General features: G+C 43.5%; 3 protein-coding genes across 8 annotated transcripts; 1 reads left to right on the top strand and 2 right to left on the bottom strand.

The window, feature by feature from the left end:
- The first annotated feature begins 47411 nt into the window (after nt 1-47411).
- LOC311132260 (uncharacterized protein) lies at nt 47412-95497 on the top strand. Its single transcript, XM_084165493.1, has 9 exons — nt 47412-48170; nt 57340-57393; nt 58178-59980; nt 69717-69924; nt 78646-78784; nt 80333-80402; nt 84722-84768; nt 84936-84994; nt 94524-95497. The coding sequence occupies exons 1-9, from the start codon at nt 47666-47668 to the stop codon at nt 94567-94569; spliced, it is 2931 nt and encodes a 976-aa protein (XP_084021619.1). The 5' UTR covers nt 47412-47665; the 3' UTR covers nt 94570-95497.
- A 4733-nt stretch (nt 95498-100230) lies between these two features.
- Nucleotides 100231-194021, bottom strand: LOC311132200 (echinoderm microtubule-associated protein-like 6; the record flags this gene model as incomplete). 5 transcript variants are annotated; one of them, XM_084165423.1, is made up of 42 exons in its annotated part: nt 100231-100255; nt 100411-100511; nt 103809-103962; nt 104772-104875; nt 106836-106998; nt 107660-107832; nt 108061-108249; nt 108942-109056; nt 109402-109559; nt 109734-109942; nt 110119-110292; nt 110575-110595; nt 110950-111048; nt 111165-111294; nt 111460-111540; nt 117030-117178; nt 117391-117595; nt 117744-117920; nt 118085-118173; nt 118279-118410; nt 118978-119130; nt 119296-119437; nt 124203-124330; nt 124681-124792; nt 131053-131255; nt 132037-132137; nt 134119-134212; nt 134359-134464; nt 134617-134803; nt 136077-136195; nt 137488-137594; nt 137856-138026; nt 138205-138417; nt 139947-140203; nt 142642-142779; nt 146306-146507; nt 150762-150897; nt 151204-151389; nt 153996-154064; nt 154230-154328; nt 156276-156435; nt 193825-194021. In XM_084165423.1, the coding sequence occupies 42 exons, from the start codon at nt 194019-194021 to the stop codon at nt 100231-100233; spliced, it is 5928 nt and encodes a 1975-aa protein (XP_084021549.1). The 5 variants fall into 5 exon arrangements, with proteins under 5 accessions (XP_084021549.1, XP_084021551.1, XP_084021550.1 ...); XM_084165425.1 differs by having other exon boundaries at nt 111460-111538; nt 117052-117178; XM_084165424.1 differs by lacking the exon at nt 110575-110595.
- Nucleotides 194022-200838: 6817 nt separating this feature from the next.
- Nucleotides 200839-282842, bottom strand: LOC311132174 (spectrin beta chain, non-erythrocytic 1-like). 2 transcript variants are annotated; one of them, XM_084165393.1, is made up of 34 exons: nt 282274-282842; nt 261610-261761; nt 251475-251648; nt 240748-240839; nt 233022-233218; nt 232130-232242; nt 231753-231940; nt 230955-231072; nt 230404-230562; nt 229770-230072; nt 229399-229552; nt 228263-229133; nt 227241-227378; nt 226371-227127; nt 221174-221376; nt 220698-220788; nt 220274-220420; nt 219480-219743; nt 217657-217881; nt 216848-216937; nt 216388-216672; nt 215312-215442; nt 214480-214684; nt 214011-214385; nt 212038-212282; nt 210720-210858; nt 210447-210531; nt 210086-210282; nt 209339-209439; nt 209037-209095; nt 203880-204120; nt 202598-202771; nt 202435-202477; nt 200839-202249 (listed from the first exon to the last, which is right to left on the bottom strand). In XM_084165393.1, the coding sequence occupies exons 1-34, from the start codon at nt 282476-282478 to the stop codon at nt 202046-202048; spliced, it is 7125 nt and encodes a 2374-aa protein (XP_084021519.1). In that variant the 5' UTR covers nt 282479-282842; the 3' UTR covers nt 200839-202045. The 2 variants fall into 2 exon arrangements, with proteins under 2 accessions (XP_084021519.1, XP_084021518.1); XM_084165392.1 differs by having other exon boundaries at nt 203880-204082; nt 209041-209095.
- Nucleotides 282843-283632: the final 790 nt, after the last annotated feature.

Genomic DNA, 283632 nt, shown 5'->3' with positions numbered 1-283632 from the left:
GCAGTTTAGCCCCCACAATATGTGCTGTTAGGTCTTTGAACATCAATACTTGTAGTGTTAGCACAATGACGCTAGCACACTGTGTTGTCAGACTGCAGATTGTGGGGGCAGCTGGTATCCAAGGGAGGCATTTTGCAGCGGAGATGGAGAGAGGAGAAAAGAGTGGGTTGACAATATGTGAGGCAAAGATGGAGAGAGAGTAAGATCGACATGCTGATATAGCATTTCTATTACAGAGAGTAAGGACCAAAGAGACAGTGTGCTATGAAAAAGAGGAACAAAGAGAGCGAGGGAGACTGTGAAAGGCAGAAATGTTAGCGGGGGAGTGAGAGATGATGCTGAATCAGCGCAGCATGGCTCCACCCCTGCTGCGGTTATTGATCTCCTGCAGTAAGAGGAGCTGGAGCTGGCCTGCTGATGGCCCCAACGCAGCTCCCCAGAGACTCTACCTCCCTGCCCTCTTACTCCACAGCTCAGAGCAGCCCCAGTGCCCTGCCTTGAGGCCTACCTCAGCCCTGGGTATCTGTGTCAAAGGGTGCTGTATAACCTCATGTCTTTGTGTTAATAAAGGGTAAAGGGTGAAAAGGGTGTTGAGTTCTGCCTTCTCTCACATCTTTTGTTTCCTATGCTAAAACTATTATCAACAAGAAAAAGCATTGCAATCCATCTTCCCAAAGCGATGCAATCAAGAGTTGTGTTTTGCAAACTGCCTATTAGTCAGGATCCAGTTTATAACAGGATGCATGTAGTGTCCTTGGATAGCACTTTTGGAAGATGTTAAAATATTGATGGTAGTATTTACTAGTACAGAAAAAAACACAAGTGTAGTATCATACTGTCTTGAATGGCCCTTTAAAGAGGAGGTATTTCCCTGCGCCAGCATGCCTGTCAGAACCTGTTTAACAGCTCAGGGTTTTCCCTCTGTATTCCAGCTCCAGCGGGTTTCTCGTCTCCCAGAGTGTGGCACAGATATCGGCCCTCTCCTCAGTCCGGCAGCGTTATGTGAACTGACAGCCGTGTCTAGCACACACAGCCTCTGGTCTAGATAGAGCTCAGTGCAGCAGACCAGCAGAGAAAGAGAGCGAGGGGGGCGTTGGCCCTGACGTCTCACATGCTTTTGTCCAGACAATGTCCACAGAGGTTTGACTTACTTCCAGGCTTTTCTTTGATAGAGCGTTTGATCCTGCTTTAATGCTATCACTTGTGGGATGTGGCTACAGTTTTGGAAGGAACATGGTCCAGAATAAATAGCTTTGTCAAGCCTTCTATTTCTGAGCTGTGAAGCAGATTTATGCACATTTGTACTGGGGTGGGAAGGAGAATCTCTGGATTACACAGCGCCTCTCTCGCACTTTGTATTGATGTCTCCTGGTTTGACTGTATATTTAGTCACTGTGGTTGTATCCTGTCCATTTTGTTGAGATTTCCATGGATTAAAGCAGTGCCACATTAGGTTTGCAATGGGAATGGAAAATAGTTCATTGATTTCCAGCATGGCAGATGGACAGATGGGCAGAGGGAGTGCTTTGTTGTGCAGCTGTCATTATTATATTGGCAGCAAATATCTCCTCTCCAGGGTTAGCTTATGTGACACACTAAGTAAACAGACTGGGGTCGGAGAGGGGACATTCACATAAAAGAAAAACACTGTTTGGCACAGGATCAGGAGGGAATATCTAATTTTGCCGTATCACTGGTGACTCTCTTGGATTGTTAAAAACTGTTGCTAAACCTGATAAACAAACTTTTGTCCGCTGCCAGCTCTGGAACTTTGTGTTCTTTGATCTTCCTCTTAACATCATCTCCTTCTCCCAGTCTGTTTAACAGCTTAAACAATATGGGGGATTTATTATTCTCCTAATTGATGGGATGACTAACTTAGAAAGAATTCATTCTTGACTGGGCTAATGTAGGTTGTGTCACCTGGCAAGCTGTGATTGATGTGAAGAGCTGTTTTAGGGGGTAAAATGAGATAAGGATTTGTGTCTCCAAATGCTAGACTATACTGGTTCTTTGTGATCTGTGAACCATCCCTGGACGTAGGAATGGTGTCTAGGGGAGCTGGCTCTTCTCACTATGACAGGTTGTTATAATAAACGTATGCCTGGTAACAGAAGAGGCGGGGAACAGCAGGTGCGCCAACGGATAGGCTGAGTAAGTCTAAACCACGCTCAAGTCTCTACTCTGATTGGCCAGCAGAGAGGTGGGAAACTCTCTCTGTAAGAGTATTTGAAGAACAATCTGAAACAATGGATTTAGTTCTCTGAAGTGCCCTGCAAGGTATTTCAAAGAGCCCGTATATACGAAACATCATATTTACCATTGAAGGTTTTATATTAATTAAAATACTAGTATATCTTAGAAGTCGTGTTGACCTCTTTTGTTCCTAATGCCAGATTTGAATTGACGCAACTTTGACAATTGGTGACTTCCGACGTGATCTGGTAGAAGGGACTTTGCTGGGTATTGTCCGGCCCATTTGGTCACCTCTTTCATTGGACTGTGTGTTTCACAAAAAGTCCGGACTACTTAAAGAAGGTAAGCAGATACCTATTGTTAAATAACTAAAGATCTGCACATTGGCTTTATTCAAATTAATTTTGTGAAACAACTGGTTGATGTAAGTGAACTAAATGATGAAACTATTATGAGTAGATAAGCACAATATTGTGACAAATAAACCTTTGGTAAATGTGATGTTAAACCATGGTACCAGAGAGTATTGGTTCTACCGGCAAGGTCCGTAACTGGGATACGGCTAGGTTCAGGAGACAATACTGACATCTACCGGCAAGGTCCGTAATTGCGACAATACGGCTAAGGTTCGGAGATATAGGGAATAATTGATTTAAGTAATTGCTATCGGCAAGGTTCGTAACTACGACAGTACGACTAGGTTCGAAGAATTACACCGGCAAGGTCCATAACTTTAAGGATATGGCTGGGTTCTGTAAATTTTAGATAATACTGGTGACTGGCAAGGTCCGTAACTAAGGGTTGCGGCTAGGTTCATCAGAGTATTTTGAATAAAATAGACGAGGCTGTGTGCCCAAATAGATTGTGTGTGGAATATAAGTGTGTCATTTATGACTGTGTGACATATTTGACTGTGTGATAGGATTATGACTGTGTATTGTGAGTGAGTGCGATAACTGTGTACTATTTTTGCTGTGTGATAACTGTATACTACGTTTAACTGTGTACCATTTTTGGCTGTGAATACAAAGAATATTTTAAAACAGTAAATAATGAGAATTACAATTAGGAAATAAGGTTTAAATTGTGCAAACGTTAACAAAAGACACCCATAGGAGGTACTATAAAAAGTTAGACAGTGCGAGTGTTGTCGTGTGCATGAGAGTGTGAATGATAAACCTGTATACCTTGATAGAAAACAAATTGGGAATCAAAAGACGTCTGTGGCTGTCCAAACGGTATAATTTGGGAATAAATGTTGGATTTGTGGTTACTCAAACCATATAACCCGTCAGTGACAATCGAAAACATGAAATGAAAAGTGATGAATGAGTGTGACTGAACTAAAACGTTTGAACTGATATATTTGAAATATAACATTTGATGTTTGACATAGCATAATACTGGTTTTAAATATGTAAATTGAAGTGATATGGTGTGGCGCTTGATTTGATATAACAACCATTGGTTAAATAATTGAAACACTTGGGTTTATTCGTTTGATTTACCATTTGATGTGTAGCGCTTGATTTGAGATAACAACCATTGGTTAAATAATTGAAACACTTGGGTTTATTCGTTTGATTTATCATTTGATGTGTGGCGCTTGATTTGACATAACAACCATTGGTTAAATAATTGAAACACTTTGGTTTATTTGTTTTGATTTACCATTTGATGTGTGGCACTGTAAGAATACTGCTTTCAAACAATTAGACTGAAATAATTTGGTTTATGGTTGAGATATAGATATGCACCGACTTTGACTAATTAGGTGGGAATAATTTGATTTGGATGAATGGACTGGAGTACTTTGAATAACGGCAGAATATTGGAAATGCGCTAAAACGAGAAACAGCTCCTCACAGCTCCTCACAAAGCCTGTTCCCCCTGGACAAGAAAGAGGTAGAGTTGCGAGGGGAGGGGCTGGAGAGAGCGAAAGTGTGGCTTTTGGAGCCAGGAAAGACTGGGAGTTGTCTGGGAACGCCACACGGGGTGATTATTTGAGAGGTGCATGTGGGTTTCTGACGAGAGATGTTCTAAACTTGCTCACCCGAACGTAGACGTACGTCATGGGTGAGAAAGTAGAGAACATTTACATTTGCATTTTTGGTAATTTGGCGGACGCTCTTGTCCAGAGCGATTTATGGGAGCAATTGGGGTTGAGTGCCTTGCTCGAGGGCACATCGGCAGATTTTTCGCCTGGTCGGCTCGGGGATTGGAACCGGCGACCTCTCGGTTGTTGGAGCGGCGCTATTGGTCACTAAGCTGCCTGCCGCCCCATATGAGTTTAAGGTTGTGGCGTTGTTGGATCATGTGATGGTGGAATACACTGACCATAACTAATGTTGTTTTAGACGTAATGTATAATATAGTACAAAGCAAATAGAGGGTTCAATTGAACTAATTATCATGGTAGAGCTAACGTAGTACAGTGAGGGAACTTCATTTTGTGTCAGAGGGTAAGATGAGAAATCATTAATGGTGCTATTGGTGGAAATCTATTTATCATTTCAAGGCATGGAGTAACAATCTGCATTTATGAGTGTTCCACTGCTGATGTGTTGATTGAATGGGTACGATGGAGTAAACGGTTGGTTAATGCTAAATGCACTATTTGTAGCGTGTTTTGGGGTTAAATAGAAAGACTCACTTATTCAATAGGGAATGGGTAGAGGGAGAGAGAGTTTTTACGTGTATTAAAAGTTGCATAAGATAGCTTTAGTAGTATTCTAGATAGGTCTATGAAAATATGTTATAAGTACGAATGACATTATTTCCTAAGAAGGAAGATTGTAGGGACATTTCCCGCGCCTCCCCCATAATGTAGGAAGGAGCAGGAGAGGGGGAGGAGAGGTAAGAGACAGTACATAGTTCAAATGATAGGAACATCATTAAATGTATGCTTATCAACGATAGCAAGTATTTGTTTTATTAATTAGGGCCTAATCAGAGAGAACGGTTAAAGAAATTGAATAGCGAACTGAAATGGGTTAGCGGGAAAATACAAAATTGTTGGTACATTCTAGAACGATAATTTATTTTGGTTACGGGGATGCAAGTATGCATTGGCTGTTGTGCTGGGGGAATAGCGCCAGCCTGTAGTGGGTTATGGATTGGTGAAATTGGGGGGACAGGAACAATAGAAGGGGAGACAGATTTTCCTAGGGGGTTGAACAAATAATTGATAATGGATCATTTGAGATGAGATCACATGTAGCAGAGATAGGGTAATCAATTAAATAATCATTGTATACTCGAGGAATTTTGAGTGGTTTAATGGATTAGTTATGAGGAATTAGATTGATACAAACAATTATTGATGGGTTAAGACTGGGGATATCTGTATCATGTTTTGTGTATCCTACCATCTTTAGATTATAACCAGGAGAAAGAGATTAGCTCATCTCAGTTAGGCAGTATTTAGGTCATAAAAGTGAGCTACCAAATTAAGTGAGGCCTGGCTATTTGTGGTTGTTGTTTTTCAAATTGGGTTAAAATGGGTTCACAGAGCCAGAGGCTGTACAGAGAAAGGTGGAGCCCCCATGTTGCCCTAGTGAAAGAACATTCAGAGGAATGGTTATCACTAGGTAAATGGATAAAACAGGGGAAAAACATTACTGACTGGCAGAATACACCAAATGGGGATCAGTATGGCCACTCCACTGGGAGATATAGAAGAAAGTTAAATTGGAGAGCAAAAACCCTGCCCGGGGTCCACTTGGAGACAAGTTTTAACGGATGACAGGAAGAGATTTTCTTAACTCAGGAACAGGAGGCTGAGTTAGCAGCAATTCCGTTCAAATTATGGTCACAAGGACCAGTCGATGTAGGACTAATTAAGGGGGTAGCTCCAGTACAAGTGATTCCTCGATCCGATAATAGACCATACCAAAAGCAATACCCTATGAAACCAGAAGCAATAAAAGGGATAACACCTACATTTCAGCATTTACTTAAGGGAGGGGTGATAATTCCTGGAGATGAGGCACAATGCAACTCTCCAGTATTTCCTGTTAAAAAGGCGGCACATAGCGCCGACTGGAGGATGGTCATGGACTTGCAGGGGGTTAATAGAAATATAATTCCCAGAGCTCCATGTGTACCAGATCCACATACATTGCTGAACCAATTGAAACCAGAGAACTCCTATTTTACAGTGATAGATTTAGCTAATGCTTTCTTTAGTATCCCAGTTCATCCGGATAGTCAGGGGTGGTTTGGCTTTACTTTTCAGGGAAGGAAATGGACTTACGCTAGGATGCCTCAAGGCTACTCGGAAAGTCTTACAATCTTTGCCCAGGCTATAACTAGGAATTTGGGAAAGTTTGAACCTAGGGAAGGAAGCCAAATGTTAGTTTATGTAGATGATATTATATTGGCTAATCCCACTCAGGAGGGATGTAAGAGAGATACAATCCAATTGTTAACCTTCCTGGCAGAACAGTGACACAAAGTGAGCAAAAAGAAACTTCAACTTTGGCAGAGCGAGGTCATTTACCTAGGACACACTATAACTCAGGAGGGGCGAATGTTAAACTCATCCAGGAAAACTGCTATACATGAAGCGCCAAAACCGTTAAACAAAAAACAAATGATGAGCTTTTTGGTAATGATAAACTGCTGTAAAGCTTGGGTACTCCATTATGTACTGCATACGGGTAAATTAAGTGATCTTAACTATGGGAAGGCAATGGCAGCCCATGGTAAAATAATTTGGAACTCTAAGGAGGCATACATACATCAGGGATGTTATCCAAATGGTAGAGAGTAAAGAGGGATATGACATTGGTCGTGATTTAAAGATGATGAGGTTTTTTGGTGGGCTATTAGATATAACTGGGTTAATCATGAACATAGAGGTTTTTATTCTTTGTTGCTAGGCAGAAGACTTAGGTGACCTAAATATGGACTTGTCATGTCCAACAATCAGTCTTCAGGTCAAGCCCGGGAGAGCCTGGGTAGAACAGAGTTTGAACTAAACATGAGTGTTTTTACAAGATAAGAGATTGATGATTGGATTACTAATTGATTCTGAACTGGATGAAAGTCGAATTTAGCTGCCATAAAAGACAAAGGAAGTGGGAGGAGCAATAAACAAGCAAAAGACAATCTCAAAAATGAAAGGCATGGCAATTGGATGATAAATTACCTAAGGGATGGTTTAGGAAGGTGGTAATATTGACACATGGGTAAATCATGTGTCAAAAAGTGGGAGTGATAGGATTAAATAATAAATATATACGAAGGAGAGGACAAAATACTAAAAAAAAAAAAAAAAAAAAAAAATAGAAATTGAGAGCTCAACATGTATGTGTGAAGATAGTTTATTAACCACACCCGTATGTCAGAGGTTTTGTGCCCCACAGGTGAACTAAAGGAGAAGGTGACCCACTCTATCTCACCAGGAGACTGGGTGTGGATCCAGTCCCTAAAAGAAGAAAAACTGGAAGCAGGCCTGTTGGGAAGGGCCCTACCAAGTCCTATTAGATCCACCTGGGTGCATGTCACACACTGCAAAAAGGTAAACCCAGTTACACCTGATGAACAAACACAGAGTTAGGAGAAAGAACCGATCACCACTAGGGCTCGGGGGTTGGCTCCTTAACGAAGATTCCCTTACCCTGTCTGATCATCCCTGTGTGAGTTCGGTAGAAGGTGAAGCAATGGGTTGGAGTCTGACATGTTCTCAGGGCGAGGGTGTGGATTCACAGGTCTCCCGATGGTAGGTAGCTGTCTGATTGTGGGGGCCATATTCCTAACACACTCAAACCCTCCTGATCAGCCAGAAGTAGTAGTTAACCTAACACAAGTTGATAAAATAATACCTGAGCACAGTCTACGAAGGCATAGGAGACAGCTAGACGTAGGGAAAGGGGAAGTACTAGGGACTTTAGGGAAGGACATCACCATATGAATGTCACCATGTACATCCTGGGACTATGTAGTTGCTCATACCGAGCGGGGGGATATGTAAATCTCCATACACAGTTTAGGGACAGGTGTAGTATTGTGAAAGTAGGGAATTACCAGAAATGGCAGTGCGACCCATAGAAGGGTAGGTACTGTCTGAAAGTCTGAAGTACGTAAAAACAGGTTTATCCTCCATGCAAGCCACCTGGGAATGTGGTGAAAGAGTCTTGTAGTAACTTGAACTATCTGTATCCCCCGATAACAAAGTCATTCCGACCTAGGTTGCCTACGTTTGAAGTCTCAGGGGATTCTAATGGTTTTTCTAGGACTAGTAAGATAGGATACAGAGTAGGGCATCTTAGCTCCTGCTCCTACACAGAGAATATCACAACTAAAAGAGACCATGACTAATCTCTCCTCTTTGTTGCAGCCAGAGGATTTTAGGAACCAAAACCAGGCCCATGCTGACATCTGATGGTTGTGTGGTGATAACTGATTGTGAATTCACCTACATATGTAAACAATCAAACGTGTCAGAGACTGGTGAGTTGTCACGTAGAAAGTAGGACCTCCTCCCGGGATCCTTTGATGAAAGGATATATATATTGATGGGATAGGAGTACCTCGAAGGGGTTCCAGAACAATTCAAAGCTAGGAATCAGATCGCAGCTGAGTTTGAATCAAGTCTTTTTTGGTGGTCAACAATTAATAAAAACGTAGATTGGATGAATTATATTTACTATAACCAGCAAAGATTTATAAACCACACTCGTGATGTAATAAAGGGATTAGCTGAACAGTCAGCGGCAACTAGCTCAATGACATGGCAGAATAGAATAGCTTTAGATATGCTTTTGGCTGAGCGGGGCGGAGTTTGTGTTCTGTTTGGATATATGTGCTGTATTTTCATCCTCAAACAACATAGCACCGGACGGGTCCGTGACAAAAGAGCTTCAGGGGAGTAACTACGCTGACGAACGAACTGGCTGAGAACTCTGGTATTGATAGCTCCATAAACGGTTGGTTTGATAATATATTTGATAAATGGAAAACTATTGTTGTAACTATTCTGGGTGAAGTTATAGCTTCTATGGGTATACTTGTTCTTTGTGGATGTTGTCTTATTTCCTGTGTCTGAGGTTTGGTGAGAAAGGAGATGGGGAAGGTGGTTTCCCAACAGATGGTGAGATACGGCCCAATCCTGGACTCCGACCTAAGGAATTGAGGATATGACCTACCAGGCTTGGTGGAGTGACACTAGAGGGTGTCTAAAGGGGGCCAAAATTTACTTCTCTGTTTGTGTTTTATGTTTTAATAATCTTATGTTTTGTGTTCTATTAATCCTGTGTTTTATGCTTTATTAATCAAGTTAACCATGTGAATGTTTGTCTTTCCTTATGTGATGGTTTGAAGTTCTTTGATGACTGGTAACAATTTGCAAGTTGGGTGTAGATGGACTGAGGGTTTTTATTTTTTAATATCATTAGGGACTATTAATAAAAGTGTGATTCTTTTTGTTTGTATTGTATTTTAATGAATGACACCCTGTGTTTTCTTATTTTGAATCACACCCTAGTGGGTGTGAAAAGGGGGATTATGGGGGATTTATTATTCTCCTAATTGATGGGATGACTAACTTAGAAAGAATGCATTCTTGACTGGGCTAATGTAGGTTGTGTCACCTGGCAAGCTGTGATTGATGTGAAGAGCTGTTTTAGGGGGTAAAATGAGATAAGGATTTGTGTCTCCAAATGCTAGACTATACTGGTTCTTTGTGATCTGTGAACCATCCTTGGACGTAGGAATGGTGTCTAGGGGAGCTGGCTCTTCTCACTATGACAGGTTGTTATGATAAACGTATGCCTGGTAACAGAAGAGGCGGGGAACAGCAGGTGCGCCAACGGATAGGCTGAGTAAGTCTAAACCACGCTCAAGTCTCTACTCTGATTGACCAGCAGAGAGGTGGGAAACTCTCTCTGTAAGAGTATTTGAAGAACAATCTGAAACAATGGATTTAGTTCTCTGAAGTGCCCTGCGAGGTATTTCAAAGAGCCCGTATATACGAAACATCATATTTACCATTGAAGGTTTTATATTAATTAAAATACTAGTATATCTTAGAAGTCGTGTTGACCTCTTTTGTTCCTAATGCCAGATTTGAATTGACGCAACTTTGACAACAACTATTTTCTCCATCATCAGAGTGAAGCTGTGTTTCTGTGTTTAGAGAGAACAGAGAGCTATCTGACTTGTAATTACATTATGGGTTTAATCTCAGGGGAATGACAGCCAACCATTCTGTGCTACATAATTAAAATGGCCCCAAGGCTTCAAAGACAATTTTCAATTAATCATCACTTTTTGTGTGGAGAGGGCTTTGTCAGGTTGTCACGCCCTGACTCAGGGGACTCGTATATGTTGAGTCAGGGTGTGTATGTTCTATGTTGTGTATTTCTATGTTGGTTTTCTAGTATGTGTATTTCTATGTTGGTCGGTGTGGTTCCCAATCAGAGGCAGCTGTCGCTCGTTGTCTCTGATTGGGGACCATACTTAGGCAGCCTATGGGCACTATTGAGTTGTGGGATCTTGTTCCGTGTGAGGTATGTTGTTTGTGTACCTTGGACTTCACGTGTCGTTAGTTCATTGTTTTTGTCGTTGTTTATTCGGTGCAAATAAACATGTATGCATATCACGCTGCGCCTTGGTCTGACCCGTTCATCAACGAACATGACAGAAGATCCCACCAAACGAGGACCAAGCAGCGTGCCCAGGAAGAGCGAATAGCCATGTCACAGGTGGGCAAATGGTGGTCATGGGAGGAGATATTTGCGGGGAAAGGGCCATGGGCGAAGGTAGATGCCCAGGCAGGAGAGGTGAAACGGCGCCAACCGTGCCGACGACGGAGACCCGAGAGGCAACCCCAAGAAAATGTTTGGGGGGGGGGGGCACACGGGGTGGATGACGAGGCTACAGGAGGCTAAAAGGGAGAAGGAAAGTGTAGAGGCACGGCGAGAGGAGCTGGTTAGGCAGCAGAAGGAGCGGGGGTTAATAAAGGAACCCAGTCCCGCTCCTCGCACCAAGAAAGTGGTGCGTGTCGCCAGTCCGGTCCGGCCCGTTCCTGCTCCCCGCACTAAGCCAGTGGTGCGCGTCGCCAGCCCGGTCCGGCCTGTTCCTGTCCCTCGCACCAAGCCAGTGGTGCGCGTCGCCAGTCCGGCCCGGCCTGTTCCTGCTCCTCGCACCAAGACAGTGGTGCACGTCGCCAGCCCGGCCCGTTCCTGCTCCTCGCATCAAGCCAGTGGTGCGTGTTCCTAGTCTGGTCCGGCCCGTGCCTGCTCCTCGCACCAGACCAGTGGTGCGTGTGTCCGGCACGGCCCGTGCCTGTTCCACCGGTGCCTGATCCGGCACCGGTCAGCTGCTCCACTCCGGAGCCAGAGCAGTCCGCTCCACCGGTGCCTGATCCAGCTCCGGTTAGCTGCTCCACTCCGGAGCCAGAGCAATCCGCTCCACCGGGGTCCAGTCCAGCTCCGGTCAGTGGCTCCACTCCGGAGCCAGAGCAGTTCGCTCCACCGTCGTCGGGTCCAGCTCCAGTCAGCGGTTCCAGTCCAGACCCAGACGTCAGCCCCTCTCCAGGTTCGGGGTCTCCCACACCAGGGTCCAGACAGGGCTTGGTACTTTGTGGGAGGAAGGAGAGGGGAAGCAGCGCGCCGAGGTCCAGACCAGACCAGGGGCGCAACAGGGACGCGGAGAGTAAGAGGTCGTCACGCCCGGAGCCGGATCCGCCTCCGAGGTGGAATGCCCACCCGGCCCCTACTCTGTTATGTTTATGTTGCGCAGTCGGAGTCCGCACCTTTGGGGGGGGGGTGGTGCTGTCACGCCCTGACTCAGGGGACTCGTATATGTTGAGTCAGGGTGTGTATGTTCTATGTTGTGTATTTCTATGTTGGTTTTCTAGTATGTGTATTTCTATGTTGGCCGGTGTGGTTCCCAATCAGAGGCAGCTGTCGCTCGTTGTCTCTGATTGGGGACCATACTATGGGCACTATTGAGTTGTGGGATCTTGTTCCATGTGAGGTATGTTGTTTGTGTACCTTGGACTTCACGTGTCGTTAGTTTATTGTTTTTGTCGTTGTTTATTCGGTGCAAATAAACATGTATGCATATCACGCTGCGCCTTGGTCTGACCCGTTCATCAACGAACGTGACACAGGTATAGCACACCAACAACGTTTTATAATAAAGATGTGGGGAATTGGCATATATGAGTCATAACAATCTCCAATTAAGGGGGGGACTCCCAAATAAACACATAGAAGCCTTTGTTTTATGTCCCAGAAGAGGCGGTTGTTTTTTTTCGGGAACATATTACATAAGTGTTTCCTCTTTTAATTAATGTTGCTGGGAGGTCCAGTGGTCTGCTCCAGTCAAAACAAGAACAGGATGCTTTTAGGACAGCATATCGATGCACATAAATAAATAAAAAATAAAAATCCTCCTGTATAATGAATAAACATATTTAGGGTGTTGTATGTGAGTTCCGTTTGGCAGAATAGGTGTTGCTCACCCACTATGCCTTGGTCGGTCAGTATAATGACACTCATCAACACAATCTTTAGGTTTTTAAGAATGTATTCCCCAGCAAGCACATATGGTTCCTTGGAAGTTGTGGGAAAGTATGTTTTTGGTTTCACATTGGTTGTAGAAATGAAGCTTTCTGACAGGTAAAACGTTTACTGTTTTGAGAACAGAAGCTAACATTTTTCCTGTTCTGGGAACGTTTCTTTTTTAGGTTGCAGGGAGCTTCTGAGAACGTTTTACTCTGGTTCATTGATAGTTTTCCTGGGAGGTTTTATTAAAGTTCTGAGAATGGAAATTATAGGTTATTGGGAGGTTTTGAATAACTTCCTTAAAACTTTAACTGAATGTTTCAATAAGACACTGCTAGCTTATTTTGGGCTAACTTTCTTGAACTCCAAGCACAGATAGGACACATGGAAATTAATTTCCTTAGCAATTAATCATGCAAACAAATTTATTTTTTATTGTGACACGGCATCAGTGAGATTCAAACCCTTAATCTTCTGTTCTCTATCCATGGAATAAGTCCACTGCGCCACCAGATTGGAGCTAGCATACAAAGCTGTTCATTTTAGTCTATTCACACAGACCCCATTTCAAAGGAAACAAGCACTCATTAAGATCAGGTGTGGTCCAGGTAGAAGATAGAGGATAGAGATAATTTTGTTGAGGCTGAGAACGGAATGTGCAGTGCATTCGGAAAGTATTCAGACCCCTTTACTTTTTCCACATTTGTTAGATTACAGCCTTATTCTAAAATTGATTACATTGTTTTTTTCCCCTCGTCAATCTACACACAATACCCCATAATGACAAGACGTCTTTGTCGTTCTAAGGACACCGAAACCGTGCACGGGCGGATGATAGCATCCGTGAAGAATAGTCCTGGCCTTCAACGTTAAGGTTATAAACAGGCCGGTGATGAATCTTATGAACGATAAAGACGTTAACGAGATTGAAAAAGTATTTAATCCCGACTGCAAGGAGGAGGTCAGTAATTTTTATTCATGGATTTTGGTGAAATTATTTGAACTTGTATGAGAATAATAATTATTGTGAAGGGCAGAGAATAGTTACCAAAATCTCATAAGAGAATTATAAAGGAAGGAAGGGGGGTCCGGAATTGACCCTAGGTGAATAGCTATTACCAAAATAAACTAGTTAATATTGAGATTGTACGAGATACAGTCTTTACAATATAAACAGGAAGGGGGATAATTATTGTCGTGTGAGATAGATACATTAAACAAGTCGAAAGTCAGAAGCAGCTGGGGATTTGCTCTAACTCTGTCTATTTCATAAAACTGGAGCAGTTACGACCTCTAGGTTACGGATAGTGTTAGCAAAAAATCGTATAAGGTTGTATATGTGAGACCTAATGATCCATCGAAATAAGTGATAATTGTTTCAAGGGAGTGACTAAAATAAGTCGCGTGAGAAAAAATGGTTGTCCCATCCGTTTAAAACTGGGGTCTTAAAAAACTCTGGGTTACGAGTTGAATAATTTAAATGGTTGATTACAAAAGCAGATCATACAATTTTTCAAAAGTCGCACTATTAATAAGTCCCAAAGGAAATAATTATTGATTGAATTATTACTAAAGGGGGGGATTTCTTATTTTGCTACCATGGGGAATAAATATTCTAAAGAGGTCCGAGAATTAACGGGGGATGAAAGATATATGTTAGGGAGGGATCGAAGAAATATGTTTTATGGATCCATTTGGGAGAAGAGGTATGGATTTATTGGGCATCTCGATGTGGAGAAATTAGAGGCTAAACTGTGGAACGGATTTGAAGAATAGGGGAGGAGATAAGAGGAAGTGCTTTAACTGTAACAAAGAGGGACATTTTGCCAGGGAGTGTAAGGCCCCGTGTAAATACTGTAACAAAACAGGTCATAACCATCGCGACTGCAGAGCTAAGCGAAAGGGCAATGTCCGGGAAATGACAGTCTATTTTTTGGTTCCACGGGTAAAATGTTTGAAGAAGTAATTTGTGTCGATTAAGAATTGGCTAGAAACACCACAAAGCGATTATTTGAGAGGTACCTATACATTTCTAATGATATATACGTATGAACTTTCTCACCCAAACGTAGACGTACGTCATGGGTGAGAAAGTAGAGAATATTTACATTTGCATTTTTGGTCATTTAGCTGACGCTCTTGTCCGGAGCGACTTGCAGGAGCAATTGGGGTTGGGTGCCTTGTTCGGGGGCACATCGGCAGATTTTTCGCCTGGTCGGCTCGGGGATTAAAACCGTTGACCTCTCGGTTGCTGACACGGTGCTCTTGGTTACTGGGCTACCAGCCGGCCGATATGAGTTTAAGGTTGTGCCGTTGTTTGATTATGTATTAAGGTTATGTGATAAGGTTTAATGGGTAATCGGACCATAACTAATGTGGTTATAGAAGTAATGTATAAATAGTAGAGAGCCAATAGAGGGTTCCATTGAACTATTATGTTTTGTTGGGCATTTGAATGGCATAAGGTGAAATCCGTGTGTATGAGGGAATTCAACGGCTGGTATGAATGGTAACTGGATACTACTTAGTATTGGGTTTGTTGATGTTGAATGGAAGATTTGAAGCGTAGTTGGGGGTTAAATAGAAAGACTCACTTATTCAATAGGGAATGGGTGTAGGGAGAGAGAGTTTTTACATGTATTAAAAGTTGCATTAGATAGCTTTAGAAGTATTCTAGATAGGTCTATGAAAATATGTTACAAGTACGAATGACATTATTTCCTAAGAAGGAAGATTATTAGGGAAGGTCCCCGAGCCTCCACCGTTATGTAGGAAGGAGCAGGGGGGTGGGGGGGAGGGGTGAGAGACAGTACATAGTTCAGATGATAGGAATATCATTAAATGTATGCTTATCAACGATATCAAGTATTTGTTTTATTAATTAGGGCCGAATCAGAGAGAACAGTTAAAGAAATTGAATAGCGAACTGGAATGGCAATAGAGCTGTGAAAATTATTTAAGTTGAGGACAAAGGAAAATCATTTATGATTCTAGTTCCCGGGTAAAAGGGTTGTACTTGCTTGACTAGATCAAGCAGAAGTTTTAATAGTTGAATGAAAAGCATTTCTTTGACGAAGTCTAATGGTTATTACTTTATTGTATAGGTTGGGTAACACCAGTGGTGTATGAAAATAATTGGTCAATTCTAAAACGATAATTTGGTTTCGTTACGTGAACAATGGGATATCGTTTTTGCTATTAGGATGATGGATTGAATAAACATTGGTTATAAGTATGAAGTTATTAAACAATAGGTTTATATTTTTAAAACATCAATGCAACAGGTTGCAATGATTAAAGTAATAGTACATTGGGAATATACAGTAATAATAATAATATGCCATTTAGCAGACAGGCCATGAACACAGAGGACGTGGCCAGAGCGGTAGAAGGAATGACCCACCCCAAAACAGGAATAGTAAGATTTGGGCTGCCGTTAGAGGGCAATGGGTTTCAGGGGATGCCCAGAGGACACTTTTGCCATGGGCCGATCACGGAGAGTATGTTGGGAAAATAACTGAATAGCCTCAGAGAGACATGCAATCCATCATGAGCAGAATAACAGACAGGACAGAGCCAGGAAAGAAAGAAAAGAGAGAGAAGCCTAACAGACGTCTATTTCCCAGCTTTGAGCGTGAGGAAGATAAGGCGTGACTAGTCCTTGAGGGAGAAAGAGTAGAACCCTTTGATCCAAATTGTGAGGTGTTTGAATTGGCTACTATTGACTTAGCACTTCAACAGGAACAATAGAAGGGGAGACAGATTTTCCTAGGGGGTTGATCAAATAATTGATAATGGATCATTTGAGATGAGATCACATGTAGCAGATTTAGGGTAATCAATTAAATAATCATTGTATACTCTAGGAATGTTGAGTGGTTTTATGGATTAGTTATGAGGAATTAGATTGATACAAACAATTATTGATGTGTTAGGACTGGGGATATCTGTATCATGTTTTGTGTGTACTACCATCTTTAGATTACTGATGGTAATTGAAGGTTAACAAAATGTATAACCAGGAGAAAGAGATTAGCTTATCTCATTGGAATGTTGCCCAGGGCGAGGGGGAGCAGTAGTGAAGTTAGGCAGTATTTAGGTTATAAAAGTGAGCTACCAAATTAAGTTGAGCCTGGCTATCTTTGATTGTTGTTTTTCAATTGGGTTTTTCAAATAAAAAACAACACACCCAGTATGATGTTTATAAAGGGTTGCTATGTTGAATTTAGGGATTTTTCAACAGTTCATTGGTGGGGTTTACTATGCTGTGGGATGGAACGGTTTGTTGGGTGATATTTGAAATATTAAAATAACAGAAGAGGGAGAGAGCTTTCCCTGAATGAAAGATACCTGTTGCTAGTCAATTGTACTAATCTTGGATTACTTTTACGGGATAGAAGTAAGTTGAGATATTATCAAATGTTGTCATTTACATTTAATTTTTATTAGGCTTTAATAAACAACAAGTTGGTATTTGAAACTAAATTAATGCAACGAGCTGCAGTAATCAGAGGAAGGCACAATCTAATGCGAAACAGCTATTGCCTAGATCATTGATTTAGTAATAAGATCAGGAAGATAGTAGTAATAGGAAGCTGGATAGGATAATTTTAGAATAGGGACTAGCTGTCCAGAAATAGATGAAGAATGATGAACTTTTTGGGAATGATAGACTGCTGTAAAGCTTGGGTGATCTTATCTATGGGAAGGCAATGGCAGCCCATGGTAAAATCATTTGGAACTCTGAGGAGGAAGAACAATTTATGTTGTTGCGCACTTCCCAAACAGTCTTAGCTTTTCCTACATATATCAGGGATTTTACCCAAATGGTAGAGAGTAAAGAGGGATATGACATTGGTCGTGATTTAAAGATGGTGATGTTTTTTTTTTGGTGGGCTATTAGATATAACTGGGTTAATCACGAACATAGAGTTTTTTATTCTTTGTTGCTAGGCAGAAGACTTAGGTGACCTAGGGTCGAAGTGCTTGCTCTTACTTCAATCCATGGCTGTCTTTTGTCTCTCTTCAAACATTGTGAAGGGAGCGGCACCAGGGTTAAGCAGAGTTCAGGCTAAAACCTGTCTCTCCTTTGCTATCTTCTTGATTGATTACAGCATGAAGGGGGGGGGGGGGTTTGTGTTAGGTTTGAAGGATTTAAATATGGACCTGTCATGTCCAACCATCAGTCTTCAGGTCAAGCCCGGGAGAGCCGGGGTAGAACAGAGTTTGAACTAAACATAAGTGTTTTTACAAGATTGATTGATTGGATTACTAATTGATTCTGAACTGAATGAAAGTCGAATTTGGCCGCCATAAAAGACAAAGGAAGTGGGAGGAGCAATAAAGAAGCAAGGGACAGTCTCAAAAATAAATAAGGGATGGCAATTGGATGATAAATTACCTAAGTGATTGTTTAGGTAGGTGGTAGGATTGACACATGAGCAGAACTATGTGTCAAGAGGGGGAAAGAGGCTAATGGTAGGATTAAATAATATACGAAGGAGAGGACGAAATACTTTTAAAAAACAACAACATTTTTTTAGATACAGGGCTGGACGTCCAGATGGAGGATAAGAAGGTATAACGACATCCACACAGAGATGGTAGTAACAATAGTAAAGGTCACTAAAGAGGCCAATTGAACAGGGATTGGGCTAGCAAAGTTGACTTACTCGGCCAACCCACCTAGGTTCACTTTAACTCCTGGTGAATACCAGTGTTACAGACATAGAAATGGCACCCGTAACTTGGGTAATTTTATAAGGAGATAATTGACCTTACCATCCCTCTGACTGATGTGTGGTGGGCATATACTAACAAAGGGAGCATTCGACAGACATTACCAGAAGGATGGGTGGGTACTTGTGCCCCAGTATTGTTGGTCCAAACCATTAAGAATTAGTCATCAAAGACCCGTGACAGGAAGAATAATCAGGAGGAGAAGAAATATAGGTCAGGAAGGAAATAGCCCAATTTGGATAGATGGTATAGGCATCCCCAGGGGTGTTCCAGACGAATACAAAGCTATGAATCAAATATGGGAGGGTTTTACCACAACATTTTTCTGGTGGGTGACAATAAACAAAATTGTGAATTGGATTAATGATATCGATTACGACCAACAACGATTTATTGGCTGGACTAGGGATGCAACAGAAGGGATCTTTTGAACAATTATCCGCCATCTCACTCTTATGACTTAGTAAGAGGTTGGCTCTAGATCAGGCAGAAAGGGCCGGTGTCTATAGAATGATAAGCCATTGTTGCACATTTATCCCTAACAACACCACACTGGGTGGGACAGTCACCAGAGCTCTTGCAGAATTAACTGCACTAAGTGAAGAATGAACTGAGAACTCAGAAGTTAGTACATCGTGGATAGGGTGGTTTGATGAAATGTTTGGTAAATGGAAAACCATAGCAGCCACCATCTTAAAGGGCGGTCAGTATTTGTATGGGTATTCTTGTATTATGTGGTTGTTGTCCTGTTCCCTGTGTCCGAGGATTGGTGAGTCAGGCGTTGGTGAAATGCAGTATCTCAACAATGATGAGAGATGGACCGACTCCGGACTCTGACCAGGGGAATGTGAAAAACGATTCTCCAGGCTTGGTGGATGACGAGGATTTTGACTCTGAAAGACCGCCATTGAATGAAATGTTTATTAGCTCTGACGTAATCTCTGAGATTAATCATGCTTGTAAAATACATTTATCCTGAATGTGAAAACGTTTAGTCAAAGGGGTGGATTGATAGATTAATTTGTATTTTAAGAATAATGACTAAAGGATTTCACCCCAAATACAGTATAAATGTGTGAACGGTGTTAGAGTTATAATGTAGTGGCAACCCACTAACAGAGGGGGGCGGGACTAAACATTCCAGGGTGAAGGGGACTGAGAAAACTGGTTAAAAAAAGCCTCCTAAAGGTGGGCGGAGCAAAGTGCCTTTGTGTGTCAAGGGGTATAAAGCTGTATGTATGTTTTTTGGCGCCAGAGCTCTCCATGATTAAAAATACAGATCATTCTTGCTGGTTGTGGACCTTGAATCATTTATGATTATAACCAGAGCCTTACAACCCCTGGTAATGATTCAAGCTTAGGTTGAATTAGAGATAGAAATTCTCATGACATGTTTTAAGAAGGACTTTAAATCGAACCATGAGGAAACCTGTAGGAAACGTTATGCTGAAGTACTGAAATTCCCAAAGAAGAACATTGTTTCTTAACATTCTCTGAACTATATGAGAACATTCCCAATGTCAAACCAGTTGGAGAACGTTCCTAGAACACTTTTAGGAAACGTTCTGTTAAAGTAATGAAATACCAAGAAGATTGTGTTTTTGTTTAGTTCCTTAAATATTCTGAGAATGTTCCAAAGCCAAGCCACTATCCTGCACCATTCCCAGAAAGTTGTGGCAAGGTTATATGCAAAATAACCATAGGACAACCACACTCTCACTAAGCTCTAAGAAACATATGATTCTCAGAAAGTTTGCTAGCTGGGTATTCTCTATAGGGATTTAAGATAATCAATGAATAATGTAGAAAGTAGGTTGAGATAACCTTTTCAAAACAAGCAAAAAAATTGTCGCAAACCGTTACCCCTACAGCCTTCACTTTCCACTAGCATCAAATATAGTTTATTTTCTTATTCAGTGATAGGGTTGCAAAATTCCAGTAACTTTCCCAAAATTCCCAGGTTTTCCAGAAATCCTGGATTTTTGCAACCCTATCCAGTGATGATAGTCTTTACAGGCCTTATCACTTTCTCACTTTCCTTCCAGATAAATGAAATAAGGAAGCATGTGATCCGTTTGCTACATTATATCCTCCCATTGCCAACTACACTGCTCAAAAAAATAAAGGGAACACTAAAATAACACATCCTAGATCTGAATGAATGAAATAATCTTATTAAATACTTTTTTCCTTACATAGTTGAATGTGCTGACAACAAAATTACACAAAAATTATCAATGGAAATCAAATGTATCAACCCATGGAGGTCTGGATTTGGAGTCACCATCAAAATTAAAGTGGAAAACCACACTACAGGCTGATCCAACTTTGATGTAATGTCCTTAAAACAAGTCAAAATGAGGCTCAGTAGTGTGTGTGGCCTCCACGTGCCTGTATGACCTCCCTACAACGCCTGGGCATGCTCCTGATGAGGTGGCGGATGGTCTCCTGAGGGATCTCCTCCCAGACCTGGACTAAAGCATCCGCCAACTCCTGGACAGTCTGTGGTGCAACATGGCGTTGGTGGATGGAGCGAGACATGATGTCCCAGATGTGCTCAATTGGATTCAGGTCTGGGGAACGGGCGGGCCAGTCCATAGCATCAATGCCTTCCTCTTGCAGGAACTGCTGACACACTCCAGCCACATGAGGTCTAGCATTGTCTTGCATTAGGAGGAACCCAGGGCCAACCGCACCAGCATATGGTCTCACAAGGGGTCTGAGGATCTCATCTCGGTACCTAATGGCAGTCAGGCTACCTCTGGCGAGCACAAGGAGGGCTGTGCGGCCCCCCAAAGAAATGCCACCCCACACCATGACTGACCCACCGCCAAACCGGTCATGCTGGAGGATGTTGCAGGCAGCAGAACGTTCTCCACGGCGTCTCCAGACTCTGTCACGTCTGTCACATGTGCTCAGTGTGAACCTGCTTTCATCTGTGAAGAGCACAGGGCGCCAGTGGCGAATTTGCCAATCTTGGTGTTCTCTGGCAAATGCCAAACGTCCTGCACGGTGTTGGGCTGTAAGCACAACCCCCACCTGTGGACGTTGGGCCCTCATACCACCCTCATGGAGTCTGTTTCTGACCGTTTGAGCAGACACATGCACATTTGTGGCCTGCTGGAGGTCATTTTGCAGGGCTCTGGTAGTGCTCCTCCTGCTCCTCCTTGCACAAAGGCGGAGGTAGAAGTCCTGCTGCTGGGTTGTTGCCCTCCTACGGCCTCCTCCACGTCTCCTGATGTACTGGCCTGTCTCCTGGTAGTGCTTCCATGCTCTGGACACTACGCTGACAGACACAGCAAACCTTCTTGCCACAGCTTGCATTGATGTGCCATCCTGGATGAGCTGCACTACCTGAGCCACTTGTGTGGGTTGTAGACTCCGTCTCATGCTACCACTAGAGTGAAAGCACCGCCAGCATTCAAAAGTGACCAAAACATCAGCCAGGAAGCATAGGAACTGAGAAGTGGTCTGTGGTCACCACCTGCAAAACCAGTCCTTTATTGGGGGTGTCTTGCTTATTGCCTATAATTTCCACCTGTTGTCTATTCCATTTGCACAACAGCATGTGAAATTTATTGTCAATCAGTGTTGCTTCCGAAGTGGACAGTTTGATTTCACAGAAGTGTGATTGACTTGGAGTTACATTGTGTTGTTTAAGCGTTCCCTTTATTTTTTTGAGCAGTGTATTTTTAAAGCTGAATGTGCATGTGTATCAATTACTATGGCTGACATCATACTTGTAACTATACTATAGATGACATTGTCAATGGTTTTGTGTAATGATTAAAGGTTCATGAAAAGTGCTGGTCACTGGTGCTCATACAGGTTGTTATACTGGTAATGTTACTGATGTATAATCACTGGTCTGTGCGGGGTCTGCCCGGTGGTGCCTCAGGTAGTTGGAAGACTATTTATTGCATCCTATCGCAGGTTTCACTTGGCCAGTAGCCTGCTCAATGCAGCAGCCAGAGTTCATGGAATTATGGGTATTCCGCATTTTGCTTGGAGAGACACAAAGTGTAGGCCAAGAAACATCAGAATTATTGATGAGGCAATTCAAGGCATTCACCACTGACCTTCAGTCCCTTGTTCACACACACACACACACACGCACACAATAGTCAGTCACTTCCTCTGTTATGAACATAGCATTCTGTCATATTTGCTGTCTCATGGGCTCAGCCTTTATTTCACACTTCTAGAAGGACTAATACCACTGCCCCTCTTCTTTGTCTTTCTCTCACTCGCTATCACAAACCTACAGGATGAGGCTGTAGAGTCTCAGTCTCATTGCTGAGAACAGAAATGGAAAACTGTCTAACATGAACTGCAACAGAAAACGGGGTCAAATTCTTGAGTGAAACATTATTCAAGCAAAGCTCTCCTCTTATTGTGTTTGCTTTAAATCATATAATCATACCACATATTGACAAACGCAAAATAAAATCCCTTTGAAATTTCAAAAAGACAACTAACTAACAGATTATTCGAAATGATCAGATGCCATTGAAGCAGCTATAATAGGAGAACATTCCTGGCATTTCTGACGCAGTACCAGTGTACTGTAACTGTGTCTTCAGAGTTATTGTGAGAGTAGAACAGTTGGAGTTATTCCTGGTTCTGAACCAAGGAGCCTTACAATGGGGCGATTCCTGTTCTCCCTCCTGTAGCAAAGCCATGTGATAAGAAATTGAGCTATTCTAATCAGGCCTCTTATGTGAGCCACTTCAGCCGACTCATCAATAAAAAAAACATGGTGGTGTTACTATACCGCGCCAGCTGGAGCAGAGACAGACATTAACACCCTCTGTGCCATGATCCTGTACCAGACCAAAACAACAGTGAAAGTGCTGCACAGTGCCCTTCATTAATCTACTCAAACACTAGTGTCATGAGTATACATTATGTATTATATTGAGCTGGTGTCTAATCCCTTACAAAAAAACATTGCAGTTTTGAAACTGCAATAAAAGCGCAATAACTGCAGTCAACTGTGTTATTTTGGATGCAGTAATTGCAGAATAACTGCAGTGTACTGCTGTTGAACTGCAGTTACACTGCAAAAGTACTACAGTAAAAAAATAAAAATGATATTTTGGACACAGTATTTGTAGCGTACTGCAGTTAAACTGCACTCTAACTGCAGTTATACTGCACTCTGACTAGGGCTGTAGCGGTGACCATATTACTGCCACATCGGCAGTCACGAGTCATGAAGGCAGTCAAATTCCACATGACCGTTTAGTCATGTTAATTAGACTTCTCCAAGCTCTGATGCTGCTGCTGGTCATTAGTAGCCTACCAAACTTGCTAACTGCCTGGTACTCAGCACTCTATTGTCCCTCTAATAACTCTGACATCAATGCAAATGTGTTCGAAAATCAAATCAAACACTTCATGAGAGCCCATGAGCACGTGTGGTAACATTTCTATGCAATTGCGTGAAAAAATGGAGTGATGGCAGCTAATAAAAAGACGAGGATCCCATCAGCTTTCTATAGGCTAGGCCTACTACATTTATTTGTCTACTTTCCTAATATTAAGCACATTGCTTATATTTACAACAGGAGTATAGCCTACCTGGCTGGCATGAAAATAAACCACGGGGAAAAGCGTCCTCCATTCGCTATTTAAGTGCATGGATGTATTTTATTCCCCGCTGCCCCTGTTTCGATACAGGTGCATGATAATTGTCCATTCTAAATCAAAACAAATGTCACATATATTATTTAGTATATGTAAAGATAAGATTAAATCAAGAATAGTCTGATGGGTGACAATATTAGCCTATCACTTGTGGGCTCCCGAGTGGCGCAGTGGTCTAAGGCACTGCAGCTCAGTGCTTGAGGCGTCACTACAGACTCCCTGGTTCGTTTCCAGGCTGTATCACAACCGGTCGTGATTGGGAGTCCCATAGGGCAGCGCACAATTGGCCCAGCGTCGTCTGGGTTTGGCCGGTGTAGGCCGTCATTGTAAATAAGAAATAGTTCTTAATTGACTTGCCTAGTAAAATATTTATTTTATATATATTATCACTTTTTTTGTAACTTTTTCGAATCATAGTATCACAACAAAAGTGGCCAAGGTATTAACAAGGTCAAGGTTCACTTAAACAATGACAAAGAGTAATAACAAAGAGAGTACATGACACGAAGCTAAACAATCACACACAACATCATAAGGAACAGTCCAGGGCTAAATAGGGGTGGTGATGAGATGATGAGGTGCAGGTGCGCTGGAGGTGATTAGGGTGCGTTGGGTTTCCATTCCGGTGTTGCCGAGGTGGTGTGTTCAGACCGGTGGCTCAGTAGACCGCCGAATCAGAGCGCCGGAGGGGAGCAACGGGAGGAGACGTGACAGTAACCCCCCCCACCCCCCGGACGCGCGGCTCCAGCCGCTGGATGTCGCCGGCCAGGAGGACGACCCCGAGGACGAGGAGCGGGCCGGTCAGGGCGGCGACAGTGGAAGTCCCGAATTAGGTTGGGGTCCAGAACGTCCCCAGCCGGAACCCAGCTCCTCTCCTCAGGACCATACCCCTCCCAGTCCACCAGGTAATGGAGCCGTCCCCCACGGAACCTGGAGTCCAGCAGGTCCCTCACCGCATACGCTGGACTCCCATCAATGTCCAGGGGCGGAGGAGGCGTTCCCCGTGGGACGGCATCTGCCAGAGGACCAGGAACCACCGGTCTGAGGAGAGACACATGAAAAGTGGGTGAGACACTGTAGTGAGGGGGAAGGAGCAGCCGGTATGATACCTCATTTAGCCGCCGGAGGACCTTAAACGGCCCCACAAACCGGGGGCTCAGTTTCTTGCAGGGCAGGTGGAGAGGAAGGTTTTTTGTGGACAGCCAGACACGATCCCCAGGCTGGAATACAGGGGCCTCACTGCGGTGGCGGTCGGCTTGGTCCTTCTGCCAACGAATGGCCCTCTGGAGATGGACATGGGCGGCGTCCCAGACCTGTCTGGCCCTGTGGAACCACTCTTCGACAGCGGGCGCATCGGTCAAGCTGGGTGTCCAAGGGGCCAGGGCCGGCTGGTACCCCAGGACGCTCTGGAAGGGAGTGAGCCCAGTGGAGGAATGAACGAGGGAGTTCTGGGCATATTTTGCCCAGGGAAGAAACTTTGCCCACTCACCCTGCCGGTCCTGACAGTGGCAACGAAGAAACCTTCCCAGCTCCTGGTTCATGCGCCCCACCTGCCCATTCGACTGAGGCCTATACCCAGAAGGGAGGCTGGCCGTGGCCCCTATCTTCTCCAGGAAAGCCTTCCACACTCGGGAGGTGAATTGGGGGCCACAGTCCGAGACGATGTCCTCCGGAAGTCCATAATGCCGGAAGACCTGTTGGAGCAGGACCTCAGCGACCTGGAGAACAGAAGGAAGACCAGTTAGTGGAAAAAAACTGCATGATTTGGAGAACCGATCTACGACCACCATGACTGTGGTGAAGCCATCAGAACGTGGAAGGTTGGTGACAAAGTCTATGGACAGGTGTGACCAAGGTCACTAGAAGACTAGTTTGCCTGCCGGGGCGTTCCGAGGTGTCTTTGTTTGGGCACATATGGAACAGGAGTTGACGTAGCGGGAGACATCAGAAGCCAAGGTGGGCCACCAGTATTTTGGGGTTAGAGAATGCAGGGTGCGCGTAATACCAGAGTGACCTGCCATAAGGGTAGTGTGTGCCCAGATCAGTAGGCGGTCACGGACACTGGTGGGTACATACACGTGCCCCGGAGGGGCGTTGGCAGGTGCTGGGTCCTCCTGAGCCGGCAGGCGGTTGTCTTCGTCCACATCCCAAACGACAGGTGCAACGATGAGAGACGAGGTCAGGATAGGACCCCCCAGATCCTTCCTTTCTCCAGTATGGTGCATCCTGGAGAGTGCGTCGGCCTTTACATTCTGGAATCCTGGTCGGTAAGACAGAATGAATTGGAAGTGAGTGAGAAATTGGGCCCACCTGGCTTGACAAGAGTTAATCCGTTTCGCTGCCCGTATGTGCTCCAAATTCTGGTGGTCAGTAAGAAGCCGGAATGGATGGACTGCGCCCTCCAGCCAGTGTTTCCATTCCTCCAGAGTGAGGATCACTGCCAACAGCTCCCTGTCTCCAACTCCATAGTTCCTCTCTGTGGGGTTAAGCTTTTTAGAGAAAAAGGCACAGGGATACATTTTATCTGGCTTACCGTGCCGCTGGGAGAGGACCGCACCCACACCCTCCTCCGATGCGTCCACCTCCAGGATGAAAGGACGAGATGGATCTGGGTGTTTTAGGATGGGCGCTGTGGTGAACCTCTCCTTCATCCTCTTGAAGGCAGCATCAGCCTCAGGGTTCCAGGCCAGCTTCTGAGGCCCACCCTTAAGGAGAGAGGTGAGCGGGGCGGCTATGGAGCTGAAGGACCTGATGAAACGCCGATAGAAATTAGCGAAGCTCAGGAAGCTCTGTAGGTCCTTGATGGTGGTGGGAACTGGCCATGACCTGATGGCGTCCGTCTTCACTCCTTCCATGAACAGATGGCCTGTTGGTGGAATTCGCATTTCTCCCCCTTCACCAACAGGCTGTGTTCCCGGAGGCGGAGTAGGACAGCTCGGACGTCCCTGACGTGCTCCTCAAACGTAGCCGAGTAGATCAGGATATCGTCGATGTACACCACCACCTGTCTACTCAGCATGTCCCGGAACACGTCATTGATGAAGGACTGGAACACAGAAGGTGCGTTGGCGAGGCCGTAGGGCAAGACGCAGGATTCATAGTGGCCTGAGGTAGTGCTGAATACCGTCTTCCACTCGTCTCCTTCCCGGATTCGGATCAGGTTGTAGGCACTCCTCAGGTCCAACTTGGTAAAGTACCGGGCCCCTCATAGCTGCTCGATGGCCAACGGATCCAGAGGGAGGGGGTACCGGTACTTGGTGGTGACTGAGTTCAGCCCCCTGTAGTCAATGCATGGTCTCAGTCCTCCATCCTTTTTGGCCACGAAGAAGAAGCTGGCGGAGGCAGGAGAGGTAGAGCGTCTGATGAACCCCTGTTTCAGGGTCTCCGCCACATACTTCTCCATGGCCTCAGTCTCCGCCATGGAAAGGGGGTAAATGCGACTCGTCGGGGGGTGTTGTCCCTCCAGCAGGTCAATGGCGCAGTCCCAGGGCCTGTGAGGAGGGAGACACGTAGCCTTTACTGAAGAGAAGACATCGGAGAGATCTGCGTACTCACGTGGAATGTTGGGCTGGAGGGCGGACTCCGGACTCTCCACTGACATGGAACAACAAACCACCGGCAGGCAGGTCTTCCGGCATGAGGTAGACCAGACTGTGATACTGGGGTTGTGTAGTCTGAGCCAGGGCAATCCCAAGACGATCCGGTGAAGGGGTGACGTGACGATGTGGAATGACAGCTCCTCGTGGTGCTCCGGTAGTGTGGGAATGGTGATAGTGATGGGGAGAGTGACGTGCGTAATGGTGCCTGATCCAAGGGGTTTATTGTCCAGTGAGGTGACGTGTAGCGGAGATGGCAGTGGCACGGTGGGCAACCCCCATTCAGAGACCAGCTCCCTATCTATAAGGTTCCCCGCTGTTCCGGAATCTATCATAGCAGTAGAAATGGAAGAGAAGGAATAACCAGACACCGTTATGGGAACTAAAAACAATGGTTTTGTGATAGGAGCTGACGTAACACTCACGGAGCGGTGACGGGAGTCATACCGCCTAGATAGGGAGCCGCCAGGAGATCTGTGGTCCGTGGTGGTGTAGGGGGTGCTGCCCACCTCCATGGGTGAGGACTCGGAAGCAGGGCGGCCCTGAACCGAGCGAGGAAGGTGGGGTAGGGTAGTGCCACTGCCTCCTCTCCTTCCCAGACTGCCGTGGCCAATCCAGCCCCTTCCCTTTAAGTTGCGAAATCACCAGCGCTATCCTGGCTTGGTCAGATGGATATGCCCCAGGCTGACGCGCCAGATACAATTAAACCTGTAGCAGGAAGCCGCTACATTTAGTAGTTTTACCGTCAAAGCGCTCCGGTTGGGCGAGGGTTCCCGCAGAAGTGGGTGATAGCCTGGGAACAGGTGGATTGGGGGCACTCGCCGCTCCCTGAGGTGGAACCGGAGCGCTGGGCAGATGATGCAGAGTTTGGAGCACTTCCTGCATGGCGGCGTTCAACTGGGCAAGCTGCTGCAGGTGCTGGTCGAGGCACTGGGATACTCCTGTTGCATCCATTTTCATTTGGTGTGTGATTCTGTGACGAGTACTGAGTACACGAAGAGGCAGGACGCAGACACAAGAATTAACAAGGTCAAGGTTTACTTAAACAATGACAAAGAGTAATAACAAAGATAAGAGTACACGAAGCTAAACAATCACACACAACATAATAAGGAACAGTCCATGGCTAAATAGGGGTGGTGATGAGATGATGAGATGCAGGTGCGTTGGATTTCCATTCCGAGGTGGTGCGCTCAGACCGGTGGCTCAGTAGACCGGCGAATCAGAGCGCAGGAGGGGAGCAACGGGAGGAGATGTGACACACATCAGGACCTAACATAAGGACAACGCAGAGTATGCTATTATTTTCTTCTGAAATATACATTTTCTTCATATCATGCTTCTTTAGACCTGTCTAAAATAAATAATGGATTTATTGTGAAGGTGTAGGCTATATTACATGGATTTATTAGACTTTTTAAAATGGCTTGTAGGCTATGTGTGGATGCCAGGAGATGCTACAAGTGTTTATGTTAATTAAAGGTCAATTACCGTGAGACCAACAGTTATTTGCTTGACAATCACCGGCTGATTAAATTTCATGACCGCCACAGCCCTAACTCTGACTGCAATCTTTTTTCGTAAGGGATATTCTCTTATATCCGATTGTGTTACTAATATACTTATTTATTCACCTTGAGCTGTTTAAATGCCATATTATTTCCTCTTTCTGTGTTTCATTTCTGTAATCTTCATGGTCAAGCTTCAAGATGGCTATCTCTATATATCAGGGAGGTATGACTAAGCTGTCTGTGAGTCTGCTGATGACTTCACCTCTAAAGCCGCTTCAGGCCATAGTTTATAACAATGAGGTAAAATACTGTAACAAAGACATTCACAAGAGATGGAGTCCCACCAGATAAAGGTATTTTGCAACCACAATACACATGTCCAACAAGTTAAGTGGTTACCAGGCAACACAACTAAGCAGAGCAACTGCCATCACCCCTGGCGAGTCCAATGAGAATAACAACCGACCTTTCAGTGCCAGGCACTAACAACAACTGTGACACTGTGTTACCTTTTCTATTTACATTACTTGAATACAACTATGGATTAAACAAACCTTTTAGTTGTAAATTCTCTCTCATTTTGAATGAAAGTTTGCCACCTTAGTCCTGCATATCCCAGAGTTTGTTGGATGGAATGAGGTGCCACATGCCTGTCCCATTTAATACCAAGACTCAAATCTAGCCATGCCAATGGTGCTGGCACCCTTCTCTTGCACACCTGTTCTATTGAGGATTCATCCTCATGCTGCTATACCAGGTCAATGCCCCTCTTCAGCCTCCATGCTTGCCCTGCCATGACTATACACATTACTAGTTTGGCAAATGGCCATATCACAGGGCAGGGTCATATTCAAGACCCACATGAGTAAATTATTTATGTTTGCCCTGTCTTGAGGTATAATTACATATTCCACATACAGTGCCTTCAGAAAGTATTCACACCCCTTGACTGTTTCCACATTTTGTTTTTACAGCCTGAATTTAAAATGGATTAAATTGAGATGTGTCACTGGCCTACACACAATACCCCATAATGTCAAAGTGGAATTATGTTTTTAGATTTTTTTTCACAAATTAATAAAAATGAAAATCTGAAATGTCTTCAGTCAATGTTCAACCCCTTCGTTATGGCAAGTTCAGGAGTAAAAATGTGCTTAACAAGTCACATAATAAGTTGCATGGACTCATTCTGTGTGCAATAATAATGTTTAACACATTTCAAACACAGATTCAACCACAAAGACCAGGGAGTTTTTCCAATGCCTCGCAAAGAAGGGCACCTATTTAAATCAAATACATTTTATTTGTCACACGCACTGAATACAACAGGTGAAATGCTCACCTACAAGCCCTTAACCAACAATGCAGTTTTAAGAAAAATAAGTGTTAAGTAAAAAGAAATAGATTAGTAACAAATAATTAAAGAGCAACAGTACAATAACAGCAGCGAGGCTATATACAGGGGGTACTGGTACAGAGTCAATGTGTGGGGGCACAGGTTAGTCGAGGTAATTGAGGTAATATGTACATGTAGGTAGAGTTAATGTGACTATGCATAGATAGTAGTCTATGCACAGAGTAGCAGCAGTGTAAAAGAGGGGGGGGGGACAATGCAAATAGTCCGGGTAGCCATTTGATTAGCTGTTCAGGAGTCTTATGGCTTGGGGGTAGAAGCTGTTAAGAAGCCTTTTGGACCTAGACTTGGCGCTCCGGTACCGCTTTCCGTGCGGTAGCAGAGTGAACAGTCTATGACAAGGGTGGCTGGAGTCTTTGACAATTTTTAGGGCCTTCCTCTAACACCGCCTGGTATAGAGGTCCTGGATAGAGGTGTCTTACAGTCGGAGGCCGAGCAGTTGCCATACCAGGCAGTGATGCAACCGGTCAGGATGCTCTCGATGGTGCAGCTGTATAACTTTTTGAGGAGGAATAGGCTTTGTCAAGCCCTCTTCACGACTGTCTTGGTGTGTTTGGACCATGATAGTTTGTTGGTGATGTGGACACCAAGGAACTTGAAGCTTGAAGTATACTCTGTAGTGTGTCCGTATAAATAGCCTGTTTGTGTCTTTTTCGTCTATATTTCCCTATCACACTTTTCATCCTTCTACTTTCCTGCAACCCGCCTCACTCAATGTGGAATGGATTCTATTATTTACTTACCTTTTATCTAGAATCTCCAGTTGAAACTAGCTAGCCAGCTAACTAGCTACTTGCTATTAGCCACCGTTAGCGGTTTTTCACCATTGTCCGTGGCCTGCACTACCTACCAGCCAGCTCTAGCCTGGACTATTATCGGCCAGTCTGCACTGTCTGCACAGCGCGTTATCAACCCAGAACATATCGGATTTTCTGCCGGAATCACTGAATCACTGGACCTTTAACACCGGATCATCGCAACTAGCTAGCTGCAACCAAATGGATGTTGTTGTTGGCTAATCAGCCTTGAGCTAGCCTCGAGTCAGGCCTATCTCCCAGCTATCTACCTCTCTGTCAACCGGACGGGACCTCCTAGTGTCGACACGGAGCCCCGCCGATCCATCACGACTGGTATGCCGACGTAATCGTCTGTGGTTTCAACAGGCTTCCCGTTGCGACGACCACGAAGATCCATCTGCTAGCCCCGGCCCGCTAGCACACGCAATTCAACAGCCGTGCTTCCTGCTCGCCTGTGCTGTAGCACCAATTCGAACTGCTCTCGGACTCACATATTGCTGTTCACTGGACCTTATGATCACTCAGCTGCACAGCTGATGCCTGCTGGACTGTTCCTTTACACGGTACCCTGTCCTGTTTATATGCTTAACACCCCGACCATCCTACAATCCAAACTAGATGCCCTCAATCTCACACAAATTATCAAGGAACCTACCAAGTACAACCCTAAATCCGTAAACATGGGCACCCTCATAGATATCATCCTTACCATCCTTATCATCCTTACCCTCTAAATACACCTCCGCTGTCTTCAACCAGGATCTCAGCGATCACTGCCTTATTGCCTGCATCCGTAAAGGGTCCGCGGTCAAACGACCACCCCTCATCACTGTCAAACGCTCCCTAAAACACTTTAGCGAGCAGGCCTTCCTAATTGACCTGGCCCAGGTATCCTGGATGAATATCAATCTCATTCCGTCAGTAGAGGATGCCTGGTTGTTCTTTAAAAGTGCTTTCCTCTCAATCTTAAATAAGCATGCCCCATTCAAAAAATGCAGAACTAAGAACAGATATAGCCCCTGGTTCTCCTCAGACTTGACTGCCCTTGACCAGCACAAAAACATCCTGTGGTGTACTGCATTAGCATCGAATAGCCCCCGCGATATGCAACTTTTCAGGGAAGTTAGGAACCAATATACACAAGCAGTTAGGAAAGCAAAGGCTAGCTTTTTCAAACAGAAATTTGCATCCTGTAGCACTAACTCCAAAAAGTTTTGGGACACTGTAAAGTCCATGGAGAATAAGAGCACCTCCTCCCAGCTGCCCACTGCACTGAGGCTAGGAAACACTATCACCACCGATAAATCTACAATAATCGAGAATTTCAACAAGCATTTTGCTACGGCTGGCCATGCTTTCCACCTGGCTACCACTACCCCGGCCACCAGCTCTGCACCCTCCGCTGCAACTTGCCCATGCCTCCCCCGCTTCTCCTTCACACAAATTCCGACAGCTGATGTTCTGAAAGAGCTGCAAAATCTGGACCCCTACAAATCATCTGGGCTAGACAATCTGGACCCTTTCTTTCTAAAATTAGCCGCCGAAATTGTCGCAACCCCTATTACTAGCCTGTTCAACCTCTCTTTCGTAACGTCTGAGATCCCCAGAGATTGGAAAGCTGCCTCGGTCATCCCCCTCTTCAAAGGGGGTGACACTCTAGATCCAAATTGTTACAGACCTATACCCATCCTGCTCTGCCTTTCGAAAGTTTTTGAAAGCTAAGTTAACAAACAGATCACCGACCATTTCCAATCCCACTGTACCTTTTCCGCTATGCAATCTGGTTTCCGAGCTGGTCATGGGTGCACCTCAGCCACGCTCAAGGTCCTAAACGATATTATAACCGCGATCGATAATAGACAGTACTGTGCAGCCGTCTTCATCGACCTGGCCAAGGCTTTCGACTCTGTCAACCACCGCATTCTTATTGGCAGACTAAATAGCCTTGGTTTCTCAAATGACTGCCTCGCCTGGTTCACCAACTACTTCTCAGATAGAGTTCAATGTGTCAAATCGGAGGGCCTGTTGTCTGGACCTATGGCAGTCTCTATGGGGGTGCCACATGATTCAATTCTCGGGCCGACTCTTTTCTCTGTGTATATCAATGATGTCGCTCTTGCTGCTAGTGACTCTCAGATCCACCTCTACGCAGACGACACCATTTTGTATACATCTGGCCCTTCATTGGACACTGTGTTAACAAATCTCCAAATGAGCTTCAATGCCATACAACACTCCTTCCGTAGCCACCAACTGCTCTTAAACACTAGTAAAACTAAATGCATGCTCTTCAATCGAACGCTGCTGGCACCCGCCCACCCGACTAGAATCACTACTCTCGGCGGGTCTGACCTAGAGTATGTGGACTACAAATACCTAGGTGTCTGGTTAGACTGTAAACTCTCCTTCCAGACTCACATTAAGCATCTCCAATCCAAAGTTAAATCTAGAATCGGCTTCCTATTTCGCAACAAAGCCTCCTTCACTCATGCTGCCAAACATGCCCTCGTAAAACTGAACATCCTACCGATCCTTGACTTCGGCGATGTCATTTACAAAATAGCCTCCAACACTCTACTCAGCAAATTGGATGTAGTCTATCACAGTGCCATCTGTTTTGTCACCAAAGCCCCATATACTACCCACCACTGTGACCTGTACGCTCTTGTTGGCTGGTCCTCACTACATATTAGTCGCCAAACCCACTGGCTCCAGGTCATCTATAAATCACTGCTAGGCAAATCCCCGCCTTATCTTAGCTCATTGGTCACCATAGCAACACCCACCCGTAGTATGCGCTCCAGCAGGTATATCTCACTGGTCATCCCCAAAGCCAACACCTCCTTTGGCCGCCATTCCTTCCAGTTCTCTGCTGCCAATGACTGGAACGAACTGCAAAAATCTCTGAAGCTGGAGACTCTTAATCTACCTCACTAACTTTAAGCATCAGTTGTCAGAGCACCTTACCGATCACTGCACCTGTACACAGCCCATCTGAAATTAGCCCACCCAACTACCTCATCCCCATATTGTTATTTATTTTGCTAATTTGCACCCCAGTATCTCTATTTGCACATCATCTCTTGCACATCTATCATTCCAGTGTTAATACTAAATTCTAATTATTTTGCACTATGGCCTATTTATTGCCTTACCTCCATAACTTGCTACATTTGCACACACTGTATATATATTTTCTGTTGTATTTTTGACTTTATGTTTTGTTTACCCCATATATAACTCTGTGTTGTTGTTTTTATCGCATTGCTTTGCTTTATCTTGGCCAGGTCGCAGTTGTAAATGAGAACTTGTTCTCAACTGGCTTACCTGGTTAAATAAAGGTTAAATAAATACATTTTAAAAAAGCTCTCAACCTGCTCCACTACAGCCCCGTCAATGAGAATGGGGGCGTGCTCGGTCCTCTTCTTTTTCCTGTAGTCCACAATCATCTCCTTTGTCTTGATCATGTTGAGGGAGAGGTTGTTATCCTGGCACCACGCGGCCAGGTCTCTGACCTCCTCCCTATAGGCTGTCTTATCGTTGTCGGTGATCAGGTCTACCACTGTTGTGTCGTCGGCAAACTTAATGATGGTTTTGGAGTTGTGCCTGGCCATTCAGTCATGGGTGAACAGGGAGTACAGGAGGGAACTGAGCACGCACCCCTGAGGGGCCCCCGTGTTGAGGATCAGCGTGTCAGATGTGTTGTTACCTACCCTTACCACCTGGGGGCGTCCCGTCAGGAAGTCCAGGGTCCAGTTGCAGAGGGAGGTGTTTAGTCCCAGGGTCCTTAGCTTAGTGATGAGCTTTGAGGGCACTATGGTGTTGAATGCTGAGCTGTAGTCAATGAATAGCATTCTCACGTATGTGTTCCTCTTGTCCAGGTGGGAAAGGGCAGTGTGGAGTGCAATAGAGATTGCATCATCTGTGGATCTGTTGGGGCGGTATGCAAATTGAGTGGGTCTAGGGTTTCTGGGATAATGGTGTTGATGTGAGCCATGACCAGCCTTTCAAAGCACTTCATGGCTACAGATGTCAGCGCTAAGGGTCGGTAGTCATTTAGGCAGGTTATCTTAGTGTCCTTGGGCACGGGGACTATGGTGGTCTGCTTGAAACATGTTGGTATTACAGACTCAGTCAGGGACATGTTGAAAATGTCAGTGAAGACACTTGCCAGTTGGTCAGCGCTTGCTCGGAGTACACGTCCTGGTAATCTGTCTGACTTTTGACCTGTTTAAAAGGTCTTACTCATATCGGCTACAGAGAGCGTGATCACACAGTCGTCCGGAACAGCTGATGCTCTCATGCATGCTTCAGTGTTGCTTGCCTCGAAGCGACCATATAAGTAATTTAGCTAATCTGGTCACTGTGGGGACGACGTCATTGATGCACTTATTGATGAAGCCAGTGACTGATGTGGTGTACTCCTCAATGCCATCGTAAGAATCCCGGAACATATTCCAGTCTGTGCTAGCAAAACAGTCCTGTAGCTTAGCATCTCCGTCATCTGACTACTTTATTGACCGAGTCACTGGTGCTTCCTGCTTTAGTTTTTGCTTGTAATTGGGAATCAGGAGGATAGAGTTATGGTCAGATTTGCCAAATGGAGGGCGAGGGAGAGCTTTGTACGCGTCTCAGTGTGTGGAGTAGTTTTTTTCCCTCTGTTTGCACATTTAACATGCTGGTAGAAATTAGGTAAAACAGATTTAAGTTTCCCTGCATTAAAGTCCCCGGCCACTAGGAGCGCTGCCTCTGGATGAGCGTTTTCCTGTTCACTTATGGTCTTATACAGCTCATTCAGTGCAATCTTAATGCCAGCATTGGTTTGTGGTGGTAAATAGACAGCTATGAAAAATATAGATGAAAACTCTCTTGGTAAATAATGTGGTCTACAGTTTATCATAAAATACTCTACCTCAGGCGAGCAAAACCTTAAGACTTCCTTAGTATTTGATTTTGTGCACAAGCTGTTGTTTACAAATATACACAGACCGCCACCCCTTGTCTTACCGGAGTCAGCCGTTCTATCCTGCCGATGTAGCGTATAGCCCGCTAGCTGTATGTTGTCCATGTCGTCGTTCAGCCATGACTCTGTGAAACATAAGATATTACAGTTTTTAATGTTCTGTTGGTAGGATAACCGTAATCTTAGGTCATCTAATTTATTCTCAAATGATTTAACATAGGCTAATAGGATTGATGGAAGAGGCAGTTTACTCGCTCGCAGTCGGATCCTTACAAGGCACATCACTGAGTGCCACTCTTCAGATTTTCAAGCATGATGGTGGCTGCATCATGTTCTGGGTGTGCTTGTCATGGGCAAGGACTAGGGAGTTTTTTAGGATAAAAATAAACGGAATAGAGCTAAGCACAGGCAAAGTCCTAGAGGAAAACCTGGTTCAGTCTGTTTTTCAACGACACTGGTAGACAAATTCAACATTAACCTAAAATACAAGGCCAAATATATACTGGACTTGCTTACCAAGAGGACATTGAATGTTCCTGAGTGGCCTAATTACAGTTCTGACTTAAATCAGCGACGGCTTGAAAATCTATGGCAAGACTTGATTATGGCTGTCTAGCAACGATCAACAACCAACTTGACAGAGCTTGAAGAATTGTAAAAAGAATAATGTGCAAATATTGTACAATCCACGTGTGCAAAGCTCTTTGAGACTTACCCAGAAAGACTCACAGCTGTCATCACTGCCAAAGGGGATTCTAACGTGTATTGACTCAGGGGTGTGAATTAGATATTTCTGTATTTAATTTTCAAAACATTTGCATAAATGTCTAAAAACATGTTTTCACTTTGTCATTATGGGGTATTGTGTGTAGATTGATGAGCAAAAACATTAATCCATTTTAGAATAAGGCTGTAACATAACAAAATGTGGAAAAAGGGAAGAGGTCTGAATAGTATCCGAATGCACTGTATTTAATCCATTTTGAATTCAGGCTGTAACAGAACAAAAATATGGAATACGTTGAAGGGTATGAATACTTTCTGAAGGCATTGTACATGCCTGAGCCCTGGCATGGACAGCCACCTATTCACTCTCACCGCCAGACTGGAAAGAGAGGGGATTTATTCTGCCATTGGGGGATTTATTCAGCCATTGTGTGCCAAATTACCCATATGACAGGCTATTACTACATTATTATTGCAGTTTGCTTCACAAGATCGTAGTTTATGTCTGTATTTTAGCACCTCTTGTTGTTTGATGGATTGTCTAACGAAGAAGCTACTTCATCACACTCTATGACTGTGCACAATCTTGCTGGGAAAGTTTTGTCGTTTTTGGGATCTGTCACACAATTAAAGAGATGTCAGAACCTTTTTGAAGCCCAGGACTGTTGTAAATTAATAGGAAGTAGTGGGCAGGGTGGTTTAAAATATTGTAGCATGGGCTATGTTACATGGAAGTTTAATTTTTTTTACAAGTGGGAGTCCCTAGCAACGGTCATTGAAACTGTTAAAAGGTTTTAAAAACAATTTTAATAAATGAAAGTTGGACAATGGATGAAGACACTCCAAACTTTTAGAATTGTTATAATCCATCAGAAGTTGACTGAATTATAGCATATAAAACATTTTACTGGCACAGTTCAGGGGTTCTGGTGGGAATTCAGGTATTACATTTGTCAAATTTCACTATTTTTTCTTAGAATGCACACATATATACAGTTTCTTATTGTATCAGCGATTTGTTTATATTTTGTGTTAAAATAAAGACAATATACATATGGTGTATTTATGCAAATTAGGCACATATAATTGTGTATTTGCATATATGACTAAATTAACATAAAGGGTTGGGACAGGGCTGCAAGTAGGGATAGGCGATATGGCCCAAATATCATATCAAGGTATAAATTTAAAAAATGGCGGTATGACGGTATTTTATGTTTTTGAATAATAAAAGTTAAAAATGTGCTTAATGAGTAGTGTGTGACCCTAGGGTGGCAACACATACATTAAGTTATTTCAATGGGTCTTTCTCCATTCTGATTGTTTAAAAAAAAACATTTGAGTTCATTAACACACTGCCACATATGGCTGCACATAGGCTAACAATCTAGGCCTTATTTTTTACCAAATGTTGCAATTGCGATTTGACTTGCAATTTAGAGCAAAACACTTGGGTAAACTGTTGGAATCATGGAAATAGAATGATTATTCAAATTCTATAGTTAGAATATAATAGTGGGCACTCTGAATACAGTGTTGTTAGACATGACAACTAATGAAAATGCCAGGGAGGAGTTAGTGTGTTTCCTGGGGGACCCTATAATCTTTGGCTACATTGAATGTTTCTCTTAGCTACTTCATGTAGCTAACATTCTTGCTTCGAGTATTCCTCTTTGATTTAGAAAATACAGTTGCACAAACAACATGCTGTTTTAGGTCCACACCATCACTGGTATTATCAGGCTGTATAGTGAATTACGTTTGCTCTGACTCAGTACATTTATTAGCTAGCTAGCGATTAGCATTAGCGGCTAACAAGATTCAAACCCAAGTTGCTAAGGAAAGACAAACTATGGAGGACTAAAAGTGCCACAATTAAATAAATAAATACACCATTAAATAATTACTTAAATGTGTCATTAATTAATTCAAATTAGAATTAAATACATAAATGTGTAATTAAATGTGTCATTAATTAATTCAAATACCGATTCATTTTATGTAAAATACATATATAATAATTTCACTATTTACATTTACATTTCATGATCCTGCATTGCAGTGATTCATGAATTACTTAAAACTGTCAAACTGACCCATCAAAGTCAGTGGGCGGGGCTAACGCGAATCTAGTCTGATCCATTGCTTTGGTCTGAAGTAGAGTAGGCCAACCTGGATAGAGACAATGGAGGATCTCCGTGAACTTTCCAGGGAGTTGGTTAGAGACATTTTAAACTTAGCAGAGGATGTAGAAGCAGGACCTGCTGACATTATCCGGAATTGATTTGTCTTGGCTTGATGCAGAGGGTAACCAATCAGGCGTTAGGTTCCGCCTACCAACTTTTGATGGGTCAGTTTGACAGTTTTAAGTAATTCAGGAAGCACTCCAACGCAGGACCATGAAATGTAAATGTAAATAGTGAAATTATTATATATGTATTTTACATAAAATGAATCGGTATTTGAATTAATTAATGACACATTTAATAACACATTTATGTATTTAATTCTAATTTGAATTAATTAATGACACATTTAAGTAATTATTTAATGGTGTATTTATTTATTTAATTGTGGCACTTTTAGTCCTCCATAGAAAACAGCATCCTTGTCAACAACATTATTGCATGTTCTGCATTGACCATGCAGACTGAACGCAAGTGTCTTGTGGTCAACTTGAGTGACAGGGGCTAGGTCTATGTGGAAAGCGGCATGGAGAGAGAGAGCGGATAGAGATGACTCAAGTAGAAAAGTAAACAATAAAAATGGACGTTACACACGGCGTTTCACGTTTAACAAACCAAACATTCAAATACCGTTATAGAAGGTAAAGTAAAAAAAAAAAAAAACGGTCCATGCATCAATACCGGTATATTGTCAAATACGGTACACCGCCCAGCCCTAGCTGCAACCACCAAAAACGTAGCCTGGGCGCGTTTGCGAGGTAAGCCGAAAGTAGCCAACTGTAGATGGCAGCAGTGTTGCCAACTCCTCAGTAAGGAAAGGTTCTATTGGCTGTCCTAAAAGTCGCTGAATGACGTCATCACATAATTTGCATAATTGGCCATGCGCATATAATTGTGATGGATGCTGTAGGAGAGAGGAATAACGTTGTGGGAGAGACAAAAAGTGAGTAAAAAACACCCTACATTTACATCCCGCCCTGAATGAGGGGTGAACCTCCGCCTCCTGCTCTGACTGCAGTTGGGAGGGACTGCTGCACGAGGACTGGACCACCTGTGAGTGCTTTGGGACGGGGGTAACAAAGCACCCGCTGCTCGTTGAGAAGAGTAAGAATGATACGTGCTTTCACGTCAGAGTCTCCAAAAGTCTCCAATAACACTAGAAAAAGTCGCTAGATTTGTCGCTAGTCGCTTTTTTGACAATGTGTCGCTAGACGGGTCTGAAAACTCGCTAAATATAGCGATAAAGTCGCTAAGTTGGCAACACTGGATGGCAGTTGAGGAGTAAAGTCGGGGGAGGTACATACAGTACCTTCAGAAAGTATTCATACCCCTTTACTTATTCCACATTTTGTTGTGTAACAGCCTGAACTCAAAATATATTAAATATATTTAGCTCACCCATCTACACAATAACCCACAATGACAAAGTGAAAACATGTTTTTAGAAATGTTTGCAAATTTATTGAAAATGAACTACAGACATTAACATAAGTATTCACACCCCTGAAGCACCGTTGGCAGTGATTACAGCTGTGAGGCTTTCTGGGTAAGTCTCTAAGAGCTTTCCACACCTGGATTGTGCAACATTTGCCCATTATTATTTTCAAAATTCATAAAGATCTGTCAAATTGGATGTTGATCATTGCTAGACAACAATTTTCTGGTCTTGCCATAGTTTAAGTAGATTTACAGTGCATTCAGAAAGTTCAGACCCCTTGACTTTTTCCACCTTCTGTTACGTTACAGCCTTATTCTAAAATTGATTAAATTGTTTTTTTCCCCCATCCTCAATCTACACACAATACCCCATAATGACAAAGCGAAAACAGGTTTTTAGAATTGTTAGCAAATTTATAAAAAATAAAAATAAAAAAATACCTTATTTACATAAGTATTCAGACCCTTTGCTATGAGACTCGAAATTGAGCTCAGGTGCATCTTGTTTCCAGTGATCATCCTTGAGATGTTTCTACAACTTGGTTGGAGTCCACCTGTGGTAAATTCAATTGATTGGACATGATTTAGTATGAAAATGTATGCACTTACTAACTTTAAGTCGCTCTGGATAAGAGCGTCTGCTAAAATGACTAAAATTTAAAAATGTAAATGATTTGGAAAGGCACACACCTGTCTATATAAGGTCCCACAGTTGACAGTCCATGTCAGAGCAAAAACCAAGCCATGAGGTCGAAGGAATTGTCCGTAGAGCTCCGAGACAAGATTGTGTCAAGGCACAGATCTGGGGAAGGGTACCAAAACATTTCTGCAGCATTGAAGGTCCCCAAGAACACAGTGGCCTCCATCATTTTTAAATAGAAGAATTTTGGAACTCTTCCTAGAGCTGGCCGCCCGGCCAAACTGAGCAATCGGGGGAGAAGGGCCTTGGTCAGGGAGGTGACCATGAACCCGATGGTCACTCTGACAGAGCTCCAGAGTTCCTCTGTGGAGATGGGAGAACCTTCCAGAAGGACAACCATCTCTGCATCACTCCACCAATCAGGCCTCTATGGTGTAGTGGCCAGACGGAAGCCACTCCTCAGTAAAAGGCACATGACAGCACTCTTGGAGTTTCCCAAGCAGATTATCTGGTCTGATGAAACCAAGATTGAACTCTTTGGCCTGAATGCCAAGCGCCACGTCTGGAGGAAACCTGGCACCATCCCTATGGTGAAACATGGTGGTGGCAGCATCATGCTGTGGGGATGTTTGTCAGCGGCAGGGACTGGGAGACTAGTCAGGATCGAGGGAAAGATGAACGGAGCAAAGTACAGAGAGATCCTTGATGAAAACCTGCTCCAGAGTGCTCAGGACCTCAGACTGGGGCGAAGGTTCACCTTCCAACAGGACAACGACCCTAAACACACAGCCAAGACAACGCAGGAGTGGCTTCGGGACAAGTCTCTGAATGTCCTTGAGTTGCCCAGCCAGATCCCGGACTTGAACCCGATAGAACATCTCTGTAGAGACCTGAAAATAGCTGTGCAGTGATGCTCCCCATCCAACGTGACAGAGCTTGAGAGGATCTGAAGAGAAGAATGGGAGAAACTCCCCAAATACAGGTGTGCCAAGCTTGTAGCGTCATACCCAAGAAGACTCAAGGCTGTAATTGCTGCCAAAGGTGCTTCAACAAAGTACTGAGTAAAGGGTCTGAATACTTATGTAAATGTATAATTTTAATACATTTGCAAAATGTATGAAAACCAGTTTTTGTTTTGTCATTATGGGGTGTTGTGTGTAGATTGATGAGGGAAAAAACAATTTAATAAATTTTAGAATAAGGCTGTAACGTAACATAATGTGGAAAAAGTCAAGGGGTCTGAAAACTTTCAGAATGCACTGTAGGTCAAAACTGTAAATCGGCCACTCAAGAACATTCACGGCCTTCTTGTTAAGCAACTCCAGTGTCCCGTGTAGCTCAGTTGATAGAGCATGGCGTTTGCAACGCCATAGTTGTGGGTTTGTTTCCCACGGGGGACCAGTATGAAAAAAAAAAAAATGTATGCACTCACTGTAAGTTGCTCTGGATAAGAGCGTCTGCTAAATGACTAAAATGTCAAATGTAAATTTGGCCTTGTGTTTTAGGTTATTGTCTAGCTGAAAGGTGAATTCATCTCCCAGTGTCTGGTGGAAAGCTGACTGAACCAGGTTTTCCTCTAGGATTTTTTCCTTTTTCTTTTTACCAATTTTACCAATAGGTGCCCTTCTTTGCGAGGCATTGGAAAACCTCCCTGGTCTTTGAGGTTGAATCTGTGTTTGAAATTCACTGCTCGACTGAGGGATCTTACAGATAATTGTATGTATGGGGTACAGAGATGAGGTAGTCATTCAAAAATCATGTTAAACACTATTATTGCAGACAGTGAGGCCATACAACTTATTGTGAAGGCACTGTAAAGCCGGGTGTACACTACACGACTTTCAAAATCCTAACATCGCTGAACCTCACATTAAAAGTCTGTCTTTCCTGTCGTTTTTTTTTGTCTTGTGGTGAATTATTATTAATGAACTGTAGAGTTTAATGGACTATGAGGTAGAACTGGGTTAATCAAGAGCATAAAGTTAGAATTCTTTGTTACTGGGCCAGGAATTGTATTGGGTCATTTAATTTCACTGTGTGGGTGAGTAGAGAGGGAATCTGCCCTAGGGTCAGATTGCTTGCTCTTACTTAGATCCATGGTTGTCTTATCATATCAAAGACTGAAACTGGCTTGGGCCGTTTGTTTTTGTCTTCAAACACAGTGAAAGAGCCAGGGTTGAACAGAGTTTATAATAAACATGAGTGTTTTTGCAAGATAAGGCTTGATTAATTGTAGTACTCTGAACTTAATGAAAGTTGAGTTTAGCCACTCTCAGAGACAAAGGAAGTGGGCGGAGCAATAAAAGAGCGGGAAAACTTAAGAGGACTATATAAGATGGAGGGAGACCGTAAGGGGGTGTGCCACTCTGCAGACTGGTATCGGCTTTGTTGAAAACTTTAATAAAGTCATTTCTTGATGCAACAAAAACTCTGTAAGACCTCATTTGTAATAAAGTATAGTGGTTATTTTCCACAACAGTCTTGGCAACGTAGTGGTGCACACACTAAATGGGGGGTCACACACTACAAGATTCTTCACTTGGTCTTGAGGATTCTCGATACCACGTTGTCTCGCGAAAACAATGATGTGAATAGAGGAGGTCAAAGACCTGGCCGTGTGGTGCCAGGATAACAACCTCTACCTCAATGTGATCAAGACAAAGGAGACGATTGTGGACTACAGGGAAAAAAGAGGACTGAGCATGCCCCCATTCTCATCGACGGGGCTGTAGTGTATCAGGTTCAGAGCTTCAAGTTCCTTGGTGTCCACATCACCAACAAACTCTAAGGCCTGAGAGGGTGGTACGGCTTGTGACAATACTCCATCCAACTCCTCTGCTGAGAAGTCTTTCAGTCCCAGGAACCGCTCCAACGCATCCATAATGATATTTATTTTCCTGGACTTCCTCTCCACCTTGGCAGTGCCATTAATCACTATAGCTATAAAGGCCACAAAGTCCACATCTGATTGCGTCTCTGAACTGCTCACATTAAGCGATCGTCAGGTGATGGCCGGGCGCCCCGAGTAGGCAAGGACATGGGGATTTTGTCTCCGATCTCATATAAAACAACCCAGAACTTTTCCATACACACAAAAAGCTTATTTCTCTAAAATGTTGTGCATACATTTGTTTTTAATTCCCTGTTAGTGAGCATTTCTCCTTTGACAAGATAATCCATCCACCTGACAGGTGTGGTATATCAAGAAGCTGATTAAACAGCATGATCATTACACAGGTGCACCTTGTGCTGGGGACAATAAAAGGCCACTCTAAAATGTGCAGTTTTGTCACACAACACAATACCACAGATGTCTCAAGTTTTGAGGGAGTGTGCAATTAGCATTCTGACTACAGGAATGTCCACCAGAGCTGTTGCTAGATAATTAAATCCTAGTTTCGATACCATAACGTCGTTTTAGAGAATTTGTCAGTATGTCCAACTGGCCTCACAACCGCAGACCACAGACCACACAATAACCACGTTTCCATCCAGTCATACCTTATTTTAAAAAATCTCGACAGCTATGATGGAAACAGGAAGTTTTGGTACAATTTTATAAATGCTGACAGATAATTTGTTCGTTCGACATGGTGGGATCTTTTTTGTGTCTGTAAAATTATTTATGCGATAAATGGCGGTGGAAATGCCTTTATGTGCAAATATTGATATAATAACCATAATATCAAATTAAACTTGGAGTCAGGCGATGATATGGTGTGTCCTCCTCCCACTACATTTGAGGAAACCATGCAGTTTATTAGGCTACAGATTAAATAATTTATGATGAACTTCACAGGGTGGTGAAAGTGCAAGGTGATGAGCTTGATGCTACTTTCTAATAAATATTGAGCGTCTTATTCGGGTGACATAATAATCGATGCTTAACTACTGTTTGACAAGTAAAAATATTATCGCTCTTATCCATAATAATCTCATGTAGACTATCTGTTGTTGGCTAGAGCGCATGTGCCAAGACCAGAGTAGGCACATTTTCTATTTAACGCAACAGTTTTTGTGACAAAACTATCGATAGAGTGGAAAATGTGATGGAAACATATTGATCTTTAGATTTTTATTCGGTACATAAAAAACGTACGCGAAAAATTACTTTTTGTCATCACACACTGATTTTTATCAGCACCAACTCCATTTGGTGGAAACAACTACCAACAACAACCACTGGTGGGAAAATGCCCATTTTCTTTATGTGGATTTTAGAATATTTGCATGAAAATCTGTCGCCAATTGGATGGAAACCTAGCTATTGAGGGCACATTTTCAGTCAATGCTGTAAGCAGGATAAGATGCTGAATTATGTTAAAGCTGCAACATGTACATTTTTGGCCGACCAGACCATATTAACATAGACATAACATAACATTCTATGTGCCTATTTCTATGCATCCCGTTCTTAAGTTTCGTTTTTGTGTCTTTTACTTTGGGTTTTCTGCTTCAAACAGCAGAAAATAGAATATTTGTGGTTATGTAAAATATATTTCACATCGGTTTAGATTATACAATGATTCTCTGCACTATTCTTGCTTATTTTGTCACATAAACTCGGTTTCCATCCAATTTTCCACAGATTTTCATGCGAATATTTTGAAATTTGCATAAAACAATATGTGCATTTTCCCACCAGAGATGTTTGCATCAAACTGACTTTTTGTGGATATAAAACTGTGCGCGATGACATTGTGCACGTAAAAATAACTTGTACTGATAAATTCCCATGTACCTAATGAAAAATACAAGTTAAATGGGTTTCCATCGCATTTTCAACTTTACTGATGGTTTTGTCACAAAAGCTGTTGGGGTATATAGAAAATGTGCCGTCTTGTCTTGGCACATATGTTCTAGCCAAGCCAACAGCTCGCAGATACAGTGCTGGTAGGCTACCTACATGATGAGATTATTATGGATAAGAGCGATTTATTTGTATTTGTCAAACGGCAGCCAAGCATCGAGCATCATGTCACCAGAATAAGACCCTCGATATTTATTGGAAAGGAGCATCAAAGTCATCATCACCTTGCACATTCACCACCATGTCAAGTGCATAACTTATTTCATCTGTAGCCTAACAAACTGCATCCTTTCCCGAGTCCTAGTGGTAGGACCACACAACATATCATCGCGTGACTCCAAGTTTACTTCGATATGATGGTTATTATATCAATATTTGAACATAAAGGTGTTTCCACTGCCATTTTTCGCATTATTAATTTTACCAACACAAAAAGATCCCACCATGTCAAACTAACAAATTGTCTGTTGGCATTTATAAAATTGTACAGGCATTCCATGTTTCCATCAGCCCGGTCGTGACTTTTTTTCATGCGTCAGGTAATTCAACCGCTAGAAATGATTGGATGGAAACATGGTAAGTACCTGAAATTAAGCGAACTATTAGAATTTTTGCAACCAGGAAATGGCGGACCGATTTCTGCATAGTGCATCTTAAAACCACCATCTAAACCATGGCTTAAAGATGCACAATGCACGCACAGCAAGTATGTTATAGTCCCTTATTCTGTTTTTATACAGCTTCCCATGCTTCATCACACCATAGCCTGCGGGAAGAAGGGGTGCTGAGGGTGCTGCAGCGCCCCCTGAAAAATCAGACAATATATATATATTAATTTAAAAAATTAAAACTTTCTCACAGAAGTAGTGCACTGGCATTTACTAGTCCTGTATTAACGGACCAATACAGTTTTCATTGGGAAGGCAGATAAAGCGTTTTTTTAATATATTTTTTTAACCAATCTCTTTTGCATGTGAAACCCCAACATTGTACTCATTACTCCACGTGCTTCACGTCACTTTTGTTTTCGCTGTGGGCTTTAAATGGGGCAAAACGAATGCGATCACTTTGCACCCGGTATAAACTCCTCACACACATAACCCGGTCCAGATAATCGAATCCCTTCACTGTGCCAGGTTTGAGAAAGGGGTGTTAACAAATGCAGCGATTCCCCAACACCTTATTGGTCACATGTGGCATCGCTCAGGGGGTATTCGGTAGTTATTGGTCACTCAACTCTTGCTTCTCTATTTCAACATTTTGGTGAAGGGGCTAGGCGTAGTAAGCGACGCACGCGAGCTATTTGGTTGTTCGGTGGCAGTGGTCGAGTCGCACTTTTCTAAGGGTAGTTTATTCGGACCCAAACAAAGCCTGAGGGGATTTAGTTTGTTGGAGTTTTTGTGTGTGGATTTTTTGAGTGTTGGGAGTTATTTTGTTAACTTGCTCCCAAGGACTAACTTTATCCGCAGACAACCGGCAGTTAGATGGAAGACTGTGAGCAAGTCGTATCATCCACAACCGAAGACGAAATGAGTAGATACAGTCAATACGGGAATCATTATGACAACGAGGCCACAGCTACATTTGACGACGATGATATTGTAGACTTAGTTGGCGGAGCACATGATGCTATTGAGAGGCACAAGGCTTCGTACCCTGAGGATATAATCGAATTTACGAAGGACGAGGAAGCGCCACGGACCACTATAGATGATGCCACGACACAACTGACACACGAGGTGATTCCAGATTCAACTCTATCAGAGGAAGCGGTGGCTGAAATAATTCCAGCACCAGTGATTCTGAATTGTTTGGATGCAGACTCTTTGCCAGAACTCATCAGACCATATCCCCCGGCAAAAACAGCTCCAGAAGAAGCAGGTCCAGTACTAGTAGAAGCGGCCCCAGTATTGGAAGCAGCTCCATTGGAAGTGCTCCCGGAAGAGGCTCCAGAGAAAGAAGCGATTGCGGCTCCTCCAGCACCATTCCGTGAGTAGTCAATAATTTAGGTATTTTAAAGATCATCATCTGGTTTTAAAATCTGTCTCTTGGTAAAGCATTATTAAAATAGATGTTTCAGTGTTTGCTTGCTAACTTCATCGCCGTTGACTGGCTAGCCAGCGAACTAATGTGTGGTAACGTTAGTTAGCGTATGTGGGATTGATGCGGCAACCTTCATGAACCATTTTAGGAAAACATGACATTGTTGCGCACGGCTCGGCACTGCATTGGTAGCTAGATTTAACCAGATACTCCACACAGGCAGGTAGAGGTGGCAGGCTAGCTAACCTTTCTGAAGCGCCCCCCCCCCCCTAATTAAAAAAATGTATGGATAACTAGATAGCTGGCTTTGTAAAGATGATGCAGCCCACCAGTTTTGACACAAGTCATCAGCAGGAAGCTAGCTAACGTTAGTTAGCTGATACAATGAACTGGCAGAATTGCACCACCTATTTCAACGACTCCATTTAAAAGGATACATCAGTGCTGTTTGAATACATAACATGCAATGGTTAATCATACTAGATTAATTCTGACTGTCATGCTCCGACCTGGTTTGTGGTTGCGCAAACCAAGCTAGCACGCTCTGTTCTGACTCAGTCAAAATGGCTTGGATTAGTCACAACAAAGGAATCTAATCTAAAATCGTCCACTTCCCTGTTTTAGTTGTTTATCCCAAAATAACTTAGTTATTTCCATGAACGGTAACGTTAGCTACCTAATGGAAGCAAACTATTTTTATGATAGCTAACATTTTTTATCCCACGAGGAATTGGTTTCTCACCCCTCAAATCTCCCGTTCTGTCAACCATTCACCTTTTTGGATAATGACGTGTTTTTATTATCTCAATTTCGGGTGAAGTCAGACATTATTTGGGAGCAATGTTATTTTTTAACTTGGTTAACGCACGCGAATTTAATCTCAAATGTTATTTTCTGTTAGAATAGCTAAGCGCTTTCCCAGACATGCGAGGCCAGATGGGCAGGGCGGGGTTGGGAGACTATTACAAAGACCTGGTTGAGTGACATTACATTTAATCTCTTTAGGACCGACTATTGCCTTCGGACTAATATAGACATGCTTCTCATTTTGGAAGGGCAGACATGCTTTATATTCTACTTCGGTTTCCTGCAATAATTTGGGTTACCACCTTACTGCAGGAGAGATGCTAAAAACGTCCAGGAAATGGGCGTACTAGCTCTGACGGGCCTTGTGGGTTTGCTCCCTCTGTATTTGCTGTGATGTGTATTTTCGCTATCCTAGGAAGGGCTAGATGAGCATGCTTAAGTGTGTATCAATACCATCACAGCTGGATTTAGCTGCTACTAGGGCACTGAATCACTTCTGATTTTGTAGTGGTCTACTTTTTAAATTGGAACACTAACACGCAGTGCTGTAGTTGGCTGCTATGGTGTCCGGTTAACTAGACCTCAGTTTCTCAATCATGTGCCACACTGACTATCATTAATGTTAGGCCTACAATACTGTACCCCACTAGTTAATAACTGCACAACTATAATGTCCTATAATGCCCCCTTCTCATGTCTCATATTGACTTGTGACTAGAGTTAACATGGCTTCCTTGCAGTCTGTGTCCGCCATTAGCTTTCTTTGCCTCCTCTCAGACATATGACATTTAATGTGGCAGCTCTTTCATGGTCAGAGTGGAGCAGGTGTTGGCCTACATTTTTAGGTTCCACAAAACAACAGTATTCAAGTCATTGACTATTAGCCTATGCAGAACAGGTGGATAGAAAATTCAAGCAACTTGGATTTCATTATAGCTAATAATGTTAAATATCTATTGGTTCAATTTTAGATGTACTTCAACGCTGGAACCTAGTTTAGAGGTAACCGGTCTTAAACTGGTCTAATCTGAATAATCATTAGATTGGAGTAATCAATGCAAAACAAATTTAATTTTGTAATGTGATATTTCTGGCTTTTGGTGAATGGATGCGTGATCTCTTTTTTTAATTTTTATGATTGGACAATTGGTATTCAGAGCCATTGTAAATTGATGGCAACTTGTGATTTTCAATTGTTGCATTCATAATAATTGAAAACACATGTTTTGCTTCTGTCCTATTGAAAAATTCCAAGACATCTTAATCTACAGGTTATTGAGAAAATTGTAACATTTTGGTGATTTGGCTAAAATGGAGCTCATAGCATTCAAATTACAAAAATATTTTTGCTATTAAACATTTCACATTTTGATTAAATGGTCTTCATTTGAATTTGTGCTCTTGCTGTGATTTCGACAACCCTCTCCTAATGCTCTGCTTAGGTGTGTCTGTCAAGGATGTTAGGCATATGTCTCAACCAGTTAGGCCCAAAAGATGGACTCAAGGATTGATAGGGGGAAATACTGTTTTCAAATACAGTGGGGAGAACAAGTATTTGATACACTGCCGATTTTGCAGGTTTTCCTACTTACAAAGCATGTAGAGGTCTGTAATTTTTATCATAGGTACACTTCAACTGTGAGAGACTGAATCTAAAACAAAAATCCAGAAAATCACATTGTATGATTTTTAAGTAGTTCATTTGCATTTTATTGCATGACATAAGTATTTGATCACCTACCAACCAGTAAGAATTCCGGCTCTCACAGACCTGTTAGTTTTTCTTTAAGAAGCCCTCCTGTTCTCCACTCATTACCTGTATTAACTGCACCTGTTTGAACTCGTTACCTGTATAAAAGACACCTGTCCACACACTCAATCAAACAGACTCCAACCTCTCTACAATGGCCAAGACCAGAGAGCTGTGTAAGGACATCAGGGATAAAATTGTAGACCTGCACAAGGCTGGGATGGGCTACAGGACAATAGGCAAGCAGCTTGGTGAGAAGGCAACAACTGTTGGCGCAATTATTAGAAAATGGAAGAAGTTCAAGATGACGGTCAATCACCCTCGGTCTGGGGCTCCATGCAAGATCTCACCTCGTGGGGCATCAATGATCATGAGGAAGGTGAGGGATCAGCCCAGAACTACATGGCAGGACCTGGTCAATGACCTGAAGAGAGCTGGGACCACAGTCTCAAAGAAAAGCATTAGTAACACACTACGCCGTCATGGATTAAAATCCTGCAGTGCACGCAAGGTCCCCCTGCTCAAGCCAGCGCATGTCCAGGCCCGTCTGAAGTTTGCCAATGACCATCTGGAAGATCCAGAGGAGGAATGGGAGAAGGTCATGTGGTCTGATGAGACAAAAATAGAGCTTTTTGGTCTAAACTCCACTCGCCATGTTTGGAGGAAGAAGAAGGATGAGTACAACCCCAAGAACACCATCCCAACCGTGAAGCATGGAGGTGGAAACATCAATTCTTTGGGGATGCTTTTCTGCAAAGGGGACAGGACGACTGCACCGTATTGAGGGGAGGATGGATGGGGCCATGTATCGTGAGATCTTGGCCAACAACCTCCTTCCCTCAGTAAGAGCATTGAAGATGGGTCGTGGCTGGGTCTTCCAGCATGACAACGACCCGAAACACACAGCCAGGGCAACTAAGGCTCTAATCAGTCCCTACACCCAAACGAGGGCATTGCGTTCATCCCCCTCTGGCCTGCTGGCTCCCCTTCCTCTGCGGAAGCATAGTTCCCGCTCAGCCCAGTCAAAACTGTTCGCTGCTCTGGCACCCCAATGGTGGAACAAGCTCCCTCACGACGCCAGGACAGCGGAGTCACTCACCACCTTCCGGAGACATTTGAAACCCCACCTCTTTAAGGAATACCTGGGATAGGATGAAGTAATCCTTCTACCCCCCCCGCCCCCCCAAAAAATAATAAAAAAAATATCTATATATTTTTTTATTGTAAAGTGGTTAACCCACTGGCTATAGGGTGAATGCACCAATTTGTAAGTCGCTCTGGATAAGAGCGTCTGCTAAATGACTTAAATGTAAATGTAAAAACTAAGGAGTGGCTCCGTAAGAAGCATCTCAAGGTCCTGGAGTGGCCTAGCCAGTCTCCAGACCTGAACCCAATAGAAAATCTTTGGAGGGAGCTGAAAGTCCGTATTGCCCAGCGACAGCCCAGAAACCTGCAGGATCTGGAGAAGGTCTGTATGGAGGAGTGGGCCAAAATCCCTGCTGCAGTGTGTGCAAACCTGGTCAAGACCTACAGGAAACGTATGATCTCTGTAATTGCAAACAAAAGTTTCTGTACCAAATATTAAGTTCTGCTTTTCTGATGTATCAAATACTTATGTCATGCAATAAAATGCACATTAATTACTTTTAAAATCATACAATGTGATTTTCTGGATTTTTGTTTTAGATTCCGTCTCTCACAGTTGAAGTGTACCTATGATAAAAATTACAGACCTCTACATGCTTTGTAAGTAGGAAAACCTGCAAAATCGGCAGTGTATCAAATACTTGTTCTCCCCACTGTATGTTGTCTAAGATATAATAGCCTAGACAAAAGCCTGAACCAAATTTTTGCTGCTTAATTTAGAAATGCAATAAGATTACTAACCACGTTTTTATGTGAGTAAAGTCATATCGTATAAAAGAAAAAAGATCACGGCAGTTGTGATGGAAACAGGAAGTTTGCGTAATAAAAAAAATGGGCACAGATCATTTGTTCGTTAGACAATTTTCAATTATGTGGGAAATGGCGGTGGAAACTAATAATATTGGTTATTAAATATTGATTTAAAAACCATCATAGCGGAATTACATTTGGAGTGATGTGATAGTGTGTGTGTGTGGTCCTCCCACTACGACTCGGGAAACCACGCAGCTTATTAGGCTACAGATGAAATAAGTTATAATGAACTTCACAGGGTGGCGAAAATGCACAGTGGTGCGCTTGATGCTGGTTTCCAATAAATAACAAGGGTCTTAATCTGGTGACGTGCTTGAATGCAGTTTGAAAAAAAATCAAAATAGCCAACCTGCACAGCCTACCCGCACTGTATCTGCAAGCTGTTGGCTAAAGCGCAGGTGCCAAGACCACAGTAGGCACATTTTCTATTTAACACAAGTGTTGTTGTTTTTTGACAAGACTATCGGTAGAGTTGAAAATGCGATGGAAACATATTGAACTTTAGATTTTTATTGGGTACATGAACACTGAAGCAAAAATTTTTATTTTGTGTGCACTACGTCTTCACACACTGATTTTTATCTGCAACAATAATTTTGGTGGGAAAATTCTGATATTTATTTTTAACGATTCTAGAATATTTGCATGAGAACCCGTCGCCAATCGGAATTATGAGTTTATTTTGGGGGTTTTGTAAAAAAAAAAAATTGTACTTGGATCAGGAAATGACTGCTAGGTCTAATTTGTATCTGTTATTTTGCCTAGTTCCTTTTTTAAGGCTGATCTTCATGCTGCTACATTAAAAAGGAAATTCTTCATTCTGACACTAATGACCTTCTTCCCTGAGTTCTTTGTTGCATGCCTGAAAGTTATTCCCATCTTGAATGCTCTAAGCTGTCAGTCTTTACAGAGGGTGTCCGCAATGTGGCACACTGGGTCGATTTACTTTAGTAGAATATGTCTAGTGAGATCAATCTCTCTTCAATATCAGATTTGCAACTTCAGTTTACACTAGCCTTGGATATGGGTGCAGCTATTAGCATACCATAGTATAATGGTCACCAACCTTTTCAGAGTCAAGATCACTTTTGCAGTCAAAAACAAGCAGAGATCTACCGCTCAATTTTGTTGTTGTTGAAACTTGACTTCAATGAAAATTATCATCAATAAAAACAGTTCTGTAGGAATAAGGTTTGTGCAGTAGGCCTAATACATTATCACAGAGTATTGGCAATATGCCTGGTCTGCCAATATTGTTATTCTCAGACCGTATTATATTTAAAGTCATGATGTCAGTGATCTTCAGGTCAGAAAATCTGAGCTCGAGTTCCTTGAAGTCAGAAGTTGAAGATTTCAGAGTTCCCAGTTGTTTTGAACACTGCGTTAGTCTCAGCCGAGGGAGAGCGCAGCAGACGGTTCAGTCTCTCACGGACCCTGCTCTCCTTCCATTCCTCTGGTGAGACTGACCAGAGTGAGGCGACGGTCTTCCACCTGATGGCGAAAAACTCGAGTCGCACCGAACCTGCCTCATGCACAAATTCATGTTGTTCCTTTGACCAGAGAAGGTGAAATATTATTTGATATTAAAATAGACACGACTAGGCGCTAATAATAAAAACTCAGGGCTATTGATACACTTGGCTACTCATTAATTGCAGCATGAGTGGAAGTAGGGAGATGCGCTTTTGTAATAGTGTTGAATAAAAACAGACATGAACTCACTCATAAAAACAGCATCTCTTTGCTGTATTCTTTGAGTCTCACTCTGGTCAAGGTTTTAAAAGTGATGAAATCTCAGGTAGGCTGGTATCGAACTTGCTGTGGCCGGTGTAGTGGAAGCTGTAGGCACAATTTTGAGCTATCCGATTGGCCAGCGCAGTAGGCACACATTATTTGGCCCCAGATCTCCCAGTCCGAAGAGTAGGCGTAGTTTGTCTAGATGTAAAGGTGAGCAAAAATGACTAAAATAAATAATTCAAATAGAGCTATGTTGTATGCTGAAATATTTTTGAAATTACTCTATACAATTGCTCAGAGAACGGGATTTTGTTAAACAAGTCATTTTTTGCTTCTCAAAGATTGGCCTAAAAATTTACACCCCTGTTTTCAATACCTCACCTTGTGAGGATAACGGCACTGAGGCTTTTTCTAAAACGTTTTATGGAGTTGGAGAACACATTGGAAGGGATCTTAGACCATTCCTCCATAAAGAATCCTTTCAGATCCTTGATATCCCTGGTCTACGCTTATGGACTGCCCTCTTAAATTCTACTAAGCTAACATATGGAATTGTTTTAAGATGGTCATACCAAGGATCATTTAGCTATTAGAATTTTAGGACCCCTTTTTAGGTATCAAATACATTATTGAATAAAATATTCATTTTGGCCTTTACTACTGAAGCCCATAGAAACGGATTGAATAATGCATTCATAAATGGCAAAGGAGAGTCAAACATAAATCATAAGAAACAAGGTTTTGAACTGGCCTAAATCTAGGAGATATAAAAAAACGCAGGGGGGAAAAAATTTATATATTTATTTTTACACATTTAACCACTTTTTTTTTTTTTGGGGGGGGGGGGGTAAGCACAAAACTACCTACATACATCCATTTGTTTTTTTTTGTACCGTTACCTTCAGACGAGTCCCGTGACAGTTGTGGGGGTCGTAGAGCAAATCCTCTTTCTACAGTGGGGTCCCATTAGTTTATAGCCCAAACGGTTAGGACACTACCAAACAGAAGTTGGCACATTGACAGTACCGATTTTAGCCGAGTCTCCTGACACTTGTGGGGGTCATAGAGCAAAACGGAGAACACATCATGTTCATGAGTCTCCCCTTTCCATATAGTTTATCGGTCAAACCGTTCGGAAGCTACAGACGTTTACGCGAGAAGACCAATTTTTTTTTTTTTTCGGGATGTCTCATGAGCTGACAAACACCGCTATAGCTCTTTCACCGGAGATGCGGAAGTGCGACACTGGTGGATGTGGTGGCTTGAGATGTAGCCCATGCAACAAAATAACATGTCTAGTTTAAATTGACCGTTTTTAAAAATGTATTTAGATTAAAGCAACGGTGCATCAATCGACTCTAGGGGGTTAACCCACATCCGGCAGTGTCGTACTTCCGCATCTGTGGTGAAAGGTGGCAGAGCTAGAGCAGTGTTTGTCAGACCGTGAGACATCCTGAAAATCGGTCTTCTCATGAAACGGAAATGTCTGTAGCGTCCGAACGGTTTGGCCTACAAACTATTATGACCCCTCTATGGAAAGAACTCTCACGAACACTATGGTGTTCTCTGTTTTGCTCGTCTGAAGTCGGTACAGCCGATCTGCAAACTTCTGTCTAGCGTCCGAAAAGTTTGGGCTACACACTAATTATGACCCCTGTATGGAAAGCTGAGTCTCTCACGAACACGTACATGTCGGTTGTTTTGCTCTAGGACGCCCACAGGTCTAGTCTGAAGGTAGCTGGGTACCCATTTTAAAAAACGAACGTTTGGACGTATCTCATTCCAGGGTTTTTCTTTATTTGTACTATTTTCTACATTGTAGAATAATAGTGAAGACATGAGGTGACTACCTCATGAAGCTGGTTGAGAGCATGCCAAGAGTGCGCAAAGCTGTTATCAAGGCAAAGGGTGGCTGATTTTGAAAAATATATTTTGATTTGTTTAACACTGTTGGTTACTACATATTCCATTTGTGTTATTTCATAGTTTTGATGTCTTCACTATTATTATGTAGAAAACAGTAAAAATAAAGAAACCCTTGAATGAGTAGCTGTGTCAAACTTTTGACTGGTACTGTATATAAGCAGAAAATAACCCCATACCTACTGTCAAATATGGTGGTGGATCTTTCATGATATGGGTCTATTTTGCTTCCACTGGTCCTGGGGCATCCAGGTCCTGGGGCATCCAGGTCAACGGCATCATAAACTTCAAATCCCCAAAAAATTGTCACATGCTTCGTAAACGGGTGTTGGCTAACAACGAAATGCTTACGGGCCCTTCCCAACAATGCAGAGAGACAATAGAAAAGTAAAACACTGAAGACGGCAGTCTAAGCGTAGTCTAAGGATCTCGAAGGGTTCTGTATGGAGGAATGGTCTAAGATCCTTCCCAATGTGTTATCCAACTCCATAAAACATTTTAGAAAGGCTCAGTGCCGTTATCCTCGACTGGGAGGTATTTAAAACAAAACCTCTTTCTCTGTATTAGTATACAAATATAATTTCCCCTTTTTTAGCATACAATATAGCTCAGTATTTGAATTATTTATTTTATAGTCATATTTGTTTAGCTTTATCAAAGGTGTCAATTTCGGACCCCACTGTATGTGGTGTAGATGTCCCCCACACTATCTCCGGAGGTCGTGTGACAGAGCTCTTAAAGAGATTTGAATCTAGATCCATCTCTTACACTACAAGTATCTCTCCTGGACCTAGTTTGTTGTCAAAGTAGTGTAAAGAGGCCCAATGTTAGGGTCTGTTTCACACCATTGTAGTGTTTCTTGTTTTCTACCCTGGTGTTTTCTGTCCTCTCAGCCACTGGCATTGTCCATTTCACCCTGTGCTACTGTCTCTTTTTCAGATGACAATTTTCTTCCTCCTGCTCCGCTTCAACCTCTGATGCAATTCCCAAAAGGCAAGTTATTTTTCCTGGCTGTCTTTGTCCTCCTGCATCTTCTCTTTTCAGTTCATGCCTTTACACCTTAATTACATTTTGACTGTCTGATATGCATGCCAAGTTTGTTAAAGGTCCGAATGCAGCTGTTTTTATAGTAATGTCAATTTCTTGGTAGCAATTATGTACCTCACTGTAATAGTTTTCAATTAAAATGGTAAAAAATAAACAAATTGCTTTTTAGCAACATTTACCTAATTTACTGCATGGGGACGTCACCAGGCAAGCCGACACTCATCCCATGATTAGAAGGTCCTGTGTAAATTGTATTTTCAACCAGCAACTAACAGAAAATAACACTGATCAAATTTGTTCACACTTTTAGTGTTTTATCAACTATTGTACAATATGGTATAAAACGCAGGAAAACTGCATTTTGAGTGCACTGGGCCTTTAAGAATATTTTACATAGTATTTGCATTTAAGTAACTAACAAATAAATATAGGCTCTAACATTGTTTGTATGATCCTGTAATGTGAATCCCTGTGACCAAAGTCCACTTACAGTAGATAAGACAGAAGACACTAACTTTATAGTTAAAAGTTTGTGATGATTCCCCTCATTGATTGCTCCCATGTAAAAAAAAAAAAAAAAAAGAGACTATTTCGGTATACCTCTGAGATCACTGATGGGAAACACCACCTCACCTCTGCAGACTGCTGGCAGGGCATGCCAGGCATGGCTTGCTAGCGCTGAAGGAATGGCGTGTGTCTTGATGTATTGCATTTTCCCTCTTTACTCAAGAACTTGGGCAGAAGGGTGAGTCCCCTGCTTCCATCTCCCCTCTCTCTCGTCTTCACTCTCCTGACTCTCTGGAAGACCTCTCTTTGTCAGAGAGTCCAAATCCAACATCTGCTCCATTGGGCTTCTCCTCCTGGCCTTCTACTGAGACCCCCAAAATACTGACCAAGGATATGACTTGGGATGAAGAGGGTAACACCAGATTAGGTTTTTGTAAGAGTGATGAGGCTATTGTGAAAGGGTTAGAAACTGCTACCTACACTGAAAGTAAACATGATACAAAAAAATGCCCCGCGAGCGATGTAGGGTCCAAGTCTCTGTGTGGAGACAGTGGTGTGGTCTCTCCTGAAGAGCAGCTTTGTAGCTCAGTCAGGTCTACTACTCCTTCCCAGTCCCCTAATAATCCCCTGATGACCCCTGAATCTGACATTGCACCTGCCTCCTCTAACCCAACAGAGCACTGGGATTCTCCATTCTTAGCTTCTCAAGACCCCAGGGCCTCCATGGATACGTTCTCCAAGGACTCAGCCTCCAGAGGCTCCTCTGGGTATGAGCCAGATATGCTTGGCCAATCAGATGATGGTGACTTACTGTTTGAGGTGAAGAAGAATCCATTCCAGGGCTTTTCCCCTGTAGCAGATGCTGGGTTCTCCCATTATGGGGATATCACCTCTGACAGCCAGGCAACTAAAATGTCTGAGAGTCCCACCCCAGACCTGGTCCAGTATGGCCAGGCTGGAGACCCACAAGATGGCAGCCCACCATCCTATTATGATGAAACAAAAATGTATGAGTCTGTCAAGATGGCTGCGGAATCGCTCATGGAGCCATTCAATCAGTTCTCAACCACCCCTAAAGAGAGCGAGGACTCGGCACTTCCACCATCTCTTCCAGATATCTTAAAGCCCTTCCCTTTGAACCCTGACAAAGTGGACTCTGGCTCTTCTGAAGGAAGCACTGAGCCGAGCCCTGCTCCTATCCGGAAGATGGTTGAGTCACCCACTGTCCCCGTCACTCTGTCAGCAACAAATCCCTTTGCTTTCGATTCCAAAGCTTTACTGCTGAAGGAGCTGACTGAGGAGACCGAAGCAAGATTAGCTGTGAAGGTGAAGACTGAAGATAAAGGCTTTAGTGCCTTTGACCTTGTAAAGGAGGCAGAGACTACACCCCAGAGCAAACCACCTGTCCAGATAGAACAAAAAGATTGGATGTTTTCCAGTCAAGATTCACCCAAAATGGTGAACAAATTAGAGCCTCTTAATTTCCAGACTAGAAAGACCCCTGAAGATTCTGATTCTGAGAGTCCTTCAGCAGACTCTCTGTCCCCTGTTCTGGAGGCAATGGCCAAGAATCCAGCAAGTTTCCAGGTGGAGTCTGAGAAGAATGACATGAAAGTGGAAGAGCCAGAGGGAGCAGAGGAGATCTCTGAGCCGGAAGTCTCCTCTGAAGAGTTTGAGTTCATCGAGAGGCCCCCCAGGGGTGTGATCGATGAGTTTCTAGAAGCATTAGATAGCTCCAAGTTTGCTAAGGCAACAGCGCTTAGTATGGATGAAGATGACATGAGCTTTGGGCTGAAGGATGTGGCGTCTGCAAATATAGCCCCAGAAGTTAAAGAAGAATCTCCTAGTCAGAGCTCTTACCTCCTACTCACCCAGAAGGGTAAGGCAGACCTAGAGAAGGCTGATATCAAAGGTCCCGCCTCAAAGGCCCCTCTCATCCACTCACCTGTTCGCAAACCGGAGATGCTCGCCAAGGACACAGAGGGCCCCAAAATGGCTCCGATGCCCAACCTGCGCACCGAAGCAGGTAATTTCCACATGGAAGTTCACCACCAGTTTTTTTTTTTTTTTTTATTTATTGGTGCATCATTTTACTCTCCTTGGTTGTCATTTCCCTCCATCACTTTTTTTTCTCCCATAACAGTTTCTCCTCTGCATCATCCCTTTTTTAAAATTAACCATTACAATTGGGTGCGTGTGTTGGCATGATGTTGGTTTCATGATCTTGGTTTTCATATTCAGTCGTTCATCTGCCCCCCCATTTAGATTAGTATATTGTCAGTCTCATAATTGTTGTATTTTGCAATCCATTCTCTTGATGTAGTAAGTACTGAAGGAATTTATCATGACTTCTCTGTGCAGAAACTGAATAAAAATGTGCGGGGGGGGGTTGTTATGTTCCAAAGAGATTGTTAAAATGACATTGACACAACACAATCCATTTTATATGAAGATATACAGTGCCTTCAAAGTATTCACACCCCTTGACTTTCTCCACATTTTGTTACAGCCTGCATTTAAAATTGATTAAATTGAGATTTTCTTTTGTCACTGACCTACACACACAATAACCCAGAATGTCAAAGTGGAATTATGCTTTTTGAAATTTGTACATATTAATACAAAATTAGGCTGAAATGTCGTGAGTCAGTAAGTATTCAACCCCTTTATGGCAAGCCTAAAATAAGTTCAGGAGTACTATTTTGCTTAAGTTGCATGTTTAACATGATTTTTGAATGACTACCTTCTCTCTTTACCCCATACATACAATTATCTGTAAGGTCCCTCTGTTGAGCAGTGAATGTCATCACACAGATTCAACCATAAAGACCAGGGAGGTTTTCCAATGCCTCGCAAAGAAGGGTACCTATTGGTAGATGGGTTAAAAAAAAAGCAGACATTGAATATCCCCTGGAGCATGGTGAAGTTATTAATTACACTTTGGATGGAGTATCAATACACCGTCACTACAAAAATACAGGCGTCCTTCCTAACTGTTGTCGGAGAGGAAGGAAACCACTCAGGGATTTCCCCATCAGGCCAATGGTGACTTTAACAGTTTTAATGGATATGATAAGATGGAACTGAGGATGGATCAACAACATTGTAGTTACTCCACAATACTAACCTAATTGAAAGAGTGAGAAGAAGGAAGCCTGTACAGAATAAAAATATTCAAAAACATGCATCCTGTTTGCAACAAGGCACTAAAGTAATACTGCAAAAAATGTGGCACAGCAATTAACTTTTTGTTGTGAATACAGTGTGTTATTTAGGGCAATTACTATGCATTACATTTACATTTTACATTTTAGTCATTTAGCAGACGCTCTTATCCAGAGCGACTTACAGGAGCAATTAGGGTTAAGTGCCTTGCTCAAGGGCACATCGACAGATTTTTCACCTAGTTGGCTCGGGGATTAGAACCAGCGACCTTTCGGTTACTGGCACAATGCTCTTAACCACTAAGCTACCTGCCGCCCATTACTGAGTACCACTACATATTTTCAAGCATAGTGGTGGCTGCATCATGTTATGGGTATGCTTGTAATTTAAGGACTAGAGTTCTTTTCAGGATAAAAAAAAAACTATGGAGTTAAGCACAGGCAAAATCCTAGCGGTAAACCTAGTTCAGTCTGCTTTCCAGCAGACACTTTCAGCAGGACAATAACCTAAAACACAAAGACAAATCTACTTTTGAGTTGCTTACCAAGAAAACAGTGAATGTTCCTGAGTGGCCAAGTTAGTTTTGACTTAAATCTACTTGAAATCTATGGCAAGACCTGAAAATTGTTCTCGTAATGAACAAGAACCAATTTGACAGAGCTTGAAGAATTTTGAAAAGCATAATGGGCAAATGTTGCACAATACAGGTGTGGAAAGGTCTTAGACTTAGACTGCCAAAGGTGCTTCTACAAAGTATTGACTCTGGGTGTGAATACGTACACTACCGGTCAAAGGTTTTAGAACACCTACTCATTCAAGGGTTTTTATTTTATTTTTTACTATTTTCTACATTGTAGAATAATAGTGAAGACATCAAAACTATGAAATAACACATATGGAATCATGTAGTAACCAAAAAAAATTAAAAGTGTTAAACAAATCAAAATATATTTTAGATTTTTCAAAATAGCCACCCTTTGCCTTTGTGCAAAGCTGTCATCCTCTTGGCATTCTCTCAACCAGCTTCATGAGGTAGTCACCTGGAATGCATTTCAATTAACAGGTGCCTTCTTAAAAGTTCATTTGTGGAATTTCTTTCCTCCTTAATGCGTTTGAGCCAATCAGTTGTGTTGTGACAAGGTGGGGGGGGGGGTGGTAATACAGAAGATGACCCTATTTGGTAAAAGACCAAGTCCGTATGGCAAGAACAGCTCAAATAAGCAGAGAAACGACAGTCCATCATTACTTTAAGACATGAAGGTCAGTCAATACATACAATGTCAAGAACTTTGACGTTTCTTCAGGTGCAGTTGAAAAAACCATAAAGCGCTATGATGAAACTGGCTCTCATGACCACCACAGGAAGGGAAGACCCAGAGTTATCTCTGCTGCAGAGGATAAGTTCATTAGTTACTAGCCTCAGAAATTGCAGCCCAAATAAATGCTTCAGAGTTCAAGTAACAGACACATCTCAACATCAACTGTTCAGAGGAGACTGTGAATCAGGCCTTCATGGTCAAATTGCTGCAAAGAAGCCACTACTAAAGGACACCAATAAGAAGAGACTTGCTTGGGCCAAGAAACACAAGCAATGGACATTAGACCGGTGGAAATTTGTCCTTTGGTCTGCAGTCCAAATTTGAGATTTTTGGTTCCAACCGCCGTGTCTTTGTGAGATGCGGTGTGGGTGAACGGATGATCTCTGCATGTGTATTTCCCACTGTAAAGCATGGAGGTGGCGTTATGGTGTGGAGGTGCTTTGCTGGTGACACTGTCTGTGATTTATTTAGAATTCAAGGCACACTTAACCAGCATGGCTACCACAGCATTCTGCAGCGATACGCCATCCCATCTGGTTTGGACTTAGTCCCACTATCATTTGTTTTTCAACAGGACAATGACCCAACACACCACCTGGCTGTGTAAGGGCTATTATACCAAGAAAGCGAGTGATTGAGTGCTGCATCAGATGACCTGGCCTCCCCCGACCACAACCAAATTTACATTTTAGTAATTTAGCAGACGCTCTTATCCAGAGCGACTTACAGTTAGTGAGTGCATACATTTTCATACTGGCCCCCCGTGGGAATCGAACCCACAACCCTGGCGTCGCAAACACCATGCTCTACCAACTGAGCTACATGGGACTAATTGAGATGGTTTGGGATGAGTTGGACCGCAGAGTAAAGGAAAAGCAGCCAACAAGTGCTCCACAGATGTGGGAACTCCTTCAAGACTGTTGGAAAAGCATTCCAGGTGCAGCTGGTTGAGAGAATGCCAAGAGTGTGCAAAGGGTGGCTATTTTGAAAAATGTAAAATATATTTTGATTTGTTTAACACTACTTTTTTTTGGTTACTACATGATTCCATATGTGTTATTTCATAGTTTTTATGTCTTCACTATTATTCTACAATGTAGAAAATAGTAAAAATAAAGAAAAACCCTTGAATGAGTAGGTGTTCTAAAACATTTGACCGGTAGTGTATGTAAATGAGATTATTTTCAATACATTTGCTAAAATGTCTAAACATGTTTTCATTATGGGGTATTGTGTGTAGATAGGTGAGAGAATCTATTCAATCAATTTTGAATTCTGGCTGTAACAACTAAATGTGGAGTAAGTCAATGGGTTCTAAAGGCACTGTAGCTTACATTTCAGCCATCTAGTAATATTTGAATGCCTGTCATTACATTCATAGACATGCAGTATCTCTTGTGAACACCCATTTTTCATAATACACCTGGTTAGAAAATGAGCTGATCTACAATTACATTTTTGCTTCTTGCCAAGTGGTTTGAATGGTACTACATGGGGCCTGGTAAGAACTGCCTCCCATGGGAACAGGTTGTGGCAGTTAGCGGTCCTGACTGTCTTGCCCCCACAGTGGTTTTAGTTTGCCCAGAGCGTTTTTCTCTGTGGAATTAGATTAACTCTGTAAACCGTGGATTGCTGTGTATTGGCCAATGAGAGGCTTTGAAGCCACCGGTTGGCCATATTGGCACTCCCCAGAAGAAACAGTCCTCCATAGGAATGAATGGAATTCTAGTGTTTCAAGGACAAAATTACATGTATTTAAGTGGGGGCAGTAACATTAGAACGTTAAAAAAATTATACTTTAAGGAAAATGTTTAAGTATATTTTTTATGTTTAGTTCACATACTATAATTTACAAGTATGCATTAATGTATCTGTAATGGAGTAAATGTGGCAAGAACAAGTGTGTGTATACATTTTCTATAGCTTCCCCTCACCGGGTGCACATTTTTTCTCCTAGCACTACACAGCTGATTGAATTAATCAGCTCATCAAGCTTTTGATTATTTGAATCAGCTGTGTAGCGCTAGGGCAAATAACAAAACGTGCACCCAGGGAGGGCCCCAGGACAAAGTTAGGGAAATCCTGATTGTGTGTGTCATTGATATCACCCAGCTCTACTCTGTCTGGTTTTAGCCCTTGCTGAAAATAACCAGAGATATGAAACTGTACACCACCTTGTAGGCCCCATGGCCTTTGAGCCCACATGTCCTAATAAACCCTACCCAGCTTAGCAAAAAATGTCCATATGTTTAGGAAGGCTTACTGCACTGGGACAGTGGCCTTCTGATTTTAGTACTTTTTTTTTTTTTAATTCTTTTTTTTTTTTTTTTTTTTGCATGATTGCCGTTAGGCTAAAGACTTTACATATGAATGGCTCAGTCGTACCTTGCTGGTTATTCACCCTGTGATTCACACCGATATCAGTAGAGTGCAGATATTTTATTTATTTGATTGGAACATTGCTCTGAGCAAGGCTGGCGGACCCCCAGACAATGTGTGAGGAATCGGCCCGTAAAAAAGGCCCTGCCTGCATTGCGACACCAGCCGATGAAGAATAGAGCTTGTCAGCAAGTGTTCCCTTATTTGTTCGACTGGAAATGCAATACCATCTGAAACATCACCCCTGCCCTCTCATTCGCAAAACCCCCTTAGTGAGATTGCGGGTTGTTTGAATCCACAGAACTGTAGTAAACGACCACACTATAATTAATGAATTAATCAGTCACCCATAGTCTATCTTCAGTATGACTACACCCTTATGCTAGAAAAAGTTACCTCCCATTTATCTAAGTGACTCCTGCTGTAGTGCTGAGTGTGAATATACTTGGAGCTGACCCATTTTGTCAACTCTCTAAGAGACTTGCTGAAAACACAACGTGATTTATAAATTATTTGAAACAAAGATTAGTAAACCTAGGCAGACTTAAGTGAAATGAGTGAGGTGCCCTCTAGTGGACTAATACAACAATCACCATTTTCTTATGTGATTTAAGACTGACTACTGATGAGGGTTGATTTGGTGATGACCAAATCATTGTTTGGCTGATTTGATATGGTACACAGTTTTTAAGATGGACTTTGACTCTGATCAACATAATTGAGTAATATTACATTAATTTAAGTGCAGTAATGGTCTGATTGGATGTCCGATGCTTTCTAGAGCATGAGGTTAGATTTTGGAGTATTTTAATTGTTTAATGTAACTTTCAAACTTTTGGAGGCAATTCAGAGGGCATTAAAAATGAACAGTCACAGTACACGCTGTAGTGTAGTTTAAAGGTAGTGGGATAGTCTATCTAATCTATGCACTTGTAGTCCCTACAGAGACCGTTGGGTGGAGTCACCTACTCACTGCTTTGTCATCCATGTGGTGATGAGAGGGAGGGAAAAGCACATGTACATTTGCGCAAGGGGAGGGAGAGTATCTGACTGGGAGATAAGGGGGAGTGAGTTAGATGGGGAGTTTATAGTCGCTGCGTCAGTGCGTTAGACGTGCCAGCAGACAGTCAGCTGACCTCAGTCCTACAGCCTGAGAGGAAGAGAAAAGGGGGGAGGGAGAGCGCAGTAGTACTGCAGTCATCTCACAGGAGGAAGGTTTGGTTGTCCCTCATCTTCCACCTCGGTCCCCGCACCCCACCCGCCTCCAGCCCAACACACCACATGCTGTCTGGAATGCCCTGCTGATACCTACACAGCGGCTCTATCATGGAAAACGGAAAAACTGAAAACGGAGACACCCAGCCTCCGCCACAGTGGAAAGATAAGGGTATCCCTCTTACTTATTTTACTGTTGCGGTAACCTTTTCTGAATTTTTTTAGTAGTGATGGCAAATATGTTTTTAATTTGTGAAATTAAAAGTAGTCCATTTGTTTTTAAAGGGTGGTTATTAAACAATGCACAGGTATTGTTGACATTCGTAGTATGTTACTGGTAATGACTTTGGTAGTTTTGAGTGGGTTGCTTGTCCCATCCAGCCATGCATTCCATTTTCTCTATGAATGTAGCCCCGTGTAGCTCAGTTGGTAGAGCATGGCGCTTGCAACGCCAGGGTTTTGGGTTTGATTCCCACGGGGGGCCAGTTTGAAAAAAAAAAAAAATATGTATGCACTCACTAACTGTAAGTCGCTCTGGATAAGAGCGTCTGCTAAATGACTAAAATGTAAAATGAATGTGTAGCCATCCGTAAATAAATAACAGATTGTTGGTAACCAGTGGGACTGTTAAAGCCACACACAAAAATCTACAATTTTCTCTGGTTTTCTAATGTGTAATACACTATCCTGGCAGATACCCGTCAGCGTTACTCTGACCAAAGGTTGAAAGTCTTTCCAAAGGTGCATGGTGGGAGGAGGGGTGTTGAGCAAAAGCGACAAGTGTAATAGTTGTTTAATGATTCCTGGAGGTGACTCACCACTGCCTGGTCCGGTGCTCCCAGTGCACCAGGGGTGTCTAACCCCTCTGACAAGTGCTGCTGAGTTCAGGACCAGCCTTCAGCCTTAGTCTTCTGACTAGGATTTATGAAGGTGTATTAGTAAATTGTTCAGCATGTGCAACAACAATAAAAAAGTCTGTGTGCCTAGTGGTTAAGAGTGTTGGGCAAGTAACCGAAAGGTCGCTGGGTCGTATCCCAAAGCAGACTAGGTGAAAAATCGTAACCCTAATTGCTCCTGTAAGTCGCTCTGGATATGAGCGTCTGCTAAATGACTAAAATGTATGTATGGATTCACACTTAGCCTATATGGCAAGCACCAGAGGAGCCATGTGGCTTATGGCAGAAAAGGTCTTCTGGTGTTTTCCAGGCCCAGTTGTAGCCATCCTTTAGCTCAGACGGGGACATTGGTTGCCTGAGCCTCACACTGGTGCTGTGGCTGTGCTCACGTCTGCTGATTTGTCATGTGTGCTACTGCCATTGCATCATTCTGGGATGCAGCATGGCAATTCACACATTGCAACAGAAAGGGCATTGTGCTCAAAGGGCCTCTTTCAACTATTTGACTAAATGGTATGTCATCCATTCTACCATCTGGCTGCGCACCATCAGTTGAGCATGAAAGAGGCACTTGGATAGGGTATGAGTGTAGTAGGCTACTACCAGCCTGAGTCACTCAGTGACTAAGCAGTATTGGGCTGAGATAATTAGTTTTAGTGGGTAAGCATATTGTTTGTTTCTTTGAACTGGGCATGATAGGGTGCATGGATTTCCATTGGACATGTGCTCTGATGTAGGAGTTTGAATAGGACTGTTTCTGGCTAGGGCATTATGGCTATGAACTCACTGCCAGACCATTGTAGTGGTTAAATATTGACCCACTGCTGCAAATGGGCTGTATGCAAGATTTTCAATACATTGCAAATTGCCTGTGGTGGGCAGTTTCTACTTTTGTTGGAATTGGTATTTTATTAAAACATGGCTTTGTAATAAACTTCTGATTTTAGATTTGACCAGTTGTCGGTCACAACTATGCACTGTTGCGTTATCTTGATAAAGCTGGTCAACATTTGCAGTTATGATTTATGTAACATTTTCCACACCACCTACTCCCCCTTTTCCAATATTTTCATTCCGTTTCGAAACCAAATGACTATTCATACAAAGCTCTACCACTCTTCCCTAGAATAAAGCTCATTCACATATTTGCATTGGGCACGTATTGAAACTTCAACATAATTAGAAAGGGCTGAGGCGCTGCAGAGCTGCGCATAATGATCGGACCTCACATCGCTAGCTGAACTAGTTAGGTGCTGAATGCTAGGAGGCTCAAAATGGATGCCGAACGGGGTAAGCGCTGTCATTCTCTTGTGTACGATGCTGCCGTTTCATATCACATTTATATTCGATTGTATCGCCATTTGAATTAACCACTTTGCTTGACCAACGCTAGGCGGGAGGCGGATGGGTAGGAATTGAGCTGTGCATGGCATATGCAGAGGCCCAGCTAGGTCAAACTGGACATTTTATCGTGATGGGGCTACGCTGAGATGACACATGGCGTCATGTACGATTCATAGCCATTTCCCTGTTTATCCATCTCCCCCCGTGGAGATGTATACGGAAGGACTTGATTAAAACATGGCGTGTTTATTCGCTATATATATGATGAGATCAGCGCGGTTAATATGCCTGGGCTATTTTAGGTTCCCCCACAGATGCTAGTTCATGCTTACCATATGTACGGTAGACACGCGTTCGGACTGAAATAACCGCTTCACGGTTGCACATGAGCTATTATTGCTAGCAACATTCTAGACAAAGGGTCCTGGTGACGTAAATGTTGGCGCTAGTTACTAGTAACTGGCTAATAGGCTAGCTAGCTATATATTAAACGAGATGTAGCCGAGCTATCTAGCTAAGTTAGCAGCTAACATTGGCGTTTGGGAGAAATTAAAAGCTTAGCGTTACTGCCTAAAAAACGACACCCCACGCGTGGTCCATAAAGGGTCTGACTTGCACCTCTGATTTTGATTCCTCTCGAGAAGCATTCTTGTGATTTTGACAGTGAAGTGTGTCCCTAGGCTGGCTAAAACTGCTGATGCTGCTTATGATTCTGCTCCTGCAGTGCATTTAGGCATTTTACTTGTCTATAATTGTCAGCTATATGATCATCAATTCAATCACATTGATGCATCAGACTTAGCTTTGGTATGAATTACATGATATGATTATCTATTTGACAAACTTGTCAAATGTGATTTGGGTTTTCCACTATAAGCTCATTCATTGCTTGTTAAGCCATTTGAAATCTGGTAGCCTGCCAAGTCATTGCACATTGAAGACTCAAGCAATGTCTGAAATGCGTCTGCAATTAGGAAATCGATGTAAAAGAGACGTCTAATATTGTATACTGACCTGCTAGGAATTCCTGGTGAAACACAAGCATGGGTCTGTCCTGCCCCCAGCTGTCTGTTAGCCACCCCACCCCACCACCACCCCCTGGTCACTCAATCTTAAAAAAGAAACAGGTCTTAGGTCTATACCATGGCTATGAATGGACCTGGACTAGCTGCATTACCTGCAGTGGAATACTGGTATTCCAACAGTAAACTAAACATGTCAGCTGCAAGGAACACCAGGGATTCCCTTTTAGTGCAGTGAAGTAGTGTGGCTAGTAGCTAATTATCTGCAGACAAATAATTAAGACGCAAATTCAATCGGGTGTTTAATTTTTCATAGAATTCCCCCTTTTCATTCCACCTCCACATCACCACCATGATCTAGCTTATCTGAATTGTTTTTTTGTGTCCTGCAGCTTTCTGACCCTGTTCCTTCTCTCCTGCAGTGGTAGAGCTCCTGTACTGGCGCGATGTCAAGACCTCTGCCGTGGTGTTTGGCGCTGGCCTCTCCCTGCTGCTCTCCCTGACACTTTGCAGCATCGTCAGCGTCTCATCCTACATCGGTCTGGCGCTCCTCTCCGTCACCATCTGCTTCAGGATATACAAGGGGATCCTGCAGGCCATCCAGAAGTCTGATGAAGGGCACCCATTCAAGTGAGTAACCCACTTCTCAATATTAGTGGTTGAAAAACTACCCAATTGTCACACTAATAGAAAATGACTTAAGTGAAAGTCACCCAGTAAAATACTACTTGAGTAAAAGTATTTGGTTTTAAATATACTTAAGTATTAAATGTAATTGCAAAAATATACTTAAGTATCAAAAGTAAAAGTGTAAATCATTTCAAATTACTTCTATTAGGCAATCCAAACGGCACAATTTTATTTTTATTTCTTATTGACGGCTAGTCAAGGTCACACCAACACTCAGACAGCATTTACAAATGAAGCATTTGTTTTTTGAGTCTGCCAGATCAGAGGCAGTAGGGATGACCAGGGATGTTCTCTTGATAAGTGTGTGAATTTGACCATTTTCCTGTCCTGTTAAGCATTCAAAATGTAACAAGTACTTTTGGGTGTCAGGGAAAATTATTTTCTTTAGGAATGTAGTAAAGTAAAAGTTCTCAAAAATAAAAATGGTAAAGTACAGATACCCCCAAAAACTACTTAAGTAATACTTTAAAGTATTTTTACTTAAGGACTTTACACCACTGCTCAACATACACCATGATGTATTGCAGAAAACATCTATTACATACATCATGCATGCATTTGCCTCCTCACCTGCTCTCTGGAGTATCTTGGCATCTCACATTTCCAATACCCCAGCCATGTGGACCAGTAGAATAATGTAAGATCATGGACCAGTGATCATTATACCAAGGCAGTATTCCTGAAGAGTATCCATTTAGTCAATTCAGGAATTGAATTGCAGCTAATTGACTGAATTGAAACACCACATCTGTTTTAGGAATCAGGCAATTTGAACATGAATCCAGCTACTGGTTAATTGATAAAGTTGGAGTACAATTTTGTCCTGATTTAGATGATTGGGTTACAGAAGTAGATGTATTCCCAGCCAAGGAGCGACATGGCTCTTATTTGAGTAAACATTGTGACTCTGTCACACAGAGAGCTTCTACTCTGGTTATCCCCGTTCCTGGCAGTGGCTCAAAGCCTTCTTATGAGTTCTCACCAACCACTCGTTAACATTGAATTATCTTGGTTTAAGATTACAGGGAAAGTGACTAGTGCTCAGAAAAGCATAACTAAGCCGGTCAAGTGTGGTTCTTGGCTTTGCGTTCTTAGAAATCAATCTAACGTGCAAACAGAAGGCCAACCACTCTCCTCGACAACCTATGTGCTTAAGAGGTTATTGTAGACCCCTCACCCATGTTTTGTGTTGAGGTTGAAATCTAATTTTATTGGTCGCATACACATTTTGCAGATATTGCAGGTATAGCGAAACACTTATGTTCCTAGCTCTAACAGTGCAGTAATACCTAACAACACATGCAAATAAAAAAAGGAATTAAGAAAAATAGAAATATTAGAACGAGCAATGTCAGTCTGGAAAATATATATATATATATACAGTGGGGAGAACAAGTATTTGATACACTGCCGATTTTGCAGGTTTTCCTACTTACAAAGCATGTAGAGGTCTGTAATTTTTATCATAGGTACACCTCAACTGTGAGAGACGGAATCTAAAACAAAAATCCAGAAAATCACATGGTATGATTTTTAAGTAATTAATTTGCATTTTATTGAGTATTTGATCACCTACCAACCAGTAAGAATTCCGGCTCTCACAGACCTGTTAGTTTTTCTTTAAGAAGCCCTCCTGTTCTCCACTCATTACCTGTATTAACTGCACCTGTTTGAACTCGTTACCTGTATAAAAGACACCTGTCCACACACTCAATCAAACAGACTCCAACCTCTCCACAATGGCCAAGACCAGAGAGCTGTGTAAGGACATCAGGGATAAAATTGTAGACCTGCACAAGGCTGGGATGGGCTACAGGACAATAGGCAAGCAGCTTGGTGAGAAGCCAACAACTGTTGGCGCAATTATTAGAAAATGGAAGAAGTTCAAGATGACGGTCAATCACCCCTCGGTCTGGGGCTCCATGCAAGATCTCACCTCGTGGGGCATCAATGATCATGAGGAAGGTGAGGGATCAGCCCAGAACTACACGGCAGGACCTGGTCAATGACCTGAAGAGAGCTGGGACCACAGTCTCAAAGAAAACCATTAGTAACACACTACGCCGTCATGGATTAAAATCCTGCAGCGCACGCAAGGTCCCCCTGCTCAAGCCAGCGCATGTCCAGGCCCGTCTGAAGTTTGCCAATGACCATCTGGATGATCCAGAGGAGGAATGGGAGAAGGTCATGTGGTCTGATGAGACAAAAATAGAGCTTTTTGGTCTAAACTCCACTCGCCGTGTTTGGAGGAAGAAGAAGGATGAGTACAACCCCAAGAACACCATCCCAACCGTGAAGCATGGAGGTGGAAACATCATTCTTTGGGGATGCTTTTCTGCAAAGGGGACAGGACGACTGCACCGTATTGAGGGGAGGATGGATGGGGCCATGTATCACGAGATCTTGGCCAACAACCTCCTTCCCTCAATAAGAGCATTGAAGATGGGTCGTGGCTGGGTCTTCCAGCATGACAACGACCCGAAAACACACAGCCAGGGCAACTAAGGAGTGGCTCCGTAAGAAGCATCTCAAGGTCCTTGAGTGGCCTAGCCAGTCTCCAGACCTGAACCCAATAGAAAATCTTTGGAGGGAGCTGAAAGTCCGTATTGCCCAGCGACAGCCCTGAAACCTGAAGGATCTGGAGAAGGTCTGTGTGGAGGAGTGGGCCAAAATCCCTGCTGCAGTGTGTGCAAACCTGGTCAAGACCTACAGGAAACGTATGATCTCTGTAATTGCAAACAAAGGTTTCTGTACCAAATATTAAGTTCTGCTTTTCTGATGTATCAAATACTTATGTCATGCAATAAAATGCAAATTAATTACTTAAAAATCATACAATGTGATTTTCTGGATTTTTGTTTTAGATTCCGTCTCTCACAGTTGAAGTGTACCTATGATAAAAATGACAGACCTCTATATGCTTTGTAAGTAGGAAAACCTGCAAAATCGGCAGTGTATCAAATACTTGTTCTCCCCACTGTATGTGTATGTATATATATTTATTTATTTATATTACCAGTCAAACGTTTGGAAACCTACTAATTTCAAGTTTTTTTTTATTTTTACTCTTTTTTTACATTGTAGAATAATGGTGAGGACATCAACTATGAAATAACACACATGGAATCCTGTAGTAACCAAAAAAGTGTTAAACAAAGGCAAATATATTTTATATTTGAGATTCTTCAAATAGCCACCATTTGCCTTGATGACAGCTTTGCACACTCTTGGCGTTCTCTCAATCAGCTGCACCTGGAATGCTTTTCCAACAGTCTTGAAGGAGGTCCTACATATGCTGAGCATTTGTTGGCTTCTTTTCCTTCACTCTGCCGTCCGACTCATCCCAAACAGTCTCAATTGGGTTGAGGTCGGGGGATTGTGGAGGCCAGTTCATATGATGCAGCACTCATCACTCTCCTTTTTAAAATAGCCCTTACACAGCCTGGAGGTGTGTTGGGTCATTGTCCTGTTGAAAAACAAATGATAGTCCCACTAAGCCCAAACCAAATGGGATGGCGTATCGCTGCAGAATGCTGTGGTAGCCATGCTGGTTAAGTGTGCCTTGAATTCTAAATACATTTACATTTACGTCATTTAGCAGACGCTCTTATCCAGAGCGACTTACAAATTGGTGCATTCACCTTATAGCCAGTGGGATAACCACTTTACAATTTTTTTGGGGGGGGAGTGGTGTAAGGGGGGGTAGAAGGATTACTTTATCCTATCCCAGGTATTCCTTAAAGAGGTGGGGTTTCAAGTGTCTCCGGAAGGTGGTGAGTGACTCCGCTGTCCTGGCGTCGTGAGGGAGCTTGTTCCACCATTGGGGTGCCAGAGCAGCGAACAGTTTTGACTGGGCTGAGCGGGAACTGTGCTTCCGCAGAGGTAGGGGGGCCAGCAGGCCAGAGGTGGATGAACGCAATGCCCTCGTTTGGGTGTAGGGACTGATCAGAGCCTGAAGGTACGGAGGTGCCGTTCCCCTCACAGCTCCGTAGGCAAGCACCATGGTCTTGTAGCAGATGCGTGCTTCAACTGGAAGCCAGTGGAGTGTGCGGAGGAGCGGGGTGACGTGAGAGAACTTGGGAAGGTTGAACACCAGACGGGCTGCGCCATTCTGGATGAGATGTAGGGGTCTAATGGCACAGGCAGGGAGACCAGCCAACAGCGAGTTGCAGTAATCCAGACGGGAGATGACAAGTGCCTGGATTAGGACCTGTGCCGCTTCCTGTGTAAGGCAGGGTCGTACTCTCCGAATGTTGTAGAGCATGAACCTACAGGATCTGTGTCACCAGCAAAGCACCCCCATACCACCACCTCCTCCATGCTTTACAGTGGGAACTACACATGCAGAGATCATCCGTTCACCCACACTGCGTCACACAAAGACATGGCGGTTTAACCAAAAATCTCCAATTTGGACTCTAGACCAAAGGACACATTTCCACTGGTCTAATGTTCATTGCTCGTGTTTCTTGACCCAAGCAGGTCTTTTCTTCTTATTGGTGTCCTTTTGTAGTGGTTTCTTTGCAGCAATTCGACCATGAAGGCCTGATTCACGAAGTCTCCTCTGAACAGTTGATGTTGAGATGTCTGTTACTTGAACCCTAAAGCATTTATTTGGGCTGCAATTTCTGAGGCTGGTAACTCTAATGAACTTATCCTCTGCAGCAGAGGTAACTCTGGGTCTTCCATTCCTGTGGCGGTCCTCATGAGAGCCAGTTTCATCATAGCGCTTGATGGTTTTTGCATCTGCACTTGAAGAAACCTTCAAAGTTCTTAATTTTCCGTATTGACTGACCTTCATGTCTTAAAGCAATGATGGACTGTCGTTTCACTTTGCTTATTTGAGCTGTTCTTGCCATAATATGGACTTGGTCTTTTACCAAATAGGGCTGTCTTCTGTATACCAGCCCTACCTTGTCACAACACAACTGATTGGCTCAAACGCATTAATTTGTGGAATTTCTTTCCTTAACTTTTAACAAGGCACAACTATTAATTGAAATGCATTCCAGGTGAAGCTGGTTGAGAGAATGCCAAGAGTGTGCAAAGCTGTCATCAAGGCAAAGGGTGGCTATTTGAAGAATGTCAAATATAAAATATATTTTGATTTGGTATGTGTTATTTCATAGTTTTGATGTCTTCACTATTATTGTACAATGTAAAAAATTAATAAAAACCCTTGAATGAGTAGGTGTCCAAACTTTTGACTGTATCCATTGCAAATTTTTGTTAAATCTGCATCTCTACATGTATGACTTCCATTCCAGTGTCTGTTGAATTCCAACACAGGCACACCTCATTCTACTGAATTAGGTGATCACCTGAACCAAATCTTATTTAATGAGGAAAAGTATAAAAACCACTGCTGTGCTCATCACTATCCTCTTGCAATAGGACCAGCTGGATGGCAAAAACAGTGCTAATAGTACCTCAAAAGTAATATTAATCAAAAAAGAACTGTTGACCATGCCAAAAGAGTTGAAAAGGAAAGTTTTGAGTGAGGAAAAGAAGGGTTCAATTCTGGCTTTACTGGCAGAGGGATACAGGGAGCGTCAGGTTGCTTCCATCCTTGAAATGTCTATGACGGCGGTTCATAGCAAGTTCAAGCAGCAGACATTGGGGACAACAAAGCTACAGACCGGCAGAAAGCGAAAACGACTCTCTACTGACCAGGATGACCGCCAACTCATTCGAATGTCACTCAACAACCGTAGGATGACATCAAGTGACCTACAAAAAGAATGGCAAACGGCAGCTGGGGTGAAGTGCACGGCGAGGACGGTTCGAAACAGGCTCCTAGGGGCAGGGCTGAAGTCGTGCAAAGCTAGAAAAAAGCCCTTCATCAATGAGAAGCAAAGAAGAGCCAGGCTGAGGTTTGCAAAAGACCATAAGGATTGGACCGTAGAGGATTGGAGTAAGGTCATCTTCTCTGATGAGTCCAATTTTCAGCTTTGCCTAACACCTGGTCGTCTAATGGTTAGACAGAGACCTGGAGAGGCCTACAAGCCACAGTGTCTCGCACCCACTGTGAAATTTGGTAGAGGATCGGTGATGATCTGGGGGTGCTTCAGCAAGGCTGGAATCGGGCAGATTTGTCTTTGTGAAGGACGCATGAATCAAGCCATGTACAAGGTTGTCCTGGAAGAAAACTTGCTTCCTTTTGCTCTGACATTGTTCCCCAACTCTGAGGATTGGTTTTTCCAGCAGGACAATGTGCCATGCCACACAGCCAGGTCATTCAAGGTGTGGATGGAGGACCACCAGATCAAAACCCTGTCATGGCCAGCCCAATCTCCAGACCTGAACCCCATTGAAAACTTCTGGAATGTGATCAAGAGGAAGATGGATGGTCACAAGGCATCAAACAAAGCCGAGCTGCTTGAATTTTTGCGCCAGGAGTGGCATAAAGTCACCCAACATCAATGTGAAAGACTGGTGGAGAACATGCCAAGACGCATGAAAGCTGTGATTGAAAATCAGGGTTATTCCACCAAATATTGATTTCTGAACTGAAGTTAAAATATTAGTATTGTGGTGTTTAAAAATGAACATGCACTTATTTTCTTTGCATTATTCGAGGTCTGACAACACTGCATTTTTTTTGTTATTTTGACCAGTTGTCATTTTCTGCAAATAAATGCTCTAAATGACATTTTATTTGGGAGAAATGTTGTCAGTAGTTTATAGAATAAAACAAAAATGTTATTTTTACCCAAACACATACCTATAAATAGTAAAACCAGAGAAACTGATAATTTTGCAGTGGTCTCTGAATTTTTTTCAGAGATCTCTCTCTCTCTCTCTCTCTCTCTCTCTCTCTATATATATATATATATATATATATATATATACATACACACACACACAGAGGAGAACAAGTATTTGATACACTGTCGATTATGCAGGTTATCCTACTTACAAAGCATGTAGAGGTCTGTAATTTTTATCATAGGTACACTTCAACTGTGAGAGACGGAATCTAAAACAAAAATCCAGAAAATCACATTGTATGATTTTTAAGTAATTAATTTGCATTTTATTGCATGACATAAGTATTTGATACATCAGAAAAGCAGAACATAATATTTGGTACAGAAACCTTTGTTTGCAATTACAGAGATCATACGTTTCCTGTAGGTCTTGACCAGGTTTGCACACACTGCAGCAGGGATTTTGGCCCACTCCTTCATACAGACCTTCTCCAGATCCTTCAGGTTTCGGGGCTGTCGCTGGGCAATACGGACTTTCAGCTCCCTCCAAAGATTTTCTATTGGGTTCAGGTCTGGAGACTGGCTAGGCCACTCCAGGACCTTGAGACGCTTCTTACGGAGCCACTCCTTAGTTGCCCTGGCTGTGTGTTTCGGGTCGTTGTCATGCTGGAAGACCCAGCCACGACCCATCTTCAATGCTCTTACTGAGGGAAGGAGGTTGTTGGCCAAGATCTCGCGATACATGGCCCCATCCATCCTCCCCTCAATACGGTGCAGTCGTCCTGTCCCCTTTGCAGAAAAGCATCCCCAAAGAATTGATGTTTCCACCTCCATGCTTCACGGTTGGGATGGTGTTCTTGGGGTTGTACTCATCCTTCTTCCTCCAAACACGGCGAGTGGAGTTTAGACCAAAAACCTCTATTTTTGTCTCATCAGACCACATGACCTTCTCCCATTCCTCCTCTGGATCATCCAGATGGTCATTGGCAAACTTCAGACGGGCCTGGACATGCGCTGGCTTGAGCAGGGGGACCTTGCGTGCGCTGCAGGATTTTAATCCATGACGGCATAGTGTGTTACTAATGGTTTTCTTTGAGACTGTGGTCACAGCTCTCTTCAGGTCATTGACCAGGTCCTGCTGTGTAGTTCTGGGCTGATCCCTCACCTTCCTCATGATCATTGATGCCCCACGAGGTGAGCTCTTGCATGGAGCCCCAGACCGAGGGTGATTGACCGTCATCTTGAACTTCTTCCATTTTCTAATAATTGCGCCAACAGTTGTTGCCTTCTCACCAAGCTGCTTGCCTATTGTCCTGTAGCCCATCCCAGCCTTGTGCATGTCTACAATTTTATCCCTGATATCCTTACACAGCTCTCTGGTCTTGGCCATTGTAGAGAGGTTGGAGTCTGTTTGATTGTGTGGACAGGTGTCTTTTATACAGGTAATGAGTTCAAACAGGTGCAGTTAATACAGGTAATGAGTGGAGAACAGGAGGGCTTCTTAAAGAAAAACTAACAGGTCTGTGAGAGCCGGAATTCTTACTGGTTGGTAGGTGATCAAATACTTATGTCATGCAATAAAATGCTAATTAATTACTTAAAAATCATACAATGTGATTTTCTGGATTTTTGTTTTTGATTCCGTCTCTCACAGTTGAAGTGTACCTATGATAAAAATTACAGACCTCTACATGCTTTGTAAGTAGGAAAACCTGCAAAATCGGCAGTGTATCAAATACTTGTTCTCCCCACTGTATATATATATGAATGATTATGTGTGGACGCTGAATAGAAAAGGTGTGTACAGCAGTAGTTTAGGATGAGCCTTGACTAGATTACAGTATACATATGAAGTGTGTAAACTCATTGAATGTAAAGACGCCATGTTTACATTCAGGATTTGTCTTGCAATATACGTAGGCCCAGCTCATGTTTTGTTGTGGTGTTGCAGGCTGTACCTGGATCAAGATGTGGGTCTGTCAGAGGAAACTGTCCATAAGTACAGCGACTGCGCTCTGGCACGGTTCAACACTACAGTCATAGAGCTGCGTCGCCTCTTCCTAGTTGAAGACCTGGTGGATTCCCTCAAGGTAAGAATGCAAATGCAACTGAATATTTAAGCATGTAGGCCAGCCTCCTGCATGGAAATATGGTGATTGCTACATATTTTGGTATTAATTTTATTTTTTCTGGTTGCTATTACTTAGTCAAAGGGGAATTTGATTGTTAACCTTATGGGAATGTTCATGTTCAACCCCCTAATAGCTACTGAAAACATTTTGCCCTTAAATCTATGGTTGCGTTCACATGTAAAATGAGTGAGTTTGAGCTTTTCCTTTCATTTTGTCCATGTACAGTCAGGCAGAAGTAGGTGACCCTCAGTGTCTTAAGGGGGAAACAGCCTTGTAGAGAAGAGCAGCTGTTGAGAGCTATGAGGTTTCTACATGTCTGTCAACACCTTCCAGTTCAACCCTTGCCCTGTCCACTGCTAAGGCCACTCCAGACCCCTCCTCCCAGCATGCTATGGCTCCTCTCTCTCCCCTCCCTCTGTGGGTGGGGGTAGCTATGGTTCTAGCCCGGCCTCTTTGTTAGAGGGTACAGTAAATTAGACCTCTGTCCATTCAAGAGCCATCAGCTACATTGATTTAGGATTCTTAAGGTTCATCAAGAGTGTCATCTATTTAGTCTGTACCCTGTGGGCAGATTGAAAGTGTGACCTGGTGAACTTCTGCCAAATGTTGTAAATAAACCAAATCCCTTTGGCTACACCACGGCCTTATTTATACATTTGGGACAAGGCTATAAATGCTTGTTGATATTTTGATTCCAGGTCAGATTCTCAGTTTACTAGTTGATCATTTTAAGTGTGTCTGTCCACCTTGAATATCACCGTATAAGGATGCATGTGATCTTGGATTACAACTGCGGAGTGCCTAACATGTAAACATACCTAAGCTCCGTAGGAATGAATATGCAACATTTTGAGTGAATTTGTCATATAATGGCTTTGCTAATCAATATATGGAAAGATGGCCTCTTCATGGTTGCACCTCCGTCACTCGTTCGCGTTGTTGCCATTGTTATCAACGTTCTACAGATGCCACAGCATATTGATGTCTGACGGATGGTTAATGCCTGTTTCGTCAAATCTACGCTATTGGCCTGTAAATACAATGACATTGTTGAAGTAGACTAATAATTTGTAGAAGACGACATCATGATGGCAAAGTTAAGTTTACGTTAGAGATGGCAATGTTGCCATGAGCTAGCAAAGTTTGTCAGAAATGGCTAGCAATGCTAACGTTAGCTAGCTAAAATGTCAGTGCTCTCCCCTCAATCTTAGCTAGCTAAAGTTAAACTGCATCTAAAGTCAATCTGGAGACATCACAATGATTACAAAAGCTTGTCCTACTAATTATTTGCCTCATTTTGAAATGTCATTGTATTTCCAAGCCACAGTAATGCACTTAAGATAATCTTCATTAGCACCAATTGAGACTTTATTGAGTAGAATGGTCAGCTGGTAATCTGTCTTAAAACGAACGTTCAAACAATATTGTGACGAAACATGCAACCAATGAATAGGCCTAGTGTTTTGAACACACTGAAATAAAACCTGTCATTCTTCTCCCATCCAGTTTGCTGTGTTGATGTGGATTCTCACCTATGTTGGTGCCTTGTTCAACGGACTCACACTCCTTATTCTAGGTAGGATACTTTTTTAAAGTTGATCATTGGAAACTTATGCATAAAGGCTTTTTGTGACATTGCTTTGTTACTATGGTGCCTAGTCAGCATAGGGAAGCAGCATCTTGTGATTATCTCTGTAATACTATCAGGAACAGCCCTAAGCTGGCTTTATTTCAGGATACCGTGTGAGAGTCTGAGAGCATTTGAGCGGTTGGAAATCCCGCTCATCGCTCATGGAGCGGTGCTTGCGCACCACTCCGGAGCTCCATGTCCTTACCAACCGCTCCACTAAAAACCTTTCTGAGCTCACAGGGGAAAAAAACTGCTGTTCCAAATTCGCTCCATTCATTAAAATCACAATTTAACCAACACTCATCTATTTTTGTGACTACCTGAACCTACCATTTGGTTTTGAAGTATTGAAACCAAACTATAAGTATTTGAATAAACATGAGAAGGTAAACATTCAAATAGGCTACATGTCATATTAAACATCATATGAAAACTCTAAATAGGTCAGGAGCCAGACAGGGAGCCTAAGAAGGAATGAAAATGATTTATTTAGGTTATTATTTTAAGGCTTAAGCCTACAAAGAAGTACATTGTGAAACATTTGCGAGTGCTACACATTTTCATTGTATTAAATAATTATAGTCAATAAATTGCGCATATAGGCTGTGATTTACTTAAAATTAAATACAAATTAAACGAAAAATGACTTGGTGCCTTTTGAATTAGTTTTTAGGAACACAGGTTTAGCCAGTCTGTGGCTTCAGGCTCATTCGATGGTGCCTGGAGAGCAGACCAGCAGTGGAGAATATCCTCTCCACACTTGCAGAGCCATGGGGATGCTAAACACCCTTTTGGCCACTCTTGCCTGGCTGGGCAGAGATGTTTTTATACATACATACATACATACATACATACATACATACATACATACCACCAGTCAACAGTTAAGAACACCTACTCATTCAAGGGTGTTTCTTTTCTTTTTTACTATTTTCTACATTGTAGAATAATAGTGAAGACATCAAAACTATGAAATAACACACATGGAATCATGTAGTAACCGAAAAAAGTGTTAAACAAATCAAAATATATTTTATATTTGAGATTCTTCAAATAGCCACCCTTTGCCTTGATGACAGTTTTGCACACTCTTGGCATTATGTCAACCAGCTTCACCTGGAATGCTTTTCCAACAGTCTTGAAGGAGTTCCCACATGCTGAGCACTTGTTGGCTGCTTTTCCTTTACTCTGTGGTCCGACTCATCACAAACCATCTCAATAGGGTTGAGGTTGGGGGATTGTGGAGGCCAGGTCATCTGATGCAGCACTCCACCACTCTCCTTCTTGGTCAAATGACCCAACACACCTCCACGCTGTGTAAGGGCTATTGCCCTTTTGAAAAACAAATTATAGTCCCACTAAGCCCAAACCAGATGGGATGGTGTGTCAATGCAGAATGCTGTGGTAGCCATGCTGGTTAAGTGTGCCTTGAATTCTAAATAAATCAATCCCAGAACAACAGCAAAGGGCCTTGTGAAGATGCTGGAGGAAACAGGTACAAAAGTATCTATCTATATCCACAGTAAAACGAGTCCTATATCGACATAACCTGAAAGGCGGCTCAGCAAGGAAGAAGCCACTGCTCCAAAACCGCCATAAAAAAGCCAGACTACGGTTTGCAACTGCACATGGGGACAAAGATCGTACTTTTTGGAGAAATGTCCTCTGGTCTGAAGAAACACAAATATAATGACCATCGTTATGTTTGGAGGAAAAAGGGGGTTACTTGCAAGCCGAAGAACACCATCCCAACCGTGAAGCACAGGGGTGGCAGCATCATGCTGTGGGGGTGCTTTGCTGCAGGAGGGAATGGTGCACTTTACAAAATAGATGGCATCATGAGGAAGGAAAATTATGTGGATATATTGATGCAACATTTCAAGACATCAGTCAGGAAGTTAAAGCTTGGTCGCAAATGGGTCTTCCAAATGGACAATGGACCCCAAGCATACTTCCAAAGTTGTGGCAAAATGGTTTAAGGACATCAAGGTCAAGGTATTGGAGTTGCCATTACAAAGCCCTGACCTCAATCCTATAGAAAATTTGTGAGCAGGACTGAAAAAGCGTGTGCGAGCAAGGAGGCCTACAAACCTGACTCAGTTACACCAGCTCTGTCAGGAGGAATGGGCCAAAATTCACCCAACTTATTGTGGAAAGCTTGTGGAAGGCTACCCGAAATGTTTGACCCAAGTTAAACAATTTAAAGGCAATGCTACTAAATACTAATTGCGTGTATGTAAACTTCTGACCCACTGGGAATGTGATGAAAGAAATAAAAGCTGAAATAAATCACTCTACTATTATTCTGACATTTCACATTCTTAAAATAAAGTGGTGATCCCAACTGACCTAAGACTGGGAATATTTACTAGGATTAAATGTCAGTAATTGTGAAACTGATTTTAAATGTATTTGGGTAAGGTGTATGTAAACTTCCGACTTCAACTGTGTGTGTTTTTAAATAGGTAGGCCTAAAGGTTATTAGGCAAAATAACCCAATCAAAACGGAATGCTCCTTGAATGTGGGAATATGGCAGGCCTATTGGGCCAAAATAATAGAACACAAATGAACAAAACGTTTTTTAAGAGATCTGATTTTTTATTTTTATAAATGCTTCATTGACAGTTATCTACCCACCTCTTTTTCCTTTCTTTTAGCATGTGCACATAGTGCCTTCGGAAAGTATTCAGACCCCTTGACTGTTTCCACATTTTGTTACGTTACTGCCTTATTCTCAAATGGATGAAAAAAGAAATAAAAAAATCCTGAGCAATCTACACACAATACCTGATAATGACATTGAAAACAGGTTTCTATAGATTTTTGTAAATCTATTACACATTTTTTAAAAACTCAATTGTAACCGATGGTCACTCTGGAGCTCCAGAGTTCCTCTGTGGAGATGGGAGAACCTACCAGAAGGATAACGATCTCTGCAGTACTCCAATCAAGCCTTTTATGGTAGAGTGGCCAGACGGAAGCCACTCCTCAGTAAAAGGCACATGACAGCCCGCTTGCTGTTTGCCAAAAGGCACCTAAAGACTGTCAGACCATGAGAAACAAGATTCTCTGGTTTGATGAAACCAAGATTGAACTCTTTGGCCTGAATGCCAAGCTTCACTTCTAGAGGAAACCTGGCACCATCCCTACGGTGAAGCATGGTGGTGGTGGCAGCATCATGCTGTGGGGCAGGGACTGGGAGACTAGTCAGGATCAAGGGAAAGATTAACGGAGCAAAGTACAGAGAGATCCTTGATGAAAACCTGCTCCAGAGCGCTCAGGACCTCAGACTGGGGTTAAGGTTCACCTTCCAACAGGACAACGACCCTAAGCTCACAGCCAAGACAACGCAGGAGTGGCTTCGGGACAAGTCTCTGAATGTCCTTGAGTGGCCCAGCCAGAGCCTGGACTTGAACCCGATCTAACATCTCTGGAGAGACCTGAAAATAGTTGTGCAGCAACGCTCCCCATCCAACCTGACAGAGCTTGAGATGATCTGCAGAGAAGAATGGGAGAAACTCCCCAAATACAGGTGTGCCAAGCTTTTAGCGTCATACCCAAGAAGACTTGAGGCTGTAATTGTAAAGGGTCTGAATACTTATGTAAATGTTATTTCTTTTATTTTTAATAAATTAGCAAACGTTTCTAAAGTCATGTTTTTGCTTCGTCATTATGGGGTATTGTGTGTAGATTGATGGGGGAAAAAACAATTTTATCAATTTTATTATAAGGCTGTAATCTAACAAAGTGGAAGAAGTCAAGGGGTCTGAATACTTTCCTAAGGCACTGTAGTAAGTGTACAATAATGCTTTCGGGATACGTGTCTTTTCAGATTCCACAATGATTCTTTAGGTGTTGACACTAAATCACTGCACTCCCTCTCTTGCTCTTGGTCCTCATCTTTTGTAAGTCACCTTGATTTAGCACCCATGTGTTTTATCAGGTTATGTTTATGAAAATATTTTGCGAACATGACAATAGCAAAAGCAAGGGGCTACAGCAGCACACAAGTAGACTACAAATGCATGCTGGGCATGCCCTGACCTTATAAAGTGAGCACTACTGGAGTGAAATTGGAGCGGGCGAGAAGGCCGACGCTCCAGCCTTTGGGAATCTCGCTCCATGCTCCAGTCAAATCGGGCACACTCCAGCGCCGCTCTGCTCACATACTTTGGTCTGTATACGGACGTAGTGGCTGACTGACAGAGGTGTCAATCTGAAACCTATTATTAAAGTCTGACACCCTCCCCCTCTCTCTCTCCAGGTCTGGTTGGAATGTTCAGCTTCCCCATCATCTATGAGAAGTACCAGGTATGAGCTGTTATTTGCTGATAAATGTATGAAAATATGTTGATCTGACGAAGGTATCATAGAATATTCACACCTCTACTGAAATCATGATCAGTTGACTTCAAAGCCAAGTGTGAGTTTTAATATTGTGCCTAAGTGTTTCACTAGAATGATTTTGTGTATTTTAGGTACAGATTGATCATTATGTGGGGATGGCCAACAAGCAGGTCAAAGACATTATTGCAACGTAAGTAAATACTGGTTGACAACATTTAAATATCTTGGCAGTGTCGTAATGAGAAGATAAAATGTCTTCCAAGTATAGGAAGTAGGTATCCAAAAAACGTTCTTTCAACAACCAGGTATTTGTGTTTATTATGGATCCCCATTCATTCCTGCGAAGGCAGCAGCTACTCTTCCTGGGGTCCAGCAAAAGTAAGGCAGTTATACATTTAAAAAACATTACAATAAATTCATACAGATTTCACAACATATTAAGTGTGTTTCCTCAGGCCTCTAATACCACATATCTATAACACAATCCATGTGTACGTGTGTGTATAGTGCATATGTTATCGTGTGTTTGTCGAGTCCCAAAAAGGTGTTTGAAAAGTAAGTAAATTGTGGTGGATGAAATTGAAATATCTTGGCGTTGATGTAATGAGCGAAATATGCATCTTCCAAATATTGAAAGTATGTATGGAAGAAGAATGTGACTAGACATTTTGCCTTTTTATATTAAAAGCACACATGACCAAAAGTATGTGGACACCTGCTTGTGGAACATCTCATTCCAAAATCATGGGCATTGATATGGAGTTGGTCCCCCCGTTGCTACTATAACAGCCTCCACTCTTCTGGGAAGGCTTTCCACTAGATGTTGCAACATTGCTGCGGGGACTTGATTCCATTCAGCCACAAGCATTAGTGAGTTCGGGCACTGATGTTGGACGATTAGGCCTGGCTCGCAGTCAGCGTTTCAATTCATCCCAAAGGTGTTTGATGGGGTTGAGGTCAGGGCTCTGTGCAGGCCAGTCATGTTCTTCTGCACTGATCTTGACAAACCATTTCTGTATGGACCTTGCGTTGTGCACGGGGCCATTGTCATGCTGAAACAGGAAAGGGCCTTCCTCAAACTGTTGACAAAGTTGGAAGCACAGAATCATCTAGAATGTCATTGTATGCTGTAACGTTAAGATTTCCCTTCACTGGAAGTAAGGGGCCTAGACTGAACCATGAAAAACAGCCCCAGACCATTATTCCTCCACCAAACTTTACAGTTGGCACTATGCATTTGGGCAGGTAGCGTTCTGGCATCCGCCAAACCCAGATTTGTCTGTCGGACTGCCAGATAGTGAAGAGTGATTCATCACTCCAAAGAACCCGTTTCCACTTGTCCAATGGCAGCGAGCTTTACACCACTCCAGCCGACGCTTGGCATTTCACATGGTGATCTTAGGCTTGTGTGCTGCTGCTTGGCCATCGAAACCCATTTCATGAAGCTCCCTACGAACAGTTATTGTGCTAACATTGCTTCCAGAGGCGGTTTGGAACTTGGTAGTGAGTGTTTCAACTGAGGACAGACGATTTTTACGCACTTCAGCACTTGGCGGTCCCGTTCTGTAAATTTATGAATTTGCTTTGAATAGTTCATGACCCTAGGGTATCAAATCAAATTTTATTGGTCACATGCGCTGAATACAACAGGTGCAGACATTGCAGTGAAATGCTTACTTACAGCCCTTAACCAACAGTGCATTTATTTTAAACAAAAAAAGTAAGAATAAACAACAACAAAAAAAGTGTTGAGAAAAAAAGAGCAGAAGTAAAATAAAGTGACAGTAGGGAGGCTATATATACAGTAAAATAAAGTGACAGTAGGGAGGCTATAGTGATTTCAATGGTCTTCCTCCATTCTGATTGTTTTATACTGTTCAATTAAACTCCCCCCCGCAGCTTTATTTAAAAAAAAAAGAATTTAGATCAAAACACTTGGGTGAAGTGTTGGAATCACGATATCAGAATTTACTTCGATACTGATACCAGGTTTAGAGTCACTGTACTCGATACCAAAACAAGACCACTGCAAAAAAAGGTGTATTAGCCAAATCACAGAAGGGCACTTGATCCATACAGGTCTTTTAAAGTTCAATATGATTACATTTTGACGTTTTTGATTTTAATGTATGCATTAATGAATCCATTATACAATCATACAATCAATTTGACTTGTAAAAAACAATCTATATAACAATGATAATTTATTTGAATGGTAAATCTCTATTGATAAACTGGGTAAATCAATGTAGCCTAGGCCTATTCACAATACAGATGAATGTATATTCAATAGGAGGGTGTGCATGCATTGAGTTATTGAGCTTGACTGATTTCATGGGGCTACAGATAAAAAAAAATTCCGTTCCATTTGGAACTTTTATTATACTCATCAACATTTGCGTAGAACATCATTAGTCTTTTATAAAAGTATATGTTGTCTCTTTAAGACCAATGACATCATTTACACACACCGCTCGAAGAAATATCTTGACTATTAGAGATGTGAGGCGGGGTAGACTAAGTGAATTAGTTTTTGGTGACGATCTGCTTTGAAATCGGCAATATGTTGCGTTATGATTTGCATATGATCACAAACAAGGTACTACCGGTATCTTCTTGCATTGTAAAGTGTTCTAACCTGTAATGGACATTATTTTGCGAATAGTAATTTTAAGTTTCAAAATTTCTAAATGCCGTGTTTCATTATTCAAGTGTGTTAACTTCTGTGCAGCATGAGTGGTGTTGCAGCCCAGACTCCTAGTGAGTGCAGTGGTTTGTCAGGACAGGCTAGAGCTAGCAATGAGTAAGTGGAGCAGGCACAGAGAAAGTTTGGGTTATGGCTAGAAGGGACCCAGCTTGTTTAAGAATATACTTTTCATAGCAGGTTTAGGAGAAATTACGCAGCAGGTTGGGAGAATAAACGTGGCAGGTTGGGATAGTAAAGGTTAGCTAAAATGCAAAAATCTACTTTTGATGGAAATTTGACAAGCTGGATGGGCATGGTGTGCTTGCTCTTAGTAAGGGGACATCGGCTGCGCTGATAGACTTGATCCTTTCTCAATCAGTAGACTACCTAAGACACATTTGACAGAAGTACTGAAAGTAACCTTCTAGTACTGAACCACTTTGTTCTAGAATCTAAAAAGTACTCAAGTTTCGGTATACCGTGCAACACTTCTTTGAATAGTGTTTGACAGGACAACGAATTAAAAAGCCAGGGAGAAGTTATTGTGACAGGGTAGGAACCAAAGTGTTGGTCAGTGTTTCCTAGGGGGCCCTAATCTTCAAATTACATTTTATTTGTCACATACACGTGTTTAGCAGATGTTATTGCCGGTGTAGCGAAATGCTTGTGCTTCTCCGACAGTGCAGTGTAATATCTAACAAGTAATATCTAACAATTTCTCAACATACCCAATACACACAAATCTAAGTAAGGAATGGAATTAAGAATACATATATGGACGAGCAATGACAGAGCGGCATGGACTAAGATACAGTATATACATATGAGATGAGTAATGCAAGATATGTAAACATTATTAAAGTGACTAGTGTTCAATTTCTTAAAGTGGCCAGTGATTTTCAATAGGCAGCAGCAGTCTCTAATGTGCTAGTGATGGCTATTTAACAGTCTGATGGCCTTGAGATAGAAGCTGTTTTTCATTCTCTCGGTCCCAGCTTTGATGCACCTGTACTGACCTCGCCTTCTGGATGATGGCAGGGTGAACAGGCAGTGGCTCGGGTGGTTGATGTCCTTGATGATCTTTTTGGGCTTCCTGTGACATCGAGTGCTGTAGGTGTCCTGGAGGGCGGGTAGTTTGCCCCCGGTAATGTGTTCGGCTGACCGCACCGCCCTCTGTACAGCCCTGCTGTTGCGGGCAGTGCCGTTGCCGTACCAGGCGGTGATACAGCCCGACAGGATGCTCTCAATTGTGCATCTGTAAAAGTTTTAGGTGCCAAGTCAAATTTCTTCAGCCTCCTGAGATTGAAGAGGCTCTGTTCTTCACCACTGTCTGTGTGGGTGGACCATTTCAGTTTCTCAGTGATGTGTACGCCAAGGAACTTCAAGCTTTCCACCGTCTCCACTGCGGTCCCGTCGATGTGGATGGGGGGTGCACCCTCTGCTGTTTCCTGAAGTCCACAATCATCTACTTTTTGTTGACGTTGAGTGAGGTTATTTTCCTGGCACCACACTCCCAGAGCCCTCACCACCTCCCTGTAGGCTGTCTCGTCATTGTTGGTAATTAAGCCTACTACTGTTGTGTCGTCTGGAAACTTGATGATTGAGTTGGAGGCGTGCTTGGCCACGCAGTCATGGGTGAACAGGGAGTACAGGAGGGGGCTGAGCACGCACCCTTGAGGGGCCCCAGTGTTGAGGATCAGCAAAATTGAGATGTTGTTTCCTACCTTCACCACCTGGGGGCGGCCTGTCAGGAAGTACAGGACCAGTTGCACAGGGCGGGTTCAGACACGGGGCCTCAAGCTTAATGATGAGCTTGGAGGGTACTATGGTGTTGAATGCTGAGCTATAGTCAATGAACAGCATTCTTACATAGGTATTCCTCTTGTCCAGATGGGATAGGGCAGTGTGATGGCGATTGCATCTATTGGGGCGGTAAGCAAATTGTAGTGGGTCTAGGGTGACCGGTAAGGTAGAGGCGATATGATCCTTGACTAGTCTCTCAAAGCACTTCATGATGACAGAGGTGAGTGCTATGGGGCGATAGTCATTTAGTTCAGTTACCTTTGCTTTCTTGGGTACAGGAACAATAGTGGCCAACTTGAAGCATGTGGGGACAGCAGACTGGGATAGGGAGTGATTTAATATGTCCGTAAACACCAGCCAGCTGGTCTGCGCATGCTCTGAAGACGCGGCTAGGGATGCTTAAATGTCTTACTCACGTCGGTGGCACTGTGTTATCCTCAAAGCGGGTGAAGGTGTTTAGCTTGTCTGGAAGCAAGACGTCGGCGACGTGGCTGGTTTTCCTTTTGTAGTCGTCGTTTGTCTGTAGACCCTGCCACAAAGGTCTCCTGTCTGAGCAGTTTAATTGCGACTTTCTCTATACTGACGTTTTGCCTGTTTTAATTGCCTTGCGGAGTGCGTAGCTACACTGTTTGTATTCTGCCATATTCCCAGTCACCTTGCCATGGTTAAATGCGGTGGTTCGCGCTTTCAGTTTTGCGCGTATGCTGCCATCTATCCACGGTTTCTGGTTAGGGTGGGTTTTAATAGTCACAGTGAGCACAACATTTCCTATACACTTCCTGATAAACTCAGTCACAGTTTCAGTGTATTTGTCCAAATTTATTTTCGCAAGCTACCCTGAACATATCCCAGTCCGCGTGATCAAAACAATCTTGAAGCATGGATTCCGATTGGTCAGACCAGCATTGGATTGTCCTTAGCACGGGTACTTCCTGTTTGAGTTTCTGCCTATAGGAAGGGAGGAGCAAATTGGAGTCGTGGTCAGATTTGCTGAATGTAGGGCGGGGGAGGGCCTTATAACCATCCCGGAAGTTCGAATAGCAATTGTCAAGAATTTTAGCAGCCCATGTACAACAGTCCATATGTTGATAGAACTTCGGCAGCCTAGTCCTCAAATTTGCTTTGTTAAAAATCCCCGGCTTTCCAGTTTGCATAAAGTCCAGTGAAGTTCTTTGAGGGCCGTCGTGGTATCAGCTTGATGGGGGATATACACGGCCGTGACTATAACCAAATAAAATTATCTTGGGAGATAATACGGTCTGCATTTGATTGAGGTATTCTAGGTCGGGTGAGCAAAAGGTTTCTGTATGTTATCACAATCACACCATGAGTAGTTTATCATGAAACACACACCTCTGCCCTTCTGCTTCCCGGAGGGATATTTATTTCTGTCTGCGCGATGAACTGCGAACCCATCTGGCTGGACCGATTTCGACAGAATATCCCGAGAGAGCCATGTTAAATGTTTTCTCTTAGCTAATCCATGTAGCTCGCTAACATATTCATGCTTTGCCTAGTCGTCTTTGGAGATTTAGGCCTACACATTCACTGATATCAGGCTGTATTAGCTAGCTAAATTTGCTAACTACAAACTGCATCGTTGTAGTCAACATCTTGTTGCATGTGCTGCATTGATAAGGCAGGCTGAACGCCTCTAGTGGTCACGCAACAACTGCACTCCTTGAGTGTGATGGGTGCGCGGCTAGGTCTGTGTGGAAAGCGGCATGGAGAGGGGGAAGACTCAAGTCGCTAGAGCGCGATGGGACAAGGACATCCCGGCCGGCCAAACTCTCCCCTAACCTGGACGACGTTGGGCCAATTGTGCGCCGCCTCATGGTTCTCCCAGTCACGGCCGGCTGCGACACAGCCTGGGATCGAACCCGGGTCTGTAGTCACGCCTCAAGTCGCGCCGTTCATCTTTCCCTCGATTCTGACTAGTCTCCCAGTCCCTGCTGCTGAAAAAGAGCCACACAGCATGATGCTGCCAAAGTCATGCTTCAGCGTAGGGATGGTGCCAGGTTTCCTCCAGACGTGACGCTTGGTATTTAGGCCAAAGAGTTGAATTTTGGTTTCATCAGACCAGAGAATCTCATGGTCTGAGAGTCCTTTAGGTTCCTTTTGGCAGACTCTAAGCGGACTGTCATGTGCCTTTTACTGAGGATTGGCTTCCGTCTGGCCACTCTACCATAAAGGCTTGATTGGTGGAGTGCTGCAGGGATGGTTGTGCTTCTGGAAGGTTCTCACATCTCCGCAGAGCAGCTCTGGAGCTCTGTCAGAGTGACCATCGGGTTCTTGGTCACCTCCCTGACCAAGGCCCTTCCGCCGGGCGGCCAGCTCTAGGAAGAGTCTTGGTGGTTCCAAACTTCTTCAATTTAAGAATGATGGAGGCCGACGTGTTCTTGCCCCTTCAATGCTGCAGATGTTTTTTGGTAGTCTTCCCCAGATCTGTGCCTCGACACAATCCTGTCTTGGAGCTCTACGGACAATTCCTTTGACCTCATGGCTTGGTTTTGCTCTGACATGCACTGTCAACTGTGGGACCTTATATAGACAGGTGTGTGCCTTTCTAAATCATGTCCAATCAATTGAATGTACCACAGGTGGACTCCAAGTTGTAGAAACATCTCAAGGATGATCAATAGAAACAGGATGCACTTGAGCTAAATTTCAAGTCTCATGGCAAAGTCTGAATACTTATGTAAATAAGGTATTTGTTTTTTTAATGATACATTTGGAAAATTTCTAAACCTGTTTTCGCTTTGTCATTATGGGGTATTGTATGTAGATTGAGGAACAACATAAATGTAACAAAATGTGGAAAAGGGGAAGGTCTGAATACCGTCCAAATGCACTGTATAGCCGACTAATCCGACTTGATCGTTTGAAATCCTGTGGCAACAAAACAAGGAAATTATCTAATAGTTGGGAAAAAAGTGAATCTCTAATTTATGACAAATTAATGAAATCCCTCCATGTTATACCACTGATTTAAACATTTTATCCACATTTTTATGTTAATCTGACATATTGCATAATTTTACCATGAAAAGGTTCTGCAAGAATTCAATTGTATTATAGATATTTTACACAAATGAGACATGCGTACAGCAAGTATTCCACCTGACCGAAGTACTCTGAACAGTGTTTACGTGTTAATTATCTCCCCCTTGATTAGTTTATCACAAGGTATAACCCACCCCTTGTATTCAGAATGAATTTTCATTCAGAACCAGAATGTAATTACCTACATTTTAGTCATTTAGCAGATGCTCTTATCCAGAGCGACTTAGTTAGTGAGTGCATAAATTTTTTCATTCTGGTCCCCCGTGGGAAACGACCTACCTAAACACTTTATATACAGTGAGGGGAAAAAAAGTATTTGATCCCCTGCTTATTTTGTACGTTTGCCTACTGACAAAGAAATTATCAGTCTATAATTTTAATGGTAGGTTTATTTGAACAGTGAGAGACAGAATAACAACAATAAAATCCAGAAAAACGCATGTCAAAAATGTTATAAATTGATTAGCATTTTAATGAGGGAAATAAGTATTTGACCCCCATTCAATCAGAAAGATTTCTGGCTCCCAGGTGTCTTTTATACAGGTAACGAGCTGAGATTAGGAGCACACTCTTAAAGGGAGTGCTCCTATTCTCAGCTTGTTACCTGTATAAAAGACACCTGTCCACAGAAGCAATCAATCAATCCGATTCCAAACTCTCCACCATGACCAAGACCAAAGAGCACTCCAAGGATATCAGGGACAAGATTGTAGACCTACAAGGCTGGAATGGGCTACAAGACCATCGCCAAGCAGCTTGGTGAGAAGGTGACAACAGTTGGTGTGATTATTCGCAAATGGAAGAAACTCAAAATAACTGTCAATCTCCCTCGGCCTGGGGCTCCATGCAAGATCTCACCTCGTGGAGTTGCAATGATCATTCGAACGGTGAGGAATCAGCCCAGAACTACACGGGAGGATCTTGTCAATGATCTCAAGGCAGCTGGGACCATAGTCCCCAAGAAAACAATTGGTAGCACACTACGCCGTGAAGGACTGAAATCCTGCAGCGCCCGCAAGGTCCCCCTGCTCAAGAAAGCACATATACAGGCCCGTCTGAAGTTTGCCAATGAACATCTGAATGATTCAGAGGAGAACTGGGTGAAAGTGTTGTGGTCAGATGAGACCAAAATGGAGCTCTTTGGCATCAACTCAACTTGCCGTGTTTGGAGGAGGAGGAATGCTGCCTATGACCCCAAGAACACCATCCCCACCATCAAACATGGAGGTGGAAACATTATGCTTTGGGGGTGTTTTTCTGCTAAGGGGACAGGACAACTTCACCGTATCAAAGGGACGATGGACAGGGCCATGTACCATCAAATCTTGGATGAGAACCTCCTTCCCTCAGCCAGGGCATTGAAAATGGGTCATGGATGGGTATTCCAGCATGACAATGACCCAAAACACACGGCCAAGGCAACAAAGGAGTGGCTCAAGAAGAAGCACATTAAGGTCCTGGAGTGGCCTAGCCAGTCTCCAGACCTTAATCCCATAGAAAATATGTGGAGGGAGCTGAAGGTTTGAGTTGCCAAACGTCAGCCTCGAAACCTTAATGACTTGGAGAAGATCTGCAAAGAGGAGTGGGACAAAATCCCTCCTGAGATGTGTGCAAACCTGGTGGCCAACTACAAGAAACGTCTGACCTCTGTGATTGCCAACAAGGGTTTTGCCACCAAGTACTAAGTCATGTTTTGCAGAGGGGTCAAATACTTATTTCCCTCATTTAAAATGCAAATCAATTAATAACATTTTTGACATGTGTTTTTCTGGATTTTTTTGCTGTTATTTTGTCTCACTGTTCAAATAAACCTACCATTAAAATTATAGACTGATCATGTCTTTGTCAGTTGGCAAACCTACAAAATCAGCAGGGGATCAAATACTTTTTTCTCTCACTGTATGTATTTATGTACTGTTTGTAGTATCTTCTAGGAACATTTGGCTGGATTAGTATTTATGTAATTTTATTTATAGCTGTTGGTGGTGTGATTATCTGCAGTGCTGTCTACACAATTGACCCTTGTATGTTAAAGTAGGCCCTATGTTGAATTGATGTGTTTATACAAGGTCATTTTACTCAATGAGCGCTTTATTTTTTTATTTATATTATTTTGCTTCATATAAACATTGTTTGACTAATGCTCTGTGGCTCTTTCCACTTTCAGGGTCCAGGCCAAAGTCCCTGGACTGAAGCGTGTGAAGGCTGACTGAAGAAAGAAATGCCGGTCAGTCCCTGAAGTCCTTTGAGAGGGTGGGAGGCACTGGGCGGGGGTGTGTGTAAGGTGGTATGCATCACTGTTATTTTCACAATCTCTTCATTTCAGAATTCCTTGTGTTCCCTGAAAAACACCCTGGATTATCAGTATTCTATAGATTTATTTTCACCAGCTCAAGTATTTCCACCTTTTGATGAACTAATTTGACCGTACCATGCGATCTTGATTAAAATGCTAGTTTGTTTGAATATGTACAAAATAAAAACATTATTTTAATCTTGCACTTGGACATGACCAGTGATGGATTTTGAAAGGAAATTGTGCTCCATGGGCTGGTTCATTTGTTCTCTTTGACGCAGTGTTCAGACAATTGGAATTGCATCGTCTTTCTCGCTCTTTTTTATAAGGGGGAGACCTTTGTGGAAACCGGAGTACATGTCGTTTTTTGGTATGATTAAGTTAGTGGTGTTTGTGATTTTACTGTTTTATTGATCGACTGTGTAGTTTCACAAAGCATCTAGCTCTCCAGTGACTCTTGAGTGTGCTTGACACAACATGTCATTGTGCTTGACGATTGTCTCTAATGCCAGCAGGGCGCTACTCCATAGCACTTCTTGCTTCTGAGTATTTCTAGCTAGAAACATTTAGAACTTTAGAATGAGAACATTTAATGATCATTTCACCTCATGCAGCTGCCTAGTTAAACTCTAAACACGTTTACAAACATCAACTTAAGACGAAAAAAATGAAATGCTGTCTGTGGACCCAATATCTAAAGCTGCAAAATTATGTAACTTGGAAATTTCAAGCATTGTTTGTTACGCAAGTTATTGTGAATGTTACTTCATACAATTGTAATGAACTCTTCTGTTTGTGGAATGCATTGTGAAATATAAACAATTACAATAAAGCTTCTAGATGAATTACTGTATGTTTATTTCTCATTAGGCCAGATGGAGGGTTTAGAAAATTAATAAAGCATACACTTGCAAACTATAGCTCTGCCTAAAAACATCCCCTTGTTCCTCCTACCCAGGGCATGTTTTAAATGCCAGGAGATCACTCTTAACCTTTTTGTTAAATAGGAGTTCACTGTATACTCAATGCTGTTCCAAATAGCATTTAGGAATTTTAGTACGTTGTAAATACTTACAGTACCTGATGAAGTATAAGAATTCTGTCATTGTCTCAAATAACTATTAGTCTGAAATGAAGTTTTGTACATTTGAGAGATTTAGCAGACGCTCTTATTCAGTGACTTAGTCCATGCATTCATCTTAAGGTAAAAGCGTAAGCGAAATGACTGTTGGAAGTCTGAACCACTACAAAGTTCAGCTGTGGAGGGGAAGCTCAATATACCTTTTGAGTAATACCCACACCTTTTTAGTTTACCATTTGAGGTCCAATTATTAAACTTTCATTGTGGACAAATGACTACAATTTGGTATACATTTTCATTTAATCTTTCCATACACGTAACGTTTGTACATATACGTTGTCACACATTAATCACTTACAATAAATTGGTATAAAACAACCATGATTGTCATTCATACAATAATCTTGCCTCACTCCACAAAGATGTAATTTTGATTAAAAAATAAATTCATGCATTTGAGCATATTTTAATTTACAATATACCAATAATATGAAACAATATCTAGACAATCTCAGTCTTGTACAAAAATGAAATGAACAAAGACTTAACTGGGAACAGGAATCCATACTTCGTAAAGAATGCACATAGTAACAATATTGCTGCCACACTACTAGCTAAATGTTAGTGAGATTGACAGGCTAAAGACAGCAAGGCTAAGAGTTCAACAGCAGACGAACACAGAAGAATGGAAATATGACCAGGGCTTGAGTAAGACTGCATAGTCAGCTTTGGTGTGAGATCTCTCTCCTAGACTGTCTAATTTCACTTCACCTTAAAGCCACCCCTTGAAGTACACATGAAATCCCTTACTGGAAGCGAATCTTGATCAAACAAAACAGTATTGCTTCATCAGTCTATTAGATCTACAGTGAGGGGAAAAAAGTATTTGATCCCCTGCTGATTTTGTACGTTTGCCGACTGACAAAGAAATTATCAATCTATAATTTTAATGGTAGGTTTATTTGAACAGTGAGAGACAGAATAACAACAAAAAAATCCAGGAGAATGCATGTCAAAAATTTTATAAATTGATTTGCATTTTAATGAGGGAAATAAGTATTTGACCCCCTCTCAATCAGAAAGATTTCTGGCTCCCAGGTGTCTTTTATACAGGTTACGAGCTGAGATTAGGAGCACCCTCTTAAAGGGAGTGCTCCTAATCTCAGTTTGTTACCTGTATAAAAGACACCTGTCCACAGAAGCAAGCAATCAATCAATCAGATTCCAAACTCTCCACCATGGCCAAGAACAAAGAGCTCTCCAAGGATGTCAGGGACAAGATTGTAGACCTACACAAGGCTGGAATGGGCTGCAAGCAGCTTGGTGAGAAGGTGACAACAGTTGGTGCGATTATTCGCAAATGGAAGAAACCCAAAAAAATTTCAATCTCCCTCGGCCTGGGGCTCCATGCAAGATCTCACCTCGTGGAGTTGCAATGATCATGAGAACGGTGAGGAATCAGCCCAGAACTACACGGGAGGATCTTGTCAATGATCTCAAGGCAGCTGGGACCATGTCACCAAGAAAACAATTGGTAACACACTACGCCGTGAAGGACTGAAATCCTGCAGCGCCCGCAAGGTCCCCCTGCTCAAGAAAGCACATATACAGGCCCGTCTGAAGTTTGCCAATGAACATCTGAATGATTCAGAGGAGAACTGGGTAAAAGTGGTGTGGTCAGATGAGACCAAAATCGAGCTCTTTGGCATCAACTCGCCGTGTTTGGAGGAGGAGGAGGAATGCTGCCTATGACCCCAAGAACACCATCCCCACCGTCAAACATGGAGGTGGAAACATTATGCTTTGGGGGTGTTTTTCTGCTAAGGGGACAGGACAACTTCACCGCATCAAAGGGACGATGGACGGGGCCATGTACCGTCAAATCTTGGGTGAGAACCTCCTTCCCTCAGCCAGGGCATTGAAAATGGGTCGTGGATGGGTATTCCAGCATGACAATGACCCAAAACACACGGCCAAGGCAACAAAGGAGTGGCTCAAGAAGCAGAACATTAAGGTCCTGGAGAGGCCTAGCCAGTCTCCAGACCTTAATCCCATAGAAAATCTGTGGAGGGAGCTGAAGGTTCGAGTTGCCAAACGTCAGCCTCGAAACCTTAATGACTTGGAGAAGATCTGCAAAGAGGAGTGGGACAAAATCCCTCCTGAGATGTGTGCAAACCTGGTGGCCAACTACAAGAAACGTCTGACCTCTGATTGCCAACAAGGGTTTTGCCACCAAGTACTAAGTCATGTTTTGCTGAGGGGTCAAATACTTATTTCCCTCATTAAAATGCAAATCAATTTATAACATTTTTGTTGTTATTCTGTCTCTCACTGTTCAAATAAACCTACCATTAAAATTATAGACTGATCATGTCTTTGTCAGTGGGCAAATGTACAAAATCAGCAGGGGATCAAATACTTTTTTCCCTCACTGTATATGAACATATTATTTTCACTATGGTTACATAGAAGGATGTTTCACCAAGATATTCCACAAAATTTAAGTCATTAACATTTTGACACAATAATTTAAGAATTCTCACTATTTTTGTAATGTTCACAAGCTGAAAATTGATCGTCAGATCACTGAGTAACATTTAAATATTTTCATTAGAGCTATTAACTTACTATGTCATGTTACATCATGTCATCATACTTTGGATGTTTTATGCATTAACAAACAGCAGCAAAGCCATTCCCTTTTCTGCATATTGAATGAGTAAAACTTTACAATCTAATAGCACCAGACGTGTACAAAATTATTTCAACTGAAATTGCAAAAAAATATAAGACCAGTAGAAATATTCATAAAGGCACTTAAGTTTGATTATGTTCAACAATGGAAAAGGCTCTTTCAAATGAATTATGTGAAAACAAATTTTTCTGCTCTAAATTGGCTGGGGTTCAATCCTTGGAGCGCTGTCGACAATGCAACATTTAACACAGCCTACAATTTCAGCGCCCCGTGGAAATCTAATTAACATAAAATAATGTCCATAAAAATCTGTCTGTTTAAACTAGATGTGTTTTTGCCTTCGCTGCGTCTCAATCCACCGCATCCGCCGATATTGCCCTTCCGCATCGGCGGTGAAAGGTGGCAGAGCTAGAGCGGTGTTTGTCAGACCATGAGACATCCCGAAAATCTGTCTTCTCTCAAAACGAAAACGTCTGTAGCGTCCGAACGGTTTGGCATACAAACTATTATGATCACTCTATCGAAAGATGAGACTAACACGAACACAATGGTGTTCTCCGTTTTGCTATAGGATAACCTCTTCTGCCAACTTCTGTCTGTAGCGTCCGAACGGTTTGGGCTACACACTAATATGACCCCTCTGTGGAAAGCTGAGACTCTCACGATGGTATTCTCCGTTTTGCTTTAGGATGCTCACAAGACTCGTCTGAAGGACCCGGTACCAGTTTAAAAAGTGAATGGAAGTATATATGGAGATAGTTTAGTGCCTAAAATAAGGAGATAAATACATGTAAAAAATAATATTTCTTATATTGCTCAGATATAGCACAGACACCTCAAAACAAACTTCCTTTAGATTTTTTGGGGGACTATCTATTGTTCCATGTAGTGAATCTGTTATTCAATGCTTTTTCTATTGGCTAATAGCAGTAATGCCAAATTCATCAATGTGTTTCTATTGGCTAATAGCAGTAATGCCAAATTCAATGTTTCATCCAATCAGTTTTTTGATACCTTAAAATTCAATATCAAATAGCTAAATAATCCTTGGTATGACCATATTAAAACAATTCCATATGTTATCTTAGATAACCCCCCCCCCCCCCCGGCTTAGACAGGGCGTAGACTCTTGAGGGTTTTAAAGGTAATTTCAGATTGAGCTCTGACATCTGCAGCGGGAACATTGCCTTTACATTTTTTTACATTTTAGTCATTTAGCAGACTAATCCAGAGCGTCTTACAGTTAGTGAGTGCATACATATTTCATACTGGCCCCCCGTGGGAATCGAACCCACAACCCTGGCGTTACAAGCGCCAAGCTCTACCAACTGAGCTACAGGAGGCCTTTAAAAGCTGCATTGTCGACAATACGCAATCTTATCGAATCCCGGCCATTATCAATGGTTTAAATATAAATCAATAGCTGGCGTGCAACCTGTTCATGTGTCCTTCATTGAAAGTAGATGAGAATGTAAACACAAATGGTAATTTCTTGTTAGGCCAGAAAATCTACCATTTTCTAGTGGCAGAAAATCTGCTTCAAAGTGATTTCCTGTTAGAAAAGGAGCTACCTGCTCTGCCTTATGCTTAGACTTGAATTAATAGTACAGTGATCAGCGTATTGCACCCCATACTCCCCCACAGGTGGATGGGGAGACATAGTTGCAGCATGTCAGGCAAAAGGTTGACCGTAGCCAGACACTTGAGGCGTTGGGATCCTGGCTGCATTCTTGTCAGAATCCAAGACTTACTGTGTTAGGCTAAGGAGTCTGGATGCATGGTTGTGGAGAAAATACTCTGGTTTATAGGCATTTCCACACAAAGACACTGAAAAAGAGGAAGACAATACAGCAGTCAGTAAAACAGAAAATCAAAACTCTGAATCAGACCTGTTTGAAATCACTTTTTAATGCTTCTACTCATTGTAGAGTATCTATAACGTAATTAATGTGCTTAAGCCTTGTAACACAAGCTCTATATACCTGCAGTCATCTCCTCCAGTGCTGATCACATATTTATCATCATAGGAGAAGCGAATGTTGGTCACGTGTGCCGAGTGCCCAAAGTAACGCTTGTGTTTGGCCTGCAGAGGATCAAAATAAGTATTCAAAACATTTGGAGCAGCCACAGCCAACAATGTCTGTTCTATGGATTCAGTAACTACATAGAGTGGGGGAAAGAAGTATTTAGTCAGCCACCAATTGTGCAAGTTCTCCCACTTAAAAAGATGAGAGAGGCCTGTAATTTTCATCATAGGTACACGTCAACTATGACAGACAAATTGAGATTTTTTTTCTCCAGAAAATCACATTGTAGGATTTCTTATGAATGTATTTGCAAATTATGGTGGAAAATAAGTATTTGGTCACCTACAAACAAGCAAGATTTCTGGCTCTCACAGACCTGTAACTTCTTCTTTAAGAGGCTACCCTGTCCTCCACTCGTTACCTGTATTAATGGCACCTGTTTGAACTTGTTATCAGTATAAAAGACACCGGTCCACAACCTCAAACAGTCACACTCCAAACTCCACTATGGCCAAGACCAAAGAGCTGTCAAAGGACACCAGAAACAAAATTGTAGACCTGCACCAGGCTGGGAAGACTGAATCTGCAATAGGTAAGCAGATTGGTTTGAAGAAATCAACTGTGGGAGCAATTATTAGGAAATGGAAGACATACAAGACCACTGATAATCTCCCTCGATCTGGGGCTCCATGCAAGATCTCACCCCGTGGGGTCAAAATGATCACAAGAACGTTGAGCAAAAATCCCAGAACCACACGGGGGAACCTAGTGAATGACCTGCAGAGAGCTGGGACCAAAGTAACAAAGCCTACCATCAGTAACACACTACGCCGCCAGGGACTCAAATCCTGCAGTGCCAGACGTGTCCCCCTGCTTAAGCCAGTACATGTCCAGGCCCGTCTGAAGTTTGCTAGAGTGCATTTGGATGATCCAGAAGAGGATTGGGAGAATGTCATATGGTCAGATGAAACCAAAATATAACTTTTTGGTAAAAACTCAACTCGTCGTGTTTGGAGGACAAAGAATGGTGAGTTGCATCCAAAGAACACCATACCTACTGTGAAGCATGGGGGTGGAAACATCATGCTTTGGGGCTGTTTTTCTGCAAAGGGACCAGGACGAATGGGGCCATGTATCGTGAGATTTGAGTGAAAACCTCCTTCCATCAGCAAGGGCATTGAAGATGAAACGTGGCTGGGTCTTTCAGCATGACAATGATCCCAAACACACCGCCCGAGCAACAAAGAGTGGCTTCATAAGAAGCATTTCAAGGTCCTGGAGTGGCCTAGCCAGTCTCCAGATCTCAACCCCATAGAAAATCTTTGGAGGGAGTTGAAAGTCCGTGTTGCCCAGCGACAGCCCCAAAACATCACTGCTCTAGAGGAGATCTGCATGGAGGAATGGGCCAAAATACCAGCAACAGTGTGTGAAAACCTTGTGAAGACTTACAGAAAACCTTTGACCTGTGTCATTGCCAACAAAGGGTATATAACAAAGTATTGAGAAACTTTTGTTATTGACCAAATACTTATTTTCCACCATAATTTGCAAATAAATTCATTAGAAATCCTACAATGTGATTTTCTGGATTTTTTTTCTTCTCATTTTGTCTGTCATAGTTGACGTGTACCTATGATGAAAATTACAGGCCTCTCTCGTCTTTTTAAGTGGGAGAACTTGCACAATTGGTGGCTGACTAAATACTTTTTTTCCCCACTGTATCTTTAAAATACACTGCTCAAAAAAATTAAGGGAACACTTAAACAACACAATGTAACTCCAAGTCAATCACACTTCTGTGAAATCAAACTGTCCACTTAGGAAGCAACACTGATTGACAATAAATTTCACATGCTGTTGTGCAAATGGAATAGACAACAGGTGGAAATTATAGGCAATTAGCAAGACACCCCCAATAAAGGACTGGTTTTGCAGGTGGTGACCAAAGACCACTTCTCAGTTCCTATGCTTCCTGGCTGATGTTTTGGTCACTTTTGAATGCTGGCGGTGCTTTCAGTCTAGTGGTAGCATGAGACGGAGTCTACAACCCACACAAGTGGCTCAGGTAGTGCAGCTCATCCAGGATGGCACATCAATGCGAGCTGTGGCAAGAAGGTTTGCTGTGTCTGTCAGCGTAGTGTCCAGAGCATGGAGGCGCTACCAGGAGACAGGCCAGTACATCAGGAGACGTGGAGGAGGCCGTAGGAGGGCAACAACCCAGCAGCAGGACCGCTACCTCCGCCTTTGTGCAAGGAGGAGCAGGAGGAGCACTGCCAGAGCCCTGCAAAATGACCTCCAGCAGGCCACAAATGTGCATGTGTCTGCTCAAACGGTCAGAAACAGACTCCATGAGGGTGGTATGAGGGCCCGACGTCCACAGGTGGGGGTTGTGCTTACAGCCCAACACCGTGCAGGACGTTTGGCATTTGCCAGAGAACACCAAGATTGGCAAATTCGCCACTGGCGCCCTGTGCTCTTCACAGATGAAAGCAGGTTCACACTGAGCACGTGACAGACGTGACAGAGTCTGGAGACGCTGTGGAGAACGTTCTGCTGCCTGCAACATCCTCCAGCATGACCGGTTTGGCGGTGGGTCAGTCATGGTGTGGGGTGGCATTTCTTTGGGGGGGCCGCACAGCCCTCCATGTGCTCGCCAGAGGTAGCCTGACTGCCATTAGGTACCGAGATGAGATCCTCAGACCCCTTGTGAGACCATATGCTGATGCGGTTGGCCCTGGGTTCCTCCTAATGCAAGACAATGCTAGACCTCATGTGGCTGGAGTGTGTCAGAAGTTCCTGCAAGAGGAAGGCATTGATGCTATAGACTGGCCCGCCCGTTCCCCAGACCTGAATCCAATTGAGCACATCTGGGACATCATGTCTCGCTCCATCCACCAACGCCACGTTGCACCACAGACTGTCCAGGAGTTGGCGGATGCTTTAGTCCAGGTCTGGGAGGAGATCCCTCAGGAGACCATCCGCCACCTCATCAGGAGCATGCCCAGGCGTTGTAGGGAGGTCATACAGGCACGTGGAGGCCACACACACTACTGAGCCTCATTTTGACTTGTTTTAAGGACATTACATCAAAGTTGGATCAGCCTGTAGTGTGGTTTTCCACTTTAATTTTGAGGGTGACTCCAAATCCAGACCTCCATGGGTTGATACATTTGATTTCCATTGATACTTTTTGTGTGATTTTGTTGTCAGCACATTCAACTATGTAAAGAAAAAAGTATTTAATAAGATTATTTCATTCATTCAGATCTAGGATGTGTTATTTTAGTGTTCCCTTAATTTTTTTGAGCAGTGTATATCACAGTGATATTGTTGAGAGGAAGTGAAGCACTCACAAATTTCTCAGTGCAGGGGAAGTCAAAGAGCTTGACCAGCCCAAAGTCGTCCCCGGTGACCACATTGAGTCCGGCGTGGGAGACACAGGCACAGTTGACGTCAGCCTTATCAGCATTCCGTGGCCAGATACCCAGCACCTCATCTCCCAGGATACTGAGTAGAAATGAGGGAGTGGAGCAAAGGTTAGGATAATTTCCATAAAATGTTAGAATTACGTAGCATGTTAGGTGAATTGGGTTAAGTTTAGAATAAGGGTTAGGGGAAGGGTTAGCTAAAATGCTACAGTTGTCCCCGACGCGACTCGAACGCATAACCTTTGGATTGCTAGACGGTCACGGATTACTCCCACCCATCCTCTCTGACCAACCTCCCTACTTTTGTTTCTGTCTAAAGTAACTAACCCATTAGTAGATATTATACGTCTTGGAAGTGCTCAGAAATAAGTATGTTTCGTATGGCTCTGAGTCCAGGCTGCCTAATAAGTATGCTACTGCCTATATGCAGAATCTGTGTTTTTAACCCATTAACCTTGGGAAGACTGATGTTAGAGGGAGTTTGGGGTCTATTCATGAGAAGTGGACAGTGACAGCTGTGCTGCAGGAAGTATTGATTGACCTCTATTATTCCATTGATCAATAACAGACACCCAAACACAACTACAAAACAACATGTCTGGGTATGCCCACTAAACATCTGTACACAAACGTGCCAAGATGGCTTCAACTAGCCTAAAGCTCAAACAAATTGAACCAGCAATGTATTTGTATTGCTTTGGCTTGCATTGCCATTTTGCAATGTCCTTACCAGAGTGAGCTGTTATGTGTAGCTCCCGTTGTTGACGCAATATCTCAATAGTGTTACCGTGCAGTGCTTGCATTCTTTACTAAATATTGATCTCAGTTTTGATTTTAGAGAGAATGTGGGTTTGATTGAATTCCAGTGACTACAACTAATCATTCTACCTGGTCCAGGTGGCCCAGGTGATCCTGTCAATCACAGTCTGTTCTGTCACAATTTTCCCAGAAGGCATCTCATGCACCTGGCGCTTATAGTTTCCTGAGGACACCTGTAGACACACAGCCAGTGACACGTCAGAACACACAGTCATGCGTATGCACACAACCTCTATCAGAGGTCATCATATTATAACTGTCTAAAATCCATCAGTCATCTATCTACCAGCACTGTCTGCACAGCTCAGTCTGCACAGCTAGGAATGAAAAAAATGAAATGACAATTTTCCATATACAAATTTGTTCAAGACATAGAAGCCTCATTACTATTTCATGCTTTAGATCAACCAAAACATGGATTTAGGCTGTGATTCAATCAGACGTGGTTTGTCGACAATGCGGCTTTTAAAGGCAAATTACGATTGAGCCGATATATGCAGGGTTTACTGTGAATAAAATCGTTCAGGGACACTGCCACATTGTCGAAAACCAATCAAATCGTAATGAGCTTAGTCCATTATATAACTTCAAATGCACTGGAAGGACCTTGGCCAACTATACTGGTCCCTCCCCTTCTGTGTCCTCCCTCTGTCCCTTCAAGCCACAGACACATTTGTAATTGTACGCTGAGGTCAGGTTAAATTTAGAAGGCCAAGTCACCATCTTACCCTGTTTCTGACCATGTGCCAGTCACATCAACATTTCTGAAAAGGTGCAAGGGTCTCCATAACAGCAAGGAATGGGTCTGAGTCTATAGAAATACCTCAGATAGGGTTACTTTGTAGCATACTGAAGCCTGTGAGGTTACTCTAGAGCAGCTCCAGACTACTGTTAGAGGTGCTACTCACAGGTTTTTGTCTTTAAAAAAAAAAATGTCCATAATATATCTGCTGCTAATAGTTGAATGATAGTGTTTCACAGTATTACTTACTCGCCAGTGTTGTGATTGGCTGTGATATTCGCACATTGATTTATCCCGCCGGAGCGGCATCTAGTGTTAAAGTGGGAAAGCGATTCTGACTTTGTGGCTGTGTTATCTAGTGGAAATAGCTCTTGTCAATTCCTGGTTGCTAAAATTCTACACTGTTCGCTCAATTTCAGTTTGTATGAGAAAACAAGCACTGAATAGTTTAGGGAATCATCGTACAATCTAAATCGCTGTGAAATATATTTTCAATAACAAAAAATATCGTTTTTACAGCTATTAGAAGCTGGTGAACCAAAACAAAAGTTATTTCCGGTTTTGGTCCACCAGCCTCAAACAGCCGTTTTGGTCCATCAGCTTCAAACAGCTGTAAAAACGATATTCTGTTATTAAAAATATATTTCACAGCGATTTAGATGGTACAATGATTCCCTACACTATTCATGTGAGAAAACAGTAGAATTTTTGCAACCAGGAAATGAGCGATTTCATTAGATAACAAAGCCACAAAGTCAGAACAGCTTTCCGTTTGACAACAGATGCTGCTCTGGCAGGAGAAGTCAATAGGTGAATATCACAGCCAATCTCAACACTAGCGGGTAAGTAATACTGTGAAAACACTATCATTCCACTATTTGCGGCAGATATATAATGGATATTTTCAAAAATTACAATCTAAAAATTCTAAAGAATCCTATGTGTAGCACCTTTAACTAGAAGGGGACTTGGCTATAAATGATTATGACCTTCCTGCCATACATGTGTGTGTCTAAATATAGGTTTTTACACTCTCAGCATGCTTTGAAATGGATATATGCGTGTCCATCATGGTGAGAACGCACTGTGCAACATGATCAAATGGTTAAGAGTGCTGTATTAAAAACACAAGCACAGATCTACAATAGGGTTGTAGATTTAGCTCAATTGGTGCCCAAAAAGGTTTCCACAATAATCTAATAAAATATTGTTGTTTTTTACCATTCAAACATAATGACCTTGACAGCAAAATAACATTTACCTCATTCCACTATCTATTTTGTGTGGTTTTAGGAAATATGTAGTGTTTATCGTTTATTTAACAACAACAGCTCTAGAATGAATTCTCATATTCAGCCTGTTTTTAAACCATCACGGTCAGTGTGGCATACCTCAATGAACATGCTGTCTGCAGAGAAGTCCATCTGGATAACAAAGCTGGAGATGTCCTTACAGTAGCCCACACGGTTGAGCGAGGGGCCCAAGGTAAGGTCGTACAGGTCAACCGTACTCTCCACTGAGCCCACTGCCAGGAGGTGTTTGTCTGGACTGAACCTGAGAGGGTCACACAATAGACATAATATATATATATATATGACATTGGACCACACAGACATCCTCAGAGTTCAAAGGTCACTGAACCAATGTAATTTCAAATGAGTTTACTTCCCCTTTTTAGTGAAATCAGAGTTTGAAACATCCCTTTCATTTTGCTTAGTTTTTTTCTTGGTTGTAACCAAGGGTTAAATTGGGAATTCGGGGGGGGGGGGGGGGGGGTCATATTTGGGTTGAGCCAGGGTTAAACATAAGGCTATGGTTCGAGTTATGCCAAGATTAAGTTTAGGGTTATGCCAAATCAGGGTTGTGGCTGATGCTAGGGTTAAGGTTGAACTGGGATGTGGACATGAAGATAGGGTTAATTAATGTTGTGGTTGAGGTTAGGGTTAAGCGTGGTCAGGGTTGTGGTTGAGGCTAGGTTTGAACATGGATGTGGACATTAAGCTAGGGTTAGGATGGAAATAGGATGTCGACATGAAACTAGGGTTAGGGTTACAGTAGGTTTGCCGTTGAGGGTTAGGGTTGAACCGGGATGTGGACATGAAGCTAGGGTTAGGTATCTGGTTGAGGGTTAGGGTTGAGCCAGGAAATAGACATGAGTCAAGGCAAAGTGCAAGAGCCTAGCTCCAGGTAGCTCCTATGTCTCCTCAGTTCTTGCCTGATGTCCTGTATGGCAGCACTGCGGTCTCGTTTCTTGCCCCACATCTTTAGTGAGTTGGTGAGGAGGATGATGAACTCCCCATTCTTCATGCCCACAGACACCATCTCCCCATCAGGACTGTAGCTGGCACACTTGGCTGGGTGGCCCAGGCTCACTTTGTTCAGCAGTTTCTATCAGGGAAACAGACAGCAGGGTTGTAGACAACAAAACATGAGACATAGGATGGTATGTGGCCATTCAAAGGCTAACTAAATACAGGTGCAAAGGAAACCAAGAACACAAATAAACTGTAATTTGAGATTCAAAAAAGTTGTTTCTGCAATAAATGATGAAAGACATTCAATGTAAATGCAAATGCAACTTCACTCAGCAGACCATAGTATTTCTCTGTGCTGTACCTTGTCGGCCAGGTCCCATATGCGGATGGTTCCGTCGTCGCTGGCAGAGATGAACAGGTCTTTAGAGGGGTGGGTGGCCAGGCCCCAGATCTCGCCCTGCATGTGACCGTTGATCAGGATGTTGGACGCAGCGTTCTTCTCCCCCACCTCAATGATTTCACCATCCTTTGTGCCTACCAATATCTTACCCTGGTAGACAGGCACACAAGAAGGTTACTGTTTTTGACCAAAACCCTAGTTGAAGCTAAAGACGTAAAATAAGAGCTATGAACTTAAAAACTTCACGTGAAAGACTGGTTCAAACAACATGTCACATCTCCCATACTACTACTGTAAAGGTGGCTAAAGCTGCTGGGTAGGCTATGAGCTACTGAAGGTTGCTACACTATGGGAAGAATGCCAACAAATCCATTTCCAAACAAATGACTCAGCTATCTATTTTGGATTGAAAAGTGATTTTATTCGCTGCATCATTACCTTCTCTGACCTTGAATATCCCAACTCTGTAACAAAATGTATGTTCTGTTGCAGTGCAGTGAAAATAAACAAGGAGCAAGAGTGTATGAAAGAGCACCAAATAGATTGTGCAGTTATAAAGGCCAAAAAATTCTGACACAAAACCAAGTGTAATCTAATGTCTAATCATCAGTCTATCCAATGAGAAGATATGTGTAGCTGCAGCAGAGAAGGTACCTAAAATGGTTTATATGATATGAAATGAAAATACAATAAAATTCTGTTTTTAAAAATAATATAGTTAGCTACTGTACAGTATATTTATTAAGGGAACTTCCAGGGAGTTATTTTCAGGTTTAAGATTAGCTGTAGGCTTGCTTATAGTCTTCTCCCACTGGGGTGTGTGCTGGCTATGCTGAACTCACCTTGCCTCGACAGACAGATCTCACACACTCAACGGTCTGTCCCGTCTCTAGCTGGAACGCTCGGCAACGTTTCATCTCCTGGTCCCATAGTTTCACTGCACCGCCCTCCTTTGTACTGTACACACACGTACACGTACACACACACACAGTCTTGTTTTACTAACCTTGTGGGGACACACAATTGATTCCCATTCAATCCCTAAACCTTAAACTGGGTCTGTGCCCCACCTTGGCCACCCCATTCAAAATGTTCTGGACACGCCACTGAATGTATCATCATCATCATCATGGACACAAGAGGATATAGAGTGTTAGCCAGTGGAATTCCAGATGTGATTTTGGGGCTATTGTGTGTTGTTATTTTGGTTTGATAACGAATGGTGTTAGTCTCAGGGAGATGAGTGCTATAAGAGGATCATTGAGTGGATCATCAGTGGTCGTGCAGCAGTGCGCTACTCACGGCCTTTCCTTGCCCCCTGTGACGATGAGGCCGTCTCTCAGTGTGGTGTACATAGTGAACACTGGCCCGGTGTGGGCTTTAGCCACGACACGAAGCAGGAAGTGATCTCTCCACACGTACACATCCCCGTTTATGGCACCTGTGAATGTTAGGTTATTCTGGAGGAAGAGAAACCACACAGGTCAGGATCACGAAACTTAAAATCTACTTTTTAATTGACCTCAAATGAATCACAGAAAACATGGTTGATTACATTAGCCAATTAGTCTAGGGTAAATCCAATCCATTAGGGTAGATGAAAGAGTTTAGTCAAAAATTCTGTCAATACTCACAGCACCGAAGGCCACAGACAGCATGGTCTGCATCCTGCCGTCCTCCACTGAGCCCACCACTCCCTTCTTATACATGAGAGAGCCTCCAGCCAGCATCCAGAACTTGATGTGTTTGATCCCAACAGACACAAACTGAGAGTCAGAGTCTGGCCGGAACTCCACTACGAAGATCCTGTCTGGATGGCCTCCTTTACTGGTCACTTTAGCACCTGGACAGGGGAACACACACACAAGCACAATTCTAAGACCTGCTATTTACAGTTACTGAGTGATATCTAACAACATTGTTATGATTAGCTATCACACAAATGCACTTATTACGGACCAATCTAACCTGTAGCCTACCACCATCTCAGTGTATATTACCAGGGTCAGAATGTCTCACCTTCCTGCCAGCGCCACACAGTGATGGTGTGTTCAGGCTCCACCCCCACAGAGAGCAGCAGCTTGCCTGTGGCGCTGAAGTTGACGTAGCCAACCCCCTTAGTGTGAGAGCAGCGCAGGATGGACAGTGTCTGTTTACTCATGGCGTCCCACACGTGGATGGATGGGGTGGTGCCTGCAGTACAGAGAAAAACATCATACTCTGATCAAGTATACAGGGATACAGCATGGAGCAATAAAGGGCAAATAATTGGCTGTAGTAGATAGAATGTCTCGGCAGAGTATAGGTTGAATCAATATGGAACAATACAGAGGGATAATTACTGGACAAGCTAAGGATAGAAAACACAGGACAGGCCACTGGGAAAACTGCAGGAGAACAGCAAGAAGAGGGTAAACCTATAGGGTAAAACTGTAGAACACATCAGTACAAGGGGCAATCTGGAAGGCGTTTTACCTGGTAGGTCTGTCACTTCACCTGTGGTGTGTGAGCGATGGGAAATGAGGCAGCAAAATAACAAATGAAATCTAAAGTGAGTGCCTTTTCAGATGCTGCTGAGGACATTATGATATAAAGCACCAATACAACTAATTCTAGCACCAATCAAAATGAAAATGTGGCAATGCAGACTGAACCGGTCACCAAAAATGGCCCAGAAAAATGCAAAGATGATAAAGCATTCAATATCTAGCCCTTTGTCTCATATGCACACACTCAGCCCATGCACGAATGCTATGAATAAGTACATACAAGTACATGCAAAATACATATAAACACAATCACAATCACAATAAAATTAAACACGTTCATTCACTGCAGTAAAGTACATACCAATCTGTCCTGTAGCGATTACATTTTTGTATTTTGGATGTTGATTGACGGTCAAACAGAGAATGTCATCTGTATGTTCCAAGTAGAAACTCTGAGTCCCTGAGGAGAAATAGCATTAAACACAGAGTTAATCTTATCATGTACATTCCTATATATCACAAGCCCTGAAGTTAATGTTGAGTATGGTATCCAAAAGTGTGAACATGTAGCTGTACCGGTGGTAAGGCTGTGCACCATGGCCGTGGCTGCTGTGTGGAAGACAATGTCGGCGCCGTCGTTGAGGTAGTGAAGGTTGTTGCGACAATCAAAGCCCCTGAACCCAAACACGTGGTCCAGCACCAGGTCCTGAAAGTACACACATCACTGACCAATCACATCCCGCAGCGCACCAAACTGAACCAACACTGGTTCATAACAAACAGTGAAAATGTAACATGAACATGTAAAATAGGGTTGAGTATGACATCATCAGAGTTATTCAGTTGACTTTAACACCACTGTGAGACAAACCTCAACAAGCTTCTTCTTTTTGGTGATGTTGTTCTTCTGCAGCTTCTCTGGTTGGGGAGCAGCTCGGCTAACAGGAGGCCTGCAGAGAGTAAATAGGTACTACTGCCTCACACAGCTGATATATTGGACAGTTTAACACAGAACTTCAAAAAACCAAAGTCATGTTTTCTCAGAATAATTTAATTATAGGACACAGCAATGCCACATAAAGGGTAGATTAGGCCAAGTTATAAAGAGTCTGTCTAGTCTGACATGAGGTAGCTAGAAACAAAGAGAGGAAGAAATATAAAAGAGAGCGCGTGAGAAAGAATAGACCTATGGAGTAAACTGCAACTTGAGAAACAGCTGCAATCAGTCATATCACTCTGAATAGAAACATTGTCAAGCCTTTCTACAGTATATCATTGCTTGTTCATTCTCATAATAGGCCTTACTGTTTATAAATACACAAACATTCAGTGTGCCTTATGACACTGTACGTCTATAGATACTACACAATTCAGTGCTACATATAATGGAATAAATTGCATACATCAAATGAAATTGTCCCATTACATTTTCCACATTTATGAATTTTGGCCAGCCACTGCGCACACACACATACGATCAAGGTGACACATCACATTCACAACGTCAACAAGCGTCAACTTTCACATAAGGATTACACCAATAATGACACATTACACCAGTTGGCTGAGGTTACATTTAACATGTATGGCAATGAGCCACAGAATGAAATTCCACTCACTCAGTCTAGGAGCTCTACACTGCCGCCTGCAGCACATCTGCACATCTGCCTCTCAGTGAGGCTTTCCCTGTATTTACCTCTCTCGGTCTCCCCCCTCATCAAAATCTATCACTATAAAATTAAATAAAACTACTAAAAAGGTCCAATGCAGCCATTTCTATCTCAATATCAAATCATTTCTGGGTAACAATTAAGTACCTTACTGTGATTGTTTTCAATAAAATAATTATAAAAGAAACAAAAATCGCTTCTTAGCAAAGACCAATTTCTCAAGTAAGAATTTTGCTAGGACTGTCTGGGAGTGGTCTGAGCGGGGAGGGGAAAACTAGCTGTTACTGGCAGAGAGGTTTGGAACTCTTTCTTATTGGTCTATGAACTAATTTACCAACTGGTGATGTCACCTGGCAGGCCAAAACAACAGGCTAAAAATTCAGGCGGTCTATTCAAACAGCTCCTACACTAAAATGACTGCACTGGGCCTTTAAGGTGAGTGGAATTCCACTGGATGTGTTGTAAAATTAGATTTCCTAGATGGTGTTGGTTACCACAGTGATGTGGCCTTGCTTAGACCTGAGGTCCATGGTCACACTCAGGGTTTAACAGACTGATCTTGTTAAACATCTGACTTATATCAATACTATTGATAGCTGACACAAAAACACAGGGCCATTAGAGGAAGAATATAAGTTATTGCTCATAAACCTAGGCTGTCAAAGGTTCATGGAAATCTGTACATGCTCCCGTGCGCACACACACACAGACAGAGAGAGTCTACAAGTTAACAGAGAAACACATATTAAAGTAGACCTTGAGGTTAAAACCCCACAGGATATTGAACAGTGCAATGACGAAGCAGAAGGATTAGTTATACAGCACTACCACCATGTGCATTTATTTATTTATTAAGGATCCCCATTAGCTGCTGCCAAGAGGTATTGACATGTTTAAACCACCGAGCTGTCTGTTCAAATGACTAGCACACAGCTCAGACACCCATGCATACCCCACAAGACATGCCACCAGGGGTCTCGTCACGCAATTGCCTTGTATAACTACAACCGTGTCATACGGTTGCGCAAGACAAGGTTCCAGGTCACTGGTAAAGCACTATAGCCCAAAGGTGATAGCTGTGATCACATACATACATACGTAGTTTACACTCCTTACAGCTGACAGACACTACCGTTCTTCTCTGTTTGTCTGAACAGCACTTTATAAGCATTGTCTGGATGATCTTGCATGGCAGGGAGCTAATATTTCCATCATTTACTTTCTCCTGTTTCATTCTGCAATCAGACTCCCTCTTCCCCATATGTTTTAACAATATTGTTGGTGACGGTGTCTACGTGCTCTGAAATGAGTTCAATCAGCATATCAGAGTGTAGTGTTGCCACACAACACCACAGATTGAATATCTGTACAAGTGTAGTAACTAACTCCTGCGGACTGATAGCAACATTTTTCATGCTGAGGATTGTATGATCCTACAGTGACATGAACTGGGAGTCTGGGACGTTGTCTAAGTCCATGTCTCTGAACAGGAAAAAGCAGATGAAAAGATGATCCGCCCCCATGGATGGTGACAGGGTGTGAAACTCTGAAGTCTGGATGCAAAGATGCAGTTCTGATCAGATGGGAACGAGATGAGCCGACTGTCACCATGCAGGACAAACATACAGAACAACAGAGCATCACAGAGAAACAGAGACACACTTGGACCTGGAGCCACAGTGTACACACAGTGTGATAGACACAAGTAGCTCACTTTACCTGGATCCCCTTGAGAGCAGTGGACAGAACCAAGTGAGAGGTTTAGAGGACACAGGTCGGAGTCCGAGGGGACTCACTATACTACAGTATAGCTATAAGGCTCATGCAACAAGCAACCTGGAGAGCTATTAGCCCATCATTCCTGCCTGCTGCAAACCATGCTCTGACTGTTAGCATACTGTCAGCATGCCAGAAAGAGAGAGAGACTGCTCAGAGGAGAGGTGTGGAATGAGAGTGTCCCAGTCTAAAGAGCAATAAGGGGAGGGAGTCATACCCTGGGGTCCCTGTGCAAACTGTACAATAGAGCTCCTATGAGAGGGTGGGAGGAGGAGGGGCACAGGGAGAGAGAAATGTGTCAGTGCCTCTATCTCATCACCCAAGGGGTTATGGGAAAACAAGGTCCTGCGATGTCTGGGGCACCACAAGAGGGAGTGAGGAAAAGAGAGGGGGAGAGACAGAAACAGAAAGAAAGAAAGGTCTCCTCCAGCATCACTTGGTAGATCATTACTGTACTCTGAGTGCTCTCTGCACCCAAATAACAAAATACATTATTGTGATACAAATGACACAAAAATGAGAATCCGAAAATAAAATGTGTTACTCATGCAATTCCCATAACTTCATGTTGCTCAGAATTTGAGCAGTTTGAGCATGCTGAGTGATATTAAGACGCATAGGAAATGGGAGATTATGCCCATAGTCCAAATAAATAGATGACTAGAAAATACATTTTTCAGACCTGCCTCCTGTAGTACCATTATAGGACATAAATGAATAAATAAACACATTTGGATAAAATTATAGGTACGTAGGTTAAAAAGGAATAATAAACACAGATTTCTTCCCCCATTCTGTTGAAATCCCTGGATTAAAATAACAACACCATACTCTATTGAATATTAGATATTCTATCTTCTGCCCACTCTACTACTATCCTTGTCCTGCACATCTAAAGCCCTGTTTATAAACCTGCTTCTAACCTGCTTCCTTCGTCCTGCTCTTGTCTGATTGCAATCAGATCACAATGCGTCTTTTAATCGTCTACACCAGTCTAAAAATGTGGGCACAATCAGAATGTGGACAAGATCAGGACAAAGGACACTTGATAGCACCAGGTATAAACAGGGCTTAATGTATGGAAATGCCACCCACATCCACATCCCATAGCTAGCGCAGAATGTTTGCATTAGGTCATACTTACTTGACAATGCCCTGCCTCCAAAGGAATGCAAGTTAAAACACAATAGAGATATTAGGTGTTTCTGCAGACAGAAGTGGGCCCCAGAGTCATGGGGATCAGAGATGGTATGGTTGAGGGTACAAATCAGCATGGTACCATGGAGCTGACTAACCCCAGAGTATACAGTCTGTTACTACATTCATCAAGGACTAGGAGCGCAATACTGAACACTCAACTCTAATGGTGTAGCAACGATTGACCCTGTTAGCTATAATATCAGGGTTTGTAGTAACTGCATATCATTATATGCAGTCACTGTTTATTGGTGGCTATAGAGAGGATATCTAGCTACAGTACTGCTTAATGGGGTTAGTACTGTGCAAACATGCAAATTACTAAATGAGGTGGACACAAATTAAAATAATGATACAATTTAATTGTAAATCATGCAAAGTGTATACTGCATTGGATTTTTCACAACAATACTTCTACTTATTGTACATACCACACACACACACACAGTATATATACTCTACACAGTCTCAAAGCAACTGAGATCATACCAATGATACTGTATAAGTATACACCACATATCAGTTTCATAGCAACAGATATCGCACAGAAGCGCCAGAGAGCACACCTGCTATACATGCACATAACATTTTGCAATACTTAACAAGATTCCTCCACAAGCCACAAATACAAGCACATGCAATCTCATACTGTAACACCACATAGATTACTTCCCAAACACGTACATCCAACAATCCACAGATAGATGGACCACACATAAAACATGCACACAGCAAACAATATCAACGGGCTACACCCACAACCCAGGACAAACCATCGTATCATAGCAACAGAGCTGACTAATATAGAGAGAGTATTGGAGAAAGAGGACACACATACACTCATACAGTGCAGAAAGACATAACATGGAAATGGTGATAAAGATCTTTATATGAGCATAGAATAATGTCTCTTTTTGTAATGAATTTTTTGGGCAAGTAGTACAGCTAGGTAAAGAGTAGTCTATAATGTATATCAAATGATTAAATCAGGCCTCATACTCCATTTGAAATAGCCTAACATGAAAAAACACCCCAGCAGCCTTCCCTTACTCTGTAAATGTTGTCAGCTAAGCACTAAAAAGTCAACTCACTCTGTATCATAAAAAGCAAGACCAAACTCTATATCCATGTCAACCCTACAATGACCACCTATGAGGCTTTACAAAAGGATAAATACAGTAGATGTCAATTATCCTCAAACAACAGATGTGTATTGATAGGTAGGAGGTAACTAAAGATGTATCAAGTGACAAAAAAGACAGGTGCAGTTTCAGTTTCTGACACCAGAGGGCTCTATAAGCATTCCTTTAAGCAATAAGGCCCGAGGAGGTGTGGTATATGGCCAATATATACGACGCAACGCAGAGTGCCTGGACACAGCCCTTAGCTGTGGTATATTGACCATATACCATAAACCCCAGAGGTGCCTTATTGCTATTATAAACTGGTTACCAATGTAATTAGAGCAGTAAAAACACGTTTCATCATACCCATTGTATACGGTCTGATATACCACAGCTATCAGCCAATCAGCTTTCAGGGCTCGAACAACCCAGTTTATAATTAGAGATAATCATGGTGTTGGCTGCTGATGGCAGCCTGATTAGGATCAAGACGTTAATACAGTCTTTTGAGGCCTAACACAACAGATACAACTTGCCAGTTTTTTTTTAATTGCCACTGCTTCAGACTTTTTTAATTGTTTTAAATCTACACACTCAACACAACGGTCAGGAGCCAAGACACTCTCTAATGTTTAAGCTCTATCACTTTGAGTGACAACAACCAGTCCAAAAACAGAAGCTGGCATGGGTGTGTACCTTTCCTCTGCCGACACCTCCTTCAGTTGCTGGTGGGGTTTGATGCCACACATGTCCCGGATGCTGACAGCATAGATCTTAGTGGTGTAGTCAATGCTCTTCTCCCTCGCCACATCACTGTCATACCCTACAGACACGCCCACAGGAATAGACTCAGCCAATTAGAGCAGTTTGTGAAAAGTAGGATTTGATCAGGATAGCTTTGTATGTGTTTGTTGAGAATGTTGTATGAGAGTTCTGAGAGAAGATTGTGAGAGAATTGTAAGAATGTTTATAGAGTACTACTGTGTACTACTCTACTGTACTGTATGGATCAGTAGTCTAAAGGCTGGCCTTTACCTCCGTCCTCCTCGATGTCATCGTCTGACTCCTCGCTGTCCACAGGGTTCTCCCTGTGACCCTCTCCGGTTCTCTCCAGGGCCCAGATCATCAGTGCTGTGTCAGCTCCGCCGAGCGTCAGTAGCGTGGCATCATCTTGTCCCCATCGCACATTGGTTACATGGGCACTGTGACCCATGTACTTCTTGAAGCGGGCATACTGACCCTGAGGAGGGAGCAGACAGAGCCAAGGAAAAACCAAGAGACAACAGTCAACTTGAATCAACAACAGAGTCATGTACCAGCATTGGGGTCAATTCCATTTCTGTTCAAGAGAGTAAAATTGAACTGAACATCTAGTGCCTGTGTCTCACCCTGGCTGGATAGCTGAAGAGCTTGAGGAAGCCAAAGTCATCTCCGGTGGCGAGCAGCTTCTTGTCTTTGGTGAGCGAGGCGGCATTGACGTCTGTGATGTCACTGTGGGTGGGCCAGATCCCCTCACAGGTGGGACCCAGGACACACGTCCAGGTAGCCCACTCCATCTTCTCTATCTGACAGGCGGAAACATGAACACACACACACACACACACACACACACACACACACACACACAGTGTGTTAAACACTGCCTCATGCTTTATGGAGTGTCCATTTATATTTGATGGCTAGCTGAGAAATATTACAAGAAAATTGCAATCTCAGTTGGGTCTCTTACCTCAGAATTTCGTATGGTTTGTCTCTTCCCTCTTGGGGCTTCGAAGAATAATTGCTCTTTGTCACCTGAATTTACTTGCAGCAATTTACCTACAAAAAAAATATTTTCTCTCAACCAAAAGACAAAATAGAACTTGTATCTACAGACTACTAATGGGAATCCAGGCTCCGCTTCCAATTACACCATAAACTCACCACGAGAGTCCCAGTCTATATGAGTGATATAGCTGGAAGCTCCTTTGCAGATTCCCACCCTCTTGCTGGACAGCACATTGTAGATATCCACAAAGTTATCATGAGAGGCCACAGCGAGGTATTTACCAGCATCTGAGGAGGAAACCATAGAACCAATAATTAACACATTACATTTACATTTACATTTTAGTCATTTAGCAGACGCTCTTATCCAGAGCGACTTACAGTTAGTGAGTGCATACATTATAAATTGTGTTTTTGTTTGTTTTTATTGTTTTATTTTCATACTAGCCCCCCGTGGGAATCGAACCCACAACCCTGGCGTTGCAAACGCCATGCTCTACCAACTGAGCTACATCCCTGCCGGCCATTCCCTCCCCTACCCTGGACGACGCTGGGCCAATTGTGCGCCGCCCCATGGATCTCCCAGTCGCGGCCGGCTACGACAGAGCCTGGATTCGAACCAGGATCTCTAGTGGCACAGATAGCACTGCGATGCAGTGCCTTAGACCACCTCAGCCATGTGGTCGAAAATGCTATTCTGTGAAACCTCACTTCATTTATTAGGAAAAGTATAACTCAAATTAATCTTACTAATAAAATAACTATGCATATTAGAAGAGTTATGAAATACAAACAACAATGATTGGACATTTCAATGATAAGAGATCCAGTCAGTTGTCAAAGGTCAAAGGTTACCTTGTGAAAATCTGACGTCAGAGATGGACTCCTTCCTGTGATGGAAGGACACCAGGTCCTCCAGGGTGTCAGAGTTCACCACCAGGAAACTACCATCATTGAGGCCCACCGCTAAGGCTTTCCCATCAGGGGAGAAGGCACAGCATCTTCCACCTGATACACACACAACGCACACACACTTATACACTTCCAAAATGGAGATACAGACAGACTGACAGACACAGAAACAGAAGGTGACACTGGAGTGCCTTATGTTTGTTGATGATCGTGGGAGTTAATGACTCATTAGTTGATGAAGATAATAACATTCAGCAGTACCTTTTTTAAGTTTGCGAACGGCCACCATGCGGTGGTTGGTGGAGAGCTCCCATATCCGCAGGGTTTTGTCGTCACTCACTGTGGCACATATGGGGAGCAGGGGGTGAGCAGCAAGACCCCACACCTCGCCGTCCATGTGACCCTGTAACCATAGCAACAGACGGACACACAGCTGTCAGTCAATCACAGTTTATATGCCTTGACCTACACCTTATCCATTTTACACACCGGTCAGTCACAAAATCACTCGCCATTTTTCTCAGGACAATACATTGTGCTCATATTGACGTGGAGTTTGAGTGAGAGACAGTACTTTTGAGACAAAACAAAAGCCCAATCGATCGCATCTCAGATAGCTGCAGTCATTTTACCCAACAACACGTCCATACTGATCCTTCATAACCCATCCCTATCAGCTCTGTTCACCATGGCAACAGAGCACAGGTACCTGCCGCTAGGGAGTCTGGGAGGCTCTGACTCTGAGCTGTAAGGGTTGGGCCATAGGAGGGAACTACCACAGAGATACACTGACAGTCAGAAACACACATGCACGCAAGGAATCATTCACGCACACATCCACACACACACACACACACAACATCATACAAACTACTGTAACTGTCATCTACAATCCAGCACTACAGAGCAGGGATGTGAAGTTCGGCTCTTTTTACTGAATCAGATCTTTTCGACTCGTTCAGTCAAAATAACAAATATTTAGACTAATTTCATTCATTTGAGTCAGTAATGCCCAGAGCATGCAGGACCCCCTACCGGCGAACGATGAACTTAAAACTCAAAAGAGTCATGATTCTACAAGCTGTCATTTGTGACTGAGACTTGTAAAAGTGTGCTTTAAACAATATACATTTGTTGATTGCTAGGCATACAAATACGATTATTTCTTGATACATCTGAAACAAAGTCTAGATGTGGCCGCAACTGGACTAGATTGTGAACGAGATCTTGGCGGAATGCATTGCTTGACTGCCGTGAGGGTGATAAGCAGAATGTCGTTTGCGAACTGCAGCACCCAGGCAGCCCCCCAAATGATTTGTTATTGAGTTCGAGTTTGTTGAGCAGAGGCTGTGTGTATGTTTTGCATCTACAAAGCTGTGTCCATCATAACATTTAATAATCAATTGATTGCATTCATTATTGCACCATGTGATCAATTAACAGTTCTAAACTCTAAACTCTAAATGTATTTTTCTTCTCTACGCTGCCTGCAGACAGTTCAAATCAAATCAAATATTCTTTGTCACATGCTTCGTAAACAACAGGTGTAGACTAACAGAGAAATGCTTACTTACGGGCCCATCACAACAATGCAGAGAGAGAAAATAGAGAAAAAATAGAAAAGTAAAACACGTAATAATAAATACGCAATGAGTAATGATAACTTGGCTATATACACAGGATACCAGTACAGAGTTGATGTGCAGGGGTACGAGGTAATTGAGGTAGATATGTACATATAACTAGGAATAAAGTGACAGATAGTAAACAGTAGCAGCAGCGTATGTGATGAGTCAAAAAGGTTTGTGCAAAAAGTTAGTCAATGCAGATAGTCCAGTTAGTTATATGGTTAAGTATTTAACTAACTATTTAGCAGTCTTCTGGTTTGGGGGTAGAAGCTGTTCTGTATTTCTGTTGCTTCCAGACTTGGTGCATCGGTACCACTTGCTGTGCGGTAGCAGAGAGAACAGTCTGTGACTTTGATGGCTGGAGTCTTTTAGGGGCTTCCTCTGACACCGCCTGGTATAGAGGTCCTGGATGGCAGGGAGTTTGGCTCCAGTGATCTACTGGGCCGTACGCACTATCCTCTGTAGCGCCTTGTGGTTGGATCCCAAGCAGTTGCCATACCAAGCGGCGATGCAACCAGTCAAGATGCTCTCAATGGTGCAGCTGTATAACTTTTTGAGGATCTGAGGGCCCATGAGGCGTTGACGTGCCCTCTTCACAACTGTGTTGGTGTGTGTGGACCATGACAGGTCATAGTGATGTGGACACAGAAGAACTTGAAGTTCTCGACCCACTCCACTACAGCCCCGCGATGTGAATGGGGGCGTGCTCGGCCCTCTATTTCCTGTAGTCCACAATCAGCTCCTTTGTCTTTCTGACGTTGAGGGAGAGGTTGTTGTCCTGGCACCTCAATGCCAGGTCTCTGACCTCCTCCCTATAGGCTGTCTCATTGTCATCGGTGATCAGGCGTACCACCGTCATGTCGTCAGCAAACTTAAATGATGGTGTTGGAATTTTGCGTGGCCATGCAGTCATGGGTGAACAGGGAGTACAGGAGGGGACTAAGCACGCTCCCCTGAGGGGCCCCCGTGTTAAGGGTCAGCGTGGCGGATGTGTTGTTGCCTACCCTCACCAACTGGGGGCGGCCTGTCAGGAAGTCCAGGACCAAGTTGCAGAGGGAGGTGTTCAGTCCCAGGGTCCTTAGCTTAGTGATGAGCTTGGACGGCACTATGGTGTTGAACGCTGAACTGTTGTCAATGAACAACATTCTCACATAGGTGTTCCTCTTCTCCAGAATTGGAGTGGGTCCAGGGTGTCTGGGATGATGGTGTTGATGTGAGCTATGACCAGCCTTTCAAAGCATTTCATGGCTACAGATGTGAGTGCTACGGGGCGATAGTCATTTAGACCGGTTACCTTCTCGTTTTTGGGCACAGGGACTATGGTAGTCTGCTTGAAACATGTGGGTATTACAGACGGGGTCAGGGAGAGGTTGAAAATGTCAGTGAAGACACTTGCCAGCTGGTCAGTGCATGCATTGTGTATGTGTCCTGGTAATCCGTCTTGCCCTGCGGCCTTGTGAATGTTAACCTGTTTAAAGGTCTTACTCACATCGGCTACGGAGAGTGTGATCACACAGTCGTCCGGAACAGCTGGTTCTCTCATGCATGGTTCAGTGTTGCTTGCCTGAAAAGCGAGCATAGAAGGCATTTAGCTCGTCTGGTAGGCTTGTGTCACTTGGCAGCTCGCGGCTAGGTATCCCTTTGTAATCTGTGATAGTTTGCAAGCCCTGCCACATCCGACGAGCGTCAGAGCCGGTTTAGTAGGATTCGATCTTAGTCCTGTATTGACGCTTTGCCTGTTTGATGGCTCGTCGGAGGTCATAGCGGGATTTCTTATAAGCATCCAGATTAGTGTCCCGCTCCTTGAAAGTGGCAGCTCTAGCCTTTAGCTCAGTGCGGATGTTGCCTGTAATCCATGGCTTCTGGTTGGGATATGTACAGTACTTACAGTCACTGTGGGGCGACGTCTATGCACTTATTAATGAAGCCGGTGACTGATGTGGCATAGTCCTCAATGCCATTGGATGAACCCAGGAATATATTCCAGTCTGTGATAGCGAAACAGTCCTGTAGCTTAGTATCCGCTTCTTTGGACCACTTCTGTATTGAGTTCGTCACTGGTACTTTCCTGTTTGAGCTTGTAAGCAGAAATCAGGAGGATAGAGTTATGGTCAGATTTTCCAAATGGAGGGTGAAGGAGATCTTTGCATGCGTTTCACTTTCCCTGCATTAAAATCACCAGCCACTAAGAGTGCCGCCTCTGGATGAGCATCTTCTTGTTTGCTTATGGCCCTATACAGCTCGTTGAGTGCGGTCTTAGTGGCAGCATCAGTTTGCGGTGGTAAATAGACAGCTACGAAAAATATAGATGAAAACTATCTTGGTAAATAGTATAGTCTACAGCTTATCATGAGGTATTCTAACTCAGGCGAGCAGAACCTTGAGATGTCCTTAATATTATAGATTGTGCACCAGCTGTCGTTAACAGACTCCCCCCTCCCCCCCTAACCTTACCTGACGCTGCCATACAGTCTTGACGATGCATAGAAAAACCAGCTAGATGTATATTATCCATGTCCTTGTTCAGCCACGAAACATAGGATATTACATTTCTTCAGGTCCCGTTGATAGGATAGTCTTGAACGGAGCTCGTCCAGTTTATTCTCCAGTCGTTGTGCGTTCGCCAATAGAACGGAAGGTAGAGGCAGATTATTTATTCGCCTCTCTTACACCGTCTTTTCCTTTTCCGAGTCTCTGGGATTAGGGCCTGGTCCTGGTGAGCAGTATGTCCTGCGCCGCTGACTCGTTGAAGTAGAAATATAAATCAAAATCGAGGTTAGTGATCGCTGCTCTGATGTCCAGAAGCTCTATTCGTTCAGTCATAGGAAACAATAGCAGAAACATTATGCACAAAGAAAGTTAAGATCAGTGCAAAAAAACACATAAAATAGCAGGTCAGGAGCCAGTAAAACAGCAGCTATCCATTGCAGCCATTCTTTTGTTGTTGGTCGGAGCAGGTCTCCGGAGACGTTGAGCCAGAGGAACGCGTTTTAACCCTGCTGTAGAATTAATTGCGGCCAGCAGGTCAAACGAATGACTAAAATGAACGAGTAACTCCGAAAAAACGAATCATGACTCTCGAGTCAGTAAAATGAATGGTTCGCAAACTGCACATCACTAATACAGAGGCCATACACAAGCCTTGTGCACACAGGCGAGGAAAACCATGACAGGCTTGACAGTAATATAGAAGAAGGTATTGAGATAATAAGCTATGAACTATTCATCAACTGGGCTGGATAATCCAGAGGGAACACAGAGCTTTTCGGAGCCAGCCAAGCGGCAAACTGTTGAAGCCTGCCTCAGATATGCAAAGATTTATTTCCGACTGCAGTCCCTGAGTGGAGAATAGAGGAAGTAAGGAAGAAGCCAACAAATCCAGAAGCCTGAGTAGGTGGAGAACAGACAACACTTGAGGCTGTTTCACTGCAGGATGCTGCTGTAAAAATGTCTCCTCTAAACCAAACTGGGAAAACCAAGTAGAATTGGAAAAATACATGACCCTAGGTATTTCAGCTGTATGCACACACACACACACACCTGGACCAGCAAGGTCATGGGTCCACTCTTGTCGATTTCAAGTATTTCTCCGTTCTTGGTTCCCACCAGGATGTGTCCGTGTCCCAGAGTTATGGCACGAATGGAGGGGTTGTCCTCCAGGAGTAGCCCTGGGACACACACACAAATAGCACTGTAAAGACTTACTATAGCTGTAGCTGGGAAATCCTCCCAGATCGATAGCAGCAAATAGAAGTAATATCCTATCCATGCGAAATATAACTGCAATTCCACATGAGGCCAAGAGATGGCAACAGTGGTCACTGATGGTTACAGTATCTATTGAATATTTATGGTCAAATTTCAAACACATTATGCTTCCTGATACAAGTATGTGCTTTACATGGTCAGTGTGTGCCTTCAAGAGATAATTACAGCACTTCTCAGATAGTGTTTCTGTATCTGTCATAGACTTTAGTTGACTCTTTCAGTTACTGTAGGGCAGAGAGTGTTATCCTACCTTTAGATCCCGGGGAGAGGGCTGCTCTCTTGATGGCGTAGGTCTTTAGGCACCTCTCAAACATGTCGTCCCACAGCTCCACCACCCCGTCCTTCCCACCTGTCACAAAGCCCTGGAGGGAACAACAGCAGAGGGACGTCACCCAATGTACTCCAACTCTGACAACCACACTGAGGAACATTTTCAGTGATGAGGGCCAGATGACACAGGGGCTCTGACCTACACTAATCTTCTGCCTGACATCTTCTCAAGAGGTCTGTCTGAACTGCTGAAGTATGCTAGGGGGTCAGTTTGTCTTGAAACTAAGAATGTAGTGTTGGATGATGAAGTGCATGAGGAAAGTATGGATGGAGGGAAGACAAATGAAAAGTACTGTCTTTCACTGACATCTTTCACAACACACAGAAGCAGTTGGGAATTACAATTGCATTTCTATTAGCAGGCAGGGCCTGTCAAGGATTTGTAGCAGCAACAACAACAACAACACATCAGGAATTCAGCTGAGGTCTCCCCCAGGAATGCCCTCCCACATCCTCCTTAAGGCTACTTCTCTGATGAAAGGTTTCGGAACTCGTTTTTCAACCACTCCACAAATTTCTTTTTAACAAACTATAGTTTTGGCAAGTCGGTTAAAACATCTACTTTGTGCATGACACAAGTCATCTTTCCAACAATTGTTTACAGACAGATTATTTAACTTATAATTCACTGTATCACAATTCCAGTGGGTCAGAAGTTTACATACACTAAGTTGACTGTGCCTTTAAACAGCTTGGAAAATTCCAGAAAATGATGTCATGGCTTTAGAAGCTTCTGATAGGCTAATTGACATAATTTGAGTCAATTGGAGGTGTACCTGTGGATGTATTCCAAGGCCTACCTTCAAACTCAGTGCCTCTTTGCTTGACATCATGGGAAAATGAAAAGAAATCAGCCAAGACCTCAGAAAAATAATTGTAGACCTCCACAAGTCTGGTTCATCCTTGGGAGCAATTTCCAAACGCCTGAAGGTAACACGTTCATCTGTACAAACAATAGTACGCAAGTATAAACAGAAATAAATAAAAGCTGAACTAAATCATTCTCTCTACTATTATTCTGACATTTCACATTCTTAAAATAAAGTGGTGATCCTAACTGACCTAAGACTGGGAATTTTTACTAGGATTAAATGTCAGGAATTGTGAAAAACGGACTTTAAATGTATTTGGCTAAGGTGTATGTAAACCTCCGACTTCAACTGTATATGTAACATCTAATGAGAAGGCATCTCTACTTGAACAGATCTCCAACAGGGTGAACAAATAAATAGATCTAAAATGTACAAGAGGGAGAAAGCGCTATAAGACAATGTTTAATTGACAACACTAACATGCACTGATGGCCAGAGATGAGATTGGCTGTTTATATTGCGCCACTCTTCATTAGTAGCAGTAAATAGCGATATAATGATTTTCCACAGAACAGAAGTTCATGGGAGAAAATCCATTTACACTGAACAAAAATATAAACGCAAAATGCAACAATTTCAACGATTTTACTGAGTTACATCAGTTCATATAAGGAAATCAATCAATTGAAATAAATGCATTAGGCCCTAATCTATGGATTTCACATGACTGGGAATACAGATATGCATCTGTTGGTCACAGATACCTTTTTTTTTTTTTAAAGGTAGGGATGTGGATCAGAAAACTAGTCAGTATCTAGTATCTCATGCAGCGCGACACATCTCCTTCGCATTGATCAGGCTGTTGATTGTGGCCTGTGGAATGTTGTCCCACTCATCTTCAATGGCTGTGCGAAGTTGCTGAATATTGGCAGGAACTGGAACATGCTGTCGCACACATCGATCCAGAGCATCCCAAACATGCTCAGTGGGTGACATGTCTGGTGAGTATGCAGGCCATGGAATAACTAGGAAATGTTCAGCTTCCAGAAATTGTTTGCAGATCCTTGCGACATGGGGCCGTGCATTATCATGCTGAAACATGAGGTGATGGCGGCGGATGAATGGCATGACAATGGTCCTCAGGATCTTATCACAGAATCTCTGTGCGTTCAAATTGTCATCGATAAAATGCAATTGTGTTCGTTGTCCGTTGCTTATGCCTGCCCATACCATAACCCCACCATGGGGAACTCTGTTCACAACGTTGACATCAGCAAACCGCTCGCCCACAAGACGCCATCTACCCGGTACAGTTGAAACCGGGATTAATCCGTGAAGAGCACACTTCTCCAGCATTCCAGTGGCCATCGAAGGTGAGCATTTGCCCACTGAAGTCGGTTACGATGCCAACTGCAGTCAGGTCAAGACCCTGGTGAGGACGACGAGGAAGCAGATGAGCTTCCCTGAGACAGTTTCTAACAGTTTGTGCAAAAATTATTCAGTTGTGCAAACCCACAGTTTCATCAGCTGTCCGGGTGGCTGGTCTCAGATGATCCCTCAGGTGAAGAAGCCGGATGTGGAGGTCCTGGGCTGGTGTGATTACACGTGGTCTGTGGTTGTGAGGCCAGTTGGACATACTGCCAAATTCTCTAAAACGACATTGGAGGCAGCTTATGGCAATGTTTCCATCAGTCATTAAAGTGGAACTGACAGCGTTTTAACTACTTTGCAGATATGAAACAAACGGATAATCATAGTATCAGTCAAAAATATGCAATTACCAGTTTATGCTACAAAACCAACTTTATAAGAGGTTTTAAAAATAGGTTATATTTGATTCAGAATTCCATGATGTGCAGTAAGGCAGTGGCGTGTATTCATGGATGCCAAGGGAAGCCAGGCTCCCCCAAAACATTTACCAATAAAAATAAAACAAAGTGTCAAGGGAAGCCAGCTTGGATTTTGGCATCACTCCTATCAAATCCCATTGACAGCATACGTAATTGACAGTTGTGTTGTTGTCCTCTGGTGGCTAGCTAGCTAAAATTGGCCCTTTCCTAAATTAGCCATGGATGGAGATGGGGATTTGGACTTAATTCTCCATACTGGCCAATGATTATAACGGCGATTCTAATCCAACCATGAATTCATACATTGTTGTGCCCCTGGCCTGAGAGGATGGAAGTTCAATATGTAGCTAGATGTAGAAGGCTAATGTTAACTAGCTAACATTGTCTATGAATGGAAGTTAGGCTAGCGAGCAAGCATTTTAGCCAGGTAGCCTAGGACAACAAAAAATAAAAGCGTGTACTGTATGACAGAGTGATAGACCGTTTCGTTAACATGAAAGAGAGGAGGATGGCATTGCCGTTTCTCTACAAGTAGGGTGAGTCAACATGTTTTTCTACTTGCACGCACGCACGCACGAACGCACACACACACACACACACACACACACACACACACACACACACACACACACACACAAGCACACAGGAATCAGAACCATGGACAGCCACATGATATTTAGCTTACGTTGGTTGGACTAAATTGTTTTTGTATATTTTAGATGTCACTGTATTAGACTAAGCAGAGGTGATTTCATGATGCTGAAATGGTGCTGGAATAGAGAAGGCAGCTTCTGTTTTCTTTGTGACTTGCGGTAACTCTGTGGTTCTAAATCAATAGTTGTTTAGTGGTCCGGAAATGTCGGAAACATTAACTTTCTTGACCATGCTGTAGGTCATGTAACTGTCTGTTACTGTACATGCAATATGCTTTGTGGACTTCACTGGACAGAGGTTGCTATCTGGTTTTGTGATAAAACAAAGTTGTGGTTGAATTTATTCTGCCACTGAGTCTTCTAATTGTCTTGGCCTTTAGGCCTATATATTACGGTCGCAAGGCATATGAATTAACATGTTATAGAGTAAACAACGCAATTATCATAGGTTGTAATATGTAATACTTGGCTTCCCCAGTGATTTTACCCATGCACAGCTACTGCAGTAAGGCATTGTTGGCAGAATAGATTGATGCAGTTCAATGTACAGTATGATTAATATAATTCACCAATACATTTCTTGGTAGTCCCAAAAATATCAGGTTGTAAATCACAGCTGGTCTGGTACATTGTTTGTGTTTGTTGACTCCACCACAGGAGGTTGGTGGCACCTTAATTGGGGAGAACGGGCTCGTGGTAATGACTGGAGTGGTATCAGTGGAATGGTATCAAATACATCAAACAGATGGTTTCCAGGTGTTTGATGCCATTCCATTTGCTCCGTTCCGGCCATTATTGTGAGCCGTTCTCCCCTCAGCAGCCTCCTCTGGGGCCCATCCACCTATTCGGGATGCACTGTTTTAGTTTCAATGACTCCATATTTTGGACTAAAATGGAGGAATGTAACTAAGGCTGGGAATATCAATACAATCAAACTAGCAAGGGCAATGATCATAAGTCAGTCATACTCATAATGTGGCTAATAGGTTAGCGTTTCTATTTATGTAGCTATTTATTTAGCAAGCTAAAAACACGGAGCCTAACTAGCTAGCTGCTGGGAGGATGTCATGTCATTGGAGTAGTGGGTGAGTGACCGAACTTTCCCCCTTATTGTTTATTGGTGGCTACAGCTAGAGATGCAGGTGTCATTTGGTTAGCTAGCAAGAAATGAGAATCGCTTTGCTAGCTAGATAGCTATGCTGAACCTGAACCAGTTAGCATATCTCTTGCGCTCGTAAATTCACAATGACTATCTACTCCGATTTCAGAGCTCTCTCCTCTGAGTGTGCCAGAGTGCAGAATAAGGCTGATGAATTTACGAACGCGCAACACCCGCTGAATATGACCGGTGCCAGTAAAAGTTGGCAAAACAAATTATGAAATTGTTGCCAGCAGCACAGTTAGTCGCTACGCTAACGCACTAGATAACATGTAAACAGCCTAACCAGCTCCGCTAGGGCGAGTAAAATGGTCAGAGTGAGGTGTTCAGCCATAGCGTGCAGTGTGCACTCTGAACGCTCCAGGAGCAGAATGCTCTGAATTTATGAACAGACATTAGAGCGTACTCTGACACACTGGAGGCAATTTACAAACACAACCTTAGTTGTCAATTAAATGTATTTGGCATTGATCAAATGGGTGGGCAGGCAAATTCCCATTCAGTTGTCAAAACGTGGGTTGAGACAAGCATGCATTGGCAGGCAAGCAGCAGAAGGACGAGCAGGCTACTATTCCCATCGTTTAACAGTGCAATTTTGATGGCCAACTAGCTGAAAAAGCTTGAGATGTTTAGCTCATCTCGCTCTGGCTAGCATTAGTTGTTGATCTTGTTGTTGTTGTGCATAACCGAGGGGGAGAAAGCCTACCTTTCCATGGTTGTTTGATCAATAGGACTGTAAAGTTCCCAGATGTAAGAGGTATTTACAGGTTTGCAGAAATCCACTCAGGTGTATTTTGTGGCTTTTGGCGAATACGTTCGAATGATCTAATGTCGCGCTGTTTTTACTGCCTGTAAACACACAGTTCAAAGTGAATGATGGCAGGCCCGTGTGGCAAAAGGCTTATTGGCATAAAGGCCTACTGTAAAGCTCTGATTGGCGATGGCGCACGGGTTTGCGTAGACTCCGGTCCTGGACAAGACAGATGTTTTTATTAGGTTTTATTTACTGAAGTGTCTATTAATTGTCCAAATGGACTGCTGCTTTCCCACTCTATATTGCTATATAATTTTCCCAAATGCGTTACTATACATAATTCCCAAACATTCTATGAATTTATGAAAACGTAAAAATGACCATATCTAAGTCTAAGTGTTCGCTTGTCAAAAAATGTAAAATAAAAGGTGTCATATTCTTCCTAGGGGTATATAGGAACAGATTCTAATAAGATTTCATATTGCTAAAACGCTGTCAGTTCCACTTTAAGACAGCATAATAATGCATACAGTCAAATGACAGGCTGCAAATGACCAATTAGGAAAGCAAGTAATCCATGTGTGGCTTAATCATGCTGCCTAATGATGCTGCGTTTGCTGCCTAATGATGCTGCGTTTGCCCCCAAACTCAAGAACCACCATGACTACACTCACATCTCTCCATAGCTGCTCATCAGAGCTCTACAATATTGATAACTGTCTCATCTACATGCTAATTATAGTTAAATACATCCATAATACATCCATCACTTGGATATTATTGTAGTGAACATGAACACAAACTTCATAAAGCAGTTATAGGGCGTTTATGAGTCAATGGGGAGGAAGCCCCAATGTAATATTTACACTAAGTGGGTGTTGGGAAGCCACTGAGTACAATATAGAGCCGTTCTAAATGGTTATTGGTCAAAATGACCATGCAATAAAGATTATGATCTTATTATGATTATTATGATTATTATGAGATTATGATTATAAGATTAGTGGAAACTAGTTGACCAACAGTTTGTTGATAGCAGACAGGGCTGATTTCCAGTACAGAACCTTGTCCAGGGAGTACATGGCGAACACAGGTCCGTCGTGGGCCTTGATGGTCTTCAGCAGCATGGGCTCCTTCCAGACATATATGTCCCCTGTGGCGGCTCCAGAGAATACCAGCTCGTCTGTCCGACCGTAACACACGGACATCATCGTTTCCAGCTTCCCCAGGCTCCCAAAGATGCCACGCTTGAACATAAGGCCCCCACCTTCAGAGACAGCACACCATTAGAAACTCAGGCATACATTAATTGATTTCCATAAACGTACCATGCCTGACAAGCTAGATAGAGTTGTTCATATGTTCATAAGAAAAATTACAGGGTGGATCACTTTCCTAAAGATAAAATAATAAGTGTGAAAACACCTGGAAGGATATACTTGAAAGAAAAGCCGGGACTTGAGACTATAGAGTGAGACTGATGATCAGTGTTGGGGAGTAGTGAACTACATGTAGTTCAACTAGTAATTTAACTACATTTTGCAGTAGCTTGGTGGTAGTTGACCTAATTTAATATCTAGGTAGTGTATTCAGTAGTTAATTACTTTCCCCCCCATGTAGCAGTGTAGTTAACTACTGTAACTACACAATTTTTTTTGCAAAATAAAATAAAATATGGGTGAAGTAGGCAATAATACTTTTTCTTTATCGGCATCAGTGCCTAATTCTCACTTGAAGCATTGCTTTAGGCTACATTACACATTCTGTTTACATATGACCTCAAAAGTGATCTGTTATTGCAGTTTGTAGTCTATGACATTTCAGATTTACATTTGATAATTTTTAGATGAAGTAGTTTGGATGCAGTGAACTACTTTTTCAAAGTAACTTTGGTTTACTAAACTATATTTTTCTTAAGGGTAGCATTAGTGTAGCTTAATTTATTCCAGTGTGAAGTAATTGGTAAACTATATTTTCAGAGTAGCTTCCCCAACCAACACTGCTGATGGTATGAGAGAGACAGAGTCAGGGAGAACAGGAGGGCACACCTGTATGCTGCCAGAACTTGATGTGTTTGATTCCCACTGTGACCAGCTTGTCCATAAGGATAGGATTACACTTCACCACAAACAGCTTGTCTTTGTGTCCCCTGGGAAGAACCGAGACAGAATTTCCACTTCACATTCTGTCAGCTCAAATACATAGAGCCCTGAGTTTTTCCTGGTCAGGTAATGTGGTCAGGAAAAAACTCCTAACTGACTCTACAAATGTGTTATCATTAAGACAACAGACCTGAGTCCAAGTAGTATTTGATTTATTTCAAATACTTTGAGCACTTGATTAAGCCTGCCTGGATTGTCAGACTTTTAGGACTACAGTCGTGGTCAAAAGTTTTGAGAATGACACAAATACTCATTTTCACAAAGTCTGCTGCCTCAGTTTTGATGATGGCAATTTGCATATACTCCAGAATGTCATGAAGAGTGATCAGATGAATTGCAATGAATTGCAAAGTCCCTCTTTGCCATGAAAATGAACGTAATCCCCAAAAAACATTTCCACTGCATTTCAGCCCTGCCACAAAAGGACCAGTTGCCATCATGTCAGTGATTCTCTTGTTAACACAGGTGAGAGTGTTGACGAGGACAAGGCTGTAGATCACTCTGTCATGCTGATTGAGTTAGAATAACAGACTGGAAGCTTTAAAAGGAGGGTGGTGCTTGAAATCATTGTTCTTCCTCTGTTAACCATGGTTACCTGCAAGGAAACACATGCCGTCATCATTGCTTTGCACAAAAACGGCTTCACAGGCAAGGATATTGCTGCTAGTAAGATTGCACCTAAATCAACCATTTTTCGGATCATCAAGAACTTCAAGGAGAGAGGTTCAATTGTTGTGAAGAAGGCGTCAGGGCGCCCAAGAAAGTCCAGCAAGCGCCAGGGCCGTCTCCTAAAGTTGATTCAGCTGCGGGATCGGGGCACCACCAGTGCAGAGCAGGCTCAGGAATGGCAGCAGGCAGGTGTGAGTGCATCTGCACGCACAGTGAGGCAAAGACTTTTGGAGGATGGCCTGGTGTCAAGAAGGGCAGCAAAGAAGCCACTTCTCTCCAGGAAAAACATCAGGGACATACTTATATTTTGCAAAAGGTACAGGGATTGGACTGCTGAGGACTGGGGTAAAGTCATTTTCTCTGATGAATCCCCTTTCCGATTGTTTGGGGCATCCGGAAAACACCTTGTCCGGAGAAGACAAGGTGAGCGCTACCATCAGTCCTGTGTCATGCCAACAGTAAAGCATCCTGAGACCATTCATGTGTGGGGTTGCTTCTCAGCCAAGGGAGTGGGCTCACTCACAATTTTGCCTAAGAACACAGCCATGAATAAAGCATGGTACAAACACATCCTCCGAGAGCAATTTCTCCCAACCATCCAAGAACAGTTTGGTGACGACCAATGCCTTTTCCAGCATGATGGAGCACCTTGCCATAAGGCAAAAGTGATAACTAAGTGGCTCGGGGAACAAAACATCGACATTTTGGGTCCATGGCCAGGAAACTCCCCAGACCTTAATCCCATTGAGAACTTGTGGTCGATCCTCAAGAGGCGGGTGGACAAACAAAAACCCACAAATTCTGACAAACTCCAAGCATTGATTATGCAAGAATGGGCTGCCATCAGTCAGGATGTGGCCCAGAAGTTAATTGACAGCATGCCAGGGCGGATTGCAGATGTCTTGAAAAAGAAGGGTCAACACTGCATATATTGACTCTTTGCATATACTTTATGTAATTGTCAATAAAAGCCTTTGACACTTATGGAATGCTTGTAATTATATTTCAGTATACCATACTAACATCTGACAAAAATATCTCATAACACTGAAGCAGCGAACTTTGTGTCATTCTCAAAACGTTTGACCACGACTGTATACCATAAGTTCCATTGTGTCAGGTAAGCTCAATCAAGGGCAGCTAAAGCATTTGAAAGAAGAGAAAAACCAGATTTGAACCCAGCTTAGCTGAACTATTCTATAAAACCCTGTTTTTGTAATAACTCTAAATGTCTAAATGCACACCCCCACTGATCACACAAATAGTAGCTTTCAGCTGGTGTGAAAAAGCTTTTAGTACCTTGCGGTGGCCAGCTTCTCCCCCTTCCTCCAATCCCACACAATGATAGAGTGGTGGTCATCAATGCCCACTGAGACCAGACTCTTCCCATCCGCTGCACATAGAGGAACAACATGCTACTCTTAGTTTGACATCATAACAGACATAGGGACAGAACACTCATGGAAAACACAGGCTGGTATTGAAATTAAAATCTGATAATGACATAAGTTACATGCCCAGGAAAATACAGAGCCATACCAGAGAAATCAAGGGCACAAACTCCTCTCTGGTGAAAGCCCTTGAGCAGGGAGAAGCACTTCAGGGTTTGGATGTCCCACACATGGATGGCTGGGTCCCTGCCAACCTGGATTCATTCACAAAGAGGTGATTAAGATCAGTGTGTGAGAGAGAGCGAGCGAGAGAAAGCGAAAGAGAGCGAAAAAGAGGAGGGAGGGAGAGAGAGAGAGAGAGAGTGTGTGTGTGTGTGTGTGTGTGTGTGTGTGTGTACACGTGTACCTGTCCAGTGGCTGCATAGTCTTTGAGTGGGTGTACGGTCAGGCTGATGATGTCATCATCGTGGCCCAGGTAAAACCTCTGACTGTGTTGCTCTCTGTTGTAGACCACGCCCACCGCCGCTACATGGTACACCACCTCCCCCGCCTGGGTGTAGAACAGGTTGTTTCTGCAGTCGTAGCCGCGGTACCTACACACACACACACACAGAAATAGGTCACGGGAATGCAAACATAATAGACAAACACAATTCTACTATATTAAGGAAAGTGAAAGTCACTTATACTGATACAAAGGTCAATTCATTCCTTGACTGAGTGCCTGGGTGTTTCTGTAAAGCTGACTAGAGAAGGACATATTCAGATGAGATGGCTATTAATTTGAAACAGTGAAGGTATGATCCCTTTATAATATATATAATAATATGCCATTTAGCAGACGCTTTTATCCAAAGCGACTTACAGTCATGCGTGCATACATTTTTGTGTATGGGTGGTCCCGGGGATCGAACCCACTACCTTGGCGTTACAAGTGCCGTGCTCTACCAGCTGAGCTACAGAGGACCACCTTTCTAAGAGGCACTCCAAATAAAATCCCAGTTCATATGCTGTCTCTCCCCTACATGGCCTGATAAACCCTGTGGTGTGTGTGGGGAATTTTAATCAAATGTGTGGCATTTATTTATTCGCTCAAACACTGAAAGACTTCTGCCTCCCCCACTGTGAGGTCTTTAAGTTTTACATTTTACATTTTTAGTCATTTAGCAGACGCTCTTATCCAGAGCGACTTACAGTTAGTGAATACATATATATATATATATTATTTTTTTTACTGGCCCCCCCGTGGGAAACGAACCCACACCCCTGGCGTTGCAAACGCCATGCTCTATCAACTGAGCTACATCCCTGCCGGCCATTCCCTCCCCTACCCTGGACGACGCTGGGCCAATTGTACGCCGCCCATGAGTCTCCCGGTCGCGGCCGGCTGCGACAGAGCCTGGATTCGAACCAGGATCTCTAGTGGCACAGTTAGCACTGCTATGCAGTGCCTTAGACCACTGCGCCACTCAGGAGAGTCATACAAAAAGGAAAGGACACTGAGGGAGTATTAGAGCTGCTACGGGGAAGTCTTTAATGGCTGCTTGTGCTGAATCAGTAAAGTTAACTGCTTCACACATCTTGAAAAGGTTTAGCAAAAATAATTTAAATACTACAGCTTTGAAAAGGGATTTGCATATTCCAACAGCTGACACAGACAGGCCTATTTCAGATAGAGAGATTGTTTCATCACGATGGAAACACACCATTTCTTCTCAATTCAATATAATATATCTGTCCTTTTCACGTCATTTCAAATGGTGGAGTGTCATCTCAACCAATTTGACGTGTGAGTATTTTTCTGATGAACACTCAGTAACACAGTCAAAATGAGAGCCATAAGAACCTTTCATAAGAACCCATTACCCGTGGACAAACTTCAGACGAAGAGCTTCGTCTGGGCCTCTCTGGCGCTTTAGGGAGCCGACCTGCTGCTTCTTCTCTCTGCTCTGCTGCCTCAGCTGCGGAAGGTCCTCCTTATACACCTGTAACAACAGCAGTCCCTCATATTGTACATCATGTCAACCTGCTTTCATCCACTTTCCCCACAATCACAAGCAGCTAAGGTTGACTAAAGTACCTAAATAGTGATCAAGTTTACTTCATGCTCCTACAACACATAATATGCTTTACCGAACCATGATATGAAATACAACAGACAACAAACAATCAAGAAATGCAAAGTGTTGCATGAGGACAATAATTAAGTCTTAAGAGAAGCAGGGAAAATAATATTTTTCCCCCACAGTTAAGCAGTGCGGGCACCGCCGGCCGTGTATCTACAGAGCACACATGGCAGCGCTCCGTGTGGCACCAACCCGCATCGTCACGGCAACAAATGCAGATCCAGCTGCCAGTGGAGATAAGGCATGTGATGGATGCCATGGCAACCCAGGCGTTTTCCGACAAATAGAGTCTCAGTCAGCGCTGATCCCATACAAAGCCGCTGATAGGAGCACTCTGCTATTTGAATATATCATCTCCCCTTCCATCCGCCTCACAGCCTCTCTCTGCTAACATCAATCAATATCAGAATATCTCCACTCGGCGCCTTCATTGACTTTCAGGATGCCTCAGGATCCTCGTACATGGCTGGAGGCATTCTGACTAACACGGGCCATTCCAATTCAGATTACACTGACTAATGTGGGTTGTTCTAACAACTTATTCTCTCTCTGCCTTATCTACTGTAGGGTATTTAAACAGGTTATTGTTTAAGCCTTGAGTAGTGTGTTCTCTTGTCTCTCATGTTTTTTTTCTGACACCATTTTAATTGGGGCATATTCTCCTCTCATCTCATTCAACTGTCATTCTCATTTATAGATAGAGTATCTTAATTTGATTACCCTGTTGTTGCAGATAATTTCCCTGCGCCGCAGGAAATTCAAATTAGCCTTGTGATTTACATAAATTCACTGAATACCTGCAGTTCTCTTTTTCTCACTAGACCTCACAACTAAACTATAGTCTACTGTAGTCTATCAAAACAAATTTCCCATAAGAAATTATCACTTTTTTAAAAATTATAATCAAATCCTCCTCCTGCAGGATTATTTTACTACTGCGAACAAACTGGCCAAATTAAGATCCCACAACTGTACTGACACTCATTCTATCTCTGCATCAAATGCTGCATCATGTAAGACACTCCCCGTTCCTCATATGGAACTTTCTCAGTGTCCCTCACATCGTGTATCATCTTTCAACCTGATTTCACCCACTTTCTGTCTGACGCATATAGGACTCCCTCCAGTGTCTGTAAGCTCCACATACCCACCTGTCGGTCGTAGTTTATCTGTGTCTCCTGCTCGATATCAGAGTCCAGCTCCGGGACATCAGACACATCAGAGTCAGACTCCTCACTGTTGGAATCTGCATGGCCATCTAGCGGGAACCGATACCAGGAGACAGTGACAGCAAGGAAACTGATTTCACTGGTGCAACAATCACTCACATAGTCATTACATTGGCTTTTGACAAGATCATGGATATTGTGTACTGTAGTCACTCTCTTAAGGTAGATTAATAATTTGAAATCATATATCAGAGCACCAGCTCAACATAACCATATGGGCTCTCATTAGAACCATACAATAAATATGTAAACAAATCAAACCCCCAGGTTCCTCTGGCTAAATACTGTACCTTGTGGTATATTGGTCTCCAGTCCTCCGTTCATGATGCCCTCAGGCAGGAACTTCCACTGAAATACAGAGTGGTCGGCCCCGCCGGTGGTCAACACCCACTGCAGGTCGTGAGACCAGTGCACGTTGGTCACGTGGGCAGAGTGGCCAATGTACTTCTTGAATTTTGCCCCTGTTCACAACATCAGGGAAAGAAAAACGAGTGAAAATGAAATGAGAGAAGGGGAGTGTTCAACATAATTCCCTATCTCATCATTCTATATTTGCATGGGTACACATTTTTTTGTTGTTGTAATGAGTGCAAAGTAAAAATGGCATGTTGCATATTCAGAACACAGACATTTACTGACCTTTCTTTAGGCAGGGGAAGCGGAACAGTTTGACCAGGCCAAAGTCGTCTCCAGTAACCAGCACGGCGCTGCTGTAGTTGGCATCCACAGAGTTGACGTCACTGATGTTGGTGTACTTGGGCCATATCCCACTCACCTCTGGACCAATCACACTCGTCCATGAGCTCCAGTGGATCCCTTTTACCTCCTCCTTAGTGGTCAGGTGCTTCCCAACTTCAGGGAAGAAAAACAGGATGGAAGACAAACATGGGCAGAATGCATGTATCTTGTAAAACCAGCTTGTTGTGCGTAAATAATAGCACCTTTAAATAATGTTGACTATGTTACAGCTCTACTAACCTAGCTGCTAAGGTTCTTAGCCAGAACTAAAAGACAATACGTTTACTCAATAAGCAGGTAAAGGTTACATAAACATGAGACTGAAGGTATTAACACACAAATCCCCTGTTCCTGTGTTAATGAGGGGTTTAATTGATGCAAAAAATAAACCAAATAGCATCGTAAACAAAGCCTAGAGCTGGGAGCCCTTTTCTGTCCGAAGCTTGCATCACTTGTGGAGCTCCTTTTTTAATTAGGGCATGAATGTTTGTGTGTGTGCGTGTGGTTTGTTAGTCTAACCCCCAGGGAAGAGGGAGCTATCTAGAATCCCTATGGGACAAGTGAAATTAGAAAATCTACCATGCTTCAACACTCGATTTACGTCATTCCATTAACGTAATTAATTGACTTTCTAAGAGAATATTCCCAAAATAATGCAATGTTAAAAAGACGGATAAGTGAAGCAGGAAATAAACAAATAAACAAACACATTGAGGTAAAGTGTTTGAGGTAAGTGTAAGAAAGTACCCATTGATGTCAAATATTTTTCCTAATAAATACCAGGAAAATGTAGCAACCAAAATATTTCTTTCCCTCTCTCCTGTCTGCTCTGCAGCATCACCTGTTGCCCTCCTTACTGTCAGTCTAGACAGTCTGTCTGCTGACACTAAACACCCTGGAGCAACGCTGATTCACTCACTCTGACAGGGCTTTTCACACAGCTCTCCAAACACATAGTGTTGGCTGACAGAGAGGTGTGTGTGTGTGTGTTTGTGCTTGTGTGTGTGTGTGTGTGTGTGTGTGTGTGTGTGTGTGTGTGTGTGTGTGTGCAGACAGAGGTTATGTAGTGACTGGGAGGCTTGTGCAGCTGTCTAGAGTTTCAGACAGTGCCACCTAGAGAGCAGCCTTGCCTGGGAAGAGGAAAGTGGAAACTCTGTGACAGGCAGAAGAGACGAATAAGAAGAAATCACTGCATAACCACATCGATGTTAAAGCCGGATGTGATGGGATGATTGCTGCTGCTGGTGTGTTCTGTAACAAGGGCTTGCTTGGCGTGGCGCTAAGCTAGCTATGATCCACCTTCTATTCATGGGCCTAATTGGTGTTTACTGTCAAGCTGATTGCTGTGTGATGTGTTTACGTGCCTTCTCCCAACAGGGAAACAAGAAACAGCTAAATCAGATTAAATCACTGATTGTGTTCACAGTAAGCTGAGGTAATAGGAGTTATACCATGATTATCATGGCATAGTTCAGAGAGACGGGGACAATTTTAAGTTATTATGAAGCGTTGCTTTTTCTGCAAAGTGAGTCACTCTCAAATTGACAGCAGAATCTGTCTAAAGCAAAGCCAAGCTGCCAAAGCACAACATTGTCACAATGTTGCCAAAACGTGGTGGCGGCCGGTGGCGGTGATTCACTCACTTGGCATCCTGTAGAAGAGGCGTTCTCCAGCCCCGTCGTTACTCTGGAGGAACTTGCTGTCGATGGACCAGTCCAGGTGGGTGATGAAGCTGGAGGACTTGTTACACTCGCCCACCTTCTTGTAGCGCTGTGCCACGGCGTACACATCCACCAGGCCGTCATTGGAGCCCACAGCCAGGTAGCTGCCATCCGGAGAGAACTTCATCTCATGGATCACCTCCTTTCTGTCTTTAATGTGCACCACCTCTGTCATGTCCCTGGTAGGGAGAGAGGAGGGGGGAAGGAGGGGGGTAGGGGGAGAGAGAGGAGGGGGAGAGAGAGGAGGGGGAGGGAGGGAAGAGAGAGGAGGGGGAGGGAGGGAAGAGAGATGGAGGGGGGGGGGGAGAGAGAGAGAGCGAGCGAGAGAGCAAGAGAGAGAAAAGAAGTGTGAATCCCTTGGCTCTACGCAGGAGGCTCGCTGGTAGCTCATCTATCTAACCAACAGTGAGCAGCAGCAGATGGACTGGGCCCATTCATTGTCATAATGACTCTGAGGCCAGCTGAAACACTGAGAGGGAACCTTGCCACTAAACTCATCTTCCTGCTGTCTCTCTCTGCGGAGGAGGCATTACAATGAAACCACCACAGTCTTATCACACCTGCTGCGCCCACCCAAAAGCAATTCCGCCAGCCCAGACTTGATTAACTCATTTTTCATGGGTCATTTTAGATGGGGACATAATGATGTTTTTCTGTCTAAATTGCTCTCTGGTAATGTTTATGTTGGTACGATCACAAAGGGGGGAAAGTATGTAATCACAGGATGTATAGACAGTATGGCTTCGTATTCTTATAATGTGCTGGAATTGTGAATCATAGTGCCAGTGATGTTTGTCCCTTATCCTGACAAACTCCTAATGATTAGATATGGTGAACAGTAATCATAGGGAATAACCTATGGGGAATATCTATGTATACAGTGCAGTATGTGGCTCAAAAATCAGCCAACAGCTAAAACCAACGATGAAGTAGCTAAAAAGTCAAACCCTTTTAAACGCACCGGCTCTCAGTCAAAATCATACAGCACAACACAACACAGCCTCAGGCAACATAAATTCAATACAATCATAAAAAGCTGCTCCTGATGCTGTAAGCCCGTTCATTTCTGATAGACTAAATGCAAATCAGGAGCGCTATTCACTTCACAGTGCAGCGTGGGGATTAGCCACTTCAAAACGTATTGATTAACAGCACTGCGGACCAATTTACTATAACCTAATGGAAAGTGCCAGCATACCCACTGAATCTGCTGGGGAGTAAATTAAACTGGGGCCTTCAGTCAGGCTTTAAGTAATGAATTCAGCATCTCAGTAGAAGGCTGTTAAAACCTGAGGTTTTGGCCCATGGTGGTACTGTAGGCTAGGTTGCATAACTTTATGGCCCTTCTTAACAAGATGTATCTGAAGAGTTTGATGCTGGAAATACTTTTGCCAGCTTTGCTATAATTCAAGTACTTATGAAAGCTAACTAACCATAGTAAAAAACGTTCCTTCATTTTCCTAAATGAAATTATTTTCCTAAATGACCATTTGACCACTCCCTGAGCTTCCACTGGGGAAAAGATCACTTAAGGTAAATTCACACACTAGGGAGACGGAGCGTAGCACAGTGTTGCAATGTCATTTTTTGCATTGATAACCAAATATAAATAATATCAGCGACTTTTCAAACAGTAATCCAAACAACACAAATCCACCCAAAAAGGTATTTGGTTTATAGGTAATAACTAGGGATTCCAGGCTATTGTGAAATGGTAGAACCTGCTGTAGCCAACTAACGTTACCTAGCCATGTGCTTTTTCTCCATGACCAAAACATGATGTTCTATTTTTAGCTGATATTGTAATGAATACACAAGCAGCATATCAAACTGGGATAATGTTTTAGGTTACACCAGCAAGTATATGAATATTTAGCAGGGCATATCTTTTAATTATAAATTTGATTATTTCACATGGAGATGTGGGAAGCTAAAAAAGCTAGCTAGTTTGCTATGTTTTTAGCCAGGCTAAAGCCTGCTAGCCAGGCTGCCAGCTAGCTACTACTGGCAAGGGAAGGTGACTTTCCTTGCTTTCACAAAATGTAAAAAAATAAATAAATAATAATAATAATAATATCACCCCCTTGTGAATGGGAGTGGGACTGGTGAGGATATTATGTTACTAAAAGGTGTCCACTGCTCCAAAAATCCCACTCCACCCACGCGCACGCACGCACTAGATCAACGGAGTGAAGCTTGTAGTAACCTTTAAGGTGGGTTATAGGAGATGCGTGAACCTGGAGCAGTAAAGGGGGGAGGTGATGGTCCTATACCCGATAGGAGAGTCTGTACTAAACACTGAGCTCTAAAGCAGATTGTGAAAGGAGTGCTTGCTGTCCTAAAGATGAGTCTAAGGACTACAGGTGTGGGTAGTGGTGCCTGTATTTGGGAACTAAATGTGCAAGACAGTTCGTGCTGTACTGCACTTGCCTCTAGGGACTAAAGGTAGGTAGTGATATGGAAGGTGGGAGTTTGTTTTACCTGACACTAGGACCTAACAGTGTTCGTTAGTGGATGTTTTCTGTAACTGTGAGCTACAGGTGTGTGAGTGAGTGGGTGTTAGTTTAACTGACTCTAGGGACTAAAGGTAGGTAGTGAAGGTACATTTTAGCAGTACCTGACTCGGAGCACGGTAAAGGAGCCGTCCTTCATGCCCAGAGCGAGCTGAGAGCCATCGTTGCTGAAGGCCACACTGCGGACTGCCTCCTCCATGTTACAGCGAGCTATCAGGGCATGGTCCGCCAGGTTCCACAACCTGAGAACACCACGCACGCACGCACGCACACACACACACACACACACACACACACACACAGAAACACACACACACACACACACACAGAAACACACACACACACACAGTCGTAACCAATCAGCACAGTTTCAGCTATGGACATTGCTTCTGTAGCCACAGCCAGGGGCGGCCTGTTCAATAGGGCGATATGGGCGACGCACTGCCAAACGGGAAAAGGAAGGGATTTTTTTTCTAATCAATTATATCACGGCAACAGTAGTTATCAGTGTTGTAATCTATACGTCTGATCTGCCACAGTGCCACACTGCCACTAAATGTCGAATCAGGCTAAAGTCGTGCTTCAAATGGCTCCCCCCCCTTTTGGGGCGATTTCAGTCAGGTTGAAAATCGCCCAGAAGTCTCTCATAGCCTCTAATGTAAAATCAATTTTTTTCAAATTTCAGAGCCTTCAATACAATCTCTATGGGTGTCTGAGGGCTTGCACTTACGCGCTTTCGTCATACGTAACGTAACGTAACCATGAACGTAACTGAGAAAAGAGCGGATTGTGTCTTTGAAAGAAGTTCCTTTTTGTCGGCGAACAAATGAAGATAAATTGGCAACGAAACAATTAGGACCTCCCAGACCAAATTTAATAATTCAACAGGTTTCTACTAAAGGCGGAAAGTCCTACACCCGAGGATTTTCCAAAAATTGGTACGAACGGAAAAATAACATTGCCACTCAACTTGATGAGGGATACAGGCTAGCTGTCCGCCGCCACAACGATGAGGTTAGTGTTGATAATCACAAGTTTACTGGAGAACTGAGACCAAGTAGAGACTTTGGACAGGGTGGATATGGTATAATAAAGGCAGTTTATTCAGAGGTAAAGATATCTGGAATCGCGTGCACGGACCCGTTCGTCAAACTCTTAGGGAGCTATAAATTAAGCCCCATTACTTACCATATCAGATAAGAGAAATTGCTGCAGCTACATATATTTTACATCCTGGCCCTACATAGTTCACTATTTGCATCACTTACCAAAATATTACATGTGGCCATATATGCTTGGAAAGTGGAGATGCCATAGAACGTCAAAAAAGTAAACATTGCTGGAGACACATTGCCGTTTTGGAGAAGACATCGCGTTTGCTAGCGAAGAGATTTGTTGTGGCAAATGAACTTGGGCTGGGAATTGCCAGGAACCTCATGATAAGATATATGCATCAGCATTGCGAGTCTCATGATTCTATACGTATTGCGATTCGATACTGTGATTTTATTGCGCACCATATGTCTGTTGCAGAGGGATCAGAAAGCCATGAGAACGAGTTTTGATCAGTCATGGAAATAAAAGTGCTGAAAACAAATTGGCTCCCAATGTGAAAAGATTGAGAACAAGCTATGAAGGAACAATAATGGTGTTTTGGTGCAGGTACAGCCAACTAGCGCTAAAATATTGCGATATTGTCAATACAGTATATCGTAAAGTATCACTATGTAACTCAAATTCTTTCACCCCAATCCCTCAAATTAACGGTAAATAACTGAATTGTTTGCCCCACATTTAGCTAAGATGATTAGCTAGCCAGCTAAAATGTTTTATTTAGTTAGCAGTCGCATCTACAATAGTTTACTGTCAATAACATGTCTCCAAAAATGACGTGGTGTCTCCAATTGTGTTGACATTTTACAATTGCGATGCGCATCCATGAGTATCCACTTTCTGTAGCTCAGCTGGTAGAGCATGGCGCTTGTAACGCCAAGGTAGTGGGTTCGATCCCCGGGACCACCCATACACAAAAATGTATGCACGCATGACTGTAAGTCGCTTTGGATAAAAGCGTCTGCTAAATGGCATATTATTATTATTATTATTATTATCTGAAGAGAGCCCCGAAACATTGTGTGCAGACATTTTATGCAATAAATGAAGTAGGTTGAATCTAGTAGTTCTGATCTTCTGATTGGTCCTGATGAGTTGGGCGAGGTCCCCTCCAGGCTACTGTCACTGTTGCATTGGCTCTGAGTCGGGTTCTCTGTCTTCAAATGTTCAGCCTAAGAGAGGGGATTTTTGTGTGTGTGTGTGTGTGTGTGTGTTTAACAGTGATGATGTGTGTGTGTGTGTGTGTGTGTGTGTGTTTAACAGTGATGATGTGTGTGTGTGTGTGTGTGTTTGTGTGTGTGTGTGTGTGTGTCCTCAGAGCAAGAACTCGTGAGTTGGAAGAACTGAGAGGCCTATGGCGTGGGTGTTGTCCTTGGCCACCTGCTGACAAGGCTGACAAGATAGGACCCTTTTGTCCATTGTTATTGGATAGGAACAGAACTTATAACCAGCTCCTGACCTAAATAGATCTTAGCACAACATTTTACTCAACATATCATATTCCATATTCACTATAACAAATATATTTACTACGACATTAGCAAGAACCGCCACATCCTCAGCCGGCTAATCCAGTGTGTGAAGTTTTGCGGAGTGTTTGAGTTAGCTTTGCGAGGCAAAGATGAAACTGAGGGCTCCACCAACCCTGGTAAGCCAACACTTTTGAGATCAGTCAATAAATGCTTCTGGTATTGACTTATATGCTGCCCCTGTCTTCATGTTGTTGCTGGACATATCTTTTTAAAAATGTGTGTAGGTCACCTAAATCATCAGAAAAATTGCCCCCCCTGAGAATTTTTTCAGGAGCCGCCACTGGCCACAGCCATAAGAATGTATTAAGAGAGGAAGATATCAGTAGCAGCTAAGTGACTTAGACAGATGTTTTAATGAGCTAGTTACAGCTGCAGCGTGTGGTCTTGAATTAAGGGTTAAACTTTATTTTAACGGTCCGTAAATAAACCATTTATAAGGCATTTACAAAAAGGTTGCATACCGGTTAGGGTTAGGTTAGGTTAAGGGTTAGGATTAGGGTTAGATAGTGCTCACTTTAGATTAGGCACTGCAAAAATACTTTACTTATGATAAATAGATGGTTTATAAATGTGGGTGTAATGATTAATTAATGGTTTATTATGGACTGTTAAAATACAGTGTTACCGGGCCCACAGAGAGCTCTGTCTCTCCTGGTAGAAAGGGGTTGTGTGGGTCTGTGTGTGTTGTGGAGGGACTGATCCTGTCCGACGGATAGCAGGCATGTGGCCTCATTATCAATTATCTGTCCCCTGCACAGGCTGGCACTGTGACTTTTCTATAGCTAGCTCTGAACTCTGGGCTAGAACTGTCTCGGTTAGAAATGCGTAGAACAGTGTCTTACAAACTAACGGCTGTCTGAAAGAGAGGAGAACCAGTGAACCAAGCAGGACGAGTAGTACTACTGGTCAGGGTTCACTGAGTGGATGTAATTAAGATGAAAAGTCTGGATGAAGTGGTAGATTAAAATAGAATGAACAGGGATGGTGGCCTGGGTAAACTGAGAAGGATAAATTAGAGACGAAAGCTCTGATGATAACTACTGGGTCTATGAAGACGCTAGTGTAAAGATGCTCCTGAGGAAGCTGATGTACGAGCTAAATTGCTGCTGGAATTAAGACTGACCGTACAGATCGGTCATCACTGCCAGTCACCGCAAGCGGTTTCTTGGGGTGGACGTCCAGAGCCCAGAGCTCTCCCTCACAGTGACCCTGCATGATGAGCAGAGGCTTGTCTCTGTCCCGAACCATCACCTCAAAGATCTCACTGTCCTGCGTCCCCGCCAGGATACGGTCTGCCCTCCAACACACACTACGAATAGACAGCCCTGAGAGAGAGGGAGGAGGGAGAGGAAGAAAGAAAGAGGGATAGAGAGATGGATGAGAAAGACACCGCAAATAATGAATGCTCTGTCATGTATAACAAAAGAGGTGGATTGAATGCAATCACACCCGTTCTTCAGCAGGTGATGAAGGGTAGCATCTAATCCACTTCAATGTGTATTACACTTCAATCCAGAGTTAGAAACTATTACATTCAGACAACTTTCTGGTGGCGAGTTTTTCCACAGAGTGATGCGTGACTAATGCAGGTGGACTTTCATTTGAGGAGAGAGAGATGAAGCAGAAAACTCTATAGAGGGAGGAACAGATTGAGCTACTACAGTGAAGGCATTTCAAGCAAGCAAGACATCAGCAAGACATCCCCCAATGCAAGACATCACCCAATGCCCCTCATCAATACTAAATAGTCTCTAACTGAGTCAGGAAAAGCACAGCTACAGATCCTCAGACTCTTCCTAAAACAACATCTCACTAACATTACACGCAAAAATACCTGGCAACCAGAAACCAGCTATAGCCAATGTACAGATGTAGGATCTTCATTTTAGCCAGTTTGCTACAGCAGGAAAATAATCCTGTAGCAACAGGAAATGTGAATTATTATGTGAATTATAATTAATGTACATATTTGTAGGGGTTGATACATTTTTCATTAGGGCAAATCAAGTCTGAAATTTCAAAATGGAAATGACAAACTTTAGAAGCCTTTTTAAAACTCAAATACAATACAAAAGTGATCAAATTAAGATCCTATGTCTGTGTAGGCAAACAGGGGACCTGGCAACCAAAACCAGTCTCATAATCTGTGTGTATGGACAGAATACATAGCAACCGGAGTAACATGAACTAGAGTTAATTGGCTGCACAATACACTTCAGATTTGACACCCTGGGGGAATAACCATTTCAAAAAAGTAATTAATGTGGATTCTTATCTCAGATTTCCTCTCACTAAAACTGATCCGTAGTTGGGAATCAAACCTTCACTGGGACTCAAAACTTTCAAGAACAGATGTAGGAAACCCTTAATACGGAGGGTACAAAAATCATTGGGAGCACTTTCTAATCTAGAGCCACAAGCTGTTATGAAGGTTTATGGCATGTCTACTCATTTGTGTTCGGAAAAGTTGAACATTATACCTTTTGCATAAGATTGATTTAAACCCAATCAAAATTCATGTTACAATATTTATTCCTAAGGTCTTTGACCGGCCACCAAACACCCAACAATGCCATTATCTAATCCCAGGGTGTACCTGTTGTCTGTGGGGCTTTCAGAAAGGCCACAGCCTTCAGATATTAGTATTCCCCACCCCTAGGGCTGGCTGGGGACACAGAACTTTACTCTGCTTTAACCAGCCCCTAGCTACCACAAACAGCCAGGCAGCCACCGCTCAGAACAGAGGATGAGAGGAAGGGAAGAGAAAAGAGACTCATTGATAATACATGAGTGCCACTGATGGTTTCCTCAATTTAACAGGAGGCATAGAGAAAAAGGAATCCACAAAATAAGGCTATGGAAAAGGGGAGTTTACTAAATGCCATCTGTCAAAGGTTTAGAAAAATGTTTTATCTTAACTTCTTTATTCTGTTTTATCCATACAGCACAGTCTAACTCTCTCAGGCCCCTAGAATATAACAATATTTTGTTTCTCTGTCTGATTGGACTAACATGGCCTGCTCTGGCTCATATGAATGGAAATGGATGAGTGGCATATTTGATCTAATCTGTCTCTATCTGTCGGTCTCTCTCTGTCCTCTGTATCTGTTCCCAGTCAACAGGTGTCAGTGATACATCCACAGGGACAGGCTAATAAATCATCATGGCAGGGCTCTCAATGAGCTAAACACACATCGGTCTCTATTAGGCAGCACACACACACTGACTGAAGTGACCTACACATACTCCCTAGTTACAGTATGTTAACCCATGTACACATACATCAGTGTCTGGATCGACCTGCTCACACACCCCTGCAACAGAAGCGTGCCCCTTCTATAGACAGCACAGTGCACGCACAACCCTGTGAACTTAGATGGATCTCCTCATAAGGATGTGCCTCTCATCCTCTCCATCACCCAGCTACCCTAATTACCCATGATACCCCAGGGACAAGCACAAATATGCGGACTATGACATGGTTTGATCAGCCTGTGGCCCCGTGTTACTCTGGCGTCCCCCACGGACCTGTGAAGGGCCTGCCTGCTAATGCACACAGCTTAGACTCTGTGATGTTTAATTGATCAGAGGGCTAATGCTCACCAACCATTTAGCACCATGCTAACTTCACACCTGCTCCTGTCTATCAATTAAAATATTGAGTACAGAATAGGGCTGGAAATTGCCATTAACCTCACGATGCGACATTATCACGATAATTCGTTTTGCTCAGTCATGGAAATAAAAGTGCTGAAAACATGTTGGCTCACTTTTGAAAAAGAAGATGGAGAACAAGCTATAGGATTAATTATTTATTTTTTGCCGCAGGTACAGCCGACGAGCGCTAGCTAACGCTACCTAGCAACAAACAAAAACACGAAAGTATCAATGTATACTGAACAAAAATATAAAACGCAACATGCAACAATTTCAAAGATTTTACTGAGTTACAGTTCATACTGTATATGGAAATCAGTTAATTGAAATAAATTCATTAGGCCCTAATCTATGGATTTCACATGACTGGGAATACAGATATCTTAGGGGCAAAAAAGGTAGGGGCATGGATCATAAAACCAGTCAGTATCTGGTGTGACCACCATTTGCCTACTGCAGCACGACACATCTCCTTCGCATAGAGTTGATCAGGTTGTTGATTGTGGCCTGTGGAATGTTGTCCCACTCCTTTTCAATGCCTGTGCGTTGCTGGATATTGGCGGGAACTGGAACACGCTGTCGAACACGTCGTTCCAGAGCATTCCAAACATGCTCAATGAGTGACAAGTCTGGTGAGTATGCAGGCCAGAACTGGGACATTTTCAGCTTCCAGGAATTGTGTACAGATCCTTGCGACATGGGGCCGTGTATTATCATACTGAAACATGATGTGATGGTGGCGGATGTCTGTAGCATATGCCTGCCCATACCATAAACCCAGAATGTTGACATCAGTAAACCACTCACCCATACGATGCCATACATGCTGCCTGCCATCTGCCCGGTACAGCTGAAACCGGGATTAATCCGTGAAGAGCACACTTCTCCAGTGTGCCAGTGGCAATTGAAGGTGAGCATTTACCCACTGAAGTTGGCTACGATGCCGAACTGCAGTCAGGTCAAGACCCTGGTGAGGATGACGAGCACGCAGATGAGCTTCCCTGAGACGGTTTCTGACAGTTTGTTCAGAAATTCTTCGGTTGTGTAAACCCACAGTTTCATCAGCTGTCCGGGTGGCTGGTCTCAGACCATCCCGCAGATGAAGAAGCCGGATGTGGAGATCCTGGGCTGGCGTGGTTACACGTGGTTTTGCGGTTGTGAGGCTGGTTAGATGTACTGCCAAATTCTCTAAAACAACGTTGGAGGCGGCTTATGATAGAGACATTAACATTAAATTATCTGGCAACAGCTCTGGTGGACATTCCTGCAGTCAGCATGCAACTGCCCGCTCCCTCAAAACTTGAGACATCTGTGGCATTGTGTTGTGTGACAAAACTGCACATTTTAGAGTGGCCTTTTATTGTCTCCAGCACAAGGTGCACCTGTGTAATGATCATGCTGTTTGATAAGCTTCTTGATATGCCACACCTGTCAGGTGGATGGATTATCTTGGCAAAAGATAAATAAATGCTCACTAACAAGGATGTCAATTTGTGAATGGAATATTTCTGGGATCTTATAGTTTAACTCATGAAACATGGGACCAACACTTTACATGTTGCGTTTATAGTTTTGTTCAGTATAATATCATCCAAAATAATATCGCAAAATGTTACTGTATCGATTTTTTCCCCCTTCACAGGTAGAGAGAACCAACATGGACGTCCAGTTTTTCTCACATTTCATCTGTATACATTCTGGGTTACAAACGGCATAACCACATTTTGACAAGCATGCAAACAAAGAGGTGAATACCAGAAAGAAATACCCAAAATAAATTGTAACTTTTCATGAGGCCATTGACTTGTTTGGGATGATCAGAAGTAACTTTAGCATCAATAGCTTATGCAATTGGCTTTTTAATGAGAACCATAATATATTATCACCAAGAGCAGTAGTTAAACCAGGTTCATGAGGCATACCTTTATACCCCTGCTCAGCCTCCCGAAGGTCGATCTTGGTGATAGGCTTGAAGTCCACATCCCAGAGCCTGACACAACCGTCACGTCCCCCCGTGGCGAAGCCCTCTTCACAGGCATACATGCTGAAGATCCCAGCCTACACACAGTGCAGTCAACTTTAGTCATAGGCAGGGGGATTATCAAACTGTTCTGTGCATAGAAAAAGGTACTTGGAAAGGAATATGATAGGAATGTGGGTCAAAAAGTCTATTTCTGTATTGGAGACACAAAAAGGGGGCAAAATCATTATTTTCAATGCTTTTTAAAGGCCTTAGAGATTTACAAAGAAGGTTTCAGGGTAGGGATGCAGAGGGAGGGAAGGGGAATTGAGTAAGGAGAATTGAGTTGCTTCAGTGTAGGGGTGTAAGAGATTATAGGCGTTTAGAGTGCGTATTTCACTCACCCCATGAGCGGCCTGCACTGTGCGTAAAAGGTTCAGTCCTTTCCACACGTAGATATCCCCATTCAAAGCCCCAGAGTATGTGACATCATCTTTAGCCGATGCCACACACAAAATGGTCTGTAGATCGCCCGTCTTCCCGAATATCCCCCGTTTGGGCGTCAACGCATTGCCACAGAGAGCCCAGAACTAGAGACATGGAGAAGGGGAAGCGAGTGAAAGATGGAGAAGGAGAGATGAGACAGGAAATGAGAGAGAAGTACAAGTAGGCATAGGTAGGGGAAGGAAAGGCGAAGCAAGATAATTAGAGAGGTGAAGAGAAAGGTGGATAAAACAGGCAATGGGAGGAGAGGTAGAGAGAGGAAAGAAAAAATAACATAAGGTGGATAATGACAGGAAAGGATAGAGGGAAGAGAGAGAGAACATGAGCTCAGAGATCAGCTGCTGTCACAGTGCGTTTGGAGAACCGTTGCTCTAAATCACGACTGTTCATTTGCCAGCCTGATCACCTCAGGGTAGATAGCATGGGGCTTATTTCTAATAAAGCTCACAGCGGTCAGTTAAGAAGATTCCATGTCCATGAAAGTAGTTTTATGGCCAAAGGGCACAATAGGCTCAATGATGTATGTCTCACACCATAACTTGATATATATAAATATATTTACACATATATATATATATATATAAACAAAACAACAAGAAAAACGATTCTCCATTGCTACTGTTTGTGAGGCATACACTACCAGTCAAAAGTTTGGACACACCTACTCATTTAATGGTTTTTCTGTATTTTTACTATTTTTTACATTGTAGAATAATAGTGAAGATATCAAAACTATAAAATAACACATATGAAATCATGTAGTAATCAAAATATATTTTATCTTTGAGATTCTTCAAATAGCCAGCCTTTGCCTTGATGACAGCTTTGCACACTCTTGGCATTCTCTCAACCAGCTTCATGAGGTAGTCACCTGGAATGCATTTCAATTAACAGGTGTGCCTTGTTAAAAGTTAATTTGTGGAATTTCTTTCCTTCTTAATGCGTTTGAGCCAATCAGTTGTGTTGTGACAAGGTAGGGTTGGTATACAGAAGATAGCCCTATTTGGTAAAAGACCAAGTCCATATTATGGCAAGAACAGCTCAAATAAGCAAAGAGAAAAGACAGTCCATCATTACTTTAAGACATGAAGGTCAGTCAATACGGATAATTTCAAGGACTTTGAAAGTTTCTTCAAGTGCAGTCGCAAAAACCATCAAGGGCTATGATGAAACTGGCTCTCATGAGGACCGCCACAGGAATGGAAGACCCAGAGTTACCTCTGCTGCAGAGGATAAGTTCATTAGAGTTACCAGCCTCAGAAATTGCAGCCCAAATAAATGCTTCACAGAGTTCAAGTAACAGACACATCTCAACATCAACTGTTAAGAGGAGACTGTGTGAATCAGGCCTTCATGGTCGAATTGCTGCAAAGAAACCACTACTAAAGGACACCAATAAGAAGAAGAGACTTGCTTGGGCCAAGAAACACGAGCAATGGACATTAGACCGGTGGAAATTTGTCCTTTGGTCTGGAGTCCAAATTTGAGATTTTTGGTTCCAACTGCCGTGTCTTTGTGAGACGCGGTGTGGGTGAACGGATGATCTCTGCATGTGTATTTCCCACCGTAAAGCATGGAGGCGGAGGTGTGATGGTGTGGGGGTGCTTTGATGGTGACACTGTCAGTGATTTATTTAGAATTGAAGGCACACTTAACCAGCATGGCTACCACAGAATTCTGCAGCGATATGCCATCCCATTTGGTTTGGGCTTAGTGGGACTATCATTTGTTTTTCAACAGGACAATGACCCAACACACCTCCAGGCTGTGTAAGGGCTATTTTACCAAGAAGGAGAGTGACGGAGTGCTGCATCAGATGACCTGGCCGGCACAATTCCCCGACCTCAACCCAAATGAGATGGTTTGGGATGAGTCGGACGGTAGAGTGAAGGAAAAGCAGCCAACAAGTGCTCAGCATATGTGGGAACTCCTTCAAGACTGTTGGAAAAGCATTCCAGGTGAAGCTGGTTGAGAGAATGCCAAGAGTGTGCAAAGCTGTCATCAAGGCAAAGGGTGGCTATTTGAAGAATCTCAAATATAAAATATATTTTGATTTGTTTAACACTTTTTTGGTTACTACATGATTCCATATGTGTTATTTAATTTTTTTGATGTGTTCACTATTATTCTACAATGTAGAAAATAGTAAAAATAAAGAAAAACCCTTGAATGAGTAGGTGTGTCCAAACTTTTGACTGGTACTGAATGTATTTACATATTTATTGTAAACTGAGGGCTCTTCTGTAAGTTCAGTGTTGTGTGTGTGTGTGTATAGTAGGACACAGCCCTTCCGGAGGGGAATGACAGAACAGATTACTGCTTTTGACTGAATAGAAACTGGCGTCCTCCAACTGCTCTTCACGCGTACCAATTGAAAACAATATGCCCCAGTCCCCCTAACACCACTTTCTCATTCTACTGCTAGAATATCTGATAGCGCCAATTTACTCCTCCACTGACAACATGTCAAACTGTTTATGAGGTTGTTCCAAAAGCAGCTTTTAACAACAACCGTATAAACGTATTACATGTTAAATAACTTGAAAATAGACTGATGCCGGCTGCACTGGGTCAGGGTAACCCATCTCAACATTGATAGCTCCCCATATGTTATTTTTGAACTTGGCTCAAGTGTTATGTATGAACTGACTGGACAGCACGGAGCATACTGTGTTGTTATTGTGAAGCTCACCTTTATGTGCTTTACCCCACAGCTCACCAGCCGGTTCTGCTGAAAGGGATCCCAGGATATATCGAAGATCTGAAAGACAGCCAAGCCATTAACACACATACATTTCCTCTCATTCACACAGAAAGTCATGCCACACACACACTGTGTACTCACATACACACTCTACAACTGAATCAATACACAACACACACATACACAAATGCCAACATGCACACAGCACACACAAAAGCCTACCCTGTCTGAATGTCCTGTCGCAGTGGCCAGTATCTTTCCTTTCTTCCAGTCCCAAACACACACTGTATTTTTGGCATCCAGCCCCACAGAAGCCAGCCGCTGAAAATGACAAAAAGGGGAAACTATTCATTCATCTGCAAAGAAAGGAGGGAGACTGTTTCTATTCAATGTAGGAAGATGAATACATATTCATTCATGTACTGTAAATGGAGGAAAATAGTCATATTTTCATAATCAATTAATTTCTATGACAGGAGACATAGAGTTGTTCTATGTGACAGCTATAGAGATGTTATAGAGAGTGCACAGGCAGTGCAGACATGTGCAGATAATACAGTAAGCACTATTGAAAACGCCTTCTGTATTTTATCACACTCGCTGTAGAGAGGAAAGGAATGCAAATTGTTTCCAATTAGTCTGGCGGCAATTACCATTCAGCGAGTTAATTGTTAATTACCCATTTTATGACTCAGACAAAGGAGCAAGGCATTTAGGAACATTTGGACAACCGTCTCCGTGCAATATTTTTAGGGTGAATATTGGGATGACAAAGAAACAGATAGAAAATAAATTAGACCTAAACGTCAGGGATATTTATGATTTGATGCTCCAATATAAAGTAAGTACGGCCATTCTACTGAGTACAAAAGAGAGGAGATGAATGCCAAATGTAATTTGACCTAATGTGCTGATAACTTTACAATGAAATGGTAATGTGTGTTTCCATTAATCAATACATTTCAGTGATAGAGAATACATTCTCTTTTCTTCAGGAAAACATGTTTTGTCATATTTGTGGTTTGCCACAACCATTCATCCACAAATCCATTTAAATCCCAACCAAACAAGACATCCATCTGTGTTATATGACATCACCCAGAATTGTTTACTCGCTCTGCACACAGGAGTTTCCAAGAAAACAGCCATCTAATGCATTTCAGAATGGAGCTAATAAAATGATAAGGCCTAAATGTCTTTATGATTGACTATGGGTTTGAGGTAAACCTTGTTTGCTGCCCCTCCCTGGTTGGTCTCCATTACAGTGTAGCAGTAATGTAGACTGGTTGCCAGGGGCAGGAGGTGATACAACATGTTGCCCTACTTCCCTTCCTCCCTTTTCTCTTCATCTAGACACACGGTAGCATTAGCCCTGGCTCTCCTCACCCACCCTTCCTCTCTCTCCCCCTCCCTCTCCTCCCAGACACATTCTTCACCCGCCGCAGCCTCCTCTGACGTGACATTGCATTTGTCAACTCCAAAACCACAATGAAGGCAACAACAACAGCCAGCCCTCCCTCCCTCCCTCCCTCCCTCCCTCCCTTCCTTCCTTCCTTCCTTCCTTCCTTCCTTCCTTCCTTCCTTCCTTCCTTCCTTCCTTCCTTCCTTCCTTCCTTCCTCTCCCTCTTCCCTAGGTGTAGCCTACTGGTCTTGTATGGGGGACATCAACAGGCTGCTGCTGCTGTAGGAGACTCTCATGGAGCCCCATACATCAAGCTAAAGGTCATAGGAGAATGGTGCTGTCCCAGCATTCCCCCCAGTAAACATGGGCTAACATGATTAATGGCAGAGCCGTACATCATCCCCAGCCTGCACAGTTACCCAGCAGGCTTCGCTTCTCAGCAACCCACCACCACAATCCCATTCCCATTGCTATAGGCTATGTGAGATATAAGGCACATTTACAGTATTATGTACATTTACATGTGATATAATTGGGAGAAATCTATGAATGCTTCAATCTCACAAATTATGGAGCATTCACATTGCTGTGTGTCAAAGTATTGTTATTTTTCAGTCAAACAGGTTTGCCTTGGTAACAGGGTGATAGCACAGGAACCCATCCACTCAGAGAAAAGGTGGATGAGAGGTGTGCATGCATGCCTGTATGCGTGAGGTGAAGTGTGTGTGTGTGAGAAGTGGTGCGTGCTTGGCTGTGTGTGTGTGTGTGTGTGTGTGTGTGTGTGTGTGTGTGTGTGTGTGTATGTCTGCTTGCGTGTGGGCTTGTGGGCATGAGGTGGTGTGTGTGCGGGAGTGTGTGTGTTTCACCTGTCCATCTGCGCTGAAGGCCAGGCAGGCCACCCCATGGGAGTGTCCGTCCTTGAGGATAGAGATGGTCTGTACACTGAAGGTGTCCCACACACAGATGTAGGGCTCCTTCCCCACCTGACCTGTTGCCACCAGTGACCTCTCAGGATGAAGGGCAAGGCTGGAGAAACAGGAGAGGAGACATAACAGGTAATACCCACGCAATACTGTTGAAAGAAACTGATAAAATGTGGATTAAATATATATACATGTATATTCTGTTGCTCTTTCTGTCATGAGCCTCTCACTCCACCGGGTTACCACCTTATTTTCTTCCACTCTGCTCACCACTCTCTCTACTCAGCCTAACTAGCTCCACCTGTCCCTGCTCTGCTCTGCTCTAATTACTCTGCCAGCTGCGCTGCATTACCCACTACCTCTCCCAGTATTTAAGGCCCTGTCTTTCAGCTCTCCGGTGTCAGATCGTCTGCAAAGCTCACACCCGGAACCTGTTTGCTCGCGCTTCTGGCTCACCCTGGTTTTGTGACCCCGGACCTGCCTGATTTTTGGATACTCGTCTGCCCCAGGAGATCCAGACCTGCTTCTGCCATTACGACTCCTGACTACTCTTCTATCCCGGTAACTCTGACCAGCCTTCTGCCTTGCTACTACGTATTTTGGATTTCCCTTGAACTGTACTGCTGCCTTGTTTCATTCCGCCCTGTTGTGTCTGTGTCTCCCCCCCCCCAGGACTTCTGGACCACCCACCACCGGCTTCATAGGACGCATCGCTGCCACTGGGGGGGGCACAGACCCAGCACATTGGACGGGATCCCTGTTACCCCTGGAGCCTTCATTCACTCCCTACTTCCCTTTTCCCTTAAGTTTAATAAACTTTCTGGTGTGACGCAATTGTGGTCCTCTGGTCGTCTGTCTGAACCGTGACAGTACGATCTGACCATTATGGACTCAGCGCACACTTTCCCCGACATGGAAACCGATGAGCATGAGCAGCAGTTCCAGCAGCAGCAACAACAACTCGCCATGATCATTCAACTCCTCACCAACCTGACCCCAGCCAGTCTGCCCACCAGCCCTGCCCCCGAGTTACCTGCCCCGGTCATTGCAGCCGCTGCTCCGGAACCCAAGATTGGAAACCCCGAGCGGTTCAACGGCGATTCAACCCAGGTCCGGCCATTCCTGACTAGCTGCCGACTTCAGTTCTCCTTGCAGCCAAGGACCTTCGCCACGGAGGGGGCTAAAGTTGGGTATGCCATCACTCACCTGACGGGCCGAGCTCGACTCTGGGGAACAGCAGAGTTCGAACGTCAAACCCCCGCATGTGCAACCTTCGACCTGTTTGCTGAGGAGATGCTGAAGGTGTTTGACCTGGATTCACCAACCGCAGAGGCGTCTCGTGAACTGTTCAGTATTCGACAAGGCAGACGTACAGTCGCAGACCATTCCATCGACTTCCGAACCCTGGCTAGACGAAGTTCTTGGAACACACCATCGTTGGTGGACGCGTTCTTCCATAGTTTGGCTGACTATATCAAGGACGAGTTGGTCTCCCATGAACTGCCTTCCACTCTTGATGAAGCCATCGCACTAACTGTCAGGATCGACAGAAGGATACAGACCCGTCGTCGTGAGAGGGGGCGCCAAGGTCCACCTACTACCGGCATTCGGAGAGATCCGACTGGGCTCCTGTCATCTACTGCCACTCACCCAGGTCAGCTTGATCAGTCTGAGCCTATGGAGATTGGGCGAGCCTCTCTCACTCCTGCAGAGCGCCAGCGACGCTTCACCTCAAACCTCTGCCTCTATTGTGGAGGTGATGGACATCGTGTGGTAACCTGCCCTTTAAAGGGCCGAAGCTCACCGGGCATAGGGGGAGTCCGGTTGAGTTCAATGACCATCCAGTCCTCCGACCGCAAACCCCTGCTGCAAGTTCACCTCCGCCTCTCTGACTCAACTCACACCCTGGCTGCTCTGGTGGATTCTGGCGCCGAAGCCAACATAATGGACATCAAGCTGGCACGCCAACTGGGACTGGAGAACCTCCGTTTGACACCTCCTATTCCTGCCCGGGCACTGGACGGACACTTACTCGGATCGGTCACTCATGTCACGGCCCCGGTCTCGATGGGTCTGTCCGGAAACCATCAAGAAACTATCCAGTTTCACCTGCTCCCCTCTCCAGGCCAACCCCTCATCCTGGGTTACCCATGGCTCCGCCGGCACAACCCTCAGCTCGACTGGGTGACCGGGGTGATCAGGGAGTGGGGAGAGGACTGCCACCGAACCTGCCTGCTTGCTGCCGCACTACCCCCTCGGCCAGTACCTACTAACTCCGCTCCTGACCTCTCCAATGTCCCAGAATGCTACCATGGTCTCAGAGAGGTGTTTAACAAAGCAAGAGCCACATCTCTGCCCCCTCACCGACCGTACGACTGTGCCATCGACCTCCTCCCTGGAACAGCCCCTCCAAAGGGTCGTCTTTATTCGTTGTCTGCTCCTGAAAGAAAGTCCATGGAGGACTACATCAATGGCTCTCTGTCCGCAGGATTAATCCGTTCATCTTCATCTCCTGCTGGTGCTGGCTTCTTCTTTGTGGGGAAGAAGGACGGATCTCTTCGCCCCTGCATCGACTACAGGGGACTCAACGACATCACAGTAAAAAACTGTTACCCTCTGCCTCTGCTCACCTCTGCTTTTGAGTTGCTCCAGGGAGCCACTGTTTTTACCAAGTTGGATCTCAGAAACGCTTACCACCTAGTGCGGATCCGGGAGGGAGATGAATGGAAAACCGCATTCAATACACCAACAGGCCACTACGAGTATCTGGTTATGCCTTTTGGCCTCACCAATGCTCCTGCTGTGTTCCAGGCTCTAGTGAATGATGTACTGCGGGACATGTTAAACAAGTTTGTCTTCGTTTACCTGGATGACATCTTAATCTACTCCAGAAACCTGTCTGAACACACCCGCCATGTCCAGCAAGTCCTTCATCGTCTTCTGGAGAATTCCCTCTACGCCAAGGCAGAGAAATGTGAGTTTCACGTCAAGACAGTGGCCTTCCTGGGGTACATAGTGGCAGAGGGAAGTATCCAAATGGATCCTGCCAAAGTATCAGCAGTCACTTCATGGCCAGTTCCGGAGAACAGAAAGAAGCTGCAACAGTTTCTGGGGTTTGCTAACTTCTATAGAAAGTTTATCCGGAACTACAGTACCGTTGCTGCCCCTCTCACTGCTCTAACCAGCACCAAGCAACCCTTCACCTGGACCCCAGCAGCCGACAAAGCCTTCAGTACCCTCAAGGTGAGGTTCACCTCCGCTCCCATCCTCCAGATGCCTGATGTGGACCGGCAATTCATTGTGGAGGTGGACGCCTCGGATGTGGGAGTTGGTGCTGTGATTTCTCAGTGGGCTGCGGAGGATAGGAAGCTCCATCCCTGTGCCTTTTTCTCACGTCGGTTGTCCCCCTCTGAGTGCAATTACGACATAGGGAACCGTGAGCTGCTGGCTGTGAAGCTTGCCTTGGAGGAGTGGCGTCACTGGCTGGAGGGGTCCACCATTCCATTTCTCGTTTGGACCGATCATAAGAACTTGGAGTACATCCGCACGGCCAAACGGTTGAACTCCAGGCAGTCCCGCTGGGCCCTGTTCTTCACCAGGTTTAATTTCACTCTGTCATACCGGCCTGGATCACGCAACACCAAGCCAGACGCCCTCTCCCGTCAATTCCAGAAGGATGACACCCCCTCCAAGGATCCTGTGTCGATTCTGCCAAGTCCCTGCATCGTTGCAGCTCTGACCTGGGCTGTTGAGGAACAGGTGCTGGAGGCTCTCCGTAACCAGCCAGGTCCCAGCACTTGCCCAGCTGACCGCCTTTTTGTCCCCGAAGACCTGAGGTCCCAGGTCGTTCAGTGGGGACATGACTCCCGCCTAGCTTGTCACCCTGGCTCCACCCGCACTTACAACCTGCTCGCCCAGAGGTTCTGGTGGCCCTCTCTGAGGAAGGATGTACGGGAATTCGTCCAAGCCTGCCCCATCTGCAACCAACACAAGTCGTCCTGCCAGCCCCCAGCCGGATTGCTGCAGCCCCTGCCTGTGCCCAGACGTCCCTGGTCTCACATCGCCCTTGACTTTGTCACGGGGCTGCCCCCTTCAAGTGGCATGACCGTCATTCTCACCATAGTTGACCGTTTCAGCAAGATGGCACACTTCATTCCCCTTCCCAAGCTCCCAACCGCCAAGGAGACCGCCCAGGTGGTCCTGGAACACGTCTTCCGGATCCACGGACTGCCAAAGGATGTAGTTTCTGACCGTGGTCCACAATTCTCCTCCGCTTTTTGGAAGGAGTTCTGTCACCTGCTGGGAGCCACAGTCAGTCTGACTTCCGGATTCCATCCCCAATCCAATGGGCAGTCAGAGCGGGCTAATCAGGAGCTCGAGAAGGCACTGCGATGCATGACTTCACGCAACCCCCACTCCTGGTCGCAGCAATTGACATGGGTGGAGTACGCACACAATTCTCTGACCTGCTCTGCCATCGGTATGTCCCCTTTCCAATGTGTTTATGGATACCAGCCTCCTCTATTTGCCAGCCAGGAAGAGGAGGTTACTTGCCCATCTGCACTTGCTTTTGCCCGTCGATGTCGCCGCACCTGGTCACAAGCCCGAGCCACACTCCTCAGATCCGTTGCCAGCTACACTACCGGGGCCAACCGTCGGAGAATTCCTGCTCCCACCTACCATGTTGGTCAAAGGGTGTGGTTGTCATCGAAGAACCTGCCACTCAGGGTGGAGTCGCAGAAGCTGGCACCTCGGTTCATTGGCCCATTCCCTATCATAAGAGTGATTAGCCCAACTGCTGTCCGGCTCCAACTGCCTAATTCCCTGAGGGTGCACCCCACTTTCCATGTGTCTAAGATTAAGCCCATCCATGAGAGTCCGCTGGTCCCTGCTGCGCCTTGTCCTCCTCCTCCACGGCTCGTCGATGGTGGTCTGGTTTACACCGTCCGCCGCCTGCTTCGGTCCAGACGGAGGGGTAGGGGTCTCCAGTACCTCATTGACTGGGAGGGCTATGGACCTGAGGAAAGGACCTGGGTGCCAGCTAGTCGGATTGTGGATAGGACTCTCATCACCGCTTTCCACCAACAGCATCCTGATCAACCTGCAATCCGTAGGGGCCGCCCCAGAGGGGTCCCTAACCGTCCTGCCCGCTCGGCTTCCTGTCCTGTGCCTGATCCTGTCTCGGGACCTGTCCCATCTCCCGACCACGGCCCTCCGGCTTCCTCCGAGGATGAGGACGTTCACTCGGACCGTTCGGAGGAGTTCTAGCCCTCCTCCGGCTCCCCTCCTCCCGCCCGGCGTGGTGTTGCTCTTGGGACTTCTGGGGCCGTCCCTTGGGGGGGGGGTTCTGTCATGAGCCTCTCACTCCACCGGGTTACCACCTTATTTTCTTCCACTCTGCTCACCACTCTCTCTACTCAGCCTAACTAGCTCCACCTGTCCCTGCTCTGCTCTGCTCTAATTACTCTGCCAGCTGCGCTGCATTACCCACTACCTCTCCCAGTATTTAAGGCCCTGTCTTTCAGCTCTCCGGTGTCAGATCGTCTGCAAAGCTCACACCCGGAACCTGTTTGCTCGCGCTTCTGGCTCACCCTGGTTTTGTGACCCCGGACCTGCCTGATTTTTGGATACTCGTCTGCCCCAGGAGATCCAGACCTGCTTCTGCCATTACGACTCCTGACTACTCTTCTATCCCGGTAACTCTGACCAGCCTTCTGCCTTGCTACTACGTATTTTGGATTTCCCTTGAACTGTACTGCTGCCTTGTTTCATTCCGCCCTGTTGTGTCTGTGTCTCCCCCCCCCCAGGACTTCTGGACCACCCACCACCGGCTTCATAGGACGCATCGCTGCCACTGGGGGGGGCACAGACCCAGCACATTGGACGGGATCCCTGTTACCCCTGGAGCCTTCATTCACTCCCTACTTCCCTTTTCCCTTAAGTTTAATAAACTTTCTGGTGTGACGCAATTGTGGTCCTCTGGTCGTCTGTCTGAACCGTGACACTTTCTGGTTAAGCCATGTGCTTGACTCATTGTTGACATTAATAATCATGTCAGTATACACAGTGTTTGTTACTTTGTCATTAACCATTTTCAGCCTTATGTGTACAATCTGAAACTCATAGGTTATAGACGCCACAGTGGGTAATTGTTCGCTCCAGGTGCCAACCTGCCTCCCTTGTTCCCCCTCTCCTCCTCGTTATCTCTCTATCTCCCCTCTCTACTCTCCCCCTTTCTCTCTCTGCCACCCCTTTCTCTTTATCTCTTTATCTCTCTTCCTCTCTCTAGGGAGGGAAGAGTCCTGCTGAAGAGTACCCACAGGTCATTGTGCTCCTTTATGAAAGGTGCCTCGGTGTCCTATAAATACATGAGGTTAATGGCATCATTACTGGGGCCTGCCCGAGTGGCAGACATTAGTGTGTTAGTAGCATCAGCCCCACAGGGTCAGGGATCATTACACCACCAATGGACTGGGGAGAAGACCGTGCTCAGTACCGCTCAACACGGTGAGTCCTCTGTGACCTTGACCATACACACTGTACAGAGGACAAGTGGTAGCCTTACAAACCGAGCCTTGGCATTGAAATGGTCCAATAGTAAAAATGGGTGTAAAATTACAATTTCTATCAGGAGAAATAGCCTGACACTACAAACACTGCACAGCACATTGGCATGTCTTTCTTTCTCTTTCCCTTGCTTTCTCAGTCTGTGAATATCTTTCTCTCTCTCTGTGCTCAGTCTGACTGTCTCAGAATCTTTCATCTCAAAGCCTCTTTCTGCATGAATCGCATGGCTGTAAATCTGGGCTTGGAGCTCTGCCTGGAGCTGAGGCTCGGCAGAGGAGTGAGAGAGGAAGTACTGAGGAAGGGAGAAGAGAGAGATAAAGGCTGTGAGAAAAGGAATGGCGGGAGGGGGAGAAATGGAGAAACCCTCAAGCAATTTGAGTGAGAGAGAGAAAGACAGAATGAGAGAGAGAGAGCTCAGCTCTACTCAGCTGACTGTCGGGAGGTTTCCCACGCAGTATGGAAGCATGCATTCCCAGGCAGTCTACATCCCAGCTGGCCCTAATGTAGCACATGGGGATGAGCAGAAGTGCAGAGCTAGCTAAATAATAATAATATGCCATTTAGCAGACGCTTTTATCCAAAGCGACTTACAGTCATGTGTGCATACATTTTTACGTATGGGTGGTCCCAGGGATCAAACCCACTACCCTGGCGTTACAAGCGTCATGCTCTACAAATTGAGCTACAGAGGACCACAGCTGATGGAGATGGAGAGACTATGACATGAGGGCAGATTTGCTGGCTCATGGGTTTCAATGGGCTGTTGGGTTGCCAGGGCCAGGAGCAGGAGCAGAGGGACTGCACATGAGGACAGGCATCAGAAGATGCTCCATTCATGCAGTGTGTGATGGCAGCCCAGCCAGCCTGAGAGGAACTCACTGTCCTGTGACTGTACTGGGCTGTCACTGATGGATGAACCTGCTGATTTATTGACAGCAACAATCATAATGAATGTGTTTGGATTATTTAATGTTATGCATACAGTCCTGTGTGGTTTTCTATACATTATGTGATAAGTATGTACACTATGCCTTTACATAAAAAACATGAGCCAGAAAGAAAAATACGTATTTTAAAGAGAAACCACCTTGTCTTTTTTTCACTCCATAAAATAACAGATGTAAAATCAGTATGCATACAAATTAGATAATTGATGAGATAATTTATTGTACTAATGCATTATTTCTAGACAAAATGCTAGTGAAGGACACAGAGTCAGTCCCAGTGGGACCGGACTGCAGTAACGGACTCCCGTCACACAACCAAACAGTAATGTGACACTCCTCTCCTCTGCAGACTGGCACAGGGAAATCCCCAGAGGAAGGAAATCAGAGCCAGCCATCACTGCTGCCACCTGGGAAAATCTGCTCTCCTGATGCCCTACCTACCTCAACAGACTGCTGCTGTCTATACAGAATCGGTACTATAGGACGAAGGACACTGTCCATAAATCACTCTCTCAATAAATGTTCTTCTGACATATTTACTCTGAATAACGCTTCTGAATAAGTTCAAGCTATTTACTCAATATCAGATATGTGCCTTCAGAAAGTATTCATACCACTTGACTTTTTCCACATTTTGTTGAGATTTTAGGTCACTGACCTACACACAACACCCCATAATGTTAAAGTGGAATTATGTTTTTGAAATGTGTACTAATTAATACAAAATGAAAAGCCGAAATGTCTTGAGTCAATAAGAATTCAGGGAGGTTTTCCAATGCCTTGCAAAGGGCACCTATTGATAGATGGTTAAAATAAAAAAGCAAACATTGAATATCCCTTTGAGCATGATGAAGTTATTCATTACACTTTGGATGGCTGTCACACCAGCCTTCGCTTTAGCTCCCCCTCCTGTCCAGCTCTACACTTGTGACAATGGCGTATCAATACACCCAGTCACTACAAAGATACAAGCGTCCTTCCTAACTAAGTTGCCGGAGAGGAAGGAAATCAGGGAATTCAACATGAGGCCAATGGTGACGTTAAAACAGTTACAGAGTTTAATGGCTACAATAGGAGAAAAATTACGATGGATCAACAACATTGTAGTTACTCCACAATACTAACCTAATTGACAGAGTGAAAACATCCGTCCTGTTTGCAACAAGGCAATAAAGTGATATATAAAAATAAAAACAATTTTTGTCCTGAATAAAAAGTGTTATGTTTGGGGCAAATCCAATACAACACATTACTGAGTACCACTCTTCATATTTTCAAGCATAGTGGTGGCTGCATCATGTTATGGGTATGCTTGTAATCATTAAGGACTGGGGAGTTTTTCAGGATAAAAAAGAAACGGAATGGAGCTAAGCACAGGCAAAATTCTAGAGGAAAACATGCTTCAGTCACCTTTCAGCAAGACAATAACTTAAAACACAAGGCCAAATCTACACTGGAGTTGCTTACCAAGAAGACAGTGAATGTCCCTGAGTTGCAGAGTGACTTGAAAATCTATGGCAAGACCTGAAAATGGTTGTCTAGCAATGATCAATAATCAATTTGACAGAGCTTGAATAATTTTTTTATGAATAATGAGCAAATGTTGCACAATTCAGGTTTGGAAAGCTCTTAGAAACGTACCCAGAAAGGGGTGTGAATAGTTACAGTGCATTCAGAAAGTATTCAGACTCCTTGACTTTTTCCACATTTTGTTACGTTACAGTCTTATTATAAAATGTATTAAATTGTTTTTTTCCCCTCACTAATCTACACACAATATCCCATAACGACAAAGCAAAAACAGGTTAAATTTTTTGTGTGCAAATGTATAAAATAAATAATCTGAAATATCACATTTACATAAGTATTCAGACCCTTTACTCAGTACTTTGTTGAAGCACCTTTTGCAGCGATTACAGCCTCGAGTCTTCTTGGGTATGACGCTACAAGCTTGGCACACCTGTATTTGAGGAGTTTTTCCCCATTAATCTGTGCAGATCCTCTCAAGCTCTGTCAGGTTGGATGGGGAGTGTTGCTGCACAGCTATTTTCAGGTCTCTCTAGAGATGTTAGATCGGGTTCAAGTCCGGACTCTGGCTGGGCCACTCAAGGACATTCAGAGACTTGTCCCGAAGCCACTATTGCGTTGTCTTGGCTGTGTGCTTAGGGTCGTTGTCCTGTTAGAATGTGAACCTTCGCCTCCCAGTCTGAGGTCCTGAACGCCCTGGAGCAGATTTTCATCAACGATCTCTCTGTATGTTGCTCCGTTCATCTTTCCCTCGATCCTGACTAGTCTCCCAGTCCCTGCCACTGAAAAACATACCCACAGCATGATGCTGCCACCACCATGCTTCACCATAGGGATGGTGCCAGGTTTCCTCCAGATGTGACACTTGGCATTCAGGCCAAAGAGTTCAATCTTGGTTTCATCAGACCAGAGAATCTTGTTTCTCATGGTCCTTTAGGTGCCCTTTGGCAAACTCCAAGTGGGCTGTCATGTGCCTTTTACTGAGGAGTGGCTTCCGTCTGGCCACTCTAACATAAAGTTGAGTGCTGCAGAGATGACTGTCCTTCTGGAAGGTTCTGCCATCTCCACAGAGGAACTCTGGAGCTCTGTCAGAGTGACCACCGGGTTCTTGGTCACCTCCCTGACCAAGGCCCTTCTCCTTCAATTTCTCAGTGTAGCTCTAGAAAGAGTCTTGGTGGTTCCAAAGTTCTTCCATTTAAAAATCATGGAGGCCATTGTGTTCTTGGGGACCTTCAATGCTGCATACATTTTTTGGTACCTTTCCCCAGATCTGTGCCTCGACACAATCCTGTCTCGGAGTTCTACGGACAATTCCTTCGACCTCATGGCTTGGTTTCTGCGCTGACATGCACTGTCAAGTGTGGGACCTTATATAGACAGGTGTGTGCCTTTTCAAAATCATGTCCAATCAATTTAATTCATCACAGGTGGACTCCAATCAAGTTGTAGAAACATCACAAGGATAATCAATGGAAACAGGATGCATCTGAGCTCAATTTCGAGTCTCATAGCAAAGGGTCTGAATACTTATGTAAATAAGGTATTTTTAATTTTTAATTTTAATTTGTATAAATAAAATAAATAAATAAACTGTTTTCCCTTCGTTATTATGGGGTATTGTGTGTAGCTTGATGAGGAAACCATTTATTTAATCAATGTCACGACTTCGGCCGAGGCTGCCTCCCCTCCTTGTTCGGGCAGGCTTCGGTGTTCGTCGTCACCAGAGTACTAACCACTGCTGCCCCAATCATCATCACACTTGTCTTGTCAATCACACACACCTGGTTCCTATCCCCTAATTAGTCTGTGTATAAGTGTGCCAGGGTAGATTTTCCCCCTGTGCCTATGTATTATTGGATTCCGTTACAGTGTATTGCCAGGGATGTTTGTTTCCCCCGTGCCTGTTTCGTTGATCGCTATTGGAGCGCATGTGTGTGTCAACGAAGGAATAAACTCTGTATTCGGTGATTACCCTCCTGCGCCTGACTCCTTTCACCACACTCAACACAGAATCACCCACCCGCTATGGAGTCAGCGGGAGAAGAGCGCATGCCTGGAGTCGTGGCACGGGTCTAGGAGCATTCCACGATGCTGGCCAGCTTTGGGGAAGCGATGGATCGGGTTCTTCAGGCAGTCCAATGCCTGGAGAGGAGAGGACCCGATCTGTCGAGACCAGCTGGCCAACCGGATCCAGCCATCTACACCCCAGCACACGGAGGGATCCAGATATCCCGACCATGGCCGTTTGTTGGGACGGCGGCGCTGTGCCAGGGATTCCTCCTCCAATTGGAGCTTTACTTTGCAAGCATCAGACTGGCGCCATAGGAGCGGGAGAAGGTGTCCGTCCTCGTTTCCTGCCTCTGTGGGAAAGCCCTGGAGTGGGCCAACGCGGTGTGGAACGAGGGAGGAGCCGCGTTGGAGGACTACAGGGAGTTCGCTCGCCTCTTTTGGGCGGTCTTCGATCACTTGCCCGAGGGTCGAGAGGCGGGTGAGCGGCTGGTCCACCTGAGGCAGGGGAAAAGGACCGTGCAGGACATTGTGTTGGAGTTTCGGACGCTGGCAGCGGGGTCCGGGTGGAACGAGCGGGCCCTGATCGACCATTTCCGGTGCCATCTGCGGGAGGACGTCCGACGGGAGCTAGCCTGCCGGGACACAATATTGTCCTTCGATAAACTGGTGGACATGGCCATTCGTTTGGACAACCTGCTGACAGCCAGAGAACGTCCTGGTAGGGATCTGCCCGTTTCCATCCCGGACGACTCGGATCCCGAGCCAATGGAGCTGGGTGGGGCTGCCGGCCGAGAGAGCGGAGGAGGACAGCGACAGTGCCACTCTGGTGGCACGAAAGGACAGTACACCACACGTCGTAGTCAACGTTCTTCTGGGCCGGGAGGCGGCAGGCAGGGCACTCACGCATCACCCCAGGTATCGAACACCCACACTTGTTCAGAGCCCTCTGTTGTGCACTGTACCCTACCTATCCACTTTCCCGATATCATGGTAGTTCCCCAGTGTAAGGGGCTAGTCGATTCAGGTGCATCTGGGAACTTTATGGACAGGGCATTGGCACGCCGTCAAAGCATTTTATTGTTTCCCCTCTCCATTCCACTCCCCATCAGAGCACTCGATAGTCGACCATTAGGGTCCGGGTTTGTTACGGAAGTCACTATACCGGTCACCATGATCACCCAGGAGACTCATTGTGAGCAGGTAATTTTTTCAATTATTGAATCTCCTGCTTTCCCTGTGGTATTAGGTATCCCTTGGCTAGCACTCCACAACCCCACCTTCTTATGGCTGCAGAGGGCTCTCACGGGGTGGTCGCATGAATGTCAGGGTAGGTGTCTAGATGTTTCCGTTGGTGCAACCACGGTGGAAAGTCCAGACGGTACCTCCACCATGCGCATCCCCCCCCCGAAAACCTAGATCAGGCGCAAGACGCGTGCTACTAAATTACCACCTCATCGGGCGGGGGACCTTTCGGGTAGACGCTGTACCTCCCAGGAGTCATGTGTACCCCCTGTCACAGGCTGAAACGGAGGCTATGGAAACATACGTCTCCGAGTCCCTGGGCCAGGGATACATACGTCCCTCCACTTCACCCGCCTCCTCAAGTTTCTTCATTGTGAAGAAGAAAGACGGCGGTCTGCGCCCGTGCATTGATTATCGATCACTGAACAAGGAGACGATTAGATTTAGTTATCCTCTCCCCCTCATTCCTTCAGTGATCGAGTCAATGCATGGGGCGCGCTTCTTCACAAAGCTAGATCTCAGGAGTGCGTACAACCTGGAGCGTGTTCGGGAGGGGGATGAGTGGAAGACGGCATTCAGCACAACCACGGGGCATTATGAATACCTTGTGATGCCCTACGGTTTGATGAATGCTCCATCCACCTTCCAGTCCTTTGTGAACAAGGTGTTTCGGGACATGCATGGTCGCGGTGTAGTGGTCTACATCGATGGCATCCTGGTGTATTCCGCTACTCGCGCCGAGCATGTGTCCCTGGTTCGCAAAGTGCTGGCCAGACTGTTGGAAAATGACCTTTATGCCAAGGCAGAGAAGTGTATGTTTTCAAGCAGTCCGTCTCCTTCCTTGGATACTGCATTACCACCTCAGGTGGGAGATCGCATTTCAGCCATGCGTAATTGGCTGACTCCAACCACGGTTAAGGAGGTGCAGCGATTCCTTGGCTTTGCCAACTACTACCGAAGGTTTATCCGGGGCTTTGGCAAGGTCGCAGCTCCCATCACATCCCTGTTGAAGGGTGGGCTGTCCCAGCTCCGCTGGTGTGCTGAGGCGGATCTGGCCTTCAGGAGACTGCAGGGTCTGTTCACCTCAGCTCCGGTACTGGCCCACCCCGATCCATCACTACTGTTCGTAGTGGAGGTGGATGCGTCCAAGGTAGGGATAGGCGCTGTCCTGTCACAACGCTCGGGCAAGCCACCCAAGCTCCGCCCCTGTGCCTTCTTCTCGAAGAAGCTCAGCCCGACGGAGCAGAACTACGATGTTGGTGATCGGGAGCTGTTGGCTGTTGTCCGAGCTTTGACCGTGTGGAGGCATTGGCTCGAAGGGGCGAAACACCCTTTCATCGTCTGGACGGACCACCGTAACCTGGAGTACATCCGGGCAGCGAGGAGGCTGAATCCTCGCCAGGCCAGGTGGGCCCTATTCTTCACCCGGTTTGATTTTACACTATCATACATTCCGGGTACGAAGAACGTGAAGGCAGACGCACTGTCCCGGCTGTATGACACAGAGGAGAGGTCCAGAGACAACACCCCCATACTCCCGGCCTCCTACATTGTGTCGCCGGTAGTATGGGCGATGGACGCGGATATAGAGCGGGCATTACGCACAGATCCATCTCCACCGCAGTGTCCAGCAGGGCTGCGGTACGTGCCTGCTCTTATCCATGATCGTCTGATCTTCTGGGCACACACGTTAACCTCCTCTGGTCACCCAGGTATCGGTCGTACAGTGCGCTGCTTGAGCGGAAAGTACTGGTGGCCTACCTTGGCTAAGGACGTGAGGGTGTCCGTCTCCTCCTGCTCGGTGTGCGCCCAGAGTAAGGCACCTAGGCACCTCCCAGCAGGTAAGCTACAACCGTTACCGTTTCCACAACGACCATGGTCTCACAGCATAGATTTTCTGACTGATCTTCCCCTCTCCCAAGGTAACACCACCATCCTGGTCGTTGTGGACCGCTTCTCCAATTCCTGCTGCCTCCTTCCTCTGCTCGGTCTCCCCACGGCCCTGCAGACTGCGGAGGCCCTGTTCACTCACGTCTTCCGGCACTACGGGGTGCCAGAGGATATAGTGTCCGACCGAGGTCCCCAGTTCACATCCAAGGTTTGGAAGGCGTTCATGGAACGTCTGGGGGTCTCGGACAGCCTGACCTCTGGGTTCCACCCCGAGTCAAATGGGCAGGTGGAACGAGTAAATCAGGATGTGGGTAGCTTCCTGCGGTCCTACTGCCAGGGAAGTGGTCGGTGTTCTTGCCATGGGCAGAATATGCCCAGAACTCTCTCCGCCACTCCTCTACTAACCTAACACCATTTCAATGTGTTTTAGGTTACCAACCGGTTCTGGCACCGTGGCACCAGAGCCAGACCGAGGCGCCTGCGGTGGAGGACTGGTTTCGGCACGCGGAGGAGATGTGGGATGCTGCCCACGTTCTCCTCCAGCGTGCCGTGGTTTGTCAGAAGGCCAACGCTGACCGTCACCGCAGTGAGGCCCCGGTCTTCGTACCGGGGGATCGGGTCGGGCTCTCGACCCGGAATCTGCCACTCCGCCTGCCCTGCCGGAAGCTGAGCCCGCGGTTTGTGCCGGAAGCTGAGCCCGCGGTTTGTCACGACTTCGGCCGAGGCTGCCTCCCCTCCTTGTTCGGGCAGGCTTCGGCGTTCGTCGTCACCGGAGTATTAACCACTGCCGCCCCAATCATCATCACACTAGTCTTGTCAATCACACACACCTGGTTCCTATCCCCTAATTAGTCTGTGTATAAGTGTTCCCTCTGCCCCCTTGTCCTTGTGGGTGATTGTTAATTGTGAGAGTATGTAGCTCGGTGGAGCTACTCATAACATTGTGTTGCCAGGGTAGATTTTCCCCCTGTGCCTATGTATTATTGGATTCCGTTACAGTGTATTGCCAGGGATGTTTGTTTCCCCCGTGCCTGTTTCTTTGATCGCTATTGGAGTGCATGTGTGTGTCAACGAAGGAATAAACTCTGTATTCGGTGATCACCCTCCTGCACTTGACTCCTTTCACCACACTCACCACAATCAATTTTAGAATAAGGCTGTAACGTAAATATTTTTTTGAAAAAGTAAAGGGGTCTGAATACTTTCCGAATGCAATGTATGTAAATGTCATATTTCTGTATTTAATTTTCAATAAATGTGTACAAATAATCAGTCCACTGTCTGCCGGTGCCATATGTGAACAGTATGAGCTAATGTGAGCCAATATGTCTCATCTAACACACAATACACTAACAACCAACCTGCTGACAGCATGGTTGCCTTGACAACTGGACAGCCAAGGACACAGAAATCAAGATTAAGAATAAAAGTCTAACTAGAGGTGAAATATCAGCAGACATACACAACAAACCTCACCTACACAAGAGCAAACCAACGTCAACCAACAAAATGTCCCACAAAATATCTCCTTATGTAGCATACTACTTTCTGTTAAGAACACAATATTGAAATAAATTGAAGAAGTGTAGAGTGCCTTCAGAAAGTATTCATACCCCTTCACTTATTCCACATTTTGTTGTGTTACACCCTGAATTCAAAATGGATGACTTTTTTTCTTCTTCCCCCATCTAAACACAATACCCCAAAATGATGAAGTGAAAACATGTTCATAGACATTTGTGCAAAGTTATTGAAAATGAAATACAGAAATATCTCATATATCTCAATACTTTGTAGAAGCACATTTGGCGGTGATTACAGCTTTGAGTCGTCTTAGGTATGTCTGTATCAGTTTTGCACATCTGCATTTGGGGATTTTCTTCCATTCTTCCTTGCAGATTTTCTCAAGATCTGTTAAGTTAGATGGGGAGCGGCGGTGAACAAAGTCTTCAAGTTTTTCCACAGATTTTCAATGGGATTCAAATCTGGGCTTTGGCTGTGCCACTCAAGGACTTTCACATTCTTGTTCTGAAGCCATTCCAGCGTTGCTTTGGCTGTATGCTTGGGGTCATTGTCCTGTTCGAATGTAAATCTTCGCCCCGAGCCTAAGGTTGTTCTCATCAAGGATTTGCCTGTATTTGGCTCCATTCATTGTTCCCTCTATCCTTACCAGTCTCCCAGTCCCTGCCGCTGAAAAACATCCCCATAGCATGATGCTGCCACTACCATGCTTCATGGTAGTGATGGTGTTAGATGGGTGATGAGCTGTGCCTGGTTTTCTCCAGACATAGCACTTTGCATTCAGGTCAAAGTGTTAAAATGTTGTCTCATCAGACCACAGAATCTTTTGCCTTATGATCTCAGAGTTTTTCACGTGCCTTTTTGCAAACTCCAGGCGTGTTGTCATGTACTTTTTCTCAGGAGTGTCTTCCACCTGGCCACTCTCCCATAAAGCCCAGATTGGTGAAGTGCTGTAGTAGACGGTTGTCCTTCTGGCAGGTTCTCCCATCTCAGCCAAGGAACACTGTAGTTCTGTCAGAGTGGTCATTCGGTTCTTGGTCACCTCCCTGACCAAGGTCCTTCTTACCCGGTTGCACAGTTTGGTCGGATGGCCAGCTCTATGCAGAGTCTGGGCAGTTACATATTTTTTCAATTTCCCAATGATGGAAACTTTCAACACTCTAGAAAAAAATATTTACCCTTCCCAGATATATGCCTTATCACAATTCTATCTCGGAGATCTACGGACAGTTCCTTGGACTTCATGGTATAGTTTCTGCTTGGACATGCACTGTCAACTGTGGACCTTATATAGACAGGTATGTTTTTTGGCCACAGGTGGACTCCAATCAAGTTGTAGTGACATCTCAAGGATGATCAAAGGAAATTGGATGCACTTGAGCTCAATTTGAAGTGTCATAGCAAAGAGTCTGAATACTTTGTAAATAAGGTATTTCTGGGTTGTTTTCTTTTTATAAATAAAATAAAAAAAACTGTTTTCGCTTTGTCATTATGGGTTATTGTATGTAGCTTGATGAGGAAAACATTTATTTAATCCATTTTAGAATAAGGCTGTAACGTAAATATTTTTGGAAAAAGTCAAGGGGTCTGAATACTTTCCGAATGCAATGTATGTAAATGTCATATTTCTCTATTTAATTTTCAATAAATGTGTACAAAAAATCAGTCCACTGCCTGCCGGCGCCATATGTGAACAATATGAGCTAATGTGAGCCAATATGTCTGCTCTAACACACACTACACTAACAACCAACCTGCTGACAGCATGGTTGCCTTGACAACTGGACAGTCAAGGACACAGGAATGAAGATTAAGAATAAAAGTCTAACTAGAGGTGAAATATCAGCAGACGTACACAGCAAACCTCACCTACACAAGAGCAAACCATCCTCAACCAACAAAATGTCCCACAAAATATCTCCTTATGTAGCATACTACTTTCTGTTAAGAACACAATATTGAGATAAATTGAAGAAGGGTAGAGTGCCTTCAGAAAGTATTCATACCCCTTTACTTATTCCACCTTTTGTTGTGTTACACCCTGAATTCAAAATGGATGACTTTTTTTTTTCTTCACCCATCTAAACACAATACCCAAAAATGACGAAGAGAAAACATGTTTATAGAATTTTGTGCAAAATGAAATACAGAAATATCTCATATATCTCAATACTTTGTAGAAGCACCTTTGGCGGTGATTTCAGCTTTGAGTCGTCTTAGGTATGTCTGTATCAGTTTTGCACATCTGCATTTGGGGATTTTCTTCCATTCTTCCTTGCAGATTTTCTCAAGCTCTGTTAAGTTAGATGGGGAGCGGCGGTGAACAAAGTCTTCAAGTTTTTCCACAGATTTTCAATGGGATTCAAATCTGGGCTTTGGCTGTGCCACTCAAGGACTTTCACATTCTTGTTCTGAAGCAATTCCAGCGTTGCTTTGGATGTATGCTTGGGGTCATTGTCCTGTTCGAATGTAAATCTTCGCCCCGAGCCTAAGGTTGTTCTCATCAAGGATTTGCCTGTATTTGGCTCCATTCATTGTTCCCTCTATCCTTACCAGTCTCTCAGTCCCTGCCGCTGAAAAGTATCCCCATAGCTTGATGCTGCTACCACCATGCTTCATGGTAGTGATGGTGTTAGATGTGTGATGAGCTGTGCCTGGTTTTCTCCAGACATAGCACTTTGCATTCAGGCCGAAGTGTTACATTTTTGTCTCATCAGACCACAGAATCTTTTGCCTTATGATCTCAGAGTTTTTCACGTGCCTTTTTGCAAACTCCAGGTGTGTCGTCATGTGCCTTTTTCTCAGGAGTGCTCACTTTGTCATTATGGGGTATTGTGTGTAGATGGGTGAGAAAAAAAGGTATATTTAATCCATTTTGAATTCAGGCAGTAACACAACAAAATGTGGAATAGGTCAAGGGATATGAATACTTTCTGAAGGCACTGTACACCCTGGAAAGAGGCAATATGTTGTCTCTTCCCTCCTGCAGAGTGCCTTGAGTCTGGCAAGCAGGACTAGGCTATCTGTAGCCTATAATGTCCTTTAAAATGCATCAATAACCATGAAAGAGAATACATTAGTGAGAAGGATGGTTCTGTCTCTTTCCCCCCATCGACACTGAAAAAATAAAGGCTCTTAAATGGTTCTTCCTTAGCTATTAAAGTTCCTTGGAGAACTCGATAAAGAACCTTTAAGTTAAGTGTGTGGTTCTTGATGTGGCATCTACGGTTCTTCAGAATTCTAAAAGGTTCTTGAAATGTATGAAACCTGCAGATGTGTCCCTTTCATAGCACACAGCAAATTGGCCAGTGTTAACTGCTGTTTATTTTTCAGTCTAACATTTCTAGTGTTGATTCAAGAGTTAAATTAACATTGTAAATAGTTAAATTAACACTCAGTGGTGTAAAAGAGACTACACATCACTTTACAAGCCAGCATAATGTGGCTTGCAGGCCTGATGTGGCCTGTAAACTATGAGATTCAGGCCACTGTATTAGGGTAATTCTAGGCCCTCAAAAGAAGACATTATGAAATATATATTGTATTGTCTTAAATAATGTAATTTTAATGACAACATATTCACTAAGGAGCTCACTTGGTGAAGGCAACAGGACTGAAAATGAATGAATGCAACAACCATGTCTCTGTCACTAGCAAACACAGTCATGGGTGGTAATGGTAACTAAAATTCACTCGAAAGGCACCCTGGGAAATATGCAAATAAGGCTTAAAACCCTACAGCAGGGCTATTCAATTCTGGTCCTGGAGGGCGGAAACATTTCTGGTTTTGAATTTTTGTATGGTTCTTCAAAGAACCATTCCATTTATGGTTCTTCAGAGACCCTAAAATGGTTCCCCTATGACATCGCTCTCAAGAACCAACTTGCATCTTTATCTTTAAGAGTTTATAAGAAAAATGCATTCCACTCTCTCACTAAAAGCACTATTTTCATTAGATCTTGGAATTGCAGCTACCCTGAAGGCGTGTGATGTATAGAGCTCAATTGGGCCAATCCATTACCCGCTATGCTGCCACATAGGACCAAGGATTTTTGATAAGGCTGTTATCTTCTCCACAGATCCTTGTGATTTAGAGTAATGGAATGTTGAGATTGAGGCAGAAAACAGTGAGACACCACAACAGAGCCAACCAGTTCTAACAGAGAAATATAAATAAAAAATAACATTTGAAGAGTTTCATTCAAAAACGAGATATATCAATTTTCAGAAATGTTGGTAAATTGACATTAATTTAAAAAAAAACATATTGTGAAAGAGATAGAGCTATTATTTTTTTTATCTTACCATGACATGGGCTAGTGAAAAGACAGGCATAATTTTAATAGAAATATATTGCAAGATAATTTAATGTTATAGAGAAAAATAATCGTGTTTTGTGGCAAAATGCTATATATCCACATCAAACAACAGAATTACAATATAAAAAGTATCCCAACTGGGTTTTAAACAGTTACATGTAATAAAGTATCAATAGATAAATAATTATAAAAATAATCAAATTGATCAACAATATTGTGCAAATATCACATAGCCAATGTATTGTAGCCTATGCAGAGGGTGAGCAGCGTATAAAATGTGTTCTCTTTTTGGTAATTTAAGCAATTTTTGGAACAATTTTATGGGGAGTTTACAGGTTTTTTGTTAAGATAAATCAAGGGAAGCTTTTTGAGTTAGATTATATACACTTTAGGAAGGATTTAAGGACATTGAAAGTCTGTCAGAATAAATTTGCTGGTCAAGGATGGATTGATTCCTATTGTTGGAGTGACACAGCCTGCTGTTTGTTTGCAGCTGGTAGGCTATTAGACTAGGTATTTTATTTTTTATTTTTTATTTTTTTAACATTTTAGTCATTTAGCAGATGCTCTTATCCAGAGCGACTTACAGTTAAGTGAGGGCATTTTTATACTGGCCCCCTGTGGGAATCGAACCCACAACCCTGGCGTTGCAAGCGCCATGCTCTACCAACTGAGCTACAGTTGTTTCCCTTCACCTGAGTGTCGCTGGATCGCTCCTTTTCATGAGCTTGTTTAGAAATGTTCCTCTTTTGTCCAACAGGAACAGATATCACAGGCTCCAATAAACTGTCAAAATGATCCATACTCAAAAGGTCCACGACACGCAAGCGCTCAAAGCCTAACGTGATGCTAGCTAGCCAGCGCAAACAGCTGAGAGTGGCAGCTGTCAATCACCACATCCGGCTAACTAAGCCAGGGGTTAAATTAATAAAATAAGGATCTGATTACATTCCTATGTGTGGAAAAAATTGAACAGCCATAGAATGTTGCAGTGTCATGTAAAGGTATCATAATGGAGAAACCTCAATAGCCCAACTTTCTAAATACATGGCTCTGGATACAGCGCGTTTTAGTATGAAACAAGTGTTGGATATCACTTTTAGCATCAACAAAAAACACACATTTTAAAGCACATCTAAAGTCAAATGTTTTAAAAGTATGACAATTCATACACATAGAAAGGGACCAATGAGCATTCATTTTGGATGAAAAAATGCACGTGGAAAATGAGCGTATATAGCGTTTTGGAATCAAACTTTTCAAATTGATGTGATAACCTACAATCTCTTAACGACATAAACAATAACCCTACATCTCACTGCAACCCCTCACCCTCCCTCTAACAGGCACCTAGGTCTACTTAGCATTCACCTTAACATTGTCATTCATCAAACCTACACTGCTATTGCCTCACCCATTCACTCCACAACCGTACCACTTCCTCTTTCCTCTAACCCTTCCCTGACCCCCCACCAGTCTGACACTCCTGTAATCTTGCCCTCTCATAATTAGTGTGAGTTCCTCTCCTGGAAGCCTGTGTCCTCGGGACAACCACCATCTGCTCCACTAAAACGATAGCAATATCACCCCGGCTATTCATAGCTGCCACAAAATCAGCTCAGGCTAAAAACAGCAGAAAGGGACTCTGCCAAGAGGCTGGTTTTCATGGTAAAAAGCAATAACCCCATTTATAAATGATTCAATAGGGTTTGGAGGGCAGAGGGGAGATAAACAGAAGAAAATGAAATGGTGCTTTGTTTGTGTTGCCTCAGAAAATTCAATACATCCCTCTGCTCCTGAGGAAGATGTTTGCCTTACAGTGATAGCTCAGTCAAGAGACAAAAACACTCAAGAAACATAGCTAGACAAACTCATAGTGAAAAGGTATTCATTTAGCTTCATTTGTTGAGCGATGTACTAATGGCTACAGAATACAGAATGCTGCTGCACAGGTACTGACCAAGACCAGACGGAGAGCACACATTACACCGGCTTTAAGGTCTCTGCACTGGCTGCCTGTGAGTTTCTTATTGGTTTTTAAATCAATCCACGCTTGTGCACCCCAATACATGTCAGACATGCTTTTAAGTTATGTACCCAGTAGGTCCCTTAGGTCCTGTGGCACTGGCCTTTTAACTATCCAAAAGCCTAGGACCAAGAGGCATGGAGAGGCAGCCTTTAGTTACTATGCCCCCAGCCTCTGGAATAGCCCGCCAGAGAACCTGAGGGGGGCTAAAACTGTGGACATATTTAAAATAGATCTTAAAACACACCTTTTTAGCTTTGCTTTTACTTAGGGTGCTTTTTATTTGTTTAGTTTTTGTCATTCTTTTGTTTTTTATCTTATGTTTGTTGTGTAGAAAATATTTCAGCTTTTATTTTCATTGTTTTTTTCTGTGAAGCACATTGTGTTGCATTCCATGTCTGAAATGTGCTGTAAAAATAAAGCTTGATTTGATTTGATTTGATACCGCATATTTTATATGAGGAGCAGGAAATATAACTGATAAGCAATGGAAATTCTGAAAAGATGGGCATAATCTAAAACATTCATAGTCTCAGTTCATCTATAAAGAGCGCAATTCCTCCTCCGAACATTTTAAATCACTTAATGAATAATAGAACAACAAGTGTCTGACACCAGACAGTGTTGGAAGGAGTACTGTAATAAAACGGATATTATAGAGCTGTCAAATTAGACAGAGCAAAGGAAAACAGCGGATCAGTCATTCTAACAAGCCTCTCAGAAAACATTCATCTCAATAATGGAACAGACCTTGTACTGTATGTGATTACAGTATCTATAGAAAAAGCCTGGGCTGTTATGACTGGCCTGTTACAGACATTTCTAATGAATGGCTCACACCACCTGCAAAGTGGATAGGATTCCCTATTAGATGTCACACCTAAGGTATCCAGTGAATATTCTCATAGTACTGGAACATTCCTGATGGAAATACAGTCCTGTATAGCCTATTATTCTGTGCAATTTCAGCACAGCACAGCAAGATAAGCTCTCTGTCAGAGTGCTCAGGAAAGAACAGACACATTAGGATTTTCATGATCAAAGACCTGCTTAGATGGTCTGCACTGTAGTTTCCTGGGAATGTCAACGACAAGATTTGCCAAGTACAAACCAACTGGAACCCAAGCTACTCCTCAGACATTCACTTAGGTATATTCAGCTACTGGGGGGAATTCCGACCTGAGTTAAGCCTGGGTAAATGGAACATAATCCCCTTTTTATGCACTTTCTCTCTCTACACGTATTCTGACCTTGAATTTAAGCATGAGATTAGCATGCTATTCACCCACTATTCGTTTGGGCTGGAGATCAAATAAATGAAGGTGTGGCAGAGGTGTGACTACAGACATGCCATATTCTGACCTTGACTTAAATTCCTTGTGTCACTATCCTGTGACAGCTAATCACAAGGCTGATCAGACTACATGCTTGAATAGGGCTTTTGAGATCCTGTTACAGTACCTAATGAAATCCTACATACTTCAACACTATTACAAAAAGACGACTTCTGCTATCTCCATGGTTTGACCTAAGAGGCACTTAAGTTAATAAAAAGTTCAGTTTCCTCAACATCCTACAGCTTTTAACCAGTTTCCATGGTTCCTTCTCTCAACCGTGAACATGCATCGAATAAGGTGCCATCTTTCACCTGTGAATGCCTTTAGATAAGCCAGAGCTTCCATATACAGTACATCATTATCTCAGCATGGTCCTTTCTCGTGGTGTGAGAGAACTGAAGTGCACAGGATGTGGTGTTCCGCCTCAGGGTTATGGGCCTCACACACACAGCCTGGAGGAGAGCTGCCAGCAAGGCCATGTCACTAGTAGGATGGGCACTAATATGCCCCCGACAGACCACTGTCTAAAAACCATCCACGCCCTACTGTTCTTATATCTAGGGCCTAGTGGGACTCTGAGATATTCTTGACCTTGTGACCTGCCCAAGAAAAAAATTAATTAGGGCCCTGAGATTTTCCTGGGTCATGTGGTCAGGAAGAATTCCCTTCATATTATCAATATAAAACTGGGCAAACACCATGACATCACTGAGAGATACAGTGCCTTCAGAAGGTATTCATACCCCTTGACTTATTCCACATTTTGTTGTGTAACAGACTGAATTCAAAATGAATTAAATAAATGTTTTCCACCACCCATCTATACACAATATCCCATAATGAAAGTGAAAACATGTTTTTAGAAATGTTTGCAAAGTTATAGAAAATGAAATACAGAAATATCTAATTTACAAAAGTATTCACACCCCTGAGTCAATACTTTGTAGAAGCACCTTTGGCAGCCATTACAGCTGTGTGTCTTTCTGGGTAAGTCTCTAAGAGCTTTCCATACCTGGATGGTGCAACATTTGCCCGTTATTCTTTAAAAAATTATTCAAGCTCTGTCAAATTGGTTGTTGATCATTGCTAGACAACCATTTTCATGTCTTGCCATATATTTTCAAGTAGATTTAAATCAAAGCTGTAACTCTGCCACTCAGGAACATTCACTGTCTTCTTGGTAAGCATCTCCAGTTTAGATTTGGCCTTGTGTTTTAGGTTATTATCCTGCTGAAAGGTGAATTAAATAAAATCATATTTTATTTGCCACATGCGCCAAATAAAACAGGTGTAGACCTTACAGTGAAATAAATGCTTACTTACAAGCCCGTACAAAAATATGCAGTTTTAAGAAAAATAAGTGTCAAGTAAAAAAATAGATAAGTAAAAAAATATATAGTAAAAAAGTAAAGAGCAGCACTAAAATAAAATAACAGTAGGGAGGCTATATACAGGGGGTACCGGTACAGAGTCAATGTGCGGGGGCACCAGTTAGTTATGCATAGATAATAAACAGAGAGTAGCAGCAACGTAAAAGAGGGGGGGGGGGGGGGGGGATTGAAAATAGTCCGGGTAGCCATGATTAGCTGTTCAGGAGACTTGGGGGTAGAAGCTGTTAAGAAGCCTTTTGGACCTAGACTTGGCTTTGTCATGCCCTCTTCACGACTGTCTTGGTGTGTTTAGACCATGATAGTTTATTGGTGATGTGGACACCAAGGAACTTGAAGCTCTCAACCTGTTCCACTACAGCCCCGTCGATGAGAATGGGGGTGTGCTCAGTCCTCTTTTTTCCTGTAGTCCACAATCATCTCCTTTGTCTTGATCACGTTGGAGGAGAGGTTGTTATCCTGGCACCACACGGCAAGGTCTCTGACCTCCTCCCTATAGGCTGTCTCATTGTTGTCGGTGATCAGGCCTACCACTGTTGTATCATTGGCAAGCTTAATGATGGTGTTGGAGTCGTGCCTGGCCATGCAATCGTGGGTGAACAGGGAGTACAGGAGGAGACTGAGCATGCACCCCTGAGGGGCCCCCGTGTTGAGGATCAGCGTGGCAGATGTGTTGTTACCTACCCTTACCACCTGGGGGCGGCCCGTCAGGAAGTCCAGGATCCAGTTGCAGAGGGAGGTGTTTAGTCCCAGGATCCTTAGTTTAGTGATGAGATTTGAGGGCCCTATGGTGTTGAACGCTGAACTGTAGTCAATGAATAGCATTCTCACGTAGGTGTTCCTCTTGTCCAGGAGGGAAAGGGCAGTGTGGAGTGCAATAGAGATTGCATAATCTGTGGATCTGTTGGGGCAGTATGCACATTGGAGTGGGTCTAGGGTTTCTGGGATAATGGTGTTAATTAATCTCCCAATGTCTGGTGGAAAACAGAATTTACCAGGTTTTCCTTTAGGATTTTGCCTGTGCTTAACTCATTTCATATTTGTTTTAATCTTGAAACTCCCCAGTCCTTAATGATTACAAGCATACCCATAACATGATGCAGCCACCACTAAGCTTGAAAACATGGAGAGCGGTACTCAGTAATTTGTTGTAATGGATTTGCCCCAAACATAAGACTTTGTATTCAGGACAAAAAGTTAATTGCTTTTCCACATTTTTTGCTGTATTACTTTAGTGTCTTGTTGCAAATAGGATGCATGTTTTGGAATATTTTTTATTCTGTACAGGTTTCCCTCTTTTCACTCTGTAGGTTAGTATTGTGGAGTAACTACAATGTTGTTGATCCATCCTCAGTTTTCTCCTATCATAGCCATTAAACTCTGTAACTGTTTTAAAGTCATCATTGGCCTCATGGTGAAATCCCTGATCGGTTTCCTTCCTTTCCGGCAACTGAGTTAGGAAGGACGCCTGTATCTTTATAGACTGGGTGTATTGATACACCATCCAAAGTGTAATTAATAACTTCACTCAAAGGGATGCTCAAAAGGTATATTCAATGTCTGCTTTTTTTACCCATCTACCAATAGGTGCCCTTCTTTGCAAGGTATTGGAAAACCTCCCTGGTCTTTGTGGTTGGATCTGTGTTTGAAATTCACTGCTGGACTGAGGGACCTTACAGATAATTGTATGTGTGGGGAACGGAGATGAAGTAGTCATTCAAAAATTGCACACAGAGTGAGTCCACGCAAATTATTATGCAACTTTTTAAGCAAATGTTTACTCCTGAATTTATTTAGGCTTGCCATAACAAAGGGATTGAATGCTTATTGACTGAATACACTTCAGCTTTTCGTTTTTAATTAATTTGTAAAAATGTTGGAAAACATAATTGCACTTTGACATTATGGGGTATTGTGTGTAGGCCAGTGACAAGAAAAATCACTATTTAATTCATTTTAAATTCAGGCTGTAACACAACAAAATGTGGAAAAAGTCAATAGGGGTGAATACTTTCTGAAGGCACTGTAAATCATATGCAGAGACATGATCTACAGTAAACCTGCCTGAGATGGTGCATGAGCATGCATGAGATGCAAATTAAGAGTTTCATTCCAAAACGCTATATATCCATTTTCAGAAATGTTGGTAAATTAGCTTTTATTGTTATTTCACTATCTAATCATGGCAAAGGGTTGTTCAATGACAGACATGCATTTGTTTAAAATTATAATATGATGGAGATTAGCATTTTGCAAAACATTCTATGAATAAAAAATCTGAGAACAGTAATATTTTACATACATGAAGTAACCATAAGCAATAATTTCTGATGAAAAAACACAACAGTGAAAAATTGGTGGATATAACTCTTCAAATATTGAACAGGATATGATATGAATGTGTGTCTTAGTGGAGCTGTGTGTCAACAAGACAATCTATGTGTCAACAAAATACATAATCGATGTGTCATCAACGTAATCAATACGTTGTCATAATCACCCATGCATTTACATTGTGTGTTTGTGAGACAGCTGGGCCCAGCTACACAGACAAGCAATGGAATATCACCTTTTATTAAATAATTGTTTAATATACTGTAACATTACCAATCATTATCAAGTTAATTAACATTTAAAAAAAACATGCATTACCACTGAGAGAAAATTCTATGACTACACATTTTCTTTCCTTATCCACCCATCTATTTTTCAAAGGACTCCATATTCTAGAGAGGCAGAGAGATGAGCCAGTAAAGGTCAGCGGCTCATTTGAAGTCTTCAGCTCCGTGAAATCAGGAGCACTTAGAGCCCAGCCTGGTGTTAATGGAGCATCATGGGAGCAGATATCTGTCAGCTACTGCTCCAGTCATTAACACTGATTAATTTGACCAGCCAGTAAACACTGTCACATCTTAGATCACACACACACAGTCATCCCCCCACCTCCCCCCCACACACACAGAAATTACACACATACACCATCGGCAATCCGTGCCCATCTCCCGGCCTCAGCATGCTGTTTCTAATAAAGCTGATATTGTGGTGTCCCAGTCAGCCCCAGTAATGTATGCAAAGGTCATGAGGAGGAGACAGCGGGGATAAGCCAAAGCAAGTGTCCTGAAGGCTGAGGCTGACGGGGTCTTTGCATTTTCCTTACTGACCTATTCAATCAATCAGTGATACTACATAAAACAAATATAATAAATAATGTCATTGCACTAGCATAATTGAATGACGTGCTGGTGTAAGATTCCAGCTGGTTGGTAAGTTGTAAAATAGTTGTAATAGCTTGTGACTAGGCTATATAAAGATTTGACAAAAAAATACAAAAATACAAAAATTATGATTGTCACATACACCGGATAGGTGCAGTGAAATGTGTTGTTTTACAGGTTCAGCCATAGTAGTACAGCGCCCCTGGAGCAAATTAGGGTTAAGTGCCTTGCTCAAGGGCACATCGGCAGATTTTTCACCATGTCGGCTCAGGTAGTCGAACCAGCAAATCTTCGGTTACTGGCCCAACACTTTAACCACTAGGCTACCTGCCAACCTTCAAGACTGTAATGAATACTCAGGGAGAAAAAGGTGTAGATTCACGCGCAGAGCGCGGCAGGTGTTTATTACGCATTCGCAGAAGGCAGGAATCGTGGTCACAGGCAGGCAATGGTCATACACAGGTAGGCAAGCAGGCAGGTGAAACAAAACTAGGACTGAAGGCTAAAACTGGTCTCACAAACGAGCTAGGAAAAGATTAGTAGAGTCAAAACAAACAATACCTCACAAGGCACAAACAGAAATAACTGAACTAAATAAGGAGCTGATGAGACCAGGTGAGTAACTAACACAGGTGAAATCAATGAACAAAAATGAAAGACAGGGCTACGTTCAACAACACAAGGTGAACTAAGAAAACAAATACAGAACCTTGCGGATTGAGACTGGAGGATGAAGAGGACTGTATGTGACCGGTTTTAACAGAGACACATGGAAGGACGAGGAGATTTTATACTGACGGGGTAACTGGAGGCGGTACGTGACAGGGTTGATGCGATGGGTTATCTTGAAGGGACCAATGAAGCGAGGACAGAACATTTTGCAGGGGAGGCGGAGCCGGATGTCTCTGGTAGAGAGCCACACACGCTGTCCGGGGTGAAAGAGTGGCGTAGGTCGGCGGCGTAGGTCGGCAGCGTCTGTCGGCAAAGCGTTTCTGGGTATTAGAGGCTTCCTGCAGATGCCGGTCTCCCATGCCCGCTCACTATGCCGAAACCAGTCGTCGACAGCTGGGACAGTACCAGGCTCCGGCTCCCAGGAAAACATGGGGGGTTGGTAACCAAGGACACACTGAAACGGAGTAAGGCGGAGGGATGAATGGTTCAGGCGTTCCGTCTGCCCGTTGGTCTGGGGATGGTACCTGGAGGAGAGGCTGAGGGCGACCCCCAGTCGGTCACAGAAGGCTCGCCACACCCGGGAGACAAACTGGGGCCCGCGGTCAGAGACGATGTCCTCCGGAATCTCATACAGACGGAACACCTGTTGGAACATACACTCAGCCAACTCAATGGCGTTAGGTAAATGAGGAAGAGGAACCAGACTACACATTTTTGAAAAATGGTCTACTATGACAAGGATGGTGGTGTTCCCAGAGGATTCAGGAAGGTCTGTGATGAAGTCAATAGCTATGTGGGACCAGGGTCTGTGAGGGATTGGCAAAGGTTGAAACTTACCGGAAGGGAGATGACGAGGGCTTTTGGTTTGGGGGCGCAGACTGGACAGGAGAGTATGTAATCCCTGATGTCGGATGCCAGTGAGGACCACCAGAATTTACGGGCTAGAAGTTCGGTTCGTGTAATGCCCGGATGTCCTGACCCCAAAGACGTGTGACACCATTACATCAGTTGGGGTCTAACAGCTGCTGGTACGTAACTCTTCCCAGCTGGTGTCTCAGGAGGAGCCGGGTCTGAGGTTAGGGCTTCTTGTATGGCAGAGTGAACCTCCCACTGTACCGGTCCCATACTGCAAGAGGAAGGAAGAATGGGTGTAGGGTCTGAGTTACTGGTCAGAAGGTCAAACTGGCGGGAGAGAGCATCAGCTTTTACGTTTTTCTTTCCAGGGATGTAAATAACATGAAAATGGAAGCATGTGAAGAAGAGAGCCCAGCGAGTTTAACCTCTTGGCCACTCTGATATATTCCAGATTACGATGATCTGTTAGGACGAGAAAGGGATGTTGTGCGCCCTCCAACCAGTGGCTCCACTCCTCGAGGGCCAGCTCGTAATTCCTCTCAGCGGGGGATAACTTCCTGGAGAAGAAGGCACAAGGATGTGATTTTGGAGGTGTTCCCACCCGCTGAGAGAGTATGGCTCCTACTCCTACTTCGGAGGCATCCACCTCCAGGGTGAAAGGAAGGGTCGGATCAGGTTGGCGAAGGACAGGAGCTGAGGTGAAGAGACGTTACAAGGTGTTGAAAGCAGTCAATGCGGGATCAGTCCATTGAAGGGTCCGGGTCTTTTGGCTGGTAAGGGCAGTGAGGGGAGCGGCAGTAGAACTGAAGTTCTGAATGAACCGGCGATAGAAGTTGGAAAACCCAATGAAACGTTGGAGTTCCTTACCTGTGGTGGGTTTGGGCCAGTTACTGACGGCGGTGACTTTGTTCTCATCCATGCTGACCCCTCCAGGTGTCAGTACCAAATCGAGGAAGTTTACTGAGGTTACATGGAAGGTGCTCTTTTCAGTCTTCACATAAATGTTATGGTCAAGGAGCCGTTGAAGAACCCTTTGTACATACTGTATGTGTTCCTTCAGGGAGTGGGAGTAAATGAGGATGTCATCAATGTAGACGATGAAAAAGCGGTTGATCAGATCTTGGAAAACCTCATTCATAAAGGATTGGAAGACGGCGGGGGCGTTAGTAAGGCCGTAGGGCATGACCAGGTATTCATAGTGCCCTCATGCGGTGATAAAGGCCATCTTCCATTCGTCACCTTCACGTATATGGATAAGGTAATATGCACTCCGCAGGTCGAGTTTTGTATAGATGTTGGCGTGGCCCACATGTTCAAGGGTCACTGGGATCAGAGGAAGAGGGAAAAGGTTCTTGACCGTAACGTCATTCAGGGAACGGTAATCAATACATGGACGAAGACCACCGTCCTTTTTTCCAACGAAGAAGAAGCTGGACGCAGCCGGGGAAGAAGAAGGATGAATGAAACCGTTTGAGTGCTTTATCAATGTAGTTCTCCATTGCCTAATTTTCTGGGATAGATAGGGTTTATCACAGTCCTTCGGTGGGGACACTCCAGGGAGTAAGTCAATAGCACAGTCCCCTGGGCGATGTGGTGGCAGAGTGGAGGCCTTGATTTTGCTGAAGACATTGCTGTACTGGGCGTATTCAGATGGTATGGTGGGTGGCACTGCAGAGGCAGAGTCCTCAATGGTGGTGGCTCTGCAGGGTAGGCTGAGACAACTGGTGAAGCAGGTAGAAGACCAGGACAGTAGTTCACCTTGTCACTACGAGATGGCAGGGTTGTGACGACAAAGCCAGGGGTGTCCGAGGCTGAGTGGCTGTTTGGAGGATGAGAGTTCCATGAGTTGAATGGTTTCGGTGTGGAAGACTCCAATCTGGAGGGTAACGTTCTGTGTCAGGTGCGTAATGAAGCCCATGCCCAATGGCTGCCCGTCCAGGGTGTTAATCCTTAAGGGAGGGGTGACAGGTGTAAGATCAATGTTCAAGCTCTTGTACTAGCTGGTGATCGATAAAACTACCTGCTGCTCCCGAATCTATCAAGCCCTCTACGTACTTCATAACCCCCTTCACGGTTATCAATACTGGGATGGAGAATTGCTTCTGGGAGATATTTAGAAATACTGACCCACCTACCTGCATGGCAGCAGAGGGACCCTTCTCATCTCTCCGTGGGGGGCGAACTGGGCAATGGCTGAGTAGATGATATTTCCCTCCACAGTATAGGCAGAGCCCTTCTTGGATCCGCCTTTGACGTTCGATACACGGAAGAGGAGTATGACCCAACTGCATGGGCTCTGGAAGACTCGGAAGGGATGACGGAATCATGGAAAGAGAAGATTTCGGGTTCCTGGGTGGCAGAGTTCTTCGGCGGTCGGCGATGAGGTGGTCGATGGAGATGGACATACGAATGTATTGATTTAAATCCTGAAGGTCCCCTCTACAGGCCAGCTCCGCCTGAAGTTCCCTGTTGAGCCCTCTTCGGTAGACGGTAAGTAAAGCAGCCTCACTCCATCCACTCCCTGCAGCCATGGTGCGGAACTCGAGGGCATACTCGGCAGCTGAATTGCGTCCTTGTTGAAGGTCTATGAGGAGGTCCCCTATAGGACGACCGGAAGGAGAGTGATCGAATACCTCTTTGAAGAGGGTGTGGAAATGGGTCTTGGATCCGAGTTCTGTGCTGTTGGCAGTCCATATGGCGGTGGCCCAATCCAGGGCTTTGCCTGTGAGTAGAGACACAACGAAATCCACCCTGCTCTTGTCGGTGGCGAAGTTAGTGAGGTTGTGCTCAATGTATTTGCTGCATTGCATCAGAAATCCCTGACATTTCCCAGGTGAACCATCATATTTTCCAGGCATGGATATGAATGAAGGAGGGCTATGGGTTACGATACCTGGCATCGGAGGAGGAGGGATAGGCTGGCGGAGAAGATGGCAGATTACCTCCATACGCTCCTCTTGCCGGGTTACGCGCCACTGTAGCTCCACTGAATCCATTCAGTTTTTGGTGAGGTATTCTGTAATGAATACTCAGGGAGAAAAAGGTGTAGATTCATGTGCAGAGTGCGGCAGGTGTTTATTACGCCTTCGCAGAAGGCAGGAATCGTGGTCACAGGCAGGCAATGGTCATACACAGGTAGGCAAACAGGCAGGTGAAAACAAAATTAGGACTGAAGGCTAAAACTGGTTCTCACAAACGAGCTAGGAAAAGGCTTAGTAGAGTCAAAACGAACAATACCTCACAAGGCACAAACAGAAATAACTGAACTAAATAAGGAGCTGATGAGACCAGGTGAGTAACTAACACAGGTGAAATCAATGAACAAAAATGAAAGACAGGGCTACGTTCAACAACACAAAGAAACAGGGCTACGTACAAGAACACAAGGTGAACTAAGAAAACGAATACAGAACCTTACAAAGACTAGACTGTGGAGTGTGTGAACGTGACAGTAGACTGTAAAGGTCTAGTTTTAAGACTTGCTTGTCTGAGCATGAAAGTGTGGTTGTGACCCGGTTCTTCCTACTTCTGCCTGGCTGGCTGGCAGTGACAGATGTATCCGGAGCTGGGTTCTGCCCTGCAGCACTGACGGAAATGGGACAGCAGAGGGAGGACAGAGAACCAGAGCATGAGAGGAAGCAGTGGCACAGCTCGTCCGGGTCCAGGCAGGGGAAGTCAGCCAAGGGTACGGCACTGTGAAACACACCAGCCGGGGCCACAAGCACCAGTCACTTCCAGACAGAAAGACACACAAGAACTCACAACTGAACCTGTGAGTTTAGTAAGAGCTTTCTTTCTTCCCTTTTCTGATTGCCCTTTTGTATCTGCCAAGGGCATACATCTCCATACCTTGGTGCTACCTTAAGGATACAGCTGTTTAGATGGAGAGCATTCAAGAACCAGTTGACCTTAAAACCACTGTAATTATACATCATTTTGTTAACAAGGCTTCATGGGGGTTGTTAGAAGTGATTATATATTGTACTGTGCCCATCAATGTATCCAACACTGGGTGCCTTTATGTCACATCATACACAATACCACAGCATTAGGGTAAAGGTAATCTCGGTTAACCCAGAACTAAGATCTGGCGTATTTGGTCAGATATGTTTACGTAGTCTGTCCATGAGAGATTAGGATAAAGGCAACTACAATTGTGACTATTTTGTTGCAAGGGTACATGGGGAAATGGAGATCAGGTCTGAAATAGGACTGAAAGTGGCTGGGTAATTCTAAAGCCTCTCATAGAGGACACTTGAGTGTGTCCTCTTGAAAATAAGAGTCCTGAGGTAGCGGTTAACTTGAGACCACGTAGCCAATCAGAGTGTGAGGACCAGACTTCAATTCAACTTCAATTAGAATACGCAGCAGACAGACAGCAGCGCAGCCCTACGCCAAGAAATAATTACGTTGAGCCCAAATTGGAAAAAGGAAACGACCTTAAAGGCCTGCTGTGTGTGTGTGTGTGTGTGTGTGTGTGTGGATACGTGCACTGTGATATTGAGTGTGTATGTGACGTGTACATGTTCAGCCATGGAGCGGGCGCTACATGATTGGTATTCCTATAATGACTCCCTAACCATCCCTCTGCAAACACTTATCTGCCTGCATGGACACACACATATGCACATATGTGGAGACACAGGCAGGCATATAGACACCATCTGCATGCACATGCACACACATAGACAATGACACAGGGACACACATACCTGAACCTCATCACCCCTCACCCACAAGCCATCTTTTTAACAGACTGATATAGTTCACTTTCAGATGCACTCAATGCAAACTAGTCAATCAATACATCAAATCTAATTTATAATGTCCTTTTCACATCAGCAGTTGTCACAAAGTGCTATACAGATACCCAGCCTAAAACCCCACAGAGCAAGCAATGCAGATGTAGAAGCACAGGGGCTAGGAAAAAATCCCTAGAAGGCAGGAACCTAGGAAGAAACCTAGAGAGGAACCAGGCACCGAGGGGTGGCCAGTCCTCTTCTGGCTGTACCAGGTGGAGATTTAAAAGGCCATTAAGGCCAGTTTCAAGACGATGGTCCCACAGGATAATAACACTCATTTACCTGTACATGTCAATCATATAAGCTCAATGCTATCTCTTCCTCTTCATATTCATAGTTGAAAGCAATCAAAGTCAGTGGGGAGACTTCTGCCTCTGTTGAGATGATGCCAGAGGAATAACTGCACCATGCCTGTCTTCAAAAAGACAGAGTCAAACTCCAGAAACATGTGACTGCGTAAACCCTTCAGCCTTCATGGAGCTGTGGCACAAAGTAGGTCTGATTTAATGACATCTTAACTCACTCTGGGTCCTCATTCCATGATTCTAAAGAGGATGTTGATCTTGAGGATGTCTTAGAAAAGTAACACCAAGGACAACCTGAAAATGTTTCTTTACCTAACAGTAAAGAAGGTCCAGAGCGCAGAAAATCCATGTAGTAAAAGACCAGAAAAGGGCCATTGACACACCACAGGGCAAGCTCTGATAGGCCCTTGTGACAAAGCCAAGCCAGTCCAGAGTATATAATGCAATATGCTATAAGGCTACATGCTGTAATCACATTACAACTACACACTGCAATTTATTGATGCATGGCGACATTGGGTAAATGGGTAGCTCAACTTGAAGGTAGACTTATTGATGCTAGGTGCTAATTGTGTTGTTGTTTGGACAAATCTGCAATACTTGTATACCACTCACCGATTTTGAGATCAAACTTACAGTATTTTAGGCTACATAGAAATAACACGAAGTAGCATATTTAACATGGTACATGGAAATAGGCTTTCCAGCTCTTTCCGAAACATGAGAAAGGTACCAACACTTCTGTGTAGATGAAGCCGATCTGTATACTGGACGTTATAATTAATCACATCCATTGATCATGCAATGGGGTCTCCCCGAGTTCAGGTTCTGGTTGTTTCCATGGTTTTCCGGAGCACTCAATATTGTGTGACTGACATGTATGACTAGATAATGTGTGACAAGCATAAACAAGCTTTAATGAACTATTCAATAAAAGTATATCACTAAACAAATCCACTATGTCTAGATCTATATATTTCTGAAAGGGAGTAGGCCCAATTGTGTTACAAATCACATGTTTAATGGTAGTCTTTTTTTTTGTTCAGTCCTGGCTATGAAGACATGTAATAACCGTTCAACAGCAGGGAGTGTCCACTGAAAATGACTTTTTCAGAAATTATAGGCCCAACATGGATTTTATTAATTAATATGACTGGCACAATTACAGACCTAATCCATCAATACAACCACTGTGATAAAAGTGCCTGCAGTAGAATGATTCCCTGACAGAGTGGAGAGAAATAACAGTGCACTATTCAAAAGCCTTTCAACAAGGCTGGTAGCCTAACGGTTAAGAGCGTTGGGCCTGTAACCGAAAGGTCGCTATTTAGAATCCCTGAGCCAACTAGGTGAAAAATATGCCGATGTGCCCTTGAGCAAGGCACTTAACCCTGATTGCTCCTGTATGTCGCCCTAGATAAGAGCGTCTGCTAAATGACTAAATGTAAATGTAACAAAAGTAGATGGGGATGGATTGGTGTCACAATCTCACCAGCACTGTAGGCCTCAACCAGTTTGATTGTGCTCTGTGACCTGAGGAGGACTTTGCATTGACTAGCTATGAACAGTAGCTTTGCAGACAGCCTTGTAGTTTCAAGCATGACTGAGGACAACTACAGGCCAGGTCTTATCGTGTTTGTGTTTGGGTTGTTACTGTGGTTTGCTGGCACCAGCTTGGCTTGCTATCGCTGAACCACAACAAAGATCAGGAACTGAGTCACAAAGCATTCCCAAACAGCACTGTTCTCAATCGCAGCACAGTTGGCCGAGCAACCAGCTCCCCATCTGCACTGCCAGCTCATGCTCTCATAAAAATACTATATTTTCATACAGAACCAAGAACTATACATTTCACACATCCCCCAGCCTCAACCCCTCTTTAGAGTGTGCGTTTACAGGGGGCACTGCTGCCATAGTTGCAGGTATCCAAGGGAGACAAGATCTTTTAAGGGCCTTTTTGGCTCTTGAATAACTATTGACGTGAGAAACTGTGGGCCAGCGCCATGCTTTTAAATCATCATGGTTGTTGACTCAAAAAGCAAGGAGCTGTCCACTGAAATAGCTGTTTTGACATAGATAGACGTGATGAGAGATTTAAGGAAAGTCATAGTACAAATAGTACGATCTCTGTGAATAGAATTCTTGCAATGACTCTCTCGGGTTATAGGCTCTCTGGACAGGCCAGGCTGTCCATTACGTCTGCACAGTGATGGCTCACATGGCCACTGGGCAGAGCAACATTGGAGTGATGCCATGCATCAATTTACTGCTTTAATTAAGCAATTCATTGAGATCCACAGATTAAATAAAATGTGGATGTGATTTTGATGACTGGCAAAGTTGATTGGCTATGTGAACCTTAGTCACTTAGCAACCACTCCGTACTCTACCCTACACCTTAGAGACTGCTGCCCTATGTACATAGAGTAATTGAACACTTGTTACTTTCATAATGTTTACATACTGTTGATCCACTTTATATGTATATACTGTATTCTAGTCATGGATCCTCCTATATAACTACTGCTGTACACACCTTTTCTATTCATACTGTCTAAACACACCATTATATATATAGGCCTATATTTAAATTCTGGACACTGACATTGCTCATTCTGATATTTCTTAATTTCTTTCTTTTTACTTTTTGGATTATGTGTGTATTGTTTTGTATTGCTTGGTATTACTGCACTGTTGGAGCTAGAAGCATTTAGCTGTACCTGCGATAATATCTGCAAATCTGTTTATGCCACCAATACATTTTTATTTGAAATTATACATATTTGTGCGCATTTTGTGGGCATTTTATTCACATACTTGTTGGTTGTTTTGACTGTAGGTAAAGAGATACATTCCAAGTAACACTCACCTTATAATGTCATCGTTGTGGCCCAGGTAAAACTTCTGAGTGTGTTCTCTGGTATTGTAAACCACGCCGACTCCAGCCACGAAATAGACCACTTCTTTTCCAGCGGTGTAGTACAGGTTGTTTCGGCATTGATGCCCCCTGTACCCGTAGATCCATTCTAATCTCAGTTGGCAACGCGGAGCAGTCCGATCCGCCATTATATTTGACAATTTGTTTGTTTTGTAAATTATTCCACTCTAAAGTAGGCTACACGACAACACGGACCGCAGACATGCATGTGCAAAGTTTATGGAAAACTCACTGATACAACTTGAAAAATCCTAACAAATGACATTTTCCTATAGCCTAGGCTATCGATCGTAAAATTAATTCCCGCATTCTACAGCAGATGTGCACATTGCGTTTTGAAGAAACACCAGCAAGGACACGACACCATACACCTCAGATCCATTCATAATTGTTGCTTTTAAAAACTGTGTTGCCTGAGTGGTTACTATGTTAGGCTACTCTTAGAGAGTGTGAATTAATGCATTATTTTCATTTAAAAAAAAATCATTTTTCACTCTTACCATTATGTCTTACTAAAGTTAATTTACTCCACTATTTTCTATCCATTTAAAATGGGTTCCTTTTTAAATGACAACGAAAACAGAAGAACTGACCAAATAAACAAACAGCAAATGAACACAACTGCTAGAGGATTCGGCTGCTGCTGAAATATAATCCGGACACTAATCCTCAACCGTAACACCAGCCATAGTTACTACGGTTTTATACAATTCCCAAGACAATAACTAACAACTATACGTTTCAATCAAAGAAACACGTAGAAAATAGGCCGAACATGCACTCTGTCCGACTCAATCCAAGAGTCGAAAAATTGTGAGGAATTACGGATTTTCACTGCAAATCACTCCGACAGAGTGCAACCTGTCTGACAGTCACAGCTGGTTCGCCTCTGTCAGAGTGAAGACGCCCTAAAATGCAAATTATATGATAACTTCCGTGCAGGGGCAAACAATCTATGGGTTTCAAAACACAGTCGCTCACCGCACGACTCCGTGGCATCTCCCGCATCTCAAATGAATTGATGAAAGTAGGGATTCCGGGCAGCGAGCGACAGAAGCCTACTACTCATATGGGCGAATGACAGGCGATGCCTATGATAAACCAGGGTGGAAAACTGAGCAGAGGTCTAGCACTGTGTTATTCATTGCATATTAATATGAATGTAGTAACGTATTGGAGACTTTCAACATCAAGTATTTTAGCGTAATAGTTTTCAGAATAGCCCCTCTCTAGTTTCGAAGAGCTATAACCACGTCGCCCTGCGAGCCACCCCTGCCCTGCCGCCGACGTTAAGCGGCCAGCTGCACAGGTTTATGGGTATTGATGTCTTTATGGCTGTGGCATCCCCTCTCTCATTGGTCCAAAACATTGAAAACTACAACTACCAGTCAGCAGTGCTGAAGCGCTGTCCAAGGTTCTGAAGACCTAAAGATGAAAAAAGACATTGGTATGAAAACAGAATGGCAGCTTCTGCGATCAGCAATAATTGAGTAAATTAATATGAGAGAAATGTACTTTGATTTAATCATGAAAATTGTAGGCCCTAATTAAAATAAACACATTACACCAAATAGGAACTGACTGAATTGAATAGCAACTGATAAATGTTTTTTGTAACAAGTTGGATGGTAGATGATATTGTAGTTCAGTCGCGAATAGGAAACTAAATTGAATGTAATAATTTAGCCTGAATAATATTAATATTAGGATTTATCAAATTGGAGAGAGTTGAACCAAAGGGAGTCTTCAACTCACATGTGATACTTCAGATCATACACAGATGCATTCTAGAACTGAATATCTCTTGGATCCATGGATCTCAAATCTGAACACCAGTAGCTATGCTACATTTTCTGTAAAAGGTTTAACAACCATAACCCCTTACTTATTATTAATATGTCCCTCTTTGACTGATCCCTTACTGCCATTATCCTTACATGTTTCTGTATGGAATAAGAGGTATTCTAAATGGAAACTGGACTCTTGGAATGGATGTTATGTAGAACGTTCTCAAAGGCTAAATGCTAAGTAGAGCATGCCATTGCCAGCCCCTTAGACAGCACTGTGAGAGGAGTTGGCTGAATTAATATTCTTCTAGCAATTTAACAGTCATGTTCACAAAGACCTTGACTGACAACTTCCATGGGACTCTAGTAGCCTACCAATTCCTCAACACAGCAACTGCTCGAGGTTTGTATCACTGCTCCACCTAACCCAGCCTGTAGTCAGATCTGCTTGTGCTTAGCCAACTCCTCTGACATTTGTTGCCATGCACGCCATAAAGCATGGATGGTATGAGAATGAATGATAGAGGCATTGGATAAAGCACAAACAGAACTGGCTATACCCTATATACAGTCAGGTCCATTATTGGCACCCTTGATAAAGATGAGCAGAAAATACTATAAAATAAATACAATACAAATACTGAGCTATACTGTTTGCAAAAAAATTGAAAATTATTTTATACTAATACAATTACTATTATTTATTTTATACAGTCTTTTTTTCTCAGCTTTATCAAGGGTGGCAATAATTTGACCTGACTGTATACCATGCTATGCCCCACCCAGCCTAACCATAGCAACAGAATAAACTTCTATATCACTGCCAAGCCTAATCTAATGATGACAACTGTTCATGTTGTCATGGTGCTGGGAGGGAGACAAAGCACTTGTTATACTTCCTTATGGTTTATAATTTGGTTGATGGCCCAATGTTACATTGTTATAATATACTGCTCAAAAAAATAAAGGGAACACTTAAACAACACAATGTAACTCCAAGTCAATCACACTTCTGTGAAATCAAACTGTCCACTTAGGAAACAACACTGATTGACAATACATTTCACATGCTGTTGTGCAAATGGAATAGACAACAGGTGGAAATTATAGGCAATTAGCAAGACACCCCCAATAAAGGAATGGTTCTGCAGGTGGTGACCACAGACCACTTCTCAGTTCCTATGCTTCCTGGCTGATGTTTTGGTCATTTTTGAATGCTGGCGGTGCTTTCACTCTAGTGGTAGCATGAGACGGAGTCTACAACCCATACAAGTGGCTCAGGTAGTGCAGCTCATCCAGGATGGCACATCAATGCGAGCTGTGGCAAGAAGGTTTGCTGTGTCTGTCAGCGTAGTGCCCAGAGCATGGAGGCGCTACCAGGAGACAGGCCAGTACATCAGGAGACGTGGAGGAGGCCGTAGGAGGACAACAATCCAGCAGCAGGACCGCTACCTCCGCCTTTGTGCAAGGAGGAGCAGGAGGAGCACTGCCAGAGCCCTGCAAAATGACCTCCAGCAGGCCACAAATGTGCATGTGTCTGCTCAAACGGTCAGAAACAGACTCCATGAGGGTGGTATGAGGGCCCGACGTCCACAGGTGGGGGTTGTGCTTACAGCCCAACACCGTGCAGGACATTTGGCATTTGCCAGAGAACACCAAGATTGGCAAATTCGCCACTGGCGCCCTGTGCTCTTCACAGATGAAATCAGGTTCACACTGAGCACACGTGACAGACGTGACAGAGTCTGGAGATGCCATGGAGAACGTTCTGCTGCCTGCAACATCCTCCAGCATGATCAGTTTGGCGGTGGGTCAGTCATGGTGTGGGGTGGCATTTCTTTGGGGGGCTGCACAGCCCTCCATGTGCTCGCCAGAGGTAGCCTGACTGCCATTAGGTACCGAGATGAGATCATCAGACCCCTTGTGAGACCATATGCTGGTGCGGTTGGCCCTGGGTCCTCCTAATGCAAGACAATGCTAGACCTCATGTGGCTGGAGTGTGTCAGCAGTTCCTGCAAGAGGAAGGCATTGATGCTATGGACTGGCCCGCCCGTTCCCCAGACCTGAATCCAATTGAGCACATCTGGGACATCATGTCTCGCTCCATCCACCAATGCCACGTTGCACCACAGACTGTCCAGGAGTTGGCGGATGCTTTAGTCCAGGTCTGGGAGGAGATCCCTCAGGAGACCATCCGCCACTTCATCAGGAGCATGCCCAGGCGTTGTAGGGAGGTCATACAGGCACGTGGAGGCCACACACACTACTGAGCCTCATTTTGACTTGTTTTAAGGACATTACATCAAAGTTGGATCAGCCTGTAGTGTGGTTTTCCACTTTAATTTTGAGGGTGACTCCAAATCCAGACCTCCATGGGTTGATACATTTGATTTCCATTGATAATTTTTGGTGATTTTGTTGTCAGCACATTCAACTATGTAAAGAAAAAAGTATTTAATACGATTATTTCATTCATTCAGATCTAGGATGTGTTATTTTAGTGTTCCCTTTATTTTTTTGAGCAGTGTACATAATCCCCTCCATCACTCCTCTAACCAGGCATGCTGGGTGAAAGTCTGTAAAAAGAAGAGATATTCTATGTTTGTGATTTATTTCATGCATTGTTTGTGTGCAATCAAGTATCTAGTTTTAAGTACTAGACAAGACTACTGTCTTGAATCCTGCCTCATATTCCTTGCGACTAGTAAAATAAAGAAATACTACAGATGCACAAATAATTTCAAGTCACTGTGTAAATTGATGCAGTGGATAACTAGTTTCAAACTGTATTGATTTGTTGAGCACATGAATTCAAATGTGTATTCTTGCAGTGCAAGAAGAAGGAGGTTTTTGATTGACCGGAGAAACCTGGTTGTCAGGGTTGATAGAATATACCTATCTACACTCAGTGTACAAAACATTAGGAACACCTTCCTAATATTACGTTGCACCCCCTTTTGCCCTCAGAACAGCCTCAATTCGTCGGGGCATGGACTTTACAAGGTGTTGAAAATGTTCCGCAGGGATGCTGGCACATGTTGACTCCATTGCGTCCCACTGTTGTGTCAAGTTGGCTGGATGTCCTTTGGGTGGTGGACCATTCTTGATACACATGGGAAACTGTTGAGTGTGAAAAACCCAGCAGCGTTCCAGTTCTTGACACACTCAAACCGGTGTGCCTGGCACCTACTACCATATCCCGTTCAAAGGCACTACAATCTTTTGTCTTGCACATTGTTATGATGAGTTTCTCGGGTATCAAGTAATTAAGGATGCAAGAATATACTTAGACAACTATGTGGAAAGTTAATACAAATGTTTAAAAGTCGGTACCGGGTTCGTTCTAACAAACAGCACGTGCTTCGCCTCTTGCTATTCCGAACTACTAAACAAAGAAAATATCTCAGCTTATATACCTTCTGTTACACGTTTCTTCAACAACATCTGGCAACCCTCAATGGGCACTCCCTTCTTTGATGTTATTACCTTGTACCCCAAGTCAGTATATCATTCTAAGATAAACCTCAGTAATCTCCCTGGACATAATGGAATCCTTGGTATTCGCTTATCTACTAAATTTAACCTGGTTCACAAAACACTATGAAATGACATCATAACACCCATTCACCCTATGAATGGCATACATACACAATCCATATCTCAATTGTCTCAAGGCTTAAAATCCTTCTTTAACCTGTCTCCTCCCCTTCATCTACACTGATTGAAGTGACATTAATAAAGGATCAAAGCTTTCACCTGGATTCACCTGGTCAGTGTCATGGAAAGAGCAGTTCCTAATGTTTTGTACACTCAGTGTATAAATGTCCTTGTGTGAAGGGCAGTCTGAGTTCTCAGTTTACTGGTACTCTTGCGCCCTCTTGTGATAGAAGTCCTGACGGAACATCACTGCTCTCTCCCAATATGAGAGACAGGGAGCATAGTCAGCCTCATAATCTCAATTAAATCTTAAAGGAAAAATATCCCACACTCCTGTCCCCTCAGGTTGGCTGTTAGATTACTCAGAGGTGATATAATACTCTGCCAATGGGGTTACTGTGATGTTTAGTAGGCAAATTATAACCTGTAAACACTGATGTTTAGTAGGCAAATTATAACCTGTAAACACTGATGTTTAGTAGGCAAATTATAACCTGTAAACACTTTGATGTTTAGTAGGCAAATTATAACCTGTAAACACTGATGTTTAGTAGGCAAATTATAACCTGTAAACACTGATGTTTAGTAGGCAAATTATAACCTGTAAACACTGATGTTTAGTAGGCAAATTATAACCTGTAAACACTGATGTTTAGTAGGCAAATTATAACCTGTAAACACTTTGAGTCTTCTTTGTGGTCTCCTTTCCTTCATGGTCATTGCTAAGAAAGGATTTCTAAATTAAAGCAACGTGGTTAAACTATGGTCCGATTCTTTTACTCTCAGTTTTCATCATAAGGGATTCTCAAGCCTACAGCCTCACCCTAGATAGTATTGCAAGGTCAAACACGGTATTCTCACATTCGTTTAGAGGCGAAACTTCACCCTACTCAAATAAATTGACAAACCTAAATCCTGATGTTTCTGGAGGGGCTAGAAGTGGTAAATTCAATTGAAAACAGGCCATCTGTCATCCCTATAATCCATGTCATTTTGAGTTTCAACATCCCCGAAAATCTAACTGCACACTAAACCATTTTATCAAACTGTTGCCCATAGTGTTCTTACGTCTCATAATAGAACAAATTAAAATGACATCTTTGTATTCTTCCAGTGATAAATTGTTTAGCTTTCTGCTAATACACTTTCTGCAGAAATATTAAACACTGGCTGCAATATCTCCATAACGCCACTAAATGGTGCACACATTTAGGGGCAGTCAAAAATCTGTTGCCTAAATGAAATGAAAGTGAGAGGACTCTTAGGATTTATTCTGCCATTCATTTCAAGGTGTTATCTGATGTAATTCCTCATATTAACATGTTACATAGTAATAGCTTGGTGATAGTGTTGTGTTTTTTGTAATGAATGAGAACATAGTTTGCACTGAATGAGGCATGATTTCATTTCAAATTATTCAATCTTATAGAAGCAGTAATGACATGAGGAATTGTTGCTGATTTGGTGTGAAGCTGTAGTACTGAAAACACAGAGACAGATGTCATCTTAAAAGCAATTTAATAGCTTTGCACATATTTAACAGAGAGGGTAAAAGTCTACGGGTACAGTTCCATCTACCTGTGACAATAGTCCATATTAAACTACATACCTAGAGGCGCCGCTATGGCAAACAAGCTTTCTCCCATCGTGGCATTGTTGATTGTGCAATATGAAGAAATATTTCATTACAATAGTTACAGTGACAGAGAAATGCACACAATTTATCAAATAGCTAGAGAATGTAGCAAAATGATAATATGCAGTGCTATAGCCAACAAGCGAGCAACCATTTTTCCATAACATTACTTATTCCAGTATTTGCTTTAGAATCCACTTTTCCACTTAACAACAATGCTTAAAGTGTTTATTGTTTTGTACATCTAATTTGTATACTTTGTACTAAATATATTTTTAAACATACATTATAATGCAACTCAAATACACAGGAAAACAATGTTTAATAATGTTCTGAAAACGTAATCTGTGTTGTAGTTCGTCATGGATTTCCAACATTCTGACTGTTTTAGTAATTTATTGAGCCCAAGTACATATAGGATTACATCTTACAATATTATGATATTTTCATTCAAATGAATGTGTCATACTAAGTTTTAGGAAAAAAATTTGACTATATTGAAGCTTATAATGTTTGTAGGGCTTATTATTAGTAGATGAAATTAAACTGTTTTTAATAGTTTGTTATACACAAGTTATACACACAGATCAAAGCACCGCTGACTTTGCTTTTCAACCACAGAAGAATGCAAGTCATCTTTCAAAGATAGCCTCACAAAACTGAGGACAGACCCTAGAAACTACATAGAATTACAAAAATAACTGGGAGAAAACAACAAAAGCAACAAGTGAAAAGCAGAGATGAAAGCAGGAAAAGAGAGAAAAATACAAAGAAATCTTAACTGGAAACCCTATCCTGTTTTTCAGCAGCGAATTCTGGATGGTTTACAATGGCAGCTGCCCAAAGCATCATATCTACCTTAACATAATTGTTTGTCTTTTTTTTGTTCCTTATCTTAAAAAAGAAAACACCATACTGTAGTTGACCTCTGAGCCCGGCTGTTGGATTGTTAGGCACAGAGTGTGGAGTTTTGGCTCTGAGCTTGCATGCTGGAGTCTCGCTTTAAGAGGAAGAGGAGTAGGGGAGAGGGGAGAGAAGAGAGAAGAGGAATGGCAATGAAGGGGCTGGGGATCTACTTTTTTTTGCTGAAAAGGCTGAAGCGCTTTTCTTTGTCCTTCTCGCGCTTGCCTGGGCTGGATTCGGTTGCCAGGGCGACAGAGGCGGGCAAGGTCTGGGCTCGGCTGGAGGTGGGGGTGCTATGGCTGCTGGGGGTAATCTCTGTCTTATCAGAGGACGCAGCGCTGGAGATGGCCTGCATCCACGAGTTCATCTCCTCCTGCGGCCCAGACAGGATTTATCAGGACAGACACACATCACAGATCACACCAATACATCAACACTCAGACACCCACACTATCCTCATAGAGACAGGGAATAAAGACAGCAATGTATACACAACATTCACAGGAGGAGGATAGTCATTCATACACATTGTACAAATTAAAAGCTAAGCAAACTTACGTCATCTTTGGCTTGGAAGAGATACTCATTCCCATCTGTAGCTCTGTAAAAGGAAAATAAAAACTTGATTAATAAGTCAAGCTAACTACTGACTACTGTATGCAAGATCTCATCTTCTGATAATACAAGACACATAGGGAGCTATACAGTAAATAGTGCTCACTTCAGTTTGAACACATGCTTCTTCTTCTTGTAGTCGAGGGCGATCTCACATGCAGCATCCTTCAGGCTGATGGGGATCTCGTTGTGATAGGGGATGCCCTGGCTGGCACTCTTAATGTCTTTGTAGAAGCCCATTTCCCAGTTGTTGATCACACAATACACATTGTGCCAGGATCTGAAACCATAGGAAACACAGTTATCAGAGTCTGTTCAGCTAAATAATATGTTGGCATTATTGTAAGGGGGAAGTATTTGGCTGTATGCTCCAACTTGCGTGTGTACGTCCAGTAAGCATAATTGTACACTCCCCCATGCATTTATTTGGACAGAGAAGCTCAAACTTTTAATTTGGCTCTATACTCCAGCATTTTGGATTTGAGATCAAATGTTTATGAGGCGACAGTACAGAATGTCACCTTTTATTTAAGGGTGTTTTCATATCTGTTTTACCGTTTAGAAATGAAAGCGCTTTATGTATCTAGTCCCCTCATTTGAAGGTGTCATAAATATTTGGACAAATTCACTTATAGTGTATTACATTTTGTCAAAAGTTCTGTATTTTTACCCATATTCCTAGCACGCAATGACATCAAGCTTGTGACTCTACAAACTTGTTGGATGCATTTGCAGTTTGTTTTGGTTGTATTTCGGATTATGTCATGCCCAATATATATTTTTTTTAAATAATGTATTGCAAATGTTATTGTAAATTAAGAATAGTATTTGTTTCTGAACAATTCTACATTAATATGGATGCTACCCTGATTATGGATAATCATGACTGAATCGTGAATAATGATGAGTGAGAAAGTTAGATGCACAAAGATCATGCCCCCATGGTATGATCCACATTAATGTAGAAGTGCTCAGAAACATATTCTATTCTTATTTACAATAAGTGACTCCAAAATTACACAATACAAAACATCTGAAACACAACTAAAACAAACTGCAAATGCATCCAACAAGTTTGTAGAGTCACAAGCTTGATGTAGTCATTGCGTGCTATGAATATGGAACCAAATACTAAACTTTTGACTAAATTAAATACACTATAAGTGAATTTGTCCAAATACTTATGACACCTTCAAATGAGGGGACTAGATACATAAAGTGCTTTCATTTCTAAACAGTAAAACAGATATGAAACTACCCTCAAATAAAAGGTGACATTCTGTACTGTCACCTCTAAAATCCAAAATGCTGGAGTATAGAGCCAAAGTAAAAGCTTTAGCTTCACTGTCCAAATAAATACTTAGGGGAGTGTATGTGAATGTGTGTACCTGCTGGATGCCTTCTTGTTGTGACCCTCCCACTCATGTTTGCGGTGCAGGATGCCTTCCAACTGGTTGGCTGGGGTTGAGTCCTGGGACTTGGCCGGGAGCGTGGCAGCCTGGCTGGGCTTGCCCTTGCGTGCTGCACTGGGCGACCCGCCTGGGCTGGATTCCGCCACCCCATTTACAATGTCACTTCCCTCCCCATTGTCCTGGGGTAGACAGAAACTGATATTAGAGAAAGCTGGAGCTAGGTAGACAAAACACACAGTGACGCTGGAAATCAGAGAGTTGGCTTCATGCATAGCAGGATCAGAGGCTGTGTAGAAACATTCAGTACTTTCCCTTTGATTGCTATATTCTATCACAATGGCTTTAAGACAAGTAAAGTTAAGTAGAAAGGGGTATGCTCTACGACTAGGCCTACTCTACTCTAAAATAAATATTTTCATCACAATGTCTCCTTATTTCAATTTGATGAGTAAAAGAGCCTCTGGGTAGGTATCTGTATAACTCAAAACAATGCCATTACACCAGCCTCGAATTGTTATATGTGCCTCTATTTCACAATTACAGCCCAGCTTCATCATAAGATTAATGGCACACACTGAACCCCAGAGCTGAGTCACCTCTCAGAGTGTTTGTGCTATTCTTACATCATGACTCTGAATCTCTGCGTCACCCACAGTGTCTCAGCTCTTAAGGTTCAGTGCCTGAGGTGAAACTCTGATCAAGTGTTTAACTCCATCTCAAAGTCTCTTTCTGACTCCAATCTCTAACCCACTCACTCGAGCTCTCCAACATTGAGTGCCCTCTATTTGGGACTCTTGATTTTTGTGACTTCTACACTAACTTGACCCTCTGATCAAAGACTCAATCCGACTGATTCATCATGAACCTCTCTGACTCCATCCAACTCTTGAGCCTAACAGCCTCTAAAATGACTCACTTACACTAACTCACAATTTGATTCACTCTCACTTACACTAACTAACTGTTTGACTAACTCAGATTCCGATCCATCTAAGAATGGTTAGAGGGAGACTTTGCAGATGCAGTAAAAATCTATTTATATAGATTCAGAGAAAAGCTGGGACCCTACTGATTTAAAAGAGCATTGGCTTATGGGATTGATTAAAGTGGGACCGGAGTCCAGCTGAGAACATTTCAAAGACATGCACAGATCAGAGGTTAGGACATGCACACCACATTGCCACACCCACACAAAATATTGTTGAAGAGAGAGAGAGAGAAAGCCAGCGAAAGGGAGATGAAGTCCAAAATCCCAAACAATTAACACAATTGCTTGAACTCATTATTCATTTTCGGTATCATTATTATAAAGTGAAGGGGAATGCAAAATTGGCCGGTTAAAAGATTTTACCACAACACACCCACAATTTGTCACTTATTACCCATTACTGAGCTCTTCAAGGCTGGACCAATCGTGGACACTTTTACTGAGAGCTTGCCAGGCGATGGACAAATCCTGGATGCTTATACAGAGATCCTGCCATTGGCTGGACCACCAATACTGGACACGAAGGACTGCATCGCTGCCAGGTTTTGCACCGTTCGATTGGTGCAACGTGGGACTGATATCTCTCACCACCTCTTTGTTAGATGTTTAGGGTAAAAGCTAAAATAGTTTTCGCTTGGGCTAACACTCATATAGGTAATTATATTATTAATGGTCACATCTGCACCCTAATTTTCACTCAAATATACTCTCCAAGCTTGTAATATGAATACAGTTACCTCTACATAAATACGTAAATAAGTTTGATCACCTCAAAGTTTGATTGCCTTGAAGGAGGATCACTTTGATAGCAGTAACTGTAGTTACCTTAGAAATTAACCTTATGCAGAACTACACACACTAAACTTAGAATTGCTCAAACAGTGACCTCAGTTTGGATGGGTGCCTTTTTACAAAAAAGCTAAATACTGTAGATTTATTATCAGAAGTATACTGGATAAATTATATCTACAAGACAATTAAATAAAAAAAATGGTATGAAAAATCGATAACACTTTACTTGACACCCAGTGTCATAACACATTATGACGCGTTATGACACGGTCATAACCATAACCACAGCTGACATAACTTGTCATAACCTGTCATAATATGGTCATAACACTGTGATTACCCATATATTGACACTTGTTGTGACATACAATATATTGCGTTATTTTATGGCTGATTATGACACCTACATAAGTGTCAAAACCCACATTTATTCAAATTAGTTTTTTCCCTGCCATAAGTTTCCTTTCGTTTGAAAGTTTGTTTCTTAAATCCTTTGTTGTTGTTATGAATTCTTTACAGTCATGTTTATTTCATCATATTTTAAATAACTTGTAGAACATACACTTTATGATACTGTCATGAAGCATTATGACCATCCTGTGTCACTTTACTTGGACTAAGAAAATACACTTTATGACACTGTCAAGAAGCATTATGACTATCATAATGCCAGAAAGGCCAATCACGTACATGCCCTGATATCAGTCATCAAAAAGATGGTGTCTTGTCCTGCTCCTGAAATCTGCTCCTGCATTCATCCCAGTCATCAGCAACAGGGCATTGGGGTAGGTGCATGTCTGACATCAATGTGTGCTCAATTACAATGATAATATGGTACATTTAAAAAACATTTATATCATAAGCATACTGTTGACACATAGGCTATGGTGTAATGGAATGTTTTGCCTTGTGTGGTAGGTTTTGTGGGTTTTGACACTCTTATGTAGGTGTCATAACCAGCCATAAAATAACGTAATATATGTCACAACAGGTCTAAATATATGTGATGACAGTGTTATGACCATATTATAAAAAGTCTATAAGTTATGTCAGCTGTTTTGACATTATGACATGGTTATGACCGTGTCATAACGTGTTATGACGCTGGGTGTCAAGTAAAGTGTTACCGAAAAATCTATGAAAAAGTATTGTACATCAATGTGTATAAAACAACCCCAGGATGAAAACATAGAAAATACACATGGAGAAAAAAACAAAAACAGTGGTCACTGAAAGTGAAAGGTGATTACCAACATGTTAATGACATGCAAAACAATATACCAACATAAGACATGAGGACAAAAACAGGGTTATTTTGTAGACGGCACAAGGACAACAAAAACAGGACATACATGGGGAGTGATTGACTCTAACAAGGTTTTATTGGGGAATGTGCGTTAGTGGGGTGGGGACGCTGAAATGATTCAAGGGTGGACCAACATGCAACATAACCAGGAATAAAATGAAGATCTGATGCACAGAGCTAACATGAAGGCAGATACCATAGAACTACTGAGACCCAATGACCGTAATGAATTGGAATGTGCTTACACCCCTCAACACACACACGCTATGACTGGAACAACCCTACAAACAGAATTACGACGGTGAAGCATAGTGAAATGAATCATACAGTGAAATGGTATTTGAGATGGTACTGTATAATAGTGGTATGACGTGTGGTATGGATGGGCGTGAAGGTAATGTAAATGGATGGACATCTGGAGCAGATAGCTACTTACTCCTTTTGATTTCCTATTCTCTTGAATTTTATTTAACCTTTATTTATTCAGGTAAGTCATTGAGATAAAATCTAGTTTGCAAGAGACCTGGATGATTTGATCTGGGGCAATTTGAAACCTGAGAGGACTAAAGAAGACGATTTAATTGCATTACTGAGGCAACGATTAAGCCATGTATTTTGTCTGTCAGTTATTCAGGTTCCACATGGTACGTTTGTAGATAATAACGTACACAAAGAGTCATATCATCAGGGATGGAGATAGGAGGAGAGGAGGAGGAGGAGGAGAGGAGTGTCGAGCTGAGAGGGGGAAGAGAGAAAAAGAAAAACAGGGATAGAAGAGAAAAGAAGGGAGAGAGGCAGAGGGGAAAGGACAAATAGGGAATAAAAGACAAAAACCTGACAGGAAATAAAGACGTTATATAAGAAATAAAGAAAATATATGACTAGAAATCTTCACGGGGGGTGGGGGGGGGGCAAAGAGGGCGTGTTCTTCTTTGTTCCCATGGACACACACGTACATACACACCCACACTCAAACACACTCACGCTGTGCTCATTCTCATTCTAGACTACGTAGTGCTGTAGTGCTTCCGTGTCCCATTATGCCTTTCTTTGAGGCAATTGGTCAATAGATCATGTCAATCTACTATCAATACAACTATATAACTATTTTTTCCCCCCTTTGCTCAATCTCAAAATGTTGATTTTGGAAATGTTGTACTGCTTTTGAAATAGGGTTGCCTAACTCGAAAATGGGTTAATATATTCTTTCCACTTTCTCATTTGATCTCAGCCCTGCTTACATCTTATCAGTTAATACTACAGTATGTAGCTGCAGCAGTAGAGGCTGCTGAGGGGAGAACGGCTCATAATAATGGCCGGAACGGAGCAAATGGAATGGCATCAAACACCTGCAAACAATGTGTTTGATGTATTTGATACCATTACACTGATTCCGCTCCAGTCATTACCATGAGCCCGTTCTCCCCAATTCAGATGCCACCAACCTCCGGTGAGCTGCAGCTAGCATTCATCAGTTACTGCAGAGCAGGTACAGTGCTAAGCAGTCCTCAGTGGAGTGTTCGATTGGTATCAACAAAAGCACCAGTCGGTTAGAAGGAATATGAAGGTAAAAAGATTAAAGCATAAATAACTGTACGATTGTCCAAAAACAACTCATAATATAGTACATAATCTACGTTCAGTCCTGCAACATCCATTGTGATAAAATAAGACTAGGTGAATAAAACCGCCAATAAAGGAAACTGCAATCAGCAAAGCTCATTTCCATTCAAATGCATTATGCAAATAGAAAAGAAAAAGGAATAATCAAGGTAGAATTAGTATAGTGTAACGGAAATAGGATAAGGCTAAATGAGGAATAAGTGTGACTAACTAACTGTCAGAACCACTTGTGGTGGTGGTGGTGGTGGTGGTGGTGGGGGGGGGGGGGGGGGTATAGTCCTCTCCCTGTGGTGTGGGGCAGGGGGTTCAAAGGGCAAGGGAGGTGTTGTGGGTCACGGTCCAGCCCACCCGCCTTTCTCGCCCCCAGTCCCAGTCCTGCGGGTTTGAAAGCTGGTGTACTTTTGGTAGGCTGGGGATCGGTAACTAACCCGTGGGGAGTCCTGGTCCGATGGCAGTCCGTTCAGAGACACTTTCTCACCCTCCCTGTAGGGGCACACAGAGACAACAGTAAGTCTCAAACATACTGTAGGATAAACACACAGAGAAAACTGTCAGCCCCAAACACCATACTTAAGTCTTTATAAACACACTGTGATAGTCATAACACCAGAATACAGCATGCCTGCTCAGTCTAAACACAGACACAGAGCAGACACACTAAATAAGTCATGACACAAACAGACCAAACACATTATTTCAGTATAGTGCTCCAGGCTGATATCTTACCTCTGCTGTGGTGATGCAGAGTCCGTCTGGGTCTCTGCAGGTGGGGGATTTCTCCTCCTCTCCTCCTCCTCTTGCTGTCTTCTCACTTCCAGTAATTCCATCTGCATCGTGAACAGACGCACATCATTAATGACCAACAAAATTAGTCTGATTGAAATGTATAAATTCAAGGAATTTCATTAAAGGTGCAGTCAAAAACATGATTTGTATGTGTTTTATATATATTTCCACACTATGAGGTTGGAATAATACTGGGAAATTGTGAACATTATGATAATGCACTTTTTTTTTGGGACTGCCTAGTGACATCACCAGGCTGAATAAGTTCATAGACCAATAACAAAGAGAGTTTGCCCTCATCTCTGACAATAACAGCTAGTTTTCAGGTTGCACATCCCTCTCATTCGGCTCCTCCAATTAGGCCCCTCTCTCAGACCACTCCCAGACAGTCCTAGCAAAATTCTTGCTTGAGAAATTGCAGTTAGCTAAGAAGCTATTTTTGTTTCTTTTTGACCATTTTAACTGAAAACAATCACAGTAAGGTACTTAATTGTTAACAGAAATTATTTGATATTGAGATAAAAACTGCTGCATTGGATCTTTACGTCACGATTTGACTGACAGACAAATGGGATGAGAGCATTGCAGATTGATGTCTAATCTAATTAAAAATAAAATTGATTGAGTTATTGGATGAATGGTTTGACTGACAGCCCAGTGAGTTGTGAACACCCCCTGTCCTCTCACCGTAGTCAGCCGTTCCAGCGCTGAGAACCGCTCTTCCCAGGTGGCAGCTGATTTCTCAAAGGCCTCGTGTCTCTTGATGAGTTTCTCCACCTCGTCCACATTCTGACCCATCTCCCTGCTGGACAGGTACGGCTCCTGTCCCAGCAGCCACGACTCGGCCACACCCGCGTCCCTACCAAACTGGTGCACCTCCAGAACTGGGCAGAGACACAGCTAGTCACACACCAAGGCAGTAGAAAGTAACGGTGACACAGTAGTCCTCTGGAAATACCAAGGGACTGTGGGATAATGCTCTGTGAGCCCCAAGGCACTACTGTAGCTAATACTGTGCAACAGACTGAACATTATTTGATAGAATTACCCAATCTAAGCCACTCCCATCTGTCCTCCCACTTGTCAATCATGTCTTTCCTCTTGTCCGTCAACTGTAGTAACTTCTCTTTGATCTAAAAATGGAAGGAAATTGAGTTTTAACCGTGGCTACAAACACCATACAATTAATGACGCAACACAACAACAGAGGGAGACACATTTCCATCCGGAGAATGGGGGTGAAGACAGAAACAGAGAGCGGAGGAGAGGAGAGAAGGAGGTAAGAATCTGTGAGGGTGTTGTGACATTGTTGGCCCCTGACCTCCTCTAATGCGTAGTGTTTCCGTGCCAACAGGGACTTGCCCAGCTCGATGCAGTTGGTGAAGCTGTCGTTACGGGCGTCGATCTCAGCCTTGATGCCCTGGTGGTTGTTCATCAGGAGCTCCACAGACGACACGTCCCTGAAGACACAATAACCCAGTTAGATATGTGTTACACACGCACACTGAACACACTAAGGTCCTAATGTCCATTGGTTAGGTTACCAGGGGTTTAAATGACCCATGAAATGCTATTTACGTTGCTACTTACGATGCTAGCGTACGTTTTCTAAAACCACATGTACATACAGTCCAGACAGGATGACCTGACACCCAGTGCATTTCAGTGGACTACATCCTCCCACATAATGATGTTCCAGGGTGAGTACCTGGGACCATGCTGTTATCAAACTAAACACTAGTCTACTCTAGTCAGGATAGGGTGTCATTCACTCAGACAGTGGAAACAGCAATGCAATTACTGACACAAACCAAGTCTCTCTCTCTCAATTACCCTCTCCTACCCACTTTTTTCATCCTTCACCCCATTAGCCATACATCTTTCTTCCCCTTTTCTTTTCTCCAGTATCTTTTTTCCTCTTCCCCTGACATCATCATTAGACCCCTATATCTGTGTCTGTCTGTCTGTCTTGCTCTTATCTTTTCTATTTCTGTCTCCTCCTATCTCTCTCCCCCTCTATCTTCCTCTATCTTCCTCTCTCCCTCTTCATCCGTCTCCATGGTAAGCTGCTGGCTGAGATTCAGCTGAGAGGCACAGATAATGAAGGCCTTGTCGACCCTGGTGATTATCACAATTACAGCTGAAACCAGAGCCAGATAAGGGCTTGGTGTGCTGCTGTCTCCCTGAAAGGAGAAGACATTCTGGGACATTCATTGAGTTTTGATACATTGAGTATTCACCATTTTCTGCAGCTGCATCTTCAGTGGCTATTAAAAGGACCATCCGTGGGTGGCAACACATTCAGCTGAGCCTTCTGTTGAAAACCTGAGCTACACTACAGTGCCACAGCTCCAGCATTAACACAGAGGGTTGTTTAGAGTGAGCTAGTGAGGATAACTTTGTAAATCACAACAATCAGAACATTGAGGATTAGATACATAAATCTGGACCTGAAAAAGTGTGATTACAGTGTAAGCTGCCGACCAAAAGCTGCTTACAGAAAACTACAGAGATTACTCGCGCCTTCTTTTCTGGCTTTTGTTGGGAAGTCGGTAGGAGAAAAAACATGTCCGCAATAATGCTAAACTATTAAAAGAACCAGCCTGACGCAAAAACGTTTCCCGTCAGGTTCACGGTACCTGGGCTTCTCCTGAGCCTCAATTAGGCGGATGACGTCCTCCATCCAGAGCATGAGGTCTCGGACCATGCTGAAGAAACGGAACTTGTCGCCGGTGTCAAGCAGTCTGACCCTGCGGCCTTCACAGGCCTCCAGCAGGGTCCTCCAGGCCTCCAACACCTCACCCTCTCTCTTTTGGATGTCATCAGCCTTGTCTCCGGCATAGGCAGACTGCAGGCGCACAGCATCCTCCTGCAACGTCCTCACCTGTGGAGGAAAAGGGAGAAATATGGGTAGGCCAGTGGAGGCTCCTCAGAGGAGGAAGGGGAGGACCATCCTCCTCAGTGAATTTCATAAAATTTAAAATTGTAAAACATTAAAAAAGTTATCATTTTTAGATAAAACTATACCAAATATAATCACATCCCCAAATAACTGATTAAAACACACTATTTTGCAAAGAAGGTCTACAGTAGCCTCAACAGCACTCTGTAGGGTAGCACCATGGTATAGCCGGAGGACAGCTAGCTTCCGTCCTCCTCTGGGTACATTGACTTCAATACAAAACCTAGGAGGCTCATGGTTCTCACCCCCTTTTTTTATTTTTTTAATTTCACCTTTATTTAAACCAGGTAAGCCAGTTGAGAACAAGTTCTCATTTACAACTGCGACCTGGCCAAGATAAAGCAAAGCAGTGCGATAAACACAACAACACAGAGTTGTTACACAGTAATTATGACAACTTCCGGAGGAAGTCCTCCAGCCTATCAGAGCTCTTGAAGCATGAACTGACATGTTGTCCACCCAATCAAAGGACCAGAGAATTAATCTAGTAGTGAAATAATAAGCTACAGCTAGCTAGCACTGCAGGGTATAAAATGTGGTGAGTAGTTGACTCAAAGAGAGAGAGAAAGAGAATAGTTGAACAGTTTTGAACCAAAATGAAGGAGAAGCAAGAGAGTTTCACTTACTTAGCTAGCAAATGCAGCTAGCTAGTTTAGCCTACTGAAACACCCCACTCAAACAGAGGGATGCTATGTTAGCTAGCTGGCTATGACTTTCCAACACAACACTGGAACTCTTCCAAGTCAAGGTAAGCTTTTGGTATTACTAATGTATTGCCACCGGGGCCCGCTGGTGTAACTGCTTACTGACTGTACACTAACGTTACTGCATGATTGTAGCGGGTTTATTAACGTGTTAGTTCTATTAGCCATGCTGACTATGACATTTCTTTGGTGACAACGATGTAGGCTGTTTGTAGAGGTTTGGCTTGGAAAGGTTGTTTTGCCTGGTCACATACAGCTGATTTGTTGTGCATTGAAGTCGACAAGCGAAGGGAAGAGAAGGAATACAACGTGACTTATGAGAGTGAACTCTGTTTACGCGTGATCAGGGGTATATTCATTCCGCCGATTCTGTTGAAAAACGTTTCTTAAACGGAACAAAACGGGGATAAACATACCTGAATTTGTCCAATAGAAACTCTTGTTTGCAACTGTTGGACTAATAATTACACCCTATATCAGCTAGATGCAGGCAAGAGTGTGCATCGCGGTATTGAATGTCACTGTCTGTCACCTCAAATTTGCCTCTCGATCTGTGTGCACCTACGTTGTAAACTTTCATTCATAGGCTAGGTTGTAGCAACCTCATGATGGGTATAGGGAAAATTAGAGTATCATGTAGTAGCCTAAACCTATAGCTGTTACATTGAACTGGGTGAATGGAATATGAATGAGAGTCATCCAATATGCTGTAATAGAAATAAGGCCATGCTCATGAAATAAGGCCCTCATCTTAAACGGCACTGACTGCCACTGGGGTAGGCAGACACTAAATGTTGAGAAGTCTTGTCTATGATCTACATTTCAAATAATCTGTGAGAGATTCACCTTATAGGTGCATATTTTCTTAAGGCTGTAGTCTAACCTCTGTTTTAGGTGTTTTGGCTTTCTGGCTGCTGGCTCTGTCTCTCTGGTGTCATTGTCATACCTGTGTCCCCAGGGCCTGGATGTCGTGTTCGAAGGTGGTGTGCATCCTCTGCAGGGTCTCCACTGTGTTCTGGTCTCGGCCCAGCTCCTCAGGCAGCTTCTTGTGTTTGTCCAGGATGCGGTTGAGGATCTCCTTGGCGTCGTGGTAGAACTTGTGCAGCTCGAAGGACGCCGCCAGGATCTGCGTACGTGTGTCGATCAGCTCCAGCAGGTCGGCCCACGCCTCATTCAGCCCGTCTTTCCACTCTGCGATGGTAGCCGCATCAGCGTGGCCCGAGTTGATGAGCTCGTCCGCCAGCTGGTTGACAGTGTCCACACGCTCTTGACCGATGTTGCCCGTGTCACGAGCAAACTCACGGAAACGCTCCTGCAGCATCTGTAGAGGGAGATTATCACAGCAAAGTCAGAATGGACATATTCCGCAAGATACTCTGGCAACAGGGGAACATGGGTGGCATGGCTGCACATACCGTGACATGTTCGTAGTCCTGTCCCAGCTCATGTGACCCAGCCACCACCTCCCTTTCAGCGATCCACTGCTCCAGGTCATCCACCTCCCTGTTGAGCTGAAAAAGACGGAACCTCTCGTCCAGCTTCCCCCTCCTCTCCTCCGACAGGTCCTTGAGCCCTGCATATAGCTTATCCACCTGGGACTGACGCATGCCGATCCGCTCACTACACAGCAGGAGGAGGAAGGAGGAGGTAGGGAGGGGGTTAGGATATAGGATCTACATGAGCCACATTATCCTATCCTCACTCTCTTCTGTGATGCTAAACTGTCAAGTCTTAAAACTCTGGGTGGTTAAATCCTACTTCAACTCAGCAGGTGTGGAGCTTAACCTTACAGTGATCTAATGTTAGTTGTCTGGTACTGACTGACCACTCTGGGCTAGAGTTTAAACCCTTAAAGGGATAGTTAGGGATTTTGGCAATGAAGCCCTTTATCTACTTCCCTAGAGTCAGATTAACTAGTGGGTACCATTTCTATGTCTCAGTGTGCAGTTTGAAGGAAGTTGCTAACTAGCGTTAGTGCAATGACTGTAAGTCAATGGGAACAACTCCTGTAAACTTCCAGTCATTGCGCTAATGCAAGTTAGCATCGGCCCACAAAACTACCTCTAACTTCCTTCATACTGGACGGGGAGACATTAAAAATGGCATCCATGAGTTCATTGCCAAAATCCCGAACTATCCCTTTAAAGTTCTTTAGTCTGGAATGGGTGGATATGATCATGGTTTCAACTTCCAATTTTCACTGGAGGGAATTGTTAACCCTGAGGATGAGCCCCTGAGACCCCTCACCTTTCTGGGTGTCCGGCGGCCGTCAGGCCCCTGCTGGTCTTGGAGAGCTGGTGGACAGTCTCAGCGTAGTCCTCCACAGCCTGCTCCAGGATCTGGTGCTTCTTCAGCATAGCCACGGAGCTCTGCTCATCCTACACAGAGAGAGAGAGAGAGTCAAGGAAGACGCAGACAGTGAGTGCACAGACACAGATAGTGAGTGTGAACAGGTACATACAATCAGTGTAGAGGACCCAGTATCGACTAGAAATAGACTAGTCTCACAGAGATCCAGTCCTGTAGAAGGAGAATGTTAAGGTGTCAAGGACACATGAAACCATGGCCTGGAAGACTTCTCTCTGCCTACTCACCTTTCACATCCAATATCCCACAATACCACATAGCCCTCGGTGAATCCTAAACCATCCCCTCGCCCCTACCAACTAGCTCGGAGGTCCCTCCGTTGCCACATGTAGCTAACAAAACTCTGAGGGTGACTTCCAGAGAGTGGCGAGTCTTAATTAGCTCCTATACCCTCGATATTTTTCACTCCATCAGTTTTGGGACACTTGTGCATTTGGCGGAGGCGCAAGTGAATGCGCAAATGGAGGGCAGAGCGTCAAGGAGAAGGGGAAGATTTGGGATGCAGCACTTTTGCCCAAGTCACTGCCCTTGTCTTTCACCCTCCACTGACTTCCTCATTCTCCCCGTGACAAGGACCCACTTCTGCCTGGTAGACCAACAACTTACTGGGCAACAGTCACAGTCCTAACTCTACCAAGTGCAGCAATACCCCTGGTACAGTATCAACCAGCCCTTCTCCTATCCAGCAGCTTTGCCCTGTAACAAAAAAGAAGCTTGTCCTTTAACCAAACCCCATTTCCTATTAAACTTTGCCCCTACTAATGATCCATCCCAACAAAATACTGGAGTGCAACCTACCAGTCCTAACCAAAACCCACTTTGTATCTCTACCGGCTTGCCGTAGCCTTCAGCTACTCATCCTATCAGGTCCAATCACCATCCTACTTCACATTCAAACCCCATTCTGATTGCTTATGAATAACAATTTTAGCTTTCTAACCCACTGCACCCCTCACCTTGGCTTTCTCCTCTGACATCATGTAGAGCTCCTGCTCGCTCATCCAGGCCTCGGCCTCGGCAGCATCAAAGTAGTACTGCTGGGCCTTGTGGGCCTCCTCCAGGCGTCCATGGCGTTTGCCCGTCTCCTCCAGGATCTGGGCCCACAGGTGCCGCAGGTCGGCCAGCCGCTGGCGGATCCCCTCGCCGCTGGGGCTGTTGTCGTCATCCTTCAGCACCTGCTGACTCCGCTCAAAGATGTCATCACAGCGCGGCTGGTGGCCCTGGATCTCCTTCTGCAGGGTCTGGTGGGGGACAGGTCAAAAGGCAGCAGGTCAGCTGGTTTAAAAGTACAGCGGTTATCTGGTACAGAAATAGATCCATCACTGGATTCTAATGGTAGTGCTGTAAATGCTAAGAGCTATATTCTACGGATGTAAATATTGTTCAAGGTTCAAAAGGATGGAGTTTGTTTCTTACCTGGTTTTTCTTGATGAGTAACTGGACTGTTTGCAGGTTGTTTCCGTGGTCTGTAGATGTTGCCAGTGGCATTCTCTCTTCAACCCAGAGCTAAGAGGAAAACACAGAAATAGGTAGGAATAATTTCGGAAGATTGATACATTGATATAGCAAAAGCAATGACAGCATTTAAACTTAACCACAACTAACCACTTGAAATAAGCATGATTTGGGCAAAGCGTTTTATGTTCTGACTGACTGAAGTAAGCATTTTAAAATGCAGTTGATGGCATACGCAGATGAGACACTTCAGTTCCATTCAGAGACCCAACCCAGTAATTTCAAAACACGTGGCCTGCTCCTGCTTGTCTGTATGAAAGGAGTCAATACAGTCATTACAATAACAAAGAGACCCTCACAGCTTTGAAAGCATGCACCTGCTGCTACTCTCAGTGGGTGCCTTCCCTCAAAAGAGGAGAAAAAAGACTTGAAGAGATGAAAATTGTGATTTTATCTCTTAAATCACTTCAGACACAAGGAAACTGCTCTGCTGTTCAGCTTCTGCTGCCATAGGGCAGGGATTTCAAACAAGCACACAAAACATACTGTAGCCTATATACATTTGCATGAAAATACAATTAAGACTTGCACAAGTAGGCATACATAATCTCTCTCATTCGTTCTCTGAAACACACATGTGCACACCCACACTGACAGACAGACAGACACACAAACAGACAAACACACACACAGAGACACACACACACACACACACAGCCAGACACAGACACACACACGACTAGGCTAGATTAAAGGTTTAATGTACTTACGATCTCGTCCTCCACGTCTCTGTTGAACTGGTGGATCTCGCGGGAGGCCATGAGGTTTCCCTTCCTCTTCTTCAGTGGGTCCAGCAGCTGCTGGAACTTCTTCTCCACGATGCGGCGCTGGCCGTCCACCTCGTCTGTGTCCTTCCCCTCCAGGCTGAGGACCTGGGCCTGGCTTTGCAGCTCCTCCACCTCCTTCTGACGCACCTCCACCTGGCTCTCCAGCATCTAAGGACGCCACACCAGGAGGAGTGGAGAGGAGTGAGACAGTCATAGCATGCTCTCTCTAGCTCCCTCTCTGGTCAACCCTGTAGCATGCGTTCCAGAGCTCTCCGTCTCGTTTGTGCTCTACGAGTTTCCGGTCTCTCTCTCGCTTGCTCTCCCTCTTCCAGATCGAACAAACAGTGGAATATGGCTTACTCACGACACATCGCAGAGTGCCTGGACACAGCCCTTAGCCGTGGTATATTGGCCGTATACCACAAACCCCTGAGGTGCCTTATTGCTATTATAAACTGGTTACCAACGTAATTAGAGCAGTAAAAATACATGTTTTGTCATACCCGTGGTATACGGTCTGATACAATCAGCATTCAGGGCTCGAACCACCCAGTTTATAATTGCTAACATACAATCAGCATTTTCTACTGTATTTCTACCAAGTGCTCTCTGTTCTGCTCCATTTCTCTCTCTGTTTTACTCCCTCTCTGTCTCTCTCACACACTACACACATACACAGTGGGAGCTCATCTCACAGACACCGAGCTGGCTCCTCCACACATCATGGCGAGGGAGAGTTAACATAATGTGGTGGGTGGGGGGAGTGTGTGTATGTGAGAAGCATGAAGAGGCTGTTACATAACGTGGTTCGTCTGCTCACTACAGCGCCACTCGCTAGCAGTGGTGTAAAGTACTTGAGTAAAAATACTTGAAAGTACTACTTAAGTCGTTTTTGGGGTTATCTGTACTTTACTTCTTATATTTTTGACAACTTTTGCTTCACTACATTCCTAAAGAAAATTATGTACTTTTTACTCCCTGACACCCAAAAGTACTCATTACATTTTGAATGCTTAGCAGGACAATAAAATGGTCTAATTCACACAATTATCAAAATAACATCCCTGGTCATCCCTACAGCCTCTTATCTGGTGGACTCACTAAACACATGCTTTGTTTGTAAATAATGTCTGAGTGTTGGAGCATGCCCCTGGCTATCCATAAATAAATAAAAAACAAGAAAATGATGCCGTCTGGTTTGCTTAATATAAGGACTTTGAAATGATTTATACTTTTACTTTTACTTTTGATACTTAAGTATATTTTAGCAATTACATTTACTTTTGATACTTAAGTATATTTAAAACCAAATACTTTGTATTTTACTCAAGTATTAGTTTACTGGGTGACTTTCACTTTTACTTGAGTCATTTTCTATTAAAGGTATCTTTACTTTTACTCAAGTATGACAAATGGGTACTTTTTCCACCACTGCTCGCTAGTATGAATAAACTATCTGCATAATAAACTATGAGCCAACACGGCATACGTGTGCGGTGTAGCTTATGCTGCAATTTTCATAATTAAAGTAAAAGTGAAAACCTAATATCAGGCTTAACATTTCATTAATAGTTTGGCTATACAAGTGAATTTATCCTCAGGTCAATTACTGACATTGCACTTCACCTAATATCAAACCATGATCTAAAATGATACAGAAATTGACCATTTACACACCAATCAAAGGGAGAGGAAAAGAGCGCAGTCCAATATAGTGACATAACTGTGGGAGACATACAATATGTCAAGCTCCAGTAGCACAGTACCTGTTGTTTTTTGAGCAGGATGTTGACGCTGGTCAGATCTTTGCCGTAGTCGTCTGATTGGATCTGTCCATCCACTCCCACCAGCCACTTGTCCAGGTCGGCACAGCTCTGGGTGAACAGCTCGGCCTTGTTGGCGTCAAACAGACACTTGGCCTTGGTCTGGGTGGTGGACTCGAGGTCATCCCACATCTTATGGAGTGCTGCCAGCTTTTCCTTCACCATGGCCTCGGTCTCCGGCTTCTCAGCTATCAGCTGCATCCCATCCTGGGATTGGGTGGGAGAAAAACAGGTTAGGACATTATGGAGATAAATAGATATACACTATAGGAATATAGGAAGACACTGGAAAATTGGTGATTCTTTCAATCTGACCTGAGCAATGTGACTCTGCCCACAATCACTCATAGAAACAAGCATCAATACTGAACTTTCAAACTACTAGTTCTGATCTGCAGAACTATTGCGCTGATTCTGCTGAAAGCTTGTTTTGAAATTAATTCCACTGAATGTGAGTATAATAATACCCCACGTGGTTGTTATGACTTAATCTCTCTGCATTTAGGACTAAAATATCCACAGGAGAGGGCTGTGCTCATCAGACTGGAGTGTTTTGGGGGCCATAAGCATCAACAACAGTCTATTAACTAAAACAACTTTACACAGGGGAAAAACACACCCACACACAGACGCACACAGAGTTTAAGGGACACGCACACTCACAAAACATAAACAGGGAGAAGACATATGCAACGAAATTGTCAAAAAGATCAGACACCCATCATTTAGTCATTGACCTTCTCAATCTTGTCCAGCCACTCCTTGTTGGACTGCAGCTCGGCCATGAAGGCCTGGTGTTTGAGCCATTTGCTGTGGAGGTTCCTGGCTTCGTCATACGACATGTCCTGAGCCGTGAGCATCTTCTCATTGATCCACAGGGACAGCTGCACACACCAGAGAGCCAATCAGTGAGACAGACGGACACACACAGACTCATCCACACAACCACATCTTGGCACCATCCATAATTACTGATTAATTCTACCTACAGTACTGTACTCTATAGAGGTAGTAGGAGGAATCAGTAGGTGTTCGGGTTTGGTTGTGTGTGAATGAAGTGCTGGTGTAGCCCTAGCTGGCAGATATGGGTGTGTTGCAGTGGGGGTCTGGGGGGAGTGTTGTATGGGTTTGGTAGGGGGCAGGTGGCAGGTGGCAGCTCACCTCTTGGCAGTCCTGAAGGAACTTCTGTAGGTCTCTGTTATCCTTCAGCTTACAGAGGAGCTCACTGGCCGCCAAGCGGTTATTCTTATGTCTACACAAACAGAAGGACAGTGGTTAACGTGATGGATTTAGCACTGAGAGAGGTAACGGCTCAGAAACATATTTTCTTAACACGTATATTGGTAATTCTAACACCTAGATGATGTTAAGCAAACCTGACAAGTGCTATACATACAATTTATTCTATGCATGTAATTTTTAATTCTATGCATGTCATTTAATTTATTCTATGTATGTAATTCTTAATTCTATGCATGTAATTTAATTTATTCTATGCATGTAATTCAGTTTAATCTATGCATGTAACATCGCTGACATAATCATCACTGGAGTAAACACATTCACAAAATCAGCCTCAGTTCTCCACATACACACTAAATCAAATTGTATAGCGCTTTTAACAAAGCATTCAATACCTCTCATCGATAGAGTCCACTTTCTCCTGGATGCGGTCAAAGTTGATGTTTTTGTCACTGACCAGTCTGCGTCCGGTGTCCACCACGGCGTTGATCTTCTCCTCATTGGCGTCCATGGTGGTCATGAAGTCCTCCTGCTTCTTAATGGCTCCCTCCGCCCCCTCCAGAGTCGTGGGCATCTCAGTATGGGCCAGCACATACTCCTGAGAGAGAGAGGATGGAGAGAAGGAGGTAGGGAAGCAGAGGGTAGTAGAGGTGTTGGTATTAATGTATTTATTTTGTGAGAAAAAAAATCAGCTTTTTTTAGGGGGGTAGATCAGCTTTAATATTGCAGATAGATTGTAACTTCCATCAATGTAATTGTCTGCATTCTTCCAATCCCCCATATGTTTTTTTTTCTCACAAATTGGCCCAGAGTCGTCCAGGTTTGGCCGGTGTAGGCCGTCATTGTAAATAAGAATTTGTTCTTAACTGACTTGCCTAGTTAAATAAAGGTCAAATTAAAATAAGTAAATATATATATATATATATATATATATATACACAGTGAGGGAAAAAAGTATTTGATCCCCTGCTGATTTTGTACGTTTGCCCACTGACGAAGAAATTATCAGTCTATAATTTTAATGGTAGGTTTATTTGAACAGTGAGAGACAGAATAACAACAACAAATTCAGAAAAACGCATGTAAAAAATGTAATAAATTGATTTGCATTTTAATGAGGGAAATAAGTATTTGACCCCTCTGCAAAACATGACTTAGTACTTGGTGGCAAAACCCTTGTTGGCAATCACAGAGGTCAGATGTTTCTTGTAGTTGGCCACCAGGTTTGCACACATCTCAGGAGGGATTTTGTCCCACTCCTCTTTGCAGATCTTCTCCAAGTCATTAAGGTTTCGAGGCTGATGTTTGGCAACTCGAACCTTCAGCTCCCTCCGCAGATTTTCTATGGGATTAAGGTCTGGAGACTGGCTAGGCCACTCCAGGACCTTAATGTGCTTCTTCTTGAGCCACTCTTTTGTTGCCTTGGCCGTGTGTTTTGGGTCATTGTCATGCTGGAATACCCATCCACGACCCATTTTCAATGCCCTGGCTGAGGGAAGGAGGTTCTCACCCAAGATTTGACGATACATGGCCCTGTCCATCGTCCCTTTGATGCGGTGAAGTTGTCCTGTCCCCTTAGCAGAAAAACACCCCCAAAGCATAATGTTTCCACCTCCATGTTTGACGGTGGGGATGGTGTTCTTGAGGTCATAGGCAGCATTCCTCCTCCTCCAAACACGGCGAGTTGAGTTGATGCCAAAGAGCTCCATTTTGGTCTCATCTGACCACAACACTTTCACCCAGTTCTCCTCTGAATCATTAATTGGCAAACTTCAGACTGACATGTATATGTGCTTTCTTAAGCAGGGGGACCTTGCGGGCGCTGCAGGATTTCAGTCCTTCACGGCGCAGTGTGTTACCAATTGTTTTCTTGGTGACTATGGTCCCAGCTGCTTTGAGATCATTGACAAGATCCTCCCGTGTAGTTCTGGGCTGATTCCTCATTGTTCTCATGATCATTGCAACTCCACGAGGTGAGATCTTGCATGGAGCCCCAGGCCGAGGGAGAATGACAGTTATTTTGTGTTTCTTCCATTTGCGAATAATCGCACCAACTGTTGTCACCTTCTCACCAAGCTGCTTGGCGATGGTCTTGTAGCCCATTCCAGCCTTGTGTAGGTCTACAATCTTGTCCCTGACATCCTTGGAGAGCTCTTTGGTCTTGGCCATGGTGGAGAGTTTGGAATCTGATTGATTGATCGCTTCTGTGGACAGGTGTCTTTTATACAGGTAACAAACTGAGATTAGGAGCACTCCCTTTAAGAGTGTACTCCTAATCTCAGCTCATTACCTGTAGAAAAGAAACCTGGGAGAAAGAAATCTTACTGATTGAGAGGGGGTCAAATACATATTTCCCTCATTAAAATGCAAATCAATTCATAACATTTTTGACATGGGTTTTTCTGGATTTTGTTGTTGTTATTCTGTCTCTCACTGTTCAAATAAACCTACCATTAAAATTATAGACTGATAATTTCTTTGTCAGTGGGCAAACATACAAAATCAGCAGGGGATCAAATACTTTTTTCCCCTCACTGTATTTTGAAGATGAAAAAATAATTTGGTGCATTTCTCCCCATATTCCATCCAGTTAGCTTCATTTTTAATAATATATTACATTTGATTTTTCTTGAATAAGTTCCTCCATTTATTTTTGTTTTTTTCTCTAATTTATTCTGACCCCCTATGTTACAGTTTTTATTGCTATCTATCTGTTCTGTTAGACGTTCTATTTCCTTTGTTAGTATGGAGTCTTTTGACCTAAATTGCTTTCGTTTTTGAGATGAGTACTGAATTGCATGGCCTCTAAAGGCACATTTAAAAGTGTCCCATACAATAAGGGGATTTGCTGTACCTATGTTATGCCGGAAGAATTCAGTTATAAATTCCTCTGTCCTAGTTAAAAACAAGTTATCATCCAATAGGCTTTGATTAAATTTCCAATATCCTCGCCCACATGGAAATTCAGTAAGAGTAATGTACAGTGGGGAGAACAAGTATTTGATACACTGCCGATTTTGCAGGTTTTCCTACTTACAAAGCATGTAGAGGTCTGTAATTTTTATCATAGGTACACTTCAACTGTGAGAGACGGAATCTAAAACAAAAATCCAGAAAATCACATTGTATGATTTTTAAGTAATTAATTTGCATTTTATTGCATGACATAAGTATTTGATCACCTACCAACCAGTAAGAATTCCGGCTCTCACAAACCTGTTAGTTTTTCTTTAAGAAGCCCTCCTGTTCTCCACTCATTACCTGTATTAACTGCACCTGTTTGAACTTGTTACCTGTATAAAAGACACCTGTCCACACACTCAATCAAACAGACTCCAACCTCTCCACAATGGCCAAGACCAGAGAGCTGTGTAAGGACATCAGGGATAAAATTGTAGACCTGCACAAGGCTGGGATGGGCTACAGGACAATAGGCAAGCAGCTTGGTGAGAAGGCAACAACTGTTGGCGCAATTATTAGAAAATGGAAGAAATTCAAGATGATGGTCAATCACCCTCAGTCTGGGGCTCCATGCAAGATCTCACCTCGTGGGGCATCAATGATCATGAGGAAGGTGAGGGATCAGCCCAGAACTACACGGCAGGACCTGGTCAATGACCTGAAGAGAGCTGGGACCACAGTCTCAAAGAAAACCATTAGTAACACACTACGCCGTCATGGATTAAAATCCTGCAGCGCAAGCAAGGTCCCCCTGCTCAAGCCAGCGCATGTCCAGGCCCGTCTGAAGTTTGCCAATGACCATCTGGATGATCCAGAGGAGGAATGGGAGAAGGTCATGTGTTACGGTGCAGTCGTCCTGTCCCCTTTGCAGAAAAGCATCCCCAAAGAATGATGTTTCCACCTCCATGCTTCACGGTTGGGATGGTGTTCTTGGGGTTGTACTCATCCTTCTTCTTCCTCCAAACACGGCGAGTGGAGTTTAGACCAAAAAGCTCTATTTTTGTCTCATCAGACCACATGACCTTCTCCCATTCCTTCTCTGGATCATCCAGATGGTCATTGGCAAACTTCAGACTGGCCTGGACTTGCGCTGGCTTGAGCAGAGGGACCTTGCGTGCGCTGCAGGATTTTAATCCATGACGGCGTAGTGTGTTACTAATGGTTTTCGAGGTGAGATCTTGCATGGAGCCCCAGACCGAGGGTGATTGACCGTCATCTTGAACTTCGTCCATTTTCTAATAATTGTGCCAACAGTTGTTGCCTTCTCACCAAGCTGCTTGCCTATTGTACTGTAGCCCATCCCAGCCTTGTGCAGGTCTACAATTTTATTCCTGATGTACTTACACAGCTCTCTGGTCTTGGCCATTGTGGAGAGGTTGGCGTCTGTTTGATTGAGTGTGTGGACAGGTAAGAAAAACAAACAGGTCTGTGAGAGCCGGAATTCTTACTGGTTGGTAGGTGATCAAATACTTATGTCATGCAATAAAATGCAAATTAATTACTTTAAAATCATACAATGTGATTTTCTGGATTTTTGTTTTAGATTCCGTCTCTCACAGTTGAAGTGTACCTATGATAAAAATTACAGACCTCTACATGCTTTGTAAGTAGGAAAACCTGCAAAATCGGCAGTGTATCAAATACTTGTTCTCCCCACTGTATATAACGATTAAAAATACATATCTATTCAAATCTTGCATATCTTAATTTCCATCATTATCAATTAATATGCGTAATAATGTCAGCAGTTCATGCAAAGGATTGTTACCTATAACCCGGATTGCCATTGCATTACATTACATTTTTGTCAAGCAATTATTATTTTAGCAAACAATTATTGTGGTTCATCCTATATTCTCCCTAACATCCTTACCCCCTTGCAACAGATGTGGGACACACACACACACACACACACACACACACACAACCCCTTTCCTCCACAATCAACCAAGCACAGATGCTCAACGGTTGTTCCATCCCAGAGCCCAACTCAAGAAAGGACCTGATTTACGAATGCATATACAGTTACAGCTGTTTGAAAAAGCATGCAAGATTGTAGTAGAGGTGTTAGTGAGTGTGGGATTCGACACTTGATCAAGAACAAGCAGGTGACTCTCGTAAACTGTAGCCTACTGTAGCATAGTAACAGCCGACAAGGTGTTTATCTCAGAAATCCTTCCAGAGGACTGAGCCCACAGAGGGTGTGTGTGTGTGCGTCTGATTGGCTCTGATGTGAGTGGTGGTGCAGAACAGGGCAGTGATGTCCAGTCAGTATGGTTCAGCTAAAGCCCCAGACAATGATCTGACTAATAGAGCCGTCTGCCTCTGTTAGCATCACACTAATAATGAGAGCGGGTTCACAGGAATGCACACACACACTGCCACGTGAACACACACACCCACTTTCTTTAACAATTTGCATGAGAAGAAGGCCATTATTTCACCAAAGTTGAGTAAACACCAACAGTGTGATGCATGTGATTCACACGATGCAATCGCTAGTCGCAGTATTAAGAACTCTCCTTGGACACTGTGCCACCCAGTCTATCCTAAATATAATTTTGCTTACTTCTCACCAACATTTGTGTGAGCCAAATGGAGTCTGTACTGTGTAATGTAATGCGATGTTACCTGGTTGTTGAGGAAGGCCTCAGCCTGCTTGGTGTCCCTGAGGAACAGCTGGTGGGCATGGGACTGGGACAGCAGGTTCTGACGGTTCTCCCACATCTTGTGCAGCTCGTTCCAGCCTGTGTCCAGGGCCTGCAGCCTCTGCCTCAGGAACATGTACTGGGCGTCCGTCTGGTCCTGGGTCACCATCTCGCCCATGTCCCTCATCTTCTGGTAGTCCGCCTCATAGTTGCGGATCTCGTTCTTGATGCCCTCGTGCTGCGCCAGCAGCTTCTCGGCCTCGGCCAGTGTGTTGGGCATGTCTTCTGAAGCGATGGCCGTCTGGGTCTTGGACAGCCATGACTGGAAGTCATCCAGCTCCCGGAGGAACTGCTGCAGCTTGCTGGCCTCACCCAGGGACTCCTCGCGGTTCTTCAGGGTGCCCTTCATCTCGTCCCACACCCCTGTGATCTCCCCCAGACGACCCATGATGCCCTGGGCCTGGTCGGGGTGCTCGGCTGCCAGGCGCTCCCCCTCCTTCCCCAGTTCTCCCAGCTTGTCCTCGATGGCGGTCAGGTCGCGCTCCATGCCAGTGAGTTTGCGCTGCAGGGCCATGACCCCGGCCAGGTCGTTGCCCAGCTCCTGGGTGGACTCGATCACCTTGGTCTTCTCACGGATCCACGACTTGGTTTCGTTGCACTCCAGGTGGTAGTTCTGCACACCCAGAGCAGAGTTGAGGGAGTCTTTCTTCAGGTCAACTAGGTCACGGAACTGGCTCCATCTAGAGAGACGTAGAAACACACACACAGTCAGGGAACAGTACTTTTCCACTAGAGGTTATTAACTGAGGATAACTGTAGTTGGTGTTTAGGTTGATGTAGGGCATTACTATACCTGGTGTTGAGTTTGTCCTGTTGGGCTTTGATCTCATTTTCACTGGGGTGACCACTGTGGATGAGTTGCCTAGCAATCTGGTTCACCACAGCAACGCGGGAAGCTTGGTTGTTCATCTCTGGCTCCAGACTCTCAAACCTGCGGGGGAAGTGGGGGTAGAGAAGGGGAAGATGAGGGGGAGGGGTAGAGAAGGGGAAGAGGAGGGGGAGGAATAGAGGGAGATGGGAGGGGGAGGATGATGGTGTAGAGAGGGGTGTTAGAGAGGGAGAGGAGGTGGTAGAGGAGTAGAGGTAGAAACGTGAGAGACGGTAGAGTGTACTGTACATAAACACATGGAAACAATTTTATCTTAATGTAAATCCTGTTAACATGCATTGTTTCCAGCTGAACTATAATGTCATGTTCCAGTTGCCAGTATATCACATAGAAGCAAAGCCAATGAAGCAGGAGTCTGGGAATGATTCCATGCGGTGCACAGTGAGTAAACAGTGTGGAGGGGGAGAGATCATTTCAGACCAGAGACACACGTTGGAGTAAACAAGCCATTGAACCGCTGTCCAAAACACTTAGCTAACTGCGGACAAGTGCCTGTTTCTTCTCAATGTGGGAAGACTTTAGGATGATTGGCTTTAAAACATTGTGGGCTCTGTTGTTAAGTGGAAAGTGAATTATAGGAGTCTAGTTCCCACACATTACACTAGTGGCCCACCCTAGTTTGCATAAAAAGTGTTTGTTTCACACATCCCTCCCACCGTGCTACATTCCAATGGCCAGTCAAACCGCCGGGAGAACATTCATTTAATTCTAGCTGTGACAAACATACAAAGTTATTGCAAACATGATGGGAAATATTCTTACAACTCATTTCCTTTGCACAGTGGTTTCACTGTGGGAGTTCTATGTCTACACAGTCTGCCTCAAGAGAATGGGTTGTCCTGAAATGACAACAGCAAATCTCCAAATTGATCAACTGACATAATGCATCTGGACTGAATAAGCATGGTTAGGCTGGGTGTCTTTACCTGTGCTGAACCACTTCAAGATCCTCCAGTTTCTCTGGTATCTCCATACTGTTGAGCCACTGCTCCTTCTCATCGATCCACACCTCACAGGCGTCCGCCTCGCTGAACATCTTGTAGAGGGCCAGGGCATCCTGCAGGGCCTGCTTCCTCAGCCGGGTCAGCTCAGCCACCTCCCTATAGCGCTCCTCGATGCCCGCCAGGCGCCCCTGCACTTCCTCTGAGCCAGTCTGTTCCCTGGGTAGGGTTTTGGACTGCTCGTGCAGGGCGTCAATGACTGGTCGGTAGCTGGCGATCTCCTCGGCCACGTCCTTGTGCTTCTTGACCAGAGCCTGGGTGGAGAACTCGTCGTGACCCACGTCGGCACTGGACACAATGCGGAGAACATCCAGCATCCAGGCGTCGATGTCATCGGCGTCAGCCTGGAACTGGTGCAGGTTGCAGGCCTCCTCCAGCCGGGCCTTCCTGATGGCAGACACCCTTTCCAAGGCCGCCCACTGCTCCTGGATGTCCTGGATGCGCTCACGGATCTTGTCAGCTCCGAAGTGGTCGGCGGCCACCAGCTCCTCTCCCTGTTTGATGGTCTGCTGCAGGTGGCCAGCACGGCCAATCATCTCATCCTCGAAGGCGCGGTGCTGGCTCAGCAGGCGCACGGTGCCCGTCAGGTCCTTGCCGCAGTCCTCCGAGGACAGGATCTGCTCTTTCTCCCGGATCCAGCCCTCCTCCTCGGCCATCTCCCAGAAGAACTTCCAGAGGCGTCGGGACTCCTCCAGGCGGGCGCGGCGCTCGGCGGCCAGCTGGCTCAGCTCTGCGTAACAGAACTCCATGTGGGCCACTCGGTCCCGGATCACCTGGGGGTCACAGGGCTTGTAGCCTAAAGAGGGGACAGGAACACATCACACTTAGCGCACCTTTATCATTTAAACTGAGAATACATGCTCTACCTGACAAAGATCAATGACTTATTTTGCTGACAGGTGGCAGAATTGGCTTGGATTTTACAATAGGACTATATAGCTATACCCTTTCAGGATACAATTAATCTCAAATCTCTTCTATAGCCTACAGGTATCACCCACAGAGAGAGCATAATCACCTACCACCCAAAACTGACTGTAATCCCAGCACATGTTACTCACCCTCTGCATCAATGGCGAACTTCTGAGCGTTGTTGTTGACGGCTTTGACGCGGTCGGCCTGGATGGCGATATCAGCCTCCACCAGAGCGTGCTTCTGCAGCAGGTCCTCCACTCCCAGCAGGTGTTTCCCATAGTCCTGGGACAGCAGCAGCATCTGAAGATACAGGACACATCACCAGGGTCAGGAAGGCCACAGGTCACTGGGTAAATAGTGGGTAATGTAACTAAGAAATAGGCAATAGCTCTTACATCACAAATATGTGACTGAGTAAGCTACTGTATCAAGACAATTCTTACCCCACCATCCAACCACAGTGTTGGCTCTATCCATCCATCATCATCATCTTCACCACCAACATCATTTTCCTCACCTTCATCTCGTCCATCCAGTCCATGATGTAAAGCATCTCCTGGAAGACCCTCTGCAGGCCCAGGTTCATCTCCAGCCGGATGCGCCGGGCCTTCAGCAGTTCCAGCAGGTACTCCCACAGACGCAGCACGTTGTCCTTCCTCGCTGTCACGCGCTTGATGTCGTGGTAGTTCTCTGCCTCCAGCTCCTTGGCCACGGAGAGCACAGCCTGCACACGCTCCTCGTAGGCGCCGATGTCCGTCTCGATGGCCTCGTGCTTCTTGGTGGCGGCCTCCACTGCCTGCAGGTCGAAACCAAAGTTGTCCTGAGGGAGGGCGGAAGAGGGGGAGAGAAAGACGGAGTGAGGAGAGTTATGGGTTTGTATCTAACTGCTAAGCAGTGGCATAATCTCCATTCAGTAGTTTTTGTTTTTAGAACTAGTGGGGATATTAAATGGGTCAAGATCATGAGGATGAATCAAGGGAGTAAATTACTTCATTGTACATTACTCTGTATGACCACAAGGGTATGCTATGAACCAATACAGTTCAAGTAGACAATACAGTAGGAGTGGCGTCATTGTTAGTGTATACCACCAGTGTGTGTGTATCAATGAGCATGTGGTATTAGTGTTTTCATGAGTGTGTGTGTGTTACCTGTGAGACGAGCCGTTGGTTCTCACTCAGCCAGGTCTCTCTCATGGCGGCCTTGCGGTCAAAGCGGCGGGCCAGCTGCTCCAGTTTCTCCTGACGAATCAGCTCCGTCCTCAGCGCCAGCTCCCTCTCATGCTCTGACTTCTCCAGCCTCTCCCAGGCCTGACACACACACACGGTCGAGTAACGGTCACACAGGTGCGCCGTACAGAACTCTACGGACCTAATACATCTACTGTACTAAACCTGTTTTAACTTGACTTATGGTCTTATCACACTTTCAAACAACTAACCCAACCTAGCAACTAAATCCACCTAGCACAAAGCAAAGTAAATCTTCCTGTCATCAACTATACCAAACTCACAGAAATCATCATGTCTACCTATTAAATCTACTTTAACCCTCTGTCGATCAGCTTACCGCCCTTAACCTGTCTGTCAATCACCTTAATCCATTCTAACCTAATCGAGGACACCACATAATGAGTTTCTGAGTGTTTGTTTAGACCAGGCCGCTGAGATAAGCCTGTTCTTTAGGGAGCACTAGGTCTCACCTTGTTGATGTCTGAGATGAGTTTGCCGTCCCGTGGGATGTAGACCTTCTGATTGTTGGCCCTCATCTTGCTCTGGATGGTGAAGAGGAGAACCTCCAGGTTGCCCTTCTCAGTGAACCTGACAGAAACAGAAACAATTTTAATGTTGAGTGTAAACCTTACTGAGGGGAGACTGAGTGGAATTTGGCTAATCTCCCCAATGGCTGGTGGCTTTTTTACTTTTGTGTTGAGCCATGCAGCTCCATCTGTCAACATAAAGATAAGCATTATTTTTTCGGCCCTGATCCAAGGCCAGTAGGCCACAGAGGGAGAGGTATTTTGTAAGCAGTAGGGGTGACATTGTTGCCTCAGTGGAAATGGTGTCAGAGTCCATTTCAACAGGCTGAAACATCTGTCTAAGCAAGCTTTGCTTTTAGCCACTTCTCAGAATAAAAAGAAAATATTCTGAAAAAAGCTCTTACGAATGCCAAGCCCAAGAGGCTGACACTAAGCTTGAATAAAAAAAGTGATACTAGCAAGAGCAGTGTGCAGGTTTCTCTTTTCTTTGACGTTACTCAGAACCAAGAGGAAATAGTTCCCACAAATTACAGCTATGAATCAGATACAACTGTTAATGAGTAATAGGGTACACATCTAGAATCCCTGATAGTTTCAGTGTTGTCCTTGGTGAGTCAATTCTGGGAATAGATACTGTAATGTTACAGTAAATTACAAGTAAAGCTGCTGTGTGGGAAATAGGTGGAGGATATGGTGTAAGACTTTTTAATTCTGCCATGTAAGTGTATGTGTGTAACTCACTTGGGCGGCTTTTCGACAGTACGGTAGGTGTTGAAGGCCTGGAGCTGTTGCTGCACTCCCACTAGGGAGTTGGCAAACCTGCGGTTGTTGAGGATGATGATGGTCTGTTCAATCCATTCCAGGAGGTCAGAGGCCAGACTCTCATATTTCTGAATCATGTTATCGGTCTCAATGGCATTGTCCAGCACCTGGGAGATGAAGGTGGTGAATCAGTATAACAGTACATACATTATATACTGATTACAGCTACATCGGTGAGAAAGTTAAAATATAAGGCCATAAAGTAAAGAGAATGAGTGTGCTTGGAGAAGTACAGGACAGGATACTTTGTTCTCTTGTGATCCAGGTTGTTGGAAATGTGAACTCTGAGGCCTCACCTTCCCAATACGTTTGCCCTCCACCTTCAGGGCCTTCATCTTGGAGAAGTAGTGGTAGTAGGTCACAACATAGGTGATGATGGACTTCTCATCAGGGTGGTCCACACTGATATCTGTAGAGGTAACAAACACGCACCCACACACAATAAGAGTCAGACACAAATGGCTTTGACTACCCCATGTTTCCCTAATCTACAGACATCAACAGAGGGCTTGGCTTCCCCGCTGCTCTGCTGAGAAAAATTGAATTTATTTGAGGGGAAATTGATTTAGTAGCCATGTTTAGAGGGAGGCAGTCGGAGTAGGGCTGCTATTTTCCGTCAGAACAATGCTCGGGAGCATTCTCACGCCTTCATCTCTTTGTTCCCCATACTGCAGGCCTTGAGAAAGCATGCTGAGATCTCAGAACCACCACTTACTAAATATTTAACACAGCCATTACTCTGCCACGCTTGAAAAGAAAGAGCTCCAGCGGTGAATGTTGCCTTTCTGTTTGTATCTGTCACCCTCCTATAATGGGGCTGTCGGCCTGTCAAAATACACATGATGTGGTTTCTGTAAGCGTTGTACAGTAGTAACAGTTGTAAGGTTTCCATGTATTCATACTGGGATAATATGGCATACTGTAAGGGCATAACTGGGTGTCAGGTGAAAATGTCTGGGTATAAATGTACTGTCATAATGGCATAAAACACTGCCAGATGGACGAGAGGCAGGGCTAGAGTACAGTATGCTTCAGCAGTGTAAGCACCTCCTCCTCCACCCTCCTACTGTTCTGTACACTGTGTGTGTTGTTTTCACCAGACCATGTGTGTGTGCTTGTGTGTGCATGCATGAATGTATGCGCGTGTGTGTGCTTATGTGTGTTTGCATGTGTGTTCTCTGTACTAACCCTCTACGTCCAGTAGCTTGTGGAGGCCCAGGTGTTGCTCTGCCAGGTTGAAGGCATTCTGCAGGTTGTGGTGGGCATTTGACTTTTTCAGCTTGTCAAAGTCTATCAGGTCAGGTCTGTGTTTGTGGAGGATGGCGTTGAAGGCCATGCCATCCCTCCAACTGGTGCTGAAATTGTGAATGTTTACATTGGGATATCTGGAAAACAGACAGAAAACATAGGTTAGGGAAATAGAGCTTGCCAGCTTGTAGTCGTAAAAAATGGAAATGAGTTACCTCTGGTTCGTTCAGCCATTCCTATGGGGAAAATGAATGGGGAAAGAATAGGGTTTTGGGATAAAAACCGAAAATAAGGTCTGAGGTCTTATACGTTTTGTTCTGTGAGATAATATCAGTCAGTTAACATGACCTTTATGAATTATGAAGCCTTTTATGGGCTTTATGGGCTTTTTAAAATTACATAAATGCTTCAAAATTCACAAAAATGTGCATTAGCTGATCTCATGGAACAAAACATATATACTGAACAAAAACATAAACGCAACATGTAAAGTGTTGGTCCCATGCTTTATGAGCTGAAATAAAAGATCCCAGAAATTGTCCATATGCACAAAAAGCTTATTTCTCTCAAATGTTTAGCACAAATTTGTTTACATCCCTGTTGGTGAGCACTTCTCCTTTGCCAAGATAATCCATCCACCTGACAGGTGTGGCATATCAAGAAGCTAATTAAACAGCATGATCATTACACAGGTGCACCTTGTGCTGGGGACAATAAAAGGCCACTCTAAAATGTGCAGTTTCGTCACACAACACCACAGATGTCCCAAGTTTTGAGGGAATGGGCAATTGGCATGCTGACTGCAGGAATGTCCACCAAAGCTGTTGCCAGATAATTGAATGTTTGTTTCTCTACCATAAGCCACCTCCAACATTGTTTTAGAGAATTTGGCATTATGTTAAACCGGTCTCACAACCTCAGACCACGTGTAACCATGCCAGCCCAGGACCTCCACATCTGGCTTCTTCACCTGTGGGATCATCTGAGGGGGTGCTGAGGCATATTTCTGTCTATAATAAAGCCCTTTTGTGGGGGAAAACTAATTCTGATTGGCTGGGCCTGGCTCCCCAGTGGGTGGGCCTGGCTCCCAAGTGGGTGGGCCTATGCCCTCCCAGGCACACTCGTGGCTGCACCCTTGCCCAGTCATGTGAAATCCATAGATTAGGGCCTAATGAATTTACTTCAATTGACTAATTTCTATATATGAACTGTAACTCAGTAAAATCTTTCAAATTGTTGCATGTTGCATTCATATTTTTGTTCAGTATAAGATCTCCTAAGCCTGTGTTTATCACAGACCTTATTTTCGCGTTTATCCAAAAACCCTACAAAAACATTTGCCCATAGGCTTTGCCCAACAAACCATGGTGAAGTTAGTGCCTACAAAAAGACGCCATTACTATTGCTCTCTATGTTGCTTGTGTATGAGCCTACTGTTTACTAAACAACAAACTCACATTGTCTATCAACAAGTCTTTTGTGGCAATTTGGTGAGACCTTTGAAGAACATCAAACATCTAATAATAATAATCTAATCAAATCTCCTGCCTCCAATTCCCTCATCAATTAAATAGATGGATTTTCAAAATTTGTTCCACTTACTGTATGTTCCAAATATGTTCCACCTGACACCAAACACAGTGCCTCTCTTTATTAAGCATCTGTTTAACTAAAGTGATTTGACCCTGATGTGTCATGTTCTATTTGAAGCTGGGCATTAGCAGTGTTAGCTTTGTTAATGAGTGAATTGACTTATTCAGCATGTAGCCCAGGGCTGTTAGTGCTGCTGATGTTCTAAACAGCCTGACATTTAGGCCGTGATGTCTGATGTGACACCCTCGCTGTGATTTCAGAGTCGTTCCATGTCATTTCAGCAAGCCGGGACACCCACCATCTCAGATTGTTCTGAAATAGTTTCTGTAGTTAGAAACAGATAAGACTGGCATTCCTGAAACATTATTTTGTTCTCTGAGAAATTAAGCTAATTGATTGCACCCAAATTGGCCATTTTAATTTATAGGATTCAGATAATATTCAGTAAATATAGTACCCAACATCCGATTTGGACCAAACTTCTTCCTACCAATGAGTAAGACATGTTGCCTGGCTGCACAGACTCCTTGCCCAGACTCCTGCCAAATGCTACGCCACACCCACGGACGTTAGTTTCTTCTCCGCAATGGGTCTGGATTCGAGTACCTCAACAACCCTTCACAGAATGCGAACACATTCGGGGCCGTCTGATTGGTCCAGAAACCGATGGGTTGGGCCAGAACACATGTGGGTAAAGCGGCGGTTTGAAAATGTGTCATCGGGTTTGATACTCTGATTGGTTAGAGACGATCCAAACTTTGTTTTGTATAACACCCCTCGTGCCCTCATCACCACAAACAACTTCTATGATGGCAGTCTCAGACTAAAGTATGTAGCGAACGACAGAGCAGCGGAAAAATTGAGTGTGAGTCGCAGTCTATAAGACATGAGGAATCCCCCAAAATTGTCAAAATCCACCTACGGACCACCCACACCCCATGCCAATCCCACCCCAACAACTAGTATACTGTATCAGTTCTCTATGTTTGACAAGTAGTATGAAGCTGCGGCTTGGAGTATTGCTTCTCCATACTATGTAATGTATTACCTGGGAATCTGGTGATATTTTTTTTATCCCTGTTCAGAGAAATTCGTAGTTGAGGTCACTTGCATTATTTACCGTAAAGTAGTGTGAAAGTACCAGGTTTTGACCACGAGATGCCGCTGGTCTTGCTATACCACCAAAGTATTTTATCAATTTTGCTGCTCTCATGTCACAACATTTCCTTTGCAATTTTTGGTAGAAAACCAATAGATTTGGCTCATGATGAAAATAAATGGTGTGGTCTTCCTAACAATTCAAGACAGTCCTCCATGAAAGCAAATCAGTTTGTCTTTCTTTTACTCTTAATCTGTGTCAAGGAAATGGCCCCTTTGTGTGTGGTTTATTCCCTTAAAAAAAGGTCTGTATTAGTTACTATTGGACCATTCCTGGTCAACAAGCAAACCAATAGGCTACAGCAGTTCTAATGGTTTCAATGTTATGGTCTCTAATGGTCTTCAATGGTAAAAAACAGAGTTGTGGACTCGAGTCACGTGACAAATTTTGCGACTTGAGACATCACTTGGTAAAAGGAAAAAACACTTGCCACTCGACTTCAGCATCTATGACTTATATTGGACTTGAACTGTATGACTAGAGACTTGATTTGTCATCTCGCGCACTATGTAAGCTTATCTGTGTGTGTAGGTTCTGGTCATTCTGTTCTGTGTCTTGACCAATCAGATTCACGGAAATCACATGTCGCGCAGGCAGGCACAAAGCATGTCATCTACCAAAGCGCGTGCTGCTCCACTGAACTCCGGTATTTATTTAGCAAATTGATAACACATCACTCCCGACATACACATGCAAGAACTCTTCACAGAAATGTTGCAGCTGCCTACACCTATACTGTATGGGAGGAAAACGAGACGATTTCTCAGTCTGATCAACTAGGCTACTGATAACTACTGCAGCTGCATAGGGTACAACCAATGCGCCCTGTGCCGTCTTGCCCTCTGGCCAGGGTAAACAAAATGGTAATGTTATGTAGCCTATTTATAGTCCATATATTTGTGTTAGGAGAAAATGTGAATGTGATCAATTTTGGTTTAGGCTATATTCAAACTTGGGCTGGCTGGCTAGGCTACTTTGACCTTTATAATCAAAAATTATTAACTGAAATTAATCAAACAACACAATACTGATTACATAAATAGACTGAGTTACTTTTTATTTGCAGTTACATAGGCTTATATGATGCAAACCTGCATAAAGCAAGCTCAGCCCTGTGAGTTCATTGTCCAATTGCAGTGGTTGTGTCTGTGTAAAGGAAAGTCTAATTTTAAAATATAATTCATATTAACAAGTACAAGGTTGCTGCAGTTTGACAGGGTTTTCATCCTCCCTAGGGCCAGGAGTTTTTCTAGAATTTCTTTAAAATCATGTGACCTGTTTAGAACATATCTGTATACCTAGGCGGCAGGTAGCCTAGTGGTTAAGAGCATTGGGCCATTAACTGAAAGGTCAATGGTTGAATCCTAGAGCTGACTAGGTGAAAAACCTGCAGATGTGCCCTTGAGCAAGGCACTTAACCCTAATTGCTCTGGATAAGAACGTCTGCTAAATGACTAAAATGTCAATCTGGTCCCACTCCCATCATTGCCCTTATAAATACATTTTTACAACTACTAATGAATCACTGTCAGACCATATAGGTCCTGATTTATACCTGGTTAGGTTACCAGATTAGGAAAGGCTCCAGGCACCAGGGAAAACAATTTGCCCCACCACTCTGGGACCTGTGGTGCCACCTCTGTATTAGGGCATCATCGGTCCCAAAAATCGTTGCATTCGGTTTCAAAGACTATGTGGTAGAGGGGGAAACAAGGGATGCAGTTCGTAAAACATATGGGTCCAAAATCACTGATGCATTGAAATTGCCTTGAGGACTTGACTCAACCTGAGCTGTGGAACTTGGGACTTTACTTGAGACTTGCCCATTATTACTTGTGACTTGACTCAAGACTCAAAGGTTAAGACTTGAGACTTGGTTAGGAATAAATAACACACACTGCATAGTGTCTTACAATTGGTATTGGGTTGTGTTGGGTTTAATGGTACATAGCACTAATCACAACACATATAGAGCTGTTTCCTGATACTTTTATTTAAAAAACATAAGACTGCCATGCAATTATTTATTTTATTAGGGTTGTCACAACATTTTAGCCCCTAGTGATAGTCCCTAGGGATAGACCTTTTAGAAAGCGGCCACTTGGACTATTCAGGGTGAGTTGGGTTGATGCATTAGGTTGCTAAGAGAAGGACAAACTGAATTGTTTTCATGGATGACTGGCTTTTTATTTTCATAATGAGCCAAATCTATTGGTTTAGAACCCAAAGTTGCAAAGGAAATGTTGTGATCCATTTAATAAACACAAGAGACCAGCAAAATGGATAAAACTGTGTGAACATAGCAAGAACAGCAGCATATAGTGGTCAAAACCTGGTACTTTCACACTACTTTATGGTAAATAATGCAAGCGACTACAAAACCATCACCAGATTCACAGGGAATACATTACATAGCATGGAGAAGCAATACTGCAAGCCACAGCTTCATACTACTTGTCAAACACTGATACTGTATACTGGTTGTTGGGGTGGGATTGGCATGGGGTGTGGGGGGTCCGTGGGTGGCTTTTGACCATGTCGTACACATTGGTAGGAAGAAGTTTGGTCCAAATCAGATGTTGGGTACTAATTTATTGAATATTATCTGAATCCTATAAATTAAAAAATGGCCAATTTGGGTGCAATCAATTAGCTTAATTTCTCAGAGATCAAATTATATTTAAACAAAATAATGTTTCACGAATGCTAATCATATCTGTTACAAATTACAGAAACATTTTCAGAACAATCTCTGATGGTGGGTGTTGAAATCCTCTTTCTTATGTTTTTTTGAGGTGGAACAACCCTTTATCTGTTCTGCTGTCCTCCCTGTGCTCCTCTACAGATCCTCTTCAGTTTCAATGAATGAAATGAATTCAAATGAATCAAATCAATTGTGCTAAACACAGCATTGATTGTGAAATATCTCTGATGCTTTTCTTTCAAGGCCATGTGATGCCTGAGACGGCTGTGACTCACCCGTAAATACATGGGATAGGCCAAATTGTTCTATATACACTACATGACCAAAGGTATGTGGACACCTGCTCATCAAACATCTCATTCCACAATCATGGGCATTAATATGGAGTTGGTCCCCCCTTTACTGCTATAACAGCCTCCACTCTTCTGGGAAGGCTTTCCTCTAGATGTTGGAACATTGCTGCAGGGACTTGCTTCCATTCAGTTAGTTAGGTCGGGCACTGATGTTTGGCGATTAGGCGTGGCTCTCAGTGTGCGTTCCAATTCATCCCAAATATGTTCGATGGGATTGAGGTCAGGGCTCTGTGCAGGCCAGTCATGTTCTTCCACACCGATCTCGACAAACCATTTCTGTACGGATCTCGCTTTGTGCACGGGGGCATTGTCATGCTAAAACAGGAAAGGGCCTTCCCCAAACTGTTGCCACAAAGTTGGAAGCACAGAATCGTCTAGAATGTCATTGTATGCTGTAGCGTTAAGATTTCCCTTCACTGGAACTAAGGGGCCTAGCCCGAACCATGAAAAACAGCCCCAGACCATTATTCCTTGTCCACCAAACTTTACAGTTGGCACTATGCATTGGGGCAGGTAGAGTTCTCCTGGCATCCGACAAACCCAGATTCGTCCATCGGACTGCCAGATGGTGAAGTGTGATTCATCACTCCAGAGAACGCACTTCCACTGCTCCAGAGTCCAATGGCGGCGAGCTTTACAATCCTCCAGTCAACACTTGGCGGCTGCGGGGCCATGAAGCCCCCGACGAACAGTTTGTGTGCTGACGTTGCTTCCAGAGGCAGTTTGGAACTCGGTAGTGGGTGTTGCAACCGAGGGCAGACAATTTTAACGCGCTTCAGCACTCAGCGGTCCCGTTCTGTGAGCTTGTATGGCCTACCACTTCACGGCTGAGCCGTTGTTGCACCTAGACGTTTCCACTTCACAATAACAGCACTTACAGTTGACCGGGGCAGCTCTAGCAGGGCAGAAATTTGACGAACTGACTTGTTGGAAAGGTGGCATCCTCTGACGGTGCCATGTTGAAAGTCACTGAGCTCTTCAGTAAGGCCATTCTACTGCCAATGTTTGTCAATGGAGATTGCATGGCTGTGTGCTCAATTTGATACACCCGTCAGCAACGGGTGTGGCTGAAATAGCCGAATCCACTAATTTGAAGGGGTGTCCACATACACTATATTTACAAAAATATGTTCCTCACATATACCCTTGATGCTGTTGATATTTTAGATCACAAACTGTAGACCATAATCTGTTGACCAGAGGGATATTCCAGAAAGCCATATTAGTGAGTTTGCCAGATCTGTCAAATCAGAATTTGAGCAACCTCAGAATTTCCGGTTCCAGAAAGAGAGCTTGACATATAGCCTGATCAGACACCATGGCAATGAATGCTCTGAAGCAAACTTGCTACTTACTAGGTTAACTTGATTTTAGCCTATCCTGGTGAATAAAGACGGGGCTTCTCCGCCAATCAGATTCTTGTCCGTCACTATGACTGGTCCCTTCACAGAAACGGAAAATCCAATTGACATCGGAGCCTGCATTGTTCGCTGTGCATTACAAAGGGAACTAATTACTGGACCTCGAATAGATCCTTTAGATCATTCAGAAGATCTTATTTTGGAACGTTATAGTTTTTCTGCACAATAAATCATATCTGTCCAACTTCAACCATAGCAATGTAACCCAACGCGGTTTCGATTTGACTGCTATACAAACTCTGTGTATTGCTTTGAGATTTTTTGCCACTGGAAGAAATCCTGGACTCCCTTATCTGTTTAAGAGAAGCCGGATATGTTCAGGGAATCCTGAATTTGTTAAACCATCTTTCTGGAATACCCCCAAGGATTATTCTGCAAACTGTGCACTATAATAGAATACAGTAGGCTTCAGGCTGGTGGTGGTGTAGTCACTCACCCTGCGGTCTTCATCTGGCACCAGAGCAGCAGGGCATCTTTAGCCGACTTCTTCTCCTTGTTATCCTCCGTCTCCACTCTGATGTCCTGGATCTGTCAAGCACATACCCAAGAATAACAACGGTCACAACGGCAGCCATCAGCAGGACCCAAAGAGTGATACAAACACTATACACACAAGCTGGCACACACACACGCACAGAACAAATACGTACACACACACACTGGAATGCACCCACCTGCATTGAGTAACACGGACATAAACACCACTTAGCACTTTCTTGATATACAAAATGTAACCCTCTGGTTACTTCGTTTTTTTAGCACGGACTGTATTATTTATTATGTGCTGACATTGTTGCATGTGGGTCATATTTGGGAGACTGACCGGTTGCTAGGCAACAGTGTGACACGCGAGAGAGAAGACTCACGAAAACGACAAGCTATCAACGTTTGCTAACTAGTTGTTTCAAGCAGTTTATAGTTGTGTAACTCGCTCACCAGTGCAAATACAGTAAATGTAGTATATATGATGAACATTTAGTTGAGGATCCCCGATCACCATGAGGACAGCGAGGGATTTGTTGCTTGTACTTGTAGAAAGCCCTCGCTAAATAGTAGAAAGCAGATTATTCAGTCGATGTTCCTATCGGTCCTAGACTATGGCTACATCATCTATATGAACACAGCTGCCACTTCATTAAAGCCGTTAGATGCCGTTTATCATAGCGGACTGCGCTTTATTACTGGTGACAATTTTTTACTCATCACTGCATTCTCTACCAGAAAGTTGGTTGGCCCTCTAATGTCACGCAGGTTGATGCATTGCTATGTTTTCATTTATAAAGCCTTTTACAAAAAGTCCTACTGTACCTAACATCTTTAGACATACGAGTTACCACACCCGGTCTCAGGGATGGCTAACTCTGGAAATTCCTTTGCTCTACTGAGTTAGGTAAATCAGCTTTTAATTTTCATGCACCCAATTTGTGGAACAATCTTAAATGTGATTTTCTGGTGCCTCTAGGGTAATTCAGAAAGCTGATTGAGGACCTTATTACTGATTAATGTGTTTGTTTTATGACTGTGTTTTTCTATCCGCTTGCATTTTGATATGTGTATTTTCTGTAATTTATGTCATTCGGGGCTCATCTGTGAAAGAGACCTTGGTCTCAGTATTACTCCCTGATAAAATAAAGGTTAAATAAAATAAATAAAAAATACAAACTTTCTCTGACTGAGAGGATCAACGGTCATCAACAGGCTGCTCTTTCTGCCTCTCGACCACCATGCTAACATGCTGACTACACCGTCCGCGGTATTGAAAATGAAATACATCTCACTTACATAAGTATTCACACCCCTGAGTCAATACATGTTAGAATCACATCTGGCAGCGAATACAGCTGTGAGTCTTTCTGAGAAAGTCTCTAAGAGCTTTGCACACCTGGATTGTACAACATTTACACTTTTTCAAGACGATTTATGTCAAAACTGTAACTACAGTTGAAGTCGGAAGTTAACATACACCTTCGCCAAATATACAGTGGGGAGAACAAGTATTTGATACACTGCCGATTTTCCTACGTACAAAGCATGTAGAGGTCTGTAATTTTTATCATAGGTACACTTCAACTGTGAGAGACGGAATCTAAAACAAAAATCCAGAAAATCACATTGTATGATTTTTAAGTAATTAATTTGCATTTTATTGCATGACATAAGTATTTGATACATCAGAAAAGCAGAACTTAATATTTGGTAAAGAAACCTTTGTTTGCAATTACAGAGATCATACGTTTCCTGTACGTCTTGACCAGGTTTGCACACACTGCAGCAGGGATTTTGGCCCACTCCTCCATACAGACCTTCTCCAGATCCTTCAGGTTTCGGGGCTGTCGCTGGGCAATACGGACTTTCAGCTCCCTCCAAAGATTTTCTATTGGGTTCAGGTCTGGAGACTGGCTAGGCAACTCCAGGACCTTGAGATGCTTCTTACGGAGCCACTCCTTAGTTGCCCTGGCTGTGTGTTTCGGGTCGTTGTCATGCTGGAAGACCCAGCCACGACCCATCTTCAATGCTCTTACTGAGGGAAGGAGGTTGTTGGCCAAGATCTCGCGATACATGGCCCCATCCATCCTCCCCTCAATACGGTGCAGTCGTCCTGTCCCCTTTGCAGAAAAGCATCCCCAAAGAATGATGTTTCCACCTCCATGCTTCACGGTTGGGATAGTGTTCTTGGGGTTGTACTCATCCTTCTTCTTCCTCCAAACACGGCGAGTGGAGTTTAGACCAAAAAGCTCTATTTTTGTCTCATCAGACCACATGACCTTCTCCAATTCCTCCTCTGGATCATCCAGATGGTCATTGGCAAACTTCAGACGGGCCTGGACATGCGCTGGCTTGAGAAGGGGGACCTTGCGTGCGCTGCAGGATTTTAATCCATGACGGCGTAGTGTGTAACTAATGGTTTGCTTTGAGACTGTGGTCCCACCTCTCTTCAGGTCATTGACCAGGTCCTGCCGTGTAGTTCTGGGCTGATCCCTCACCTTCCTCATGATCATTGATGCCAGGTGAGATCTTGCATGGAGCCCCAGACCAAGGGTGATTGACCGTCATCTTGAACTTCTTCCATTTTCTAATAATTGCGCCAACAGTTGTTGCCTTCTCACCAAGCTGCTTGCCTATTGTCCTGTAGCCCATCCCAGCCTTGTGCAGGTCTACAATTTTATCCCTGATGTCCTTACACAGCTCTTTGGTCTTGGCCATTGTGGAGAGGTTGGAGTCTGTTTGATTGAGTGTGTGGACAGGTGTCTTTTATACAGGTAACGAGTTCAAACAGGTGCAGTTAATACAGGTAATGAGTGGAGAACAGGAGGGCTTCTTAAAGAAAAACTAACAGGTCTGTGAGAGCCGGAATTCTTACTGGTTGGTAGGTGATCAAATACTTATGTCATGCAATAAAATGCAAATGGATTACTTAAAAATCATACAATGTGATTTTCTGGATTTTTGTTTTAGATTCAGTCTCTCACAGTTGAAGTGTACCTATGATAAAAATTACAGACCTCTACATGCTTTGTAAGTAGGAAAACCTGCAAAATCGGCAGTGTATCAAATACTTGTTCTCCCCACTGTATTTCAATTCAGTTTTTCACAATTCCTGACATTTAATCCTAGTAAAAATTCCCTGTCTTAGGTCAGTTAGGATCACCACATTATTTTAAGAATGTGAAATGTCAGAATAATAGTAGAGAGAATGATTTATTTCAGCTTTTATTTATTTCATCACATTCCTAGTGGGTCAGAAGTTTACATACACTCAATTAGTATTTGGTAGCATTGCCTTTACATTGTCTAACTTGGGTCAAACGTTTCGGGTAACCTTCCACAAGCTTCCCACAATAAGTTAGGTGAATTTTGGCCCATTCCACCTGACAGAGCTGGTGTAACTGAGTCAGGTTTGTAGGCCTCCTTGCTCGCACATGCTTTTTCAGTTCTGCCCAACATTTTCTGTAGGATTGAGGTCAGGGCTTTGTGATGGCCACTCCAATACCTTGACTTTGTTGTCCTTAAGCAATTTTGCCACAACTTTGGAAGTATGCTTGGGGTCATTGTCCATTTGGAAGACCCATTTGCGACCAAGCTTTAACTTCCTGACTGATGTCTTGAGATGTTGCTTCAATATATCCACATAATTTTACTTCCTCATGATGCCATCTATTTTGTGAAGTGCACCAGTCCCTCCTGCAGCAAAGCACCCCCACAGCATGATGCTGCCAACCCCGTGCTTCACGGTTGGGATGGTGTTCTTTGGCTTGCAAGCCACCCCCCTTTTTCTTCAAACATAACGATGGTCATTATGGCCAAACAGTTCTATTTTCGTTTCATCAGACCAGAGGACATTTCTCCAAAAAGTAAGATCTTTGTCCCCATGTGCAGTTGCAAACCGTAGTCTGGCTTTTTTATGGCGGTTTTGGAGCAGTGGCTTCTTCCTTGCTGAGCGGCCTTTCAGGTTATGTCGATATAGGACTCGTTTTACTGTGGTTATAGATACTTTTGTACCTGTTTCCTCCAGCATATTCACAAGGTCCTTTGCTGTTGTTCTGGGATTGATTTGCACTTTTCGCACCAAAGTACGTTCATCTCTAGGAGACAGAACGCGTCTTCTTCCTGAGTGGTATGACGGCTGCGTGGTCCCATGGTGTTTATACTTGGATACTATTGTTTATACAGATGAACGTGGTACCTTCAGGCGTTTGGAAATTGCTCCCAAGGATGAACCAGACTTGTGGAGGTCTACACATTTGTTTCTGAGGTCTTGGCTGATTTCTTTTGATTTTCCCATGATGTCAAGCAAAGAGGCACTGAGTTTGAAGGTAGGCCTTGAAATACATCCACAGGTATACCTCCAATTGACTCAAATGATGTCAATTAGCCTATCAGAAGCTTCTAAAGCCATGACATCATTTTCTGGAATTGTCCAAGCTGTTTAAAGGCAGTCAACTTAATGTATGTAAACTTCTGACCCACTGGAATTGTGATACAGTGAATTATAAGTGAAATAATCTGTCTGTAAACAATTGTTGGAAAAATTACTTGTGTCATGCACAAAGTAGATGTCCTAACCGACTTGCCAAAACTATAGTTTGTTAACAAGAAATTTGTGTAGGGGTTGAAAAACAAGTTTTAATGACTCCAACATACATGAAAATATGAAGAGTGATAACTCAGTGATGTATTGTGTTGGATTTGCCCCAAATATAATGCTTTGTATTCAGGACATAAAGTTAATTTGTTTGCAGTTTTACTTTAGTGCCTTATTGCAAACAGGATGCATGTTTTGGAACAGGCATTGGAAAACCTCCCTGGTCTGTGTGGTTGAATCTGTTTTTGAAATTCACTGCTTGACTGAGGGACCTTACACATAATTGTATGTCTGGGGCACAGAGATTAGGTAGTCATTCAGAAATCCTGTTAAACACTATTATTGCACACAACTTATTTAGGCTTGCCATAACAAAGAGGGTGAATACTTATTGACTCAAAACATTTAAGCTTTTAATTTTTAATTAATTTGTAAAAAAATCTAAAAACATCATTCCACTTTGACATTATGGGGTATTGTGTGTAGGACAGTGTCACAAAATCTAAATTTAATCAATTTTAAATTCAAGCTGTAACACAACAAAATGTGGGAAAAGTCAAGGGTTGTGAATACTTTCTGAAGGCACTGTATTATATTTCCTAGTGGGTAAACAATACAGTACATTTGGAAAGTATTCAGACCCTTTGACTTTTTCCAAATTTTGTTACGTTGCAGCCTTATTCTAAAATTGATTAAATCGTTTTTTTTCTTCATCAATCTACACACAATACCCCATAATGACAAAACAAAAACAGGTTTTTGGAAATGTTTGCACATTTATAAAATATCACATTTACATAAGTATTTAGACCCTTTACTCAGTACTTTGTTGAAGCACCTTTGGCAGTGATTACAGCCTCGAGTCTTCTTGGGTATGACGCTACAAGCTTGGCACACCTGTATTTGGGGATTTTCTCCCATTCACCTCTGCAGATCCTCTCAAGCTCTATCAGGTTGGATGGGGAGCGTCGCTGCACAGCTATTTTCAGGTCTCTCCAGAGATGTTCGATCGGTTTCAAATCTGGGCTCTGGCTGGGTCACTCAAGATCATTCAGAGACTTGTCTCGAAGCCACTCCTGTGTTGTCTTTGCTGTGTGCTTAGTGTCGTTGTCCTGTTGGAAGGTGAACCTTCGCCCCAATCTGAGGTCCTGAGCACTCTGGAGTAGGTTTTCATGAAGGATCTCTCTGTACTTTGCTCTGTTCATCTTTCCCTCGATCCTGACTAGTCTCCCAGTCCCTGCCACTGAAAATCATCCCCAAAGCATGATGCAGACACCACCATGCTTCACCATAGGGATGGTGCCAGGTTTCCTCCAGACATGACACTTGGCATTCAGACCAAAGTGTTCAATCTGGGTTTCATTAGACCAGAGAATCTTGTTTCTCATGGTCTGAGAGCCTTTAGGTGCCTTTTGGCAAACTCCAAGCGGGCTGTCATGTGCCTTTTACTGAGGAGTGGCTTCCGTCTGGCTACTCTACCATAAAGGCCTGATTGGTGGAGTGCTGCAGAGATGGTTATCCTTCTGGAAGACTCTCCCATCTCCACAGAGGAACTCTGGATCTCTGTCAGAGTGACCATTGGGTTCTTGGTCACCTCCCTGACCAAGGCCCTTCTCCCCCGATTGCTCAGTTTGGCCGGGCGGCAAGCTCTAGGAAGAGTCTTGATGGATCTAAACTTCTTCCATTTAAGAATGATGGAGGCCACTGTGTTCTTGGGGACCTTCAATGTTGCAGAAATGTTTTGGTACCCTTCCCCAGATCTGTGCCTCGACACAATCATGTCTCGGAACTCTACGGACAACTCCTTCGACCTCATGCCTTGGTTTTTGCTCTGACATTCACTGTCAACTGTGGGACCTTATATAGACAGGTGTGTGCCTTTCCAAATCATTGACATTTTTAGTCATTTAGCAGACACTCTTATCCAGAGCGACTTACAGTTAGTGAGTGCATAATTATTATTTTTTTCATACTGGTCCCTCGTGGGAAATTAACCCACAATCAAGTTGTAGAAACATCTCAAGGATGGTCAATGGAAACAGGATGCACCTGAGCTCAATTTCGAGTCTCATAGCAAAGGGTCTGAATACTTATTTGATAATGTATTTCTGGTATTTGTTGCAAACATTTCTAAAAACCTGTTTTCGTTTTGTCATTATGGGGTATTGTGTGTAGATTGATGAGAAAAAATAATAATTTAATCTTAATTTTAGAATAAGTCACCAGTAAAGAAGAAACCCTCGACCCTGACCTCCTTGACTTCGGCAACTCTCCCGTTCCCCTACAATGGAAAGAACGGTTGCAAAGGAGACTGAAGGAATGGGCCAAAGTGTTTTCTTTACACAAAAAGGATGTGGGCTGTGCAAGTGGAGTGGAACACATGCTCAGACTCACCATGAATGACCATTCAGAGAGAGGTCTAGAAGAATGGCGCCTATGGATGTAGAAGATGTCCGGAAACACTTGAGAGCTGATGGCAGCGGGAATCATCTCTGAGTCACGAAGCCCATATGCTTCCCCCATCATCATCGTCGTCCACAAGAAAAATTGTCAGGTCAGACTGTGCATTGACTATTGCACTCTGAACAGAAGAACCGTTCAAGACCAGTACACTGTGCCAAGGGTGGACGACGCTTTGGACTGTCAGGGAGCAAGTGGTTCTCTGTCATCGACCTTTGCAGTGGCTATTACCAGATCCCCATGCGCAAGGTCGACAAGGAGAAGACGTGTTTATCTGCCCTCTTGGTTTCTACCAATTAGAGAGGATGCCTCAAGGAGTCACTGGAGCCTCAGCTACTTTCCAACGCTTAATGGAGAAGGCTGTCAGCGACATGAACCTCCTTGAAGTGCTGGTCTACCTGGACGACCTCATCGTGTTTGGGAAAACCTTGGAGGAACATGAGGAGATGCTGATGAAGGTCCTGGACCGTCTGGAGGCCTGCCGGCTGAAGCTTTCAAGTGACAAGTGCCAGTTCTGTCAGACCTGAAAACCTCAAGGCCCTCCAGTCATTCCTTGGGTTCTGCGGATGCTACCGGAGGTGCATGAAAGGATACGCTTCTGTCGTGAGACCCCTCCATCGGCTGTCCAGAGGTTAGGCCCTAAGAGGAAAAATGGCAAGCCCACCAATCCTCCCCCTGGAGTTACCTACCTAAAGGAGAAGGAGCTGTTTGGAGAACTATGGATAGCAGAGTGTGAGAGAGCCTTCCAGAACATCATCAAACGCCTCACCAGCTCACCTGTGCTCGCATTCGCTGACCCTGAGAAGCCCTACGTCTTGCACAATTGACGCCAGTCTGAGTGGCCTGGGTGGAGTGCTGTACCAGGAGTAACCTGAGGGATGGAGACCAGTGGATTATGCAAGCCGGAGCTCCAGGACAGAGAATAACTATTCAGCTCACAAGCTTGAGGTGCTGCGGTTAAAGTGGGCCATGTCGGACAAGTTTCATGATTATCTGTATGGAGCAAAGCTCATGGTGCTGAAGAGGATGGAGACTGGGTTGAAATCCCCTCATCAGGGACCGAACGGGACCGTCGAGTGCTGAAGCCCGTAGCACGTAAAAATCGTATGTCCTCGGTTGCAACACTCACTACCGAGTTCCAAACTGCCTCTGGGAGCAACGTCTGCACAATAACTGTTCATCAGGAACTTAATGGGTTTCCATGTCCGAGCAGCCGCACACAAGCCTAAGATCACCATGCGCAATGCCAAGGGTCAGCTGGAGTTGTGTAAAGCTCGCCTCCATTGGACTCTGGAGCAGTGTAAACGCATTCTCTGGAGTGATGAATCACGCTTCACCATCTGGACGAATCTGGGTTTTCCGGATGCCAGGAGAACGCTACCTGCTCCAATGAATAGTGCAACTGTAAAGTTTGGTGGAGAAAGAATAATGATCTGGGGCTGTTTTTCATGGTTCAGGCTCCTTAGTTCCAGTGAAGGGAAATCTTAACGCTACAGCATACAATTACATTCTAGAAAATTCTGTGCTTCCAACTTTGTTGCAACAGTTTGGGGAAGGTCCTTTCCTGTTTCAGCATGACAATGACCCCATGCACAAAGCGAGGTCCATACAGAAATGGTTTGTCGAGATCGGTGTGGAAGAACTTGACTGGCCTGCACAGAGTCCTGACCTCAACCCCATCGGACACCTTTGGGATGAAGGATGAATTGGACCGCCGACTGCGAGCCAGGCCTAATCGCCCAACATCAGTGCCCGACCACACTAATGCTCGTAGCTGAATAGAAGAAAGTCACCGTAGCAATGTTCCAACATCTAGTGGAAAGCCTTTCCAGAAGAGTATATAGCAAAGGGGGGACCAACTCCATATTAATGCCCATGATTTTGGAATGAGATGTTCGACGTGCAGGTGTCCACATACATATGATGGACATTTAGTTGAGGATCCCCGATCACCATGAGGACAGCGAGGGATTTGTTGCTTGTACTTTCTCGGACTGAGAGGATCAACTGTCATCAACAGGCTGCTCTTTCTGCCTCTCGACCACTATGCTGAGAGACTGCGTTACAACGGTTGTGAGTAGCCACTGGTTGTGGTAAAAGAGATAGGAGTAAATAGTTTGATTGGTCCCGTTTTAATTGAAGAGGACTCACAAAAGGAAATGTGTCGAGCCGTTTCAGTGTGTTTCATTGGGACAACCACAGGTCCGTTGACTAGTGGTTTCCAATTGTACGCTGCACCTCGGTCACGTGTTAGTAAAGCGTGGAACGGATTCTTGGACACAGGACCATGAGTTTATCTGGGACTGAGCATTTTTTATTGTGTTGAAGGTGATCCCCATTTAAAGTATGAGCACTCAGAGTTGTTAAACCCTGGTCCCAGGTCTTTCCTAATTAGTGTGTATATATTTGTGATTGATTTAGTGATTCAAAGGGGTTGATAATAATTGTTAGTGTATATAACATGTTTTCAACTTGCGTTGTTTATTGAAACTGAATTGACATGTTTTCCTTTTACCACAACCAGTGGCTACTCACGACTGTTGTAAAGCAGTCTCTCAGCATAGTGGTCGAGAGGCAGAAAGAGCAGCCTGTTGATGACAGTTGATCCTCTCAGTCCGTGAAAGTACAAGCAACAAATCCCTCGCTTTCCTCACGGTGATCGGGGATCCTCAACTAAATGTTGGTTGTTTGTGATTATTCTTTAGCATAGTTCAAGGGATATCTAATTGGTGTGTATTTCAATACTGTGTGGGCATAATTATATTTCCTAGTGAGTAAACTATATATTCTTTAGGGGTACATTTAAGTAATAAGGCCCGAGGAGGTGTGGTATATGGCCAATATCCCACGGCTAAGGGCTGTGTCCATCCACGACGCAACGTGGAGTGCCTGGACACAGCCCTTAACCATGGTATATTGGCCATATACCACAAACCCCTAAGGTGCCTTATTGTTATTATAAACTGGTTACCAACGTAATTAGAGCAGTAAAGATAAATGTTTTGTCATACCCATGGTTTACGGTTTGATATACCACAGCTGTCAGCCAATCGGCATTCAAGGCTTGAACCACCCAGTTTATAATACCTACTAGGTGGAGGCACTGCACTATTTTATTTATGGATAGGCCCACCCAGTCCACACTCCTTTTCAGATGCTGCCTGCTTACAGACCACAGTTTATTATTGCCACACACCTTTTGGATACTAGGTCCAAACTGATATGAACTCAGGTCCCTCAGAAGAGAGGGCTACACAAATAAACAACTAAAGCCACCTACTCTCACACCCACCCACATTCCTTGCCATCTACTGTACATTTCACCCACATCTGTGGATTTAAGTAGACAAAAAAATTGTTTTAATCCACACAGTTTATAAAATGAAATCCCTTTACCAACGGTGCGCTCTCACATTATATTGTTTTTTTCAAATAACCATTCAAATCCTCAAATAAAAGCACTTGTTGAAAAAAGTATTTTATATAGCAGATATTCAAATACACATGTATTTGAACCCAGGTATGATCAGCACATGCATAATACTTTATTGAGAGAGAGAGGGAGAGAGAGAAAGCGTGCGTGCAAGAAAAGAGAGAGGAGTACTGGGTGGTCAGCTGACCTGGAAGCGGAGGATGATGGTCCAGATGAGGCCGAGGGTGAGACGGTGGTTTCCGTCGACGATGTCGTGGGAGCCCATGTTCTCTAGGTGGACCCTCTGCTCCTTGAGGAACTGCAGGGCCTTGTCCACGTTCTCCAGGCAGTGGATACGCATGCGCCCCTTAGTGGGCTTGGGCTGCAGAGGGGAAAGAAAGAGTGGTATAGATGGTATTAACACAGTCGAATTACATTAGTGTCACTCAAACTCTTCATGTAACTGACATTCTACTGCCAACAATCTAAACGGTTTGGTTTTGTGTATTGTGACTTGAGGCAGGACTCCCTGGGCTGATGACCTATTAGCAGACTTCTTTAATCCTTGAGGTAGGCAGATTTAGGATTTGCCTGTGTCTATTACACAACAAGAATAAAATAATGTACATTACATACGAGGACATATCTATGGGACATCAGTGAATGGTGTGGCTTTTGAGGAGACTAAATTACTTGGTGTTACCTTAGATTCCTTAGATTTTAAACTGTCATGGTGAAAACATATAGATTCAATGGTTGTAAAGATGGGGAGAAGTCTGTCCATAGTAAAGAGATGCTCTGCTTTTATGACACCACACTACGCAAAGCAAGTCCTGCAGGCTCTAGTTTGATCTTATCTTGATTATGATCAAAAGAAAGACCTAGTTAAGCTGCAGCTGGCCCAGAACAGAGCGGCACGTCTTACTCGTCATTGTAATCAGAGGGCTGATATTAACACTATGCATGCCAGTCTCTATTGGCTAAGAGTTGAGGAGACACTTCATGTTTTTATAAGAAACAATGTGTTGGAAAATCCTAATTGTTTGCATAGTCAATTTACACAGCACTGACACACACACTTACCCCACCAGCCATGCCACGAGGGGTCTTTTCACAGTCAGAACAAATTAAAGGAAACGTACAGTATTATACAAAGCCATGAGTGCCCATCTCATATAGCGCAAGTTTACAGCAAACCTGGTTTCAAAAAACAAATAAAGCAACACCTCAAGGCACAACGCCTCTCCTCCATGTGACCTACTTGTGGTGTGAATGTACTGACATGTACAGTGCATTCGGAAAGTATTCAGACACCTTGACTTTTTCCACATTTTGTTACTTTACAGCCTTATTTTAAAATGGATTAAATAGTTTTTCCCCTCCTCAATCTACATACAATACCCCATAATGACAAAGCAAACTGTTTTTTTGAAAGTTTTGCAAATGTATTAAAAACTGAAATATCACATTTACATTATTATTCAGTTACTTTACTCAGTACTTTGTTGAAACACCTTTGGCAGCGATTACAGCCTCGAATCTTCTTAGGTATGACGCTACAAGCTTGGCACACCTGTATTTGGGGAGTTTCTCCCATTCTTCTCTGCAGATCCGCTCAAGCTCTGTCAGGTTGGATGGGGAGCGTCGTTGCACACCTATTTTCAGGTCTCTCCAGAGATGTGCGATCAAGTTCAAGTCCGGGCTCTGGCTGGGGCACTCAAGGACATTCAGAGCCTTGTCCCGAAGCCACTTCTGCGTTGTTTTGGCTGTGTGCTTAGGGTCTCATAGCAAAGGGTCTGAATACTTATGTAAATAAGGTACAAAAATGTTTTCACTTTGTCATTATGGGGTATTGTGTGTAGATTGATGAGGATTTTTTTTAAAATCCATTTTTGAATAAGGCTGTAACGTAACAAAATCTGGAAAAAGGGGTCTGAATACTTTCCAAATGAACTGTATGTGTAACTGATAGATGTACACACACACGCACAATACATGTTAATGTTTTTAAATGTATGTAAATTGTAAAGTCTTTTGTCTGTAATGTATTTTTTGTTATGTGTCGGACCCCAGAAAGACTAGCCATCGTCGGCTAATGGGGATCCAAATAAATCAAATACCCCATAATGTAAAAGGTGGAATTATGTTTTTTTTAATTTTTACAAATTAATTACAAATGAAAAGCTGAAATGTTTTTGAGTCAATAAGTATTCATCCCCTTTGTTATGGCAAGCCTAAATAAGTCCAGGAGTAAAAATGGGCTTTTAAGTCACATAATAAGTTGCATGGACTCTGTGTGCAATAATAGTGTTTAACATAATTTTTTAATGACTATCTCATCTCTGTACCCCACACATACAATTATATTTAAGGTCCCTCAGTCAAGCAATGCATTTCAAACACAGATTCAACCACAAAGTCCAGGGAGGTTTTCCAATACCTCGCAAAGAAGGGCAAATATTGGTAGATTGGTTAAAAAAAACAGGAAAACCCCCAGACATTGAATATCCCTTTGAGCATGGTGAAGTTACTAATCACACTTTGGATGGTGTACACCCAGTCTCTACAAAGATCTTCCTAACTCAGTTGCCGGAGAGGAAGGAAACCGCTCAGGGACTTCACCATGAGGCCGATGGTGACTTTAAAACAGTTACAGAGTTTAATGGCTGTGATAGGAGAAAGCTGAGGATGGATCAACAACATTGTAGTTACTCCACGATACTAACCTAATTGACAGACTGAAAAGAAGGAAGACTGTACAGAATAAAAATATTCCAAAACATGCATCCTGTTTGCAACAAGGCACTACTATTAAAAAACAAAACATGTAGCGAGCTACTCATTTTATTATTTTTCAAATAGGCACATTTTTCTCTTCTTCTCTCCCATGCAACTCTTTCCCGGGTCCTTAGTGTACAAGAAAATATAGTGCACCATGTTTTCCATCAATATACTTGGTAAAATAATGGTTAATAAACAACTCTAAGGGGGGGGGGGGGGGGGGGTCCTATAAAATCTGTGATTTTCTACCCCAAAATTATGTTTAATATTTTCCCAAAATATGTTCAATCAATTAGTTTCCCTGGTTTGAGATTTTTTTGTTTGTTTTCTCTCTCAAAATTAAAATTGTTCATAGAGAAACAATGAAATTGGATGTTCTGAGTCCATGTCAATGCTTAAATCACATCAGAAGACAATTGTTTTTAGGTCTGGAAGAAAATGAAACATTTTATATTTAATGCAATTGCCCTTTAATTGCGCATCTGACCCTTTAATTGCGCATCTAGCAATTGAGGAATGTGCAGTCTAACGTGCCGGTCTAGCGATGGTTCTGTACTGCTGCTGCTCATTTCATGGCAAAGTAAGCAAATAACAAATTATAGATACAAATTATATACTTACTCATGATATAGGCTAATCTGCCAGGTAAGCTGGCAGATAAGGTTTTGGGGAAAGTATTTCTGTCAACCCACAAGATGGTTATCACATCAACTGGCTACACATGGAGTGATAGACAAACATGCACCACACAGACAAACAGACGGGCAATATTGCTGGAAATTAATTGGAAGATATTGTGTTAGGCTTGGCTTTTTAAGCCAATAGTGGCTAACCAGGGGTGGGATAATGTCAATGTGGCGTTGATTAGATAGTAGCTGAGAGCTTGCGGTGTCTGATACTTGTGAGATTTGTTTATGACAGTTTGCGGTGGAACATCTGAAAAATGCATGTACTTTCAGAATTGTTTGGCGAGCTACTCATAGGTGGGCTGTGAGCTACTGGTAGCTTGCGATCGACCTGTTGGAGACCCCTGCATTACTGAGTACCACTCTCCATATTTTCAAGCATAGCGGTGGCTGCATCATGTTATGGGTATGCTTGTAATCTTTAAGGATTGGGGAGTTTTTCAGGATAAGAAAGAAACGAAATGGAGCTAAGCACAGGCAAAATCCCAGAGAAAAAAACCTGGTTCAGTCTAATTTCCAGCAGACACTGGAAAATTAATTCACCTTTCAGCATGACAATAAACTAAAACACAAGGCCAAATCTACACCGGAGTTGCTTACCAAGAAGACAGTGAATGTTCCTGAGTGGCCAAGTTACAGTTTTGACTTACAGTAAATCTGCTTGGAAATCTATGGCAATCCTTGAAAATTGTTGTCTAGCGATGATCAACAACCTTGAAGGATTTTAAAAAGAATAATGGGCAAATATTGTACAATCCAGATGTGGAAAGCTCTTAGAGACTTACCCATAACAACTCACAGCTGTAAATCGCTGCCAAAGGTGATTCTAACATGACTCAGGGGTGTGAATACTTATATAAATTAGATATTTCTGTATTTCATTTTCAATAAATGTGCAACATTTTCTAAAAACATATTTTAACTTTGTCATGGGTTATGGGTTATTGTGTGTAGATGGGCGAGAAAAAAACAATATTTAATCAATTTCGAATTCAGGCTGTAACACAACAAAATGTGGAATTAGTCAAGCGGTATGAATACCGCTGGATAAGAGCGTCTGCTAAATGACCAAAAAATATAAATATAAAAAATATACTTTCTGAAGGCACTGTATGTCCAGATACAGGTCATCTAAAGCTTCCCCAGGGTTAGAGCCCATTCTAGTACCCAGGGCCTGACCTTGTTGGGACAGCTGGAGAATACCAGTGGGTATGTCCTCTGCCCAATGCAAGTAACACCAGACCAGAGATATACCCATCTGGCACATTAATGTAGTGTTCTGTGGAGTGAACTCTAACATGGCATTCCTACGCTTCATGAAACAGTTGAGAAATGGCGGCTGGCTTGAATTCAGTTGTCTGACTTGAGTTGAGATCATTTAGCAGGATGTTGGTCACTTTCCCACTGTTTCGCTCTCAAAGATCTCATTGATAATTTCTGCCTCTCCCTTTCCTTTCCTCCATCATAGCAAATCCACTGAAATGTTTCTGTTTTGTTGTAGTTTTTTTGCCTTACTTCCTCGAAACAGTCAAAAGAGAGCGGATGAAGGACTCATATTTTGATGTGTTTTGAAGGGACCACAGTAGACTGCATTCACTGGGAGTGAGTTGAAGCCGTGGTCAGATCTTTCTCACAGCGGAGCACTGTGAGCTCCCTTAATGGAAGGTCTTGGCACGTTCCACTGGAAGTCACAAGGCAAGGGGTGACGGGGGATTAAAGTGGTAGGGACTGTAATCGGGCTTAATTGAGTTTTGATTCCAGAGCTGTCTGGACGAGTCCATCAGAGAGCTGCCTTTCAAAAGCCACTGGTGGTGAAGGGAGGGGTGAAGAGGGGAGGGGTGCATGAGATAAATTGGGACATAGTTAATCAAACCCATCAGCGTTAATTTTGCTAAACCTCTTTTTTAGTGGCAATCCTGCCATGGTAATTGCTTCTCTCCCCTCCTTCAGCACAGCTTCTAAGATGGAAAAGTTTAGTATGAAGTTTGCTCTCTGACATCACATGCGTACTACTACTACTACTATATTTACATTTTAGTCATTTAGCAGACGCTCTTATCCAGACCGACTTACAGTTAGTGAGTGCATACATTTTTCATACTACTACTACTACTACTACTAGTCAGTAATTATGTTTTGGTTTGGTTTTGACGCCAGTCTGGGCATAAGGTCTCCTAACCTAGCTTGGCCTCTAGCATTAAACTGTAAGCACTCGGCCTGTCTTTGTGTAACCACATGCTTTACTGCACGTGCTTGGTGCATTGACTCTATAATTGGGTCTGCGTTAGTATGTTTGTGGTACATGCAGGTTTTAAATGTGTATTTCGGTGTTTGTCAGATGCCTGGGTGGATCGCTCAGTGTACATTTGTGAGTGTGTCTGGTAGTGTATGTTTCCATGAGGTTTCCATGAGAGACAACAGGATCCCTGTAACCCAATCTGTGACCCAGTCTGAAACTCTAGCAGAGCGTAAACCAATAGGACACACTACTACCATACACTTCACCCTTACATCTTTCTCTGCTCTGTCCTCAACTCAACTGAACTGCTCATAACCTCTCCATAGTATACAGATAAAGACCATGACTTTACCGGGGCTGCTTTAAATACATTCTTTCCCAGAGGTGGAGAGAGTAGTTAAGGTGTGTCTGGTTTTGTGTTGACTCTGCGAGATATGACAAGGGAGTTCTCTGTATATAGCGTGTAACATAGCTACATACATCAGAGTGGGTGAGAGTTGAGTAAGATAGATGGGTTGGTTGTTTAGCAACTAAACCGACGCATGGGCAACTATAGGGCAAAACAGACAGGGTTGGCTTAGACTGTTGACAACGTGTAAACTATATTTAGTCTTCAAATGTTTATTGAGAACAAATACATTTGCGCAGTTGTTGGTTAGCTAGCTAGAGAATTTTTTGCCATATTAGCATAGACATGACATCAGTTAAAACACCTCAAAACAAGACATGGTATCAACAACAAGATAAAAACGAGCTGAAAACAGCTACATACGATTCCCCACAAGGCAGCTTCTTGTCATTGTAGCTAGCTATCTGACCGTTCAGAATCATAACAATGCACACCTTCCGGCCACATTGATGCGCACGCATCATTTTCATGAAGTTGTCACCCAACCCGTCTATATTGCTGCACCACAAACATAGCACAGATTAGCCCAGACGTTCCTATGCTGTCCCTTGGACAACATAGTAACGTTAATTTGTATTGACGAAAACCTATACGTCCCCTGTCTGTCGTGAATGTTTAATAAAATTCCATTTGAAAATACTCTACCTGTTTGTTGTCCGCTGATTTTGTCCTTTTGTGGGTAGAAAGTACTTCAAAACACGGGTCTCTGTGTTTGGCTATCAAGATTTGTTTGCTCATCACCTGAAGCACGCGCACAAGACAGAAGTACATGCAGGCAATGCATGCATAGCCGAAGTCTTGCAGGTGTTTACATGGTTTCGCGCATGTGCCAGGTGATAGGTATCTCAACAGCAGTACGAGCCCAAGAATGTACTAAAGGAGCCTACTCCTTTAGTCCAAGGACCTTACATGTTATGTTCAGAGAAGCGAATTGGCTCTGGAAGCCAAAACAGCTACAGTGCTGCTTGAACGTATTTGAACCCCTTGTGCAATTACAGATTCTTTCAGTTTTTACCATGAAATCTTCATTTAATCAGAACCAGTCTTTTTGATCTGACATAACATGTTAATATTTACCAATACCATATGTTGGTGTAGAGGAAATCATGCGTGTAGTAGAAAAACAAAATTAAAAAGGAATTAGTGCAGGTGCAAAAAAAAGTGAACCCCAAGCATTGGTTAAATCAAGTAGGTAAGTAGAATCAGGTGGGTAAATAATTAGCTACCAAATGAACCAATCAAAGGAGAGATCGTTAAGAAATAGTTTGGGCGGGACTCTGATAAATAGAGATAAGAAACCTGTTCAGTTTGGTGTTACCCATCCAGGTGAATGCAAAGCACACCATGCTGAGAGGAATGGAGATCTCAGAGGACATCAGGACGAGGGTAGTGAGAGCACATCAGTCTGGGGAAGGCTATAAAATAATCTCAAAAAGATTTGAGCTCCATCAGTCCACTGTGAGGCAAATCATTTACAAATGGAGAGCATTTAACATGACAGCAACTCGGCCTAGAAGTCAACGCCCTTCCAAAATATCCCCAAGAGCCACAAGAACAATAATAAATCAGGTAAAAGCCAACCCAAACATAACATCTAGAGATTTCACAATCAACACCGCTATGTTTGATGAAAACCCAACACTGCCTACCACCAAAATAACCTTATCCCAACAGTCAAGTATGGTGGTGGGAATGTCAAGATGTGTGGCTGCTTTTCCTCCTCTGGACCTGGACGACTCCACATCATTAAGGGAACCATGAATTCTGTGGTATACCAGGAGATTCTTGAACAGAACGTCAGGCCATCAGTCAAGGAACTAAAGCTGGGCCGAAAATGGGTCTTCCAACAAGACAACGGCCCAAAGCATTCAAGCAAATCTACCAAAGAATGGCTCAGGAGAAAGAAGATTTGTGTTTTGGATTGGCCAAGTCAATGTCCTGACCTAAATCCAATCAAGATGCTGTGGCAGGACCTGAAGCGGGCAGTTCATGCCAGACACCCCTCAAACCTCACACAATTGGCTGAGTTCTGTAAGGAGGAGTGGGCAAAAATCCCTCAAAACAGATAGAGACTGATTAATGGCTATAGGAGACGTTTAGTCCAAGTTATCGCTGCTAATGGAGGTGCCACAAGCTATTGACTGAAGGGGTTCAAATATTTTTGCACCCATCAAATAAATAAACCACTTTGGATAAATAAACAATGAAAATATAATTTTGTTTCTGTCATTTACGTGGAATGTCGTTATTACAAATTGGGGTTTAGATAATGATTGTATATGTTATTTTAATATTTTATGGCAAACTAACGACCAGCCCTGTAGGGTTCACATACTTTCAAGCAGTACTGTAAATACAGATAAATGTGAATCGATTCTCAAATGCCGTACGGTTCTAGAAACATAAAGCTCTCTACTTTGTAAATGTACTTTCATATCACATCAAAATAATTTCACAAATGCTAAATATACAATTACTGTATCTGTTTTAACCAGTTTTAACACAGTTGCAGCCGACAGTATCTTTCAGTTACAACACTGTGGCGTTCTTCTTCCGTTACACACAGTTAGTCGGAGAAGCAGATGGCTTATAAGTACAGGTACTCGCCTCCGTCTTCAGTAAACAAGCGCTGTAACATAGAAATATGGCCATGTGGGAACCCTAACCCTATAAAAATTTTTTTTGCTGAAAGTTAAGTTCCATATGTTTCCATATGGAAACATATTTGCATTTAGACAGAGCTTCGGGGCACAGTCGGAGCGCCGTCCTCAGCCGGCATACAGGTTTGTGAATAGACGGTAAATATACCGTCAATGAATGGGCTACGGCAGTACCAGCGTTTGGAAAATATGGTTTAATAATAATTTCCTGTGGATATTTATTCTCAAATTACTACCCACAAAAGGACAAACCGAACAGACAACTGGTAGAGTAAGTTGAAATTAAATTGTATTGAACATTCTGGTTTGTGAGAGGAAGATTTACAGTCCAAGATCAACTAGTAATTATCCTACATTTTGTAGAAGCTTGGTGGTAGTTGAACTAAATTCAAATCTTGTAGTGTTTTCAGTAGTTAATTACTTTTGTTGTTGACATGTAGCGGTATAGCTAACTACTGGAACTACACACTACTTTTTTTGCTAATATAAAATATGTGTGAAGAGGCAAGAATTTCATTTTTAATTTTTTTCTCAGTATCAGACCTTCCTAATTCTCACTAGAATTTTTGTGTGTGTGTGTTTAATAGGCTAAATTACACATTCTGTTAACATCTGACTCCAAAGTGATCTGTTCTTGCAATTTGTAGTCTATGACATATCAGATTTAGATATATTATAATTATATTATAATTTTTCACTAAGTAGTTTGGATGTAGTAAACTACTTTTTCAAAGTAGCTTTAGTTAAGTAAACTATATTTTTCTTAAGGGTAGCTTTAGTGTAGCTTAACTTATTTCATTGTGAAGTAATTGGTAGTTTAGTAAACTATGATTTCAGAGTAGCTTCTCCAACACTGCTGATTTATCAGGCAAAGCACAGTTAAGATTGTAGTAAGAGAAACAACTATGACTACAAATACTCTTTCAAGTTGAAAAATACAGGTAACTGCTAAAATAATGGAAACACTTGAGTAAATGAGGGATACAACGTATATTGATAGGATGACAATGCTCCCATCCACAGGGCACGAGTGTTCACTGAATGGTTTGATGAGCATGAAAACGATGTAAACCATATCCCATGGCCGTCTCAGTCACCAGATCTCAACCCAATTGAACACTTATGGGAGATTCTGGAGCGGCGCCTGAGACAGAGTTTTCCACCACCATCAATAAAATATTATGGAATTTCTCGTGGAAGAATGGTGTCGCATCCCTCCAGTTGAGTTCCAGACACTTGTAGAATCTATGCCAAGGTGCATCGAAGCTGTTCTGGCTCGTGGTGGTCCAACACCCTATTAAGACACTTTATGTTGGTGTTTCCTTTATTTTGGCAGTTGCCTGTATGTGTGCCCTGGAAAAATCAGTGAATGCATGGGCCTAATGTATACATAATTGCATATACTGTAGGTTTAGAATCCGGGGGAACAGCATTTCCAAAGTGAAATAATTTTAACATATGGAAATTTGTTTAAGGTGAATTATTACTCTATATGTGACCTGGAAATCCGAATGAAACATATACAGCACATGTGCCACATAAACCAGTCCGACTGTCTGTCTACGTACCAGTCTCTCCCCAGAGAGGACCTCCAGTAGTTTGATGAGCATGCGTCCATCCCTCAGGTCCATATAGAGGTCGGTGATCCTGCAGGACACTCTGGCCAGGTGGGAGTTGACCCACTTGGTGAAGGTCTTCTTCTGCACCGCCTCGCGCTCATCTACAGGGAGGAGCAGAGAGAGAGAGAGAGATCAGGGGGTTAGTTTCACTTCTGCATTCTATAATGGTAACATATTAACCAGGTTATCATCTGGGGGTAGAAGATGTGTAACGTATTTTACAGTTCAACTGACATGTGCTCTTCTTTAGAGACTCTGACACACAACACACACACACACACTCACCCACCAACCCACCCACTTGATCTCTATGATTAAGTTCTGGGCGCTCAGAAGAACAGCGACACAATGTAGGCTACAACGCTAACACTCCAGCTGTGCAGCTAACAGAGTAGAACATGAGGGTTTGCAGGCCTCATCAGAAATAGCACATTCCACTCATCCTTCCTGTTTATGCCAGGTGTCCCGCACTTTCCTGGGCGGAGGGTTGTTGGCCTTTGTTACTGTTCATCTTCTGTTGAAAACATACACCAAGGCCATCATTGTTCTTGGAAGAACTGTGTAGGGTGTAGCTTCCTCTGTCTAAGAAGTACAATGTAGCTACTGTAGCTAGCTAGCTAGCTAGCTGACTTCTCTTTCACAGCAACAGAGTACTGTAAATATCAACATTTCACAGGCCATGTGGGTTGTTAGTAAACATACTTGAATGCCAAATATGTTTATTAAAATTTTTGTCTGAAACAGTCTTATTTGTATACGCCATCTTTAAATAGCCAGTCTTGTTTGCACAAGCTAAATGTTGTTAGCATAGCTGGAGCTATTCTCACAGAATGACTATATTCCTAACATAATGGTCTTGCTGCCAGATAGAGTCTTCTGCACATACTGTAGGCCAAATGATATTTGCGCTGGTCTCCCATTTACTGTACATGCTATTCATGTGAGCTAGCTGCTGCTAGTGTTGTTAGCTGGTCATGTTCTCACAGGTTTGTTCTAATGCAGTTTTCCCATGCACCCTTACAAAAAAAGATTGCAGTTTTGAAACTGCAGTAAAAGTGCAGTAATTGCAGTAAACTGTTGTATTTTGGACGCAGTAATTGAAGAATAACTGCAGTGTATTGCAGTTGAACTGCACTCTTACTGCAGTAAAAAAAAACGTATTTTGGACGCAGTATTTGCAGCATACTGCAGTTATACTGCACTCTGACTGCAATCTTTTTTTCGTAAGGGCAGGACGGGTGGTCTGGCCCAGGCTTCTCACCCTACTTCAGAGCCCATAATCATCAGTCACAACGTAGTGCAGGAGCCAGGTCCAAGTGAACCAGCTGTACCGGTCAGCCCATATCTGCTGCATTAGCCATAAACGTCATCATGACACACACGTAGTCTTGTTTTACTAACCTTGTGGGGACACACAATTTGATTCCCATTCAAAATCCTATTTTCCCTGACCACTAACCCAAACCCTTACCTTAACCCTAAACTTGAAACTCTCACACTAACCCTAAACCACCTAGAAATAGCCTTTTTCCTTGTCGGGGCCGGCAAAATGTCCCCAGTTTGTCCCAAAAAATGTTTTGTTTACTATTCTTGTGGGATCTTCTGGTATAGTTAAACATGTCCAGACACACACACACACACACACACACACACACACACACACACAGAAAGACTAAGTGTGCCAACTAACGTCTCCGCTTCACAAGGTATTCCTCATATGAACTCAAAGCCTGTTGCCATGGAAATCTGGATTTGAGAGGAAGTTTCACAACCTCCCTCCATCAGTGTGGGTCTCTCTCTGTCTCGCTGACTGTGAGAGATGACACCCGTTAACAATGTGCACCGATGCACTTTCCCTTCCAGCTCCAGCCCAGCCGTTAGCTCAGAGGACATTGTGTCATCGCAGCGTGACCAGACTGCTAATAAAGCAGCAGCATGACTGTGTGATATCATGTAGGTACCAAACAGCACACGCTCTATCTAGGCTACTTCTTCACAGGACTGTCTAATGGCCTGACAGCCTGGTCCCAGAGATAGTAGATAGTGCCCCAGGCTCTCTGTGGCCTTCATGAGTCCCAGTGCCCAGCGAGCAGGGCAGAGGCAGATGGAGGCGGGGAGACAGAAGGAGCTGTGTGCCCCACTGTGGGGGCCCAGTCAGAGCAGCACAGAGACAATGAAGCCAGTGTTCTCTGCCCTCCATCATGCCACGCAAAGCAGCATCTGACTGCATCAGGCCTTATCACTGACTTGACTAACTAACATTCAGCTCCTTCACTGTGACACTGTGCTGCATGGTTAGATCATGCTTGTGTGGCCTCAGGGGGGTTAGGTTAGTCAGGAAAAAGGCTTTGGAAATCAGGATGGGGCTGGATATGCTTAGCAGCACATAAGATTACAAATAAAATAAAAAGGAACAGAATCAAAAGGTAGCTTCAATAACAAAACAATAAAGTAAAATAGTTAACTCACAATATACCTTTTGCTGTGTGACACATGACCCTGTGTGCTGTTCAAGGTTGCAATTACTTATTGACACAATCAGCTGCAGTTCAAAAGGGCATCAAATGTCTAAAATAAGTGTATGTTCTAAAGCTGAGATAGAGACGGATGGAGGATATGGGAGGAGCTGGACATGTCCTGAGTGTCTGTAAACAGGGTTTCCTGCAAGAGAGAGCATCTGGCCCTCACAGCAGAGCCCAGGAAGGGGAAACCCTCGGTCAACAGATATACACACACACGCTCGCGTACACACGCACATGCACACGCACTCGCACACCCACATGCACATACAGTTGAAGTCGGAAGTTTACATACACCTTAGCCAAATACATTTAAACTCAGTTTTTCACAATTACTGACATTTAATCCTAGTAAGAATTCCCTGTCTTAGGTCAGTTAGGATCACCACTTTGTTTTAAGAATGTGAAATGTCAGAATAATAGTAGAGAGAATGATTTATTTCTGCTTTTATTTTCTTCATCACATTCCCAGTGGGTCAGAAGTTTATATACACTCAATTAGTATTTGGTAGCATTGCCTTTACATTGTTTAACTTGCATATATTGAAAGCAGGTGCTTCCACACAGGTGTGGTTCCTGAGTTAATTAAGCTATGAACATCCTATCATGCTTAGGGTCATGTACAAAAATGCTGGGCAGGCCATTATTTTGGCCATTATTTTGGCTACCATGGCTATGCCCCCATAGGATGACAATGCTCCCATCCACAGGGCACGAGTGTTCACTGAATGGTTTGATGAGCATGAAAACGATGTAAACCATATGCCATGGCCGTCTCAGTCACCAATTCTCAACCCAACTTAGGTCAAACGTTTCGGGTAGCCTTCCACAAGCTTCCCACAATAAGTTGGGTGAATTTTGGCCCATTCCTCCTGACAGAGCTGGTGTAACTGAGTCAGGTTTGTAGGCCTCCTTGCTTGCACACGCTTTTTCAGTTCTGCCCACAAATTTTCTATAGGATTGAGGTCAGGGCTTTGTGATGGCCACTCCAATACCTTGACTTTGTTGTCCTTAAGCCAATTTGCCACAACTTTGGAAGTATGCTTGGGGTCATTGTCCATTTGGAAGACCCATTTGCAACCAAGCTTTAACTTCCTGACTGATGTCTTGAGATGTTGCTTCAATATATCCACATAATTTTCCTTCCTCATGATGCCATCTATTTTGTGAAGTGCACCAGTCCCTCCTGCAGCAAAGCACCCCCACAGCATGATGCTGCCAACCCCGTGCTTCACGGTTGGGATGGTGTTCTTTGGCTTGCAAGCCATCCCCCTTTTTCCTCCAAACATAACGATGGTCATTATGGCCAAACAGTTCTATTTTTGTTTAATCAGACCAGAGGACATTTCCCCAAAAGGTACGATCTTTGTCCCCATGTGCAGTTGCAAACCATAGTCTGGCTTTTTTATGGCGGTTTTGGAGCAGTGGCTTCTTCCTTGCTGAGCGGCCTTTCAGGTTATGTCGATATAGGACTCGTTTTACTGTGGTTATAGATACTTTTGTACCTGTTTCCTCCAGCATCTTCACAAGGTCCTTTGCTGTTGTTCTGGGATTGATTTGCACTTTTCGCACCAAAGTACGTTCATCTCTAGGACAGAACGTGCTTCTCTTTCCTGAGCGGTATGACGGCTGCGTGGTCCCATGGTGTTTATACTTGCGTACTATTGTTTGTACAGATGAACGTGGTACCTTCAGGCGTTTGGAAATTGCTCCCAAGGATGAACCAGACTCGTGGAGGTCTACCATTTTTTTGGCTGATTTCTTTTGATTTTCCCATGATGTCAAGCAAAGAGGCACTGAGTTTGAAGGTAGGCCTTGAAATACATCCACAGGTACACCTCCGATTGACTCAAATGATGTCAATTAGCCTAAAGCCATGACATCATTTTCTGGGATTTTCCAAGCTGTTTAAAGGCAGTCAGCTTAGTGTATGTAAACTTCTGACCCACTGGAATTGTGATACAGTGAATTATAAGTGAAATAATCTGTCTGTAAACAATGGTTGGAAAAATGACTTGTGTCATGCACAAAGTAGATGTCCTAACCAACTTGCCAAAACTATAGTTTGTTAACAAGAAATTTGTGGAGTGGTTGAAAAACGAGTTTTAATGACTCCAACCTAAGTGTATGTAAACTTCCGACTTCAACTGTATGTGCACACACACTCTCAAGCACACACATGCTCATGCATACACACACATGCTCAGGTGCAAACAGACAAACACAGGCACAGATACACACGCTCAAGCGTGCGCACACAACACACATACAAGAACTCCTTATCTCAACCTGCAGCTCTCTGGCTCTGCAGAGTACAAACAGTAACCCTCTCGGACCACAATCATGACAAACAGTCACAGACCACAATCACAGACCACTGACCAAGACCCACAAATCAAAGTCTACCAAATGATCAGACCACAATCTGTGGACAACCGCTAGGCTATGCATGGTGTCCTGATCACTGAACTGTGTGCAATCAATGTCAACTCCTTACATCAAATCTACTCAAAAAGACCTAAAGGTTAAATGCTAAGTATCCTATTAATCTGCCAAGACCAGAGTTGTTTTACTCTGTGTGACTGTTGAAATGCAATGTTAAGTTAAAATGTCAAAAGCAGTAATACAGTAGTAATGTACACTGTATAAAAGTGTTAAGAATATTATGTAATAGTTTGACATTGCATTGTATTGCTATCATCAGGCCTGGAATTGTGTGACTTGGCCTCTCAGGTAATAGAGCCAAGGAAAAGAAGCACTATGAAAGAGAGAGAAAGTTTGACGGTGAGATAAAATACAAAATGACAGAGATGGATATTGTCACATCCTCTCTCTGGCTCCTCAGTATATGCTTCTGGAATTAGTGTGAGGCAGCCAGTGCAGTCACACAGACACCGAATGTAAAGGAGACATGCTAGTTTTCACAGGCGTCTGCAGGGCCTCAGGCGAGTGAATGTTGAGCATTTCTGTGAAACAGCTCCAAAATGGACTCTGAGGTTATTAACTAAAGAGTTGTGAGTTAGACAAGGAAAAGGACGTTTAAGTCCAAGGTCCCCAATTCCAAACACGTGTCAAATAAAGAGAGACAAGGCAGACAGAACAGGACCATTTGATGACATGTCCTTCTGAGACACTGGATGAGTTTGGATATGTTTGGGAGGGGTGATGTCTTGGATGGTGATGGCTCGAAAAACCAGTCATCTGAGCTAATGGCAGAGCCATAGATTTAATCCCAGTGACATTTAGCAGACTGCACCCAGTCATACGAGGACTTACTTCCTGCTCTCAGAGCTCAGTGGAGCAAAACTAAGGTGATTTCAGAGGAGGGAGGATGTTACACAGCCAAGATGAGCTGATACATTAGTGAAGAAGAGGAGTCTGAATGGATTCAAAGTAAAGTCAGTGAGCTAAGAAGAGATAAAGAAACTGCAGTGGGAGAAAATATAAACGTTTTTTAGAAGCTAAAGATAAAAAGCTGTAAGTGACAAACTAAGAGCACAGACCAGGCCTCTGGGAATGAGATGGAACAATTCTATTTTAGCCTAATGTAATTGCTGGCCTACCCTATAAAATGTTATTAAATCATAAAAGACTAAAGAGTGAGGCGGGTGGAAAGGACGGGACAGGCAGAGCAGTGACTGAATGCTAGCAGGATAGTCCATATCTCCAATCATCTTTGTTGATAGCGATGTTGTGTTTCCATAAGTGGATGAATTGGTCTAATTTATGGTAAAGCCTCAACCCTTAGCTACCTATTCCAATTCAAATGAGCTCGAAAAAAAGTTAATTATGACAAAATGTTTATTGTTTTGTGTGACTACAGCACCAGCTATAAAACGCAAAAATAGAGACATGTTCTAATTGAGTGAGGCGTCAAAGCGGACAACCCGCCCGCCCGGCTTCGATTGGGTCATTATAATTCAAAACAATGCTTTCTAAAATAAATCACGCATGCCTCACACACTTTGTGTATAAGCCTGTTTGTAGAGGCAGTAATAGAAAAGGCTAGCCCACTCTGCTGATTGGCTACAAAGACTTTCATTCTGCTAGGTAGTCAAAACCCCCAGGTCTCAATGTCAGGAGAGGCGTCTTAAATTACTCAGTGGCTTATCAATAATGCTGAACCAACAGTGGGGCTATTTCCAGAGTGGGTGTAACACACAGTGTGTGTGTGTGTGTGTGTGTGTGTGTAGGGGGAGCCCCATTTAAAGCAGCATCTGACAGAGTAGCAGCACATTGATATGCGGGTCCTCTTTGGGTCAATAATAAAGCTCACAGACACAGTCATGCATATTAGAGGTCGACCTTGACTACAGCGTGGGGAACAAAGGTTGCCTCTGGCCATACTGGCTGGGCTGGGGTGGGGTGGGGTGTGGCCACATGGCTGAGACTTGGCCAGGATATCTAGCTAGTAGCTACCCCCTCCCCTCTCTGACTGTTCTGCCCACACAGTACCTCTATAGAGTACTGTCCATTCTACATGTGACATCATGCACAGTTGAAGTCAGAAGTTTACATGCACCTTAGACAAATACATTTAAACTCAGTTTTTCACAATTACTGACATTTAATCCTAGTAAAAATGCCCTGTCTTAGGTCAGTTAGGATCACCACTTTATTTTAAGAATGTGACATTTCAGAATAATAGTAGAGAGAATGATTTCTTTCAGCTTTTATTTCTTTCATCACATTCCCAGTGGGTCAGAAGTTTACATACACTCAATTAGTATTTGGTAGCATTGCCTTTAAATTGTTTAACTTGGGTCAAACATTTTGGGTAACCTTCCACAAGCTTCCCACAATACGTTGGGTGTATTTTGGCCCATTCCTCCTGACAGAGCTGGTGTAACTGAGTCAGGTTTGTAGGCCTCCTTGCTCACACACACTTTTTCAGTTCTGCCCACACATTTTCTATAGGATTGAGGTCAGGGCTTTGTAATGGCCACTCCAATACCTTGACTTTGTTGTCCTTAAGCCATTTTGCCACAACTTTGGAAGTATGCTTGGGATCATTGTCCATTTGGAAGACCCATTTGCAACCAAGCTTTAACTTCCTGACTGATGTCTTGAGATGTTGCTTCAATATATCCACATAATTTTCCTTCCTCATGATGCCATCTATTTTGTGAAGTACACCAGTCCCTCCTGCAGCCATGCACCCCCACAGCATGATGCTGCCACCCCCATGCTTCACGGTTGAGATGGTGTTCTTCGGCTTGCAAGCTACCCCATTTTTCCTCCAAACATAATGGCCAAACAGTTCCATTTTTGTTTAATCATTTCTCCAAAAAGTACGATCTTTGTCCCCATGTGCAGTTGCAAACCGTAGTCTGGCTTTTATATGGCAGTTTTGGAGCAGTGGCTTCTTCTTTGCTGAGCGGCCTTTCAGGTTATGTCGATATAGGACTTGTTTTACTGTGGATATAGATACTTTTGTATGCATCTCCTTCCTGAGCGGTATGATGGCTGTGTGGTCCCATGGTGTTTATACTTGCGTACTATTGTTTGTACAGATGAACGTGGTACCTTCAGGCATTTGGAAATTGCTCCCAAGGATGAACCAGACTTGTGGAGGTCTACAATTTTTTTTCTGAGGTCTTGGCTAATTTCTTTTGATTTTCCCATGATGTCAAGCAAAGAGGGACTGAGTTTGAAGGTAGGCCTTGAAATACATCCACAGGTACACCTCCAATTGACTCAAATGATGTAAATTAGCCTATCAGAAGCTTCTAAAGCCATGACATAATTTTCTGGAATTTTCCAAGCTGTTTAAAGGCACAGTCAACTTAATGTATGTAAACTTCTGACCCACTGGAATTGTGATACAGTGAATTATAAGTGAAATAAGCTGTCTGTAAATAGTTGTTGAAAAATTACTTGTGTCATGCACAAAGTAGATGTCCTAACCGACTTGCCAAAACTATAGTTTGTTAACAAGAAATGTGTGGAGTGGTTGAAAAACGAGTTTTAATGCTCCATCCTAAGTGTATGTAAACTTCTGACTTCAACTGTATACTTTAAAGCCATTATGCTTAATCTAAGTTGTCATAAAAAATGTATGGTTATGAATCAGGAATTACTACACTAGACAATTACCAGTTGCTGGTCCAGTTGTAGAGGAGAAAAATGAGTAATCAGTGTGTGGAGCTGAGAAACGTGACACAAAGAGAGAAGGGAATGTACGGTACAGACCACGTGACCAGGGTTGGGGAGTAGTGAATGACATGTAGTTTAACTAGTAATTTAACTAAATTTTACAGTAGCTTGGTTGTAATTGAACAAAATAACATATTGGTAGTATTTTTAGTAGTTAACTTTTTTGCTTAACTTCTTCCAATGTGAAGTAATTGGTAGCTTGGTAAACTATATTTTCTTCCCCAACACTGCATGTGGCACTATTGCCCTAAGACCAAAATAAAACTGAACAAATGGAATATTGCACAAGGTCCTAAGGCCTTGACAAAGGAATTCAAAACAGAGTTCAGAGTGACTACATTTCAGGAAGCCTTGTCTGCCAGTCCGGCTCCCTCTTTCCAGAAACATACGTCTTCCCCTCTCTCTAGCGGGACGACCTTCTGCCTGTCCGTCCAATGATACTGATGCCCAGGGCAGCTCTCTGCAGCTGTGTGTTTGGGGACAGCCAGGCCATCGGTGACCGCCGGCTAACCCAGTCACAGGAAAACACTGTCACATTGTGTCTTACTCACCAGAATACAGAGCTAATCAACATTGCATCGTTTCATATAACAACAGTCTGTAGGCTACTGCAGCCCTATGTAATGTGCCTTTATGACCTTTTCTGAAAAATAATTCCAATACCTATGAAATGAGCTGGCGAAATCAGCATCTGTATCCTAGAATGAACTCTTTCTCTAGGTGTGCTACCACCTTAATCCTGTGGCAAAGATAACTATAGCCTAGTAGTGCCTCATTCAGCTGGTATCCAGAGTGAGAGAGGGATGATGGAGAGAGGGAAGGGTGAAAGGATGAACAGAGGAATAAAGAGAGGTGGCAGAGACGGTAAATCAGGCTAGCAGCAGCTTAACAACTTCACGCTGGTTGTGGCGCAGCACCCCAACGCCACATGTCCCAGATTGTTGTTAGCAAACTGCAGTTTAATTATATCTACATCTGGTTGGGAGGAATTTGGACTTTTTCCTGGAGACAATTCATCAAAATACACAAAGACGGTGCACAAAAATAAACATTACGATACGGTGAGACATTCAACAAAATGAAATTCTGGCTGAGGCCTTTGGTGGCTGATGTCATTCACAGTTGCCTCACCCTGTGGTGGCTGGGATGGTAATTGAAAGAGATGTGGACTGCAGGTTCTGTTCAGTTACCAACACAAAGTCTACATGTACTATACAGTCGTGGTCAAAAGTTTTGAGAATGACACAAATATTAATTTTCACAAAGTCTGCTGCCTCAGTTTTTATGATGGCAATTTGCATATACTCCAGAATGTTATAAAGAGTGATCAGATGAATTGCAATTAATTGCAAAGTCCCTCTTTGCCATGAAAATGAACTTAATCCCCAAAAAACATTCCAAAAAACATTTCCACTGCATTTCAGCCCTGCCACAAAAGGACCAGCTGACATCATGTCAGTGATTCTCTCGTTAACACAGGTGAGTGTTGACGAGGACAAGGCTGGAGATCACTCTGTCATGCTGATTGAGTTAGAATAACAGACTGGAAGCTTTAACAGGAGGGTGGCGCTTGAAATTATTGTTCTTCCTCTGTTAACCATGGTTACCTGCAAGGAAACAGGTGCCGTCATCATTGCTTTGCACAAAAAGGGCTTCACAGGCAAGGATATTGCTGCTAGTAAGATTGCACCTAAATCAACCATTTATCGGATCATCAAGGAGAGAGGTTCAATTGTTATGAAGAAGGCTTCAGGGCGCCCAAGAAAGTCCAGCAAGCGCCAGGACCGGCTCCTAAAGTTGATTCAGCTGCAGGATCGGGGCACCACCAGTGCAGAGCCTGCTCAGGACTGGCAGCAGGCAGGTGTGAGTGCATCTGCACGCACAGTGAGGCGAATACTTTTGGAGGATGGCCTGGTGTCAAGAAGGGCAGCGAGGAAGACACTTCTCTCCAGGAAAAACATCAGGGACAGACTGATATTCTGCAAACGGTACAGGGATTGGACTGCTGAGGGTAAAGTCATTTTCTCAGAATCTCCTTTCCGATTGTTTGGGGCATCCGGAAAAAAGCTTGTCCGGAGAAGACAAGGTGAGCGCTACCATCAGTCCTGTGTCATGCCAACAGTAAAGCATCCTGAGACCATTCATGTGTGGGGTTGCTTCTCAGCCAAGGGAGTGGGCTCACTCACAATTTTGCCTAAGAACACAGCCATGAACAAAGAATGGTACCAACACATCCAACCATCCAAGAACAGTTTGGTGACGAACAATGCCTTTTCCAGCATGATGGAGCACCTTGCCATAAGGCAACTAACTAAGTGGCTCGGGCACAAAACATCAACATTTTGGGTCCATGGCTAGGAAACTCCCCAGACCTTAATCCCATTGAGAACTTGTGGTCAATCCTCAAGAGGCGGGTGGACAAACAAAAACCCACAAATTCTGACAAACTCCAAGCATTGATTATGCAAGAATGGGCTGCCATCAGTCAGGATGTGGCCCAGAAGTTAATTGACAGCATGCCAGGGCGGATTGCAGAGGTATTGAAAAAGAAGGGTCAACACTGCAAATATTGACTCTTTGCATAAACTTAATGTAATTGTCAATAAAAGCCTTTGACACTTATGGGATGCTTGTAATTATACTTCAGTATACCATAGTAACATCTGACAAAAATATCTAAAAACACTGAAGCAGCAAACTTTGTGAAGACCAATACTTGTGTAATTCTCAAAACTTTTGACCATGACTGTACAGTATGTGTGTGTGTGTGGAAAAACTGAATGTACGATTGGGAATCCTGTGTGGCACTGTCCCGTTGAAGATAGCTGTGCAAATGACACAAGATGGATGAAAGGTTTCAGATGACTCCAGCTAAAGCTCACACAGACATATCATCTGTATGTATACACAACCCTGCTTGTCCAGAGAGTGCAGATTTACACATCGCTTCAATCTCCAGTCAGGACACAGCTGTGTGCCCCTGCATCCAGACCAAGTATACAACCACGTACCCCTGGGGGCGTCCTCCCAAATGTTTCCACCCTGCCTCTAATGTAGGCCACAGTGTTTCACTTATAAATCAGTAATTTCTCAACTTCCTACTCAGTGCAAGGTGCACACCCAATACCTCAGAGAGCGGGAGAGAGCGGTTGAAGGACAAACAAGAAGTAAAATGGCTGCCACAGTGTAAGTGCCCTTTCTGATGGGCCCACACATGATAGCTGGCACACTGTGTCGAACAGACAGGCACCTCAACAGGGCCCTAATTTACTGAACAGGGACATAAAAACACCCACCAACTAAAAAAAGACAGAGAGCATTTTCCTATCGGGTTATGTCACGGCTGGTCGAGCAGTATGTTTCCCTTCATTGTATTAGTACAGAGCCAAGAGGAGAGTTACAGAGAGAGAGCTACAGCTGTGTGGCCTCACAAGGGAGATAATTCATGTTAGTTTATTACTCAAGTCATACACTCAGAAACCCAGTTGAAAAATGAAAATGTATGATGCGTTTCCTGTATAATCTTACATAACCACATCTGTGAGTGTGAACTTTGTTCATAATTTTTGCAGCCTGTTTCTAGAGATGACTATTCACTCATTCAGAGAAGAACCTACAGTTACAGATATGACTATCTGGGAGCGCAAAGAGATTTGCTTAAGTGTACGATTTGCTTAAGTGCATTCATGACTGTCCATTTTTGTATCTAAAGCTACAGGAAACTGCCAAAAAAAGTAAACACTTGAGTAAATGAGGGATACAAAGTATATTGAAAGCAGGTGCTTCCACACAGGTGTGGTTCATGAGTTAATTAAGCATGTAACATCCCATAAGAGGTAAGGTCATGTATAAACATGCCCAGTTGCCCATTATTTTGCCTACCATGGCTAGAAGTAGAGCTCTCAGTGACTTTGAAAGAGGGGTCTCAAAGGAGCATAAGGGGTTTAAAGGGTGTGTGTGTGTCTCAGACACCAGATCTCCACCCAACTGAACACTTATGGGAGATTCTGGAGCGGCGTCTGAGACAGTGTTTTCCACCAACATCAACAAAATACCAAAATATGTAATTTATTGTGGAAGAATGGTGTCGCATCCCTCCAATAGAGTTCCAGACACTTTTAGAATCTATGCCAAGGCACATTGAAGCTGTTCTGGTGGCTCATGGTGGCCCAATGCCCTACTAAGGCACTTTATATTGGGGTTTCCTTTATTTTGGCAGTGACCTGTATGTGTTTGATCAAAGACAGTCACACAGAAGACTGTATACTAGCTAGTCGCTAAGAGAGTAAGACAAGCCTTCGAATGTAGTAAAATAAAGAACACATGACGCTGTTCACAGGGAATTCGGCGCAATCCTCAGTGTGACAATAAATACTACGAGCAATGAATTACTCATAAACTTCAAGCGCAACTAGCTAACGTTCTGAACAGAACCAAAATATTTTAACTACTACATAATCGCTCAGATATGTCAACATTTCGCACTCGTGTTTTAAGAAGCTCTGAAATCCTGCAATCATGTGGAACAGGGGCTGTTCAGGAGATATTAGAGCTGTTATTCTGTTTAACGAATCTGCCTTGGTGTAGTGAGGAGATGGCAGGCAGAGTCAACCACAGCGGAGTCATGAAGTCATATGGAGAGTAGGAGGGAGAGGAGAGGAGAGGAGAGGTGCAGGGCACATGCTAGTCATTCTCTGTGTTGCTTTAGGCATAGAGAAGAAACTCCAATGCAAACAAATTCACTGAGCGTTAAAGAGAAGCATTCAGTCCTAATCTAAACCTCTTTAGGAAGGATCAAGAGGCTTTTTAGACCTGATCTATATCACCATTTATAGTGAACAAAAACAGTATATACAGTTGAGTCTGCGGCTTTGGATATTACATTAGGACAATAGGTTTCCTATATTGGAACTGGAACTCATTCTGGCTTACAACCTAATGCTATGGACTTCCACTAAAAGGTCCACTCCTTTTCCTGCCAGTACTACTGATAATAAACATAACCCAGGTATAAAATGAAGTATACAGAGGCCAAGGCTGTGACATATAAGGGTTGGTGTGTAGGTGCTCTTCTAGGAGGGGTAGAGCCTACAAGCCTGGAGATAGAAAAGCTCATTATATCAAACATCTGTCTTTAATAAGAGAAGGGGGAGAAGAGATGGGGGAGAGAGAGAGAGGGGGAAAGGGTGGGGTAGATAGAGAGGGGAGGGGTGGTGATGTGCTTCTGAAACTATAAGCTTTCTGAGACCCTCATGTCAGACACACATGCAACAGACACTCTCTCTTCCAGCCACACCCTGTAGCGTAATGGGGAGACATGTGGACAGACATAGACAGACCAGCTTGGTTGGCTTTAGCCTAACTCTGTTCACTCTCTCATGACTGTTATGAAGACTAACACAAACAGGGCTTTGGGCCATTTGATCTGGATCGTATAACATATCCAAACTCACATTCCCGACGCATCCGGTCCCAAATCCCATGCTTCCATGCCTTTCACCAGGGTGGAATGTGGGCTCAAGCCCCGGTACTTACCATGACATTCCCTGTACTGATATTGTGGATGCCTTACCTACACATGTACCAAGTCTCAACACTATTAAATTCGTTTATTTTCTTCACAACACTAACTGCCAAAGCTCTTGATACAGAAGGTCATGTTGAGTCAAACCTCTTCTATGGGTGTAACAAAGCTGCCTTTGCCTACCAAGGTTACTCAGCTGATCAGCCTGCCTCTCTCTGCTCTGCTAGAGTAGAGGTTTACCCTTGACTGGCCAACTGTTGCGACCTGAAAAAGGTGCCCTGCACATGTAGCAACACTTCAATTGATTGGTGAAGCTGACCTTTGTTTTGAAGGAAGAAAATTAAACAGTCTGTTTGTTCTCTGACCACCCTGTAAGAGAACAGGCAAGCCCAGTGTGTACCTACTATTATCCTCCTGGCAGTGCGTTATCTTAACAAATGCTGACCACTTTCAATTTCAGTGTTTTACTGTAAAATCTTCTTGTTAGCAGAATGAACAAGAAAATGTAAAACACAATGTACCGTTGCAAGTTCATTTACATTTCACAATGCCAAATGTAATCTAGTATTGGTGTAAATAACCAAAGAAACGTTCAATTATGCAAAGACCCAGAGTCAATCTAAAACCTCAGAGAGTGTGAGAATGTACACAGGCAACATCTGAAAACCAGCACATTTCAACTGGGAGCAGGGACATCCCACTGTCCATACCCATCCGCTCCAAAACACACTCAGGACCAAGCAGGCCTTTCACAACCAATTACATCTGACAATACTGATACTATCTCAATCTGGGCCATCCAATGAGCTTGGTTCATTTTTTGCTGGCTGGGTTGTTTTCCCTCTTGATTGCTGGATAAAAGAGGCTGCCTGTCATCTCAGCATTCCCAGTCTCTGTCACTCCACTCCCATTCATAACAGTCTGGGCCACACTGCATTGGCATGGAGTTGATAGGCCGATACAACCTCCTTTGTCAGAGGGATCCGGAGGCCCCTGATGGGGTTTAGGGGGTTCCATGCAGCGTGGCTCAAGGGGTGTAAAGTCAGTCTATTCAACCAGTGTCTCACCCTGTGGACTTTCTCCAATCAGAGAGTTGTGAATTGGAGCCAAGAGCGGAACAGAGGCAGTGTTTCCCCTATATGCATTTAGCACCTGCACACTGCCAATTTTTATTTCTTTATTTTAAATCGGGATGGTGAAACATTTTCAGTGTAAACTTAAGCCACTAAAACCAGATATAAAGGATGTATAAAATATCTCTACCAACTGAGCTACACGGGGCTTCAAAATGTTCTCTCCGCCCCATGTCAAAATGTGTAGAATGGCAGGACATTAGCTTTGAAAGTGACATTTTTTTCTCAGCCCCAAGACAAAACGTGTACAATTGCAGGAAACTAGCTTTAAAATAGCTACATTTTGTCTCTGCGGCCAAGAGGAGGGCGTCTAAAGCTGCACCATTGGCCACACCCACTGCCAGTAAGGGACTGGGGAAATTATTATTATGTACCAAATCATCCAGGCTACAGTATGATAATAAGGCCTTGGGGTTATCACATCCACAGAGAACAATAGAAGGTAATCTGGGAAGAGTTGATGCCTATCAAGTTCTCATGGAAAAGTCTGCTCTACTATCACACATACAGGAGTCTGTACCTACCATACCTGTCCTGAACTACATACGCAACTAGACGACTACATTCCTCTGATAAACCAACATCACATGGTCTCATTCCTGATACCCCTGCCATACCCAGGCACCTGGCTACATTCCTCCAATGGCACAGCACCAAAACCCACACAGGTAGGCTACACTTATTTGATACCTGTACCTAAACTAAACCTGTTGGCCTGTACTGTGTAGCTATGCTAACCTGAACCTGTAGGCCTGTACTGTGTGGCTATGCTAACTGCCTGTAATATGTAGCTATGCCAACCTGAACCTGTAGGCCTGTACTATGTAGCTATGCTATTTGCCTGTACTATGTAGCTATGCCAACTTGAACCTGTAGGCCTGTACTATGTAGCTATGCCAACCTGAACCTGTAGGCCTGTACTGTGTAGCTATGCCAACCTGAACCTGTAGGCCTGTACTGTGTAGCTATGCCAACCTGAACCTGTAGGCCTGTACTATGTAGCTATGCCAACCTGAACCTGTAGGCCTGTACTGTGTAGCTATGCCAACCTGAACCTGTAGGCCTGTACTGTGTAGCTATGTCAAGCTGAACATATAGGCCTGTACTGTGTAGCTATGCCAACCTGAACCTGTAGGCCTGTACTGTGTAGCTATGTCAAGCTGAACATATAGGCCTGTACTGTGTAGCTATGTCAAGCTGAACATGTAGGCCTGTACTGTGTAGCTATGCCAACCTGAACCTGTAGGCCTGTACTGTGTAGCTATGTCAAGCTGAACATATAGGCCTGTACTGTGTAGCTATGCCAACCTGAACCTGTAGGCCTGTACTGTGTAGCTATGCCTACATCACACCCATATGGTGATCTTATGTTTGATATCCATACAGTCTACAGCCCTTTAGAGCATTTGATGTATTTCTTCCCTCGCAGAAGACATCACTATCCACACTAACTTTGTGTGCTGCCAAGGTCTGTCATTTCCCCTAGTGCCAGTACTTTCATTGCCAGACAGACTTCTGAGGTCATATGATGGATAGACAGATGAGGTAAGAATTCAATGCAAGCATCAGCAGCATAGGGTTTTTCTTTTTACCACGTGATTTTCTTCTACCTCATGTTTGCTAACCAGGGCCTCCATCATCGCTGTAATGGTCTAGGTTATTTATGGATCTGCTGGTGGCCATTTTTAAATGAAGTTATAAGAGTGCCAAAGACCGGAGTCCTCCTATTCTCTGACAAATCAATCATTCTAAGGCCGGTGGGAGGCCAGACACAAGGACAGGTTTGTATAGTCTCCCCCTATCGCTCTTTGTCTGGCCCTCCTTAACCTTCAGCACAGCTCCAGGAAATGCAAGATTTCCACCGAGCTCATGTTACAGCATCTCAAGTCCAGGGAGCAGAAAGAACTGTGGCATTATGGCCTCCCAGTCATTCCAACCCTACACATCCACCCAGATGGAATTATAATGGAGTGTGAAGTCTGAAGACATACTACCACCTGTGAAAGATGTACTACCACCAGTTAAACACACGTCACCTGACAGATATTCTGTTTTTCATTATAAACTGGGTGGTTCGAGCCCTGAATGCTGATTGGCTGACAGCCGTTGTATATAAGACCGTATACCATGGCTATGACAAAACATTTATTTTTACTGCTCTAATTATGTTGGTAACCAGTTTATAATAGCAATAAGGCACCTCAGGGGTTTGTGGCCAATATACCACGGCTAAGGGCTGTGTCCAGGCACTTCGCGTTGCGTCGTGCATAAGAACAGCCCTTAGCCGTGGTATATTGGCCATATACCACACCTCCTTGGACCTTATTGCTTAATTATAGTAGCATTGCGGCACAAATAAAACACACATTCAACCAGACTTGGAACCAAGAGGCTCCTCTTTCCTCTGCAACAATTCGATATACAGTACAATCAAACCAGCGCAACAGGCATGGTTTTCCACAGAGTCATTGATTGCATTGCGCTGGGAATGTAGCAATGACTGCCACTTTAATAAAGATGCCAACTTCCTTCCTCTTTCACCCTGTCTATTTTAGAAGTGTTGTTTATTCATTCACCATGGCCCCTACAGCACACAGGGGCAGTGCAGGCAGAGTCTGACAGTGGTGTTACAAGGCTGATAACTGTATTACGAGTGCTTCTACTGCACTGACACGTCTAACACCAAGCAACAGTTAGGTGCTAGAGCTGACCCATAGCCAAATGGACTGGCCTCAGAAACCAGACCCAAAGCAATAAAGATTGGAATTGTCTGTGAATTTATCAGTGCCTTCATGTCCAGTACTAAACACCAAAGTGGGTGCACACAGAGACCTTATCATGAGCTAGTGTTCTCCATGCGGAACCCAGACAGAAATATGTAGCCGAATGGGACAATAGTTCATTGGGTCAGCACCTTTCTCTGGCACCCTTCTCTGTACAGAAAAAGCTAATGCAAAAGACCAATAAACGACAGACCAATCTGCCACGTTTCAACACTACACTATCTCAGCGATGCCACAATACTTGGGCGGTGTCCCTCCCTGTCCCATGTCTCTGTGTGGAGGGAAAGTGCTGTCGGGGCTGCAGTGATTCATATTAAATCAGGGGAAACTCAGTCTCACAGTGACATTGGCTCGTAACAAATCAAATGTTATTTGTCACATGCTTCGTAAACAACAGGTGAACTGTTTACGGACCCTTCCCAACAATGCAGAGAGAAAAATAGAGAAATAATAGAAAAAGAATAACATGAGGAATAAATACACACTGAGTAACGATAACAGATAACAAAGACTCTGGAGTCATGGGTTCCAGAGGCCTCTCTGAGACTAGCATGCTAATGAAATCAGTTAGATGAGACTGACAGGAAAATGTATCATCATTCACTAATACCTAATCTCATAGATACTTTATTAGCTTGCATAGGAAAATATCAGAATATCATAAATCAACACACTCATTCATTCCTGGCGCCTGCGATGATGTATGTGTCTGTGTGTACACGTACTGTATAATGGTGTTTTCATGAGATTGTGTGTGTGCATGTGTCACGCTCTGCCCTGAACACCTGCCCCCTGCTTCACCCCGGGCCTCATGTTCCTGTTGTGACCTCCTTATACGTCACAGCTCTGAGCACAAGACAACAACCAACCCCCACAGGATCCCACTCAACAAACAGCATCTTGCCCCACAGAAATAACAGATATTAACAAATGATCGGAGGCTACTGTATACGAGGCTTTGTTTGTAACACAGACTGAGACAAGACTTCTGTCTCAGCTAAGATGGGGAGTCCTGTTTGTTCTTTAAGTTTTGCCCATGAGAAAGGGAACGAGAGCAGCACTGAGAGACCCAAACATACCACAAACACACACTTCAGTGAGCGGGCAGGGTTGTGGCATGCAGGCAGACTGCACGGGACAGAGAGGTGCTCAAATGCTCTTCCCGCTGTTTGGCAGAAGTGGAAAAAGTACCCAATTGTCATACTTGAGTAAAAGTAAAGATACCTTAATAGAAAATGACTCAAGTAAAAGTGAAAGTCACCCAGTAAAATACTACTTGAGTAAAAGTCTAAAAGTATTTGGTTTTAAATATACTTAAGTATCAAAAGTAAATGTAATTGCTAAAATATACTTAAATATCAAAAGTAAAAGTAAGAATAATTTCTAATTACTTATATTAAGCAAACCAGTAGGCACAATTTTCGTATTTCTATTCATTTAAGGATAGCCAGGGGCACACTCCAACACTCAGACATCATTTACAAACTAAGCATTTGTGTTTAGTGTTTCCGCCAGATCAGAGGCAGTAATGATGTTCTCTTGATAAGTGTGTGAATTGGACCATTTTCTGTCCTGCTAAGCATTCAAAATGTAACGAGTACTTTTGGGTGTCAGGGAAAATGTATGGAGTAAAAAGTACATACTTTTCTTTAGGAATGTAGTAAAGTAAAAGTAAAAGTAGTCAAAAATATTAATAGTAAAGTACAGATACCTCAATAAACGACTTAAGTACTTTACACCACTGCTGTTCGGAGCATGCTCAGTGGAGCGTGCTCCATCACAGCCCTCTTTCACCCTCTAATCTGCTGCAAAACAAGGCTACGTGAGACTCCCCCTGTCTGGTTAACAGCTCCACAACACACCGTCTAACACGGAGCAATGTCAGGGCTCTACTATGTCAAATAGCTCCAAAACACAGTCTAACATGGTAAGGTGCAAGGGCTCTCCTCCTCTAGCACCATGCTGCTTACAAAGGAACACAGGAGTACACCACCCCTCCCACATCTCTCTCCTTAGCTCTCTTCTCCTGCCATTGTTGTCTTGGAACAGCCAATCAGCTGCAGACATGCTGTCTGATCTGAAAGGCTCTTTCCTTTCCTTTTACCCGGTCGTCACCCCCTAAAAAGGTGTCTCTCTACGCGTGTAGCTGATATCCAGTCCTCCTCTCTTCCTTCCCTGCACTACCTCATTTCATTAGGTGCTGGATCGCGTCTGTCATTGCCTCATGATCCCCCAGCCCTCTCCCTCGTAGGAATTAGAGGATGCTGCGACCCTCTCCTATCACTGACAGACAATGCAACACAAAGACGGGAAAGACCTCACGTCCCCAGGCATCCTGAGATTTACAACTGCTTCCCGCCACCATGAAATCACGTCTTTATGAGCCGGATCCTACAGACCCTTCCCCTGTTCGTCCGCAATCATCCGCTAGCTTTAGCGTGCATAGCAACGCTGGTAAACAAAGCCCTGGGCTCTGCTTTCCTCCCTACTGGTCTTACCTTGCAGCTGCTTAAAACGGCCCTCGAGTTGGTTGTAGTTGAAGGCAGCTTGTTTAGCGGAGTAGCCCGGATCAGGGCCGGGGCTGGAGGCCAGAGAGGGGCCGGGCCCAGAGGAAGGGGACAGGGGCCCTGGGGAGTGGGACCCTGGAAAGAGAGGCCCTGGGGACAAGGGGCCAGGCATGCTGGTCGCCCTCTGTAGCTCCATCAGTCTAGTAGAAAATAAAGGGCTGGAGAGAAGAAGGGTTCACTGGTCCCCCTCCTTCTAAAAAATAATGTACAGCGGTGGTCCGAGGTGTAAGAGGTTAGCTGGGAGAGTCCCTCTCTGGGTGATCATGCAGCAGTTAGCCCCGAGGTGAAATGCTGGCTCAGCAGCACTGCAGCATCATACTGGTCTCAGTCTTCTGTCCTCTATCATCCCCCCATCCTCACACAGCACAAGCAGGCTGCTGACACTAACACACACAGTGAGAAAGATAAAGTGCTGCGTTCCAATATGGTAAAAGCCACAGGGAGAGAGAGACTGACAGAGTGAGAGAGAGGGAAGCAGAGAAAGCACGCTGGACTCTGTACTCCTGCAATGAGCGGAGGGCTGCTCAAACACTGCACACCTTTCACAAATCTTAGGGAGGGGGGAGGAGCCAGCAGCATGGAATTCCTTCAGCAGCCACTCACAGACCTTGTGTTCAGTGGTGATGTCACAGCCTCATTACCAAAAGGGGGTGTGGGAGGGAGGAGCAGAGGGGAGTGGTGGGCTGTACCAAATGGAAATGGGAAGGGGGAGGGGGAGACTTGGCCACGACCTTCCCCATTTCTAAGCATATTTGTTATATCAAGAGGCAAAACATCCCCTAATATTTCACTGAAGCATAGATAGACTCATGCACAAAAAAACTAACTTCCTGACTGTGTTTTGCCAGCACGTCCTGTTAAGAGTTCACCGCTAACCCCCACACCCCTCTCACCGCTTCACATTAGTGTGTGGGCCTTACAAAAATGCACTGACTTTTGAATGGCCAGACAAAGCCAGAAGAATTAGGAGCTCTCATAGTGAGCTCTGTGTAATAATATCCTAGACAGTGAACCAGACCCAAAGTGCAGGCAGGTCTCCCCAGTCCTCTCTCCTTTCCTCTCCTCTTCATTATTTAGCCATGTAGTCCACATGACCCACCGCTTGAAGCGAGGGGTTATTGTATAATCACAGAGCACAAAATAAGCCTTGTATTGATCAGAAAAACAATGAATCCCCATTTACTCAGTTTTTCCTCTGACAAGAAAGCACTCTTCAACATCTACATTAGTTACAGCATAATATTCCCACCCATCTGAAACGCCTTTGCGGAAAGCCCCCCTTTTACACCA

Source organism: Coregonus lavaretus, assembly GCF_964263955.1.
Source record: "Coregonus lavaretus genome assembly, chromosome: 1".
Classification (NCBI taxonomy): domain Eukaryota; kingdom Metazoa; phylum Chordata; class Actinopteri; order Salmoniformes; family Salmonidae; genus Coregonus; species Coregonus lavaretus.
Note: the sequence above shows the minus strand (reverse complement) of the source record. Positions and strands in the feature narration are given on the sequence as shown.

What these genes read in the sequence shown, in the direction of transcription:
- LOC311132174 (XM_084165393.1), bottom strand. Translation starts at nt 282,478, where the DNA reads ATGGAGCTACAGAGGGCGACCAGCATGCCTGGCCCCTTGTCCCCAGGG. An exon ending in ACTGTCGAAAAGCCGCCCAA is followed by an intron (nt 231,073 to 231,752) that starts GTGAGTTACACA and finishes TGTTTCTGTCAG; the next exon opens with GTTCACTGAGAAGGGCAACC. An exon ending in AACAAGAAGGCATCCAGCAG is followed by an intron (nt 202,772 to 203,879) that starts GTACACACATTC and finishes CTATGGTTTCAG; the next exon opens with ATCCTGGCACAATGTGTATT.
- LOC311132260 (XM_084165493.1), top strand. Translation starts at nt 47,666, where the DNA reads ATGGAAGACTGTGAGCAAGTCGTATCATCCACAACCGAAGACGAAATG. An exon ending in TCTGATGCAATTCCCAAAAG is followed by an intron (nt 57,394 to 58,177) that starts GCAAGTTATTTT and finishes TCTTTACTCAAG; the next exon opens with AACTTGGGCAGAAGGGTGAG. An exon ending in TCATCTATGAGAAGTACCAG is followed by an intron (nt 84,769 to 84,935) that starts GTATGAGCTGTT and finishes TGTGTATTTTAG; the next exon opens with GTACAGATTGATCATTATGT.